Source organism: Monomorium pharaonis, chromosome 4 (assembly GCF_013373865.1).
Source record: "Monomorium pharaonis isolate MP-MQ-018 chromosome 4, ASM1337386v2, whole genome shotgun sequence".
Lineage (NCBI taxonomy): Eukaryota > Metazoa > Arthropoda > Insecta > Hymenoptera > Formicidae > Monomorium > Monomorium pharaonis.
The window spans coordinates 7,138,833-7,353,975 of NC_050470.1; the positions used below are offsets into that span (position 1 = coordinate 7,138,833).

A 215,143-nucleotide genomic window follows, 5' to 3' on the forward strand; every position below is an offset into this window, starting at 1 on the left:
ATTTCTATACCAAGGAGAGAGAGAGCGTTAGAAGTAAAGAGTCACAAAATTTTTGTATCTCGAGGAATTTGTTTTCGTCGACGCATATTTTAACGAATAGATTTCACGTGTGGATTTGTATGTACACAAGTCTCACTCGATTTAAATTCACTCGACCAACTTTCCTTGCCCGTGACACCCTTCGCTGCGATATCCGAGTTCTACATAGGTATTCCCCTTCACCCTTGTGATGCCCCACTATTGTAACTTTGGGCCCGTGCCGAAGCGTCTAATATCTCTCCACGTACGTACACGTGTGTGCGTGTGACTACCTGAGGATCCACAACAAGTAAATTCTTGGCCCGTGCCACGAAAAAACTTCTAGTCGGAAAATACCTAGCGAAATCGGTAACAGCTGCATTTGGGTTGCGAAACTTTGTGAAAAAAAATTAAAACCTCTTTTATTTAAGACAAATTATTATTGACAGCTCATATATATATTTTTTTAAGTAAGAAAAAGAAACCCAGAGACACTCGAAGTAAAAATATGAGGGTAGAAATATATTTCAAGCGATAAAATAATATTCTCTCGAAAAGGTACGCGAAGTATAAAATATATTACGCAAAATTATATTTAAAAGTTATATAAAACTAATTCTAGTATCGTTTAAAAAACGAGGCTTCTCATTTTAGTAGCTTACAATGTTCAGACGCGTGATACATTCGCTGGATCTTCCGCGCACAAGGTAAGATTAGGAAGGGAAGAGTTATAATCCACGTTATAATACGACTCCGTATATGCGCCTCTCTCCAGGTCGCTTGCCGAGGTCAAAGATTTTGCTTATGCGTATGCCATTGCGCTGCATATCTAATGCCGTATATCTGATATCTTATGTATTTATACTTGACGCGCACGCAGCGAAAACAGCTAATCGGAATGAACGTAAGAATTCGAGAACGAGAGCCCGGGAGGTGCAGCGTATACCGAATGGAAAAGCCCGCGTTCGCGTGTACAAGCTGCGACCGTGCGTCATTGGCGCGTGTCACCCGGAGGCAGCTGCCGGGTTCGTCCGCGTTCATTGTGTTCGTGGAAAAAAGGGGGAAGAGGGAAAACGGTCCCCGGGGGTGAGGGGAGGGTTACGGGAGGGCCCCGCTGGATATATATCTCGTATAAAGTCTCGAAATGGTCAAATTATAGAGCGAATTTCGAGTGTGTGTTGAAGCGCGAACACGATCGGCCTGCGCGGAATAAAATTAATGCGCTGGGGAATCACCGGTCTTTCAACCGTATACCAATTTCGAGTATTGCGCAAGGCGGAACCGTCTATTTCGCAGCTATGTTCGTATAGTAGACGAGCGACACGGGATTCAACGAAAGCGTAGCTAAATAAATATGCGAAATATTTTGCTAGGTGAAACGTTACCTATACGAAACAGAAAAGAAAAAGATAATTAATTCTTTTTACGACACAAAGCTACTTTAATTCTTGTTAAAGAGTTAGATGACAACCTTTCAATTGTATAGCAGGAAGCTTTTATCGCAAGATACAATTTCGCGAGTAATAATTGATGAGCGAATAACCCGTTTTCCAAGGCAATCAGGCGTAGCCGCGATGCGTCTCGGTAAATAAAAAAATAAAGGAGGAAGATAATATATGAGGAAGAAGAGTAGAAGTCGACTGTGTACTTGTGCCCAATAAAACGCGGTAATGGGATCGCGCGCGGGATCATAAAGCAAATTCTAAGGACGCGTCTCGCGCGCAGCATCTCCGATAGGCGGCGGCGGTATTTATCGGGCAAAAAAGTAGTGGGCAAACTCGCTCGTCGCTCGTCCGGCTCGAGACACAGTGGTTTCGTTAATAAGTGCGTGCACCGCCCGATGGAAATTAGAGGTTACGCTCCTCGTCCTCATACCCGTACCGCGTATACTATTTTCTTTGCTGCTGCTGCTGCTACCGCGCGAAAGAGTATATTTCAGTAGTGCCTTTTATTCGTCGGCCATATGTCCTGGTAATTTCGATAGTTTATTAGTCATACGGATGGCACATCGATTACGGATAGATGCGACAGGTGCGGAGTACTCAACGGACGGATTATTCGCCAAGGAAATCTTAATAGATGCGTTTAACGTTACGCACTCGATTTATCGGCTACTAATAATCAGGTGTGCGAACATCGGTCGCGTTAAATCGCATGTGTGTTTACGATCGCGGTATTTTATAATAGACAAATATATTGTTTGCTAACGTGAACTTACGAGCGTTAACGACAGGTGTTAAATATCTATCGGCGATCGTAATACAAGCTAAAATTTATCTCTGGCAAATAGATTGTTAGACTCAAAGGAAAAAAAATCCACCTTATCCTTCAACGAAAATCAAGTAAAACATATTTTCAGAATTACTAGTTTAAAAAATATATATATATATTATATATCGATGAATATATCGTATATATATCTCGACATGGAATGCAGAACATGGATTTCCGTGAGGAAAAAAGACCAAAGGGCCATTTGAAAATTAAATTGTCGCATCGCCGTACTCGGCCAACACATTCTCCCATCCATTCTCTTTTCAGTTACCGACTTACAAAAAAACTGACATAGGACATCGATCTTTTTAATCATTCTATGCTCGTTTTCAAAAGCTTTTATCAAAAAAAGCTTTTTCTTAAATTATGAAACAACAAAACGCGGACAATTATATAACTGAATGTTTGTGTTTTAAAACAAGCAAAACCTGTTACAATTTTTATGTCAAATCTTTTAAAAAGACGATTACCAAAAAAATAGAGAAAAGTTATAATTTATTAAATTATATCTTCTTTATAATTTGTTAACAAGAAATAACTTAAAGACGCTTGCATTAACAATCGCATTCGTAGACACGAGAGCAAAATTATTAATAATAATTACGGTAACAATAATATGCGAAAAGGCACGTGCCGACTATGTCGCGCTCTGTTTTCGTGCCGGTTTCTCAGTCCCTCTTGAATGTGAGTGTAATATACCCAAGCAAGGCCGCAGCGGCGTACCATGCCATAGATACGATCGATCGCCTCTGGAGCCACGAACGCAGCAATTTAGGCTACGGTACCCGGTTCTCTATCGTAATAGTTTCCTGGAAAGTTACGTCTACGTGGTTAATCCTGGCACACGGTCAGTCTGCAGTGGTCTTTCTGTTATCCGAGAAAGCGCATCCTTGTGAAGTACCAGAAATAATAGAAAAATTTAATTAAGATTTGCCAGATTTTATCAACTAACTCTTCGACAATAGAATAGGATTTTTTTTTATCAAAATGTAGCGACAAAAAAAAATAGAAAACGCTGTTAAGTGCTCAATTATTCGCACACTGCGGTGGCTTTTTATTGCAGTTATTTATTCATCAAAGTAGAAAAGAGGCACAAGCCGAGATTTTAAGGATAATAGTCTCTGTAAAAGATTTATTATTTTTATAAAGGAAGCATAAAAAAAGTTGTCCGCAACGCATTTCTAAAACAATTATAACCATCTTGTAAGACCACACTATAGAAAAGACTTAATCTCCTTTCATGCGTGACTTTTGCTTGATCGAGCAACAGGTGGCGGGTTTGACCTTCGCGGAAGGTTCCTTCTACGCAGATTGAAAAGTTCACTCAACGTTCCTTTAATTAGTGAGATAAAGGTATCTTTCACCCGTTGTCATTTCTGCATCGATGAATTTTTGCTGAGATTACAATTAATGAAAGTTAATTCGACGATATCCAAGGAGCGCAGAAATTCCTTTAACTAACATATAATAAGAGAAAAAAAGAAAGTAACAAGGTAAATTGAAAGAATTAGAGAAAACGATCAACTTTGCTTGTTTTCAATGACATTTGTAAACGCATTGCTTTCGTTTATCGCACGTTCACACACCCTTCCACGTGATGTAACACACATTGTACGGCACCATATAAAAGCTAACTTGATTTTTTTTTTTTTTCAACGACTTGCTGCACTCGATGTCCGCACGTATCGGACGCATTCTATACAAATTAAAAACTCAACAGTTGCCATTCGCACGAAAATTTCCCTGCATTTTACGTGACGGAAAAAACGCATGTTTGACGCGAAACGATATAAACATGGTATGAGATATCTCGTGAAAATTCATCGCGCGCACAAGTTTTGAATGAAACCAACTATCGGATCTGCAACAATAATAATCACTATATCGATAAATTTTTATACTTTAAAGCGCAACACGACGCGCAATCTTTTTCAATTTTTTTTTCTCCACGCTTCAATATTGTTTCACGTGACAAGCACATTGCTATAAGCCTCCGATTTGTCTTTAATAATATCTATTTGGTTAACAATTCGAAATACGTTTTTACGATAGTATCAATCTTTTAATTAAATTATAAATAAAATGAAATTTATATATCGATCCAATGTGATCTGTTATTTATTTCTGACGCGCATTTTCAACGTCTTCTCTAAGCCCTGGAATTTCGATCAAATAATCTAGACTCCACGCAGACATCGTGCTAGTTAAAATAGCAAATCGCCTTGAAGCACGAGTCTCCCCCCCCCCTCTCTTTCTCTTCTCTCTTTCTTTCTCTCGCTTCCTCTCACTTTTAGCTGTTTTTTTCGTTGCCGCCTCCTCATCGTCGGTTATCTCTCTCCCTCCCGTCAACAGTACAAACTCGCGATCATCGCATCCCGCTCTTCTCTCGGTCGGTTTTAGCTCGAGGTTGATTAATCCAGCGAACGGAGGCGTCGTGGCAGGCGAGACGACAGTGACACAAAAAAGGGGAAACGAGGGTCGTAGCTAGTGCGCGATAATCATTAGCAGGTCGCGGCTCTAAGACGCGCGATAGCGCATCCATCATACTAGCGCCTACGAGCGCCCCGAGACTAGAATAAAAGCAAGGGGACACGCGAAGCTGGGAAAACGCGTAGCTCACTCGGGGGGTTTTTTTTTTTGTTTGTTGCCTTGATCGTCGTCTACCAAGATCATCTGTAACGACTTAAAAACGAGAGGCCTCGGGACTCTCTCGCGGTGCAACTCGAAACGTGAAAGGACTGAAAGAATTGCAAATTCAATACCTAGAACAACAAAACTCGCCCGTAATAATAGCGTCAACTGGAAATCGCTAACGAGATATCGCAACTGGCGAACGAGAAATTTATATCTATAGCGACCGACCTTCGACAATCACAATAGCTATTATAATACCTGCCCGTGCAAACGATGATTAATAATAGACTACCCGGCATAAAATTTGTTTCATTACTCCGAGCGGAACGTATGTTAATGTGCGAATATATTGAGCAGCATCAGGAAAACGTAAAAAGAACGCTGGTCTGCAAATTATACTTTTAATCTTACAAAAAATTTTCATAACAGGCTTAAAAATATCTTCCCGCTTCACCTCTCAAACCAGAATCGCCAAAACGATCTCATCTATTTATGCAGCTCTTTCTTTAATTCAAAATCAAACTCTAAATACCGAAACTCCAACTCGCGTTCTACGTTTTCACATTTCACTCGTTGCCCCAGTTGTTTATTTGTTGGAACATAACTCTTAAAAATTGAAAACTTAAAATCGCTGTCGGTTTGCGCGCCAGTTATCTAATTGCACGACAGCGCAGCTCGATTTATTGTTAGGATTCGTGAAGGCACGATTGTAAAAGTGACGGAGAGGCTTATATCGCTAACGATAAGGGGGAGTCCAAAGGTAATCGGCATGCACCGCTAATGACTCTCTTATCGCCGAGAGGAACGTATTTGTCGATCGTCGGTAGCCGGCCGCGGCTTGCACGGCCCGCGTCCTTGATCACTGATAAGCCTTGCCGTGCGGGTTTTCTAGTGGGGGCCCCCAGAGCGTATTTCTGCAGCAGAGATCGAGCGCGAACACGCGCCGTTATCTACGATACAGCACGAGGCAATCGTGACACAAGTCGGCAGATAAGGTGCGTGCCTTTCAAAATGGATGCCGGGGTCGTGCCCCTCGCGAGTGAATCTCGACCTGTCCCGAACGGTTCGTATTTCGTCGATTAACGCCGGCACCTTGCAACGAACCAATATTTATTAATCCGATCATCCGTTTTTATACCCCTTGAACAGATTATTATAAACCACGCTGGAGGATAACGTGCGTATTAGAATACACGATAAGTATCACAACCTGGAATATGAATAATGGAAAATTAGGCATCTACTGAGAACGCGTTCGTTCACGCTGTGTTCATAACAGCGACGCTGAATTGCGTAAATAAATGCATGATATCTTTCATTGAGTAACTAACTCGCTTAGCTGACAATTATGACAATTTTAAAACAGCGAGATATCAACCTCTAACGATATCTTGCTATTACATATGAATGGTCGCATCATATAAATTTCAAATAGCTAAAATATACTTGGAAATGAATGTACCTACACGAAAAAAGAAGCATTTCGGTAGCGATACATGTTGGCGTTGCTTTTAATAATAATAAAAAAGAAAACGGTTCCGTAAAAGAGTTCAGTGAAAATGAAAAGACAGGCGATTATCGAGTCATGCTTTTCCACCGGCTAATTCAGCACGGCCTCCGTATATTTTTGAAAGCCGTCGACAGGATCATCGCAGCTGGCGCGAGGATATATAGGACCAGATGGTCCTTCCTCGTCGCCCGGTCCCGGCGTTGCCGAGCTTGCGGCACTACCGCGTACGAATGAATCGGCCGAGCGAAGGAGAACGTGCCGAACAGAGAGGGAACAGAGAGGCAGACAGGGACAGACGGTAAGAAAAGGAACAAGGGAAAAATAAAGCGGCGAGGGGGAGGATGGGGGAACGAACGCAAGAAAGGAAGAGAGAAAGAGAGACGGGAACGGAACGGTGGGCCTCGAGTGGGCTGTTCTCCAAATAGCTCCACCTGCCCTCGAGACGCCAGCAACATCGTATACTCATCTCGAGGCATCGGCGAGACTTAAGAGAGTCGAATTTTGTGACCCGTGCCAGGACGAGTAATGATCGCGACGTGAACGGCAGGAGTTGGACCCAGGAAGCCCCGTATATGAGCGGTTGCACCTGGCCCCGGAAGCGAGGCGGCGTGCCGCGAAGAAAATTTTTATCGCGCCGCTCGTATCGAGAGAAAAAGAAAGAGAGCAGCGATCTCTCTTTGCGCGCGCGCACGAAGATCCTACGTTGATAAGGCCGTTAGGAGATTTCGATGGTATCGCCGTTAACGCGCGAAATTACGGCCATGGTGAAGCGCGCGCGCGCGCGGTCCGTCATGTAAATCGAGCGTACTTGCGGCGGGCGCGTTACGGTAATTTAATAACTGGTGATCATGAGGCTTAAAATGTCGCTCGATGAAAAGGAAATTAATAGTGCGCGCCAAAAGATGCGCAAAAAGCGTATTTAGCTTGATTATTATCTTTAACAACGATTAACGTAATTTAATCGCTTCCGCTTAACTTACTTTTTTCTCCACGCTAACATTTTCTTTTATCTCTGATCGGTGAATTTGTAAGCATCAATTTTTAATCCGAAAGTAGAATACAATCTAGATCCACCGGGGAAAAAGTTGATAATTTGAAACCCGATCTTTTTACATAAAACGGTATTATTACATAATTTTGAGCGTATCTCAATTTATACTTTTATCTAGTGAAAAACAATAATTGCAGTAACGAAACGGTGCAGTTCGCATGAGAAACACGCACCGATCTTGTCTACGGGAAAAATGGAAACGTAATTTTCGCGCTTAATTTTACGGATTCACGAGATTAGCCGGAACAGATTACGCCCGGGGAAGCATTTGCGCGTCGCAAGAAAGCGACACACGTCACCTTTCCCAATTTCCCTAACACCCCTTCCTCCCCTCGGTGTATCTCCGCCTAGTTGTAGTCCGGTATCCAGCAGAGCGATGGAGGGTACACGTTCCGATGTATTGGCATGTTGGGGCACGGGGCGCGTTCGAAGCGCCGGCAGCCGTCAGGATATTGATTTACAATGCTTACTCCGCTCTATAGCGACTCCCATAACTACAGAACCCTCCGGGCGTCTCACCCTTCCACTCTTGCTTGCCCCTCTCGCTCCCTCTCTCTTTCTCTCCCACTCTGTGTCTCTCCCGCTCACATTCCGTTCTCTCGCTCGTTTCCTCGCTGTGCTCCGCATCTCTCTCGCTTAGGCGATTACCAATACCATCACCGATATACTATCTATTTTTCTGTATGCTCTTCTCTCTTTTTATCTTTTGGAGATTCATCAAGAATGACGAGAGCTGGTAAACGAGACGACGTGACAACGACGTTTAACCTTGACCATCCGTGACGCCCGAATTCCAAAACAAAGCTTCAAAGTTAATGGAGTTGCAAACTGCCAAACGGATTGTTGAAAATCCGCAAATGAGAAATTTTCTTACAGAACGCGACAATGGAATTGTACACAAATATGTTGCACAATATAAATTATAAAAATTCTGAAACTTAAATGATAATATTTTTTAACTTTAATATCGGTGCGTTAATGTTAACAATTATATTAATGTCTTAAATATTGTGTTATACTCCATGCTATTGTTAACATAATCAAATCGAATTATGTTAACTTAAATACTAAATATTTAAAAAAATCATTAAATTTGTCATAACACAATTGTATATTAATATGACGAATTAATTGTGCTAAATATAACCTTGTAAAAGCTATAATAATTTAAAAATACAATTTACCGTTTCTAAGATGCATCTTTCCTTTCGCTCTCCCAATGTAATCTTTCCAATTATCTGTTATTTCAGAACTTGATATATTTTTTATGGCTGTTAATAAAAATCTGTTTGTAAAGATATCTGTAATAACGTAAACGCAGAAAAATGTACAAAAAAAATTCATCGAAATCACAAGTACAAAGGAAATACAACATTGTTGCATATACGTATACGACATATGGAAAAACTAATTTCTTTTTTTTTTTTTAGAGTCAATTCATACAAATAAAAATCTAACTTTCAATCAAGTCTATCAAGACGCGCTATAAGAATGTAATAATTTCATTCTCATTTCTTTGCGCACAATTAAAAATAAAATTGCATGTCAAAAGTGATTTCTTTCTCTTCGTAAATTAGTTCGTCTGTGAGTTATGTTGGCCTCAGGTTGAAGTGTCAATAAGACGAGTAAACAGAAAGAATAAAAAGCATTTCCAACGAAAAGAATCCCCTACCATAATAATATACAGGCTTGACTAATAAAGACGAAGGATTCCGAAAACGGCGGCCATGATAAATATCTTTGCACCGACGTCGTCGCGGTAATATCTCTGACTCTCTCCTCTGAGCAACTCGCGCGATCGCCCACGTAGGGGGTCCGGCCGGAAGTTTATTGCTCGGTTATCCGGCCAGTAACTCATTTTACGCCTCGTCGTAAAACTTACGCTGCGATGAGAAATCGGACGAATCCCGGGCGAGCTCTAGTAAATCGAGTAAATTTCCGTGGACGATTTCTGTCTAATAAATATCGCGAGCTAGTTTTCGCAGACACGATGATTTTTAAGTGGTTTTTTAAATGATCAAAGCGTATCATCATCGTATACTAAGAACTAACTAAATCATTTTTAAATTGCAATATATTGTCTCAAAATGCAATTTAATTGTTATCTATATCTATATATAAAACAAAGAATGACGTAAAATGTTAAAAAGATGTATACTTTTTTCGTAAGCATTTAAAGTCTTTCGAAGATCTTCACGAAAATCTTTCATATAAATTAATTTAATAAATTGTATTACACATATATATTAATATAAGTTATTATATAACAATTCAAAATAATTAGAGATTTCAATTGTATATTCGAAATGACTAGATAAATATTTAAAATCCATTATTAGTTTTTCATTTTCTCATAAATATAATTGATTTGTAGAACGACTATTTAAATCATTTGAAATCAAATATATTTTATTTATTAATAGCAATGTAATAAATAATTCAAAGCAATTAATAAGTAATTACGTATAAAAGAAATAAAAGTATAAATACAGTTAAATAGAAATAAATAAAAAACCTGCATACTTTTTTGCAGCATTAACGCATAATTAATTAACGCAAATTCATTACATGTTACATTAATTATCTTTTATTTTCAACTTGTTCGTACGTATCATATCGTCAATGATTTGTTCTTGTTGTATTTTTGCTAATTACACCTTTCTTTCTCGTGGTATAATAAAAAATGTCGAGAAATATAGATACTTATTGTTAGATTCGCAAGACTTCAAGGAATCAAAGAGCATTAGCTACTTGAAGTAATCGAGATGCAACGATGCAGTGCAGCAAGGTGTCACCTGTTGAATCGTTCCGTTTAATGCACGTTTTCCTGGAAATTGCGCGTTCTACAGTGAGAAAACACGCCACAAAAGAGCACAACAGGAAACGGAATACGAAATGGAAAGTAGTGAGTAGTAAAAGCTAAGGAAGTATGGAAAGGCTGATTTTCTAAAAGAGTTTGCGTTTTTCAAGACAATTGTACACGATTTTACACGCACCTATCGCAGATATATTTGTTGTTAACTTTCGGGTAATATGACACAAATAAAATTGAGAAAAATATACGGAAAAAAAACAAGTTAACTCGATGCGTTTTCCTTCGCGTATTTTCATCTCATTTTTCTCAAAGTACCCAAGGCACGTATGGTTATAAACAACTATGGAAGAAAAGAAAATAAACGCTCTGGGGTTACAGCAATTAACAAATACCATGGTATGCACTGTCCTTAGTACCATATAAATATAGAACATGCAGGTAAACAATAAGCGAGATGATAGGAGAGGGAGAGAGAGGGAGTGAGTTAAAGGCGGAGATCGCTACGTGGCGCGTGCACGCATATGCATGCGTGCATGCACGCGCGTACGCACGGGCGCGCGTACCATCCACGCGCATCGCGTCGCTCTTTCTTCCACTTAGTCTATCCACCCCCATCGTCCTGAGATCCCGCCCTCTCCCCGTCTGGCTCGTTCCAAAGCCACCGCACAATTTATACCCAATTACGTCCTAATTACCGTAATGGCATCGACTCAGGCACAGATGGTGTCACGGGGTTAAGTAACCTCTCACGATCCGCGACTCCGATCGCTGATTGAATATAAGGGTATCAGATAATTTAACATTAATTATTTGAAAAATATTAAGAAAAAACTTTTGCTTTTCCTTTCTAAACAATAAATAAGTGAAATTGCACTGATATGTGAATAATGCAAATAAAGAAAACAGTGAGTCTTTTTTAAAGTAGATCTTAACGCCTAATAATATTGTTCGTATACATTTTTTTTTGTACATTTTCTAATTATTTAAACTGCACGCCAAATATTTTATTGGTCTTAAAATGCAATCTTAAAAAATATCACGAATTAAACTGGTAAACAATTTAATAATAATAGTGCTAAAATTAGGATCCTAAGACATCGCAAGGGACTCATTACATCTACTTTATTTAGGATTATTTTAGACCTTTTTATCTGATTCTCTTAAGTTATCTGAAACAGGCATTTCTATCAATTCGATCACTAAGGTATGCTATTCCAGGTAAACTAATGTTACCTGTTGTCGAAAATGTCATCAAAATGACGGTAAATCACGTCGACTTATTACCTGTAACAAGTTTTCTATAACGTCCTATCAATGATTATCGCTATCATTATTTATCAATATAATCTATATTCATTGATAATATATTCAATATCGATATTATATTTTATACACGGAGAGAATTTTCTCTGAAAATTTACCCTTAAAATCTGGTAATTGTAGAATAATGTATGATCTCGAGGAATTTTACTATACTGCTTACTAAAAATTACTAAAAATATAGTAAAATTTATTGTACTTTCAGTAAAATTTACTAAAAGTATAGTAAATTTTATTAAGAAGTATAGTAAAATTTCTTGAGGTCACACATTATCCCACAATTATCAGATTTTGAGGGTAAATTTTAAAAGAAAATTCTCTCCGTGTATTAATATGTTCAAGTCAAATCTTTCACTTGTTTGCTTTTCTTCTCACATTAATTTTTCTTCCAAATACACAAATGTTTAATTACAATTACATTTTTAAGTGATTATTTTCCCGCCGTACATTTTGTATGAACATCATACACGCGTTCAAATTTAAATTAGCAAGTCTAATTAAGCAGCGTTTGATGGAAACTTTTTGATGGTAACCTCAGCTATTGATAAATTTCACGAAAATAAATGCAGTAATAAATGTCACGAGGGGCCGCGAGACGGCAAGTGGCACCCCTAGCGTTCAGAACCTCTCCCTTCGGCACTCATCGATGTTTAATGAGACAATCGAGAAGGGAAGAATGACTACCCGGTTGCTAAAAAATTTAGCTAGCTTCGCAAAGAGGAAACTGATTTCGATTGTAGCATTACAAAGCAGAATAATATTAAAATATTTGTTATTAATTATAACTTTTTCTCTTAAAAAAGACTTGTTAAAACTATTATTTAAAAGTATAAAAATAAATTTATAAATATCTCGATATACCAATCAATTCTCAGAAATTTTATTTCAATGTGTACACTGAGAAAAAAAAAGTTAATTTGACTAAATTTTCCAACTGAATTAAATTTTATCTATTCAAATATTTACATATTTCAATTAACTATATAAATACTTTAATTGAAATTTATGCATTTAACTTAAATGCATAAATTCTTGAACTAATGAAATTTTAATTTAGTTGGAAAATTTTGTCAAATCAACAATATTTTTTCTCAGTGTAAGCATAGAATGTGAGATTGTCGTCAATTAGAAGTACCAGTACAAATACTGTACCATTTTGTAACAAAAACATTTGTTCAACAGCTAAAAGAGCGGCGCGAAAATCTCGAAAGGAAAAAGGAAACATTCGAATTTCGCGAAGGTTCGAACGTCGAAGTGACATGTTGTAACCGGTGACAGTTACATATTTCCCTCTCGTCGGCGTTTATTCGGAGTTATTGAATATTCATCGGCGTTATTGACGAAGCGGCCGCGCGCGAAGGTATACGCGTCCTATATGGCGTATCCCTACAGCACGTGCCGTGTATCCCGGTCCCGGAGGAAATGCCGCGCCGTGAAAACGGCCTTCCCCCCCGTGGGCTAGAAGTCCCGCGAGTCGTTATCGAGTCGCGTTATACGCCGAATTAAAGGGGTACGGTGAAACGCTATGGGGTCGTGTTCAAAGCCACGCCTCGCGCGCGCTAGCTCTCCAGCTGCATTACTTCTCTCCCTCTCCGGATGACACGGGCGAAAATGCCGAAGTCGAACTGATTTGTTGGGGGGGGGGGGGGGGGAAGGCGCCGAAATCGAGAAACGTTTAAATATTCGTCTCGTCGCGATTGCAAAAAGGAAAATCTAACGTCAGAGACTGAGTTGCGTTTTGCAAATGAAAATACGGAGATCTTCACATAGCATGTTGTATACCGCTTTCTCTCTATTTGACTAATTTGTTTCCGACAACTGTCGTATGCCGTATTTTTCATAGAGAATTTTCTCTTAAAAATTAACCTGAAAATTGTGGTAATTGTGAGACAACGTGAACCTTGAAGAACTTTACTTTTGACAAAATTTAATATTTTAATAAAATTTGGCAAAATTTTAGTAAATTTTACTATACTTCTAATAAAATTTACTAAAACTTTGTCAAGTTTTATTAAAATTTTAGTAAGTTTTGTTAAAAGTATAGTAAAATTCTTCGAGGTTCACATTATCTCACAATTACCACGATTTTCAGGGTAATTTTTAATAAGAGAAAATTCTCTCCGTGTTGTTTCCGCATACGCGTATTTTACGAGGATGCAATAAGTAACATTCTTTGCTTAATATTGATAATTTTACAAGTTCAATATGATTTTAATAAAGTATTTAGCAATATTATTCTCGAAGCTCTTTCTCTTGCTCATATATCTTTTATACACAATTTTATTCTTTACATAGTATATTTCATATTACGTACAGTGCACGACGTTCGCGCGTTGTTAATTAACTGAAACACATTTAATCATCGCAGGAATCGAAATGTAAAACGAGATATTCCGATATTTCGTGGTAGCTCTCGTGCATTTTCGGTCATTTGCTTAAACTCACGATTCCATTCTTTTAAGTGTTCTCGAGTGTCGCGATATATAAACGAGGCAATCAGTATCGCGATAAACAGGGTTTTCTTATTAATCATACTCCGTGCAGACCAGCTCCGTGATTACATAATTATGCACTCACGGTGCAAGTTAATAATATCTCGCCTAACGCGTTCTGCCCTCTCATTAGCCGTCTGTTATTCCGTAAATCTTCCAAAGTGCGAAAAGAGATATCGCGAGTACGATCTGCTCTCATCGACGAGATGTGATTATAAATGATCAACGCAACATTGACATACATATTAATTGTTAATTAAATTTTCACAAAGCTAATCTGACGCATTTAAGATCTCGAAGAATATTTTCAGAGAAATCTAATATCATTTTCGAAAGCGAAAAGATCACGGAGACGAAATCTTGTAAGCGTAAACCAAATCACATGTCAAATAAACAAATAAAACATTGCTGTTCGAAAAAAATTGCAAATTCATTTTATTTGCAATCAAATGTCTAGAATTTCAGAGACGGCGCTTTATAAAATTCAAATCATTAAATAAAAAGGCAAGAATATAAATTTTAAGTATAATTTTCAAGTGTTCTATTCGCAAGAAAGTAGAAACAACAAAATATAATTGCAATCTCATAATAATAATATTAAATCATCACAAAGAAAATTATAAACGTATTCACTCACCGATCGCTGTATCGCCGCTGTCCCAAAAATGACTCTGCCTCTGCAAAATCATTTTTCAAAATTAAAACTTGGCGAACTTTTCGAATTTTCGCGTGAAATCTACTAATATTTATTGCTACAAATATAGATTAATCTCTCGATTTGACTTATCATTTATCTTTTTCTAAATTCTAAGAATGAAGAGTAATTCCGAGTAAAATTAAAATTAAGTTTACATCGATAAAAATAAACATACGCACAGAAAAAAATAAAGATTTAGAATTGCTATAACTTGCTGCGCGAATTCAACGTTTATAACTAATGAGATTTGATAGTCAAGAGAAAAAATTGTGTCTAAAATCAATAAATAAACTATTAATTCGCTCATTTTTTTTTTGCTACAATGACAATTGCTAAACAAATTTCCTTCATTATAACAGCAAATATATGTGCTATCTCAGTTACTCGGTAAAAAAAGTATATAAAATTACATAAATAATATAAAAATGATAATTTATAGTAAAATATGTAACTTTTTAGTATTTTTATCTTTAACTTTGCAAATATATTTTTATATTAAATGAAAAATTATATTTGCAATTTCAAAAAATTTAGTTGTACTAAATTGTGTAATTTTACTAATTTTTTTACAGTGTAATACGTTTCGCGCGTTAAAAATTTTTAATTTAATTTAATTTAAACATATATTCGATTGATTTTTACAGAAAGTTGTTTTGCTGTAGTAACAAATTAGCTATCGTAACGCTGTGGTGCAACAAATATGATTTGCAATTAGTTATAATCACCAATTTCTTTTAGCTGTAAAAAACTTTGCTATTTTGACATAGAAAACTGCTTGTGCAGAGTCAGCCAAGTTTTTAGCTGTTTTAACCAATCTTCTTTTTTCACGCAAAATTCTTGTTTCTCAAACACGAGTGTAAAATCCTTTTATCACGTTAATATGTTTTACGTTTGCGTCGCGCGTGCTTATTGAAATGGACGTACCAGAACACAAAGTTCGAATTACAGCGTTGCTAACGTCGACCGCGACCGAGATGTCGAGTGATAACGTAAAAAAGTTAATCACGCAAACGTACAATTGGTACTCTGATATTCGATACTTACCGGCCATCGCGCCACCGCCGTTGCCATCCTGCAACCGCAGCTGCCACCATGCCAAAGCACCTCGTCGAAACATCGTAATCTCTCTTTCGGTAAGTATTGTTATTCACTCACGCTTCACTCACTACTCTGATCGCATTTCGCTACGCGCACGCACACGCGCGTGTGCGCACGCTCGCGCGATACAAGTCGACCGATAACGATCGCGAATTAATTAACGAGGTACAATCATCGCGCGATGTTTTAATCGGCACTCCCGGGGTGTTTACGAGCGTACGTTTCGCCTCTAACGAATGAGATATCATTAAACGGCACGTACGCGTGTGATTTTATACGCCAAACGTGGAAACAATGCGACGCGCTAGAAGAGTGTGAATCCGTGATACGACATGCGATACTTTTGGAAATTTCCCTTCCGCGTTCCTTTCGCATCGAGAGATCGAATTTAACGTAGAGGTACGGCAGTTTTGGACTTTAATAATCAAACCGTTATTAGAACAGATTATTAGAATGTAACGGACACCAAGAAAAAAATTGAAGAAATATCGAGAAATCAACTGGCAAAGAGTTCAATTGTAAATGGCAGCAGCTTTTTTTATCTGGCTTGGTTTGGTCGATGCTTCTTAATCGGCCTATCTAGAGGCATTCCCGATGCTTGAATTATTCTGCAACGTCTAATTATCTCGATTCGACTTGCGCTCACGCGAGAATAACGAAGCGGAAAACGAGTAAACAAGCGGATGCGCGTGCTTTGTTTACGCGATCGGGAAGAAAAGGAGATTTCCGTGCACCGCTCGACGCACGAAATTTAAAGCGTAGCTCGCAACCCAAAAACTCGCAACCCAAAAACTCGCGACACTTGTCCTACACTTGTCTTCGCATCGACGCGTCGTAATCGCACGATGCTCCTCTGTTCTCATTCCTCGCGACGCGATCGCTGTTCTTTGGGAGTAGAGACGAATGGGAAGTACAGGGGTAAACACCGTAACGCGCTATTGTCGATACGATCGAAACAACGGACGGACGCGCGGCGTCCATAACCTCCAGAACTCTGACGGACGCGATTAATCGTGACGACACCGATTCGCGCGACGTACGCCGAATACAAGTAGCACGTCTCGTGTTGATCTTTGACATTCTTCCGAAATTCCTTTAATTGCGAATTAACTTGCTTTTGACGAGACAAAAAGGGGGAGAGATCCGCGGACGCACCGAATGATATCTTACTTACGCCATAGCGGGACGACTACTGGTGCACGGGGTCCACACCACTTGACGCAGGAATTCGCAGTGTAGCTTGTAACCCAAAGGACGAGTAACCTCGCGACGCGGTCTGTCCTTCATAAAAGATGAACGCAGCAAGGATGCTGTTATCGAGACGATCGAAAAACGACTCGCGGCGCAAGATTTTCGTCGACCCGACTCGCGGCGTCCATAACCTCCAGAACTCAGGGGGGCGCGATTAATTCCGACGACGACGACGCACCGATTAGTCCGACATTTGTCGGAAATCTGGCTTTTTGTTAGTCTTTGACACTTCCGAAGCTCCTTCAATCGCGAATTAACTTTTAACGAGGAAGAAGAGAGATCCGCGGACGCGTCGTTGATGGAATCGCGACTACTGTGCACGGAGGTCCACACCACTTGACGCAGGAATTCGTAGTGTAGCTCGGAACCCAAAGGACGAGCGACGCGGTCCGTCCTTGATAAAAGATGAACGCGGCAAGGATGCTGTTATTGAGACGATCGAAAAATGGCTCGCGGCGCAAGATTTTCGTCGACCCGACTCGCGGCGTCCATAACCTCCAGAACTCAGGGGGGCGCGATTAATTCCGACGACGACGACGCACCGATTAGTCCGACATTTGTCGGAAATCTGGCTTTTTGTTAGTCTTTGACACTTCCGAAGCTCCTTCAATCGCGAATTAACTTACTTTTAACGAGGGAGAAAAGAGAGATCCGCGGACGCGCCGCTGATGAAATCGCAAATCGCGACTACTGGGCACGGGGCCCACACCACTTGACGCAGGAGTTCACAGCGTAGAGCTCGCGACAACTCGAAGGACGAGTCACCTCGCGACGCGATTCCGTACTCGACGGCGGATGAATGCAAAACCTGCGGGCGCTGAAATCGCGACGATCGACAATCGTACTTGTCATCCACGTACGGGACACTTCGTATACGAAGGCACCGCCATAACCTTCACAAGTCCGCGGGTCAAAACGCGACGACATCGATTCGCGCCGCTGGCTATTAAGTAAAGTTTGTTCCGCATCGACACTTCATTAAGCGATCAGTTTCTTGGCACTTCTGGCACGCCACTGTCGTGATTCGACTTGCTTATTCAACGCGACAAGTCGTCGATCCCGCGACGATTACGTCGGATTACGCGATGGGAAACGACCGATGCCGAGACGGGGTCCACATTACCGAACGCAGAAATTCACGGGCTAGCTTGTAACCCAGCGAGCTTCTTCCCCCCTCCCCTCCATCACCCCCGCAGTTAAAGCCTCGAGACTCGGGAGTGTCGAGGAAAATAAAACGCGCTAAATTGTCGGCATACGCGTCGTGCAGATCAATGCCGTCACGATTAATCGCGTCCGCTGGATTTCTGGAAGCTTATGAGCGCCGCGCGATAATCTTGGTGCGATCATCAATCGCTTCTCGAGCGTCCTTGGCCTCCACGTTCATTTCTCTATCAAGAACCTAACCTAACGCGAAGTGAACTCGTCCCTTGGATTGCAAGTCGCGTTGTGAGTTCGTGCGCCAACCGGTGCGGACCCCCCGTGCACAAGTAGTCGCCCCCGATATCGCGTAAGTAAACAATTATTTAGCATGTCCGCGGATTTCTCCCTTCTCCCTCCTTCAAATTAAGTCAACCAGCAATGACCAAAGGGGAAGTTTGTGGAAGTCTCGAGGACTAACACGGAGCACGTCAAATTTCCGGAATATACGCCGCGCGAATCGGTGTCGTCACGATTAGCCTCCTCCATTCGTCCCCCTCGTGCTCCCCAAGAGCGCCAAAGATCGCACACGCGAGTATGGAAGAACGGAGTATCTATATTCTATACCTACAAAGAATCCGTCCACCGGTTCCAGATACCTGTCGCAAATCGCGAAGGATAAATACGGCACGCGCGGAGCGCAACGTGACACGCGTCGCCCGCCCGTCGAGAGCTCCGCTCGAGGCTCGTCGCGCGAATGACACCGGCGACCTTGCGTACACACCACGGCGCACCGCGCACCGACTCTTGATTTGCCGTCGAGCGTACAACGTACTCCCGTGCATATACACGCGCACACGCAAAACAAGGTCGCCGCGACTGATGTTCGTCACTGCAGAGCGGACGGGGCAGCGATGCGTGCCCCGCGCGTATTATCCTTCTTCGCGTACTCCGGTACTATTGAGGGACGAGCGACTTTTTTTTTCCTTTTACGCGCGAACCATTAACGATTATCGATTCGCGCGGTTAATTATCCGCCGCGTTAATTAATGCCTAAACGCGGCGGCGAGAGATTTTCCCATCTGAACGTGTCTCGTGCGATTTATTCGTTTTTATTTTTTAAAGTAGAAAGGACGAATGAGAGTTCATTTTTGGATTATTGTTATATTGTTATTATTTTTAATAATTAAAATAACTCTCTCTCTCTCTCTCTCTCTCTCTCTCTCTCTCTCTCTCTCTCTCTCTCTCTCTCTCTCTCTCTCTCTCTCTCTCTCTCTCTCTCTCTCTCCTTTGTACAAGCTCTTTTATGATACTTTCAATTTTTTATCATTTAATTAAATTTCAATCTCATGTTTTCAGTTGCAAATGATTGAACAATGTTGAATAATACAAAATGAGAGCTAATAAATAAATGGAAAAGTTAATGAATATACAGAATATTGACTGTTTATTAGCAATGCGGTACATATTTCGGGACGAAATATCGCATCTCTTAATTAGACATTAACTCGACTATCCGTGATGTCAAAAGTATATCAAAATACCAACGTTACTTTCGAATCTTCTCGTTAAGAACAGAAAATCACAGATATGCAACATGCAGATCGATCCTAACTCGAGTGGTAGTTGCGATGCATTTAATTAATGAATACAATCGCAATTAAACACATATTTCAATCTGGCGGGTGTCTGGTATAAATTCAACATTTGGCAATTCGTCAAAATTCTTCGTCGACCTGCTCCTCGGCATTAATTTATGAAAAGCCACGGGATTTTCGTACGTTTCTCATACCACTTATCGCCGTTGCGATAATAAAATGCGCGTTTTCGTGCGACTAACATCGGGAGCATCGTATAAAATGCAATACCATCGGTCACATTCTATAATTGTTAATACGTAACCAACCGTAATTCCTGAATATCGTGTGGGTAAAGGAACACGAGGAGGATTAAAAAGGATTTCTGGAATAATTACGGAGTCAAATCATATATAAAGTAACTTTTATTATTTATTATTTGTTGCTTGATATGAATCACATGGCACGATTGTAAATTGCATGTTGTTTGATTGAGTTGTTCGAGATTTCAAGATGCAAAATCTTTCATTAGAATATTTCATTTGATACGTTTTCGAAACTGGATTCGAATAACGACCATAAATAAATACAGGCTTTACATATAGTAAGTTTACATTTAAGAAAAAAGCGTTTAAAGCTCCCGTTTTCTCTCTCCGATATAGCGCATTATAAAATCAAAAGTAAGAAATAATATATATTTTCTCTTGCGATATACGTCGAAGCGAAGTAGTTTTTTTTTCTCGTACCGCCTCAAAATTCTTAATACAAATATTCTATATGCGTGTCTGCGTCTTCATTTTATTCTCACATTTTATGCGTTCCGGCGAAAGTCGGCACTCGACCCGGGGACCATTCTTTATCCCTTTAGCCGTATTAATTGGACACCGCAGTTAAGCGCAGTAGCACGGTTATTTAGTCCCCGACTAATGGCTAATGGATAAAAGCGGACGAGTTATGCTAATAAGCATGTGCGGGCGCACCAGAGCGCATGCTCTCATGAATATTCAGGCTGCTATCTGATTACGTCACTGATTGCCGGCATTCGAAAGTGTTTGCACGCCAGAATCCACTGCGGTATCTCGCTGTTCGATGATCCTGCAGATATCTCTCTCTCTCTCTCTCTCGCGCGCGCGCGCAAAAACCGATTAAATCGACGCGATTTAACTTGCATGAAAAGTATCACAGGAATACGATCGAATTATCACTATTTTGCATTCCTATTGTCTTTATCCTTACGTCGTCTTATGTACTTATGTGTATTTACGAATAATCACTTATTTGCTTGATATTATTAACATTTAATATAAAATATTAATACTTAATAATTTAATGACACTTAATACATCAGAAAAAATAATAAATACAATTCGTAAAAACTAAAATACGACACAAAACTTAAGAAAATTTAAATTTGTATCTCCTAATCGACCAAAAGCAATTTTATTTTCTAAAATGGCGGTGGAAGTGATCGCGTCTCAGTGTCAATATCCATTTTTGGAAACAAGAAACACGAAAGTTTAATAGACACCGAACAAAATTTGTACAGTTGATAACCAGCATCCGCAGATGCGAATAGTGGTAGTGATATTTCACACGTTAATTAAGTGCAACGCAATAAAGATACGACCCGTCGTTATAAAAAGATCGCGATGCCAGGTGTACCTCGATTTCAGATTGAACGTGTGTAGACATGACTCATGTTTAACAAGCCATTAATGTTACGATGCTTAATAAACGCGGTTTACTTGCGATGACAATAAAAAGAAACGTTACCGCATGTACGATTTCCTTAACTGCTATATTTGCATCTGTCGCAGAAACGTCGTACCTGATAAGTATTATCTGTTTTATTTAATATAAATGGAAATTTCTATTAGTAGCGCAATTAACATCACATTTCTTCACATTTAGCTGACCAGCAAATAATTCATTCGTTAAGGCATTCTCCGATAGGCGCTCAGTGTTATTGCGCAAGATTTGAATATTGTGCAATACTATTGATCATCTGATGGCTGAGTTTGTTTTGCATTGTGCGGAGAAATGTGTACAATGGCGCGAGGCCTTAAAAAGATACAATGTATTAAAGCGTTTTGATGAATTTCACCTCACGCGAACAAAATGTTTGAATTATAATTTTATCGCACGTCTGATTATTACATGTACAGGTACATAATTGTATCGAATAAAAAGTAAACTGTGAGACGCTTATCCCTGGAAGTTGCCACTTTTTCTCTGAAGAGAAAAAGAGAGGAGCGTTGAGAGAAAGAGACGGGGAGAAAAAAATGTCTCTCATTAAAAAATCTGAAGTCTTATACGTTTTATCGTTTCCGTCGTTGCAGCACGCGCGTTTTGCCGGCCGACGTATCGTTAAAAAAAAAAAAAACGCCGTTTACAGCACGCGCCAAGAGCGTTACGCGCGCAATTAACTTTCGCATAGCCGTGATTAAACCGTCGTCGCGAGAGCGAGAAAGAGAGAAAGAGAGAGAGAGAGAGAGACGGAGGAGGTGGGGGAGAGCGATAGGTCGGGCAGGTTAGGATAAATAATTGTCTCCCCGGTAGCAGGGCGCGAAAATAGAAAATCCGATTGGCCGTGGCGAAAGAGAGCGGAACAAAAGCCTCATGCAGAATTCAGTGTCGGCCGCTCCTCTATAATCGGAGCGAGGTATCGACCGGTTAGCTGCCGGCCAGGCTAGGCCAGGCAGACAAGCGGACAGGCAGGCAGGCAGGCAAGCAGGCAGGTACACCTGCTTGCCGCGCGAGGCTTTCCCTCAGCGGTAACGTTATTGTGCCGGCACGGCCTCTCGCCTTCGGGTGTTTCACCCCAGGCCACCTCGTTAATCTCGCCCACCACGACGTCGCCATCTTTACGCCCGGCGGCTCGCCGGCCGAGAGAGATCGCGGTCGATACGAACGGCCGAACCTGCGAATAATACGCCATTAGGACGGCCACTTCGCGTATGATTGGAAGGCGGACCGCAGGGAAGTTTAATAGATCATGCACGCAGTGAATGATCCCCGTAATACGCGCGATTTGCGAGAGAGCGGCCAGCCCGAAAGCCGCGCGATGACGCGGCGGAATCGCCGATGCTCGATCCTTTCGAGTTAAAGGGCCGACGAGGCAAGGCGTTTGCAGAAAAGCTTACGATTTTAATAATCAAGGAATAGACCCGAATTTTATCGCTTTTAAAATTCTATTAAAAAAAAAAAAAAATACTAAAATGAGGCCGTTATCGATGATTACGTAAAATCATTCAGTCTTCTTAGGATTTAGAAAGTAGAAATTGAATGTTTAAAAAATGCGCGACATATTACTCTAAAGAATGTAAAATATTCATTAACATATGTTCTCTTCACATACCGAGTTTTTTCGAGAAATCTCATCGTCTCTTATCAAATAATGGAGATCCTAATGCTTTCTTAATTCAAACTGAAACGGAGGTTTTCGCGCGTTCACCGTCACGTTAACGAAATGCCCGCGTTCTCGCGTGACAAACAAAAGACAGGAGACAATATTACGCTAAACGCCGAAGACAGAGTCGACAGTATTATTTTCACGCGCGGGAAATACTTTATTGTTCCCGGCGGCGTTGCGCGCGCGAAACGTGGCGCGCGTTCCCAAATTAGAGAGCGTTTTTTGCGCCGCGTCGCCACGGCCGGCACCGAGCGGGCACGACCGCACCTGGAGACGTTCCAAAAGAGACACGCTCGCTTCTCGCGGGCGCATAACATTGTCGAGACGCAGATTTTCGAGCGGCACGAACGTGGGTGTCGCCGGCGCGCGTGGGCCGCCATTTTTTCGGGACTCGCTCGCCGCGGCCCCTCGTCGTACATACGCATCCGGTATTCTGTATTTCGCTTCTTTCTTCCCTATACACGATGTTCCAGACCGACCGAAAATTGTTTTCGCGTATTTGGTACTTGCTGCACTCCTTTTCTTAATCCGCCATATTTAAATTTATCGGGGAAATGGGGATCGTACGAGCGTTTTTGCGCGCCCAATCGAAGAGCGAAGCTCCGTTATTCGTTTACACTCGAAATTTAATCCGTAAAAAGCATTTGTCAAAATAAAATATTTAACAACATTATCTCTTGTGGGAAACTTTCCGTCTTAGAAGCGCTCGAAATTCCTCGAAGCGTCTGTTCCGAAAATACTTTGAAATATATCTGACACGTCGTACATATATAATAAAAAGAATGAGAAACGACGTTTCGTCAATTTTCCTTATTTTCCCAAATAAGATATTTCTTTCGGAATCTCATAAAATTGATAAGATATATAATTGAACACAAATTTCCATCAGCCGAGGGCCTTACGTAGCGCGGTTACGTAACTTCAGTAGAGCTAATGTTACTTAAGGGACAAAGGCGGTAAGGAGAGAGAGAAAGAGAACGTAAAAAGAAGTCTCGGGATTCGAGCGGGCAAGAGAGCGCGAGAGCGGAAGTCGAGAATGTGGGGCGGTGATGGGCCGCTTCCGGTGGTCCCCGGTGTATAGGCTCGTGAACCAAGTCAGTCGGACTGTGACTGCCTGTCGACGAAACCGCAGACAGCCCGTCTGTCTCATCATTCCATTAAGCGATACGATGCCCGGTTGTATGCCGGTGCCGGTGGATGGGAAGCCCGCGTCTTAACGGAAAGGCCTACGAAATAGCCTTGGAAAACCGCGCGCGCGGCCTCAACGATCGTATCGAAGACCGGGCGTCACTCACTCACGAGCGCGCGGTAATTAAAACAACGCGATTCGATACTCCGGCCGGATTACTCACCGGAACGCGTCTTCCGTGGTGGTTATATAACGGAGCGTTGCACATTAAAATTGAAAAAAGAAGAGAGAGAGAGAGAGAGAGAGAGAGAGAGAACGCCGAGTAAAATGACACGCACGCATTATATAATTCTGTTTTTCGCTTCGCGCTCGCGATTCGGACGTCGAAGCGAAACTCGCTTGAAAACGTACGATCGTACGTGACAAATTGAATTTTATACATTGACAAAAAAACCAATGCAGATCGTGGCGGGGAGCGGGGACGCGGGACGAAATCGCGGATGAAGAAGCGCGAGAAATGACAGAAATCGCGGAGTTACAGGGCTGGAAAGAGCGTGCGGCTCGTTGCATGAGGAGGTCACGTGAACGAGCCGGGTCACTTAACTCTCTCGTTCACTCGCGTGCACTTCGTTTCGGCTTTCCGGTATGCATGCGCGCGTGTCCGTCCGTCCGTCCGTCCGTCCGTCCGTCCGTCCCTACCGTGTTCGCGTTCGTCACGCGTTCAGCGCGCGCTCGTACGCGAACGCATCGCTGGCTCCAACCATGAGAAGAAGAGGGTTGAGCGCAAGAAAAAAACGAGGAAAGGAAAAGAAAAGAGGGAAACCGCGCGCGCGAGAGGCTGCGGGCGGAGTGGAAGAGAGTGAGGAGAGAGGAGAGGGAGGAAAAAGGAAGGAACGTCGAGAAGATAAGCGAGTGAACGCGGAAGCTGGAAAAAGAACGACGGGCTTGCGGGAATCTCCCTTGCTCGCGTACATAAAAGCTAAGGTAATTATAAGTATCCCTCTCTCCTCTTATCTTCCCTCTTTCCGTCTATCTTTTCCTTCGCCCGTTCTCTCCGTCTCGCTCGCTGCTTTGCGATGGGGGAGCCGTAGCCGAAAGAGAGAGAAAGAAGGAGTGAGAAAGAGAGAGAGGGAAAGAAGGAAAGACGACCGCCGGGTGCCACTCATAGGAGCGTAACAATGGCTTTCCATGCCGACTCAACCAACCAGACGACCGACAGACGATCATGACGAATCGTTCCCGTGGGATTAGTGGGATCGGCTTGGTGGGTTTTCTCTCTGATCGTCTGATCTTCTCCCGGACAACCATCGTTAGTCGAGTTCTCATTTTTCCGAGAATCCGCGAGTGATCTCGTCTCGCTCGCCGAACGTCTTCGCTGCATGATCAGTCTTTTTTGAAACATATATTTTCCAATTATAATTTTGCTAACTAAATATAGAATTTATATTATTATAATATTATATAATTTATAATATTATTCTAAACTAACTTATAGAATTTACAATATTGTTTTTATATTAAAATAGTAATGGAATTTCAATGCATTTTAATCTCCACAGGACGAAACATTACAATAGTGGCGCTAATTTATTTTTTATGTTGTATATAAGGTCGTAATTTTTATGCCTATTCTTAGCACTTGTTCTGCCAGATTTCCAGCAACTAAAAAACCTACAAAGCAAAAACAAAAACACTTTAGGACCTTTCTTTTATAACTCTTATATAATCACAGTGTCAGTATATCGTTCTACTGTCATTACACAAGTATTTTATATAATAAAAACTTTCACACAATATGTACGTGTGCGCGTGTTTTTAGTCTCGTAAAAATTTATTAATTGTTCTTTTATCAAGTCATATTGGATCTATTATTTAAAAACTTTGATATCAGCTTAAAATCAGAGAACTCAAAAATTTCTTATAAAATCTTGTATTATTTTTGAAAAATCGGTTGAATTTTGAACATCGGCATTATCATTGTAACAGAAAATCACTATAGTAACGCTGAAATATCATATTTTGAATTAAGGAATACAATTATAATAAAAATTTACTCAAGAAAAAATTGTAAGATTTTAAAAAATAGATTTTTCTCCCTATCCTTTGAAGATTAATGCATTGCGGTATTTCTATACATGACTGAAGCAAATCATGATAGCAGATATAAGAAATAAATGCGTGCGTTGTTGAAAGTATTTCGTATATTTCGGATTATGAAAAGATTATTAGACGTAATTCTTATTATGCTTATCTATCTCTTAAGTTATAACCTTTAGCATTATATGTTTGCACATAAATCTGTGTAATTTTCTCGAACATACAGTCATTGGATCCATCATGAGGACGTGTTAAGAAGCAGGCACCCCAAAAACAATTTTCTATCGCAATTTTAATTTTCCACGATAGGCGATTGTGTCTGAAACTCCCGCTCGAGATATTTCTTCTTGTCATCCTAATAGTTTCTTCATAAAGTCGATCGATTCTCTTCTTAATTTAAACATCTCTTGCCGTCCGACTCTTGTTATTCAGATAGCCTCGAGAATAATAAAACTCGTAGGAATTATCTAATGGAAAGGCGTTATGTGCTAAAAATACAGTAACTTAACGCAGTCACGCGACAGTCGTATGCAAGTCATCTCCGCATTTTCTTGAAGGCGGTGGCATTCGCGTACAGTTAAGGATACTTACTTAATTCATGCTATCTACAAATGAATGAGAATACGAATGCTAATTAATAAATAATAGAGTCCTCGCATTTATATGAAATTCCAATATAGTTATTATTGTACATATGTCGCAGTATCAAGGATCAATATCGTTGTCCAACAAATGAGATTAACAACTGTATATTAATCAATTGACTAGATACATATATAATTTATCGCGTATTTATAACCTCATTCAATGTATCTAGAAATAATTAGACACTATTTATTCAGCGTTAAAAAACTTTCGAAGCAGGATACAATCGTGAAGTATTTATAGGCATTCATATCTATTTTTAGAATTCATGATAAAATAATTCGGGATGTGTTGAGAATTCCTGCTGCTTGCCGAATTTTGCACGTATTCCTATTATGAAAAACGCTAAACTCGAAACGTTCGCGAAGTATATAAAAGTGCGAGATATTTCTGTATATGTGAGAAAAGATGCAATCATATTCGCAGATTATTTGTAGATTTCATCACACAAGATATCAGATTGTTATGGCCCTACACAAATATAATAATACCTTGTAAAAAAAGTCCATTGTAAAACGAGTGCAAATCTCATTCTAGACAAAATTCATTGAAATATTTTCTTGATTTTTCAAAATTAAAAAAAATCTGGAATTTTAAGTGAAGAAAGCCGCTTGAAAATGCTTCATAATAAAATCAGATAAAATTATTAATTAACAAAATTTATTTATTTCGAGATGTCTACACTGTTCAACTCGTAGTGTCAAATTTTATTTAATTTGAGTTATTTTTTACGATTTAATAGGTCGCCACTTAATAGGAAGGTTAAATGCTCTTACCCAATAGGAAGGTTAAATTTATTTAATAAATACACGAAAGTTAAATTTAATAAATCAACGATATATTGAGTAAGTACTTACTCAATATTAGTCAAATTAACCAAATACAGAATAGGAACAATGGTAACTTAATGGAAATAACAGTGTATCTCGTGAATCTTTCTTAATAAAAGAAACGTTTTACTCCAAATCAGAACAGCTTGAAAATATTTTGGAAAAAAATCCTTTATCCCTAAATAAAACATTACTTGATCTTACACAATTAAAAAAAATTATCCTAAGCCAGAAAAGTTGATTCAAAGCACTCTGCGTAATAAGGCCATACAGATCGATTTGAGAGAAAGAATATGAAGGTTCCCAGGTCCGGCTAATAGGACGTAAAAGATTTTAGAGTTCGTTATTGACAAGATCAGTGGGTCGATTAAAGTATTTCGCACGGAAATGCGACCCTTCGCTCTAAGAAGCGCTGCTAAAAATAAAAGTACAAAGTTCGGATCTCGGATCGCGTTTAGTGGCTCGGTTAAACTTTCTTCGCGCGGTTAGCCGCACACCTCGCATATCTAATGAGCAGCGGTTATTATACACACACGAATATTAGTCGCGAGTCCCCGCGAGTCTCTTCGCGTTTAGAGATATTCGTGCCAGAAGCCTCCGGCGCCCAGCTCCGTCGTCGCTCTCTGCACGCCAGCGCTCGGCCCGTGAATCCTGCAACAAACGGAGCTCATCGCATCGCGTCGTACGCGGTGAAAGCGAGGGAGACGGTCGGGCGGACAAGCGAGACGGAAACAAGAGTTTCTTTATCGTGGCTGATGAAGTGCCGGTCGGAGAAAAAGTACTGAAGAGAGAGAGAGAGAAAATGAAGAAAGTGTATGCATGTGTGCAAACGCGTTTGTTTACGAAAGAGTAATATATAAAAATAATAATAGCATATCAAAATATACGTACATTTTGAAGAATAAAAGAAAAGAGATATAAATATTTTACATTTCTGTTGAGTAACTTCGTTCAAGTAAAACCGGCAAAGTTAATCGCAACGGAGAATGCGAGAGAATGAGAGAAAGAGATAGATGCGGTTTATTAATAGACTGTGAGCAGTTTGATGACATAAATAGAGCTATGCTATATAATAAGAGTATACACAAATAGTTCGTGTGCCTCCTATAGAAGGAAATTAATCAAAGAATCCGTTACGCAATAAACTAATTGTCGCTCGTTACTACTATGTAAACAAAAGCAAATACGGATTTTCCCTGTCGACAATTCCTCCGGTGCATGTGAATAACGAAATCGAAACAAACAAAATTGATTATTCAAAACGTTTTCAGGAATATTTCCTGCAATTTTTCAGCGGAAACTACTTTGTATGATAGGCATATTACGAAGTTCATCTGCAAGATTATTCCAGAGCCTCCGCGCGTACATATACATATAAATGACGAAGAAAGAGAGAGAGAGAGAGAGAAAGAGAGAGACTTACGTACAGCGAAACGCAAGAACGAGAGGAAGCGAGACGAAGGGAAGGGGAAAGAGACGCGGACTAGAGAGAAGGAAACTGGCGAAGCGGCGAGGAAGAGAGAGAGAGAAAGGGAGACAGAGAGAGGGAAAGAGACGACCAATACGAGCAAAGTGAAACAGAGAAGCGAACGTAATACGAGAGAGAGCCGAGAGGGCTGGCAAAAGAGCCGAAGGTCTCGCGCTCTCTTGGCGTAGCAGCAGACAGATAATACACCGAGTTGCGCGCTCGCGCGCGCGCGCGCGCCCATCTCCGTGTGCGTGCCAGTGTATGAAAGCGCCAACGTTGCCCACTGACGCTGAGACTCGTGGAATATCGTAAAGCTGCCTGCCTGCCTGCCTGCCTGCTTGGCTGCCCTCTCCTCTCGCACCGTTCTTGCACGACGCGTCGCGCGTTGTTGCCTAAACTTTCCGCGCGCTGCACTTTCAACGTACGTGACACGGTATACTCACCCCTTTAGAATTCTTAGGACAGTATAGGACACTCTGCCAAAGTGTACACAGATAGAGTTGAAGTTTGCGAAATTTGTATGATCAGACTCGTTTCGCGGGGAATGATGTGAAATTCTCGAACAGAGTCTATGCAACTTCTGCGTTATCCAATGAAATTCGCCCTTTGAAATACATTCATATGTAACAGAGTAATCAAAATGTAAACGAGAATATTGGTACATATTATATCGCAAATGGTATTTGTAAAATTATTAGATGTTTGAATATATAATAAAGTATAGTTGTAGTTCAAGGTGTGCTTGTATATTCCACTATCAGCTCGTTGCGTTATCGCAAGACCGCGATGTAGCCCATCGCTCAACAAAGAGATTCTTTTATCATTATCCGCCAAATGTGCGAACGTCAGAGAACCGCTGATCTCTAATGAAACCAAAATCCTCTTCGCCGGTTTTCCCTTAAGAGTTACCTAAGGAATGCTATTCACCGGCATTTCGCAAACACGTCATTTTCGGCGAGCGAATTTTCGCGAGAGGCCTCGCGCGCGTGCGGCCGAGAAAGTCCTTGAATCTGCACCAAACGCAACAACGAGCGACGACCGCGGCCGCTCCGTTAGAATTCCGCTAGCCAGAGAGAGATGCGAGCGAGCGAGGAAAAGAGAGGAAAGTAGGAGGCACGGAGCGTTCGTGTGTATGTGCGAAATAGAACGAGAGCAACGAGCCGCCGCCGCCGCGCTGCGCGGCACCGACGAGAGGGATCCGACAAGATGAGGAGGAGGTGAGGGAGGAGGTGGGAAAAGCGGGAGGTAGGGGAGGTTAGACCTTATTACGCCGCGCACCTCGTGGCTTACGACGCAGCCGAGAGAGCCGGGACCGAAGTCACGACCGACGCGATGTCTGGAAAACACGATGGTATATCGACCGCGATCGCTGAATAGGGAATGAAAAGGACAGGTCGTGTTGAAACGAAATGACGCGCGGATTCGCCATATACCCACGCTAAACGGTCTCAATAATTCGATGCTTTTTGTTTGACATGTACTTCGATATAGCATCGAAAAGATCGCGCAGAAAATCCCCCCCCCCGTGTGGTGTCCGTTCGCGGTTTTGTCGTGACAATTGAGCGATAAAAATTATTTAGATGCCAGAGGAGACACATACGTTGTCGTTTCTCTTTAATATCTCGCTCCGACGAGACAAAATTCGCGACTTACCAAATACTAAATATGTTATTTCATGCTTGGCATTGCAAAAATAGAACGCGCGAGATATTTTGGGAAATAGGTATTTCGATGCGCATGATGGTCGCAGAAACGCGCACATTCGTTTTCTCTCTCACTCTCTCTCTCTCTCTCTCTCTCTCTCTCTCTCTCTCTCTCTCTCTCTCTCTCTCTGAATTACAATTGGTTAAAAGTTAAACTTTGATATCTATTGGTTGCAAAATTCGAGACTCAGACCTGTAGCGTGCGACTAAATAATTATTCGTAAACTTTTAGATTGATATTCAAAGTTTCGTGCTGCGTGCTGTAGAATTTTACATCCTCTATAACTCTTTTGACGTGATGGTAAATTAATTTCAGGGTGCACTTTTCATACACAACGGTACGACTGTGTATTTGTATACCAGCGGAAGGAACCAACCTTGCAGCGTGAGCTTTATACTCGGATCGTAGGAAGCTCTCCACATTAATGAGCAAGGTCGGCCAATGTAACCAAGTCTCGTGTAAACGGCGAATGATAGCGAGAACAGGCCGCGGTCCAATAAAGCGTGATTTTTAATAGCGAATAGGGAGACGTGGAGAAACTGACGGTGATGTGAGAGCCAGGGAAAGGGGAGTAACCGAGGAGAAACCGAGTGGAACGAGGCGCTGGGTTTCGAATGCGCGAGAAATGGAAAGAGAACGAGAAAGAGAAGGGCAGAAAAAGAGAGAGAGAGAGAGAGAAAGCGCGAGAGTGATAGCAGACGATCTCGTTGTCAGTAGCACTCCCCGTAGAATACGTAGAACCTCGAACTCGTCCGCGGATCGATACTGGGTTCCTGGTGGACTCGCGCGAAGGGGGGCTTCGGTAGGGGATTCGGGGTGGAAGAAGTAGCGAGGAGGGAGGAAGGCGAGGGGGCTAGAGGGCGGGGGTGAGTGCCGAGAAGACCGAGAGAGCGGCGGTGGTGTTTGTGCGGTGCGGGGGTGGCTTGGCACGCGGGGACGCCTCGGGGGTGTTTCTATGGTGACGGGAATTATCGGCAGGGGTGGTCTAGCACACGAGGGGAAATTCCTCGTCTCTCCTCTCCCCCCCCCTCTCTCTCTCTCTCTCTTTCTCTCTCTTTCTCTTTCTCCCTCTTGGTTTTGGTTTTCCTCTCTTTCTCGTGTCGTGGTGAACTTCTGATTTTGCAACGCTGATTCTGCCCTGGTCCTCGAAAGGGTTCCCTTTTTCTTCTTTTCATCCGCGGAAAAGAGTATCGCGAATGGTACAGCGCGTCGATCAACTGAGAATTCTTCTGCTGTCGAGGACGTTCGAATATTCCAGAAATTTCACTTGTAGGTGTGAATTAAGAACTGATGACTATATGACCAACTTCACAATCGCGATTGTTTATTATGTAAATATGTTGAAACATTCACAATTTGAAAACAATAATTCCTGATGACTCGTCTGTTTAATTCAAAGGAATCGAGCGTTTATCTTTCTTCTAACTTCCTATTGATATCATAAACAATTTTATCTTCTCGCTGTTATTACACTCATAAGATACTCATAAAACTGCTATCACTTTAACTCTTTAAATATGTTTAAGTATATAAAGGCGTTAAGTTGCTGCCCCAGTGAAATATTCGAATGCTTTTATGAAATTATTGGAGTTTCTACTATATCACTGATAATTCGGATAATTTTGCAAGAATAACGCAATTAACAATCAAGAGATCGTGTCAACAACACACTGAAACTATTAAACGGTTAACGAATGTAATAGATAACCCGTAGTTATCGTTGTTTCCAAAAAATCGTGAAAATATCAGCGGCAGATCGTAAACTTCGAGCATTAATTTCGCCGAAGTGCAGCACTCTCGTTAAAGTCAATTACTCGCAAACACTCCGTTCCTGCACGATCAGCGCGTATCTCTTTCGCATTATAAATGTTAATTTTGTCAAGTCAAAGTATGTATAAGATAGGATACAAAAATTTCGATGTAGAAGTTCATCCAACATGTGCGAATGTCTCAAAGAAAGATGATGAGAAACTATCAGAGAAGAACGTTTATGTGCAGTCAAGACCGTGCAATTATCGATCTATGAGAACGAATCATTCGATTTTCCTGTGTTTATTTTTAAACTACGGCCATATAAACACAAAAAAGTTGCACTTTGTTCAATTATACGCGTAATGACTTCGATGGGAAGGCGAACATACTTCATGGATGATTTGTTATTTACAGTACCGATTGTGTTGACGAGATCATCTGTCATCTCGGTTTCATATCATCAACTCCGTAACGCGCCATCGAAGTTGTGATGAAAATGATGATATCAGTTCTTGTGCACTTTTGTCTTTAAATGCACATGTTCTTCACGAGGATATCCAATGAATTTGTTATCCGCGATCTATAAAATCTCCGAAAATTTCGAATATTCTTTGTAGTACGCTTTGTATTTTCCATTAGATTATATTGCATTTTTTGCGCTTAATATAGTGCGTGGAAGGTAGGAAAGAAAAAAAGAAGAATGGAGAAAATTAGAAGAATAGACGTGTAATATCAGTAAAATTTATACTCCGGCGTATTTGGATATTTCCTCTATATTTTACGATGAATTCGTTGATATTTCGCAAAATCTCTATATTCAAATACTTCCCACTCTTTCTGTCTTTATTTAGAAAAATAATATATATATTAAGGAAAGGTGTTTCAAGAATAACAATTATAACGTTGCGAATAAAAGCACGCAGAAAAATGAATGAAGCAACGTTTTACCAGAGCGCGCGAATTCGTTGCATCAGCAGTCATATTTTCATATTCATGTGACACGAATATATGGAAAGATATGAATATATTTTTCTAGTCAATATTCCCGGGTTGTCTCATAACTCATTCGCTCTCGGCTCTCTTTTTCTCTTCTATTTATTAGATTTCGCAATTACTTCCTATAAAAGATTGTTACGACGATTACTGCAAACTCATTTATTCACATATTTTTATAAAAGATTCTGTTATTAACATTACTATTAACATATATTGTCAACGATGAGCCAAAAACAAAAAAGGCTATCGATGTAATAGACATCGTGCAATAATACACACAATCGTAAGAGTTAACGAGAAACGCTGCCTATCACGGAACGCGCTCTTAAATTCATACATTGTGCTTAAGAAGCGTACGTTTCAAAGTTATTTTAGTATCGAATACATAATATTTTATATTTAATTAAGCGCACGTCTCGTAGCGAGAAGTATTCCGTAGCAAATAGATTAACTCCCGCTCACAAAATTCTCGCAGAATAACGACACGGCGAAATGTTTGTCAAAATCGCTGCTTGTTTAGCGAAATCGTACTTTTACGCCGTCAATCGCTATTGATCTTCGGGCGAGGCCTGGCAATCGAGCGCCACCGCTAATCCTCGCGTTTTCGGAAACGCCATAACGATAATTGTCAAATTTTGATGCGTAACTCCGGGATGATGGTAGGCGGAGGGAGGAATCATCGGATCAATGATCTCACCTCAAGATATCGATACCGAGGCCGAGGTCGTCGGGTCTCGCGTCGTGGAAAGTTCCACTCGCTTGAGAGAGGCAGGCAGCATGCGCGGCGTGGTACGCGATTTCGACTCCTCGCGCGCAGACGAAAAACTGCCAATTTATATCTCGGGTTCTAGGCGTGATAGCGACTTCGCTCCTTTTGCATACCATTCTACACCATTTCGCAGCTCTACCATTAAAATTTCATCGCGATCGCACCGGCGGGAGTCGAGTTATAGCGAACGCGCGGAATCGGATTTTCGGCCTCGCCTACGCGACGAATTTCGATGTGTCTGTGTGTTTTTTGGAAAATGTCGAGTTTTTTTACTCGAATAGAGTTTAATGACGACTGAAGATACTATTAACAACTTGCTACTGTACAAATATTGTTGAAATATCGAATATTGTGTCACGCTTGAGTTCGGGCATATTATACATCGAAAAGAACGAGATATATGATTATACTTATTTTGTATACTATCACTAAATATTTGATAACTACGCAAACGTGTGTCAAATATCGTCATTATAATATGATTTCTCGAACAATTTCCGTTTCTCAAACTGAACCGTTAAACGAAACAAAGACGTCAAAATTGACGGAGAATTGTTGTCATAGGATATTTATTCATATAGTCGGTTCAAAAAGTCTAACAATGCAAGACTCGTCACGTTCTTAGATTTCTTAGATATCGAACAATTTCTGTTTCTCAATCTGAAGCGCGACAAGGACATCAAAATTGACAGAAAAGCAACATGATACTGTCAAAAGGTATCGTTCACTTAACAATCGGTAGAAAAAGGTTTACAATGCAGATCGCGTCACGTGTTCTTAGACTTCTTACAGCATGCCAACAGAATGCTAACGGAAGGATAAGGTGAAGAAGGTTAAAAAAGATTAGGAATCAGCCGGCAAAGAAAAGAAGCGTTACTTCACTCTAGGTCTATTGCGCGCAGATGAGTTCCGAGGGAAGAAACGTATCGATCTGCTAAGCTAACAAAATGGTAGGTCCCAGCCGGTTGGGCCCCCGATCCCAAACAAGCAGGTCGCTACCCGCGGGTGCAAAATGAAAATGAGAATAAACCGCATGATCCTTGTATATCCCAGGGTCTTCTAGGTTCTAGTTGTTAACAATATTTGGTGGTACATGGTTCGTTAATTGATACGATGCGAATGAGGGATACGTCGAGATTTCATTACTAGACTATTGCCCGGTGTGAGGCGTCATTATTGGTATACTTATATTAAATATTGACAGACGGAAAATTATTTTATTAATATTTTGTCATTGCTTTATATATATATACGTATTTATTTTTTCTAAGAAAATCTTTCAGGATTGAACATTCGAAATATATACTTTGTTGTACTTCATAACGCGCACGGTTTACAATAGGGCCATTTGCATTTTCTACCTTTTTCCGATTCTTATCTTTACTAGATGAACCACTGAATAGCAATGCTTAGTAAAGACTTCTATTCATATAGATACTTCTATTCATGTTATGATTTCTCATGTAATGTAAGCAACGGGAAAATACAAATTATAACAAGTTTCGATGAATTAACGTGCTGAAGAAAGAATGATTAAATCGAAGATAAACTTTCAATCCGAGTAACAAAAGTTTCGCTAAAATCTTCTGCTTCGAATAACATTTGTTAACTTTTTGAAGAGAACGTCGTCAATAGTCATCGCATATAACGCTTTCCGGAGAACAGCTCGCTAAAGCCCGTTGAATGCCTTCTTTTTTAGGATTCCGCGCGGACTGTACGGAGAATCGTCGCGTTCGTTGCAGCAAAACGTACTTAAACGCCGTGAGGCGAGTCCGCGCGATAAGACAGGCCCGATAACGCGACGACGCGGAGCCGCGGGCGGCCGCATTACAGACGTGCGCGCGCGCGCGCGCACATGTATACGTACACGTACACGTGGCGTACGTGCCGTATGTGAATCAACATTGTGCCCGAGGTACGTGTCAGACTTCGCCATTAAGCTCGAGCGTCGGCCGGAGCGGTAAAAGGACCATGCTGGTCGAATTCTAACAAGGAACATGCAGCAACGTAAAAATTCAAAAAATTTATAACTTTGCAGAATTATAAATTAGACAAATACCTAATAATAAACGATTTTGAACAGGCTCTTGAAAAAAAAAACGGTACATGTATTTATAAGCGAATATTATCTAAAGAATTAGAGATGCGAAAAAATATTTTGAATAAAAGTTTCATGGTGTCGATAGCACTTTCCTTATAAAAATGTAATACTGAGCATTATTAAATTGGCCAGTAATTAATACTGTCCAATATTACATTTTTATAAGTGTTTATGAAGATATTCTTACGTTAAAAAGTATATATTTTTAAAACCTTTACCACTCACATTTTTTGCAATATCTTTCTATCTTCATAATTTACTATCGAAACCGTGAAACTTTTGCTCGAAATGTTTTTTCAATATCTTTATACTGCAGTTTAGATAATATTCGTTTACAAATATCTGTACTGTTTTTTTTCTCAGGGGCTGTCTTTATCTCTATAATAAAATAATTTCAATTATCACAATAAAAAATTGTTTCGTTATTAAGTTTATCTAATCTATAATCTGCAGTTTTTTTTTTATTTTTGCAATGCCGAATATCCCTTCTTAATCCGAAGATGCTTGCGGTCTAAATTATACCTTCTAAAAATATTGTACAAAATGGTGAAATTTCGGCCGGTATTCTTATTTTAAGACCGTACCTAAGTAGAAATTTCGTTTGAATTTAGCTTGTCGAATCAAGTCCAAATACATTCTTAATAGAGGACGGAATGCTAATAGATGGTATTCGATACACCAAGTCTGGTAATTATTTAGTTTTGTCCGGTTTTTCAAAGAATAAAGAAATAAATTTTATAGAAAATATAAACCTAAAGATAAATATAAACATTTTTATATTTTGTATGAAATTTTATAACTTTTTTGTGTATGTTCGACACATGGAAAAACTCAAATTATTACTAGATTTATTAGCCTACTACTGAACCTGGTAAGCGTACACCATACTGCGCTTAAGACGATAAATATTACAAAAACGAAATATTGGACTTTCTGATTTAAAAAGCTCCAATTTGGGAGAACAAAAAATTTGCGAAAATTAGATCGAATCTGTCAATCGAAAAGCTCTAACTAACGCGATTAAAAAAAGTCTTTTTTTAAGGTTTAAAGTTTGAAACCCGCATTAGTAGTCGCACAGCGTGATTGCAATTTAGATCCACACATTGATTGAAATATTAATATTTTATCTTTGAAACATGAAAACTCGAAATTAAACCTTTTCTGCAAAAGAAAGTCGGAAGGGAATGTCTATAGGCTCTTAAGTCTAGACCCAATTATAACCAGCTTTCATAATTTCTTTAACTTATTTACAATGTATTATTTGTTGGAGATGTTTGTCCGCACTCTCAAATATAATATATACTAGTTCTTTGAACATCTCAGTTTCTCGGGAACATCCAAAGCTCCCTGGAATAACAAAACTTCGGGCATTTTTTAATGAATCACAACTCAGTTCAAATATACCGTTAACTAGTTTTACTGTTGACACAGGAAAAGTTCGCCATCACTATGAGATACGATCAGAATTTTACGCATTTTGCGAATAATACATTAACTTGAGTTTTGTATGTCTCTATAGAATGTTTTCCCGTGCAATGGAAAAGCGTAAAGCGGAAGAAAACGGAACCATTTACAGTTTTCCTTACACACAGATTCAAATTCCTAAAAAATTGAAGAACGCCTCTAATTAGTTCCACTTTTGTTCCACTTTTTCCACTGTATAGGAAGACATCTTTATCATATATTCCATAGTAGAATTGTAATTATATCAACACCCAATAACAAAATTATTTAATAAAATTAAATATTAACATTAGAAGATAATTATCTTCATGAATTGTGCGTCAAATTGCGCTTTTTTTACATCATTATATAACTATACTACACAATTTTATATCGAATTGTTTAGCAGCAAATTGGCATGTGTTTTTTTACAAAAGTTTTAAAACATATTTCGATACTGCTATTAGTCACTATCAACTACCAGGGCAATACCGAAAAAGGTGTCGATGACCGTAACCGAAAACACTAAACGTCTCGTCATCCCCCCGTGCGCTTTATTTATTCCCAATTCGTCTATACATCAGGACATCCTTGATTTCTCGCGCACAACTCTTCGCGAAAGGAACAGAGGAAACAGCTCGTCCAAAGGGCAATAAGGTATCCCGCTCGGAACGCTCGGAACAAAGAAGGGAAGAGCGGAGAGACGAAGCGAGAAGGAGCGAAAGAGAGCAGAGAAGCACGGAGTATACTCGTTCGGTGAATGTGGTCCCTCCTCGGAGTGCCGATACGGCCCGAGGGCAGGGACGATAACCGAGCCTACAAATGCCGGTGTATACGCCGGTCAGAGCCGCATGCTAATGCCCACGTTGCTGGACCGCATCGTGCCCAGCGAGATCCATGGATAGGGAAATATCTCGAATCTGCAGAGAAGTATCTCGAATATGTATGTATGTATATGTGACAGCGCGCATCGGTCGCTCTCGCCCCGTCTCATCTCTACGCGATCGTAATTGCATCATTGGTCCTCATAATTTATCGCGTGGAATCACTAAAGCTTTTGTATTTCCTCCCTCTTGCTTTTGCATTCCCTTTTGGCGTATTCGTGACATTATTTAACTTATTATAATAGTACAGTCACAGCTTCATGAATGTTATACCATTACAATATACAAAAGTGTACATGGACTGTATTTTTCAATAATTCATTGTACCCAAGATAATTTCCGATTCAGAAAACGTGGTTGAATCGGAAGAATTTCGTTCGTAGGATGGACGAACATACAGATTCATTTGACTATTAATCAAGTGAAAAGTATTTAATATATTTATCCGTCATTTCTAATATTATTAGTATTTTCTCTTAGTATTTTCTTCCATTAGTGATTTTCAAATATAAAGTTAGTCATTGATATTTATTTCTAATATCACGAATAATTCATATTTACGATAAGTATAAACGATTTGTCAGATATGTAATCAAATTTGAATTGTCACTTTAATCTTACTTATTAAACAATTAATAATTATTTCCAAATAACTCGAACTCTTTGATCGAATCTACAATTTGCATGGATTTTTTCAGGCTGTAAATTAGAGGATATATATTCCAAGGAACAAAGGATATTCTGATAACAGACGCACAACAAGAATGTGTATTAAATATATATCTATTTTAAATAACAGAACAAATAAAAGCTGGTTATTCCTATTTGTGATGAAATACATTCCATTTTCGATCAAATGTTTTCTTAATTGGCTATTGGTTTAGTTCGGGTTGTCTGAGCGGTCCTGAAACTTCGAACGTTTCTATTTTTCGAACTGTTTCAACAATTCGATCGTACAATTCGTTTAAATCTTTTGCTTAAATTGTTAGACAACAAGTGAAAAATGGATTTCAACTGTGAGGATATTATCTTCGAGAATTTCGTAAAATTCAAACTAACAATTTTATCATGTGTGAATTAACATATTTATATGAAAGATCGGGTTCGATTGAGAAAATATTAAAGCGCGCTTAGTAATTTGATGATTCACTGAAAATTATCAACGTATTTCTATAGTGAGTTTTCAAACAGGGCAACCGATAAAGATCACTACATTCTTCACGAAAGATTCTTTACAATCCGATGAATGTAGATATACACGGAGAAAATTTTATAGTAAAAATATACCATATTAAAAATACTATGCTAAATAGTAAGCGCGAATCAAGGAAGAAATTATGAAAATTTTTACTATGTTTTTCATCAAATTACACAACAAATTACATAGTATTATGGTATAATTTATGGTACAATTCTCTGAAATTTCTTCTTATAATCTATGGTTAGGTTAGGTTACTATCTTACATAGTAATTTTTATTATAAAATTTTCTCCGTGTATAAAACAAATCCAAATAACGTGATGTCGGGACAAAATCGAAACTTAAAAATACTATAAAAACATGTTTAAAAGACGTCTTAATGGCATCTTAAAGACAATGTTTTAGATTCCGATCGTAGACATATATATTGTCTGAAAAGTTTCTATGTAATATCACTTTATTGATTGTAACGGAGGTTGCTTTTAAGAACAATTGCGAGCGTTATGGTAAAATGACGGTCGACAGCGGATATCTAAAGAATGATAATTCTCGCCTTGGCTTTATCTTTCGCTTGGTCGCGCGGCGATCCATTTGCCCGATTATCTTTATCAGGGGTTACTTTTTACGTTTGTCGCGCGCGGCGAAGGCCGCGTAATTTCGCAATGCGCGCATCGATGAAAGTTTTGCGACTGCATAGAATCATCCGACACACATCTCCCGGCCGCGACGTGAAAGCACGGATTCGTGCAAGAGCGAGAAGGATCTGACGATAAATCGATAATTCGTTAGAAAAGCATAGGTTGAAGCGGTTGAAGCTGTCGGCGAGTTTCGTTTATTTCTCTTCGATCAGCTCGTGTAGCTGGTACTGGTACAGTCCGACGAGCAAATAATCATCCCGTGTGCCTCGTTATGCCAAGAATGGTGTCGTCCTGGTATATATGAGTAGATATTGCCTCCCCAACGGGGAAAGATCATTTGGAAAATCATTTGCTCGCCCGCAGAGCCCCGTCAAATATAAAAAGCACGCTCGAATCGACTCGCAACAGCTCCCAAATGCAACATTTCGATGCGTCTCGGACGCAGCGAAACTCGTTGGTCTCCCCCCTCCTCCCATCAGCTTTTGTTTTTCGCATAAGCGACTGTCAAAAAACGAATGTTCGAGGAACGAGAAACTAAATGAAAGCTTTCTGGAATATCGGAATATGTTTTTAATATAGTATATAAACTAAAATTCATAATTATTCTACAAAGGTTATTAATTTCATGTTAATTTCTAATCATGAAAAACTTCTGCGCGAATCGTTTGCGCGTGCACCCCTTGACTGTCATCGAAGACATTTTTCCGACGCCATATCATTCCGTCGTGCGCGAATAACGACGAACGCGCATACGTCGTTTAACACCTTAATACTCCGAATACACGCGTGTCGCAATTCCCGAAGCCTCTCTCGTCCGTCAGGACTTATTAGACGAAAAATCGAGAAAAAAGGCCAGTCGCAACTCGGTAAGGCGCATGCGTCCAGTTCGCCGGGACGCTAACCTCGTAACGCGTCTCACGCGGAAACTGTTGGCGCGATCGGGTCGGCGGTCAAATAAGTAAGCATGACAAACGGTAGAGAATCGTCCGGCGAAGGTTTCATCTCGATACCTCGCGTCGTTCCCGAGATATTAAATGGCCACTTTTGGTGAGAGCCGGCGCGCGAAGCAGGGCACGAGCCGCTGCTCCCAGCATGGCAACGCGCGCGCCATCGACATCGCTCGTAGAAGAAGCGTGTCAGGGCCTTCTCGCTCTCAGCCACGAATGCGTAGCCTTTGTGGCGTGTGTTTGCACCGCACATGGCTTTTAAACAATATCGATTCGCACGAGGATGATTATTTTGCCATTTTTTTTCCATTAACTTTTTAAAACGCGTCGCGCATCTTGGATCCGTTTCGTTTCAGCTGCATTCTCCCGCATTTTCTTCCGACAGACGAGCTCGGCTTACGAGAAGAGTAAGAGAAAAGCAACATGTAGGAAATCTAATGGGTACCGATAAATTTCTTTGAATAAACTTCGATTGGGTAATAAGTTATAACTGTAAGTGTATCACGCAAAAGACTCGCCACAAGCGAGATCGACAATAAAATTTCAGTGAAACTGAAGCGAAAAAAATTGCCGGCTTTCAGTATGTGTTCTTTCCAGCAAAAGAGAAGAATTTTAGTCATTTTTTTTCCTATAAACTTTATTTAATGCAAAAGTTTGATGGAGAAATAAAAAATCTTCAACCTAACAAATAGTTATATTTAATTAGCATTAATTATCACAGTGGTTTCTCCTGTACAAGACATAGTGACGTGTTTTTCATGATAAAAAGTGATGTGGTAGTTTCATTCACATTTTTTATTACATCTTTTATTTTTGGGAAAATAATTGCACGACACTTTTATTATCGTATACAAGCATTATCGGGCATATCGAGACGCGTATACGTTAGATTACGGAGCAAGTTTGAATTAATATTGTAATCAATTCCCGTATTATTATGAGACAGCTATTGAATTCCGAATTGTCTTTTTATTCCCGCGTAATCGCAGTGTAATTTTTCATCCTGTGCTTTTAATTATCGGAAAATTTTGTTCAATAATAAATTCACGTTTTGTTAGTTATACGAAATAACTTTAAGATCTAAACAACCATGAAACAAGCCTCTTTTTTTCGATAATCGAGATATCGACAAATTCATTACATTCCGTTTCCTTTTCTACGTCCATTTGTATGCTTATGTTAAAAAATTTTTTTAACATAGCTGCGTTTAATTGACTGTTCTGAACAAAGTAAATATTTGAGAAATATTCACTTAATGATATCATATTTTACGCATTTTTACGCTTGTCAGATTAATATAAATAACAATGCCCAGATTTAATTCCCTTTCCGTGACTTAAACAAGATAAACAAATCAGACAAATCACACTGCAAAAAATATGGCGATAATTAATAAATAGAATAACTAAATAAATTGGGAGTACGGCGTACATACAATATTTTAACATCGGTTACGTTGTTATTTTACGCCTTTTGCGAACTGAGGAGTATAGCCCATTAATAATTACTAATTGCAATCGCATTGCATTGCATATTTTCAATTTTTCGTAGAGAATGAGATATATTTTATAAGGTACTTGTGTATCTCCTACATTACTGGTTCCATGCATGAAAATCGTCTAATGATCTGATTATGATCTGATAGTTGATTAACCATTCAACCGATACTTCGTAGTAATTCGAGTTTAAACATGTAACTCTGAACATATCGGATTCGATTGAGAGTATCTATTTCTCACAATCTGTACGCTTATTGTAACATTTAGGATTACGTATTTGATTGTGACGCATCTATGTAAACCTATTATCTGTAATAGAATGGAACATCGTGATAGGCACGAGGTGAAGTAGGCGAGGCGTAGTAAAAAAGTCGCGATTAATGACGTGCGCGACGGCGGCGGCGGCGGCGACGACGACGGGCGTCGACGTCGTCGAGGAACAAAGGGGAACGCCGTCGACCGGCCCGGACGAAGGAGGGGCAAGGAGGGAAGGGGGACAATCGCGCGTACACTTGTGTACAAACGACACGCCATCTACGTGGATCTGACTCCGCGCGTAGATTCCGGGGTTGCGCAATTCGGTGCAGCGCGCGCGCGCGCGCGTGTTCGACACACAGCGGCCGAAAGTGCGAGAAACGCGTGTGTCGCTTTCCAATTTACGCATCGCTCGCGGGGTTGCGCAGCGTTTCGTGCACGGCGATTGATTGCGCTCCAAAGGGAGGCGAGTCTCGTGCCGGAGGGAGCGCCCGAGTAGGTGGAGCGGGCGGAGGGGCTGACATAGGGGGAAACGCACGAGGGAAGAGAAGCGGAATGGAACCCCGAAAGGGGGTACGCGGGCGAGCACGAACGAAAACGGGAGCGACGGAGAGATGACACGCGAGAGCGAATACGCGAAGGGCGAGAAAGGGCTGGGGGGAGAGAGAGAGAGAGGGCTGCGAGATCAGCGGCGCGGGAGTCGGAAAAGGTATCAATACAAAGAGAATGAGAAAAGGGAAGAGGCGCACGGACGATGGGAGAGAGGGAGGGAAAGAGGGAAAGAGAGAACGAAACAATGAATAGAGCGAGAGTAGTATTACGGGAGAGGAGAATCGCGCGCGCGATGTACTGGTCGTGGAAAGAAGCGCGGCATCGTCGCACGGCTACTTGGCTCTCCAGGGCCAGGATATTTCAATACCGACGGCGCGGTGGTCGGCCACCGACGTGGGACTGCGCACGGGGAGAGGACGTGCGGCGGCGGCAGTGGCGGCGGTGGCGGCAGCGGCGACGGCGACGACGACGACGACGACAACGACGACGACGACGACGACGACGACGGCGCGGCGCAACGCGATCCATGTGTACGCGTTCACATGTGTGCGTCTTGTACGCCTATATACACACGCGGCTATATACCGTCCCCCCCGTCGCCCGTGCGCGTCCCTCGTCTATGTGCCCGCCCTTCGCGGCCGGTAGACACGCTTCGCGTCTCGTACGGCTTTACACGGTCGTTCGGCGATGAAGAGAGAGAGAGAGAGAGGGAGAGAGAGAGAGAGAACCTCTCTCGGTAGCCGCGCTCTGCTATTCGGGTTTTCCTGCGTCAGGGGAAGTGCGAGAGGGGCGAGGAAGGGGGACGCGGGAGGAAGCTTCTCTCTACCGTCGTCTCTCTCTCCTCGGGCGCGTGGAGAGGGGGAGCGACTCTCTCGTCGAGAGAAACACCGGAGAGAGAGACTTTACACAACGCCAATGATCCGGGGGGGAGAATGGGGAGGGGAGAGGGAGAGCCCGAACGCGACCGATGGGTTCGTCGGTAATGCCCGCCTTCGCGACGCGTCGAGGGAAACCGGAGTAGGCCGTGCCAGGCGGCGATTGGCCGTTGGCAGGGAGTGGGGACCGGGACGTCGGTGGCGCCTCGCGGGCTCGGCCAATCGGACGCTCGCGCCGGGAGTTTTTTATCCCGCTATTTGCGCCGAGGACGGAGAAGACGGTTCCCCATATCCCCCCGCCCTACCCGCTTAGCGCGGCGTCTCGCTCGCACCCGGGCGGCGGGCGCTTTCCGTCCCGTTCGCGCGCGCTCTCTCTGTGCGCCCGTCGGCGCAGCGGAGGACACTCTCGTTTCGGGATCCGTTGAGGCAGCACGCGTTTCTCTCTCTCGGCACACGGGGACAGGATAGAAAAGTGGTCGGACCGGGAGTGTTCGGTGTGCGTTACGTTGCGTGTCGCTCTCGTGACCTGTGAAACGGCGCGCTCGCTTTCGCTCGTTTTTTTTTCGAACGTCGGAGTAGTTGGAGCTACCCGCGCGCGGGGGGGGAGTACACGGGGGCGCCTTACTACGAACCGCCGTGCGCGCTGGTGTGCGCGCGTCGAGTGCAACGAGTGTGTGTATACGTGTGCGTGACAGAACGTCGCAGGAGGATGCGGCGTTGTCGGATGTTGTAGGCGCGAGAATACGCGTATACGGTGTACTGTACCGACTGTACGGTGCGGCGCGAGGCCGCCAAAGAGTGGAACAGAGACGCGCGCGCGCGCGCACATCTGACGGAAAGGGAAAGAGAGCGAGCGAGCGTCGTTGTCGATCGATCGATTTCGATTCGTCGCCGAAGTTGGAAAATCGCAAACCGCCGCCGTCGGCGCTGACGCGTACGAATTCGCGAGCATCGTTGCGGCGGATAGGCCACAGTGACATTTGCGGTGCGGTGCTATCGATGCGACAGACTTGGCAACGTCGCACCGCCTGCCCTCGCACACAAACGCGCGCATACGTACACGTACCTAGAAGGGAACTTGGGGTGGCTGGCTGGTTGGCTGGCTCGCTGGCTGGCTGGCTGGCAGGCAGGCAGGCAGGCAGGCAGGCAGGCAGGCAGGCAGGCAGGCAGGCAGGCAGGCAGGCTAGCGGACAAGCAAACAGGGCAGGCAGGCAGGCAGACGGCTTTCTTGTTCCGAGGACGGTGCTCCTGGTCGCGCTGTCTCTCTTCCCTACCTCCACTTACGCTTACTCTTCCTCTCCCTCGGCTCCTCGCCGCCTCCTCTCCCTCGTCCTCGGTCAACTCAATCGCGCTCTCGTTCCGTCCCTTTCTCTCCCAACTCCCTCCCCTCTCCTCGGCCACCGTCCTCGTCGCGCTCACGCCGCACGTACCGTTGAGAGCTTCTCCCCTCCCCTGCCACCCGCTCTCTCTCTCTCTCTGCCTCTCTATCCCCCTCTCCTTGCCTCTCCTCGAACGGATCGGGCGAGTCCACTAGGCTTGCGAGGGGTGTTTGGCAGACCTCGTCTCTAGTCGGCCTCGATCCGCAGAGTGCGATAGACGCCACGAGTCGATCGCTCCGGTGCACGGACGTTCGCGAGCCGTAGCATACGCGAGTACGTCGCGGGGCCCGCGAGTGCCATTGCGCGTTACCTGCGCATAGCCGCGGCCCGCGGCAGCCCGTATTCCGGCCAGTTTACGCGCTCAGCTTGGGACGCACTCGACCAGCGTATATCCGTACGACGGCCATGTTTGGTGTTTACGACGTGAGGGGGAGTCGCTGACGTCACGGGACGAACGAGCGGCCCGATCTCGCCCGAACGGCACGGCGATTGCAAGCGACGGACGACGGGCGGCAGCAGCGACAAGCAAACGTACGACGACGACGACGACGACGACGACTACTACTACTACGACTACGACGACGACGAGGAGGAGGAAAAACGTGCGCCACGCCACGCTACACGCCGCCGGTAGCCCATCGCTGATGCTCGCGCGCCCGCGCACCACGGCCATCGTCATCATCGTTTTTGTCGTCGCCGCCATCAAATAAAAGAAAAGAAGGAAAGAGAAGAAGAAAAAAAGGAGGGCCGCACCACTGTGTATGCATCGCGTGCGAAACTGCAATCGCTCGCCGGCTGCCACTGTTCGGCCCCCGTTTTCCGATGGGACGCGGGAATCTCACGCCGATCTCGCCACCACTACCGTTAACTACTGGCTTTTCGAAAAACATTGCGCGCAACCGTCTCCCGCTCCGCTCCCTCTGTCACGCCGCTGAAATAGTACCCCGTTTGTAAAACGATTCGCCACCGCCTTCGCGGCGACGGAGGAAGAAAGGGGAGCAGCAGCGGTTGACGCGGGCGATGCCAAATATCGTTGTCGCCACCACCGCGACTGATACGACACGCGTGTTGTCATTGGCCGACGATGCGCGACGCGAGCCAACAGACGCGAATAAATTGATCGAATCGCCACGCGAGGCAAACAAATACGTTGTACACGATCGCGCCACGTGGTGATCGCGCACGTGTCTCGCACGTCGTCGTCCCGGGCGCACGCAGCGCATGTCGGTGTCCGCCGCCGGGATCGATCGGACCGGAGGACGATCGTCGTCGAGTCGTCGCGCGACGCAACTTGCGACGGCGGCGCACGTGCCTCCTCCTCGCGCAGCGTTCACCTTCGGCTTTTCGCACCACGCGCGCGCACCCGCGCGTTCGCCGCGCGTATACATGAGCGCGTGTCTGTGATCGATCCGCCTGCCGTCGTCGCTGTCGCCGTCGCCGCCGCCGTCGCCGCCGCCGGTTTGTCGCGCCGGTTTACATATGGTGTTACGCGGGCCACCGCGCGAGATACGCAGCCACAGGCCGAACGAGGACGGTCCAGGACGTCAGGTTTAAAGGACGCATCACCTCCCCGCCGCCGTCGCCGTCGCCGTCGAGCCATGGAGCTGGGTGACAGAGTCTACGCCGCGGAGCGGATCACCAAGAAGAGGGAAAAGCGGGTTAGTATCGCCCGCGGCCGCGTTCAGATGGCGCCACCAGGTGGAATCTGTCGGCGCGCTGTTACCGCCCCTCTATCTCTCCCTTCCCCTCCCTCTCCTCTTCCTCCTCCTACCGCGTACTTTTTCTTATCTCTTTTTTTTTTTTTACTTTTCTCTTCGTCTTTCTTTCGCACTGACGGCCGGCCTCGCGCGGCTGCCGCTTCTTCCACGACGCTTACTTACGGCTCCGCGATATCGGACATTATGCGCCGGCAGGTACGGCAGGCTCCTCTCTCTTTCTCTCCCCTCTCTCCCCACTACGTGGTACACACAATGCTGTTCGCGTTGTGTGCGAACTTGTCGAATCGCGCGAGGAACACGGGCGCATCGATCGTCGCCGCGATCCACCGGTGGTTTTGCCATCCATCGGTGAGATTATCGATTCGCTCTCGTTAACAAAACCGCGATTCCGCGTTCCCTCCCCTCCCCCCCCCCCTCTTCTCTCCGCATCCCCATTACGTTGCGACACGTTCCTGACGGGAAGAATAATAACGGCGTGTCTCTTTCGAAACATCCCGTCCGTTATTTCAAACGTGAAATGAAGCCTGCGAGAAAGGAGAAAGAGAGAGAGAGGGAGTAAAAAGCGAATAGAACTTTCCTCGAAAGGTGACTCGTTTCTGGCGCGCGAGACGGATCTCGGCGGCAACTACGATTATCATTACTTTTGTCGTTAATCATTTTTGCCACGTATCTCACGATTGAATACGCTACATATTAGGCACCGCCTAAGTGCCTCAAAGGCGATGCGAAGCGCTAACCAAGCGCGTAACGTAAGTATAATACGATGTGGGAAGATACTTCGTTCGTTCGTTGTCGTAGGCTTCGTTGATTTTTGAATGCATCGAATGCATGCGGTCGCGCTTCTATTATGGAGCCGTTGGGAAAAAGAAGGAAGGAGGTATCCTTCCCCCCCGACCACGCATTCTGATCGCACGATTTCTGGTTAACGGGAGTTCCCGGAGGCGGACAACGGTGGGCTCGTTGACGGATAGGAGAAAGGCTCCCCTCGCCGTGTGGCGTGGCTGGCTGGCGATCAGCTGGTAGCAACCGGTGGCGGCTCCTACGAGATGTACTCCGCGAACGCGGAGTAGTAAAACTCCTCGCGAAAAACACGTTGCGTAAATTGTCCCCGTTTTTCACGCCACCCGTAATAGATCGCGAGGAGGAGGACGACGACGGCGACAACGACGACGAGCACGTCGGGCGCAACGATGTCGTGAGGCAATGCGGAATAGTCTCCTAACCCTTTGCGGTTCTGTCGAACGTGACGACACGCTTGTCGTGCCGCGTGATTCCCCGAGCGCTCGAATCGTTGCAGTTACAGCTACAGTCGGCGGGGCCGATGTTCAGGGTATCCCCCGTGTCCTTCGAAAATAATTAAAAGGATAACATCGACTCTATTTTCGAAATGACGAGAAAAATGCGCAGGTCCGGTAACTCGAATTGTGGATTGGAGCTAAAACGGTCGTCGATTTCGCATCGAGACTTGGAAGAAAGATTCTAGAAAGAATTTTTCATTCGAGTCTCCATGAAGTCTTTCTTCGGTGCGGTTTAAATTATCCTGCTGGGCGATTTTTCGATTTTAAGCTCGCGAAAATGAAGCTCCCGAGGCGATTCGACGCGCATAGAATATCGTCATAAAGCGCATTTTCTACCCGTGAATCGATGACACGATTGTTACGCCTATCGACACGTAACGATATATCGGGTAACGGCGCGCCGTCCCCGCGCGAAGGGAACGACCTGTTCTCTCTCTTTCTCTCTCTCTCTCTCTCCGCGTTATCACGTCGATCACGTCGTCGTGGTCGTCCGCCAGTTTCATTCGTAGGGCTTCGTTCGCGCCGCGACGTATCGCGCGTGTCATTGTTTTCCAACTGTCACGCCTGTGCATCGCGATCGGGCAGCGGCGTGCCGTTTCTGTCATTGGCCCACCGCCAATGGGTGAGCTCTGCTGCCCACGGAACGCCGACGACATAGCCGGCCGGTCGTGCTATCGACCGTGCTTTGCGGCCACGAGACGCAATTCGAAAATTTCTCGTTTTCCAGCGCCCCAGAGCGAGGGGACTCCTGCTCCCGCCTTCTCTCTTTCTCTCGTATTTTCATCGGTTTTGGGAACGCGAGGACATCACAACTGACAGGATCATCTGTACTGGATCCGCTGAAAATTGAGAATTACGAATTGAAAATTAGAAATCGACCAGTCAAATAACTTGGTCGCGATTCGTCGGATTCCAATCAAAAACTCCACTGTAAAAGTTAAACAGAAATAAAACTCTTTTTTTGGGGGGGGGGGCAAAGTATTTTTTTATGTGGAAATTTATGAGCGGTAGAATTTATATTAAATATAGTAAACGATTGAAAATAAGGCTAATAAATGTTTTCCTTAAAACTGCGTTTTCTAAAGTGATGATTTAACACACGATTTTTGATCGATTATTTTAATTTGATTGATTTTAGATGTTTCTATCTAGTCGATTAATGGTTTTTTTTACTTTCTTGTATCAAGATAATGATTTTTTAACTTTACAAACTTGAAAGCGTGCCATATTGTTACGTCGAAAAATTTTAACATTTTTTGCATAGATAATGATTGTAAAAAAGAAGAAAAAATCAAACAGAAATAAAAGCCAATGCGTATATCAGTGCACGATATTTAGAATTTATAATATTTAAAGATAATGCAAAATCGTAAACATTTTTTTATTCTTCTCGGTACGAATAAATTCTGCTCGCAAATGCACTTCAGATGGTCTGAAACGGAATAAAAGAAAACAAATCATGGGTGAATTCCCACTTAAGTATCTTTTACGAACACAAAAAATCGTTGTACCTCTACACGAATTTGTAAATGCTATTTACAAAATATATATACGACCGAGTAAATTGCAATTATACAAGTGTTGATTATTTGCAGCGATAACATCCGCTGCGAATGTACATTGAAACGAATTTTACAAGAGTAATCTCTCTACTGAAAAATATCTACGTAAATGCTTACGCGAAACTAAGCAATCAAATAATCAAACATCGTTAATTTTATAAGCGAGATGTTTATAAACGCAATGCATTACTGAGCTTTTCAGAAAAAAAATCTTGGGATCATAGAAATAATAATGAATTTAATAATAATGAAGCTTGAACATCCAACATTTCAGATAAGCAGGTTAAACTACTTCTACCAATATGGATTAACTTTGTTCTCGGTTTAAGTTACAATTTATCTTTTTCTAATTTTAAGAAAATTAGAAAAAAATAAAGAGGGAATCAAACTGAGATTAAAGTTAATCTTTATTGAAAGTTAATCTTTCAATTAAAGTATCACAGAGATGAATATTATTGTAGCATTTAAAGCAAAAATCAGAAATTAGATTTTATCGAAAAACAAATAATAAATAATGCTAATTCTTTGTCATTTTTTTTCGAAAGGAATCTAAAATATTTTAAACTCTAAAGCGTTACATGAAATGTTTCGGACAATTAAAAAGTTCTGATTAAAAGCTACATTTAATTTGAGATTTCTTTTACTTTGAATAAATACAGAAAGTAAAAAGATTAGACAGAAAATGATTATAACAATTAATTAAAAATTTTTTATTTTACATTTAAAATTAAATTACGGTTTTAATCCTTTTTTTAATTATATGTTAAAACTTTGCGTTTTAACGTATGAATTTTTATACATATTATATTATATTCAAGGCGTGAGCGATTTCTAAGACTAAGATCCACTTGATGCTACAAAGGCTTCGAAGCATTTTTTGATTGATCAATTCATAAAATTCTTTGTTCCAATTGGTCAATAAAATGCTTCAAAGCGTTTATAGCGTCAGGTGGACCGCACCCCAAATGTTCACATATCATAATTGTTGGTTATTCGAGTAATTATTACTGTTGTATTATATTAATCATTGTTCCAATATTCATATACGAACTGTGAAATATCTCTCTAGCTGCTTTGAAATTGAAATTATTGTTTCTCAAACAATCACTGGTCAGTAATGTAACAATCAATAATACTATCTGTGGCTACATTACTTATTCTACACTAAATTACTAAACTTAATATTTGTTACTGGATTATACCTCAATTTTTTCATCATTTTTCTTAATGAATGATGATCAGCTGTCCTGTTCTTTTTTGTAGTTTTATCTCTCTTATATTGAAAAAAATTAAATTTATATGTACATATTTATACATAATACTTACTAAATATTTCGAAAAATATAAAAAGTATTTTTAATTATATTGACCAAATATTGACATTATTTCCCTCAACATTTGGCAACTATTACCAAAATTTTGTTGCAATGCATGTCGTTAAAAGAAAATTCATTAATCTTGGAATACATAATAAATATACAATAAATGAATGGAATCTACTTCTCTCGTTCATCTTGTGCATTTGTCTTAGTCTAGCTTAACTCTGATCGACGGCGAATCGAGCTTTCACCGATCCAGTCGTTTGATCTGTCCGTGTGACGATTGACAAAACATGTGAAAGATTGTATGAGACGCTCGACACGTTGTAACGGCGCGTCGAATTAATTATCGCGCCTACGATGGCCTGTAATTACGCGTACTGATAGGCGAGTCGGCTACTGATTGGCAGATTTTATTGATAGTGATCTGTCTGGTGTGCGCAACACGTGGACGCAACGGCGTGATTCCGTTGATGCGTAGCTGGTACGGGATAATGGTAGATCTCATTACGGGCAAATGTGAAAGTTATTAATGCGCGATTACGCGTCGCGTTGGTGGCGGATGCACGAAAAGAGCCATAGAGATCGACGTAAAACACGAGATGTTTGCGATGTTTGCAAAAACGTGCATTAGAAAAATGTTATTTTCCGCCGCTCGAAAGCTCTCACATTCCTGTGATTAAAGATGCATAATTTTTTTAAATTTTTCTCCACTATCGCTATTTTATATTTATTCATATTTTACACGAATACCACACGGAATATCCCACGTTTTACTCCGTGTTTTTAAAAATATAACAATTTGCAAATTCTCCTGGACACAATATCCACGCGTGGTGATGTCGCGATAATTGAGAATAATGAAACGACAACTCGTGCACGCTTCCTCTTGTGTCGTTCAACGCAGTGACGCTTATCATTTTTGTCGATGTAATTGTATTAAACAAAATTCAATAAATTCTCTTCATTCTCTTATATTTCGATCTATAACCGAATATCTGAATAATGAGTTTTTATCGAGGAGCGATCCAGTTTAATCTCTCAGTCATTTATTCAAAACATTGCAATTTTAAAATACATTTGCTTATGTTGTACATTGAAAACCACATTAAATTAATTGTCTTTTCTTCTTTTTAGGGCAAGGTCGAATACTTTGTCAAATGGAAAGGTTGGAGCAAAAAGTGAGTAAAAAATCGGAGATTTGTCAGTAGATTGAAATTTGTACAATTTCCGGTGATTGAGATTGTACATTTCTCTTGTCTTTCAGATATAACACATGGGAGCCGGAAGAAAATATCTTGGACATCAGATTAATCGAATTGTACGAGGAGAGCCAAAAAGGGTCAGAAGTAGTGTCCACCAGAAGACCGAGGCGAAGGGATACTCGATACAACGTAAGAACAAGCTATATGCTTTGTATAAATATTTATCTACTCTGAATAAATTGTTGGATATTGATTTTGATAAGTTACGCGAAAATTTATAATATTGATTAAATCAGTGTTGTAAATTTCCTATATTTTTTTATATTAGTTTGTAATGATGTTTTATGTAAATTTTATTCGTTACATTCGATTGAACATTAATTATTTGTAACAAATTTATTAGATACAAACTGCAAAAGAATCATCGTCAAATATGTAATTAAAAAAAAAGATTTGTTATATGTTTTTGAAATACAAAATATTCTATTTTTAGATATTTATTTTTTTGTTATAAATAATATGATCGTATATAGTATATAGTATATCTTGCTTTTGGGTTACGAAGATAACTCAAGAGACCATTTATCACTTCCGCATTACACTGAATCACTTTAATAGCTTAGTATCTCAGCGAACTTTATGTTCTTCGCTTGATATAGCTGTTCATAAAATCTTTCTTCATTTTGTAAAATAGTCGTAACTTAAAGAGTTAACAGGATCATAAAGTTGGAATGGAGATGCGTTTTTTTTTTGCACACAACTTAATCGAGAACCATCCTTATTTTTAGGAACAACTGTCTAATCTTGTTGTCGATGAGGAGCCTGGCGGGGACGAAAGGGTAGGCGAAGATAGTCAGGATGAATCGACGACGGGCAGTACTTCAGCGTCTCGTTTAAATCCAGTAGCCCCTGACGAGGACACACTCCCAAGTTCCTTGGACAGTCATGAGTCTCCAACCCCAGAATTGGCATCGACGTTCAGCGTTGTCGATTCTGATAGTTCAAACAGCAGTATGGACCTTCCCCTATTGCCTAGAAAAGAACGTATGAAAAGGAAAGCGGAAGTTCTTAGCCAATCTGGCAAGATTGGCGTGACAATTACGAGTAGTCCTAGTAGTGGCAGTGGTAGCCCACCTCCGAGCAAAGTTCCTCGGTTATTGCCTTTGAAAAACAACCCCGCAAATCCGTCTTATCACGTAAGTTCTATCATTGTACGATAAATCATTGTCATGTCGAACGCTACTAAAATTATGTAATGAAAAAAATTAATTTTTTGTACATATTTATGAACAATTAAAAATTTATAAGTATAATTTTTTTATGCTACTAATGTTGCATTAAATATTTAATTGCAGACTTTAAAATTTATGATGTAACTCACGAATTGCAATCTACTTTTAGAGATTACAGAAGAATGTGCGTGTCGCTGACGGACACATAGTATTCAAAAGAAAAATAGTTAAAAAATGAACCAGTAATAGCATTTTAGCGTTCGCGATACAAAAGCAAGATATTTTATACGTTACAGAGTCACAAAGCCAATGGTCAAAATCAAAGGAGGCCATCATCTTCCAGCGTGAAGTCGACACCGGAGGAACCTCTGCCGGCAGTACCGACAACGCCGGCGCCGGCAGTACAAGACAAAAAGCGTCCTGAAGCTGATGTACCTCACGGTCCGCCGCCTTCTCTTCCACGTGCACCGCCGGCACCGCTGTCTCCTCAAATAGATACACCTTTGGAGCAAGTCGCAACGAAGAAGAAACAGTTGACGGAGCAGAAACAGGACAAATCGAATGGCGCAGTCACTGCTGAGAAAGCGAATGGTCACAAATCACCCAGCCCCACAGACTCTTATACCAATAACAATAGGTTATCTACTGTCGTGAACGGACACCACAGCCCTAATCATAATAATAGTAATAATAACAATAATAACAATAATAGTAACATCAATAATAACAATAATTCGAATATCAAGCAGACTGAGATTTCGAAGTCAGAGATCTACGTTCCACTCATGAATCCCGGCACGGATTATTGGCATACGAGGAACCCCGTAGCGGATCAAGTGTTTATTACAGACGTTACTGTTAATTTGAAGACCGTTACCATCAGGGAATGCAAGACTGAAAAGGGTTTCTTTCGAGAAAGGGATCCTAAAGAAACTCTTTGAGCTTCAAGAACAATATTCATTGTTCTTGACGGTCCTGCATCTATGAGCTGTATTGAATCAATGTGTAAATATAAATTATTTTTACTCGTCACGAATATTAAGACGAGGGTGTAATCATGATACCAAGCAAGTTAGACTTTTCTAGTGATGGCTGAAGATATTACATAGTATCGTGATGAAAATCACGAAAGTAATTAGGGATCGCGCAAAGATCTGTACTATTTTGAATCACTATAGTCTCTAGAACATCGAATAGATATTGAAATCAAGATCAGAATTCACAATATGAGAATCCGCGAATTTTTTTTTCAAACTGAAAATTCATCAGTGTGTTAAGATGTGCGATTCTATGTAAATTGTAAAAACTAGACGATGTCGGTATGATAAGTTCATTATCGAATATACATCATACTTGCTATCACGGTATATTTTAAAAAGCTTGGTAGGTTTTAATCACGTGCTGAAGATCTGGAAAACATTGGAGGATACTGTATCTTCTAGTTGTTTTATTATTTGCTTGTCTTAGAACGCTAAGAGAATGCTATAAAGTAAAATTTTTTTAACTTTCATTTTTACACTACGGGATATATTAGATATACGAGATATATCTTAAAAAAAGTATTTTTCTAATTCTTTTTTAGAAGATTGAAACTGCTTCGCGGCAGCAATTGAGGGGGAGACGTTTCGAGTTATTTTGAAAAAAAAAAAGATAGTTTTCATCGTGTTTTCGACGATGTTGTATCCTATTCATCGATGAACTTTTGCTATGTGCTGTGGGAAATAGAGTATCGCGAAAAAATGTGTAAATTAGATTTCGAATGTATGTAAAAATTTTTATCGTTTATTTAAAATGGCAGAATATGTTTGATTTGGAGGAGGATACAATTACGCACAGTATTTCAATGGTGAGGCATTTTCTCGATTTCACTTTAATTAATTCGCGATACACATTTGATAACAAATGCATTTCCGTCGACTGCTTCATTCGATTTTGTGTTATTCTTACGTCGTATATAATTAAGTATTTTTATTTAGTGTAGAACGTCCCGCGTATATCGATTGTGAATCCCGCGAGATCATTGCATATCTCTTAGTGAATCTATTTTATTTGTAGATTTTTCATCATCAAGCACCAAACAGACGCCACCTTTGATGACAAAAACGCGTCTTGAATGTTTAACATTCGAAATCAGTACAACAATCCAAATCTGATCATATTCAAGCTTACTCGTTGCTCTGTATACTGTTACCTCGTTTTAGCGATGCTGTACAAATACATTTTGTGCGCACTTACAATCACGATATAAATTTTTCTTATTATTACAAAGTAGTTAAGAAGAAAATTTATTCTAACAAGCGTTTTTCTCACAGCAAATGCTCTTATTCTTTCTTCTTTCTCGTGTATTTAGCAACGGAAACTGCGAAATTACATTGATGTCTTTGCTTCCCTGTCGCATGTATTAAGCACGTACGGCATTGTTAAAACGCAGTGCGGTTGTTTGATGAAGCGGAAGATGACAGCGCACTTGAACGCCTGCTGTGAGCATGTTTATGTTAAAAAAAAAGGAACAAAGTTTCTTGAATTAAATATATATTAAATATGTAAGATTTAATATATATTTAATATGCATACATACATGTTAAATTTAAATATATACGTTGCTTATTTATTATAACTAATACGAAAATTTTTAGGTTTCTACATTTTTAGTGTAGTTTGTAATTAGATGTACATGTGAAATATGTATCTCATTTGAGAACGTGTTCGGTACCCGGTACGATTACTTCCTGCACGTAATTCTAACACGATGATCGCATCAGATAACTACATCCTAACGCGACCGTACATTGAAATTTGACAAAATTTTAATGAAATTTTACAAAAACAAGTTTTAACTTTTCTTGGAAGACAAATGATAAAAGAAAATAGATCTAAATATACGCATTTTTTTTCAACGATTAATTTGCGATTAGATTGACACATTCGTTGCGATTATCAATGCGGAAAAGATTGCGGTACACATTTCAATTGTTGTGTAATGTAAACCACTTGTATGTATATAGGTTTATATATACATACATATATATATATACATATACGAAATATATATATATACATATGGAAAGCATTTCCTGTAAAAAGAAAAATTGTACATAGCTGAACGAAACCTGTACGTTTCGCCATAGCGGGCGGAGCACGTGAGAAGGATGGCTTACATAAATCTTTGAATTATCAATTGTACATAGATAAAGAGAAACGGAAATTCCTCCTCCCTATTCCTTTAGTTATAAACGTAAAATTGCAAGTAATATAAGTATAGAGAAAGAGACAAAAGAATCCTTTTCTTAGCTTTAGAACTTCAAAATAGACTGTGCGCGTACCTTCGATATTGTTTCTGTACTTATATTCAAACTACTTATAAGATAAGAAAAGAGAAAAAGGGAGATTTAAAAAAAAAGACGAAACGATAACGCAGTGATTACGCAGGCATATACGATAACGTGAACCCCGGTAGTACCAAATTTAACGGTAATTTTAGTTCTGTCTGGTACAGATTCCTTATATATTTCAATAAAATCTACTTGAAGTCAGGCTGTTTCTAGATCCTAAATTATTTTTTCCTCGCGAATCTGTGGCACTCGCATGTCGCGGTGTTATATCAAAAGGGTTTTCGTATAATTATACACAACTTGTTTTTTTATTTCGTCAACTATGCGATTCTTAAATGAATGAAACTAAGCGCGGCGAAAGGTAAAATATTTTTCATTTCTTCTATACAGTTTTAATTTATTAATAGAAAAGACAAAAAATAATTTTTTTAAATTGTGTTATTTTAAATAGAAGAATATTTCATATAAACAAGTAAAAAAGATTTTATAATCTCTTTAAATATAAATTATAACTAGGAATTAAACAATCTGAGTAAATCCACAGACTAATAATCTATTAATCTGTGGTAAATCCATTTCGCGCGTGTTGCGATCGGATCGAATAAATTGGGGGTGAATCGAGTTTTACATATAACTTGTTCTTTTTCGCTGCACTGGTGCAACAGGTTAGAGTAAGAACAATATATTTTTTCTCATTTTAACTTATTGCACCAGTGCAGCGAAAAAGAACAGGCCTATACTTGCCATATGTATCCGATCGAGGGCGCTTTCTGCGGCATCATCACACATGCATTTGTCATCGTAAAATCGGAGCAGGTTATGGCAAGACTTGGAAGTTTTGGTTTGATAATGCGAAAGAAATATGAGTGAACATACCTGTGGTATCGTTACGAATGGTGATCATCACACTGATATCGTTTTAAAACCCTACAGGTACAATGATCTGTACACATTTTTTTTTGCTGACGCTTGTCAGATAATGAGATCAAAGAAATTTTCTCAGCCTGTTTTTCTAATTTCTATAGCATATCTGATCTCGTACTTTTGTGTAAATAATAACACTCAATAGCTTTTCATAATGTTCCTTATTGAATAATTTTTATTTATCCGCGTTTTCACGTTTCTGTTTTTACAGCAACCGAACTCTGTTGATCGTAACGCACTTTAAAAAGTTTGGAACATTGTTGACAATAAATCGTGAATCCGCTATTAATGGTTATAGTAACGATGTGTTTACAATAAAGTAAGTAGCATTGTAATCATATCAGTAACATTGTTACAATAATATAATAATTATCATGTACGTATAATGATTTGATTATTATATGTTATTTATTTAATTAAAATTGCCAGGACTATTTTTGGCAGCGACAACAATGATGTTCATGTAGCTGCCAGATACATAGCACAACAAATTAACATTGAGAAACCGTTATTGCTGTCAATAGCACTAAAAAATTATAACCTGGTGACTTTGAAATCCATTGTTGCTGCTATAAATCAAATAAAACCATGGTAATGTAATGTCAATTGGATCATCATGAGTTTAATTTTTGGTCAGCTTGTCATTGGCCCACCTGGTAGTGGAAAAACAACATATTGCAATGCAATGTCCAAATTTTTGGAGTCCATTGGAAGAAAAGTAGCTGTTATTAATATTGGTATATAAAAATGTTATTTCAATATTTCATTGTTTTTCTTTTCTAATTAAATATATGCAAACAATTGCTACATTTTAGATCCAGCAAATGAAAATATGGAGTACACTCCAGCAGCAGATATATCTGAATTGATTAAACATGAGGAAGTTATGACACATTTTGGACTTGGACCAAATGGAGCCTTAGTTTACTGTATGGAATTCTTAGAAACCAATGTCAAATGGCTTATTGCAAAAGTTTTAAATTTAAAGGATCACTATCTTATCTTTGACTGTCCCGGTCAAGTGAGTTGTTTTTCTTAAGAAAATTATTCTTTTCTATATATTTAATATCTGACAGTGTCATATAATATGTTGTTAATGTGATAGGTTGAATTATATACGCATCATAAGTCGATGAGTCAGATAGCGGAAAATTTAAACCAGAATTTAGTGAGATTATGCAGTGTACATCTTGTGGATTCGCATCACTGTAGTGATCCTGGTAGATATTAGTGCATTTGTTCAATTAAAAAAAAATCTATTATATATTTATATTACTACAGCTTATTTCTTAATGCAATTATAATTTGTAGGAAAATACCTGTCCTCTTTAATTCTCTGCACGACAGTAATGTTACAAATAGGTTTGCCTCATGTAAATATTATGACAAAGTTTGACGAGATGAAAAAGTTCAGTGATCGTCTAGCATTTAATGTAGATTTTTACACCGAAGTACTGGATTTAAAATATCTTTTAGAACAATTGGATGAAAATCCCTTTACTGCAAAGTAAGTTAAATAAAATTACACTTATTAAAAACTGAGAAAAAAATTTTCTAAATAGATGTAATATTTTATAGATACAAGAAACTCAATGCTGCGTTAGTATCAATAATCGAAGACTACAGTCTCGTTAGTTTCATACCATTGGACGTTACTAACAAGGCGTTATTGCTACAAGTGAAGAATGCAGTGGATAAGGCCAATGGGTATATTTTTGGTGGTAACGAACCGCGAGACGTTCAAACGTTACTCGCATGTGCAGTAGGAGCAGTCAGTGAAACTGAAAAAATATCATCGCTGGATGAATATTTATAAACATTGTCATTTTTTTAAGAGTAAACTGTAACATACATCCATTAACATTACATTCATTTTTACATAACAATATATCTTGCTGTAATTTTTATAAATAATAAATGTTGATAAAAGTGCTACATATACATATTTTTTAATCCAATTGATTAACAAAAATTTGTGCTAGATCGTCATAGTCATAGACTCTTTTCAGAAATGTGTCCGTAAGTTTTAAACCAGAAATGGTCTGTAAAAGAATGTTATTTAGTAAAGAATTTAATATTTTTCCTGTAATCTATAAATAAATCTTACTTACAATAATGCCTGTATCTAGTGTAATGAAACAAAGAGGTATATCCATGGAAGCTCCAGGTTTCAAAGTACCAATTGTTATGTCAGACATCCCGCACCAAGCTATGGAATTATTTGACTCTAAGCTTAATAATAATTCCATACTTCTTTCTCTATACAAAAAAAGCAAAAGAAAACATATTTTGTGTACATATAATTTGTTATATACTTTTGCATTTGTAATTGCACTTACGATGTATTTATTATATGGCATGTGCAATTAACTGGTTCTTCAAGATAAGCCTTCAAAGGAATATCCTTTACAATAACTCTCAGATCTTCATATTCAGGGGCCTGAAATAACATTAATACCTTTATACATATTCTTAATTGTTGAGGAACAATACAACATACCATTCTCTGCAGTTGACTCGTTTGCAATCTTCCTCTTTCTCCTAAATTGCTCCTCCACACAATATCCAATTTGCCAATATTTGTGGCATTTTGCATCATTTTTAGATCTTTTAACAAACTCGATTGTGGCTTTAAACAGTACAGATATTGTCTACTACAACCTGTATCTAATAGATTTACACTTCCATAAATAGAGTTTCCCTCGTCATTTGTATTTAATGTAGTTACTAAAATATAACATGTTTAAAATTAAAAATCCTTAGTCAACATTGTAATCAGTGAGAACTTACCACTAAATAAATGAGATGATTCAAGGGCAACCTTTTCTAAACAAATTGGCCCAGCTGTTAAATTTTGTATTTGTGCTTCTAGATAGATCTCATCTGACTTTAAGAAATATTATTATGAACATACAACAGAATAAATAGTAAGACTATATTTCTATATAATAAGATTAATATATATATTTAAATATTACCTCTGCATTATAAAATTTGGTCTTTACATCCAGTGGTTTAACTACTTGAAACTTGAAATATTTCCTGAATGATAGAGGAGGTCCAATTTGATTTGTATAAGACACTTCACAAACTAATCTAAAAATATAATAAAAGTATCCATTTTTTATTTAAAGATAAGAATAATTTTTTATATAGAAATTTATAAACATCCTTACATATGTGTACCTATTTCTTTAACCTCATGGTGAATAACTTCATCCACTGTACTATCAGGTGCTAATTCTTTTCCCTCTAGGTTATTGCTAGAGAGTGGAATTACTTGCGTACTTGTTTGTAAATCAGCCTATAAAATCCAAAAGCCAACAAGGTTAAAAATATAATAATGACAATTATAAAAATACATGACTTATTAAGATATTAGCATCTTTTAGGAAATAAACCTTAAATTATAATTTAAACTTACTTTCACAGTAACATTTTTTACCACTTGATTACTGCCATTATGAACACATAGATAACTGGAGAATATCTCTCCTAAATAGATATTTCTGAAATAATATAATTTCTAATACTGTCTTGTCACAAATATATGTAAATAAAAATTATTAGGGTCAATTGCTCCAACTCTGGATAAACTTACTTATACTTAAGTAAACATGTGTCTATCTTTATCTTTCTTTTTAAATAAATACAGACAAAAAATACCCAGTGGATAAAGCTTTCTGATAAATTGGAACAATTGACCCTTAGGCAAAAGACATACCCAAAGCTTTGAGGCAGTACCATAAATTGGCCTATAGCAAGTGCCTCCATGCCTTGCAATGTTGTGCAATCGTTTTTAAGTTCATTGTTTAATGTATTGCCTGGCAAATCTGTAGAATCACAAGTAACAACTGTAGGACTCGCTAGGGTAGGTCGTGTCAATCTCATTACTGTGGAAAACAATTTACAATTTTATTAGTAGATATAATGAATCCTCCAGGTAGCCATAATTAGTTGTACGTGCATTAAAATGATTATATAGTTAATATATAGTGTCTCTAGCCTAAAAGATTGCAAAGCAACATAATTCGCTTCGCGATAAATTACCTTTCAAAGCTAGCAAATGTTCACTCTTTGTTTTGACTTCCATTTTTTTCAAATAAATCACGAAAGAAGTATTAAACACATAAACACACCATTAAATTATTTATGTTGCACTGTCAAATCGACGTCACTTTACGTCACTGACTTCGAGAACCTAACCTTGTTATCTTATGTCAGATCTGTTTTTTTTTCCACATAAATTGCACTACACTGTACTTTCTTGGTCTGTTCTTTCTAGCTGCACTGTTGCACTGGTGCAATAAGTTAAAGTAAGACAAGTATATTTTTTCTTATTCTAACTTATTGCACCAGTGCAACAGTGCAGCTAGAAAGAACAGACCATCTGTACTTAAAATGAAATAAGTACAGTTTGAGAGAAAGAGATAAACGATACTTATCGATAAGTCGAAAAAATCGATTTAAATCGATCGATTAATTTAGATTTACTCGATTTGGATTTAAAATATTGTTTTAATTTTTTTATATTTTCTTGTATTAAATTTATTAATACTTAAAAAAATTTTAGAGAAAATAAAGTAAGAGTTCAAACATAGAAAAGCATTAAGTTTCGATTATGATTCTTTCTGTCACTTTCTCTTTACATTTGATTTATGCTCTGCTTTTTATTTTTCGAGTTATTTTTATAAGCATTAAGCTTCATTTTTATAAATGTTTTATAAACATATATAGATATTAAAACATATAAATAATATATATTCACTTTTATTTCATCACATCACTATGGGTCTTTCCATTTAGTAACACAAGTCGACACAAGCATCGTTCTATCTTTTTTTATGTTCAATGAGTAACAAAGATAGAACGACACACTTGTGTCGACTTGTGTCACTAAATGGAAAGTACCCTATATATGCAGCGACTCGGAATTACGTGTTGTCATTTTCTCTTTTATTTTCATTACATTGCTAGCGTACATACGTCTCATTGGAATCACGTGTTGTCTTGTTATTCGTCCACGTGTTCAGATGATGTATGTGTCTCATCTGAGCTCTTTATAAGAAATAGCTTTGAAATTGATAAATATTATATATCTTTTTTGTAAATTCTAAACTTTTATTTCGAAATCGAATCAATATTTTTTAATAAATATTGATTCGATTTCGTAAATATATATAACAAAACATGTCTAATTATTTAGTTATGGTTATTTTGATAACAAAATACCTCGGTTAAGCGATCGGTCGAATCTTGAGCTCAGACTCAGTTCTCGTCAGCCTGGTCGTAACGAACCAACATTTAATTAGCGTGTATTTATCTGAAATATTGTTAGTTATTGTATCGTCGTCAAATTAAACCTGCTCAAAAAGACAGTGCATTCCACCCTATATTTAAAAATCTTGTGGTAATTAAGTATATATGTCTAACTCGAATTCTCTCAACAATTATAATATTTAATTTATATTCTAACTTTTTATTTATTTTCATCGATAAATTAACATTGATCTTGGTTTAACTTAGTTTTTATCTTTTTTTTATTCTAAAAATTGAGATTAAAGTTAATTTACATTAGTGGAAATAATAATTTTAAAAAATTAAGCAAAAAAAGCAATTGTTGTTTTCGATATTACCTTAAGTCGATACCTTCATCGAAAAAGAAATCGGGAGAATTAATGTACTAATGGCTATCAGATGAAATAATAATGTCGAGGGATTTATTTCGCAAATATAAATTAACCATGCTGTGATCTGCAGTTCTAATCACATCTATTATCACTTTATAATAAACGGTCTTCGTCCTAGATTGAGGTATTTACACTTGCTCGATGCGATTACCGAAAAGATAACCTCTCTCGATGTTTTGAATTTTGGGGAATCGTGCCAGCGGTGGATTTGCTAATTGTATGCTATATAATTACCGTTTTATATTCGTATGTTACGTAATTACTAATTTTACGTGATACTGTTATTTTAAACCGCTCAAACTCGGGATTTATTTCATGTATTCGCCCTGTTTTATATTTATTATATATGATACTATATATGGTATTCAGTCTCATGTACGTACATTTTTTTTTCTGTATTTTTCAGCGTATTGTAAACGAGCGACTATGTTTGACCAAAAAATCATAGCAATCTGTTTTCTCGTGTGCTTTGCAATAGTATTTAACTTTTCCCTTCATCGTATTGAGGAGGGCCATGTAGGAGTATACTTTCGAGTGAGTTATTTTTAACAAAAAGTTCTCTTATTTTTCATAATTTCTGTTGATAATTATATAAATATTTGTCAGGGTGGCGCATTGTTGCCCCAAGTGAGCAATCCAGGATTTCACATGATGATACCATTTCTGACCACGTATCGTTCAGTTCAAGTAACACTACAGACTGATGAAGTGAAGAATGTGCCATGTGGAACCAGTGGTGGTGTTATCATCTATTTTGATCGTATAGAAGTTGTGAATATATTGGATGCAAATAGCGGTAAATTGTGGAACAAATTTTTTCTTAAAGAATATTAATATAATTGTTCATTTTGACAATTTATATTAACATATATATTTTTTCGTAGTCTACAACATGGTAAAAAACTTTACGGCAGATTACGATCGCACTTTAATTTTTAACAAGATACACCATGAGTTGAATCAATTTTGTTCTATACATACATTACATGAAGTATACATTGATTTGTTTGATCAAATCGATGAGAATCTAAAGACTGCACTTCAAAGAGATTTAAATGAATTAGCGCCTGGTCTTAATATACAGGCTGTAAGAGTAACAAAACCAAAAATTCCCGAAACAATAAGGAAAAACTATGAATTAATGTAAGTAAACATTTTATAATTAATTAATTTATTACATTTAATTTTTTAAATATATATTTCTATTTTAAATATTAATTCATTTTTACATACATAACATTTTAAATTATCTAGGGAAGCAGAAAAAACGAAACTGTTAATATCCACTCAACATCAAAAATTAGTAGAGAAAGATGCTGAGACCGATCGCAAAAAAGCTATCATTGAAGCTGAGAAAGAAGCACTAGTTGCAAAGATTCAGTATAATCAAAAGATCATGGAAAAAGAATCTCTGCAACAAATGGCTGCAATAGAGGACGAGATGCATTTAGCAAGACAAAAGAGCCGTTCAGATGCCGAATTTTACCAGATGAAAATGCAAGCTGAGGCAAATAAACTACTTTTGTCCAAGGAATTCTTAGAGCTCAAGAAGTATGAGGCATTGGCACACAATACCAAAATATATTATGGGCAAGACATTCCAAAAGTATTTGCATATGAAAGTTGCTTGAATAATGCCAAGTCTAATAGTGTTATTGAACAACAGAAGTGATAAACAAGTGAATAATGCTACAATTCGTACCTTATTTCTATAATTATTACGCAAGGTGAAACGTGAGTGATTTTATCTTTTTGGACATATATTTTTATGCAATAATAAAATTGAAAATTTTCGAAAATTTACAACTTCTAGTGTTGTGCGCAGGCACATTTTTTTCTATGTAAAACGTGTAAATTATATATCATTTTAGAATTCCGCGGAGTGTTACTTATGCTTCTAAATTAATGTGTGAAATTAAAATTTTGTATAAATATATTTATTAAATCCATATAGAAATAACATTACAATTACAAATACATGTTCTGTCGTTTTTATAATAATAATAATAATAATAATAAACTCTTTGTGCAATGTAAAGCAATATAATATTATGTGATATAATTATGAATTATTAGTAATAATTAATGACTGAAAAATATCTGAACTAGAGATTTGAATTAAAATTTTGCGATTTGATTATAATTAAATTTTAATAAATATTTTAATGTTAATTTTTTTAAAGAAAGTTGTTTTTTGAAATGACGAATAATTAAATTACATTACTTTTCGAAATTTTACACAATTATGATTTTTTTATGACTATATTGATTTTTTGTACACAAAAAATATATTTGAAAGATTAGTTCACTTATCTTTTATATATTATTAAGGAATAAAAAAGAAATTACCAAAGGGTGATGACATTTTTTTGTTTATTTAGTGTGTGTATATATGTGCGCGCGCGCGCGCGCGCGCGCGCGTGTGTGTGTGTGTGTGTGTGTGTGTGTGTGTGTGTGCAATATGTTGTTTTGATACTGTCTTTTTTACAAGAAAAATTATAAATTATCTTCAATATCAGTTTAAAAATATGTTGGGATGGAATAAGATGTGATTATTTGATTTTTTTACGATGTTTTCTCATTGTACGCACATGAGCTTTGGACTCTTCTGATGGTAGAGATTTAACGTCGCTTATATTCTGATTTAACGTTCGTAATTCTTCCAGCGCTCTCTTTACCAATTTTCCTTCTGGCGTAGTTGGCGGTTCCAAAAGAAGCATAGTTAGAGCTTTTTTTAGAAGATTCCTTGCCTCTTCCAGTTGACAGGCCAACTGCGTTGAAGAGATTTCACGCGCGGAATAAGATCGATTTGCCAATATTATTACAGGTAAATGCATCTCGTATAACATTATGCCTGAAATCAGTGTTTATAATATTGATAAATACTTTTCCTCATCATAAAAATATCTTTAAAATCTTAAAAATAAAATATTGTAAAGTATTGTCTTTTTTCAGAATATTTTAAATTTATGTTATTGAAATATTATGCAGTATATAGAATTAACCCTGCCGTTTCGTTCGAATTTACTTGACTCAAAATGTATTTTATTTCTTGATTATTTTATTTAGAAATTTTTCTTTAACACATTTGTCAAGGTAAAATCTTTTCTGTGAAATTTTTTTTACTTTTTATAGTTTTCTTATCATATTGATTCAAAATATGATACTAGGAAATTTGAACAGAAGGTTTAAGTAAACAATAATGCGTTTCGTACCTTTTAAACGTGATATGCCAGGTTCTACTATTTCTAAAACATTACAGACTTCCTTACACGTATCTAACATTTTTTGTATAATCTTTTTTTGAGGATTAGGAGATGTTATTTCTTTTCTGCAGGCTGTCAATAACTTCTGTTTTAAAGACAACATTAGGAAATGATTTGTATGCAGCGATCGGGATAATCTCTTAAGTAAGTTGTCTATTTTCTGAAAAATATCAAGTGCGAACATTGTGGGAAAAAAATGTAAAGCTTTAAATACGTTTAATTTTGATCTATATAATATTGATTTATATTTTGCGAACTTTTATATCAGTGTCCTCGCATTCGTCGATGAGCGTTCTGCATATGTTCAATGTAGCTCTAATAAGATGACCACCATAGGTCCTCTTGCACACCTGACACTGCCATCGACTTTGCTCATATGGATCGATGATAGAAGTATCTTGTATACCTACAAATCCTTTTTTACAGCGCGGGCATAGTACACTACTCATATGTGACTGCAATTCATACGGGTCTATACATAGAGAGCATTCGCATTCAAAATACTTTCCTTTTCGAAGATAATCTTTTCTATCAGCTGTACCCTAGTTAAACATATCAATAGTATATAAAATTAGAAAATATTTTGAAAGTTTATTTATTATATAACGAGAGTCTCTTTTAGAAGAAAAAAAAAGAGAAAAATGTTTTTAATGAAAAGATATAGCTTTTTAAGTAAATCGTTAAATAATTTTGAATTATGTCAGCACAGATAAAGAAAGCAAAATATTAATTTTGTTAGATTTTTTAAATATATCTATAATATATAATTATATATTTTATTATATGAATATTATAAATATATATTTTATGCATTTTTAACTAACTAGCAGCGATGAGGTATAATTGAAAAGAATAGCTTCGTCCTGTTTGATCGCTACGCTCGCATAAACGGTCAACAGAAAATTGTTATCCACAGTAATGTGAGTGTTGCCTCTGCAGTCATGAGCCATCAGGGTCGCTTCGATGTATAAACCTCGCAGAACAAGACCATCAAGAGAGTCAGGTGATCGCAATTCGAAGGCATTCACATCCAAAATTCCGCACAATTTCTGCATTAATTCCGTACTTGGCGGCTCAATCTCATTAGGCATGCGAATCTTTCGGATTACCTATATCACATACATGTACAGAATGGGATCTAAACATCTTGAATGATTTCGAATATATGAAGAAATCTCTTGGGTAAATATCTCAAAAATATTTATGTAGAATCACTATATCAGTCAATGAATATATAAACAAAAATAAGCTATTTTAATTACATTTTTTGGTAAAAAATGGTATTTTATGAAATCTGTATAAAATTAGTTTTTAAAAATATCAATTTGCATTTTTAAAAGCTTTATTATTTTTAATATTTTTTAAACAAATATTTACTGATGATTATTCAGTGACTGTTGTAGTTATCTAACATGTTCTTTAGGTAACTGGTAGTTTGAATATTTAATATCGCTCATTTACTGCAATTATATAAAGAAAAAAACAAATTTTCAGTTTGAATAATTTGAATTATTAACACTTTGTAATATTATTTTTAAATTTGGCAATTTTGGTGTAACTATTTGATCTATTAATTGTACAAAAATAAAAGTATTATTAACTTCTTGTGTATTAAATTCTTATTAGAATTATTTTTTTTCTTACAGATAACTAAAAAAAATCATGACTTTTTAGTTATGTCATTGTAGTCAATGAACGATGTAAAAATTTGATTTATACAAAACTCACATTTACAACATTGACTTCTCTGTCGTTCCAAATGGATGTACCAATCCTTTTATCCAAATGAGCTTCCATATGATCTATTTTCTCCCATACAGCTGGATTCTTGTGTTTTATTAGCCATAGCCGTAAGGCTAGTAAAATTCCTGCCGCATCAATTTTGCTTTCCGCCAATAGATCTTGATTATCCTTAAATATTTGGCATTCTTCATTTATGTGATGATTCGTTCGTATCTTCAAAGATAGGAAAAAAGAGATTAGAAGTGCTACTTCGAAAGTCACTATTTCGTGACGTTACGTAACGCAGCGATTCTCAAACTTTATTTTTGTTCTCTTTAATGTCTATTTTTATTAATACAGATTAGCTTTAATAATGATTTAATTTATTTTTTATTTTTTTTCTAGTTTTAAAAATTAGAAAAGGATAAAGTATAACTTAAACCAAGATTAAAATTAATCTACATTGATAAAAATAAACATAAATGATCACAATTTCGTGCATCCACTGATCACATATATTTTAAACGAGTAATTTTGCTTGCAGAAGTTTAAATTTTATTATTTTAACCAGCAGCGAAGTTACTATATCATTGGAGTTTATTTAGCACAGATTAGCGAAAAAATACTTCTTTCCTTCATAACAAATTCCTTGATAAATTCTTTTCCAGACATCTTTAAGAATTGCTGAATGTAACATATTATTCCGACTTGTTACCTCACATGCTACGCTGCACAACGGTGCAAAGTTACATCTGGAACAAATGTAGTGTTTTTCTTCGCCAATTTTTGGCAACATGCGCATACAGGCAAAGCAAAAACAATCCTTTTTGTATATCATCGGACCAACCGCGATCGGTTCCTCTCGAATAATAACTTCTCCTGGCGCTATGTTTTTAGTTGTCACGAGATACCTTATAAACGAAAGATATAATTTACAAAAATAATTGTAGATATGCAAAACTAGACACAATTATTTCAATAGACAAACATATTTATTTTGTAAGTGAAAAAAATTCTAAATTTACTTTAAGAATAAAATTATTAATATATAAAGAATTAATTATTTTTTTCTGTTATTTTTAGTTGTATTAAAATTGTTTAGTAAAAATTTTAACAAGAACTACTTTTAATTATAAGGAAAAACGTGTGTAAATAATAAGACAGTGTTTTCAAATAAACACTGTGTCTCGTGACTGCGTCACAATTTGATTATACAGCAATTAGTAAATTACGCAGAAGGACATATCAGTATTTGAGTTAAATTATAATTACCTTCCAAGCTTATTCGAATGCGCAACCTTATACTTCACAGTGGGCGTCATATTTCCAGATTACTTTCTTCAAGTTAGCGATTGTCGACCTGTAAAGTGGTATCAGCAAGCGGACATCAGTAATATGAACCGTCTTCCTCAGGCACTCACACGATGTGCTGTATTATTAGACACCGCGTGGCATTGCGTGCAATCTCTAATGTACAGAACATGGTATACGCGTTAGCAACGTTAGCGTTGCAAATGTCTTTATTTCTACCCAATAGCTCTACATTTAATTAATTGGTTTATTAAATTTGTTATATACACAATATATAAAAAATAAGACAGACGAAGGAAAAACTTACTAGATTTTTTCAAAATATCTTGTTAAAAATTAATGTCGCTGAATAATTTTATGTAATTTTATTACATACATGTTATACATATATTATAGAATCAGAAATATTCTTAAAATTGCATTTTTCTTTATTATTTGAATCGGTTGAGACATTTTTTATACGGAAATAATTCAATAATAATACATTAAAATTTATTGAAATATATAATATTTTCAAGAAATCAGAATAATTGTGTACATATTTGGAATATTTAGAATAATTTAAAAAAATCTTTTTTTATTCTTCTAATGTACATTTCTATGTTAGCAGTTACTATCATAGCTTCCTGCAAATAAAAAATGTACAAACATTTTTCATACAATTTTTTCTTCTAGCTGCTTCATAAAATTATTTTTCTTGATAAATAATCTTAACAAATAATTACAATATTATAATTATATGAAATTGGTAGCCAGTAATAAAAGATCTCGAGAAATACTGTATTTATTAATATAATATATAATATGTTTGTATAACGAGATTTTACAGATATTTATAAATCATTTATAGATTGTTCCAGTTGTACTAGAGAGTCTTTTGCAACAAGTCCTATTTGTCCTTCGGATGTTTCCGTTGACTCCAAGGTTAATATTGTAGCCGCCTCTTTTAGGATATTCGCAGCTTCTGTCATTTTAGATTTCAGTCCGGCCTCGTCAATGACACCGGCATTCCACTGACCTTTCGCCAAAAATAATAACGGTGCGTGTAACTCGTACAACGTCATGCCTACCAAATAGGTAAATAAAGTTATATCTCTTTCCTTTAATTAGTAATATATTTAAGAAGTACATACCTCTTACACGACTGTATCCAGGCTCCACAACGTCCAATACTTGAAGCAATAAACGACACATGTCGACTTTATGCTCCAATACAACATCCGGTAAATCGTCCAATAAGTACTCGTCGACCCGACCGTACATTTGAGTTAATGAGTGCCTAAGAAATATTATATCTTGCAGTTTAGAATTTTTTTATGTGAAAAATGTGCAAAAATGTAAATAATTAAAACTATTCGTTAATGTACTATCAGATTTCCAGTTATTTGCAGATTTGGAGAAACGATGTTAAATTAAATTCTAAAGATTGAAGTTAATTGAAATCAATTAAGCCAAAATTAATTATTTTTATATTAAAGTTATTTGTAAGTGCGGTTCGTACCTTAACATCGAAAGAAAGGCATGACGAGGATGTAAAACCGATCGATATTTTTTAATAACGATTTCCCTTTCGTGAATCGCATCGGCTCCGTCGGCTCCACTGATAGATTCAGCGGCGTCTACTTCCGCTTGAATAATCTGGAAAATTTTGCGCACTGCGCGACCGCTGGTGGAAAATTCACAGTGCGTACACTTCCATGTACTTTCTGAATCTAAAAAAAAATTGATCATTCAGATGTAAGATGATTCCAATATAAAATTATTTTCTGATCTATATATATTTAGCTAAATTTTTAGATACTCCAGTAGTTATTTTTTTCGTAAGCTTGAAATTTTTGTTAATGTCATATTATCGCCAAATATTGCGTGAAATCGATATAATTTCACTTTTTGACACTGTAAGTAAAGAATTTTGGTCAATTCTTGTATTTCATTTATTCGCGAATGAGCATAAGAATTATTATCGCACGATTGTAATAATTTGAATGAATGAAATTGTACCGATTTCAGTCCTAAAGAAAAATTATCGCGATACCTAATGAATCCAACGGTAAGACAATTCCATTATCGCATTTGTTACATTTCAGCGAGGACATATGGGTGCCCAGCTCCGTAGGATCCGAGCATCGCGGGCACGCGCACTCAAAGTGCTTGCCCTCGAGCAGATGCTCCCTTCGTAGCATCGTCGGAAGTAACGAGTGTGTGTAACTCGCATAAAGTTCACCGCCCGCGGGTATCTTAAGCGTGGTACGCAGCCGTATCCTGCAGACGCAAAGAAGAACCGCGTACATAATTGTTATTCTCATTTAATACAGGGCGTATCTTCATCAGCATAATAAACCGCGTGAGATTTCCTGGGGGATCGCGCGCAGCACGCGAATTAATTGCGGAAGGACTGTTCACGAGCGTGTAGCAAGTAAAGTAAGTAAATGAGAATCGTTGCTGCTTAAGATTGCCGCTTATACCTTTTTTTTACCGGTGGTAGCTGCAGTGTTGTGTATTGTTGTCAAGAATTACATTTTTACTTGATTATGTTCAAGTGGGCAAGTTTATGTACCTGTAATCAACTGGCGAGATGCTGTGAGACGTGTTCGAGACACACGAGTGATTCATCAGAGCGACTGTCGGATAGAGACCACGTGCGCTGAACCCTTTCGCTGTTCGTACTTCAAACGTATTAATTTCCAAGATACCGCATATTGTTTGTATATATTCCTCTGAAAATCTGCATCCGAAATGTGCATTTCGAAGAACGCAGTTTTACGTCACAGGGAATATGAGCAAAGAATAACAATATACCTGTCGAGTTTGAGCCGTTTTCTCAAATAATCCACGATATTGATGTGATCTGATTTCCATTGCACCTTTTGAGACCTTATCTTATTATGCGTCTCCATATCTTTCACCTCTTTGTTCCATCTCTCGACGTTTCTCTCCGACTCCAACAATAGTCTCAATGGTGTTATGCATTCTAATTGCGGAACGCCATTTTCGTTGTTTCCGTTCAACGCGGCGTCTACGTTAAATTTCTCGTTGGCTTGTGCAAACACCTGTCGAAGAAAATAGACCTTTAGATATGCCAAATACAATATCGAAAAAAAAAAAAAACGAACAGGCGCAAATTGAGCAAATGTATATTGCTATCTGCAACTTTATGGATTTAAAGAGATCATGTACTGCAAAGCAGTTTCCATAACTTAATCGTCACTTGTTAAAAGGTAAATTTACAGACTATTTCCTAGAATGCTACTGTGGGTAAATTTTTATCTAAATTTTTATCTAATTCAAGTTTAGTATAGTTCTGTTATAAAAATTTTGATAGTTTAAAATAATGTTTAATAAGATTTTTTACATTAAAACAATGTTAATTCACTTATTTTAAAATCTTGCGACCTGTAAAGTAGAAAAAAATGTAAAAAAATTTTTTAAGTGTAAAAACACTCTTAATTATGCGGGTGAATTATCATCAAAGTAAAGTATCAATGTGAGAAAAATGCGAAAATGGCATTCTAAGGTAGAAACTGTTTAGAACTTTTTTAATGGAGATGAGCCTCACTCACCTGACACTCGTAATCTTTATGTTGCGGAGCATTCTCACATTCTTGGCCGCAGACGGGCCATCCGCACTTGGAACATAGCGGTTTGTCATCCGGTTCAGGTGGCCAAGGTGTATAGCAGGAGAGGCACAAGGGATAAGTGCATGCTTTCGGCCCGATAACAAAAGGCATTTCTGTAACGATTTCTTCACCAGCCTGTAATTCTCTGCTCGTGACCATGTATCTGCAAGTATCGAATGCAATTTTCTTCTGTATAAACATCTGATTAGAATACGTGCGTTAAATTAATTGCACTCCAATCGCGCGAAAAAAAACCGATATGATCTTTTCCACGTCGCAGCACATTTATTTCTTTCGAAAATCCTTTTGTAAAATCTCTCTTTTCTTTATTCTATGTTTTAAAATTTTTCTATTTTTTATATCTTGTATTTGAGCGATTTAAATCATTATTTTATATTACTGTATGAATCATGTGTATTCGTTCATTCATCCGATTTCGATAATTCTGCTCTCTAAATTGTAATCAGTGTATTTTCACTAATTTGCAGTGGTATACTTATAACAACTGTGGTAATTTTAGTGAGCATCCACTGGCTTTTAGTAATTTTTACTTCAGAATTAATGTATAATCATTGAAAGATTAGTGTATTTAATTCACTAATTGACAAGTTTAAGTATACCATTGAAATCAAGGTATTTTCACTGATTTCAATGATTTTTCACTGATCGTAACTTAGAGAGTGTAGGTGTTTAATTTACCCCGAACGACTTAATGTACCGTCTCTCTCATTAAGAGAGTACTTCCTCTCTGTCTAAAGGTAGTAGACTTCCGATCTCATATTTTATTTCAGATTGAACTATTTATCAATTCTGCTTTTTTTTCTTCTTACCTGCCAACCTGATCATTCTGCAGCACTTTGTACGCTTGCGATGCGGATACATCACTTGTCTAAAACATGTAGAGAATATAATAAGATTAATCCCAACTAAGATTATCATGATAAGGTCAAGACGTCAACTTGATTAAAATTTGATATCAAGACTCAGGCAAATTTTGATATCATCTTGACTTTATCGTGATGTGTGTCAAATCATGTGTTGGGATTTGGGATATGTTCACTGGAACTGAAATAACATTGCACAAATTGCACACAGGCTAATATAATTTTTAAGTCGTAAAAACATTTGTGAATAGATAAAAATAGATTTATCCAAGGGACGATGTTGGTCAAATTCCAATTAATTCGACGATTGATTCATTGATAAAATTGCTTGCAGCAAAATGTATAACTATGATTCATCGTTCTTAATCTTTTTTCTGTATATATATCTCAATAAGAAAATATCAAAAGTTATCTTTAACAAGAAGTGTCACTGAACTCAACTCAATTAAGTTAATCAGAGATATTGATCCAAGTATTACTAAGAACATACCGCTTCTTGTGACATGTTTATATAATGAGACGCTGATGCCGCATCGATGGCCAGTACTTGAACTGAGTCGCAGACCGAGCTTGGCGCGCGCTTTATATTCTCGGCTTATTAAAAATATCGCGCGTAAGCTCTGGCAATGGTACAATCTAGTTCGTACTAGGCGACTAGCGAAATTTGCGCCGCTTTCAGACACGACGCATTACGATTGGAAACGTCGCGACTACGCGGCTGATATATTTTTGGTACTCTAAACGTACAAAAGGTCTAAAGGCTTCCGCCATTTTCCGCTGCACTATGAATACGATTTTCTCGTGCGTCATTTATCGTAATTTCTCGGTTATAAATTTTCAACAGCGTGTTGTCAATCTTCAAATTGCGATACTTATATCAGACTTTATAATTGTGAAATACAAAATTATATAAAAAATACTTGAAATTAAAAACTCGACATTTATAAATCAATCTTAAAAGTTTGAAAAATAGTTTCAACCAAATTCCGATTAACTTGTCAAAGAACAAAGTTCAATGAATGTTTCGTCATTCAACATGTATGCAAGAAGATTAGATTAAGAATGGTGAATTGTAATGATGCAATTTAGAATTATATTAATATTAATTATATATAATTAATTAAATTAAAATTTTTATTATAATCGTAGATTAAAATTTTATTATTGTAAAAATTTTATTGCAAACAACTTTGTCGGTCGAATTAATCCAAGTTTGTCATTTATCCGAATTGTTTGAACAGTTCGATCTATCAAATCTAAATAATTATCAATGGATAAAGTCATTAATTTTTTATTGTTTAACATGGGAAGGAAGATATTAGGTTAAAACGACTGTATAATTTATTTATAAAAAATTTGTAAAATTATAATCAATGAAATTTAGAATTATATTTACAATCATAGATTAGAATTATATAATGGTCCCAATTATGAATCCTAATTTGCAAAATTAAATATACAATATACGTATATGTAATAATAAAATAGTAGGGAAGTTTGATTTATATTCTTTAATTTTTTTCTTATTTTTAGTTATTATTTATTATAAAATCTTTCTTAGTTGTTGATAAGAAAAAAGTTATCCCATATAAGGCAGATTTGAATAGTTCAAATTGTTCGATCTATCGGAACTGACTTCAGGTCGAAGTCGAGCTCGCGTTTTTCGTTCACAATGAATACGAATTCTCGCTCGAGTTCGTTTGAAAATTCGAAGTTTGATTATGTCCTGATCGTGGAGTTCGCGGAGCTCGCGGTTTGGACGTTCCTAAATTTTGTCATTCGGACGTAAAAAATCGTCGAACAACGCGCGTTGCGAAGCGCCGTCGCCTCGATCGCATGGAAATAGGCCGGGCGCTTTTTCACGCGCAACGTCGTCGCGCATGCGCGGCCACTGTCCGTCCGTGGGTCGCGGACTCTCTCTCCCTGGCGGCTGGCCCCTGCTCCCTCTCTGTCTCGTCTCTCTCGTGTCGCGAAGTTGCGCGTGAAAGAGTTGCACATCTCACCGTCTTGTGCCCACCAGGAATTGTAAGTATATCCTCGCCACAGTATTTATTCCTCTCAACGGGTGATCCATCGCGTCGCGAGCTTGCAGGGATTCGATCCGAGGACGATCCGCGAAGGGTGTTGGACGCGAGAGAGAAAAGCTAGAGTCGGGGAGAGAAACGGGTCCTCTCTCGGTCCTCGTTGTGGGAAACCGGCATCACGATCGTGATGTCGTTTGCCGTGACTCGCGCGACGCATTTCCCGGCCGAACGTTCGAATTGGGGTTTCTCTAGGGGGACCGCGTTGCCGGACGATTAAAGGCTGTTCCTTCGATGTGCGGCGGCGTGCGAAGCGACTTCCAAGTTAGAATTCTGAACGATTGGAACGACGGTATCGGTTGGTTGGGCTTATGTAATACTTGCGAAAGACAGGTCAATACTATTCCGTTCCGTACGCGCGTTGCGAATTACATCTCGTGACGCCTGTTATCGTTGTCAATTATTTGCGTTAGGCTCTTGGTGACAGTGACTCAGTTTTTTTTTTACGATTCAAAAAGAACCTCCGTTTTACTCGTGAACTCTGACGTGGCACGGTCCAAGTCGCCTAGTGAACCTGCACGTCCGTATGTGTAAACGTTTTTTTTCTTTGTCCTTGAATGAATTAATGTACATGTATATGCGTTTACCATATAGAACAGAGTACATTATTGGCATATGTATCCGAGATTAAATTTAAACCACTATTTTGTTATGATTGTTGAGCCCTCTCTGTCTTTCTTTAATCAGTTCTAGGCCAGATATAATCGTCAATAGAGCAGACAATAGCATTAATAAGATATTTTTATGACATTGCAGAACATGTCTCCTCCAACGTACAACGACCTGGGAAAGAGCGCTCGCGATGTGTTCGGTCAAGGCTATCACTTTGGTCTGTTTAAACTGGATGTGAAGACCAAGACCAATTCAGACGTAGAGTTCTGCTGCGGTGGTGTATCCAATCAGGACACGGGAAAAGTGTTTGGTAACTTGGAAACCAAGTACAAGTTCAAGGAACATGGACTGACGTTTAGTGAGAAGTGGAATACTGACAATACCCTTGGGACTGAGGTCACTCTTGCCAATAAGTTGCTCAATGGTCTCACGGTTGGTTACAGCTGTACCTTTTCCCCACAAACTGGGTAAGATACCATGTAGTGTTGAAAATTTAAATAGTCTATGATTTATAATATTTGGATTTATTTGTACTTATTTTAATACTTACAGCTCAAAAACTGGAAAACTGAAGACAACTTATAAGCATGAAAGTGTATCTGCAAATGCTGATTTTGATCTTAGTTTGTCCGCTGGACCTTTAATTTATGCCTCGGCTGTCGTGGGTTATCAAGGTAAATTTATTACATTCAAATTACAGTATTTCTTATCGGCATTAAAATTTTATAATATTAATTAATCTCTTTGATAACTGGTGAAAAAAGTTTCAATTTAGATTTTTAATCTTCTATGTGCCCATCCTTTTGTTCCAAATATTTATTTTCTTGTTCTGAACAAGTGGAATGTTTTATGAATAAAAAAGTAAGCTTGTTATTTGACAAATGTTAATTGTATTACTTAAAAGTATTATGATTCAATATTTTCTGTATTTTGCAGGCTGGCTGGCTGGCTATCAAGCATCTTTTGATTCACAGAGGAACAAACTTACAAGGAACAACTTTGCTCTTGGCTTTACGGCTTCTGATTTTACTCTTCACAGCGCCGTGTAAGTATAATAACGAAAATATACTATTGTGAAATATTTTTTTATTCAAGTAACATTTAAATACAATATTTAAAAAATTTTTTCAGGGATAACGGCCGCGAATTTAATAGCTCCATTTACCATAAAATAAAACCGGAATTGGAGGGAGCAATTAATTTGGCGTATAATTCCAGTAATAACGTAACACAATTTGGTATTGGTGCAAAGTATAATCTTGACAATGATGCTAGCATTAGAGCCAAAGTGAATTCTAATCTTCAAATAGGTTTGGGATATCAACAGAAACTACGGGATGGTACGTAATAATTAAAAAAAATGTTTTCTTTTAAAAATTGGAACGTTAGAAAGATATCTTAAAATCTTTACTAGTGCAAAATGCACAACGTAAATCTTGTGTAAATAATTTTATTTATAAATTTGAAAATGCTTGACATAGTACATTTGGCAAGTTTAATGAGAAAAAGTACATGATGTTGTTTGCGGTAAAAACATTCTATAAATAACTTGTCATACTGAAGAGAATAAGTTTTTGGCAGAGTGACAACTTCACAATAGTCTATAATAGTTTATGCAATATATAGTTGTTAAGTTGATGAATCTTGTAGAGGTGTATACATATATTTAAAAAATAGCTTAATTACTAAATGTTTTTATTTACAGGTGTAACTTTGACTCTTTCTACCAATATTGACGGGAAGAACTTTGGTTCTGGTGGCCACAAGTATGGCGTTGCATTAGATCTTCAGGCTTAAATACGTATCATATAAAGAGTAATGCTATTACGAAAAAGCAAAATTTTATCCCATACGAATAAATATTTTGTGACCTTTGTGTCACAAGATCGGCGTGACAGTACATGCTTCAAATAAAGTATTATCTATATGTAGATAGTTTAATCCTTGACTAGATGCCACATCAAAATATCATTGGAAATTAGTTAACAAGCACATTAGTCTATATTATACACAATCATGACCATGAATCAACAATATTTCTTGTGAACAATATAAAATCGCAATTACGCGTATAAGTTTGTACTGTTAGTCGTATTAAAGTTCCATACGTAATTTTTTTGTCAGTTCCTGTCGACTGAAATTCTTTCCATAAAAATCGGAATAATATGCTGGAGTAAGATAAAATGGAGGGGCGGGAGGGAAGAAAAAGAGAAAAGGCAATAGCAAAATCAACATTAATAAAAACATAATAGATAAGATATTTACAACATGAAAAAATCTTGTCAGTTTATTTTACAGTATAAATATCCATATGAAGAATATTTTTGTATCGTGCTTCGTATTCGATTATTATTATATATTACTACATGTGTGAATATTATAATTTTCAAGTAATGCAAAATATTTTTATGGAACGTTAATCAATAATCAACATTGTTTCAATTAGGTATCGAACTTTGTAAATCACAAATTTTATCTCTTGCTGGATAGGACCAGATTAGGATGTATGATGCATATTTTTATGCAACCAAATAGTGTTAATAATATGATTGATTGATAGTAAATGTATTTTCATTATTTCTGTTTAACACACATCGTCATACATAATATAAAAAATAAATTATGATGCCTTCTCGAATATAAATAATGCAACTCTATGAACTTGTATAGATTACAATGTTAGAAACTACTATTCTCTTATTATAAAGAACAGGTGTTTTCGCATCTGTTTCTTGTTAAGAAATATACTGCCAGTTTGGCTAAATTTTGATGTTTGCCTCAGATATTAACCAAAGTATATTCCTTTACAGAATTTTCATGTATAGTTTTATATAGATATGTCAAATTTTTTTTCAAAAAAGAAGTACTGTGCATCTATGTACAATTCCATTGCTTTATTTTATATAGGAAATAATAATTGTTTGTCGGATAAAAGTGGGTTTTATTTCTCCTCGATAATTATTATCAATTATGTATGGGTTCAGTAAAGAAAATTATACGAAGTACGAATGTGATTTATTTACAAGAAGAACTTACATTGTTTTTCTCATCTACAATGATCTTATTTAAATCAACTGCAAATAAACAGTTAAACATTTTTTTTAGTAAATTTGAATTCATTTGTATGGTAAAATTATGATTAATTTTTTTGTTACATTTTTTAATGAGCATTGCGAAATGGTGAAATTGGTATTGCAAAACATTAAAAGGATGTAATGCCAATTTAACACAGTTTAGGTACGCAATATTACTGTAAATTCTAAAAACAATGCGTATATATTCCCGGAAAATTTTGTGGAAAAATAATCAAGTGAGCGTGCATGGAATTTGGATGATATTTGTGTCTCAACGATGAGCTATATAAATATTCACTATTTTGGCTGACTGTGTCGTGTACATATTGTAAATGATTCCCGTATTCCATATTTGACATTTCTCCATTAAACAAAATCTATATTAATGCACCATCTGATCATCCATTGCTTTTGCGATCCATTCTGGCTCCGTTTGAGCTATTTTTTCGATTATTTGATTCACTTGATAACATAGCGATTGTATCTGTTTGTCCCATGTAGGTAAAGTCTCACGTGCTGTAAGCAGGAAAAATAAGATACATTTATTAAAACTTCTAATTATGTGAAGAGCAACACGTAAAGCCTGTTTTTAGCTGAATTTTTGACATTTTTATTTTTTCTTTTCACATTGGAAGAAAAAAAAATAACGCGCTCGGCTAAAAAAACATCCATGTATTAAAGTTAATAACTCAAAGCAACTTACTTTCAAAATGTACTATGGAATCGATTTGATCTATATAGCCATTCATTCTGCTTTCGGTAATCATTTGGCTGGCAATTTTTTCCGCTTTAGTAGGAGGAATATCCAACAATGCGCCTAATTCTTCAAACGAGATATTGTTGTACAATTTACTAGCAGACAATAAATTATGCTCGATAACGGCACGATCTAGTATAGTAGAGCCTAATCCGTCGATGGTACATGCTTTCTGATGGGGTTGCAACAACGCTTCAAATTCTTGCAACTCAGAACGTCGAATAATACGATCCAAATACATTTTTTCGAGAATTGAATAAGCGGGAAGTTGTTGGCAGCGTTCGTCTTTGAACAATGTAGCCAACATCCGACTTCTCTGTTGTCCTGTAAGAAGAACAATGTGAACAACAGTTCAAGAAGTAGGGCGTGGTGCAATTGAACAATTGCTTGCCTGCAGAAGCCAATACTGTGCAAATCAATGCATTTCTAAGAGCAGTCATGCGTTCATCTTCATGAATGATGGACCTATATGATAATTCATTGTACCTCTGAGCTGCTTCTATAAACTTTCTTCTATAATCTAGTACTCTTGCATAGCACACTTTATAATAAATTTGTAACTGTTCATTTTTAGACTCAGCCTAAGGAATAATAAAGAAAGAATTAAATAAATAAAACAAGAAAATAAATTTATGGCAGAAGCAACAAAGAAATTACCTGTAAAAGTGACGCACGATTGATGAATGCTTCAGCTTGTACTGGATCATCGTCTTCCAAGTATAATCTAGCAATTTTGAGATAAGTCTCGAGTTTGTAATCAATTGTATACTGCCTAAAATGATTAATTTTGTTAATATCACATGTGTAAATTATAACAGGACTTGACATGTATATGTATATGTTACTTTTGTCCTGTTTCCAGTGGTATTCCAACTAAAACGTTTGCAGCTTCTCGCCAGTTCTGATTACGTTCATAAATATCAGCTAAATGTTGCCTTATGCTAGCTACTTGTTCTTCAAACGAGATTACACGTGGTTGAACCTGTATAAAACATCACATTAATTTTCAATCAAAATTTAATATTTAATTTAATATCTAAACTTTAATATTTCAATTATTATAGCTCATTTTTGCTTCACAATCAACCTAAAAATACTAATTTACCTTGTCCAGTGTATAATGTGAAACAGCCTTTGATATTTCATCAGGTAAAAACAATAAACGGCTGCTGACATCGGTCAATACTTGTCTTGAGATTACCAAGCTTACATTTTCGTTCACAACTAGAATAAAAATTTATCTAAAAGGATTGTTCCTCCAAACATGAAATACATTAACAAAATATAATGCATTAATTATCTGTGTTGTAGCATTAAATTATGATCGGTATTCTAATCTCATCTCACATACGTTAAGTATTACAAATATTGTATTATATCATCTTACGATGAAACAATGTATTGTTCAATTATAAATTTTGTAATTGGAGTAATCCATCTCTCACGCGCCCGCGTTTTAAAGAACTCCTCTTATAACCTGTCCGCGGTGTGTCAAGTCATGCAGGTCTCGTGTAAATTTTTCGAAGGACGTTTATAAATCCGACGCTTCTCCGTGCAAAATTCTAGCGGGATAAAAATAACGTACTTGCTTCGATAAACGTCTTCAGGGCATCGACTTGCTCCTCGCCGGAAGAACATAATATCGTATCTAGAGTAGAGCGGTATCTAAACAGAGAACAGTTCGCTCGTGAACATACAAACAATGGGATCGGGACTCGGTTTCGTTCGACGCACATACTTCTCGGCTTGATCTTTGTGGGAGCCGCCGGAATGCGCCAAATTACTGAGCTGTTGACGCACCGAAGCCACCGTCACTATCATCTTCTCTCGCGATAATTTTACTTGCCACTGCTGCTGCTGCTGCTGATGCTGCTGCTACCGACTTCTGTGCTAAAGAGAGGCCCGAGCTCGAGAGATGTTCGCGGACATGCTCGCATTGCTCGCGTTTCGGGAACTGCAGTTTATCAGCGCCTCAACGTATACGAAACTACGTAGCCACCAATATTTTCGACGGATAACGCGGCAGACGTTTTTGGTTCCGTTCTGTGCTACGTTGACAAAGTGCCGATAATACAAAGTTAATTATAATATGACAATTATTTTATGTATATTTTCGATAAAAAAATTATATATAATTATATATATTAAATATGCGAGTATATGTTATATATTCTCTGTTCGTATACAGGCAAAATGATATATAAATTAATAAGAATTGAAAAATAGATTTTATTTTCTGTAAAAAAAAAACAATGCAACATTATTTTTAAATTACTTTTTATTTTTTTTATTAGACAATGTCTTATGCTAAAATAATTATACACTTTAGAACAATTTAGAAGAAATTAACTTTAACTATACATATATATGTTTTAAAACTTTATATACCTTACACGCAATATTTTGTATTGCTTAAATCTGTTTTCCTATAAAAATATAAATAACATATATTAAAAAATTGTGTCAAGTGTGAATAAAAATTATACATATATGAAAACTTAATTTATATGAAATTTAATGTTTTTGTATCTCATTTCTTTTATTGTAGCAATCAAGATATTATCATTCATTGACATACGGAACGATCTGTACAATTTGCAACAGTTTTCACGTGTTATCATACCTTAAATTAACTAAAATTACTTGCCTATTAGTAACAACTATTTTTATCGATAAAATATTATAGGAACGTCTATTCCGCATCTTTGCACGTCTTGTGTTCCAGACACACATCGTAACAACACTTTTCCGATTGGTCGCATTCATGATCGTCGTCGCAGTGTTTAGGTGGCTTGTACCAGTCGTAACTTCTAGGACAGTGAGCCCTCAAGGGCGGGCAATGCTTTTTCGGTGTCCACTTCATCACGAACTCGTGCCAAGGGTGCTCGAAGTGCGGCTCGGCGGCGATACCAAGCCAAAGCCAGGGAAAAAGAAATGAATGCCAACTGTGCTCCGACGAGGAATCCGATGAGGAATCACCTTTTCCGTTTGGACAACAATAGTACCGATGATTATCCATTTTGCACCAGTATTTGCAGGACCTCATGTAGGTTTTCGTCGGAATGACGAACAATAATAGGAGGCACAATGAGTTTCCGCGCATTTCGAGTATATCCGCGCCTTTCCGAAAGCGATAAAAATACGTCGCTTGCAATTGTCAATTATTTCACTTGGCCTCGCTCTAAATAATAAAAATTTCGTCTTAAAAAAATTATATTGATTATTTAAAACATATATATATACTTTTCAGAAAATTTGTCGTTGCACGATAATTCTTCAATGATTAATTATACTCAAAACTCTTTTGTTCAAAAATATTATGCATAAAATTGGCTTTTTAAAAATTCCAGTAGTTACGACTTAAATTTTGTTACCGCGAGAATAACTGTAGAATTATTTTGAGATTTTTCTCAAGGTTTATACTTACTTGCAACACGACGGTTTATGATTCAACAGACGAGCAGCTTCTTGTTTAACGTGTCTTATACACAAGGAAGGAACACGCCCCTACCCGGCGAGGAGGGTTGTAAATCGTGCGACACCTTCAATATGTCAGTCATCGACACGAGCACGTTTGCTCGTACTCGATTTCACATGTCAGCTTTGTAAAATCTCGTCTCCGATGGCTATTCGGAAGAACATCGAGAAACATCAGAAACGAAGGACACGTCATATTTGCGTTAGAATGGGCAGGGCCGAATCTACGAAGCCAACAAAGCGATTTCAAGTTTTAACTCTAATGTTGCAAATAATAGTTACATAGCTTCTTAAAAATATTTATTTATCTCTTACATTCTTCGCATCTCTTCCTCTGGATTTTAGAATTATTTATGAAGGGACATTTTTTATGATTTCTATTTCAAATATATCCAAAGTCGAGATATCATGCACGCCGCGTTTAATGTGTCAGTTTCAAGTTTTAACTCTAATGTTGCAAATAATAGTTACATTGCTTCTTAACGATGTTTATTTATCTCTTACATTCTTTACATCTTTCCCTCCAGATTTTTGAACTATTCATGAAGGAATATTTTTTAGGATTTCTGTTTCAATTATATCCAAAGTCGAGATATTATGCACACCGCGTTTAATGTGTCAGTTTGCAATTAATAAACATATATATATATATATACATATATATATATTTAAAATTTTTACTAAAGATAGTTAATATATGTATAATAAACCTACAAAAGCTTATGAAAATCTGTCGTACAGATTTTAAAAAATTTCCAAAAATGGTTTTCTTCATTAAACTTCTAAAGGTAAAGGACCTCTCAAGTGTTTCGCACGTTTAACAATGGTTAAGAGTGGAGACACGAGACACGAGTCGTCCGTGTTGTAAATCATTGACACGTGTATGCGACCCTGAAAACAGTGAGGTTGTGCGAGCATGGAAATTTTTCTTCCGCGATATTTCCTGAAGAAGTCTCCTGTGAGACGCCGACATAATCGCCGGCCCCGTTCTACTTCGTCGCGTGCTAAAGAATCGCACCATTTCCCTGACATTCACTCATTTCGAAGTGGCGTGTGATAAAAAAAAAAAAAAGTTTGAAATGGGATAGTACGCTTTGCATTGAAATTGAGGATCGAAATCGGCGAAATTTTCAATTTTTGTAAAAAGATTCCGCTGAAGGATACTTTATAAATTTTGTCAAATTGTGTTATGATATACCTAATACGTTTAAATAACGATTGCTATAGTTTTGTGTCGCCTTGACTTCTTTGAATGGCCCAAGAATTATCGCTCTCAGAAATTAATGTAGCAATTGATTTTCTGAGCAAATGTGAACAGAAGACAAAAAATTCAATTTCGAGTTTAAAAGTAAATTTCAATGAAACACAGTCAAGTAAACATCAATAAAAAATAATTACTAAATTGCTAAATAATATATGCTAAATAATATAAAAAGAGATAACAAATCTTAAATTTATGAACCAAAAACAATTATGCAGTTTTTTCTCTTATTTAGTTCTATCTTTTTTTTTAACAGGTACAATTGACCGAAGTAAAGCAGTGGATCAAAGATGCAGCCGTGACAATTCGTGAATTGTTGGATAATCAGCTTAAACAATTAAACCGAAAACCGGCGCTGATCATCGGGTTCGCGCGTGAATAAGAAGTGGATCGAAAAATGTTTGTCTCGTGAGACGCGTGTTAGCGACATTTTGTGCATCGGTAACGGCGAAGAAACGGAGGGCGAAGACAATGGTGAGGTGAGATAAGAGCAACGAGGCGCCTGAAAAAGAGGATAGACAATCGTGAAATTACGGAGTTCCGGGGAACGGGGAGATGTACAAGTAAGTGATGTGACAGTAATGTTTTTCTCGAACATTATTGCATCATTCCTTTGAAAGTCGCCACAAACATACATACGCCAGTTTGGCACTGGAGTCTGGTCGGAGTTCCGATCGTGATCTAATCTAACAAATACAAACGTGTCCGAAGACTTTCGATACGTGAAATACTCGTTAACACACGTATAATGTTATAGGTAGAGCATCCGCAGCATATTACACGCAAAAGATTTTATCGGTAATTTCGCAATAATCCTATATCAATCTAATGAATTTAATAAATAAAAATATATTATAAAAAATATGTATTATATATAATTATTATACATATATTATATAGAGAGAATATTCCATCCAGTTGGATAAAAATTTCTGTGAGAGTATCTTGATTCTGTTACTAATGATCAATCAGTCATCAATTTGATTTTGTTTATCTATCAATTATTTGCATTTTTATATGTAGCACAATTTTAGTTTTTATATCAGATGTGCTAGTGCAAAAATTTTAATTGAATGTCTTGTTAATTCACCATAACAATGTTTATATTTCGTATATAAAGCTCATTGAGGTTTTGGGAATTCTCGATTCTTCAATAAATTAAAACGATTGCTATATTACAATATATTAAGAGAACATAATACTTTTACATTACGTAACAACGACAGTAACAAAATACTATAACATTACAATGCGTAATATACATGTAATCATTTATGGTATATACATACAGAATCTGGTATCTTGCAAAGATACCTTTATCTAGAGAGAAATTAATACTTTCAACATTCTAGAAACGTTTTTGTTCTTAGCATGCTTTTGACTTTATAGTATTTTATCCTATTTTCTAATACTTTTTAAAGATATACAACAACATTATCAAAGTTACGCAAAACATTCTCTAAAACATAACTATAATCACGATTAATGTGGAAAGACTTCCTCTATCCTTTTGTAGAATGTTTTGTTTTTCTTTTTTTAAGCGTTTGAAGGAGGTTTAAAGCTACCATATTTGCGCATCTGTCTCCTACTTTCAGTTATAAAAAACAAAAACTAGTTGCACGTCAAATTTCTATAAATTTATTACACGCGTGTAATAATTTCATAAAAACACTTCGCTATGCTATCAATTATGTTATTACAGTGCAACCGCGATGCCTCATGGAAATTTACATCACGCTTTCATTACGCCGTTAATTACATTAGTTATATTATACAAGCTACGTATATTTATACATAAATAATAGAGATAGGAAGATAGAATTGTGCTCTTGTTGAAATAGCAGGTTCAATTAATAAAAATCTCTTCAGATAGATTTGTGCAGCTCGTAATAACGCATATATCTTATCTAACATTTAAACGTTTCTATATAATACAAAAAAGAAGAAATGTCACTGCAAAAGAAAACATCTACTATACAAATATTAATATATTGTAGAACACGCGCCATTGAATGAGTTAGATCAATATGCCTTTTTTGGTTTATACCATTGTCGATTTGTTTATTATCATATCACAATATCATAGATAAAATATTAGGATTCTGTTTTATATCTTAAATTGGCCATCATTTGCGAATTAATTGTAAAACCCTGAGTAGTCATTAAATTAAACAAGAGTAATAATATAGCTTCGCTCGCTCTCGTTCTCTCTCTCTCTCTCTCTCTCTCTCTCTCTCTCTCTCTCTCTCTCTCTCTCTCTGTCTCTCTTATATACAATAAAAGTATTTATAAATCAATATAACCAAAAAATGTCAAAATATTTTCATGAAATATTAAAATAATAAGTATTTCTCTTTCTCTACTTTAAAAATAACAGTAACTTAAAAAAATAAATTTTGCAATAATTTAATAATGTTAAATATTAACACATAGTCTGGCAATACAACATACCATAACTACAACACACCATAAACTACAATATACTTTTATCTGTGGTCTTTTTCGCATTCTTAGCTAAATAACAAATTTTTAGCTAAGTTTGACTATTTACATCTGCTAATTAGTGTCTGTATAAATAATTAGGTTTAAATATAATAATCTGTTTGCATATAGAAATGGAATAACCAACACCATTTGCGATAATAATTTTCTATACGATATTCATAAAAAAATATGTCTTTGAATTGCGCTCATTATAATAGACTACAAATTACAATTAATTTATGTTCAGGTATATATATATATATATATATATATATATATATATATATATATCATACAAATTACATTAAAAATAAAACGGTGTGAATTGAAAGAAACTTGTATTTCTTTGTAACGGTGTTAATTGGCAAATTATTTCTTTCTATTCTGACCACTTTTATGACTCACTAATGTACTTTTTAGCTTGAGCTGATTTAATCTAGTTTATTATTTCAAGTACGCTAATTTTATAAGATAATAATTGTCGAGAAATATATTTTTAAAATGTTAATAATTAAATTAAAAGTAATTATTTACAAATGATTAATATGTATCTCACTAGTAAAATATTGAATATATAATTGATCTATAATTTATTCCCACAATTTGAGCTATAAATGTTTCATTATCCTCTATATTTTTTCTTCTTTCTTTTCTACTTGTTGCTTTATTTTATTTGGCTAATTGTGTTTTCAACATAATTTTAATAATTAATATTATAAATTTAATAAATTTTTCTGCAAACGTTCTAAAAGATATATATATAATATCTGTAACAAATTTTTCTATAATATTAAGTAATATTATTTGCAAAATTTTGTATTCATAACAGATGCGTTATAAATTATCTTTGAGTTGTTATGAATAACTGATGCGTACATGAATACAAACAGCTCCAATTAAAATTTTTTGGAGGATTAATTTTTTTTATAGAGCATTGAACTTTAGTGTGTAAAAATATTTCATCTCGTGGAAAAATAAATACACTGTGTCTCTAAATCTTTATCACTTTACCTTCCGATGCACTCGACTCCATAATTGTCATGTATGACCAAGACCTCGTATTCCAGATAGGGCATTTCTTGGCCGTTCAGCGGTATATAACACACTTGATGATTTGGTTGTATCTTGCCGATGTGATAGATACCTTCGTGCAATACTCTGCCAATGAATAAAGCGTAACCATCCTCAGTTTCGCCAGCGGGTAAGGCGTGCAAAGGCACACTACCTTCCCAAGATTTCACCCAGTTTATGTCCTTGCCGCACAGCACCTGGAACTCTCGTTTCTCATGAGCATTGCCGCCCCATGCGACCGTGCAGACGTTGTCGCGTATGCCGCCTGGTGTCACTGTACCCTGATGATGCGCCCGACCGATGTACAAACCGTCCTCGGAAGCCATTACCGCATTCCGAGGTAGTCCAAATGCTTCGTTGAAGTCCACCCAGAAGTGACATGTGTCCATTAGTTGCTGTCTAATAGCGGGTGACGTAAACTGGCACTCTGATACAAGTATCAAAACCATCGCGTTTTTTCTCACACACATTTTTAATTAATCCGTATAGGACGTTAATACACTTAAGTTTGATTACATTGCAGTTTAGAAATTTCCTTAAAAGAAAAACTAGAGCAATCAACAATGAGTTAATATACCTTCAATTATCCATTCTCCAGTTGCACCCCAAGCAGTACTAACTCCTATATAATTTATGACAAAGGGGCTTCTGTCTTTATAAGACATAAACGGCATGTCAAAATCATCTTCACGAATGACTCTTAATAATCCATCACAAGACCATCTGCAAAAGTCAATTAAAATAAGAACTGTACATAGTTTTGTGCACTAAAATTTATTTTAAAATAAAATATAATTATAAAACATCATATTATTAATAAAATGTGATTTTCTTACTGTATGAAAATATCACATATCTCATCAGGATTCAGTATGTCCCTAGTATCTGCTTCTGCTACATCTGGTTCTGTATTATTTCTTTTTATTGCCGACATAGTATTTCCCCATCCACCAATAATAATCTAGAACAATAAGAATTAATATTTATAAGAATAATAAGAAGTATTTCTATTCTTCAGAGTTACTTAAAAATATATGAGATTACTGCGTATCAGTCAATAAACAAATACAAACAATTTATTATATCTTAAAAAAAGATTTTAATCAAATCTGTATGAAAATTAAATGTAAAAAATATTTATTAATTTTCAATTTATTATTTTTAAGTCTTATTTTAATAAATTTTCTTAAACAGTTGTTTACTGGTGATTGTCCAATCTGGTGCAGTAACCTTATATAAATGTATAGACAATAAAAGTAATTATTATTCATATAAAGCAAGATAGCCTCACCTCATATACATTGGAGTCACCACCAAGATGTGTCCGTAAGGCAATCCTTGCATCGTGGCTAGCTTTAATGCCTAAACTAACGCTGTTTTTTGTAATGGGTATGTAACGATAGTCAAGACTGTCCGCAGTAGTAATTCTAACTGAAAGGAAAAAAAAAGATCGGTCAGTACGATTAGGAGGATAACTACTATTGAAAAGCATTTAGCTTTAAAAAATTACAAGATATAATTTTCAATGAGACTCACTCGGACTCATTTTTGAAAAAGCCTAGAATTCTTTGAACGTACAGGAGTCAACGTCGAAATGATTCATGCTAATCATACAGAGCTCGCATTTTCGTGGTGCCGTGCCGTCCTCATCTCTGACGAATCACTATCTCGATCGGTTTATCACTTAAAACAAATAAATAATCATTTTAAAATTCCAAGTGCAAACGTTATCATTCATCGTTGATGATTAATGTTACTGTGATGAATAGATGTAGTGTTTATAAATGTTTTTGATTGCTCCCACGTCTATCTACCTTTCCGCGAAAGACATCTAATTCCGTAAAAAGTAATAGTGTGTCGTCATATTCGTGCAAAGGGAAGGAGCGTAAATTGACGATACGATAAAGGACACGATATCGCCGCGATTGTTGGAAAGCCTCGAGCGATCAAGCCGGCGCGACACGCCGAGCAGCATTGCGTGCGAAATTATCCGAGTGACGCAACGTCGAGATTCTCGAGCACGTGCGCACGGCCGTCGAGATGTCAATTGGCCCAATCGTTCGCTCGCTCGCACGGCTACGTGGGCAAAAACCACACGCGTCCGTGAACTCCGTGACTCACCGATAGGCATGACAAGCTCTCCGGCTGTATCGTCGCCGCTTATCGAGAACACTTTAGCGACGCGATACGAGGAACGGACGAGAGAGTGATCGCCTCGTGAATCTCAAGTTTCGTGAGATCCTATAACTCACACTCACATCTCATACGCGGAACTGTCTTTACTTTACTAGCGATGTCGGCGGTTGTTAGGAATGTTAGGTCGGGATACCGACGACGCCGACGTCGCGATTCTGTCGACGTATCGATACTTTCATCTCGATGTTTCGCGATAAATTAGCATCGGTAGTTTTCGCGATAAGGTGACAATTTCCCGAAAGTTTTCGCCCTTGCTGCTGTTGCTGCTGCAAAAAAAAGAAAATACCAATTATTTTTGCCAACAATATCGCAAGTACACAGAAATACGATAATTTTTAACAGATTTGATATTAATTTATCGATGGTATCCAGTTTGGAATAAAGTGTCTTTGGATTTGCGATATATCGCGCGCCAAGTTAAATTCGGGATACTCCTCGAGAGATACAAGTTCCGCGGCTTTAGAAACACGTATATGTACGTTTGCCTCAAGATACGATCGCATCAGCTACTTTTTCCCGAAGGTCAAGATTTTACTTGCATTGACTTAAAGAGAGTTTTCATGCTCGGAATTAATCGCGTTCGACTTTCCATTCCGATTTTACTTTCTGTACACTATGACGTACACAGATACTCGCACGATGTTACTAAGAGGTCATAAATTATTCAATTCTTAATCGTCAAGAAACGCAACTTAAGTACATGTCTAATAACGATAATAATAATACGTAATGATAATTAAATCAATTAAAACAATTTATTAACTTGTAACAACGCAATTGAAACTTTTTAGATCTACATCTTTACGCACGTCAGATTTTAGATTTATGCAAATAAAATTTTATTTATAAATTTATATGCTACATATATTCTTATATATGTATAAATGTGCATCTCAATATGTTTACTTAACATAATATATATAATTTAATAATATATATGTATACTGCGCTTCAATGTTTCGTTCTATTTCCCTACCGAGTTTATGTAACATATCCTATATAAACTCGCTAGGGGAATGGAACGAATCATTGACGCGTAATGCACATAATTTTTTTCAATCATGTTTTTCTGTATTACACAATATATCACAAATAAATTTCTATTATATTCTATATATTCCAATTTAAATTATATTCATCTGACATAATTTTGTATTTTTATTGTATATATTTAAATAGTAAAATTTAAAAAAACCTAATTCTGTTCTATTAATATATTAATATCATGTGCATATTTTTTTAAATTTTATATACATATATTATAAATTATATAATTGTTAATAATATATTACATTCAAACATATATAGAATCATTTCAGCGATTCGAAATTATACATTTTTATGTTCAAATGTTTTCCATATGCTAACGCTGAATATAGCACGCATGCAAAACAATAGAAACATTGACATTTTACATTCAACTGCCAGGGTCATTGCCGTCCAAGTATCTATTGAAATACATCTGATTAACTTAGGATCAGTGCGCTTGAATGAATACATGCGAACGCACGTGCGTGCGCGGAAAGTAGAAAGCATTAAGAAGGACAACGAGCAAAACTATAAACGCCAGACGGTTGTACTTATAGACGCAAACGTACTATTCCGTACTTCCGTGAACAAGTTGCAAGGGATTGTAATTTTTTCTGCTTCGTTTATGAACTTTCGAGCTGGCTGCACGAACTTGAAATTCTGCATATACATCCGGCAATTGTACACATGCAAATTGTTCCAAACGAGATTTACTTCTAATGTATCTTTCGTGTGTGCTTCACTTAAGATATAATAAATAAAATAATTAATATTATTAAATTTATTTTACTTTACTTTATTTGTATGACTTCCTGGGAAAAATTTTTTATATAAAACATATATAAATATGTATAAAATATGTCTATATATGTTTATACTAATTTCTTTTCTTTGTAAAACTTCTATTTGATATAAAATAAATAATAGTTATACTGAAAAGACAAAAACTAATTGAAAAGATAATTTTTGCATTGTTTTTTTTACGAAAAATTAAGTTTGAAGAAATGAAAAAAAGTTGCTCATTTATAATCATATATATAATTTCTTTTATTTTTTATACCTAACTTTTTGTAAAAGAAGCAATGCAAAAATTATTTTAAAAAATCATTTTTGTTTTTTTAGTATAACTTATTTTTTTAAATTATAGCAAACAAAAATTTTACAAAAGAAAAAACTAGTGTAAATATATATGAACATATTATAAATATATATATGTATGTTTTTATATAATAATTTTTTCTCGAATTATAATAACCACGATAACATAAATATTAAATACAAAAGGTATGTATATAATTGATATGTTATTATCTGAATAATAAAAAGAAAATTAAACGTTTGTGAGTAGAAATGTAACGCTTTCTACAGTAAAAGTTTTAAATCATGAGAAATAAAGTTCTCACATTAGATTTGCTATATTTAAGGGAATGGTGAAAAACTTTCTTTTTTACATAGTAGCATTATTATTCAAGTAAGATAGTTGGTTTACGTACGTATGTAAAATACCTTTAAAATCGTTTAGAATTTCAATTAGTTCAACTCAAAATTTCCATAAATAATTCAATATTCGTGGACGATTAAATAAAATTGATAACATAAATAAGTTTACAATTAAATGTACAAGAGTATAATATATAATATATAAGATAAGTAATTTATAAATAGTAATTATATAAGTAGTATAATTTATAAATTTATAAAATTTTTATATTTATTAAAATTATAAGCATTTATAACTATGCATTGTTATATAATTGAAATTGTAATTATTTCTGATAATTAATAATAGTTTTTTATTATTTTTCATTAAGCATAATAAATTTTATAGATTTGTTTGGTATTAAAGAAAAAATATATTTGTATGATACAATTAAAAAATTAAAATTAAAATAATCAAAATGAAAAAAATGGAAATGATTTTGGTCCTAATGTTTAATTCTTTTTTTAGTTTGTGAGATTAATTACAGTCATATTTTCTATGTTATTGAGGAAACTTAAGTGCCTATTGAAAGTGAATTATTTTTTTAATTTACAAAAGACTATAGTTAATTAATAATATTATAAATCACGCGTAAATTATACGTGCATCTTACCGTTGTACTGTGAACTATTAACAGAGGAAAGATATCTGTTCTCGTAGGCCGTTGTGAGAACAGTTTATTCGTTACTATGTCGCACAATCATAGTGATGTAAAGAGTATTATAAGATGGTTGATTATTGTAATCGGGTAAAGAGGCGGGGAACAACAATCCTTCCTAGATTTACTTCTTTATGCGTTAGGCAGGTAGGTAGGTCACAATACTGCGTCTCGTAGTTCACTATGCAGTTGCACAGAGAGGTGACCCATTGCTTTCCCTGTAAAAGCGAAGAGCTAAATCAGGTTGACTCGTTTCTCTCCGCTCTGTATGGTCGGATCCCGACCAATGTCACATCAGTATGTGCACACCGAGATCGCTTTTACCTTTTCGTAAGGCGAGGGAGTGGGCTGCCGGGGGTATAAAACAGAAAACAGCGCTTTTGCTAGCCAATATGTGTGTAGTTCCGTTTTAGTAGACACCAGAAAGGTGTCTAGTTCTTCATTCATTCGTTTGACATTGAGTTATCGTTGAGAATCAGTATGCTTCTAGTAAGTAGATTCAATCTGCGAGTAGGGGATATTTAACTATTTCAGAAGGCAAAAAATAATTTAGCATATTTATTGTACATCGCGCGTAGTGTCGCGCATTGTTTGTTGGTATTTAAGAAATATACGAAATTGAAAAAATCAAAAACATTTTCTTCAATTATATTTAATCTCAAAGTGTGTCTATTAAACATATTATTAACTTATATTAGTGCAAGTGTCTTGTCTATAAAATTTTGTCCTATTAAATTAAATTTAAAAATTGTGCACATTACTTTTTATCTTCTGAAAGTTTTATATTGAAACAATTTGTGATTACGGACACAGTTTACATTCTCTTAATTAGGTGATATATCGAATAATTTCTTACAAAATAATTATCTTTTTAGAGCGCAGTGATAATTTGTTGTATGATAGTTGCGAATGCGGAGCCACCTTTAAACAGTACGTATATTGACACGAAGCTTTTTGCACTGTATTGCTTTTTACATATTTTCCTAAAGGACTTATACTGCATGACGAAGATTAATCACATCTTTGAGAATTCAGAACATTAGCATTAAATAGAAATCTGCAATTGGAAATAAATTATATCGCGCTTCAACCGAAACACCATTTCTTTGTAGGCTATTCTTTTACTGGCGATAGCAATGGGTACGATTACGGTAATACCGTTACTAGTAATGGATACTTGGGATCTAAGGATGGCTATCAAAACGGTGGAGGAAGCTTTTACGGTACTGGAGACATCAATCACAAGTTATCCAGCCATGTCGGCAGTCACTCGTTAATTAACATCGGCAATCAGGCTGGCATCGGAGGAAGTGACGTAGGAAACAGTTACAACGGATATTCCGCGAACGATCACGGGAATGAGTACGCGGGATATGCCAATATTTACGGGAATTCCGCTAGTGAATCTAACACTACGCCCAATCGTGCTACGTCTACACTCAGAGGATATATTGGCGCCAACAATAACGGGGAATCGACCTTTAACGCGTATTCGAGCGATTCAATTAATAAAGACTCCGATTTTGGCCAGTACGCGGCTGCTAGCAGCAGCAGCAGTAAAAAAATACCCGCTTATCTCGGATTCTCCAGGCCAACCCGGGTACCAGACAATTATCCCGAAGGCTCTGCTGATAATGGGTCACAAGGATATCGCGGATCCGAAAGTGATCACATCTACGCGCCTTATTCATCAGGCGGTCTGACTAGCGAATACTTGTTTGGAAAGCAGAAAAACGACCCGTTGAACTTGAAAGGAGGCAACAAGTACAGCGGCGTCTACTCGATTCCATCCGAGACGCGTTACACGCGGGGAAACACCGGACACGTGATCTATAATCGCGATGTACCATCGTTCGTGTTAGGAGGCTCCAGACTGAGCAGTCTCTTCTCCAAGGCACCTGGTATCTATTCTTCAACAAAGTCCAATAAATACGGTTCCAAATACTTGTCCCGCTACGCTCCGAATAGCGAGGTGACTTACGTATCGAGAGAACGCGATAACTATTACATGCCTTACGGCAAGGGTGGCAGAAAAGTCATTGTAATTAAAGACAATAACCCGAGTTACACCGGTCGTGTTTATTCCGACGAGCCGCTTTACGCTGGCAGCGACAGCAGCTACATTAGAAGTAAGAGCGGTTTTGCGAACGGTTACTCCGCTTCGCCGAATTTTGATGGATACACTGGCAGCAGCAGTTATGATGACAGTTCCACTATGATCAGAAGATATAGAACCAGTAGTGGTCCCATGTTTATAAAACCTATTTATGCTTAATTAACTTATCCTTTTGATTTAAGTATTTAAAGAATATAGCACATTAATGTGTATTTTTGATATTTGTATATATATTTATTTTATAACTATTTTAATAAGGCTTTCTTGAATGTGTTGTTACAAAATAAAAATGTTGTTCAATCTTTTATAAATGATCAAAGGAGATTATTTATATTATTTTCCTTTCAATTTCTCATACATGTTTTGAAAAGTTTATAAGTATTACGCTACTACGTATTACGTATTAAAAAGAAGATATTCTTAATATGCTTATTTGTTTACAAATATTTTTTTTGTCTTTAAAAACTTCTTTCAAAGAATCAAGAAATTGATTTGTATAAAAAATAAGTAATTTTCATAAAGTATGTCCTTAGTAGCAATAATATTTATTTAATATCGGTAAATTATCTAAAGGAGTATTTGTAATTATTTAAAAGTATTTATGTAATTATTTTTCAAATACTATGTTTTTGATTTATCTGTTTTTGACAAAAATTACATTTGTATGTTATTTATATTAGATACACTGCATCGTATAATGAAAATATTTTGATTATCGCACACATATATATCTAAATTTACAATTTTTATATATTAAAATTATATAATATAATTTTAATGTTCAAAAATTTTTTGACGCAATGTTCATGGAGGTGTCCTTGATAATTTAGGCTTAGCCAAAAATGCCTCTTCTTCTTTAGCAAGATCAGAATCATTTTTCCATGAAGTATCATTACCTATATTGCTGTTATGGTTATTACTATTCCTACAAACAATTTACTAAATAGATTTGTAATACCTAAGAAATAAATAGAAGCATTAAAATAATAAATATATAATTTATTCAATATCATTATTTATAGAAATACATAAATAATAACAAAAATGGCAAAGTTATATACAAATAATACAAAGCATGTGCTTCAAAAATAAATATTCGAAAGCTGTGATAAGTGCACTGCAACTGCAACGATTGCATAAAATATTACTCACAATGATGCTATACTACTGAACTTTTCCGCTTCTGTAAAAATTAGATTTATAAATTTTACTAAATTTATCGATACATAGTATAAAGTTAAATATTTTAAATATAAAGTTAGGATCGCCTATTTCGGTTTGCAGCGGATCTTAGTGCTGAATATAATTTTTCTATTAATTTATATTCTTATATTAATATCTTATGTAAACTGCGCGGCAACAATTTTGTCAGTATTGAAACACAGTTGCTAGCGAGATATTGACGCTTAGAAGCATCTTAAAAATTCCACATTTTCCGAAAATTAATTATTTTCCGATTTCTCTTTCCGATTATTTTCATCTTCTAATGCAACATAAATAGTGGAAAAATGTGGCTCAATTAATTTGTAATAAAAGACACGATTTATTTTTAACTATTGTATCAAGCAACACGAAAAAAACAAAAAAACAATATTTTTTAAATAGTTTCAACAAATTTAAAATGTGTCATCTAACTAGTTAATATTTATCTGGGTCTCTATCACTTTCGTTACGTGCTCCAATTTTCCCAAGGTTCTGCGTATGTAGGGAAAGTTGTAAAGCTTTCACTGAATGTAGAATTATTCTCTTAATGTGCCAAGCTCGTCATTTTTAAGTCAGTTCAAAACGATAGCAGTATACTGAATATGCTACTATTCAAATGATAGTTAGAAATGTCAAGTACGTACCTGCTTGACCATTCTCGTGACCGGACACAAGAATCGTAGACGATGTCTCTACAGTTTCATTGTTGTTCCTGAAAATCAATTAACATAATGAAATAACTACATTGAAAAAGTTTGTTTGTTTGTTACAAGCTTAATTACAAAGTAAATTAAATTAATGTTTGTATTATATAGTTTATATATTAAATCATTTTAATTAAAATTATTTTAATTAATTAATAACGCACTTCAAAGTCCGATTTTCGTATAAATAAATTGTATCTTTGGGAATTGTTTGTTCAGAAAAATTTCGCTTAATTGATTTCATCATTTCTGAGGACACTTTTTCTAATCCTGTTTTTCTGAATTTTCCGTCATTCAATTTTCCTGTATCAATCCTATTTTCCGATCTTCGTAATCTTAATTGATCGTGCATATTATTATTTATTCTAAACCTTGAATTTACTTCCACCCTAAATTGATTATCACAATCAAATTCATATTGATTATGATTGCTCTTTCTGCTCGCGTTTAATGGCCAAACTATATTTTTTAATACAGTTAAATTTTTCTCTTGCTTTCTGTATGGTTGCTTTTTGCATCTCATAATTAAAGAAGATTCTGAACCGACAAATTCTTTTGCAAAACTTTGAATTTTGTAAGAAAACGATTCTTTTAGGTTGTTTGTAACAATTTGCTGTTCCTTAAAATTGATATATCACATAAATAAAAAAAAAGAGAGTAATATCATGAATTTAATTTGAATATTTGGATACCTTCAAAGAGAAATCTGACAAATTTGATAGTTTAGCGAAGGTTTCTTGTTTAATATAAGTCTCTTTCGATATGTTATTTTTTATTTTGTTATTATATCTGTCATATAATATATCAATTTATTATTTTGTTATTATTATTGTTCAAATTAGTCAGCAATATGCATACGTAATTTTCATATAATGATGTACGTATCATTAAACATAAATCGAGGTCAATGTAAATTTTATGTATAAGAAAAGCGGAATATTTTAGACTTTTTAGAGCATATACATTATAGTCTGTATATAAATACCTTAGTGTAGGATACGATGGATGTTTATTACAAACATGATTATTATGTTGAATGTCGTAAAAGTCGATAGGATTCAACGTAGATATTTGTTGCAGAGTCGTATCTGTGTTTACAGTCTCTTGAGAAATTTTTGAAGAGATGCTGTAACACATTGCAAGCAATGTTTCTCCGTTTAATTCACCAACATAATTTTGCAGTGGATCGTTTTCGTCTAATTCACTTTCCAATACATCCAAGTCTTCCTACGAAAACGTTCAGTATCCAAATTCATTCAGTGTTCAGTAATATTGATATTCACAAGGTATTTCTGTACTCAAATCGTACTTACGTTATCATCATCTCCGGTCTCGTCATTCTGCGGTGTGTTAATATTTTCATATCTCTGTGTTCTCAATACAAGATCTAGATGCTTTCTATCGTATCGAAATTATCATTTAGAAAATAGAAAAAGTTCTATTATGTCTTAGTCATATTTACGAATATTCTAAATATTACGAATGTTTTAAATATCAAAACAGACATTTGCAATTTAATAAACAATAATTACAAATGTCTAAAAATATATTTTAATGTATATAGAAACTGCTGTCCTTGGTATCAGAACTTTTATATTTCGTGTGAGCATATACCTTATTTCCGCAGTTTTCTGATTATTAGATATTCCAAGATGTTCCGATATATTCGAACGCTTAATTTTTCTTGCCTCCTCATTGATTATAGGATTGCACAAAAAATTGTTTAATGCTCCATTGACATACGGTAATGACTAATAAATGTTACAAAAATTTTATACATAAAAATATCTCTTACATGAAATCTCTTATATATTAAATTTTCTAAATAAATACAAATATTTTTATTAAATGCGCGCGTGACTTTACTCACGGATGCGTGATCTATTGAGAGAAGGATGAGCAAGGTAGATACGAGTAACGAGGATATTTTAGATGCTCTGGCTTGTGCTAGCCGATGTAACGATAGATTCATTAAAAGTGCGGTAGCGTATTCGAGCCTATATAAACTTATGATGCGACATTTATGGTGTAAATGATCGATCAACCATTCGAGCAGTCCGCTTTCTATCATATATATCCGTTGTTGTCTACGTAAAGATAATTTCTGTAACATGGCCACCATCATGTCACAAGCGAAAGGATCCACTCCGTCGGCATAATTATTATCAAGACAAGCAAAGGTCTGGAATATCGAGAATCATTTTTATTAATCTTTATTAATGCTCCAGCTCTTTCTACATGCTTGCAAAAAACAATTAACAGTTACGTCGTTACATCGCCGATTCAAGTAAAAGCATACCACATTTACGATAGTAGATCCGACCGACAGATAATCTCTACCGCATCTGAAGGATGCTAAGGTGTTCAGCAATCGTGCAATAAATTGTTGCAAGAGATGCCTAGCGTAAGCTTCACCGGCGGTCAGCAGGCACGGTAAAATCGACTTGCCATCGTCGGTAGCAATTTGTCCATGAAGCCCCAACAAATCCCGATTTATATATTCGTGCAAAACTTCATCTTGTTCTGTCGGTTGCATGAGCGTTAGTTTCTAAAAAGATAAATAAGATGTTTGCAAGGCTCACTAATACCATTGCTTATAAAACTATCATCTTAGTTACCCAACGTAATGCTTGTAATAACAATAACTTTGTCTTCACGTCTCCATTAATTAAATGCAACTTGATCTTTTTATAATTTAATAATTTGGGAGATATCGGCACTGTTGCGACATTAAGTTTAGGCGGTGATTTTACATCAACACGATCAAGTTGTAACAAAGACGGCTATCGAAAAAAATAGCTTATTAAGAAAATAAGTTTATAGAAAATTACACTATTTCTCTTTTTTATGTCCTTTTTACTTACATACGTATTCTCTCTTATATTTTGATTAAACAAATCTGGAAATATTTTCATGCAGATCTCCAGTGTTCGTTGTACATCGATATTTTGCCCTTTCACCGAATTCTCCAATGCCGTTGTTAATTCCCCGGCAACGTCTATCAATTTATGATAGTCTGCATGCAATTTGTGAAATCTCATTTTTAGTTTTTCATAATTTGTACGAACACTGTATAAATGAGACTTGGTTAACGCTAAGTCATGATATTGAATCAGCATTTTATCTGACTTGTGCATTTTCGACAAACTGTTAACGCTCTCTCCCGGATTCAATATATATTCCCGTGAATTATTGACAATAATTTGACTTCCAGTAATAGGCGTTTGTGTACTCCTACAAATGGTAATGTACAAATCAAACGTTTTTAAACCTCTTTACTAAAATATCGAAGAAAAGATATATTTTACTTTGATTTTAAACTTATTTTATTAGAACAATTATACTGCTCCTCATGGTCTTCTAAAAATATAGGTATATCTCTATCGTTTGGCATAATTGGCAGATTATTCTTTATAGTCTTATTTTGTGTAACATCCGATTCCACAGCTAGTGTTTCTGTTGCTGGCATGATCGTATGAACTCGTTCTACATTTTGCGATTGCATTTTATTGGAGTTTATATTGTCTAAAATGTCTAAATTGATCAAATCCTACAATATTCATATCATTTATATATTTTATATTTAGTATTTTTTTTACAATTATATTTTTGTCGTATATAAATGTTCAACAAATGTTAAATTAAGTTTGCTTACTTGTCTATGACGTGTAATAAATGAATCTAAATTTTTTGACATTTCATCCGACCAATGTTGTTCTAACACTTTGGAGAAAAAAGTATCCGTGTAAAGATCTTCTATAAACGGTAATGTGTAAAACAGTTGTAATTCCGTATCATGTTCTAATTCCTTGCCATTTCCTCTCAAATAATCTTGAAATTGTTTCATACTGTCATTTATATTTTTTTCGATTTCAGTGGCATTGTTCTGTTTGTTATTAACAATCTTAGATATTAATTATTTTTAAATTATATAATTAATTTTAAATATATAATATAAATTATCACATCAAAAATTTTAAAATTTTATTAAATATAATAATATAAGAAAATATTTAAGAGCAAATATAAACCAAATATAACTTTTGTTGGATAATACACTTAAAAAAATTACCTGCTTGCATTTTTCTAAAGCAAAATTGTTTTCTGTTGTAGCACAATCTTCTATTGGAGACAATCTCAGTGTGCTTGTTTCTGATGTTAGATCTAATTTATGATGAAAATGGAAAATGTTACAAAAAAAATTATGTATAATACATATAATAATACTTTTATCATGTTTTACCATGTTCTTTATATCGATCGGTGTGTAATTTACGTTTAGGTAGCACAGCAAAATGTACGTGTAAATAAAATGTTAACTTTTTGTATTCTTCGCATTGTTTAACATTATCAGAAAACAAACCATTCCACAACTAAAAAAATATGGTTCAGTATAATTATAAATATTTATAAGTATTTAATACTGTTATATAAACTTTACTTGAAAAAATGTTGAATGATCTCCGGTATTGTAATATATCATTAATTGATTATACGGATCTGTTACATTTTCTAATTTACAATTTTCCAAATTTTGAAAACCCATTCTTGAAGCTTCTTGAATTAAGGCTTCGGCAGTATTTCCAAAATCATGATCCAGAAGAAACTGCGAATTATTTTCCCAATACAAATTTAAAAAATATATAAATCAGTCTAACTATAAGATTAAAATTGTTATTTTAAATATATATATTGAATATCATTGATTATACCTGATGAATCACTTTAATGTTTTTATCAGCCATTTTATTCTTCGGGGATATAAATCACGTATCTTCTACCTAGATCGTCATTAAAAAAAAAACACCACTACTTTACAGTTAAATTATAAATAATTTTTATTTTACAAATTAATGATTTTAAACTTAAATAGTCTATTCAATTAATATAAAACTACTAATACTAACCATTTAATCAATATCTGCTTATTTTATTTTACTTACTCCAGTGACATTTAGTTATTGTTGTTTGATTTATTCCGGCATACGTAACTCGGCAGGCATTTTTCCGACAAACTCATGCCGCGGGGAGGGAGAAGTTATGTCAGTTTGGTTATTAATCGATTTTATGCAAATACCCTATTGATCAGCGTACAGCACTTCAGCAACGTGTATTCCGCGGTTGTCGCAGCGAAAACTGCAATTTTTACGATTAAAATTTCGCGCTTCCCAAAATGTAGACGAAGACAGGTTGTCAGCGAGCGATTTCCGTATTGTATCGTTTCGCGACATCCGCGTAACGGAGTTAGTAATTTACCAACGCCATGTGATCCGCGGAAAAAAACACAAACGTTTCACGTTTACGGTGGCTACAACCAGAGAGCGGTCATCACGTTGTTTTAGGTGTTTTCATTTAGGTGTTTTCATCCATCAGCGCCTCTATGTGCACAAAATGTGGACATTGAACTATCTAGTCTAATATCTATGAATCCCGTAGGTAATGTGCATGACTTTTTGGGTCTCTTCTATGCTATGTCCACGTTTATTTGGTTCTGTTTCATCCTATACCCGTAAATTTTACAATTATATGCATTCATATTTTAAATCTGTTTTATGCAAATGTGCATAATCGTGTTCTATAAATGTGCAATACCACATATACATGATATAAAATCAAATAATTGATTGGATAAAAATTTACTCACCGATTGCTGTCGCTGCTCCTGATACTGATATTGCTGCTGCTACTGCTGCATCCCTTTTCCGGAATACCGAATCGCCCCATGGATGCCGCTTTCTGCTGACATCATCCTGCTGTTCTCGAACCACATTAATAATGATCGCACATTAATAACGATCGCCCGATACTTTATTCGGCACTCCCGATATTACAGATAATATATATCACACGAGTAAAACGTAAACCGCGCGCGAGAATTTCACTTGGCGCAACCGTTACATTTGAAAAAAATACGTGAATGCGTACTCTCCTCGAGCGAATACGCGTACACGAAAACTTTGCCCGAAACGAAAATCAACATGGCACGAAAGTGAACACGCGAGTCGACAGAACGTCTGACCGGCGCTGGAGTTGCGTACGTGACTGCTGGCAGGCAGACTCGGCGGTACTCGGCGGTACTCGGCGCTAGTCGGCGCCACTCGGCGTTGCTAGGCGGTTGACCGCCGCGCCTGCGCCGACTACCGCTGAGTCACGTACGCCGCTGCCGCCGCCATGTTGCTCCGCGCTCCAGCGCCGGTCGGACGCATCGGACGTTCTGTCGACTTCGTGCGTGTCTCGTGTATTCAGAATTCATTGTGCGCAGGTACGGTGTTGAGTCTGTTGAGAGTGTCGTCGCGAGCTATTTGAGATTGTAACAGAGGTCGGATTCATTTGTAAAGCGCGGCATCGTGCGTTTGCCTTCGGTTTCGTGTGAAGTGTTCGCGTACGTGTTCGAGCAAAGAGTTTGCTCGAAGTACGTTTGGTAGAATATCGCGAGTGCCAATTAAGTGAAGTGCTACTAATCGTCGTGCGAGCATACGAAATTTTCGAAACGAATTTATCTCCGTTTGTTGTGTCTCGGCGCGTAGTTTTCATTCGAACGATTTTCCTCGGCCTGCGTTTCCACGAAGTTACGTGCAGTTACGTGACGTCACGCCACTTTCGTGCCATGTTGATTTTCGCCAATCAGATGAGCCGTCCTTTTCACGTATTTTTTCAAATGTAACGGTCGCGTCAAGTGAAATTCTCGCGCGCGGTTTACTCGTGTGTGATATGTGTGCTACAATATCCGTAATATCGGGAATGCCGAATAAAGTATCGGGCGATCGTTATTAATGTGCGATTATTATTAATGTGGTTCGAGAACAGTAGGATGATGTCAGCAGAAAGCGGCATCCATGGAGCGACTCGGTATTCCGGAAAAGGAATGTAGCAGTAGCAGCAGCAGCATCAGCAGCAGGAGCAGCGACAGCAATCGGTGAGTGAATTTTTATCCAATCAATTATTTGATTTTATATCATGTATATGTGGTATTGCACATTTATAGAATACGATTATGCACATTAATTTGCATAAAACAAATTTAAAATATGAATGTACATAATTGTAAAATTTACGGGTATAGCATGAAATAGAACCAAATAAACGTAACCACAGCATAGAAGAGATCTAAAAAGTCATGTACATTACCTACGGGATTCATAGATATTTGACTACATAGTTCAATGTGCACATAGAGGCGCTGATGAATGAAAACACCTTAAAACGACGCGATGACCGCTCTCTAGGAAGCCCATAGCACGCACCGACGCACGTGCACGTGTGCACGCGGACCTCGACTGTCATAGTTGTTTACAATATCGTTCATCGACACTTATCGATTCGCGAAATTGTACTCGATTGTACTCTACATACGGCTCGTGTATTATTACAATTTAGGAAAACTATAAAAATGGCCGAGAAAAAGGAGTCCCTGTTGCACAACGCTGTCGTTTCAGAGGTTTTCTCTCGGTTTTTTTTACTCGCATATTTAACTCGGAGGTTATATCTTAAGAGTCCGCTTGTAAATCGTAGATACCTGACACCGCGTGTTACATACCGAATTTTATTACCGAGGAGGAAGAGAGACAGATTATAAAGTACGTGAATGGCGTACCTCAGCCTAAATGGACGCAATTAAGTCACCGTAGATTGCAAAATTGGGGTGGCATACCGCATCCCAAGGGAATGATAGCGGAACAGATTCCTGATGTAGGTAGCCAAAATGTAAAATATCGTAAAATTGATTAAGATAGAAGAACTGAAAGGTTTTCTTTTTATTTGCTGCAACAGCATTTATGACAATTATTCTGAAACAAATACATTAAGTATTAACACTGCTATTTTAGTGGCTTCAGAGATATATTGATAAAGTGGCTGCTTTAGATGCCTTTGAAAAAGGAGTGCTGCCTAATCATATTTTAATCAATGAATATTTATCTGGACAAGGCATAATGGTATGTCAAAAAAGAAAGAGAATGCCGGACTTGTTTTCTTTCTTTATTAGTATATTAGTAAAGTATAAATTACAATTAGTATAATATTTATCTACATTGGAATAGAGAAAATGCAGGAATATATATACATGTCGGTTTGTACTGAGTAGTAACATAGTGTCTTCACCAGGCACACTCGGATGGCCCACTTTTTTATCCTGTTGTAACCACCATTAGCTGTGGTTCCCATACCCTCCTTGACTTTTACAGACGGCTTGAAACATCAGAGGTAGCTGCAATATATAATAAAGACTATGCTATAGAATAATACATACATTAATGCAATTACTCCTGCAGCAACAGCAATCAAAATTGGAATTTAGTTTGCTGCTAGAACGTAGAAGTCTGTTGGTTCTACAAAAGGATTTGTACCATAATTATTTGCATTCCATAGCGGAAAGAAACTCTGATAGTATATCGGATTCTTCAATAAAAAATCTACACATGTGTGCAAAAAAGTTTACAGAAGATGAGATAATAAAACGTGGTACTAGATTGTCTTTAACTATTAGACATGTTCCAAAAACTAGCAAACTGAAATTAAAAATTTTTTGATACACATACATGTTATTGAAATTTGGAAAACTTGTAATTGCAATAAACAATGACATTGTTGTATGTTTCTTTCAATTGGTATATGAACTTACTTTATGAATTGTCATGTAACATCACATTTGTGTTCCCACTGCCATTCTCGAGGCTCACATCCATCACTTCTTGATCACCCTCATCCAACATTCCTTGCAGAGAATGTATGGAGGATATTAAAACATGGAATTGCTTACGGCGCATTTCTAACTTGTGCTCCAACTGTTCCGACTTTTCCTGTGTGTAAAAAATGATTTTAAAATATAACCAATTCTATTGTATACTGTAAATTTGTTTTTATAAACTGAACCTTCTGTATAATTCATTTTTTTTCTTTTTCTTCAATGTAAAAAGAAAGAACAAGGATGAATCATACAAGAAATTCAGCTAAAAGAAACAGATCTTATTAACAGAAAAGATCATCTCAAACCTTTAAAGCACCTAACTCTTGTTGCAATGTATCAAGCTTGATGTGTGTTTCCAATCGGTCTGGTTGTTCATTAATGACTTTGGCTAATACGTCGTACTCTATTCTATTTTTTCTCACACGCTTGGCATCCTGCAACTCCACCTTGGTTTTCTCTATATCTTCCTTGGCCTTTTCTATTTGTATTTCAATTTCCTTCGATAGCTGCTCATAGCTTTTTAATTCCTCTCGACTCATATTTGAAACCAGTCTAGACTTTTTCTGTGCAAACTCGCACTGTGCCAATTGCGAAAGCATTCTTTCGTGCAAAGTGTTATCCACGTCGGAACTATTAATCCATTTTATAAACGATTTCAATAGCACGTTGATCCTACGATCGTCCCCTGTCCCGTCACCGTCTATAAGTAGTCGCCGGCGTATTACTTCCTCTGAAAAAGAAAAATTTATACATAGTACATCCATTACGTCTGTATAATACATAATTTATTGAGAAAAATGTATGAAATCATTCTTTTTATCACTCATGTGTTATTCGTAATTTTTAATAGTAATAAATATTATGTATAATAATATTAATAAAAAAATATTACCTACCATCAGACATTGTCAAACGCGTATATTTATAATGATTTATAACCAGGAAAGTAATAATTGAATATAACGTGATATGTTTACAACTTTACATATCGCCGAAATACGCCATAATGGCGTATTGGCGTATCGTATGCGGCTAGAATGAGAACTTGCAAGTACTTCAAAATGCGAGTACGGATGATAACAAATTTAAAAAAATCAAGATCGATCGAGGGATTGAAAAAAATATAGTAGTTGAAAAATAAATTATACTAGCACAAAGAATTTATTTCTTAAATATTGAGAATATTATAAAATAGATAACGTACATTTATCAATAAAAATATTTTTGTTTTTATATTTTATAAAAAAGGTATTCGAAAAAAAATTGTTTATTTTAATAAAACTATACAATAATTCGATTTATAAGTAAAAAATTATAATAATCTTATGCAATCTGTAGACACACAATGTTTAAAAAATTATTTTTCTTATGTTTTTTCAAATAAATTTAGAAAATACGAATAAAAAGTACTCATTTATTTTCGTAAATAATTAATAAATTAATAGTTTATGTTAATGTGTTTTTTACTTGTTGCAAATAAATATAACTCAGGTTTTGTAAATAAATGCACAATTTCTTTTTTTTACAATATTATATTTCGATCTCTTTCTCCGTCTTTTTCTCTATAACTACATGATAGCGTAATACGCCTGCATAGTACACAATTTTTATATTGTATTAAATACACTTTACATTTCGTAACATCACCATTATCGTAAGAAATGGTGTAACGCTCGAGAATATATAATATTTCATCCTCATCAAAAAATATGTCTATCTCTGGTATTTAATACATTAAGATCATTGGTCCCACATGTGGGTTTTCAAATATATAATATTTGCAACATATATTATGACATATACAACTTAAATATTATACCCTTCTGGCATTTTAACGTCTCTCTGTTGATAATTTTTAACTTAAAAAGAAAAAGAAGAAAAAAGATAATCTTCGAAAACAGAAGTCATCATACACTTCGTTCATAAAGTCAGGTACATCTCAAATAAACCCGGTAGTGGTCATCTTTTTTTTCTTTTGTGAAATTATAATTTTTTTTTATATTACAAAACGTCATTGTATATTCGTTGCGATATTCTCATAGTCTTCGGCACGTCAAATTCAACATTCGACTATTGTTACAGTCATAACAAAGTTTATCGTTGTTAGAATAGAAACTAATGTTGAGTACAAAAGTCAATTCTATAAACTATGTGTATATATTTCTTTCTTTCAATATAACTGAAAATTTTTATAATCCATCATCAACTGTCATAGTCTTTTAAATGTTTATCACTTATTAATAAATATACAAAAATAAGTATATATTGTGTATATTTTTGTATATTTTCATAATAATTTTAATGTAAAAGGGGATTACTTTAAAACGTATTATCTATATTAACAATTATCAATAGTAATCTCTCAATAATGACTATCAAAGAACAATAAAGAATTAAATTCTTTAAATTATGGAATATGTGAGATTATGACAGTTGATAATCTAATTTTAATTTTTAGAGATACTCTTGCAAATGTTATTTATAAATATTTCCGAATAATTTACGAAGTTATTTAACTGCTCCATATTTTCAAAGAATATAAATTTTGATATTCATATTTATATTTTTTGACTCTTTGATATGACTTTTGATTTTCTATATAAGTAGGAATATTATTTTATTTATAAGTAGAAATACATTTTGATTATAATCAATGATCGATTTCGACCGTAAATATCCGAAAATTTACTGCATATTTATGTTTGCATTTGAAGTATTGAAGTACAATTAAAATCATTGCACAAATTGTAACAAAATTACTATATATTCTATTAAAAAAAAAAAATAATAAATTACTATGTACTGTATAGCAAAAGTGCCACGCTATTTAAATCTCCGGTGATGTAGTCAAGGAACTTTATCGTTCGCTTTACGAGTAAGATTATTTTTTGTTTAAATACAATTCGTGTAAGAAATTACTGTAAAGATGGTAATTATAAACACGCTTCGTAAAAGCTCCTAGAAGGCATTATGATTGAGAGGGTTTTTTGCGTCTTCCAAATAGATTACTCAAAACAGAACTTCGTTTGTAATCGCGATCTTTCCGATTGCCACCCGAGCTTTGCTCGCTTTCTGATCCACTCTCCGATGCTCTTCTATTATCTACCACTGCGATATTCGGAGGAGTTGTTTGCGGAGCTGCTGGCGGAGCGACATAAGGCGGCAATGATGTCGGTCTGCCAGTGAAAGTACTGTTTTGTTGTTGTACACCCTGTAAAAGAACATGAATCCATTGTTCGGTTTATACATGAAAGACAACGAGATTTATATTAAGAAATTTTTTATGATTGTCGCGCGGTTATTTTATATATATATATATATATATATATATATAGATTTTAAAATGTTAAAATTTGATATATCAAATTTTAATATTTTAAAATCTACATATATCTTGAAAAAATTGAAAATTTCTATAATTCTCAAAGAATTCATATAATTCAACTTAATATTTATTTAATATAATTAGAGAAATAGGAATTTACCTGTCTAACATTTGGAACATTCCCATACGCTGTAACAGACGAAAAATATAATTAAGAAATGTTTATATTCCGTTAAATTGATAATTTGTTGCACAAGACGCAACTTTAATTATAAAATTCATCTATAACTAAAATGGTTATCGTACAATAAACAGCTATTTACAATTGTTATTATATTATCGATCTTGTGATAAATTGTGGAGTTAGACAATCAAAGTGCAAACATATTGATCAAATGCAACATTAAGTTAAAATGTTTGAAGTGCTGATGAAACAAACAACAAAAATCTGTTAGTATTAATCTTTTAGAAGATATGTTTATGTGTTTCGGTTAAACGTTTATATACATATATATAAATGTATTATAATTGCTTTACATTGCTTTAACATTTTACATCCCTTGCCAAGCAATTTGTCAAATGCAAAAAATTTCAATAAGATGCGGAAGTAGATGAATGATAAAAACAAAAGTATAAATGCAGAATGACTGCATGCGATCTTCACATCGATTTTTTTATCGAATGTGATTTTTTTGTAATGACTGACCAGAATCACGAGGAATATTCCAATGAACCATTCTAGTCGGCGGAGGAGCACTCGATGGCAATGGAGGTGCTAATTCTATAAAATGACGATGAATGTTCACGTGTCGATGAATATCGAGTAGACTCTTTCTAAACCTTTTGAATCTTTTAACTTATATTACAATATATATAATAATGTACCTTGATGTTGCGGGGGAAGATCCACACTGCTTTGTCGATGCCATACTGGTTGCTCGTTTGACGGATATTGACCAGATCCATTATGATTTAATGTTGCGCTTCGTTGATAAACGTTGGGCCTTCCTTGTGGCAAATGATGATCTATATCTATATACATAATAACATTCAAATAATTCTTCATCAATAAACACAAAGACATAAAAATATAATATATAAATGCTTAGAAAAAGTATTATATTAAATTATTGGATATATGACACCAATGATGTAAATTTTATTTAAAAAGATATACCGTTGCGCCTGTACTGCATCATATTTTCTGAACTGGGTGTTCGCATAGGAACAGGTGGAGGAGCACCTCGTGGCGGTATGGGCGGTTTATCGGTTCCCAGCATCGCGGAATTCTGATATTGATCCCGCTGAGCTGCAAGTTGCTCTTGTTGTATTAGCTGATGTTGCTGCTGCTGTGCAAGTAGTTGCTGTTGCCTGTGCATTTGTAGAAATTCCGTCTGAGTCTGAGGTTCTGATCTCTGTGACGCCAGGAATGCTTCGGCGTTTTGTGCGTCGTTGCGCCGTTGCTGATTTTGCCGATGCATCTGCAGGAATTCTAATTGTACCGAATTCGGCGAGTGTTGATTTGCCGAGACGGGGTCGCGTCTGATCACAGAGTTCTTGCGCTCCATCTCCGGTGTGGAAGCACGGCTACTTCCGGTGGACGCGTTGTCGTCCGCGTGTTCAAGTCTCGAACTTTGCAACCTCTGCAAATTTTCCTGTTGCATCTGAATAAAAAAAAAACATTAATTTTATAATTCAAATTTCGTATAATTAAAATTAAAAGATTAAAGATTTGAAAAAATAAAGTAATATATCTGGAGATAGAGAGAGAGAGAGAGAGAGAGAGAGAGAGAGAGAGAGAGAGAGAGAGAAAGAAAGTTTAAAGAAAGTAAAAATATTTTTACTGCAAACCTTCTGAGAGTCATCGTAGCTTAAAAGCTGCAAACTTGGCGGCAATTTCGCATGAAATGAGATTTTATTAACCCAATCCTCCATTTCTTCGTGGCTTGGTGCTAAAAACAAGAATTCCGAACCGTCCGTGCATTTCAACCGAAATACATTTTTCTTCTTTGTGTAATCGTCTGCTTTCTCGCATGTAGCATTGAAAATGGTTATCGGGGCAGTTGCCGCTTTACTTAGATTAAAATCTTCTATATCCTTGAAGAAGCACAGCAGTTGTCCACACAATACTGAAACGGTCACGAAATAAAAATAAGTTTGTTAATGAGAAAATATTTTACGTCTATTTCATTTGGTGTATGATTGAATACCGGTGTAATATTGCTTCCATGACCGAACTGCTGCCTTTTTACCAGCACTTTGAAGCTCGTGCTTTCGCTCAAGAAGACCTTGAATCTCAACTGGTCGCAGAGAGTCCATATTCTCCATTCGTTGCAGTTTCCGGAAGCTTTGCGTTCTTCGTCTAGTCGTGAAGCTTGGTGTCCGTTTTGGTTTCTTTGTATCTACTTTCATACTTTCAGCCCTCTTGATATCCGAAGTTGCTAAAGAAATTCACATAAAATCACACAATCAATTTATAACATTTTCTTGACAAGAGCACAGAAACTTATTATTATCATAAATATTACATACCTCGTCTTAATTTTTCGCTGAACATGTGCGATAAACCATATGGCTTCTGAGGGGCCGCAGGTTCTACTGTTTCGGAAACGGTAGCACCTTTTAGCGGAGATAACCTAGCGATCAAGATATTTGTGAAAACATCAGATTACTATTTAGAATATCTTAGCTTCAAATTAAATCTTAATTTTTTACTTACATATTTGCAGACTCATGTTCGTCGACTGAGCCGTTAAGTTCATCATGTTGCATACGATGAGAATTGTCTAACAACCGTCTACGCTCTTCTTCGCGTTTCCGCTCCTCGGTTATCCTTTGTACCTCTTTACGTTTCCGTTCCTCGATTTTCGCGCGTTCCACCCTCTCTTTTTCTGCTTGACGTGCGGCCATTTCTGCCTCTTGCTGTTTTCGAAAGGCTTCTTCTAGCTGTGAATATTTATAATATTAAACATTAAATTGTATTATAGGTTCTCAACAATATTATATAGTAATAATTTTTATCTTTATTGTATTTAACGATAAACTCACCATCGTTATTCGTTTAAGAGCACTGAATCTTTCTTCTTGCGCTTGTATGGTCTTCTCAAAGTCCTCATGTTTCCTTATCAATTCTTCCACTTGCGAAATGCTGTCTCCTAATTTTTCGTCATGCAGCATCGGTTCCCTGTTAATTATCCAATTTTCCAAAGTTTCGGCATCCCTTTTGAATAACTGCGTGTCCAAGTTCTGTTCATAAATGTGTCTCCTCTGTTGCCACGTGTCCTTCAAAATTTGCTGACGTTGCTGCAATACTGATATTTTGTCCTCAATCTCCTTCGCCAAGAAATGTCCCTGCTCGATTAGCTCCTGTCCAGTTCGATAAAATTTCTCGAAGACTTCTTCACGCGTATCGATCTCCGATTTGTACTCGTTATGCCTGGAAAGCAATGCTTCGGCACCAGGAACGTCCTGCGCCAATTCAGGCGCTGTCACTTTAGCCACCATCTCGTTTATCCAAGATATCAATTCTCTGTACTCGCCTAAGTAGGCCTGCAGTTGTTCTGCCTGGGCTAGTTTGTTTCGTCTCTGCGCTGCTTGCTCTAGTAGCTCGGCCCAGGCTGCTTCCGCCTCTTGATGTTTCACGTTGATGTGTATACGTGCATCCGGGAAAAGCTCGATTAGTCTTGATGCTTCTTCCATCAGGCTCTCCACTTGTTCCTTCACAGCCGCTAAGTCAGTCTCGAATCCCTGATGTTTTCTCACCAGTGCTTGACTCTCCTCCAAATCTTGGCCATAATCGTCCGAGCTGACAGCCGCTTCTTTCTCTTGTATCCAAGCGATAGTCTCGTCGGCTGTCCTGTCAAACATATGAACCTGTTTGGCACCTGCCAACGCGTCTTGTCGAGCGTGAGCCAATTCTTTCAAGTCCTCCCATTGTTGCTTTGTTTCGTCAATTTTTTGAAGTATTTTGCTTTTTTCAGGATTATTCTGCTCTATCAATCTTTGTCCTTCATCAAGAACAGCCGATATACGTCCTTCGCTAGTCGTTAAACCAGCTAGGAAATTGTCGAATATCTGAATCAGCAGTTCTACATGTTCTACGTCACAACCGTAATCTTCTGATGCGGCGATCTTTAATCATAATATTTAATAATTATAGCTTTCTTTCAATGTCAATTTCATAAGGGGATCCTAAAGTCGTTTGTTTTAACAACATTTTTTATTTTAACTAATCTTTTAATTTAATTGGGTTTATAGAATTGTAAAACATGTTTACGGAATTAAAGTACGCATCAAAATCTAGGGAAATACGGTCGATTTAATATCAAAAACAAAAAAAAAATTCATTTTTGGTACGTAGAATTGTCACTTGATGACAATATTTGCTTAGTATACAAAATATATGATATATATGTACAAAATAAAACCATATTTCTCTAGAGATAAAAAAAAGATTAGTTTAATAACTTTTTATGACTGCAAATCCAGATATAGATTAGAAAAAGAGTAGTCTAAAAAACATTTTGTTTATTCTCGTTATAAAATCTAGTTCATATGATGATATACATGTACTTTAATTCTGGAAAGAATTTCCGAATCTATAAAAGAAATACATACGAAATCTTATTAATGATATGCACGAATGACTCTACATTATCGACCCCAATCAAGTCATTTGACGGGCACTTTAGCAATCCCAAAATTATATAAATATTAAATAATTATCTATATGCGCTTTACCGTTGTTTGATCCCCAATCCATTCGATTACTTCATCCGCCTGTCTGATAAATTTGTAAAACTTCTCGCTCTCCGATAATCTCTGCAGTCGATATTCCTTCAATCTTTGCAGTTCTTTAAATTTGAATTCAATATCCGCTTGTTTTTGCGCTATATTTTTACTATCAAAATGATGCCTCTCAACTAGGCCACGCGAAAGCTTCTTCAAGTTATCTATCGTGTTTTCGAAACCAGACAAGTCACGTTCGATGCCTTCAAGCTTCTTCAACAAACATTGCACAGAGTCTTCGTCCTTGCCATGATCAGATGACGTCAATTGTGGATGTTTCTCTCTAATCCATTGTTCAGCTTCCGCGGCTTCAGCATAAAACTATAAAGCGCACGTATTAAAAAATAATTTTTAAAAATGATAAAAAAGTTATTAAAACTATTTATATTATTAAAAATTACAATTAAAATTAATTATTAAATCATTAAAATTATTAACGTTATTTTTACATAACGTTTATAATAAATTATCAGGAAAATAATTAAAACAATTTTATATCAATAGAAATGCAATTTAATTTCTTACCATTTGTGATTCTACAGCATCGAGCAACCTCAGTTTCCTAACACTTGCTAGATCTCTAAGATGCGACAATTCTTCTTGCAACTTTTTAGTTAATTTTTCAATCTTATCCGCTGCAAAATGCCCACTTCTAATCATCACAGTCGCTCTGCTAACTAACGAAGCTACTACAGGTTCTCTGGATAATAATTCCGCTTCCAAAGCGTGATGTTTCTTTTGCAATCGTTGTACAGTGGTCAAGGAGCTACCAAGATCGTTGCTCGCGGCTAACGGTTCTTTTTCTGAAAGCCAGCGTAATTCGTCCTCGACATCTCTCGCGAACTGATGTAATAACTTCGCGTCTTCCAAATTATCCCTGCGTATCTGCATTGGCTCCTGAAGACCGTGATATCTGTTGATCGTAATCAACGCTCTCTTTTGAATCTCATCGCTCAAGAAATGATTCGATTTCTGAAAGCCGGCGGCAGTGTTTTTGATAGATTCGCATGCCTCGTTATGACCAAGTACGTCGTTTTCCAAATTGGTGTGTCTCTTCAGCAAATTCGTTACGCTTGAGAGATCCTTACCGTGATCCTCTGATTGCAACTGGGTTTCAATTTCGTCCATCCACGTCTCGAATTCATCCAAACTACGCCCGAATAGTAAAGCTTGATACGCGTCATTTAGCCGATTTTTCTTTAGCTCACTGGTCTCTTGCAAGTGTCTCCAGTCTGCCTCTAACTCGTCTAAACGTTCCTGTATATCTTTTGAAGCATAATGATTTTCCTCGATAAGCGCTTCACCTTCGTTGACTACTGCCGCAATTCTTCCTTTATTTGCCATCAACTCGCTCTCGAATGCAGCATGTTTCTGTATCTTACTTTGCAAATTCGAGGAATCTCTGTAATTCTCGTCGCTCGCCACCTGCTGCTTCTGACGCAGCCAGCCATCCACTTCATATATGTTCCTAAGAAACTGGTGCAAATGATGACTTTCCAAAAGTTTTTTTCTTCTAGCGGTTGAATTATTTTTTAGTTTGTCTCTTCTGGTACAAACCGAGGCGAGTCGCTGCTTTATTATACTCTCGTCCGCGTGTTCACGCGATAGAATTTCGTTTGCGAACTTCTCGAGCTCCTCGATACGTCCTAATTGAGATGCCAACATCTTCTCGAATTCCTCATGCTTACGCAACAACGTCTCGACGCCTGATAGCGATTCGCCGAGATCATCATTGTTGAGAAATGCTTCTTTCGTTGCTAGCCAGCTGTCAGCTTGATCAGCCTGTTCCTTAAACAATTGCAATTGATGTGCTTGCGTTAATTTCTGTCGACGATTGTCCCAAGCATTTCCCAAGGTTTGCCTAAGTTCTTCCAGATGTTCAAGATTATGTTTAACATCCTCATTAATAGATATGATTTTATGACCGTGATCCTTTAAACCTTTAAATGTATCTTGTCTACCATCGATTTCCGCCTTTCTTTCTTGATGCAGTTCTAATACAGCTTCAGCTTCGGATATAGTAGTCGGTGGTTCGGATTCATCCATGCGTTTAATAGTATCTGCCACCCAAATATCTAATTCATGCAAATCAGCTTGGAACTTATGCAATGTGTACGCTTGATTCAAAGCATCACGCCGATGTCGAGTCACTCGTTGTAGATCATCCCAGTTAGATTGAAGTTCGGACAGTATTCCGTTTATTTCGGACCCCTTGTCTGGATATTTGTGCGACAAATTTCGCGCTTCTGACTTATGCTCCTAAAATGAGATACAAAGCAAAAGATTCAAATATAAAATTTTCTTTATATTTGAAATCATATTTATGACATAAAATGTGAAGTGCAAGTGTTCGCAATTATTAAAATTCTATAATATGCGAAGTATATTCAAAACAATAATAAATAAAAATGATCATAAATATAGAAATAGAGATAGTAAAACATTTTATTACTATCATCCTAATTGTTGGGTAAATTTACAATTGTTAATTCTAAACAAAAGAAATTGATACAATATTCACCTTTAGTTTGCCTTCTATTGCTGTCATGTCTCGTTCTATAGCCTCTTGCTTTCTTTGTAATTGTTCGACAGCGGGTAAATCTTTTCCAGTGTCATTCGTGCTCATGGCGACTGATTTCTCAATAACTCTTTGGTTTGTATCGTCTACATCTCGGTTAAATAGATGGATTTCTAGTGCACCCGCTAATGTTTCGCGGTAAGTACTTAGTGCACCTTGCAAACCTTTCCATTTATTGTTAAAATTATCGCGTCGTTGTTGAATTGCTTTTGATTCATTATCACGACCCTGTTGTTCGTAATATAAGAAAATATTATAAATATTTTTTAATAAAAAAAATTAAGCATACGTTTATATTTCAGAGTAATATACTTCAGTATAATAGTTAATTTATTTTTTCTTGCTAATGATTTTACCTGCTTTATAAGCTTATCTGCCAAAGCATTGATCGACTTTATCCTAGAATCATCTACTCGCATATCGCTGTCTACATCATCGAGTTTTCTCTGGAGACTTAAGCAATGCTCATAATCCTTTCCAGTATCACCAGCCTGGACCATCATTTCCTTATCTCTGATCCACGCCTCGATTTTCTCTACTTGATTATTGAATTCCAAAATATCTTGAGCCTCTTCCAAACCTCTGCCCCGATTTCCAGACTCTAACAATAATATTCGCCAGGACGCATGTAAATGTTCTAATTGCTGACGAATTTCTGCACTCGCCGGATGTTTTCGCGCTAATAATGTTTCTCCTTTCGCTGTTTTGTAAATAAATTTATTATTAATCTTTACAGTACAAATTCTGCGGATTAAGTGATATTTGCAATTTAATCAATCAATTACCTTTAATTTCTTCGATTCTACTCTGATTCGCTGCCAACTCTGCTTGGAATGCTTGATGCTTTTGCAGCTTCTTGATTTTGTCCTCCAAGCTAGATACTTCGCCTTTCGACGCTTCTGCTTCTAACTTCTTTTGCTTTTCACCTATCCAAGATTCGGCTTCACCCACATCTCTGACAAACTGTGCATGCAACAAACTAGCCTCCAACCTTCTTCTTCGCGCATCGCACAGATGACGAATTCTTTCGCGTCTTTGAATGACTTCATTCAATCGTCGGGCGATTGTCGGTGAGTCAAAATGATTCTGAGTCAGAAGTTTGTTCCCGTGCTCTTGTAGCGCTGTTAGTTTCTCTTCGTGCGTGACCAATAGTTTTTCAAATTCGTTGTGTTTTTTCATTTGTGCATCTACCTCTTCGACCGAAACTCCGAAGTTGTCACCGCTTAGCGCGGCTTCTTGAGTACTAGACAAGGTATCGAGCTGTTTGGCGTCACGCAGGAAGAAATGCAAGTCGATCAGTTGATCTAAGTGCACTTTCTTTTGCTGCCAAGCAGCGTGCAGCCTCTGCCGCTCGTCCAGCAATTGATTACACTTTTCCTCAACCTCCTGAAAAGTACATCAATGTGAATAACAAATGCTCGTACGCAAAATGTTATCATCTGTAACAGATAAACTTACTGTAGCTGCATAGTGACCGGTTTGCACCATGGCCTCGCCTAGATCGAGCACCGAGCTGAAGCTATCCTCTCGTGCTTCGATTTCCCCTTTCAGAGCTTCGTGTTCCGTCTTCAAGATCTGCGCACTAGCCGCGTCTCGAACTTTTTCTTCCGTTGACATTGTAGCGCGGAGTCCAGCTGCCCAATTCATTAGGTCTCTTACCTAAATGTTTTTTGTATTAAAAATAATACAAATTGTTAAATATAAATGTTAAGAAGTATAATCTGATACCTGAGTAAGAAATCGTTGCAAGTCGCAGCTAGCTTGCAACTGATCCCTTCGATGAGCGGATTTGTCTTTCAAATCCTCCCAATGAGTAACAACGATTTCTTGCTGCTGATCGATGTGCACCGCATTGTTACCCGGATAATGAGCTTGTAATCTAGATGCATCCTCAACTAAAACCTGTAACTGAGCCTCCAAAGCAACTAGATCGTTCTCAAATCCTTCATGACGTCTGATTAAAGCCAAAACGGAATTTAAGTCGCGACCAAGATCCTCTGGTAAAGCAGCCTTTTTCTCTTGTATTCGCGACAATGCTTCCGCTACATCACGATGGAATCGATGAATTTCGCCTGCCGCTTGTAATCGTTGCTCACGATTTCGGATGAGACCTAACAAGTGTTGCCATGATTCTCTGTGAAAAAATGTATCATAAAGTAATTTTATTAATTGTAATACACAGTAAATAATTATAATATCAATAAGTATAAAAAATATACAAGTTTCCTACATTCAGTCAGTAATACTGTATACAGTTAGTAATAATTGTATTAATGTTAATACACAACTTCTATATTAAAAAAAATTAGTGTTGAAATTTTTAAGAGACAAAAAACAAAAGTCCAAGGAAGAATATAAAGATTCAAGGGTATCAAATTGTGAAAAGTTCTGGAAAGTTAGAAGAGTAGAAGATAGATAAGTTTTAAATCGTAGCATAAGACAACTTATCGCCATATATACACATGATTTAGTTCGAATAACCGTGTACTTACTTTGTTATCGCCTGTTTATCTTGTACTTGAAGCACCGGATCGTCTTCGTCGGATCTATGTTGAATGCGTGTACAGAAAAAAGTTAGTGACCCAACACCAAGAAAATAGACAATAGAGACAAATAGATTTGTAAATTGCAAGAAATATTATACTACATGATATTAATTTAACCAATGACACCACCTTGTTAATTTATTACATGCAAGTGATGAGATACTAAGTTTTCTACAAAACAATAAGAAATTAATAAAATAGCACAGAAATCAAAATAATGACAAGAAAATCTTTATTAAATAAGATGTGTTATAGATTTACCCTAATTGTTCTTGTCGTTTTTCGATGTCCTGGATATAAGGGCTCTCATTCGCAATTAGTTTTCTGGCTAATTCTTCGCATTGATTGAATCTTTCAGAGCCAGCCTCTATTCTATGCTTGAAATCATTGAATTTTGCTTGCAATAGCAACAGATGTTCGTAATCTTGACCATAGTCTTCTGATGCGGCTGCTTGTTCTTGCTCTTTGATCCACTGCTCTAATTCTCTGCTCTCCAGGAAATATTCATGGCGATACATACTCTCCATTAAACGTTGTTGTCTTACGGTAGCTAATCGCTGCAAAGCGCGCATTTGTTGAACAATTGCTTGCTGCTTGTTGTGTATTGCCTTACTGTCTGGATGCTTTGAGTTGATCATTGTGGAAGCGGTATGTCCCATTTCTGTCACAATGCCATTGTATGTATCTAATTCAAGCTCAACAGCCTGTAAATTATAAGTCAATTATAACCCAAATGTAGGTTATCACAGTAGCATAGTTAACAATAATAATTATAATTACATTGAATATTACAATAAATTATTTGAATATCTTTTTTATTTTGCTTTGCAAAATGCATACTTTGTGTTTTGTCAATAATTTGGTGGCGGCATCGCGATCTCTGCCATAATCGGTGGAGCTCAGTACATCGTTCTTCTCATTGAGCCAACTCTCGACTTCGCCAGCTTCGAAAAAGAATTCTTGTGCTTTTAAGGATAAGTCTAACGCTCTGCTGCGCTCTCCCGCTTTATCTTGCAAGTCTCTCCAAGCATCATCCAGAACATCGCACAATTCTTGGATCTAGTAAAATTAATAAAATCAATTATTTATTGCTGACAACTAAATTCATTACATTTTGAACATATTACTCGCGTAAAACAAATATAAATTAATAATTTATTAAATAAATAATCGCTGATTAATAATACTGATACATTGCTGCATAGAGTTCCATCACTGTGGCAAAAGTATCAGTTTGCGTCTGCATGCAATAATACATACGCCTTTTATCTCATAATTTCTGAAATTGTTTATTAAGCAACAGAATAAAATTAAAAAGCTTTGTTGTAATTAAAATTATGAAAATTAAATAAATCATATATTTTTAAATAAATAATAAACATTACGCCTCTCTTTTTAATTTAAAATAAGCTGTAAAATAAGTTAGATAATTATATGAATAAATATAACAGATTATATTTAAATACTTATTTAATTCATATTCCTAGATAAAAAGGAATAAATTTTCAGTTCTCAATACACAATATTAAACATATAATTAAAAATAAAAAATGTCTACTACGTAGTTTATATTTATATATATATATATATAGTGTGTCTATATATATATAATTTTACAATGCCGTATATTAGATATTATATTTTACAATAGAATTTTAAATTGCACATTAAAATCTCTAAAATTTTCATGTATAAAAAACCAATCGTAATATATAAAGATAATTCATGTAATTTTAGAAACTATGCTACGCAAACAGTGAGTGTTAATATCCTATAAAACCAAAAATTGTTAATTACGTGATGTTTAACAGGACTACTAACGATTATCATTGATACAGAAAAGCGATAAACATTTGTAACAATATTTTCCATGCGTTTGTGTGTCTACTTTACCTCTGTAGACGTAATACCCTTCGAAACGTTCCAGCTGTGCAAAAATTATAAGTTCTTACTCCAGTTTCGTATCAGTCGATCATCATGCGAATCCATGAGAAAAAAATCATTATTTGAAATTCAAAAAAATCTTTTACCTTTTTTTTCTCCGGATGAGCCTGATCGATGAGCGTTTGTCCAGAAGCCAGAGTCTTATCTATCATAGGCTGATGACCGACAATTTCCGCTTCCAGCTTTTTGTGTTTCTTATGCAAAGTTTGGGCCTGATGCAGATTCTGTCCGAGCGTCGTCGAGGATGCTTGAGGCAAGTGGTCTTTAATCCACTGTAATTCTGCATCTAACTCAAAGCCGAATTTGTGGAAACGTAGGCTCTCTTCCAATGCTTCTCGACGTCTCTTAGCTGGTTCTTTCAGGCTACGGAATCTATCAAATACAATAAACTTTGTGCATCATTTGTATATTCACGATCATTTTGAAATAAATTAATTTAGTCACTAAGCAATCAGTTAAAAAAAAGAAATAATATGATTTAAGTGAAGAAGAAATTATTATACGTACTTTCTCTGGGTGGCTTGACTAGCCCTCAGAATATTCGCCGCATCGAAGTGACCCTCATGTGCCATTTCTTGACCCATGACTACAAGATCGTCTACCTTTTGCTCCCACTGATACATATCGTTCTCAAGGATCTGATGTTTTTTTAGTAACTCTTTGCAGCTACGAAGATCCATGCCTACTTGTTTACTCTGTAAACAACTCTCTATCTCTTCTAATTTCAATCTGGCATCTTCCATAGTACGATTGTATCCATGTTGTAAAGCCGCTTGTCGTAATCTACGACCTTTTTCCAGCGACAATGCTATCAATCGGCCCCATTGATCATTTAAGTCTTTCAAAGTCTTTCCTACATCGTCTGATCGATAATTTTCTTCTGATATAAGTGCCTTGCCCGCCTTGTTGACTGCTCTTAACTGTCCTTCATTAGCTCGTAGTTCACGTTCAAACGCTTCATGTTTTTGCAGTTTACGTTCGAGATTGTTTAAATCGCGATAGCTTTCGTCGGCTGCAGTTTTCATCTTGTCGCTCAACCAATCGCGCAAGTCATCCACTTCTGCTGAGAATTGTTGATAGTGTTCGGATGCTTTTAAGGCTGCTCTTCGACGTTGAGCGGCATCCTTTACTGCCACGCGACGAGCTAATACTTGGTTCCGTCTTTCATTGATGCTAGATACAAAGCAGATTTATATAGAAATTTTCTAATATTTTAATTTAAATTTAAATTAAAAACAATGTAATTAAAACAGATTTTAATTATAATTTATGAATTTGATTTAATTTTGTAAGATTTGACATTATGTTTCTATTTGTAAGTGATCAATATTAAACAAATTGTTACTTTAATACTTACTAATCTTTATCATAGTGATTTTGGGCGATTAACTTGTCCGCGGTGTCACTAAATGCTTTTAATCTGTCATCTTGTGCGTGAAGGGTGTTCTCGAATTTTTCGTGTTGTTTCAACAGAGCTTCAACATCGTCCAATGATTCGCCTAAGTCGACGAATTCAAGGAAAGCTTCATGAGAACTGGTAGTAGCTTCAATTTGGTCAGCTTCTCGATTAAATTGTTGCAATTCAAGACATTGTCGGAGCCATTCTTCTTTTGCCATCCAATCGGCTGTTACCGTTGGATACAATCCATTTAACTTGTCCAGACGTTCGCGTACATCTGTCAACGTTGAATTACGACGTAATAATTCTCGACCGAGATCTTCAACCTCGCGAAATCTGTAAACATTCGAAAAAAATTTGATAAAACTTATTTTTTACTAACCATATTCCTTATTAATTTAATAATAAAGAAATTCCATAAATAATTATTTTAATAAACTCATTATTAAATTATTATATTAAATTTTTATAAATTTTTAATGTAATGATAGCTCCATGTGAAATAGTTAAAGGGTTCTTAATTCGATTCCGACCGTTATCTAACATATATTTTCGAGACTGTGTCAGAGCCTACGAACCTGGGACTATGTAAATATAAAAATCCAAAATAATTAAAAAAATTTAAGAGTTATTAATTTTAAAAAATTAAGAGTTGGATCTAAGATTTATATTGAGGCTCGGATTAAGCATAAAATAACTTAACGAGAATCAAAGAGGAAACTTTTTAGGTGACACCTTGGAATTGACATTTTATCCGCCTCCATTGCTATTACTAAAAAAATTTAAACAATAAAATTTTAAATATTACTAAAAAAATTAAATAATAAATTACTAAAAAAATTTAAAAAGTCTAAATATACAGTACTAGCAGGTACATACTCATCTTCTTTGGTTCGTATTTCTTCTCCAAGTTCCATGTGCTGTTTCTTTAGTATTTCGGCTGTGGCAACGTCTCTTACTGGTTCCTCAGCCTTCATTGTTTCTTGTACGTCTGTCGCCCAGTTGATCAAGTTCTTCGAACTATTCATGAATATTTGTTGGCCGACTGCGTCTTCTAAACGAGACCGTCGCTCCTTGGCCTTCGTCTGGACTTTGTTCCACAGATCCTTAATCTCATTTTGTCTCACATTGACGTTGTTACATTCGTGTGGATACGAATTCTTAACACTATTGCCTAATAAATTCACTTTTCGTACCTGTAAAAATAAAATAGTATGAGAAAATCAAGAGTTATTATTATATCCTCTTGTATTATTATCTGACACAAAATGCTGAAATTGTTTAACCTTTTCTTCAACTGGTGCCAATTCTCGTTCCAGATGTTGGTGTCTCCTTTGCAGAGCCTGCACAGTCTTCAAGTCAGGACCCAATTCGGCCGTATCTAATTGGGTGATCTTTTCTAGCATCCAATCGTGAGCTTCGTCACAGGTTCTGTTAAATAACTCAACGCTGGACGCACCCTCTAAGCTCTTTTCTTTTTGTGTTTTTAACCAATTCAAATGATCCCATAGCTGATGAATGTGCCTTTGTCTGGCTTTAACTTTGTCTAGCTGACTGTGACCTTGATGGATGAATTCGTCTACTGCTGCGTCTATTGCCTCCACCCGTTTTCCAGAAGCCGACAAATCTGTTAGGAACTTCTCATACTTTCTTCTCGCTGTTTCGACGTTATCACGAGGATCGTCGGCTCTCAACATCTTCTCTTTGTCTTTGATCCACTTTTCAAAGTCGTCGCACTCCCGGTAAAAACCGTAAAGCCTGATTGCATCTTCTAGTAACGCGTGGCGCTTCACAGCGAGTTCCTGTAACTCGCTGTAAGTGTCGTTGATTTTCTTTTGTCGCTTTTCCACGCTATCACCGTCGCTCACCGTCTTTCGCTTGATCGGCTTCACAGTAGACTTAATAGATTTTAATCGTCGGACCGGCACCACCTGTTTCACCATCTTTGTTTTCTTCACCCGTTGCGTCACTTTGACTTTTTCGGGCCTGCGTACTTGCACTTGCACGACCTTTGGCTCGATCTCGCGTACGTAATTAGCTGGCACGAATCCATCCGTACCATCAGCTTTCCTAACACTCCACCAGTCGGGATTCGTCTTGTTCAACAGAAACATAATTTCGTTTTTCGCCATATGCATGCCCTGACCATTAAATGGATATAGACTCTTCACTTGCGGTATTAATCTATCTTCATGAATAGTTTTCTGCTCGAGTCGCTCGACCACTTCGTCCACCCACTCGTCTTGCGGCACCAATCGGATCTCTTTGCTCCATTCTTCCTGTTCAAGTTCGGCGACCGGTTCTGGATCAGCGGACAATTCCAGAGTGGAGATGCCGGATTTGATTAGTTTCTCTGCCTGTGCATTTAAGGAGTGCACATCGCCTTTATAGGCGTTTAGTTCGCCTTCTAGATCTTTGTGCCTTTGCAACAAGGCCTGAGCGCTCGGTTCATCCACCCCGTAATCCTCCGAGGCTACTAGAGCCATTTTTTCATTCATCCACGAATCCGCTTCGTTCGCATCAGCGTAAAATTGGAACGTTTCAGCTGCGTCATCCAACTGCTTCTTTCGTAATCCTGCTAGTTCTTCCAAAACCCTCCAATGTTCTTGCAACGAGTCTATTCTATTTTGTATTTCCAATGCCGACGGATGATTATCAGCTATCAGCTTTCTGCCAGCATCACAAAGTTGTTCAGATTTCGGCCTGCGCACTTTCGTCTCATCTTGCAGAGCTTTATGTTTCTGTTGTAACGATATCACGGCCCGCAAATCTTTCGCAGAAATACCAGCCTTGCATATTCGTTGTTTCTCCACCAGCCATGACTCTTCATCCTCATGATCTTGAAGGAAGTGAAAGAAATTTCTGGCGTCCTCTAGCCGGGCCTTACGCTCTTTGCTGTTTTCCACGAGTTCATCGTAAGCGTGATTCAATAACTCCAACTTTTGCTGCAGTAATGGTACCTCCTTGTTTTGTGGTTGTGCCAAGTGTTGAGCGGCCTGTCGGCCGAGCCGTCTCTGACTTTCGCCTAGAGCCGTCACCTGCAGTTCCTGCAAGCTGTGTTTTTGCAGCAAATCTTCAACCCCGAGTAAATGCGGGCCTACATCAGTGCTTTGGAAGTTCAGTTGTAGCTCCTGAATGGAAGCCAGCGTTGTGTCAATTTCTCTCATCAAGGTCATTAGTGAACTAAGCGCGACCAGATTGGATTTATGATGGTCCAGCAGAGCCAACAATTCTTTCCATCTCTGCAACACTTCTTGTTCTCTACTGCGGACTCTCTCTAAACCATGATAATTTTCCCGCACTAATTCTTCGGACATGTTTGTCAGATCGTGGAAGCGCTCTTCGCGTGCCAAGATATCAGCACTGATGGCTTCGTGCTTCTTCACTGTAGCATCTACTTGCGCTAGGTTGCTGCCGTATCGAGGGTCCGTCAGAACCTGAATCATTTCTTTCAAGTAACCTTCCCTGAGCACGCTCTTCCTCTCAAACTTGTAATTTAGTTGCTCGAGTCTCTCTTGTCGCAGCAACTCGGTCCTCAAGGCGACCTCACGGCGATGCTCTGCTCTCTCCAACTCTACCCAATTTCTCTCGATATCGTGAATTAGCTGGCCTTCTTGCGGAGTAAATGCCGGCTGATTCAGAGATTTTAACCGAGTGTTTATGTGGAAGTATAACGCTTCTATCTCGGACCGTTCCTTATACTTCGGTGGTTTCTCCACTGTTCGGTATTGCTTGAAGGCTAAGAGTTCCCGTTGAATACCTTCGAGGGAGTTCGGGAAGCTGCGACTCTCCAAAAGTTCGGTTTTCATCTTGATCCATTCCAACAGGTCAGTTGTTAACTGTTCGTAATGGATTTTCATTTTATCGGCGTCCATCATCTGGCCAACAATCTATAAGTAGGAAAAAAGTTAAGATGTGTAGTTGGATATTTAATTTAATTCATATATTTTTAAATTTGTAACTTTTTAAGCCATAAAATATTTAAATTAAGAAATATAATATGTGGACTTTTACATTTTTAATTTAATTTTAAGATTAAAAAAAATTTTTTATATTAGAAAACTATATATTAAAATTTAAGATTCTTTAATTTTGATATAATTTTAATATTATCAAAGAGATATTTGGATTCTTATATCAATAGATTTTTAGATTTCCAAATTATGATTTCATTTTCAGTTTTATACATATTGTATAATTTTAAATAGTCATACATTCGCTATTCTTTTGCCGCTCTTTATTTCGTTCTTCATCCTGGCGAATGTGTGATAATAAGATGCAACATAAGTGATAATGGACTTCTCGTCTGGTCTGGCTGTGTCCACGTCTTCTGCATCCAACAGTCGCGGTATGCCGAGTTCGGTATTGGCAACGTCGAAGGCATAATTGAGATTATCGATGTTCTTATTTTGTTGTAATTCTGACCAATTGACCAAGTCTGGTCTGTGAGCATGTATGAGAGCATTGAAACCAAGTCCGTTTCGCCAGGAACCTATTTACATAATATTTAAAATATTTTAAATTTCTCTTACACATATTTTCATGTATTTAAGTTTCTATAAAAGAGATACTTGTATAAATGTAATGTATAAAATATATATAATAATTCTTATTTTACAATTATTCTCAATTTTCTTGTAATTTTTTTAAATTACAAGAAAATTACTTGAAAAGGTACAGGGAGAAGTTTATGGCTTAGAAGATTCGCAGGATTATACTAAATATATTCTATATTCATAAATATCACATGGTTTCTTTTAATTTCTCTTTACGACATTCGGATACTTTGAATATTCATGCCATGTTTAAATTGTATGTAAGACTGAGATTCCAACTCACCGGTAAAATCCTGGATATTAACGCCGGGATAGCCATTTGTCTTTCTCTGGCACCAGAGTAACAGAGCATCTTTGGCAGACTTCTTCTCGCTGCTGTCGTTTTCTTCGTCCACATCGATTTCGATCTCTTGAATTTGGAACCTCAGAATTATGGTCCATATGAGACCAAGGATTAATCTGGGATTACCATCCACTATGTCCTCTGCACCGATACTCTCGAGGCGGACCTGGAAGAAAGAATATAATCTTTGAGCTTGGGAGAGATATTGAAAGAAAGTATTAATCTTATGGCATAAAAAACTTTTTGTACAAAAATATTTTAACAATAGAAATTAAACATTGGCGATCGTGATAATTATTCGGTTCTATTAATACTGTACCTAATAAATAATATACTCATACTTTTTTTCCAAAAGTGAATGAAATTATGTTTTATATTTATGTCACATGTGAGAAATACCGGAATTTTTTTTAACTAAACTTTCTTTTTTTTCTCTCACGACGCCTTCTGCCAACATAGTAATTTTTCCAAGTTTCTCCACTTAAGATCTTGTTATTTCTATGATATGCTATGCAATGCGATTTCGCAATTTCTTTCGCGAAACTCATCGATCAGCGAGTGAATAATGCACCCGTATAATTATCCGACTTTTCCGTGCCGTTCGCACGATTATTCGCATTCCGATCTATTGCCCCATGGTCGCGGCGCACCATTACGCACATTGCGTAAATGACAGGTTTTAATAAACGGATGAGTAATTCATAAAAATATAAAATATGCGCGACGTAATCGTGGGTTTGAGTAATCTAGAATAACAAGGCGCTGCCTTGTAACGATCGTGTAAAGTGTCATCGAGAAAGCCGGCGTTTCATCGAGAGGAGAGAGAGAGAGAGAAAGAGAGAGAGAGAGAGAGAGAGAGAGAGAGAGAGAGAGAGAGAGAGAGAGAGAGAGAGAGATGCTTCTCGTCTTTCGTAGCACTAATTAAAGTGATTAAACGCGTGTAGCTTGCTGGTCTCTCTTCCTTGAACTTTCTTCAATGTAAAGATTTTGTACGCTACAGAATAAAATCCAATCCGTTTGTCAATTTTTCAATCGGCACAAATTAACCATTAAAGCAAAGAAAAATCCCAAAACGTTAAAATATATATAATTACGTCAGACGCGTAAATCTTCACGATGTGTTCGGTAATTGGTTGTCATTCTACGTGGCCCGAGAGAAACGAATACCAACATCATCGGTACTTAAATACTAGCCTCTCGCGAGATTCCTGTTAATTTTACTTAAGCCACGGACGCGCGGCGGTTATGAAATTTATTTCGGACCATTAATTTCGTGGCGCGTAAAATCCCGTTGAGAGCGTCGACTCGGCGGAAGTAATTATGCGACCGCGGCGCATAATGAATTACAACCGATGCGATTTAATAATTGCATTTTATTCCGCGTGATCGGGGAGCATGCGGAACGGGCGGAGAAATCTTTTTAGCCTCTTTTCTCCGCACGGCCTGCTTTCATGTTTCGCGACCTCGTGTCTCGTAATTACATACAAAAATCATAAAGCTGGCCGTTATATTAAGTCTCTAAAGCACACGAGTTAAACAGACCGATGTCTTCGGTTCTTCAACATGTAGCAATTGACGTTCTCAGATAAAATTCAACTCATCGGCATGCAAAGCAACTCGCAGTTTATCGATCGAATAGTAATATATCGAAATGAAAAGTAACTTGTAAATGTATTATACGAAGATATATATTTTAATTTAATCTTGACACTGGAAAGAGACTAAAGATGCTGGCGCCAAAGATCATAATTAATGGCCCGATTATTCCGCTCGTGAATCTCGTCGTGCCAGTGAAAATTATTTCTCGCGCTCACTGCAGCCGGTGGCGACCGATTGCTACGTGTCACTATATTACGGTTCACTCAGGCATAATAGGGCCTTATTGATAATGTAGCATTTGTTACTTCCAATCGACGTCGAGCAACAACCACAAGTGCCGGGCCGTTATTGATAATCCCTTGTCGATGGTGAAAGTAGAGCGTTAGATCATTGGACGTATGCGCCATTTATATGTTTGCCGATCGCTAATAATTCTGCGATGATAGTCAATGTGCTTTTAATGGTCGCTTTAACGCTCGCGGATGTAGACTCTGATGATATAATTGCAGGCTCGTACATGGGAAACATGTGTAAAGATCACTCTTGTAGATACTTCCTCCTCGAAGAGCAGTCTTTTTCATAGCACCTGGATATCGCGATGTTAGAAAAGTCATTAGAATACGCTCGAAGTAAGAAGCACAATATTTCTTTTAAGCGGTCTGCATTTTTCAGTTATATTGAAAATGTTACTTTGACTATATTTTTGAAATGAAGTTTAATTATGTACACATCTGAAATTGAAATTGGTGGAAACTTAAAAAAATAATAACGTTTAATGGATTTTTCATTATAATAAAAAAATTGGCTTTATATTAAATTTTGCATAATTTAATAATAACATTATCATAATTGACGTAATAATGATATACTATAAACACAAAAATAAAGCTTCAACAACACGTTATACAATACATTTGACGTTACAGTAATCTCTGGGACGAGTTCACGTTCGATCACTGAAAGGGACGAGTCGAATTATGTTTTAATACTCGGTGATTTCGTTCGGTTGTCGATGTCGGTCGCGCGTGGTATCCCGACGGGGATCGGGAGACAGTCTTGCTCGCGCTTCTCGCCACGCTATTATTGCTAATCGCGGCGCACGCCGCCGTCGACGGACGTTTCCCGCGCGCGCGCGGCGGCTGCTGTCGCTGCTGGAATGCAGTCCGATCGCTTGTGTGTGCCGGGGGTTCTATCAAGGCCGCTGGGAAATGAAAATTATGGCGTTTGTCAGCCGGGGCGGCTGACAGCTCGCGGAATCCAAAACAAAGAGGACGCGTAGCATCACCGTTACGCGGCCGTCTTTGCTCGGCGACGACGTCCTCGCGGACGTAGTTAACGAGCCGAGTCCGATCGAGACCGGCCGAGTGCTGCTGGATCTCAACGTCATCTCGGTCGACCAGACCGGACTTCCTCATCTCCCGCGGGCTTCTTCAGCCACGTGCTGATCTCGACTTATTCCGCGGCAACCGATTGCCAGATGTCCGAGCGGGGCGGCTACCACCGAGTCGGACTCGGTTATCGTTTTAGCTTGATTTTCTTTTGGTTCAAGCTGCAAAACGTGAAATGGACTTGAACCATATGTCGAGTTTTATATTACCAACGACCGTGTGCAGATAAGAAAATAATGCAAAAAGCTCGCTTAGAGCTCAATTAGTCTAATTAGATTATCGATAAAAATTCAGTCCCGTTTCTCATATGAGCAAGGCATTGAATATTTCTGCATAAGAGAAACTTGCATTTGCAATTCTTGCCACATTTGTCACGTGCAGCTTTCACAGAGATCGAGCCTTTCTAATATTTATATTTCATGTAATTAATTATCTATTCTCTTATTAATGATATAAAGATATCAATGAACTTATGTCCCAGTTAAATTTTAATAATTAGTAAGAATCACATGTTCAACTTTTATCCGTTTCTTGATTTTTCATCAGCCGCGGACTTTTCCATCATTCCGAAACATTGTCTCATTCTTGGCGATAACTGTTACTCATGATGAATATACCCTATGCCTTCGCAAAGAAGCATTTGTATGCGCTTCTTTCACGGTGGCAGGGGGAGGGGGGCAGTCCTGCCGGCGAGACAAATAGCGAACAAGGTACATTAGGCTGAGCGGGCGCGCGCGGAATGTCGTCTCCGATTTATCGTACCTAAAAAAGTTCATCCCTTCCGGCGTGATTCATCGCATGCGATAACGGGACAGGACGCCACGACTAATGATCTACTTAGGCTAAGCCGCGTGGCGAGAGAACGCGGGGGCAAGCGTATTCCCGTCGCTGTCACCGTGCAATTTGCTGCTACCGAGGGCATTATGCACCTCGTCCGTAATAACAGCGAGCGGATAATATATCTACGAGCGTTATCCACCCGATAATGCGACGACGTTCCGACGTAACGACGTGCGACATGTACGTGTACGCGCGCCCGCCGGTGCAACGGTCGTCAGCCCGATCAGCTGATCAGGCTGTGCGCCCCTACTTTCCCCCCCCCTTCCTTGTCATTAACTTTGGAATTCTAATGCGATGTCAACGATACGGCGGCGCGGCGCGAGCGATACCGCTGTTCAACGGTGCATCGCGAGCTGAAATACAACCCGGAGCGAAAACTGCAGAAGCTCGCGCAACCTGCGGTTGCAGAGTATAGCTCGAGAGGACGCGAACAAAATGCAGCAGAATGCAAATTAAATTCACGCGAGATTCTTACAAGATGCAATACTCCTAAAATGCCTCTGAAAACAAGATCGTATCCAAAATGTAGGATAAATTTCGAGATAAATTTCCTTTCTTTGCCAAATTGTTTTGAGAATTATTCCTCTTGAAACAGCTTTGTACAGTATATATGTATTATCGGGCGACTTTGTCCGAGACAAGTACAGCTATTTTTCCACACCGCGACGTAATCATGCGACGCAGCGAAGCGTGTTAATTACAGAATATTAATTTTGAAGCGCAATTGGATTCCTTCTGCGTAAAAAAAAAACTTGCTGCATTATTACAATATAAATTGCGTGAAATAAAATATAATACGCATTCAAGCGTCATTTGCAGAAATTTGAATATGTTTTATATCGTAATGTGCAAATGAAGTGCTTGTTGCATATATGAATATAAACGCATCGTAAATATATGAATATAAGATTTCTTTAGAAAATGTCACGATAAGAACGACGACATCGTAATACTGTGCACGTTCAATCTTAATACAATCTATATATATACCATACGGCACAGAGCATCTGGACGAGCGTCATGAAACGAATGATTAAATTAAATCTAGAACTCAGGGCGAAAACTGCCACGAGCGTTTAAACGTTCCATCACGTTCACCATACGCGACGGAGTCGTACTCCGGTGAATGGCGATTCGCGAAATTAACCACGAGGTATTTTTAAACGTCGCCAAGGGGTGACTGAGAAATCTAGCGAGAAACGGGCAGAATAAATATAGCACAGCCGTGACAAGTCACTGAGCGAGACGTTAAGAAAACTGCCTTTGATGAAATAATTGATTCCCCGTTTTACGACGTTGCAACATTCATCGTCCTTGTCTTATTGTCAGTTTATGCAACTGGAAGGTCAATAAAATTACGAACATATTCCGGAGATAAACATTTTGCAATATTTGCGATGGCAGAACTAATAATCTTATCAATTTCTAAACCAATCAAATGTGGATGGTGGGATCGATATTTTTCATTGAATCCCATTCGCCGCGTTTTTCATCGTTACAATGACGTAAACGCAATCCGTTAAGTCAAGAGAACGGGCGAATTAAAGGAGGGGGGAGGGGCACTAAGACGGGCGTGTATACACCTTCGAATTTTCGCTACGCCGAGGCGCGTGCACTCACGTTGCAAGTCGAGTTTCAGCGGTGCATGAATAATGAATGAGCGCCGTGGTCGCATAGCAAAATGCGCCGGAGAGCGCGATACTGTTATGCGTTGTCGGCTAAAATGCGGGGTACGGTTAAAACTCGTGCAGGGAGACACACGGCGTCGATAATGGGCACAACGGCGCTAAATAACTCGACCGGCCGATCGTAGGGTCGGGAAGGGGGGGGGGGAGGGGGTCCGTTCTCCGCGATCGCTTTTTGCGCGCGATTTTAAAGCGCCTAAAGCACCTCTCGCGCGGCTCCCCTAATTGAGGTATTGTGCCGAAGCGTGCCCGATCGAGTGGATTAAATTTTCGAGTCCCGACCCCGCCGCCGATGAAATACGATAATAGTCTCAATTGATAATTGCATAATGCGCGAGCTGGGCGTTTTGCACAAGCGGGCAGCGCTGGGTCGTTGCATGGGTCCAGCGCCGCCGAAGTGCCGGCGCACGGTGGTCCCAACCAAATCAAACCGCTTTAGATGTGAGAGAGCTTGGCAGAGAGAGAATTTCAACAAGATAATGAAAATCTTATGCTGCTTCAATAACAATATTCTTCAATGAAATTTCCACTGAATAAATTATAAGGGATTAATGACAACGATCACGAAGATTATAGTCTTCGTGGTCATCGCGTATGTGTCTTTAAGTCGAACGTGACTTTCTGCCCGTAGCGAAGCGGAACGGAAAAGCCTTTCCGCGCGTCTCTCGATTCACAGTTATTCGCGGAAGAAATATTCGCCGTGGATTCATCGGCGTCGTTCGAGGAACGCATCCGCGTGGCGCGCACTTCATATGAGTTAATAGAAACATTCGCGGGAATTAATTTCGCGAGGGGTTGCGGTAACGCGGTCAGTCCCGTGGCCCGCAAAACGTCGACGGAATGGGGATAGCAATTCTAAAATTGCATTCACCGTGGAATGCGACTCCTACGTATGGTACATTCACTGGTAATGCACCCGCCGCTCGACCGTGCCTGCTACCTCGAAGACAGAGTTAACTGCATCGTGAAAATGTGCAACGCGACGTGCGTTGCAAGACGACGTGGTTAACTTGACTCTACATTCGATACGGTAGCAAATTCGCCATCCTTCGTCAATAGATTCCCGTCTCGTTCCCCTTCCGTGTAATTTAAATTTTTCATTTTTCCGAACACGTCCCAATAAACTCTGTTCTCTTGAACGGGCTAAAAGTCATCTTTTATGTACCTCCTTTTACGACTAAAAGTGATTTTCCAGTCAATTTTCTAGACAGGTAAACGAATGCCAAGGAAAGGAAGGTCAACCTAATCTTCGTAGGCCTCGATTGCACGAAAAGTGAAAAAAAAAAAAAAATTGTCAAATATTTATGTATTTAACTTAAAACACCATTTAACATATAAAACATTTAATATATAAAATACTATTTAATTAAAATAATAATAAGGGCCGATTGGTCTAACTTCTTGGTAAACTTACCTATACAGGTAAGCATGTGTCTATGTTAATTTTTTCTGAAATAAATAAAGACAGACACATATTTACTTGACAATAAAATTTATCAATAAGTTGAACCAACAAATTGGGCCCTAAAACACACAAATTCTTAAACTGAACGTCAAGTTAAAAAATTAAGTCAAATAAGCGATTTTTTTCCTCAGTGCGACGCCTAACTAACTGCATCGTTTCGGGCCCCTATCTTTTAGGATAAGGTTAACGTGGAAGGAGATAATGAATTTGGGATTAGGAATTTAAACTGTTCGCAAGAATTCTGTCGGGAAAGTGCTGGGGTCGGGGCAGATTGGTGTTGGGCCTTGTAGCGGTTTTCCTACGGCAGCTGACCGTGCATTCTTGGCAGGGATGCGGAATGTCGATCGCAGGCACGCGGGAATGACAGCTGAAAAAGGAAACTCCCGCTCCTAACTTATAACCGGCGACATTCAGCCGCACGAGATTCTCGGTGTGTTTCGTCACCGTTTCGAGAAAACGCGCGGAATAAATCCCGCGGAACTCTCGGCCGCCTCCGTCTAAGTAGGTTAATGAAGCTCTCGGAACGAGGTTTCCGACGAGATCGCCGTGTGACTTCGATATATGTGCCGGGCGTTAGATTTATGCTATAATAAAGCGCGGGGTAATAAAAAAAGACGATTACGTCGCTATCCCGCGTTCTATCGGCCGGCGCATGAGTTGCCGAAGAAATCTCGTGATGGCTCTAAATCTAATAACGTTCGAATAATTAAGTTGTTCCTCTCGGAATTAAATCAGTCAAAGTACTCGTACCTATGTTAATTATAATTGTTATCTGTTATTCTTATTTCCTTCAAAATTGTGACGTACTTGTGACAGAATTACTCCAATTATAAAATCAAAATCAAAAGTGCAGCGAAAAAAGTCCAGGCGCGTAATTAAGAATATTCCCAAGCGGAAATAGAAATAGTCAAATATTTAATTGGGCTTCGTTTCCAGGATAAGATGTAGCGTGCGGTAAAAATACTCCCGCAACATATGCCCTGTCGAGGGTAGTCAGCTGCACGTTTCTTCTCTCAAATTGAATAACCGGGAGGGAACACCATCCGGCCGCTTCGAGATACATCCTTGACGACGGATGTGTCTCGCGTTAGCATACGCCGCCGGGGAGTTCGGATGTCATTCAAGTCTCGGAGCGCGCACGTGCACGCCGTCGGCTTTCGCGCTTTCCGTGAATGGTTATAGAGTACAAGGCTGAGCGACGTGTTCGCCGAAGGATAATGCGATGCAGCCGCGGGGATGCTGCGGGGGTGGAGGGGGTAGTCAAGGTGGGGCCCCGTTAGAAGAGACGATCCCGGCCTTTACGACCGTATCTTATGCTTGCGGGGTCCCATTGCTCCTCTCGTAAAGACTCACGAGAGCTCGACGGGGGCAGTTTCTAGCAGAGGGAGGGGAGGTAAGAGAGAAAGAGAGAGAGAAACAGTAATGGTGTTGGAATCATAAAATCGGGGAAACTCCGCGGGCGGGCGCAGTCGATGTTGATCGAACGAGGACGCGTAGAAAGTTTTCTCTGCGACGAGGCGCTTAAAAGAGAAACGTGAGAAGCCCCGCGTGCAGCGTATACGAGAAAAAGGAAGCGAAACATATGCAAATTTGCGATATCGATCGTCGAACATCTCTCAAAGAGATGGCCGCCGGCGGCTGAACGTCCTGGGATTCTAGAGGAGTTTCGATCGCACGTCACTCCATCTATCGATTCATCTATCTCCCTTTAGATCCGCAATGTCTTCAAGCTCTTCGTGATCTTCGCCGTCGTTTTGTTTCTCTCCCACATTTCTTTTACTTTATCGATAAGGGTATGCAGATAATAATTCCTGGAATATGCTAGAGCGAAATGTAAGATCAAACGGAGAGGCGACGTAATCGCAAAGACAAATTGTCCGTCTTATATTTCTTCCTCCGACAGTAGATTCAGCCAATTACTATCTACGTTGTCTCGAAAATAACAATGTAAATCGGTTTAATGGTTCCGAGGTCAGTTAACTCGGAATTATCGAGTGTGAAGCCAAGGGAAATAGCCATAAATACTTTTCTCTTAATAATTTAAAATTGATGACGTAAAATTGTTGATTGCAATCTAACATGCGCAAAATCTAAAAGAAGCATTATGTTAATTTACGTTTTCTTTTACCTTGTATGAAGCGCGACATTTGGCACTTCGTTATTTAAAGACAAAACACACTGCTCCGAAAACGAGATTTATTTGTCCTGAAGATGTACGATGCAAGGCGGGAGCGAATATTTATTATCACAATGTGGCGGCGTTGTACGAACGCGTTATTTCGGGGAATGGGATAGTCATGTGCTTCCGATTAATTCTGTTTCATTGGAATTTCATAAATAGCGGCAGAAAACGATTTTGCACGATTCATCGCGCTTCCGTGATGATGATTCTTGTGAATCATCGCTGTCGGAAGTCGATAATCGTACGTCGATTAAAGTATACTCGGAGAATATATAATAACTATATAATACCTAATTATATAGAAACGAGGAGTTCGATCCAGATCTGGGTTCTTTCAATCTTACTAGGTCCCTACGTTTTTTTTTTCTTTTTATTCGCAATTGTACGCGTACGGCCGCGTAACAACCGAAATCAAATCTGCCTGTGTCGTGCATACACTCCACGCGGATCATCACGCGGAATTAACGTAATCACGGGTTGCGGATGGTACTTCGGAACGGCGCTCTCTTAATTTGCGTGGATTGGATTCTGTGGGAACGACGCGCGCGCGCGCGCGTAGAGGATATACGTAAGGACAAGGCTGCAGGGTTCACGCTGGACGCGCAATTTGCCGGATAAAAGGGCAGGAGGCCAGCTATCGAAATCTTCTTCGGGCACATGACGCGCTGATCGGCGATAACACGTATTTGCGATAATTGACTGTCGATTACTCTCCTCGCTAGGCGATCGCCTCGCCGTAGTTTTAATTTGTTCTCCTACCCTGTCAGGCGGACTATTCCGAAAAAACTAAGGTATACTAGGTGATCTCGTTTTAGTAGTTTAAAAAAAAAAATTTTGTGATTTAATAAAAAAATTCTAGAAATACAGTCGTAAATTTGATATAATAATCTAATCCACTTTGTAAACCTCCAAAAAAATGAATACAATCTCTCTCTGCACATATTTAAGATAACTATATCTAAATTAACTTTTTCAGTTTAAAGTCATTAAAATTACTATCGCTTTAAATTATCGTCGCAGTGAACTTCTTAATTTGAATAATTTAAATTATTTAAAATTTCTAAAGTTTCATTTCATTCGTACTGGAAACTGAAATCATGTCGCAGCTTGCTCCATTTTAATGCGCTTCTCTGGTCGACAGTCACAGATAACGCTATCTACAGGTTATTAAATACGTGCACGCATATTATTCGATAAGGCGTTAAATCGGGCAAACAACAATCTCCTTTTATCGTCGCGATAGCAATATCCATTTTTTCATTGATATTTTTCAATACAACCATCTCGGTTGTGTCACGTCACTCTGATTACATATCAGAATAATTTTCTAATAGAACTCGTTTTACTTACACGCCGTACTTTCACCTGCGGTTTTTGTAATGCTCACTATCAGTGAGTTATTTCATCCAATTTTATCGAACTGATATAGTACTATGTCATGCTACGTTTCTCTCGTGATAGTAGATAAGAAATTTTTTAACAAAACAAAAAGAATTAAAGTTGTTATATTTGATAAAGGTATTCATATAGATCAAAAATTTCTGTAGCTATTCTCCAGATCACGATAAATAATCGTATTAGCATTAATAACAAATTACATCGGGTGCGCTTTACATTACGAGAATGACCGATTGACATTTGTAGTGATCAATCAAATTTTCTTCTTAGTAGGAATTATTACTTCTTACGTGATCGACTACGTGTCATTATTAATGTGTATGCTCTTCGTAATATCCATCACGATCAAGACTTTAGAGAGGATTCTTCAGAGGAGGTCGACCGGTTGTTTTTCAAGCGCCATTATCTAGCACGCAAGGATCGATCGACTGTCTCGTTTCTCGACTACTGAAAACACTTTGCGTTTAACAGTTTTCTTGGCGAATTTTTATGGGATGATGCCTCGGGTTACAACGGACATCCTATCAACGTGTCGGTCAATCGCATAATTGAGTATAATTTTCATGTTACGTATAATTTTTATCGTAATAAAAACGTGATATGGGTCGTGCAAAAAATACGCAAGAATTTAAAGTTCAATGAAATTTTCAGTGATTAATCTTGCTAACCGATTCTTAAAGATAATATAAAGCAAGAGATATTAATATTCCGAAAAAAAAATTTTAATCAAATTGATATAGTAGTACTAAACAACGAAATAGAAAATGAATTAAGAGTCGATTAAACGTTTTTTTAAACTCGTCAAGTACACCTCAATTCTGTATTTAAAAAATTTACGAAAAAATGTAATATATATATAATAACTGAATTAAATATTAGCTATAATTGCTATATCGATAATCAGATATGCCGCAATAAAATTATTTTTTCCTTCACGCCGGACGGTTTGTTGTATTTATCTTTTAAGTAACTATTGGCTTTCAACTGCGATGGAGACGTCTCGTCAAGGTGAAGACGCGGTTCAGACGAGGTCGGGACTCTAAACAGTTCTAAACGCTATTGTCTAACACGCGAAGATCAGCATAGGTCGACGTGTCTGCATGCATAAGAATACAACAGAATGAAGCCTGAGGGGTAGCAGGAAACTGCGGTTAATAGCAACGTGTTCGAAGTCTAAATCAGACAATAGAGTGTCACCGCAAATAAGATATCTCAGCTCGGGGACATAATTATAACGAGGATATTAATAGAAATATAGATGTTCACCAATCAGAATCAGTTCATACAATATGATCAATCATATTAACGTAACGATCCACGAAAGAAAACTGATAATCGAAATCACGATTCACTCTCAATATGGCCATCGTTTCGCTTCATCCTTTCTCTCAGACTTCGTACCCTTTAGCTAAATAGGTACCTTCGCGTGCTCCCTCTTGTTGTGTTCTTCTATGGCGGTGCCGTCTGGTTTCATTTCACATCTGCAAAGGCCTCGCGACGGTCTAGCAAGTTTTGCCTGCCGGTCGCTGACCTCCACCTCTCGTCCTTCTTCCTCCTCGCCCTCCATCGACTTACCCCGCGCTCTTGTCTTTCCCGTTCTTCTTCTTCCTCGTCTTCTTTTTCCTCGACTCTTATCGGGTTCATGTCTTCCTTGTCGCACTCACCTGCATTTTCTTGTTCTGCCTTTCGATTTATGGGTCGCCGAAAATTGCACCGAAAAGGAGCAGGGAAAATCAGAGAGTCTAGCTTATCTTCTTCTTTCTATTCTTCTTTAGCTTTTTTCTACTCTTCTTTAGCTTTTTCTCTTTCTTCCTTCTACTCGAACGGATTTAGGGTATATGCGTGCGCGCAACGCACGCCAATAACTTCGCACAAGAGAAAGAAAGAGAGAGAGATAGAGACAGATGGTCTCTTCTCGGAACGTCCAACGGATACCTCCCTAATTACTTCGGGGTTGGATTCCTGTGGGTGCCTGAAAAGAGCTCCGGGGCGAGACACGGGAACCGTGGCGCCGCGATCCTAGCAAGGCCTTTCGAGAATTTCAAATCCTCTGCGTTCTCTCCGTTCGTCTCCTCGATATTCGTTCTTTCTAGACAACTCTCTGTACTCTGCGACATGACAAGTGACGCTAAGTGCCATAAATGTCCAGACACTGATCGAGCATTCTCTCAATATTCTCTGCAGTCCTTGATGCGGTTCACGTTTTATGTTACAATAGTAATGTTAATGCATGTGTGTACACTGCCAATTTATTTGATATTCGCACGTTTTTTTTTAATTTTTATTTTTCTTACATCACCTTTGCATCTCGTTGAATCTCATTGATTTAAAGAACATTACCGATTTTATGCCGGTACATAATATGAATTCTCAAGTTCACTCGAAGGAAAACTTATGCAGGCATTACAGGCACGATGCGGCTAATTCTGCCATAACGAGACGTCATTATTTGAATCGTTATCTTATACGTTCGCCTACTACAGCATCGATATTACGACAATGTACGTGAGATAGGAAGAAATTCGCGCCAGATCGTGACCCTTCTTCGTGGATTACTTTTGATGCTCGAAAACACAGTGTTTCATCGAACTTACCGTGTCGCAAAAATCGATTTTGATTTTTCATGTAAACAGTGTCGTGAGAGAAAAGTGAAAGAGGAAAAGGAAGAGAGAGAGAGAGAGAGAGAGAGAGAGAGAGAGAGAAAGCGCTTAAATTTAAAAGATTATTGATACTTTTTCGATATGCTCCAAATGAATGATTTTTATTTAAAACAGAGTATTCGGCTCTCTTTTGGAATCGTTTTAATGTCGTTCATGAAGAATATGAGTTTTTCGTTTGATGTTGGTGTCGTTAGGTTTAACTCGATATCGGAAGCAAATCGTTGGTAGCGTCGAAGCATCCAGGATTCGCTGAAGTACGCACTCGCCCGCGGAATGTTTGCTCGTAACGGGCGGCGTCACCGTATCATCCGCCAGAAATAACTCGTGTCCTTTTTCGAGGTATCTCGAGGTGGGAGGTGACGATCGTCACCGGTAAAGACAGCCGCGCGATAAGACGCGCCGTGATCGATTCGTGCGGCGTACGAATGCGCCGAACCAAATTTGACATAAGCCCGGGCGTGGCAACCGGCGCGGCCTTTATTTAATCCTTTCGCATTTAATGGCTTTTGTAAACGTCTTTCCTTTCGCGAGGATATATATAAAGGCCGAACTAAGAGAGTAACGGTTGCCACCATCTGACGCCGAGCTTCTCGAGTTATTGCCGGCAATTAAAACGTTTCGGCGAATCGAGTCTTAGAGATACGAACGCGCAACAGAAGTCTTGTACTCCGATTAATTAATTAATTTAAAAATGGGTTTTAGTGTAATTAAAAAAATATTTCATTCGAAGTGTAACCATTATAACTTGGAATTTTTCTCGGAAGAACGTAGCATAATTTCAAAACCTAGATTATTATAATTAATCCGATATGGAGATCTATCGTGTATATTAATTTCATTGACGTATTTTGACGTATAAAGTCGTTTTTGTATCTCTCGAAGAAACTTATGTTATCGCTGCAATTGGACGGTTCAAAACTTATGATAGATTATAAAAATGTCAGGCTTCTGCCGGTTATACGAATAGAGAAGCGCTCGTCTCTGCTGCTGGGAGATTTACGCGCGTAAGACCGTTAAGGTAGAGGCAAGCGAATGCCCAAACGTGGCTTTTCCACCGTTCGCCAAATGGAGGAAACGAGAAACCCGGTGAAAATCGTCTTTTGCATCGCGCGCGCAACGCGCGATGTACCGTTCGGTTCGCCGATCGTAGTTGCAAAAAGTTGCACCGCGGAAACACGCACCGCTCATCCTACCACGACGGTCTTCGACGTCAAGACACGGCGGTAAACGGCGTCATGCATTATTTAGCAAACGCCATGGATCACTGCTCGCAAATGCAGTCGCATTCCGCCCACCGAAATTATGCGAACCAGCGCACACAAATAATCTGACAAAAAAGGGAGCCTTTTTTTCCAGCTCGTAACGTTAAGGTGGAGGGACTTTGGCGCGCCTAAATTAAGCCTTCATTACGTATCAGTGGCGTAACAGCTCTTTTTTTTTTTCGTTGAAAATCACAGTATCGTTCTTCGAGATATCAATTCACTGACAGTTTTATTTTGCACTGCGGCCACGCAGAACAATTCGAGCAACAGATTGCGCTCGAAAATGCGTGAATTATCTGAAAGTCTCTCTCTCTCTCTCCCTCTCGAAATGACGTTTTCTCTTCGAACGGAACAGATAACGATGTCGCATGTTCGATACCTTATATACGAAGGACAATGAGTTTTTCATCGGCACGCGATCGGCACGCGGCTGCTGTATTGGCATGACAATTTAACGCACGACTTCATAACGATGCCTAACGATCACCGTTCGTATTACCCGCGGTACCGATGAAACACGTACTCGCACAGTGAAAAAAAAAAAAAGATATACTGCCGAGTATTACGATCATTTCATCGCTGAAATATGGTTTCCGTGAACGGTAACAGCACGTAAAGTTTGCATCGCGCGCGTTGCAACGACCGGAATCTCGCGATCTGTATCTCCGGTGAGCATCTATTTCTTTATCTATCTAATTAGTTCCTTAATAGAATAATAATCGTTTTGCTGTTGTATAACACATCGAAAATTAATGCCGGGCAATCCGTGCCGTTTAACTTTACGCGCCGTCCGTAAACCTCACCCGCGAATCGCGCGAATAGCCGAAGTTCGCGGAAATGGTTACTTTGCCGAGGCTACCGTTATCGCGCGCTCGCGGTCTCGCCTTATCTCGCATAAAAATCTACGAATCGTCTGAAGTTAATGATGCCATTCTAAAACAAATACTCAAACACGCCGCGCGGCACATTCCGCGTGCTCCGCGATGTATATTCTCTCCCCCCCTTCCCCGAGCGAACTTCCGCGCTCCCAGTGGGCATCGGCGCGAAGCCCGGTAAGTGTAAACTCCCCGTGAATGGCCTCTTATACCTCGTGGCTTATGACATAATAGTTTCACTCCGGCGCGGCCGCGTATACTCCAGCCGAGCCGGAGCGGAACCGGAGAGCGAGCGACGTAAAACTCGAAGCCGGATAAGACGAGCGCGGGCGGAGAGGCATTGACCACCGCCGCCAGGCCAGGTGATGCGTCGGCGTTCGTATCGGGGCCCGTCGGTCGGTTTCTCCTCCAATGAGACCAGCACGGAATCACCGGCCCCGATCCTCTCTTACCGGAAGCGACGCGTCTCACGTCATATTTCTTCGACCGCCTCTTCGTCCGCGAACCCGCCCGCAACGCGATCCGCCCGCGGCTCTCTAATCTGTCAGATCTAGAAGTGTAGTAGAATTCCTATGGCTTCGTCGATAGACGACGGCGTATCTATTGACGTGTGTGGGCTACCAGGGAGACGGGAAATAACGGATGGAACGCTGTTAGATTAATCATCCGAGTGTGACCTTTTTTTCTCTCTCATCGCGTTAATACGATGATACTTGTGATCACTCGTGTGCAAGTCATCGACGAATCTATTTAGATCATCACGACGAGTTGAACATCAGTATTTAATATCGCAATACTGATAGCTTGTGTCCATTTTTTTTCATCGGCACTCTTTAAATTTAAACTGTATATAGGTCGTGCTGAGAGAAAAATTTAACGTCGTGCATTTATCTCTTCGGCGTATTTACGATCGAAATGTATAACGTTACGCGACGATCTATGACTCAACGGAGGAATTACGAGCGGGACCTAACGGGCCCGTTTGTTGCCCCGCTAATTTATCCGGCACTCGACTTCGCCTGGAAGCTCTTTCGGGGGACCTTAATATTTATTCCACGGCGAACAAAGTTGTTCGCACGCTGAACACGCGGAACCGCGCCGAACACCGCGCAGTTGGTCGTTCGTTCGTTCTCGAGAGGTTTTCGAGAGTGCGCAGCGTCCGAGAGAAACACACACTCGAAACCCCGAAAGAGCGGGAGAGAGAGAGAAAGAGAGAGAAAAGGCAAACCATGCTCTCGGGAATATGTATTACCTTGGTATGAAGGAACGCCAGGGACTTGTTCACGTTCTCGATTTTGTGAACTCGCATGCGTCCGTTGTTGGGCTTGGCCAATCGCTCGCCGGAGATGATCTCCAATAGTTTGAGCAGTTTCTTGCCATCCCCCAGATCGGTGAACAGGTCGTCCACCTCCATGCGCGCCTGAAAAGTCAATTAAATGCCGATATAATTCAATTCGAAAGGATGATTTGTAATTACAGAAGATTATTATCCATCGGAACCAATCATGCATCTAATTAACATAGAGAATACTAAAAATAAGCACTATTTACGAGGATTATTTTATGGGAAAGATATATGGATATTTCATATTTATAAACTTTTATATCTTGCAAAATATTTTTCCTTGCCAAATCTTTAATTATTTAATATCTAATTAAACGTATTATTACCTTCAGCAGAAACGAATTGATCCATTTTGTGAACGTCTTCTTCTGGATGTGAAGACGTTCTTCTTGCAGGGCCTTGATGCGGCCCTGCTCGAACTTGAGAACGTCTTCCCTCTGAGTCATTCTCTTCTGTATCTGCGCACCGCCCCTGTATCTGTCGACTCTCGGTGGCGGATAAGTAGGGGCGTGTTCGAGATTACGGATCCTTTCTTGGGGTGCGGCGCTAGGCCCAGCGCCGGGCACATACTGCGCCCCTGTAACAGAAAATCATCCGCTTTTGGAAACCAGTTCTATTAACGTAAACGTGCCGTAAACACAGAACATGTGAGGCGGAAACAGAGCCATAAATGTTCCCCAGATGAAACCTCGCGCGCGATTAGCATCTCCGACATTTCCTTTCTAGTAAACACGTGCTTGAAAATTTCTTTTACCTAAGTTTTTCAAGCTCAAATAAGGAATTAAACAACGATGAATAATGCAATCAAAATATAATCTTGATTGAAAGCTATTCTAAAACGAGTAGTTGAATTAGTTTTTTTAAATGTAAGACTGAGATTGAGATTTTTTCTCGGAATTTTTGTTATTATAAGCAGCAAAAATTAGTTATTAAGAGATAGTAAAAAAATATAAATTTTAGATAGAGCAATATTGTTTTCCTCAAAATTGAGAAGCTAATAATTTTAAAATCTTAATTTCAGCAATCTATAATGCAAATTTTTCATATTTTAAGAAAATTGCATCAATAGTTTTGCATTAATCGATTTCATGTTTCAATTCGAACGGATAGGAATCTATTATGATAGTTATTGAACGTTGATTCGCAAGGGGGAGGGGTAAATAGTTTAATTGAAATCAAGAAACAAAGATTCATATACACAAATAGCTTCTGTAACATATACACAAATAATCTGATCGTTCATTATTATGACATAGAACGTACTAACATTTGACCGCTGGAATATTGGATTGTCAGTTCATTATGATGTATTGAATAGCCACGTCGATAAGAAACTATCGACCTCTCGATGGAATTTGACCTCGTAAGATTCAAGCTGTTGTATGCCTTCTATTATTAACGGAAATACAATAAAACGTCTTAAAAGAATAAATATAACAAGATACACCACAGTGCCAACATCTTATTGGGTCTACAATCTTTCTTAAATCATTCAATACATTTTTTTTGAAAACTGTACTTATCCAGCGCTCTTGACAGGAGCAACTTATATTTCAAATCATTAAAGAGACAATAGTTAGAGGGGATCGTATTTCATCGTATCGTCTTTTTCAATATCTACACGAGAATGCGATAAGACGTGTATCGTAAAATAGGATGATAGGAAATACCATAAGCGTGGTGTATATTGCATTCGGATGAGAGCGCACCGTGACTTTTCGCGCGCGGGAGAAAGGAAACAACGGCGATCCTTCTCGGGAAGATTAACGAGACGTGATAACTTTTACGAGTGGCAGTATTTACGCAGCGAGCAGATAAACGGCGGATCGAAGCTCGTACGAAACTCAACATTCAGCACAAGCGGGCATGCAAAAATATTCGCGACAGCCTTAATCCGAATTTACGGGATTACGTGGATTAAATTAATCGAGAGTAGCGTACAACCGTAAATATTGAAAGTTATGATTTCTCGAAAAATAAGGTGATAAATTCGAGTGGGGACGGCCGCATGCCATGAATTAACTTCTTTATGATGATGAGCCTTATAAATATCGCGTTTCTGAACAAGGTAGCTGTTACGCGATATCTTGAGTGTTAATGAGAGTAAATTAATAAATTTATCATTTCGGTAGAATTAATGGCGATTTAATTCAGATTCGTAACAATTGAATAATTCTTGAAAACATTAGCGTTATACCGTTTTAGAAATCTGTAGATCACGTTACTTTGAAATAAAATTAATCTTAAATATTAGAAAATATGAAAAAGTGCCTTGCTACGTGTATGAAGCACATTTAATTAAAAGCTACGATTTCGTACAGGATAAGTCCAGGTTAGATGGACATAGTTTTTTTTTTTAATTGAAAGTAACTCATCTATATTATTGCAATGAACAATCAACAAAGTGTTAACATATTCAATAGAGTTTAATAAAAAATTGAAAAAATCAATTGATCATCTATCCTACAGTTAAATGATTATATGTCAAAGGTTAGTTGGGCATGCCTTATAATAATTCAAAAAGTCATTTATCTTTATGTATTTCCTTATCATTTTATATATTTTTGATTATTAATAAAAACAATTTATTTATATTTTTAAAGTGCCCTTCTTAAAGATCACTTTGCATTATGCACAAATAATCGTAAGAAATGAACAAATTATAGTCGACTATTCTTCGATCGTAAGAACAATATTTGTCTACGATTTGTTAATTTCTGACATTGCGTATAATGTAGAATAAATTTAATTCTTTTCACGGTTATCCGAGAATGCTGATGCGAAACAAACATTTCATACGCGACAATCTGATAAAATAAGAGCAAGTGCACAAACGAAGGCCGTGCAGCACTCGAGGCAGGAACGACTCGTTTCTTGCTGGACGTTCGTGACTCGGCGGGATTATTGTCCTCGCTTATTGTCACTTCGGCTAATGCTATGTAGACGCTGTCGTAAATTTTTTCGAACCTCTAAAAGGACGCGCGCCAGCACGACGCGTGAGCACGAGCGTAAATTGGCCCGGCGAGCGCGACAGAAAGGGGGCGTCCGTACGGCGAAAAAAAAAAGCACGCGCAACTTTGAAGTGTCAATTATGACGGCTGCGTGTATGCGACTGCACGTGCAGGACGATTGTTAATGTGTGCACGTGCGTGCGTGCATTTATAGCTCCATGCGATTTAACGCTAGGGTCGCCAAATGTTCTCTTGAAAAACCGTCAGTTTGTCAAATGAGTCGTTCTCATATATGTCTGCATATCTTCTACCTTTTTATGGACTACTTTTGATTAAGTCTGGGATACGCTAACAGAGATTATTCCAAAAGTTAAATTACAAAATTGAGAATTGAGGATTGGGGTTCAAAAATTTGCGTCCTGGCAAGCTTGTATTTTATTTTGTAATAACAATATGACTAGTTATACCATAATTATTTTTAATAAATAATTATGGTATAACTGACTTATTGTCTCTACATTTTTATTTTTTATTTGTAAATTTAATGATTGTGTTTCTTAGTAATTCGTGTTTAATCGATTCTTTTTTCGAAAATAAATTCTTCGTGTGCGAATGATGAGAGGGCTCTCTCGAATCAATAGATAATCCGCAATCGTGTCAATGTTAATCGACTTTCAAGTTGATATTAACGATTGCCAATTGCTAGAGAAAGGCATTAGAAAATTCGCTAATAGAAAATCGCGGACGTGTTGGTTGCTCTTTCCGCGAGGGAGAGGTGGGGGACGAAGAAACGTAATATAACTCGGAGGATCAAGGACGCGCCTTGGTGAATTGCAGATTAAAGGACACGCTTTCACGAGCCGGCGAAATTCGTTTACATGCGCGTGAGATTTTTAAATGTCACTTCGTCTAGCCGCGCGCGCGTTTACGAACGTGACGTCACGTCCAGAAGCGAGTTCCGCCTGTGAGACGAGTATTTCGAAAGTGGATTAAACGTGACATTTTCGCAACGAGTCGTGACGTGACGCGGTGACACTTTCACGTATCGATATGCTAACGCGGAAGGAGACGCGCGTACATGTTGATTGATAGAAACGGAAGCTGGAGAATCACAATCGCTTGGCGAGACACCTTGACAGGCAGTAAGCGTAGAGTAAGATACGAAATATTGAGATAGAGATACTGAAAATCTGCGGCATTAAAGATTTTTAAAGATACATTATCGTGGGTACAAGTAGTCAAGATCGAAGAGCTATGCTAAGTAGCGGTACCTCGATCTACCTGCGCTACCAAAGGATTATTTATAACACCAATGATTTATCGGTTCCACCTAACCGCGCGAGGATCTATGGCGTCGATAATTTATGATATCACGGGTCAATGACGCCAAAGATATACGATATCGAGTATCTATATTGATGATCATGAATAATACAATATCGAGAATCTGCCAAGAGTGTATAAAAAAAAAATTTAATAAACAGTATCCGATAGCGGCGGATACACGGTGGCATTAAAAACCCAAGTGCCTCTAATGGCACGGTGGAACAAGGAACTGCGTGTATAGGAATTTACGAAGAGTTGCGAAACATTTGCATTGTGAAAGATCCGAGCGAAGGAAACGCCTGGAAGGGCAATGGCAAGTAGCACCTCGGCGGATTTGATTAGAGCACTTAGACGTTCGGTGCCCGCGCACCGAGTGCTTCTAACGGCGGTCGGGCCATGTAACACACGTGTACTTAAGCGCGAATTCCTCGAGCGTGACGTGCGCGGCGATACACATGCTCTTACGTTGAGTACATTTCGCACGGGCCCGCGGCTCGAGCGATAGATACAACGTGTAAGTACATCGGCGGTGACGTCCCGAATGAAATGGCGAAACTGTTTAACCCCGTGGTAATTGGAGCCATGTGGGATTGGATGCCGGCCGCCTCGACGAATCACTTTGAAAAACATAATTTCCCGTTCCCGCCGCTGTTTTCAAATTAGTTTTCTCAACTCGGATATTCTTTACTCTTTCATATTATATATCTTGACATAATAGTTCGTGTTTAAATTATTTTCTGAGATTTATCGCTACATAATAATTACTGAACAATTATATTTAAGAATTTGAAAGTAATATTTTAATAAAAAAATAATTATATTAATAATGCATACGTGCATTCAGATAATTATAGCAATTATAGCAGCGATCTAGATTATCTGCTACAACTATTGCTACAACTATAAAAGAATAAAAATATGCATATTCAGACATTTTTAAATTTTATTTCAAGACATTTTAATACAGTTCACGTCGAGTTTCTCGAGATATCAGTTTGAATCGAAGTATTTATTTTAATGTAATTTATTTCTTGTGTAACTTATTATTTCGTTTCAACGGAAGACTTAACTGCCAGACAATCTGAATGTACATCTCTGACAGTAGATTATTAGTTCATCAAGGCGAATGGTAGATCAAAGTATCCGCCCGGTTTGTCTTATCTGTGAAGATAAGACGGTAGACAGGTGCGGTTATTATGAAATTATCCCTAACGTTGCGCACACATTAGATTACAATTAGACACTACACGAGGCTAATTGTATATAATGACTAGGAACGTTCCAATTTCCATTACGCAAGCTAATTATGTAACAAAAAAAAATATGTGTGTAGGACATACACAAGAGAGATGTTCGGAGAGACAACAACATTTTTCATCTTGTTATGTATTTACCAGGATAGTAATGATGATTGTGCTCCATGAGGTGCTTTCACACGCAAGATAATATCCTCTTATCGCGTCCTTCCGCTTGGCGGTATGATTCGCATCGTCGATTTTTCACGATAAATCGATGAAACACCGGCAAAATACGCGAGGTGAGGCGCAAACGAGCGGTGACACCCAACTGATTCAGTTACCAGTCGAAGACCACTGACAGGACTCTTATCACATATTGCATGTGTTATGTCGGCCGGCTTATTTATGTAGCAGAAGCTAAGTACACTTATACGTGTGCGGCAATACATAGGCGTAGGAGCATACCAGAGAAGAATTTCCAACGAGAGATAGGAAAAACAACTAATAGAAGAAGAATTGATCGTTAAACTTGAGACTGTGGAAAATTGTAACGGCAAAGTTTGATTTTTAATGCATTGCGAAGTGGCGAAGATATATGATAAAAAAATAAACTATTAAAATATATGATATTACAAAATACATTACGTTTCGTTTGAATTTTTTAACCAAATGTTATTTACATGTGATTTTATTTGGTCGTAATTTTGTAATAATATTACAATAAAAAGTATTATAGTATAGATACTATTAGATTATATAAAATATGTACGAAGATATAAAACGAACGAGGCGATGCGATCGCGCGTATAAAACCAACCAGGATATAGAATTTAATCTTTTTAAAGAGTACGTCGTTAAAGGAGATACCTCTTACGGAATGTTTTATAAGTGACACGTACGCGACGATAAGCGCAGCCTCAAATTTGATTCTAGCAGGAATTCGTGCGAAATAACGCGCGAGTTGAGATACCTGTGGATCATCAAGAACCTCATCTTACAATTTACCTCATCTTACTTTTTGGAATTTTCAGAAATATTTTTATTATCTTAGACTATCTTTTATTACGACGGGTCTCTTTCCTATTCTGGGGTTTTCAACAAATAATTTGAGTAATTTCCGTAAACTTTAATATTTTTTATAAATATAGTTGATATATCTCAATGGTTTTTCAATTATAATTCTTTTGGAAATTGACAGGTACAAATTTAATATTTTTAGGTAAACTTAAACCGAATGGATAAACTTCCCTGAATTTGCGTACATATCTAAGCTCAATAAATGTTATATTGCAAAAAGTTTCTCTCACAGCTGTGTAATACTTCGTACATACTGTAATATTGTCTTATTTTAAGAAGGAAAATTATGAGTCTTGAGAAAAAGTGTGAATCTCTCCAATTTCATGTTTCTCCCAATGCTTCTAAAAGTTGTCTCTCTACTACAACTTCGAATTTTTGCGGAAGGTGAATCTAAATTGTCGTGGACAACGACGTTAATTTATAAATAAATTATAATCCAACGGACAATCGACAACATCGATACTACCGACGAGATAATTAAATACCGACCCTTTAATCGTGGAGCCGTCAATGCGGCAGGAAGCGCGAAATCGCAGCGGAAATACGGCGATTGCGCTGAAGTGGGGTCGGGTTTTTGACCAGGAGGTATCTTCGCATAATGTGGGGCTCTGTTAACTCAAAGCTGCGCCAATGAAGCTGAGCAAATAAAACTGATATGTATTATCAGAAACGTGCCAAGATTTATTACTACAAAATTAAATTAAATTAAGGAAGCGATTAGAAAAGCTTTCAGAATAATGACGACAATGCAGAAACGGAGAAGTAATATTACACGTTATTAAAATTTACAAACTAAAATTATAAAAGATATTTTAATTCACATGCTTTATAATTAATAGAGTATATTTTCGTAGCTTTGAGAATAGACGATTTTCTGCAAAACAATACCGGTGTGCAAAAAATTTCAGCGGCATTTCTAAATTTAGCTTGAAATTACTTTTTTTTTCCGATCGGTTCGAAACGCTCTAGAAATCGAACGCGTGTGCGATGAGGAAGATACCGATGCTGTTCGAAAGGGCATTGTTGTTGCCGGCAGGAAGCGCAGAATTGCACCGGAAATACGGTGAACGCACCGAAAGAGCCGAGAGAGGAGCTGCAAGACTAGCGGACCAGGTGAAATCGGAGCCGTATTATTATCGGCACTCGTCCTGCCTGGAAAGTGCCAGCCCGTTCTGTTGACACTGATAGCCGAGGTAAACATTAATTCATTCCCGTATCGTCATACCGCGCGTATGTAACCGAGTATCCGAAGCAGAAGCGGGTTTCATGACAACTGTACCGTGTAGAATTTATAGCGACACTCAGTCGCCCTCTTCTTATTTCGAGAGAACGAAGAAATTTAATCGCTCGGAAACATGATTTAGTACGTCTATGTAATTAAGTGATTCCGATTTCCAGAAGTGCCTCGTTTTGTTTAAAGACCAGTTTTTAAGTGTGACGCCCGATAGAGAGTTATATTAAACACCTGATAATGAACATTCGAGATGTAATTAATTATTAACTCTGGAGGATAAATCATGTTAGGAGTAAGTTTAAGAGATTAAAATAATGGTAATTTGAGCAGTCTATTCATTTGAACGTAATCGTAAAAGGAATAACTGAGACAGATGCGTAATTTTAACAATCGTCGAGCAACTAAAATCACATGTTAACCTCATCGTCGAATTGTCAATGTAATAATACGTGACGTAGTAATCATTTACCGTTGTCCCGTGATGTTCCGCTCTATTGATAACCCATGCTATCTGATTCACATTCTCAAGTATCGAGTGTACATACAAGAAAATAAACGCAATAACAGCTTCGAAGTTCAAACGTAGTGACGACATGTCTATATTTGGTCTGTGACATTGTGAGAATGGACTGGGACCATTTTTTTCGACCATTTTTATTGCGACGTTAAAGCTATTCACATCAACGTCCCACGTGTGATTCAACTTTGCGAAAGACTGAAAACGACAATCTACAATTAACTATTGCGTTAAATCGCAATAATAAAGTTAGAATTAAATTTGTGTTGAGTTATTTAGTGCCCCGTTATGTGTAATAAAATAATAAATATTAATGTATAATAATAATAATAGCGCTTGTAAAATGATATACATTGATATGTAATAAAATATATATATATATTAAAACCTTAAATATTAAGATAACATATGTATAATTCCGTAATCCATTCTCCGTAATCCATAATCGTATCTGAAATAGAATGGATTGCGCCGCAGCGCAGAAAGTGCATATTTTTTCTATTACGCGTTGTTTCTCCTTTGCAAATGACGAGGCTTGTTGAATCATCTCCACTTCGCTTCGATTATGCATAACACCTTGGAAGCGAAATAGTGATGAACGAGAAACATTTTTCTACGCGTGCAGAAGGATCTTTTAATATACGATTACACACGCGTAATTATCCTGTGAAATGTATAATCTTTTGTTGAACATTCCACGATGGCTATACATATCTTTCTCATTATGAGCACGTGTGCTTCAATACATTTTATGAAATGTCAGCAACATATATGTGTACATACTTGCCTAAAAAATTCTGAAAAATTCTTACACGAATCGCAATTATATAATTATAATTAATATTCGTAAAAAAAAAAAACTAAAACACGACGTTTTATTTCATGCTCCGAAAGATCAATTTTACTTCGCAAAAGATTCTGATATCCAGATGAAAACAGTTTCGTTAAAAAAACAAAAGTAACATACATAAACGTATTTGCATAGTTTATCACAATACTGTCGGACACGTGACAATCACAGCTGATATTTCATGGTTGAATTAAAACAAAACTGTAAGTAATTGTGTCAATTATTCGCGAAATAATTAGGCGAAAACACATACGAAGGTTATTAGAAAAAATTGAAAAAGATTGCGCGATTGCAATACAAATATCTGTCTGTAGATTTGTATGAAGTTGATTTGCTGATGTATGAAGTTGATTTGCTGATGTTCGATATTCCTTTCAAACATTAACAAGTCGAAGCCCGCTGACGCTTCAGTGTCTTCGTCAAGGAAAACTTATCTCCGTGCAAACTATTCGCGTTCTTCGAAACGAATTCAATGTTTCACTTTATTGTTCTATATTATAGAATCTATAATATCTTACAAATTCTCGATGCAAAGCCATATGTGAGCTCGTGCCAGCGGCTTTTCTAAGAGTTCGAAAAAGCTTCAAATGACTCAGCCATTAGATCGCGGAACGCAGTGCGTTGTCGACTTGAGACTTGCATACTCATCCGAATCCAGATTTGCGCAACAGAATTGCTGAGCGTCAGCGGGATTCGTCGCTATTGAGTCGTCACCGCGACACACTCGAAATCTGTTTTTAATGGCGATTGTAATCTCCGTATAAATTTTCAGACGTCGCAAATAATTTACGAGAAGATTATTCCGTTTTGCGGGCGGAATGTACGCCTCACTTTTTTTTCTTTAATGGTTTCGGAAATTAATTTCGAGATTTTTATCTATGTCGGTCCATGGAATTGGAATGTGAAGTCGTTTCGGTAAGTCGTGATGACAAATTGTTAGAAAGCCGTCAATCACATTTAGATAAAATTGCCGAGATGAAACGTACATTTAAGAACGAATATTCAGTATATAAGCTGATCTTAAAAATTTCGTAAAGTAAACTGATCCATATTCAAACTAACACAAATTAAATATTATTCATTATTAATCTCAAATGTTTTTTTTTTCAGTAATATTAACATTTAATTGCAGGTTAATTTTTGCGTACCGCATTTATGAATTGTGTCGCTTACATAGACAAGTTGTAAAACTGTTTGATATAACGCGTTTTTCTTGTGTTTTGTTAGAATTTCCCAAAGTAATGATCTATCCCTCCGTTTTTACAAGCAGAAGTTTGATTTATATGTTCTATAATTACTTAAATGTCGATTAGACAGAAGATAAAGTTTGACTTTATCTCATAAAATAAATATTACGTAAGATTGTATAAATATCTTTACGATGACTTAACATTACCGATAATATTGTCGGTACACCGATCGGTTTCCGTTTGTCCCATGGCCAAATGTTTATGAGACGCAAGGATATGACGACTGTGTCGACACACACATCCTCCTGTCCCTAAATATTTATCTTGCGTGCTCCGGCAATGAACAGACGATTGGAACATTTTTTTAGTTGTCACGTTACTACGAAATTCTTAGCAAAAAGGATAATTGGTATAATGTACGAGAGAAAATATATAAATTTATGTTAAACAAATAATAATACAAAAACGCAGTTATATTTTTATATAAAAATAAAATAATATAAAATAAAAAGTTAAATTAAACGCAATTGTAGATAAAATTTTATTGAAATTTGTATATATAAGGTTCAAATCAGTATTTATAAGAATTTTTATAATAATTAAGCGCGTTATTACGATTTTGTACTCTTTATTATAACAGACTTCAATTAAATCTTTACATTGATATGACAGTGCTGACGGACGTATTCTCAGACCATGATAATGTCCTAATTAATTTCGAAAGGATTGCATCATCCGGGCTTTTATTAACGGTGGAATACTTCGTACATTAATTGCACATCGATACGATCGATCTCTTGAACGACGATTCTTGTTTATTCTCGCCAAAATCGTGTCTAATTGCTGTTCAACGTTCATTAAGGTGCGTGAGTAACGCCACCATGCAAGGTCGAAACGATCTTCCACTTATCAATTTGACTGCCGATGAAATTCACGGCTGGAATTGACCCCAATAAGTCTACTTTATTCCGCCTAATTAAGAGACGGTTTGAATATCCGGTAAACAAGCACGCGACGGCGTCCCATTCGCCATTACGAACGCGAACCTTTGCACGATTCTTTCTCTTTAAGTAGTAGTTGGTAAAACTAAAAGAATGCGCTTCACCTGTCTTACGACGAAGATTCGAACATGAAGAGATGACGAAATGCGCAAAGAATTCAAAATATTATTTTTTATATTATCTGTTTATTACATCTACGGTCTGATATCGATACATTATCTGATATACTCGTAATTTTATCACATCATATTGCGTGCAACTGAAGATTAATTTTTTATTTCTTAAGCTCTATCAGGATTATGAGATTACAACATACTGTAGGGTTTTAAAAAAGATAATGCTAAATTAAATAAAACAAACAAAAAAGTCACTATCTTTTAAGTACGTGTTGATAATTGAATTGACATTTAAAAAACATTTAAAAAGATATTTTGCTTGGAGTCCGTAGGAGATTTTAACTGCATAACTATAAAATATTTTTTACACTACGAAATAACATGATTCTTTAAAGGTGATCTAAGTGCTCTTTGGTTTTTTATTTCTTGCTTTTTTCCTATTAACTTTTTTGCGCACTATTTTACAACATTCGTGTTTCTTGTCTTTTTCGGAATTTGTTTTACTCTTATCTCGTCAATTTCGACAAAACAGTGCGCGAAGCGATAAAAAAACAGTAAGAAAAAGGCAAAAAAAGGAAGCAAAGAGCACATTGTAAATTAACTTTTATTCTTTTTCAAGAAGTTCTGTCCTACTTCGCCATATCTATTATCACGTATCACCTCAATAGAAAATCGCGGTAATCCCTGCGTAATTGCCGTAACATTTGCACAACGACTCGTTTATTGCTGACTCCGCAATCTCCACATTTTACGCGTATAGAGATGCGGCGGAGACAAAGCAGCCGCTGTTGGATGCAGGAAATACTTATTACGGTAATCAGTAAAAACAAGAAGAGAGATAATTGTTTCAAAGAGCCATAGCACGATGTTCATATTGATCTCATATTTCGTTTTTATTTTACGTAGTGCAACAGGCATAAATTAAATAGGCCACAAAGGAACTAAAGTTATTAATTTTTACATCGGCCGAGTGATGTCAGAAACGCATTAATAAATTCCAACATTAGTATTAGAAATTAGTATTGCGAAAATTTCATAAAAACAAACGCATATGCTATAAATATCGTTAAAAAATTGTTTATTATAGATTAAAAAATATCTATTAAATATCTCATATGATATTTCGTTTCTTATTATTTTACATATTATATAGAATGCATCACCTAAGATTAAAAGCCATGGGGTCGTTAGAGGTTTCAAGTTTGGTTCTGGTCATCGTTATTTCGGTGACGATGCAGCAGAATTTATGCATTAAACACGTACATAAATGCGGCAAACAGCGATTTTCTTTTTCGTGCAAACACCACCGGCCGACCGGCGACTGGTCGGCGTCGCGTTAATAACTTGTTAATTTCACGATGCGGTAACGTAATCGCTTAATACACACAAACCCAACACGCGGATTACACGCGGAACAAGTTCTTAACGGCACAGCACGAAACGTGCACTTTTGCGACGACGTTTCCTGCATGGAAACCGGCAAAAGTCGCCACGTTGACTAAGAAAAAGGGGGAGGGGGGGATGGCCGTATAAAAATGAAATGTGCAATCTTCCTTACGTTTTACGATTGCCGCGGCTTTGGATTGAACTGGATGGTCAGATAATGGGATCTAATACTGCGAATGGAATTTTTACTTACGGGATTAATCCGGCAAGCAATTTATTACCCAATTAATTCGAGATGTTGCGTAATGTGCAATTACATCTCTGAGAAATAAATAAAAATTCTCGAACGTGAGCCATAGCTCACGTACGAGAATAACAGCTGTTACGGAGTTGATTCCGTAAAAGTACCACGCGGTCCTTTCCGTTCTTGTTTAATTGCCGAGTGTGGTAATTTTGCTTGAAATAATGATCTATTAGAAATTCTAAAAGTAGCGATATTACGACAACTGCGGGAAAGGGGAGGGCAACTTTTTCTCCTTCGTTCTTCTTGTTTTTTCCCTTCTTTATAAAGAGATGTGCGACGCGTTTCGTAAGCACGCGAGATACAAAGTTAAGGGGACACAATGTTATTCGATTTAAATTTACGACGACGATTAACTGTAATTACTGCGGTGAATGACTTCTCCCTAGATGACCCATTGCGGCGTGTGAATGAATCATTGGTAACGTTTCCTGCAGGCGTTAAGAATCTTCGTAGCTTTCACGAAACGCATTGAGCAACGAAGTATTGCGGGATTTAAGGTTCCCGTCCGTTCTTCCATCAGAAGCTTCGAGTTTGAACCGGTCAATTACCTTTCCGATGCTTAACGAGCGGAATGAGCACAGAATTGATTAACATATTTCTTTTTTTTCTTTTTCTTAATAAGACGGATGGCATGCACCCGACGCAGCCTGTATCAATTACATGACTTATATACGCCACGTCCTTGATTTTATGTTTTCGTTAGAAACTTTATACCGCAAATTATACCGTAGATCGTTTCAGTTGGAGGAGCGAGAAAATGTTAACAATAATTTCTTTATTGCGAGGAAAGCCATTGCTAAGGACCACTTGAGTGCACGATGTATCTACTTTTTTTTTTTTCATTAATTAACAATTGAAGCCTTTTAATTCGCTGTAAATATGTTCAAGTAGCCGGGAAGAAGATAACGCGAAAGATGAGAGACGCCAGGGAGGACGCTAATACGCTGTTACGCGATATGTAGTACGGAAACAGGTTACTGACGGTGGGTCGGCGAGGCTAGCCGGTCGACATGAATGGAAGGTGTTATTTCACGAAAATGCCGTACAAGCACAATGCAACGCGGTATCTAGCCGCGGTATCTCAAGCGCTTTGTACATGAGACACACGAGAAACGCGCGCCGACACAGGGTGTCCTTTGTAAATTTAGACTTAATGGCCTTTATACTCCCACGTGTCACATTCGTCTTCCCTCATCCTCCGTTATGCGAGTCGCGCACCGTTCTAATACCTGTTCGACGAGGCTATATTTACCGCCCCATTGTCCCCCCTCCCTCCCCCAGGGCGGGGGTTTAATGTTTCATCGCATGAAATAAGTATGTCCACGAGCGATATTCGTAAAAGTTATGGGAAGTATAACCTTAGGGCATTTATGATATGAAATATGGAGAGGCTTGTCCGCATTCCTCGTGCGATAGTAGGCTGCAAGGTTCGGAGTAGATCTGTATCTAACTCTAATAGAATGATTTGGAGATATTTAATAAGGAAAACGCATAATGAATTTTAACGTATTATCTCAAGATAACGAACAGACACTCACTTTCTTAATTCTTTTCCTCAATATAGAAAGCTTCTTAATGACTAAAATTATTGGCTTCCCTTTTCTGCTACATTTTTTAATTGCAATTTTAAAGACTTGCAAAATAATATAAAGAATCTTATAATTGTTTAATACTACACTGTTAATTTCCATTGAGTCGCCATTGTTCCTACCCAATATTTGATCAATTTGACTAAATGAAGTAGTTAATTTGACTAATATTGAGTAAATACTTACTCAATATATCGTTGATTCTTTTAAATTTAACCTTCGTTGATTTGATAAATTTAATCTTATTGGGTAGAAGCGGTGGCAACCTATGAAATCATTAGAAATGACTCAATTGAGTAAAATTTGACACTACGAGTTTAACAGGGTATTAAATAAAAAATGGATCACTTTTATACTCGTAAATTTTATGTACTGAATAAACTTTGTACGATTTGTCGTCAATGTTCGATATTTCGCATCTTAGAGTCGTGTAAGGAACATCATCGGGGCAAAATCGCCGCTGCACGTCGGGCGTGAAATTAAGCGATATGAATAACTCGCGAACCGAATGTAAACAGATAACTTAAAGGATGATGAATAAAGAGTCACGCCACGAATACATGTCGCCGGCTGTATCGATAATTCGCAAAAAGATTGATGCGAGTTTGGCGCGACGCGACGTAGCGTTGTCGCGTTTCATTGAACTTTAATTGCATCTCCGTTCAAGGAAGCAAGTCAGCGGAGAACATGAAATTAACGGAACACACGCTCTCTTAATAGAAATCTGGACTAACGAAGAACGCATATATTTTCTCACACGCCTATCTATGAATAGCTTCTAATTTAAAAGCGTTCATTAGACTAATGATGCCGCGCCGTCTGTATCGAAAGCTCTAATTTCATTGACGATTAGATTACTCGGTAATCTTCTTTACTATCTGGTATGAAGTATAGTTTAATGTAAGATTTAAAATAAGATATTCTCTCTCTCTCTATCTCCCTCTCTCGAGCATTGGGAATATACAGATATGATGTACTATTTGCTAAAATGTAACATTTTATACAAGTTACATTTCCGAATTGTACGAAGTATATTATCTATCAGTGATAGATTGACGATCGACGAATTGGCGTGACGAAACTTTATTCCAGAATGTGCAAGGATACGAGTGTCAATAATTCACTTTAATTTATTTCCATTTGAAAGGCTGTTTGCCATACCGCATATGAGTACCGCAGACGCGATTTTTTTTCCCCCGGCAATTTCCGTCGTTAAAATACGCGCAGCTGCGGGTCATGGATGTCCGGACGGTCACCGCTCTCCCTTTCGCGGCGATTAATCTCCATGAGCAATATCGGCGTACGAAGGAAAACGCAGAAAAACAGTTAATAATCGTCGTTATTGCGAACGATGCGGTGTGGGTGCTTAGGCGCGCTGGAGGTGAAAGTGACGAGCGCACACTACGAAGATCGTATCGTCGTGTAAAAACGATTCTGCCGGATGGAGAAGCCGTGCACGTAACACGCGTGTAATCTACGTACGTACGTACGTATGTATGTACGTACGGGAGCAACGGGCGTAATAAACGTCTCTAAGCCCGGAGGTCGGCAACCCGCGGCTTTCTTAATTAATTAAGTAAGAAACACACAAACGCGCGCCCCGTCCCGGTAACGCATCCATCATAATTTCCTCAGCGTCGCTTTCAAAATGTACACGTACGTTGTTTTACCGTCGATTTCGATTTAGTCGCTTTCGCGATTGTCGAAATAATCGTCGACGGCTCGGCGGAGTCATCGACGCCGTGGTGTAACAACAATTCTCCACGCTTTCGTTATAAATTATAGATAATTGTATTAATAGAAATTACGGGGAATTACGTGTCGTCGTTGTGCAACACGTTGATCGAAACACCTTTGTAAGCGGGGCGCGATCTTCTGTGTTCATGGTTTATTTTTTTCGCTAAGAGATAAAACCGATTTCAGACTCATCAAGGAATCGTTAAAATGCCCGTCTAATGCCCGTCCGGTTCGTTCGGCTTGTGCGCTGTGCAGCGTGCGCTTCTCGCAATTGATGATTGCACGATTCACCGGTTCGCAGAAAAGCATTCTCGCGCGATCCCGGCGCGAGGAATCCGAGCGATTTACCGCAGGTGATCGACGCGGGCTTCGACGAGCCGATCGATTTAAGTTTCCGCTCCGTCGACTTAATTCCCTCGCAACACATCTTTCCTCTCCCCCCCCCCCTCTTCCCGGACGAAATGCAGAAGGCTGCACGCGCCAATGCGCATTCCGCGGCAGAAGAGAGAAAGGGAGAGAATGAGAGATGCATCCGGACGGGGGACCGTTAGCTTTACGTGCATGCGAACAATTCTATGGGATGATACAGTTACGTGTATGCGCTTCGTCACGCGTGTTTGGTAATGATTTCTGGTTTCAGAGATCAGCTTCAGTTTCGCATCACGATATCCTGGGATATCGTTTGGTTCCCCAGAGATGAATTATAATTAGCCGCGCAAATGCAAATTGCATTTTTCGTTGCATGTCGAGGAGAGGAGCTTCGACGATAAATCACGTTAGGATTGATTTATAAATAATTTTATGCGAGGTATATAAATACAAACCGCACAAGTCCATTTCGCTTCAACTGGCAGATTCTACGCGCGATTGACGCGCAGGCTCCTCTTCTCCCTCCATTTAGTTATTACGTGACGCAACACTGTCCAATTTTCGAAATTGTATGTATTCTCGTATAAGCCGCAGATTGAAACTCTATCAAGATGAAGTTCACTTTCTAAATTGACCAAGAAATACGACTTTGCAATTCGCTTCTCGAGAGGTCTCTCTCTCCGCCAGAGAACAAACTCTCGAACGTTAATTACTCGGGAACGACAAAAGCCTCGACACCTTTGTCGAGATAAAATCGAATAGGGAGAGATCACACAAAGCGACGGAAGCGAGACATTCCGCCACTTACGATGCTAAACACATTTTCATTGCGGAGCTTTTTTTTATTTAAGCGTCATTTTCCCGGCGTGTTGTTTTGCAGCACTCCCGGTTTATGCCTATCGACAGCAGCAGCCGTTACCGTTAAGTTACTGGCACAGCGATATAAATTGTCTGAATTATGCATTAGCGTCAACAGGCGCGATCCAGCCGCGGTCAGCCGTGTCGCCGCGTTTATAATTCGCTATTTTTATTGGTGGCACGCGAAACACGCGGGGGGGCGGGGAGTCGTTTGGTTTGTCGCCGTTCGTCAATTTGTCAACGACGACGACGACGCCGACGTGGCGTCGCTAATTATGCCTAGGTCGCCACGTATCAACCACCTGTTCCCCGCCTATTCTCATCGTCGTCGCTCCGCGCGGCGGCGGCCGGCCTCTGCGAGGCGTCGATTCCCATCCGCGCGCGTTTGCATTGAATGCGCTTTTCAGACGGCCCCATTTAGCGCTAAATAATGCGGCGGGAATGTGGGTTATTCCCTCCTTCCGCAGTCGCACCGTTTTCTCTCACGTTATTCATCGCCATAACTATGTCCCCTTGCCCCCTCCCCCCCCCCACTCATCCCCTCGCTGTACCTTTTAAGGTCATTTATCGCGCCGGTGGGCACGGTTCTTTTTCTGACGTGCACTTCGCGTAAATCAAACGCGGCTTTACAGAAACACGGCTCGGAACGTATTTCACTTTCAAACGCATTTCCACACGTGTCTGACAGAGACACTTCGTTTGAAGCTTTTAATTACCAAAAACGCAAAACAAAATTCGTTGAGGGATCCGATTAGTGGGCGTCTCGTTGTAATTATGAATGATTTCACATGATATTAATTATGATGGCGAGACGCGCCAGACGGGAGCCACATGCGGTTCCGTCGTTGCGAGTGGCAGGGTGTGCAAAAAATTGCCGATGGAGCCGCGAGTTTTTGCGATCAAATGTCAAAAGGAGCATAATATTCTGCCAATTCTGCTGTCCGCAACGTGTGGAGCTCCATTCGTCGGACGTCCATATTTCGATTGCGTAAAGAATGTGCCATTAAAAACAATACGACGGTCGCATTATTGTCAAGTGCATAATAAGCTTCTTACTTATCCTTCCGTCTCTTTCTTTATCTCTCTCTCTCTCTCTCTCTCTCTCTCTCTCTCTCTTTCATTGCGCTTCATACGTCCCCGACAGTTTACAATGCATCGAATAACGATCCCCGGCTTGACGTCACGAATGGCTAGAAAGCCGGCAAGAAAAATACATCCTACATTCCTGCATGTGTCTCTGACGGACTTTACATTCACCGCCGTGTTGGCGAATGGCTTCAACCTGCTCGTCGCGTGAGCCAAATAAAGCGTCGTCGTGTCCGCCACTTCATACCGTATTCCGTCGTCGTGCGCGAAGGGTCACGTCGAAGAAGGGTCTGTCGCTAATTAGCCTGATAGGGTCGCTATCGGGGACGATCTGGGGGATCTGTGCGACGCTATCCTTCCGGTTCCGATTTCGACCGGAAATTTATGCAGGCTCGTTAAGCAGCTCGACGACATTATTATGCCCATTTCGAATTCAATCCTTGCATCTTATCTCTTGAATTTTTTTATTTATTTATGGGAGACGTATTTCTCCTCGATGATGGATTATTCTCTCGCGGGTCACGAGGCAACAATAGCGTGCTCGGAGAACTTATCCTTGGAATTCTCATTTCGTAGAGTAAATTAAATCCAACGATCGTGTGTTGGGAGGAAATTCTACACGTCCATTCTGATGTTCATAACGTTATAACAAATGATCTGTCTTCGCGATAGAGTCTTTACTATCGCGGTGCATAAATGTAACTGTAATTTATCTTTTTTTTTTTTTCGTGATGCAAGCAGTTGATGCAAGCGCAGCCGTACCGATACAAAACGGCACCGACAACCCGGTGATAATTTGTCATAAATTCACTTAATCCGCAAATGCCACGATAACGTATCGGGAAGTAAACGTGTTACGTGAAACGAATTCTTTTCCTTTTCGACAACGCCCCGCAAATACGGCTTGCGGCTTGGCCTGCCAAAGAGGTGAAAGCATTCACGTGTATATAATTTATTATTAAATACCTGCCACACGTGTGTAAGCGTAAATTATACGCCAGTTTCTTGGTTCACGTGCTCTCGTTCGCGACGAGAAACTCGTATTAATTAACGTGCATGAGAAATTAATTGGAAAGTGATAATCGTTCCTAATTATGCGCCTAATTATGGCATACTTGAAACAATCGAAATCAATCGTCAGACGTCGTCATCATGGCGTTTCCACGCTTTGCGTAATTACCCTCCGATTAATTGCAGAGCCCGTCAAAAGTCCACCGTTGCATAAAATTGTCAATGTCAAAGATTTTTCTTCGGGGAAATAACAAAAAAAAAAAAAAAAACAAAAAAAATTAGAGGCCACGAAGGTGTGCAACCAGCACGCACCTGGGGTTGCCTAATCGCCCGAGTGATTGTGCAAAATCGACGAACCGCTTGAATTCCCTGGAAACCTCGCGCAGGTCTCGATGAGATCGATGGTCGTTTCGCGAGGTCGCGCGAGTTTATCGTGCCTCTTGGAATGTGCAGCACGTCTAATGGAACTACGGTCGCTTTCGAATCCTTCGGAATTCCGTGTCGTTGCCGCCGGGCTTATCCTTTCGACCACACAGCCACGATCGGGCTGTTGCGACTATTCGGAATTATTTCATTATGTAATCGCGTAGTTACATGAACTTGATCCGTTCCGTTGATTAATTAATCGGCGGTACCGCCGTATCGCTAATTGAGCCGTCGGCTTCCGCGTTTGTTATTAGCAAGGGATTTTTGTCGAATTACGAATAGCGACAGAGAAACCCCTTCTTCCCGCCCCCTCCCCGCGAGACGTAGGTGCAAGTGGCAGTTAGCGTATTTCTCGCGACGGTTTCGTAATAAAATAAAGACGATAAGATAGAGTGCGTGCTGCACGAATTAAAAATTCAAACGCGGAATTCTTGGTGACCGCGCGTTATATAATAGCGATTTCAACGCTGGATGGAAAGAGAGAGGAACGGTAGTGATAACTCGATAGCTTGCAGCGCGCGCGTTGAAAGTAGTCTCGATAGCTCGCTTGACCTTTCTGGCGTCTGGAATTCGACATAAGAAAATTAATACCGTTGATACCTGTCTCTCTCTCTCTCTCTCTCTCTCTCTCTCTCTCTCTCTCTCTCTTTCTCTACCCGATGTGTTTATCAACAATTTTACTTCTAGCGTGCAAACTTTGTAGGAACGGCACGGCCACACTATCCTCGATATGCGCGGAATGTGAAAGTGAGCACGAGAAGAGAATGATATTAGGTTTGAAAAAAAAAATCTAATTGTAGAGCGTGCCAGAAAATTGTAATTGCGGATATTGAAACTTGCGTTCATAAACGTATACACACGTGTATACGTGAGGCTCGAAACATAAGCGCGCGATGGCCGCGTTCAAGCCGTAAAACTAAACGTCTATAATTTTATGGGTCGGCGACGTAAAATTCAATGACCAAAGCAACATTGTGAGACGCGATTTGCAACTAGGACGCGCCCCGGCTGTGTGCAACGACCGGGGCGCGAAAGCGGCGTTTCATTAGTTTTACAGTAACTATTCGAAACGCGTCGCCGCAAAGTTTCTCCTCGGGAAACACTCGTGAGACGGTCGCGGCTAGCGGGAGAGGCTTTTTTTTCCCTTCCTTCCTCGGTGAATCGCGCCGATCGCGCCGGTTGACGGAAGGCGGTGGCTCGAGAGTCGATCGTGGGCCTTGAAGACCGCGTAACCCGAGTCGAGACCGCGCCGCCGGTCTCGGGGGTCCCCCCGTCGTATGGGTCCCTCGCCAAGGATCGCCCCTCCGGATCCGCGGCGGGAGGGGAGACGCGCGAGTACAGGCTCCTAGAGCGGTCCAGCAACTCCACGGAACACACAGGCATGCGGTTCACGCGCGCGCGCAACAACACGCACACGCGTACGCTGGGTTGCGTGTACTACACGCGCACGGTAGTGCGCGCGTATTATACGCTACCACACCGCGCACGCACACACAGCTTCCGCCTCACGGAGTTACAGCATCGGCGCGGCGCGGCGCGGAGATGCGCGTCGCTGGCGAAAAAAAAAGATCCATTCAGTGTTACGGTATTATACGCCGTATTTATTATAGGGCGCGGAGATGCACCCCGGAGGGATCTGTCTAGAACCGTCTGACGACGTTTAAATGCGATGCAACGTGTAAATCCCCGTCGCGAACACCCGCGATATTCTCTCGGCGTCCCTCGGACTTTCAATTCTCGTTTCTCGACCGTCGGATCTTGATGCATTGGCTGTCAGCTGTGGGATGGTTTTGGTCTTCAATTTTCAACCCCCGTGTCCTTAATTCTCTCACTCGAGTCTCGGCCCCTCGGAGTTTTTTTTTTTTTCTTAACATTCGGCCTGCAAGTTTTAAGTCTCGAATTTCAAGCCTCACGTTTCACAAGCACCCGAAGTCTGAGGCTAAGAGTCTCTTTCTCTCTCGCGTGTCTCAGATTTAAACTCTCAAATGTTTTTCAATACGTTCTCTGAATTTATTCTCGAGTCAGTCGTATACTTTATTACGTCGCGTGACAAATTTGGAAATTTTGCTAACTAATCACATCCCATCATGTACGAGGCAGCGAGACAAATCGTTTCTAACATTCCTCCGTAATCAGATTCATGTATTCAATTTTTTTTAGGGGAGGGGGAAGCAAAACATTCTCGCGAATGTACCACGAAATCTACACTCGGAAGAGTCGGGAGAACACAATGAGTTCGTTAACTGTCTTTCCCCTTCATTTCTCTCCTCTCTCTCTCTCTCTCTCTCTCTCTCTCTCTCTCTCTCTCTCTCTCTCTCTCTCTCTCTCTCTCTCTCTCTCTCTCTCTCTCTCTCTCTCTCTCTACAAACCCCTCTCTATGAATCAGTTGTAGTTACGCAGGTGCACGGTTTCGTTATATGACGACGTCCTCTCTTTTTCTCTCCTCTACGGAGTATCTGCAATTCGCAATTGCATCACTCATTGTTCCTTGCGTGGAACGCACACCGGAGGTTGATACCGACGCGAATACCGTTCGTGGAAGGATCGAAGTACCGCTCTAATTTCACGTACACCTAAGCCGAGATCCGCACCCGTTATAATCGCCGCCGAGAGAACTCGTTCGAGGTGAGGAAAAGGAAAACTCGCGGACCGGTATATTTTTTTTTCTAGATTCCACTACTCGTCGCGCCGGCCTGTAAGAGATATCGTCTGGCCGAGGAGACAAATATTCTTCCTTTTCCAGAAGTATGTTTACCGGATATTTTATACTTTATCTACTCAAGATTAAGTTCCTCGATAATTGACCGGGAAGATGGTATCAATATTAATGAGCGATTTAATGTCCGCACTGAGAGAAAAATGTCGAGAACCAAAAGATTTCTTGTGACGTTTTCTTCGATATTTACTGTTATAAAAATTGTTATTTGTGAAAATAAAATATACATTTTTATAAAATATTCCGTGAAATATACTTCTAAAATATATCACTGTAAAATATATCTTACTTAAAGAGATAACAGCGTGCGTAAAATAAATAATTTATTTGCTAGAAATAAAACTTGTATTCCGCCTTATTTAAATAAACTCTCCATTTTTCTCCAATAAAACATTTATTGGAGAAAAATACTTAAAACTTTTTTTATGGAAAATAACGTATATTTTACTCCAAAAATTTTATTCCTAAGAAATAAACCAATTAATAAGAAAAATGTATGTATTTCATAGAAACGTATATTTCGTTTTTCACAAATAAATTTGTTTATAACAAATAAATATTAAAGAAAATGTCACACAAAATATTTAGTTCTCAATACTTTGACATTTTTCTCTTTGTGTCTAATGTGATATATTCGAAAAATGTAGGTCAAAAAAAAATATTAAAATATATTTCATGTCACGACAAATAAGATTTTTATTTTTTATTTTTACTTTTGTCTTTAAGTCGGGATAGGATAATATTGTGTGCTCGCTGTTGTAGCTGCAATTCTACAACTAATTTTAATATGCATAAAAAGAAGCATTTGTATTATTATGAATAGTTATGAACTGAGTAATTCCAAACGGTAAATAACATTTTTTTAAAGCTAATACAAGGCAGAGCTTGTTAATATATTCTTACAACATCGCTATGATTTATATGCTCGCAGTTATCATATACATATACTAAGAAAAAAAGTCGAAATATTTAGAAGCAAATATTGACTCCTGTTTTTATATTAACTCCTGACATTTTTTTTCAATATTTACTGGTTATAAAAAAATTAATTAATCTTGATAAACTTACTGTCAGGTAAGAATATCCCTATATATCTAAAAAATGCCTTCATTTTTTTATTAAATAAATAAAGACAGATATGTATTTACCTAACCTAATAGGTTAATTTACCGAGTAGTTACAACAATCGATTTTTATAATTGATTCATTTATTATACTACGAATAAAATTTCATTTCACCACATTTAAATAAAAATTTATTTCAGTAAACTAAATTCATATCCTACAAATAAATTTGTAAGTATCTTTTCATCAGTGTAGCCATGACAGAAAGACATTGCGAGCAAAAAAAAATTAAGCGTGACTGGAAAAACGGAAGTCGTGTTCTTGCATACGCTCTTTAGAAATCGAACAAAACTGTGCAAGGTGCCGGTAGGTTATTATGTCAGAGATGATTTATATAAAACGCTTCAAGGAAACTCTATTATGCAGCTGTAGGAAAGAATGTTAGTTTCATTACTGCTAATTTTAGAAATTTACTCTGGAATTAAATTATAAAATATTTCGTGGAACATTGATATGTGTGTGTAATGTTGTACGTGACACGCTGATTCAAACGTGAAATAAGCGAAACTAAATCGATCAATTAGGCGCAGAAAATTGTTAAAATATTACGTTGCGTCGCTGTTCAAATTATCCCGATGATTATTCCGCGTTAAAATCATCGCAACATTTGTCACGGAAAAATCGTCATGGACAATCACTTCATGCCTCAGCCAATTATATCTGGAATCCGTTTATAAATGACGATTGATGCCTCAAGTAACGATTATATTTCCTATTACGCGTCATATTCATACTTACAGTGATTTAAACACAACGAACATATTAAAAATTGTATATTTTTGAAGATAGAAAAGCTCCTTTTTCTCTTTTCTAAAAGATAATGAAATAACATAAAACGCGCGAAATTAAATTATCAGATTTAGCTCATAAATCAATTTCTTCTTGAGTTTGTTTACATATGTATTAAGGTTAATCTGTAATGTGCTCTCTTTGCTCCTTTGCTTTTTGCCCCTCTACTTCTTCACTTATCGAAATTGGCGAGATAAAAGTTAACGGAAGGAGACAAGAACAGTGTTAATAAAGTCGCGCGAAGAGGTGAAAAAGGTAATAGGCAAGAAGGAAGAAACCAGAGGCAGCAGAGAGCACATTGCAGATTGGTCTTTGAGGTTTGTCGCAAGTGGGGGAGGGGGGGGATAATTGAAAAAGCTTCCGATCACTCGACTATTACATTATTCGGGACAGATGACTAACAAAGCTCCAAGCTCTCTATGCAACAAACAACATGCCGTAATCAATTAATGGCTAACCGGCGATAACCTGCCACCGCAGAGTATATCGCGCGACCTAAATACCCTCCTCAACAATTATCTTAGACATTTATTGTACACCAAGCAGCAATCCTTTACTGCCGGAGCCCGCAGTTGTATTCGCTTTGCCTACGAGTCGCATGTTTTGGAGCAATAAATAAAATCACGTGGCATTTCGGTCGAACCGGTTTCTAATTGGATGCCGATTACAGATACAATCGCGCGGATCCATCACGATTTTTCTCCCGGCGCGAGGTAGGAGTCAAAGCGGGCATCTCCGGCACGATGTATACCTATACGGCTACCGGCTCTCGCGGGGCGAAAACTCGTTCCGGTCGGCTCCGTTCGCCGATTTCGCAACTTTGGATTCCACGGACGCACGCACGTCCGTGCCCGAGTCATGCCTCGAGATACCTGAAGATCGATCAACGCGGGGGTACACGAGCCGATGACCGCTGCGCGATCGTCGGCGGTCACAGCCGTCGGTTTACATACGGTGGTAAATACACACCTTCCTTCCTTGTGTGGCGCGTATGCGAGTTATCCGAAAGCCGGAACGGCGATCTCTCTCCTCGATCGGTGAACCACCGTGGCAATCACCGTGTATGTGTGCTCGTGTGCGTGTGTGCGTGTGTGTATCACCAGAAAAAATCCACCAGAAAAAAATGCACTCCGAAATTTCTCTCTCTCGGTTGTCGTACACTCGCGCACAGTTCGCTCGCGAAAAGTTTTCCGCGTTCTTTTTCTCTCTCTCCTTCTCCCCCAATATTCGAACGTACTCTCTTCTTCGAAAGAGCAAACGCACGTCGGCGGGCGCGTGCGTGCACGCCTCGCTTCTGCGTCCGTTGGCGAGTTCACGTTTCTCTCTTTCGCCGCGCGTGAACCGGCGTAAACCAAGCCGAGATCTGCGCCAATGCCTCAGCGGTGGCCACGGACTTGCTCCTCGCTCGCTTCGGGCTTCGGGCCGCTTCACGCGCCAGCCCTTCTCCTCCACTCGCCCTCGACGTTCTTTCTCCCTCCCGTTCGCCAGACGCGCGTTCCCCACCCCATCAAAAGACGGGTTCCCCCACTCTGCCGCCTGACGAACGAGTTTCCTCTTCCCCCTCCTGCCCCTGGCGAACGAGTTTCCCCACTCCACGTGGCAAACACGTTTCATCGGATATGCTTGTGATATGCTGCAGGGTCCTTGGGCTTTTGTTTATCGCTCATTTTAGGCAGTTTTCTTTCATTTTTATCTTTTCTTGTATAACAGATTTTGAATTGGCAAGAGCGCAGCAAGGAATCGTAATTTAATGTTGAAACTGACTTCTGTTTTGGTTATATTTGCTTCAATATATCAAATACAATTTATGTCATGGAAATAAAATTTATAATTAAACAAATGCATTTAAACAAACAGTTTTATATCTTAATTATTTTGCTGCCAATGAGTGGTCCTTACTAAAATTTTTATAGATTTACATTTATGCAAAGGTTTACAATGTCAGCAGGAGTAATGGTATATCCACACAAACTTGCATAAGCGCATAAGCATATGCATAAGAAAATTGATTGGTCTACAGGCACTTACATAAGAAAATAAACCAATCGAATTCCTTATGCATATGCTTATGCGCTTATGCAAGTTGTGTGGATATACCATTACTCCTGCTGACATTGTAGGCCGTGTATTAAATTGCAATATTTAGCAAAATATTAATTTTAAAGTTTGAAAACAGTGGACATTATTATTAAAAATATGTAACATTTTTTTGCGTTAGTAGAAAAAATATCAAATATTTTTAATAAAAAATTAAGATATAAGTTAATAAAAACATCACTGGATCATAAAACATAAGACCGGATCTACAATAGGTGTAGTAAGCCTTATGCCACCAAGAAATTGACCAATTATAATCGAATATGAGAAGAATAATCGAAAATAATTGGTTAATTCCTTATGGCATAAGGCTTACTACACCTATTGTAGATATCCGGGTTAAAGGCACAAGAATGGACAAGAACTAAAATCACTGAGCGCTCCGTCTGCTTGAAGGCGCCCATTACTATATATGGTATACTCAATCTATCTATAACAACCATGTCTATGGTTGAGCCATTCATGCTACGAGCTTCACAGCCTTGACGGCTCGATACGTTGTAGTTTATGGACTTTATAATTGCTGTTTATGGTTATGTAGATATATCTATAATAAGTGCACGTGGATTTAATTTTTCAATGTTTATAAAATACTAATTTAACAAGATTATTGTTAATGTAATGGCTAACGTCAACGTTCTTAATAATATTATATCTACACTTGATAGTATTCGATCGTTGGAACGGTTGGAACAAATAAGAAAGTAAGTAAGATAGTACATTTCAGTATTTAACCTTTATAAATTTCATAACAAAAATTTATACATTAGGTACAAAAAAGTTTGAAACAAATTAAAACTATTTTTCTGGAAAGGATGAGAGAAATTTGTTTTGAATATAATTTTTTCAATTTTAGTGGGAAAAGTAAAGTTGACATAACAGCTCTTACCAAAAATGTTTATGATTTCACCAAGGAACAATCCTGTAAAGATGGGAATTTTTATAGAAATACAAATGCATTACCAGAATTAGTCACTGAAGGCTTTGATGAGGAGCAAATTTGGCAGCAGTTAGAACTGCAGAATGAAGGCGAGATAGCATACTTTTGTAAGATTTTAACAAGTTTATCTGGAAGTGAAAGGCTGATGGTCCCAATAAGCTCTAGGAAACCTGAACTTGTACAGATTGAAAATGATAATTTAGACAAAGAAGATGAAGGCATGTCTGATGAGAAAGACTCAGAAGAGGTTATAAGAACTAAAAGTAATTCAAAGAAGAAAAAACGTAATAAGTCCTCCATTGTAGATGACAAATTTTTCAAGTTGCAAGAATTGGACGAATATTTGACTAAGGAAGAAAGAAAAGAGAAGCAAGGAGAGGACAATACTGGATCTGATGATGACTCTCTAGATTTATTTAACGATATTTCTGAAGATGAAGATGGAGATAATGCTGAAAAGAAATACTTAAAGTACACAGATTTCTTTGATAGTCCTGAAAGTGAGAATGAACGAGTTGGCGAAAGCAAAAATTCAGATCATAGTGATAGTTTTATGGATTCTGAAGAAGAAGGATTAGAGAACGAAGAAACAGATCTCGATGAAGATAATGAAGATCAAATGGTAAACAAAAAAGTAAGGTTTAATCTTACCAATGACTCTGATGAGACAGATAGCTTAGAAAATAAAGCAGATCATAATAAAGATAAGGAAGAAAAGATCAAAGAAGATCTACAGCCAAAATCTACTTTGGAGGCTCGTCAAGAGAGACTGCAAATGAGAATTAATCAACTGGAGGAGGAAGCTATTAGTGAGAAGCCATGGCAATTGAAGGGCGAAGTGAGTGGTCCAAGTCGACCACAGAATTCTTTGCTGGAAGAATTTGTGGTTGTCGATATAAACACAAGGCCAGCTCCCGTAATCACCGATGAGACCACTATGAAGCTGGAAGATATAATTAAGCAGCGAATTAAGGATAAGGTTTGGGACGACGTCGAGAAGAAATTCAAACCAGTTGAAACACCATTGGAATATAAGAAAAAATTGATACTAGATCAAGAAAAGAGCAAGGAAAGTTTATCACAAATTTACGAAAAAGAATACCTAAGACAAAAGCAAGCATTAGATCCAGAGAATAATGAAGAAAAGGAAGTAATGCCACAGTTGCATAATGAAATTCGACAAATGATGCGTTCTCTGATGTCCAAATTGGATGCGTTAGCTAATTATCATTATACTCCCAAAATGGTAATGTTTTTCATAATTTATATTAAAAGTAAATGAAAACTTATATAAATATGATATTTAACCCTTTGTGATCATCTAGCATCCAATAGAATTTCTAAAAAGCTTTGTATCTAAGCTATTATTTGAAAATTAGATTTTTTTTCTCATATTAAAATCAAAATTACATCCACTACTAGATAGAACAATATTTCAAGTTTATTTCAATATTTTCTTTTAAAATAATGAAAACTTATTATGGCAAATAAGAATGTGGGCTGGGATCCATTATATCCCAGAGAGATTGGTACAGAACTTTTCAGAAGCGTGACCACGAAGGGTTAATGATGTTTGGAGTGGAATGACTATTAACAAGTGCATTATTTATTTTAAAAGAAGTTTTAAAGTAAAAGCTATCCTTGCAGTTTGTATAAATACTTTTCTACATTCGTTACAAAATGTTTATGTTTTGTGATACTCTTAATTGTTTTCAACATTTATAATATGATTTCTGTTTTAGGCTAAACCAGAGATTAAAATCATTAGCAATATGCCTGCAGTTAATATGGAAGAGGTGGCACCTGTCGCGACCACTGATGCTACTCTATTAGCACCTGAAGAAATTAAAAGTATTTATCATATTATATTTAATACGGCTATTGTTAATCTAATAATATACTATTTTTTAATTTTTCTTAAAATTCTTATTTCCAGCCAAACAACGCGGCGATCTTATTGGTAAATCAGAACGAACAAAAACTGACATGAAGCGCGAGAGAAGACGAAAGAAGTCAAGGCAGCGAGCCAAACAGCAGGCAATGGAAAAGAAAGACAAATTGCAATCAGGAATCGCTAAAAAGTACAAGGATAAGAAAGAAAAGGCTGCGTTGCTTAAGAAAGTAATTAAAGATAAAAACGTTACAAAATTAAATGAATCTACGCACAAAGTCGCGAAGTCCTCAACTGCATTTTTTACGCAGTTACAAGATCAAGTAAAAAATAAGATTAAAATTAAAAAAGATAATGTGTCCAAGAAAAAGGACGTTGTTTCAGCCGTAAAACTGAAATTATAATGTTATTTATTATTTTAAATTTATTTAAGAATAAAATGAAAATTTTTGTTATATTTTTCATTGTGCCCTATGAAGAATTCTATATATATTGTTTGCTTATTACCTTTTTTTCTATTATCATTAATTACAATCATAAAAAGAAACGCAACTAACGAAAATTATTAAAAACCTTACAGCAATGTAAGTTCTTTGCACTCTGCGTAATGTAAGATACATATGTACACTAAAAATATTTTTTATAGCTTTATTGCATGATATACGTATGCATTTCTAACATCCTTTGCTCTTTAAATCATATTAATCGCGTTTTTTTTCTTGCGGCGCTATAATACGTGGATATTGTGCAAAGGAATATGTAACAGTGGATAAGGGATTTGTGAAGTAATCTCTTTTTTTTTTTGATAGAGACAAAATTCATACTTAACATTCGCATATAAATATTGATGCCTGCATCAGGCCCAATATATTAGTTATTGTCAAAAATGGTGGTACTATTCTCGTCACGATGTAGGATGATTAAAAAAAATCATGCGTATATGTATAGTCCATATATTAGTGAAAAATGTTCCCAATTCATCATGATATGCTGCAATTTCGTTTCAATGTGCTCGTCAAAATTTGCTAAAACACGTACAAACGCGCTAAGTCACACGTGGTTACTTATAAATGCAATTATTCGTATGTGTAACATTATCTATATTTTTTTTCTTTAAGAATATCTAAAAACGGTGTCTTGCACAGAGAAGCAAAGGTGGATTACACAGTTTCTTTGTACATTGTCAATGTCTCGAACGATTTTTTGTCGCGTGTTGGTTTATGATTGCACTGTTTATAATTACAAAGATCTAAATTAAAATAATTAAGCTAACCTTACAAATCTAACGATAAGCTGGTATTAAAATTACCGTGATTTGTGTATAGATTTTTGATTGAGAAGTTTTTTAAAAATACTTTTTCTTATTGTTTAGAGTACACTTCTGTTATTTTCATTTTTCTTTTTCTTCGTTAAATATTTATCGAATCGCATGATACTTCAGATAAAATTGTCATGAAAATTAAAATTACGTCACTTTATTTATTTGTATAATAAGCACAGATGCTTACATATGTTTAGAATACATGTAATAAGGCCATGAATATTCATCTACAGGCCCTTCACTACTCAATCAACTTTATGAAGAACCGCCACCACGAGCAGATTTGATAAAATTGGAATTAATTTTTTAAATTTAATTCCAGATTCATTAAAGTGCAATCATTTAAATCATTATAAGCATTCGAAAGCATTCATCGGTTATTAGCATCTTCATCGGTTGCGCATTTAATTTTAAATGTAAAATTTATAAATGTAAAACTTTGTTTTATATTTAGTAGCTTATGCCAAATGTAAATATAGCCCATCTGTGCGTATTATTCATTTCGAGCACTAATCAATAATCGTCATAAAGGTACAGTCGCCCTTGATGTTTTAATGATATTTTCGCAGCGAAATCATGCTCATCTCTATTTGGATAATTACCTCAAACAAATGGAGCGCATGTCGCGACGATCGTAACTCCATAGCATCTGATACCCATGACAATGAATCAAAAATCTCGGTTATAATATACGTATGTATATGTAAATAATCCGGTAGACTAGGCTGTCCTAATCCCAGTGCGATCGTTTTTGCATAAAGTCTATATATGCGGTGCTAAATTGTTAAATCGCGCTTCTCCTTTCTTCGTGAACGATTCTCCGGATGTTGACGGTGAGGGTGCACATTGCGATGCCCAGATCCCCAAAGTGGTATCGAACAACCGGGGAAAGCCTCGAAGAGAGAGAATTCCTCTAAAGCAGAAGCTGCTTTTCAGAGGCGTGTCGCCTATCTCGTTGCTACTCGAAATTAGTGTTGAACATGTTCAGTTCCTCGAAACCGGACGAGCCGCCCTGATCTTGTAACATCTGCAGCATGTCGGACAACTCTTGCGGCTGTGTGCCGGGTCCGGCCTGTCCAGGATGTGGTGGTTGTGCTTGTGCGGACACCTGAGCGCCGGTCTGTCCGTCCGGTTGCTGCGTCTGATGCTGTTGACTCTGCCAACCCCACATACCTAATGACAAATTTGCACGTTTAATTATTTACATTTTCGTATAGCATCTAGAGAACATAATAAAACAAAGTACGTCGGAAGACTAACCAGGATTATTAGGCACTGTTGTGACTGCATGATATTGCTGGGTAGCCGGTGTTCTAGCGCCGCTACTGAGCTGAGTGTACGTCGGTCCGCTTGGTGATCTCGATGGACTTAATTGACTGTATTGGTAACCTTCTGTCACAGGTTGCTGTTAAAAAAACGTAATTGACGTTTTAACATTTATGACTTTTTAAATCTACTGAAAAATTGAAGAATTAAGCGAATTACCTGTCTTCCAATTGCCCATCCTTGTGGAGTTGGAGATGTATTTGCCGGCTTCTGAATCCTACTTAAAACCGACGAAGACGCGCTTTGCTGTCCAGGTGACCCATAAGCTATCGGTGATTGCGTCGTCTCATAGTTCTGATATACGTTTTGTGTGCTGGACGGCCTCGGTTGTTGCGGACCTGCAAATGACGTATATGCACTACTGGTCATATCGTCTTCGGAAACGGAGACGAGGCCATATAAATAGAGAAGAAGAAGCGGAAGATGTGTATTTAATATTTGATGTTTGATATGCAAGAAATAATAGAGGAAATATGTAGTAATTGTCTTACTGGCTGTAGCTACAGTGGCTGGATGTTGCATCATGTGATGCGCGGAATAGAGTGGATCCCTGGCAGGATGTCTTTGAAGGGAATAGTCTATACCAGGTTGTCCATACGCAGGTACAGCTTCGTTCTCCGTTTGACCGTCGCTACTAGGATGAAACGATCTGGAATAAACATGTGAATATTTTTTTCCATACGAAACAGAAGAACAAGATATAAAATTCTTACTTTGCATGTGTGTTTGTGAAGACGATGTATTCAACGTCCTCGTTGAACGGATTTAAGAATGCAAATGCTGACGTTCTCAACCACACCCAGTCGCGATTTTTAGCTCGAAATCTGTACATCACAGACACAACTTGTCCTTTCAGCTTCAATACTAAAAAGCGAGCCATAATTAATAACATGATTAATAACATTAACGAAACATTTAAAAATGTAAGACGTATGGAGCTTTACCTTGTTCAAAACTTTCCCGCATATGTGTCAGATCTTCCGGATGATAAAATTCGTAGCAAGGATGACCTAAGAGTTCCGATGGACTATACCCCAAAATTCCACCGACTCTTTGATCCACAAAGGTAAATTTACCTTCTGCAGAGTGACGTGATATAAATTCTATAACATCAGAAACATGATTTATGACAGAAACTAGTTTTTGTCTGTGCTGTTATATGAATAAAACGAATATCAATTTGAGGAATTTTTAAATTAAATCGTTAATAGGGCGATACTTACCGCTATTGCTATTGGAACCTGCTAAGTCGCTACTATTTGGTGTGCTAGTGACCTGCAATCGCCCAATGGCGACAAGGCAGCAATGCGTGGAAGCATTTTCATCCGTAACCACACCGTCTGGACCAGTTTGAACACCGCCTCTGTCACCTAGACCCACACCTGGTACACATGGGGGAACAAAATCACCTACAGCGTAAAATCATGAATCAGTCCATGATTTCCCGTTGATCGGCTTAAAAAAATCGTCTTATATACTAAAATTTACTGCTAAAAATCTAATACTGATTTCACACATCAAACACATAAGTTCGTGTTAAATTTGTGTTGCAATAAAATATTAAAATGTTAGAATACTATTTTTAAAAATCGATATTGCGCGTATAAGTCTTAAGGTTCGAAAGTTGCAAAGCGATTTATTACATCTCTATCGCATTTAATGTGTGCAAGAAGCTGTATCTTTTTTTTTTCAAAGTAACCGATAAGATTGAATTAATCAGCGGTTGTCACAAAGCTATCGATGGAACAAAGAGAGTTACGCACGTGATCATGAATATTAAACAAATATGTTAACAGCCGAGAACTACTCGCCACAATTCTTAATGGTGACGACTTTCCATTCAGCGGTTAAATGAGTACACCGAAGAGACCGGAAAACGTACAATAAGCAGTAAGGAAAGTTTCTGATAAGATTCTTTTTTTTCTTAAATTAATTAGATTTATCGTTTGAATGTGCAAATTCATCGTTTTTCTGCGCTTTAAAACGGATCGAAAGTAAATATAACACGTTCAATTATGAATACGAAATATTTAATGAAAGATGCAGAATCGAAAAATTCAGTCACGGCAACTCGAGGCGGTTCTTAATTTACAGTACACACGTGGCATACGCGTTGTTCCGTCGTGTTCCAGGAACGGTTCGTTCGTATTCCTCGGACGCGACGTCTCCCCCGCTTTAAAATAGAAAGCTGGGGCCCGCTGTATGTCGCGCTCACGGACATAGGAAATACTTGGACGGTTTGGGCCTAGCATATTATTGCCGCGAAGTTGAAGCTCAAGGGGTAGAATATAATTACGCCAAGTGATGGATAGAGATGTATGATTTTACGATTTATTATTAGTACTGTGACTTTTTTTTCTTGAATTGCAACACGATATGCAATTGGATTTGTAATCATAAAATCATATTTGCGAAAGAGATTTCCCAAGATTGAGCAAGATAGCAGCAAAAAATATTTCGGATAAATATTTTGATCAAATGAGACAAAGTCGATGTGTGTATTATAATAATTTAAAAACGGATGTATAGGAAATAAAAAAAACTGAGTATATATTATTAATATCAATAAATAAACGCATGGAAAAACGTCGATTGTATCAACTATTAAAAAAAAAATTTATACAAAAGACAGATCGCATAAAAAACAATGACTTTCTCTCATTCCTCAGAGTGCCTTCCAATGACAATTAGAATTTCGAAAAACAGAATTTCTGCAATGGATTTTAATTAGTTGAGTCTCGTTCCATTACTTTTCTGAGATTTCGTTCATGGAAGTTTCGACTGTCATAGACGGCACTCTCCGATGGCAGAAGGTTTCACTCTCCCGGTTTAAAATAATATTTTATGCTGAGTCCAAGTTTCCTACGTCTCTCCATGATCACGCCCGAGGGAAAAAAAAAGAAGTCATTAATCAGAGTGGTGGCACATCGTCAACAATCTTGCGTGCGGCAATCTTAACTCAGCATAGATGATGAAATCTATGTCAAACTCACCAGTGGGTGGCCAATTTTTGATGTATCCGGTGCAGTGTACCACCGCGTAATTCTGGCCGTCCCGTGCCGGCGGTCCCAGGGAATTCCTATGCTTCATACGATGCAGCCCGTGTGCCGCTGCCATGTCGCCCGTGGTCTGCAGATTCCCGACTTTCATGCGGCAGATGAAGCCTCTTCTTGAACCCATGCATAGTCTCATCGAGGCTGTAATCAGAAAGGCAATTGTTTTATCCCGTGAATATATTTTTCCCGAGAATGCAAATATCGGTTATCTTTAATAACGCATTCTAAGAAACGTGAATAACATGATTTAGTAATAAATAGTCTAATGTATATATAATAAGATAATTTAACAGTGGAATAATAATGTAATAAGATAGCTCGATGAGATAAAACTCTGAAGAATTATTGAACGATCGATCGATTCGTTTTTTTTTTCTTTACTTACATTTCTGTATATTTTTACATTTAATTTCCGAAGAGCCATTGCGGATCATTGTTACCGGCACGTATTTACATGGATCTTTTTTACATCGATCTTCCAACGGGCAGTTGTGACTTATTGTCAGCGGCACATACTTACATTGACCTTCCTTCTTGACCGTTCCGGTCTTGAGGTCCAATACTCGGCCACCGTGCTGCGGCTCCGCCGCGCTAAGCTGCTCCCGCACCTTCTCGGTATCGTCGGGATGAACTTGCGAGTAGAGACTGGTACCGTACCAGTCGTTCTGAGTGTAGTTCAACACCGGTGCGACCGAGTCGGACACGTAGATGATTCTGCCTGTGTCACAGCTAACGACAAACAGGAAGCCATCCGCCGCTTCGAGGATCAAGTGCTTTAATTCCTGATCCGTAAGGAAGGACGGCTTGTAGGCGTTGTCCGTGGCAGTATTCCCGGTACCTGCAACACATTCCATTTCGCTCTGACATTTCGAAGATAGGATGATAGAATTTACAGAGTATCCAAGTATATATAACGTACAAGCATTGTTTGCATCGAGATCTAATAAACTTCTTTGCAGAGTGCTGCATTTCGTCCAACAATTAACATAACGACGAAAACATAATGTCAATTAGTTGTTAGTAGGGCAAAATCGTCTAAATATTGTTCGCACCTCACACGCAACATGTTTAAACCAATAAAGCGACTACGTCTGTCTTATTCCTTTCATTGCATGCACCTTCAAATGCCTGTCAAATTTATCGATTTATTTCCAAACTTCTAACGTGTGAGATTCAGTTGTCTCGTATTAATAAAGCTAAACGCATTTATAATATTATTGATTTGAGTCTTCGAGGGGAAGAATTCGGCATTAAATTCGTTGATGAACAGGCGATAGCTTTTGAAGCGCGGATTCAAAACCTTGAAGAGCACTCCGCGAATTCCTAAGCAAGTCGTGTCCTATCGAATATTGAAATCGCCTCTCGATAGCTTTTTCCGAAGTTGACCTCCGGAGAGACGCGAAGATCGCGGCGCGCCATGGTGTGGTACCAAAAATGAGGACGGGGCACCTCGCCAGCGGAGGTAACTATCGAGGTGCAAGATCGGAATTGCAAAGCGGACGGCGGCGGATCCCGAGAGTGAAAGAGAGAGAGAGAAGTGCGAGACAGAAAGAGCGGCTCTCTCGCGCGGCGATGCGATCTTTACCCCGATATACGGAGAAATTCCGGGAAGAGGTACTTTAACGACTTCCAAACAAGATCTATGGAAGACCCCCGGGGTGACCTTCGTTACCATTACTTTCTTCCACATTGGTATATGTCTACCGGTCCAACGTTACTGTTGTTACTTCGACGTTTTCCGCATACAATTTCCGATCATTGGTTATCCATAATACTAAAAAATTTTTAGCTATCACATCACCTGTTCGCGCAAGAAATTCAAAAGACATAAACGCACGTACGCGCATCGCGAACCAAAAAGACTGCAATGTTTTGTTTTATAAGTCTCAACGTGTACAGAAAAATGATAATCGCACAATTATTGTGTTAAATTTAAAGAAAATTGTTGCAATTTGTCTGATAGTATACGAGATATTCCGAGAGTGTATAGATTTAAAACGTAAATAAATATTCACAAATGTATAACAATCTGACAAAATATTTAAAATGAAATTTTGCCGTTGAAATAAGAATATTTATGCAATTAAAAAGGATTGCACTGCAAAAAATGGATTGGGACAATAAAAAATTCGCTTGAGATCGATATATAAGCTACTCGTTCTATCCCATATTTTTAGTATGCAATGTCACGCTAGTAGCTGTTTGATTTCCATTTCTAGGCATTCTAACGCACCACTATATTTTAACGTTGAACAACAACTGTGATAGGTGGTATTGAATATTTCTGCCACGGATGCTTTTTCGTATTATCATTTATCTAACATTTAATAGTTCGTAACCGTCAAGTTTTTAACAATTAACGGCTAAAAATGTTTTCAATTAAATTTAAACATTTACGGGCGATACAGTATCCAAGTAAGAATTGAAGAATACAAAACGCGTATGTGACATTGATGATTATCCATTTTTAAGCAAATTCAAACATTTACGAAATTATACCGCGTCGAGTGCACCGTGAACGTAAAAAAAAAAAAGAAGAAAACCGACACGTTCTTGCGACAGAACGGCGTCCGCCTTTTCCTATCAACGCTCGTCGAACGGTTCTTCTCTTCTGGCAGTTTTTATCCCCGGCGTCTCGGGGTCGTAAAAAATCCGTTGGTGCCCGGCACTGACGTATGCCTCGTCGCGACCGCGTAATACTCTTCCACATAGCACACGCATGGGGCGTTCGCGCGCGTAAACGAGCGTCCTCCTTCACCTCCTCCGCCTCCTTCTCCATTATCCTCTCTGTCTCCTCACAGGTGAGAGAGAAGAGAGAGAGAGAGAAGAGAGAGAGAGAGAGAGAGACGGAGAGTTTCCTCCTCTCCCGTGCGAGAGAGCGATTTGTATGCAGCGGCCCTCGTCGTCGGGAAAGAGGAGAAGCGGCTATAAACAACGCGACGCACCACCAATACCTAGGTAGAATCACGGCGGAATCGCGCATACACGCGCGCGCGTTCACGCACAATACGCAGCACGCGTCCGTCCATCGGCCGCAGGCCTCCCTCGGGCTCAGGTAGATAGGTAGATACCCCGGCAGAGCCTACCAAAGGGACAGCCGCCCGAAGGGACGGGACGCACAACTCCGCCCAACGTGCCCACCGGAAGCATACATCGCGCCCGTTGCATTCGATATGACCGCCACCGAAACCCCGCCGCAACATTACGATCGTTCCGGCGCATCCCTATTCCCCCCTAGTCCCCCTCCACCTGCCCTTCCTCACGGAATTTCCTCGTTAATCAGTTATGCAGATAGCCCTAATATGCATTTCGTATTTATATCACGAAGTCTTGACCATCATCTCTCCCCTTTGGTAACGGGATTTAAATGAAATTCCGTAAACACGTTTGTTCCTCAGGTTTTCGGCAAAATTCAAGATCGATTTTCTTCCTTTTGACGCGAGAAATCATTTTGATATTTTTCAAACAAGAATTTTCGGTGCGAAATGATTTACTTCATCAATTCGTGGCTCTTTCCGCCGACTTCCAACTACACTTTTCTTTCCGCACGAACATCGATAAGAATTATATTATCTGTTAATCATATCTAATATCTATTTAATCATTTCAGTACTGACTCGAGTTTTTTGGGGGAAGATAATAGCAATTGTAATCTCTAACAAATAAAAATTCCCATATATTATAATGGTATCATAAATGTCGGTAAAGTGACTTGATACGTGCAGTCACCTGCAATCTCGGCGCGAACCTGGCGAAACACCTTCGGCCTTTTCGTTTCCAGCCTAACGAGGAGGTCGCGGATATTTACTGTCGGCAGTGGAAGTATCCTAAAAGCGCTCGTAAATTCTCGCCTCTGTCGAGACGGGAGATCCAGCCGCGTTCTCGCGCGTCGCTCGACCCGGGAGGGATTCGAGCGAGTGTTTCGCCGCGTAATCGATAGTCGTAGGTAAACGTAAAGCAACATACGGCGGGTCGACTACAGCCGTAATTTAATCGGCCTCACGTTAGGGCATCGAGATCTCGCGTTGCGTCCAAGTTATTGCGCCGCTCGTGCCGGATAACTTAAACATTGCTGCAACTTAATCGTCACGTCCCGCGTCGAAAACTGCACCGTTCCTTATCGATGACGGCCGGAGAAGACGGAGGAGAAAGAGAGCGAGAGCGAGAGAGCGAGAGAGAGAGAGAGAGAGAGATTTGTTCTCTCTCATTCATACATAAAATAGTTGAAATAAAATTATAGCAAATAAAACATGCAAAGAGAAAGGGAGCGGAATAAAAAAAAAAAGATTAAATAAAATATAAAACTGCGAATATAAAATTATACCCTCGTTATGTTCTTCGAAAGTAATTGCGGAAGTTTGATTTAAAAAATGAACGGCTTACTAAAAGAAAGAACAAGAGAATTATTTTTTGCCCATATCATATTTGCTAACTTTGCGGCGCGTGCGAGTTCCAGAGAAGAGACTTAAGTTAAATTCAAGTGGCTTATAACACTTACGAGTGGCTTGTAAGTTATCGACACTCGACATTTTTTCATCTCTCGACGAAAAATCTGCAAGAGAACTTCGAATAACGGGACGGCTCTTCAACATCTTGTTATTTGTATTTCTTAGTGATCTTTTGAAAGCAACAATTTTCTCCACTTTTTTCAATTTTCGACATTAAACCCGACTCAGGTAGCAACTCAGTTCATTCTCGAATAAATTCTACTTGTGTAAAAGGAAAATGCATTTAATATTATCCGAGGAGAAAATGTTCACAATTTTTTACGAGCGAGCACATCGAGTCGAAGAATTGATTATTAATTTAATTAACTCAAGATCTAATCTACTTAATTAATTAAAACATATTAGTCCTCGAAAAACTTAATTCGAGGTCCTTTTCAAATTCACCAGGAAGATAAATAAGATTCCGTCAAGATGTTGAAAGTTACTCACCTCTAAGAGCTTTCATGTGCGCCACCGCCATCCTCAGAATCGTGAGCTTGTCGGGCTTCCGGGCCAGGGCTGAACAGGTCGGCACCATGTCGGAGAGCTCGGTGATGTAGGCGGTCATCTTGTTCCGCCGCCGCCGCTCTATCTCGCAATGATTCTCCCTGCAGTAAGTCGCAAGACAAAACCGAGGTAATTGCATAGTTCAAGGAACCAGCATGCGGTTTCTCCTACTACGGCTAAAAACGGCGCGAACAACGAAGTTGAAACGCGGAACAGCCGGTAGAGACAAGGGGTTTTCTTGCGCGTCCCTCTACGCGAGGGATCGCGAGAGTCGCAGGAAATAGCGTGAAATAACGCTCGCGATACGGTATTCAATTTGCGTTGACTTCTTGCGCCTGTACACAATACGCGCGGGGCCTCGCTTCGCGTAACGTGCACCAGTTATGGATTTAACTCGCGGTTGTGAAACATATCGCCGAGTCACCGTGCCACGTCTCGGCTTAAATAATTATTCATGAATAGTAAAAGAATAATTATTAATAGCGTTTTCATCGTTCTATAATGTAATTAACGTTATTCATTAAATCTCACGTGAAGAAACGAATCCCCCGATCATATCTGCACTCATTAGAAAGCGCCTCAAGTTTTTGCATCAATTTACCATCGCGCTTCCAATTAAAACTTCACATAAGCTACCTAAAATTAACTCGGTCGTCGTTGGCGCCATGATCGATTCGTCCGATAAATTCTCGAGTAGTCCTCCACCTAGACGGGGGAGGATATCGGGGCGAGACCACAATTTGAGACCTCCCCTGTTATTACGCTACCAGAGGGTAACCGCCGCGGGTAACGGCAAGGCACGTCTCCCTTTACTTCGACGGCGAGCTGCGTAATCGCCGGCGCGCAAATCGTAAATTTAATGGCATTTAATTCGCGACAATTTTCCAAGAAACTTCGCGAGGGCAGAACCCCGTGTATACGCGCGGATCCGCACGCAACACGTAAGCCGGATTCCCGCTCGATTCCCCGATGCGCAAATCGAGCGGCGGTTAATTCGCTATCGGCGCTACGTCCCGTTCGCGAAACCAATCATTTCGCGAAGTCAACTTCGTGAACCGAACCTCCCGGTTTAGCGTTACGATCGATCAATTCTTGCCTGTTTCTACAACGCTCTGCAGCAACGTTAAGAGATGTAAATAACAATAATAAAAATAAATAATTTGCAATTAACCAGATCAGGCACAAATTTTCTTCTATTTTATTCATTATACTCGAAAAATAGACATATAATTATCTCCGCTTGTTATCCATCATCATATATATATCTGTATAAAATAATTGTAGAAAGTACTTCCTGGTAGGAATTATTGTGTTATCGACTGACAAGTTCTTTATTGAACGGGACAGTTTGATCGCTACCTATTCTCTATCCTGAAATGGATAAGGAAAGAGATCGGTTCACGGGATGATAAAAAAATTTGTTCAGTTCATGACATGGACAGATAGTTTCGCGATCAGACTATAACGTCGATATCCTACCCGAATACACAGGGTGCGAGATTAAAATTTGATATCGATATGCTGATTGGTTTGCACTAACTCTTTTTTTCGCGGCGTCTACTCCCCGCGACATGGATGGCCACGATATGAAATATTGAAAAATAAAATTGATCCGTTCAATGGGACTGCGTCGTGCGGACGTAGTCTGTGCGAAACGTGTTATTGTATTTCGCTGTATTTATATCTAAAAATTAATTTCTCGAATTTCTAATAAATATTAATTAAAACTCTTAATATATACTCGATTTGGATATCCAAATATATTATATATTTATTGAAATCCGAATGTATTCGAAATCGAATCAGAGTTTTTGAATAGCAAAAAACTTTATTTTATTACTTAGGCATGCAAGTTTCTGTACAAATTAACTGTTTAAATCCTAATCAAATGGTAAATAAATTCTCAGATATATTGATTAGCTTTATAAAGATGGACTTAAACATTTATAATATTTATAAGAAATAGTCAATAAGTATAAAATACTTGACCTTTTGATTGGTATGTTTGCTTGCAATAGCAAGAGAAATACATACTGTATATTTGTTTCTAATTATCTGGCTATCTATTGTTAATTTAAAACTTTCAAAAATATTCAAATATTTTAAATTTAAATTCGAACTACACTAAGAGCAGTAATTTTAATCATAAATATTTATAAAATTGCATAAACGTCCAGCAATATGTTTTCATATAACATGTAATGTAAAAAAAATCAATATTTATATATTTATATATTTATTTAAAATATTTACGAACGAGCGATTGTTCTTCAAACGATAATAACGTGCAAGGAAAATTAATCGAATCATGTAACAAAAAGTATGCGAAAAGCTTCGACATAATTTACGTCATGATTATTTCATAACTTTTTCTTTGATCTGTTATTCTATTTTATTTTGCAATTTTAATTTATCCAGCTTGGCCTTGAAAGTATCACAGATAGACTGCTAGATTCTGTTTTCCAAAATTTATATTCGTATACTTAATTTCCAAATAAAATTTTCTTATCATCAAATAATAGAGAGTCTGAATTGTTTATTTCTTAATAGTAAGTTTCGTAAAATAATTCATTATTAAAACCAATTCGAAACGTCGAAGGAAAGAAAAGCAAAATAACAAGTCAGTGAAAAAGCGAAACCGTCATGATTCAAGTCAATGCCAATCGCCTTTCACGTCTCTCATTATACGATTCGGTGCAATTTTTTTCGTCGAGCTGCGCGCACGGGCGATCGTTATCGTTATTATTGTCTCGTCTCGAGGACCAAGGGAATCCGTAACGCTCGACGACGTCGAGGATGGCCCGCTATTTAAAAGAGGCCACGGCGCTTAAAGCGCAAGTATAAAGCGGAGTATGCATCGCGCGGCATGGCAAGAGACGAGAGGGGATAGAGGGGGAGGAACGCGATCCGTGAAGAGGAGGACGGGGAAAGAACTCCTGGGTCAGAGGTCAGACGCTCCGAAGTTGCCCGCTCGCTCCGTGGGTCCAAGCTCCGTGTACCGGGGCATACCGGGTGTCCCGGTACTACCTCACACCACGGCCACTCTCTGCGATCTGATTCCTTGATCTCGAAGTCGCGATAGTTTGCAGTTCTACGATGTCTTATTTTACATTTTATTTTTATTGCTTGGATATAACCAGTACTTTCTTTCAACTGGGTTACATGGTAACTTCTTTCGATCAAGAGTCGCTATTACTTTTTTTTTAAAGCAAGACATCTCGAACATTAAAAATGTTACAAATACATTGTTCTGTTTCATGGCAAAAATTCAAATTTTACTGACTTATTTATGTTATGTAACTGCACAGCTACGTAATTGTATAACAGATGTAATTTTGTAATAACATTCACTCCGGCATAATTATAATTATAAAAGGAGTAATGCGTTACGTTGCTAGAATACAATGAATTGTTAATAATTTACTGAAATGTTTTTCGTCGACAGATAACGTTACAAATACTTTTTTTTAAGTATATAAGGAACGAAAATACAAAGAACTATTTTTAATCGACAAAAAAGATTGTATATACCGTCGACACAATTCACAATGAGCCGAGACACCGCATTTACCATGCTATTTGATACACAGGGGTCGTCGGATGCTACGGCGAGCGACACGGTAAAAGTTCCTGATCCCTAAGGCCGGGGGTCAACGCTGACCCCGTGACACCGGTCACGTTACTTGAAAAAGAGGATACTAGTTGAAGGTTGAAGTAATAGATCCCTTTATCCCGCCGTGACTCCATTTTAAGCTTAAAACGCGACGTGTGCACGTCTCGCGGAACTTAAAACTGCAAGATAAAACGGAATTTAATATCGCGGACACACGATTCGCGTTCGCCGTCCCCCGCCGTTAATCAGCCTCGTGAGAAACGAGATTAGGGGATATTTAGATTTCTTTTCCTCTCCCACGTTTTCCCTTCAAAATCTAGACTCTACCGTATTCTCGAGCGCGACGATCGATCGGACGTCGCCTCGATGGAATTACAGTACGCCGCTCCAGTTGTTAGAAAATCGGTCACGATCGTCGGAATAGCATCGGTACACCCTGTACACGGCTCTTTATACCGTGGTGATCTAATGTTGGCTCGGAAACACATACGTTGCACACATACAGCATACGGAGCGCCCCGCAAAGGGAAAAAATCGTCCCGATGTACAAGGGGAGGAGAGACGATCGCGAAGAAAGCGAGTTATCGTCGTATTGCCTCTCGCATTTAGGTTTGCTTTAGGCTCGCTCTAGGTCGATGCCACGATAGGTAGTTTGCTCTGGATGCCACTCTGACAACGTCGGTTTCCGGCATGCTTCGTCTTCGATATTAACTCAGATACCGGACGCGAACGTGTAACGCGATTGTGTAACGCTCTATAATGTGATTCATAATGCAATTTATTACGTTTGCTCGCAAGATCGTCCAATGACATTACCTTGCCGTACGTTCGACATTCCCGAACGCTCGTATGCATAAAATTTATGGACTTGCGAAACGGAGTTGTGCTCAATTATGTTACTCAATCGTATAGTTTATCGTTATGATTTGTGTTCCTTGCACAAGATTGCATCGATATGCAAAATAAAGATCGACGAAATAAACAACGCATTTGCTACGCCCTTGCGTTGATAGAGAAACGTTGGAATGGCAAACGGATATAAAGTTATATACTCTCATTGTCCTGTGGTTACCGAGACGGATAAAGAAGCGGACATTATACTACGCGTAATCTGACTGTAACCGTATTATTCATGATTGGGAATAAACTTTCGCGTAACTTCCTTATTTCGCGTTTGCATATCTCGTTTCTTTTCGATGTACAGTCGGAATTCTGATTCGATTATTTGATTGAATCCCGCGGAGTTTTCTTTTTGTGATTTTGAAACACACGTGCATCAATTCGTAGAAAAATGATGTTCGATAATACATTTCTTTCCGCTTGTGTCCAAATAAATATTAAGTAAATTTGAATCGCGATAGCTGTCTTCGTGAACCGATTGATCCAGTTCGACCCTCGTTAGCGTTCTAAGAGTAATTTTCCCGTACGTTCAATCGTTCCGCGGCTTATTACACCATAGAAGAAGACTTTTAATTAATTGGCCTATGAGAGCAATCTACGCTACGATCTGCATCATGCACTCTATAGTGAGGCACCGTTGGCTTCCTTATGCGGCGTTTAAGGCACGTGCTTTTCACTGTAATGTAAGATAATCTCTCCTCCATTTAGAGCCTCCTTACGGCGATTCTGATTTCTGTGAGATTCTAACATCTTCCTGTAAACTTTTGTAACTCGCTCGGCATTATGATCGTTCGCCACATGTGATTAGAATTTTAGAGAACACCTACCTCTCTCTTCCTTCTCTTTTTTCTCATATAACTTTTTTACTTTATAGCGATGACTTCTCTAGATAGAATAAATGGAACTAAAATAATATGTTAAAAATTAATTTACATTACGAAATTTGTGTACCGACACGTGTTGGTTAATCGTGATTTAAAAAAAAAACGTAAAATGATCTTTACTCCAATTTCATTTCAGGCACGAAACCGTTAACGTTAACGACGCACAACGTCCGTGTCCACATGGATATTGAATGTTGCTTAAATCATTCCCAAACTGGACGAAGATGTTATAATCACGCGCGTGAAACGGCAGCGTGTAGAGTCATAAATTTCCGCGCAACATATTTACTGCCGTGAACGAATAATCGCAAAAGAGCAATGTTCGTCGGACACACACGCGTTATAAATGATGACTGTGCCCGAATTTATTGCAAGCACCATGTTGTCACAACCTTTCTCCGATAGCTTTCTCATATTTCCTTTTTATTTCCTGTTCCTTATATTCCCAAATGACATACTGCATCGCTCGAAAATTTTACGAGTATTTAATGGCAATCTATTCTATGAAACTTTGTATTTCAGATTCACGTCCGATTTTTTCCCAGAAAAATGTTCGAAAAAACTGAAAAAGTTTTTCAAATTCCATTTAAATGGTTTCTCCCTTTTCTAGAAAAATAATACAGCACGGAAGAAATTTCGACAATAAGTTAATGCGTCGATCTGTATTAAAAATGAAGAATCACGTTTCCAAAATCCTTTAATAAGGAAATGCTAGGACGGGGAATAAAAAGGGGCAATAAAGCACAAGAGAAGGAGAGATTCCACTCTCCTCCGCAACCACCGGCATGCGACAAAATTATTTCGTGGTTATCACGGCACCAAAAGTGCCGGCAGCTGTATTAACGCCGAGAAAATGCGAGGATGGGGAAGCGCAAAAGATGGGAAAGAGAGGAAAACGAGAAGAGGTCTAAGAGAGAAAGAGAGAAAAGTTACGGACAGGCGGCAAGGAGAGACGCGCGCGTCTTGCGGCAGGAGGCAGTAATTGCGTTATTAACTTAAAAGTGAGGTTCTCCAGAGAGAGAGAGAGAGAGAGAGAGAGAGAGAGAGAGAGAGAGAGAGAGAGAACCAGGGGCGAGAAAGGGAGAGGAACGAAGGGGGATGATGAGGAGAGAGAAAGAGCGCGCGACATCAGAATGTTGCCGGTCGGTCTTTGCCGCGGCGGCGTCCGCCGCGTATTCTTTCGCGGCACCGTATATACCTGCGAAACGACAGCGCGGATACGGAATTGCAGGTGAACCGCCACGGACCCACCCGTAGCGGCACGCGATGAGAGACCATGGATAAGATATCGTTATTGCTATTATGGCGGATCGGCAGTCAGCCTTCAGATTGGCCGCGGCGTTAAAAAATAACAGAGCGCTTTTTCCCGACGAGCGCAATCGGCTGAAATAAAGTGAGACTTTCTAGATTCAAATTAAGCGGTCGCCGAAAATTAAACTGTTTCATTGATTGGTTTTGTTGTGATTTCGCAAGCCGGGGAACAAAAATGTAAAATTTTCTCCAAACTCTCAGTAAATTCAGTAACGACTTTTAAGAAATGTTTCGAACAATATGTGCATCTCCAATTGAACGATATCAGAGCTAGTGGATTGTTATAACAAACAACTAACGACGTAAGATAAACTTTAGTACGTACTTAGTACGGAGTAAATCAGATAAGTCATGCAATTTCTTCTCGCGTGCACGAAATTAACGAGATGTGAGAAATTCCTAGCTGACCCTCCGCTATGAACAAATAGTTAGATCGAGCAACGCGAGGATTGCTCGCGAGCAATTCCGTACTATCATTTTGCAGGTATGTACGGCGAGTAACGTGAGTAAAAATCGTAAAACGGGAAAGAGAGGGAAAGAGAGAAGGAGAGAGAAAAATAGGATATGGGTGGCAATTTAATCTCGTTCAGTGAAATGAAAGATGATTGTATCTCGGTTGCGGAGAGGAATGTAACTTTGTTACATTTTATGCCTAATTGGCCTTTCAGGTACACGATAATAATGCAGCATGGATTAAAAAATAAACACGAAACTTATACGAATGTAAGTGCGACCATACATATAATAGCGTGTATTAAAACTTGAATTTCCTGTATTTCTGGTTAATATGAGAAAAGTAAGGAACGACACGTGATAAATTCAATAGTTCTCGAATAATTTCGATACGCACAACTCAATATAATTTTATTTCTTTCGGTGGAAATTATGATTTCGTTATTTTATTTAATTTTAGACGTAAATAGGATGCAAATAATCAGACGGTACATATTCTAGTTGACACGGCTACATGTGTGCACAGAATGGCATTTATACGTGGTTTTTCGAAGGTACGTTACCTATGATCGGCTTTACATTACGATTATATCAGGTAGGGAAGCAACCGTGGGCCTGGTGCTTAATAGAGACGTAACGCCATACACAGTCACGTTACACAAAGCAGGGGGCTGAGTCACGACCGATCAATGTTACACGCGGTAGGCTCAACCTCCGATACCCCTTTTTTGCCTTTTGTCTATTGATAAGTCAATCAATCGAGATCGATCGTCTTGAGTCGATCGTGTCGGTGAAATTTCTAATTAATGAAGTGCAGCATGTAAAAAACGTGATATATTTCTGTTTACATCGGTAAGTAAAACTATATTTAGAAAATCAAGTATTTTTTATTAAATCTGTCATAAAATTTTAATTGAAGAAAAAAAAATGTATATATATATATCGAGGAATCTATAATTGAGCAGAGACACGCAACGTCTCTGACGACACGTCCCGCGTAATCGTATGTACTGGACGTGGAAGATTCCTCGACGATTTTGACGTAGATTTTTATTCACGGCGTCTGGGGAGCGGCCATATTTTACACGTAAGTTATGCGTCTCACGTTGTACATTATTTTCCGGCTTTTGTCCGGCGAATTTAATGCCCGTGCCAGCCGAAATATCTCGGAAGGGAATCAAAGTACCGTGTCTCTTTCGTTGTACACGGACTTGAAGGACGCGCACTCCGACGCGCGTATAAGTACCTTATGTTCCCACGCTGGAGCAGCCTCGAGGGCTTCCCATTCCGCTATCGGCTCCTCACATTGCCCGGTATCATGTAGGTATGTATGTACCTTCTCGTACTTGAAGAAGAAGAAGAAGGAGGAGGAGGCGTATGTACAGGGTGTACCGGTGAAACATATTGAGCCGCGGGTTTCGTGAGGCGAATTAACAAACGCCGAAGAGAGGTGGTCGAGAGAGAAGAGGGTTTCGCGCTTTCGAAGGTAACTTTCGTAAATTTCCGACTAACGTAGTTGGCTTGGAAATGGCACAGAGAATTTGTAAAATTGGATCGAAAATTGAATCGAAGATACATCGAACGGCGGAAACGCGCGGTTGAAATGTTAAATAGCTGCATCACTATGATATAATATCATCGCTCTATTATAATATTTGTTGCCGAATTAAGCCTAACACTCACCTGGCAAACCTCTCCTTGTCCTGGACATTGTCATCGTCCAGCCTCCTGTATTTACAGCCACTCGGATCATCTTCGTCAGATCTGCAAAATAATCGAAGGCAATTCGCATTATTATTAATAATCATTAAACCGCGCAGCGATGAGTCTTTGTTCTCCGAATAGCATTGACGATTCTAACGTTCGCTTGAAAAATTTAGATTCACTGTACTTCGGTTTTGTTATATCGTCATTTGAACGCTCCAGAGAACGCTGTCTTGTAACAATTACTGATACTTGAAAGCAAATTAAGTTAAATGAGCAGTAAAAGAATGTATTCTAGATACTGATCCTAGATACCAGCGTTAAGGACTGTGAAATGGCTGTGGATAGCCGAGTTCAGCACCCGAAAGGAACAAATAATAGAAATTCCGCGCGCGTCGCGTCACCGATACGTAAAGTGTAATCGCTTCCGGACTGCCAAACGTGACCGTACGTTCCAAAATTGGTCACCGGCAGGATCGTCGTCGGCCTTTCTCTCCCTCCCTCACCCCGCTTCTTTAATCTGGAGCGTCCGTAACAGTAAGTGACGATGAGAATCTCATACACGATATTCATTCATTCTTTCTCATTCAAGCTGTCGTTAAACTATAATTATCAACAAGATTTTTTGAGGGAGAAGAGCAACAATCGACTGTCACTCTGTTATATGACACATTACATTAAAAAATTCAGATATATGACGTAAAGAAGTTCCGGATATCTCTCCTAATTCGTAACCGTCAATTTTTATAATATGGAATTGACGGTTATGATACAAACGTATGATTATGCAGTATAAAAATATGATATTAAATAATTATTCATCGAATTCAATGTAAACGTTCGATCCTTAAAAAGATCTAAACCGAGGCGTGCGATTATCACGTGCGATATCGATCGATCGCGCTGAATTCGCCGAAGAAGCCCGGAAGCGAGAGCGTTTTATACGAGTCGCTTTCGGCGCATGGGAGAGAAGAGGAGCGAGCAAGGGATAGCATCGATAAATCCGTCAGCGATCGTCTCATTACCGGCGTAGGAGAGCGCGATGTATCGAACGCGCGATAGAAAATTATGCTCTCATTGCGAGAGCAGAACTCCGCGCAGAAATCCGGGCCGATCGTCAGTCCGTGTTGTGCACAGCGTCTTGCGCGGGTGATGTACGATTCTGACCCTGAGCGAAAAAGCGAGACCCCTTTACTTACCGGCACCCTTCCACCCGCTGTCCCACTGTCTCGCCCTATCCCTCGCTCGCCGGTGCACGGGTCGCATTGAAGAGAGACGGTATATGGCCTCTCTGCCTTCCCTCCTTCCCCGCCCCCTTTCGTTTCCCCGTCGCGAAGTCCATAGGACCCAACGGACCCGAGGTAGGGATGGTGTAGGGCCTGGCAACGAGTGTATCCGGGTATCGCGAGCGCGAGAGGGGATTGAGGGAAACCCCCCTTTTGCCTCTTCGTCTCCCTCTCCGTCATCTTCCTGCGCGGGAACCTTCTCGGTTCCCTTCGTCCCCACGTTCTCCGGGTTCCTTTTTTCCTGCTCCTCTTCCTCCTCGCGAGAGAGCGAGAGGAATGAGACAGAGAGAGAGAAAGAGAGAGAGAGAGGGAGAGAGGAGGGGGAAAGAGAGGAGGGGAGGCGAGTCGCGGAGAGACTTATGGAGTACATAATGATGCGCCCCGCGGTATTACGTCGACTTAACGGACGCGTATGCGTGCTTCGCAAGCGATGAAGTCGACGACGTCGAGAAGTATTCGCGGCGGGCGGGCAAAGCCTCAGGGATGAAGTTTTAGAAGAGGAAAAAAGAAATGGCCGCGAATGCAGATCGATCGTGAACGTTTGCTACGATTTCCGCATCTAAGATACTAACATCTCGTTCGTTTTTTTCTTTAAATTGCATTCAGATTTGTAATATTTCCTGCTAATATTTCCTATAAAATACTTTAATATTTCCTGTTAAATGGAGTACATGATAAGGTGTATCCAACGTGTTATTTTAATTCAATCTATATATGCTTTGTGTACAAAATCCTTGACTTACGTCATAAACGAACGAATGAGGAAAATGAAGCTATAAATTGCGATCCTCCCTCCGCCTCTCCATTCCTCTCCCCCGCTCTGGCCTTCTGGATCGCGGAAAGTACATGAGGTAGAGCAACGATAAAGTGAAAATTATGGGGAAAAAGGTAGCCGAAGGCGTGAGAGAGATAAATGTGTGACAGGGAGATGTATGAAGCGCATAATGATGCGCAGCGCAGTATTACGTCGACTTAATAGGTGTTTCGCAAATAGAAAATCTAGCGCAGTAGGCTTTAGCGACTCTATCCGCTATGGGATTTATTTATGAGAGGTTTTTCTGTACTCAATAACGCCTATGCACGCTATGATATTAAAATACATTATCTCGATAATTACAACTGAAAGAGTAGTGGAAAAAAAAAAGATCAATTGTATTTTATTGAAGCGGTTTACCTTAATCATGATTAAGATTGCGTTAACTCCTATTTAACCTTTACAAAAAGGTGTTAAGTCTCGATCATTATATCGTCAGACATTTATTAAATATGTAATATATGGATATTTAACATTCTCTTATATGAAGCGTAATGTAAGTATTAATTCATAATTAAATGTCATATTCAACGTTATTCTATGATTGTGTGTTACATCAAGAAACATATACAATATTAGTGATTGTTGGTCAGAAAATTATACTATAATTACTTTTATACAATTACGAAGACGATAACTCTCGGTTCTGAAAAACGTTCTCACTAATTTCAGCATTACACGCCTTTTTCTCTAATTGCACAAGAGTAAAAATACATAATTAATTATAGAATTATTTTAATATGTATGTACAATATAATTATAATGCTGCATGAAGTTCAACAGAATAAGTAATGCATTAAATTGCAATCTTTCGATTAATTTCCATTAAACTTTTCTTCCGGATTTGAGAGTTGTTAAACAAATAGAGTAGATCTGTACTCATTGGAAACTGCGTTCCTGAGACTGGACGCAAATCCAGGAGAGAAGATACGTGGCTTCGATACCGCTCTGCCATTACGGTAGTTTGACCCTTGACATGGAGGCGATTTGGGCAGCCCAGTTCGGAATTTCGGCGGCGCCGATTGAAGGACCGGACAGGCGCGATGCACAGTTACGGTGAAAGGATTTCTCTCTTCCTTTCTCTCTCGTTTTACTTGCTCTGCATGTGTATTATAAGTAGACCCCGTAAACGCGAATTGGAGAGGGACGGGGGGGGGGGAAGGGAGGGCAGCCCCCGCTCTATTTCCCTGTGTATACGCGCCCCGGAACGCCCGATAATTTGTATACGTCGCGAAAACCGTGGGAACAAAAGCGCCGATACTTAAGTCTACGCGGTGATCGTTATCTTCGCTATCGAGATACCGTCGTAAACTGTCGTGTCTTTTAACATAGTCATATTGCACGGGGGATAACGAACCGTCGCTCGAGAGAACGGACACATGTATATCTTAGTATTGTGATACGTGCACGTGGTTCACGATGCATTTCCGTTTAGGTATGTAATGGATTATAATAATTTAACGAGATGAGATAGTCCGCGAACGTTCGAGCTATTCGTCATAACGCTCAATGGCATTATTGCATAATTTTTTGAGCCCTAATTGATACTGGTATATTTAACACAATTTCGTACGTGAACATAATTATTGTAAACATAAATAATAATATTTAATACTTTAAAACAATGAGGTAATGTTATCTGAGCGTTTAAGATAATTTTATAATATTATAATAGTACATATATTTACAGAGTATTTAATAAATAAGATGAAATATTGAATCGTGAGTTATTTATTTAAAAATAAAAACTATTATATTAGAAAAATTATATTAATTAATATTATTGCAGTCGAATCGATATCTGTCGAATATAATGCTAAAGAAACTACTTTTGCTGCACTTTTTATAATAACAAAATTATTTATGTTAGTTATTTCAAACAAAATACAAGTTTTACTTAAATTATTATATTATCATTCGTGTTAAAGAAAGATGTGTTAATCCGTAAAAAATTTAAATTGTGCAAAAATTTACCGATACTTTAGTCATCATAAAGATGCACGTGTTTCTAAGCTCGTCAGCTTCGCACCCTTCTTCTGAGAGTTTAAAGAGCCAGCCAGAAGAAAAAGTAACATGATACTCTCGCGAAGAAGAAAAAGAAGAGGAATTTGTGTGACGTGTCCAGTTTACGGTGGCGCCTTTCTGCATTTTTCCGTATGGCGCCGAAGTCACGACTTGACCCTCTCGTCTTCCCCTATCCCACCCTCTTTCGTCCACGATCATACTCTTGCATTTACGTTCGTCGTTCCTTCAGGTCCACGTGTTACAACTACTTTTTTTACACGGCGCTAAGCGTATATTCAAATATCCCCCAAGGAAAAGTGTAATATAATCATTCGAGCCCAATCAGGACACGTAATAAGATGTCTCGTATGCGATCTAGCATGAAAAATCGCATCGTGTGCCGAAGACTTTAAATATATCTATTTTAATCGTAGTGTTAATTAAAGCGTTAAAATATAAATAATAATTTTTTTTTTCATTATATAAAACAAAAATTTTATAAGAAACAGATTTCCATGAAGTGCTTAATTAATCAATAAAATACTTAATCAATCGTGTCATTTTTCTCAATTTTGCACGAGCATAAACTCGAACGTCCATCAACAGAAACAGAAAACACGGAAGAATCTGTTAATTTTATTTTATAAACCAGTCTACTTTATATATATAACTGTTTATAAATCTGTTTTACGCGGCCAATTCGGAGAAGGATCGCCGAGTATTTTTAACGGGCAAAGAAAGCGGAAGGGAAAGATGTGGGAGAAAAAGAAAGAAAGTATATCACCGTATGGTGCAAGAGCACGATGCATCCGCGATCGATCGCGGGCCGTGGAAAATCGTCGCGGCGATCGGCGACGACGACGAGGGTCGGCAGGAGCGATCGAGGAGGTGGTGACCAATAAGGTCGCTGGAGAACGGATAAGAGTCGCGGAGTCGAAGAACGATGGACCGCCCCTCGTTGCGGCGGCAGTGCGCGAGGCCCACCAATGGCCACGCTGTTTTCCCCTTAATATGCGAGCCTGGCCGCCGGCATTACCGTTCTTGTAATGAAAAAATTACGTCACCTATCCGCTTAGGCGTTAGATAGTCGATCGATGCCTACGAGACACCATCGCTGGACGCTCGTTGACGCCGAGACGATCTGCATGCCCGAGGCATTACGCGGCCGTTTCAATCTTCGGAAATATATTGTTATAGATTATAGATCTACCGGGAATTCGAATATATGAATATATCGAAGAGGGATGTAATGAATCATTAACCCTTTGAGGCCTAATTTTTTTTCTAAAAGTCGTAGAATTTTTCTGACAGCTTAAATAATTTATATTTTGTACCTCTGATTAAAAGTTATATCGGTTATAATGCATAAACACAAGAAACTCTTTCTCTTGTATTATTATTTATTATTTTATTATTTATAGATATTAGTGTGATTATTACTAGAGAAATACGCTTTTACTAGTGTTTTCGAGTAATGAAATTTTAAAACAACAGCCCCTGCAGATTTGGGTCTCATCTTGAGCAATTTCTAATCTCCTTTGTGATACCTCTTGTTACGTATACGTTCATAGCATTCTGTCGACGTAGATTCTTGGTATCGGAGATTGCGATTGGTATCTGCAGCCTTGAATTCATTGTTACATCGAATCCTGAATATTATCATAGATCTTTGATACCATGTATATCCCTGACACGGTAAATCCATGGCGTTTCAGTGATCCTCGATTTTGATTATTTTGATATTACAGATTCGTGATATCTCAGACCCCGTGAAATTGGCGATCTCTATAGATCGTAGATTGTCGATACCTTACATTTTGAATCTTGCTGCTTTAGATCTCTAGATTCAAGGCAGTTGCCAAAGGCAAGAGATTCTTGATGCCATTAATTTTCGCGATTGATTCGTGATGGCACAAATGATTTTCCATATCACTAATATATAATACTAAAATTAAAATACTATAGATTCTTAATTCTAGTGTATAAACTGTTTATAAATTTTCATATTAAGTTTTCATTGCAATTTAAATTTCACTGGGCTATAGTACTATTTTTTGCATTAATTCGCTGAGATCCTAAGCTTTTATTTCATCGAGATATATAAAATAAAATGTTCATTTACTTCAGTTTTTCTGCCAGGAAGAGACATTGGACGATGTTATGGATATCGATAGAGATTCGCGCTCGATTTTGTCTCATCGTAACATTGAAACGGAACGGATCAGAAACTCGACCGTTTTCACGCCTGAGAAAATTCTTATTGTCTAAGGCGGGCTGGTTCGCTTAGAGCGGAAAGTCACGCGAATCGACGCATAAGGAAGAGGAAACGAGAAATCGACTTAATTGCGCACGTCGTTTAGTACTTTTGTGCGTACAACAAACAGCAGCGTACAACTGACTGTGCCTCCATTTGGCTTTCTTTCATTCTGGACATTTATCTTTAAATGCATTTTTTAAATCTGTATTTCTCTAGTAATAATCAAATTTACATAAATACTTATAAATATCAAAATAATAAATAATATAAGAGAAAAAAACAGTAGTAAAAGAGTTCCAGGTCTCATTTCACATAATTCTATCTTCTTATATTTTCTTTATTTATATATGTACTCTCTAAATTTCATAAAGTGAAAATACTGCCACTACAATTTTTCGAGTAATTTTCCACTTTAATAAGAGTTAAAGTTCATTTTATTAGAGTCAATTTCTTGATATTCATCCTCTAATAGAGTGAATTTTCACTCTTATTGGAAAATCCCTCGAAAAATTGTACAGTGGCAGTATTTTCACCTTATGAAATTTAGAGAGTAATAAGAAAATCGAGGAATTCTGCCAAATATTAAATGTCGCAATAAACATGAAAAATTTCAACTTGCTGTTGAGTTTGTTTTTCTTTCGGTTCACCATTCATCAGTTTCCCCGTACGCGCGTCCAAATGTGCGCATGTCGATCGTGTATGACATAAATATGCATCGCGGCCCGCGCGTACAGAGCGTTACTAACAGGGTCTTAATTATATGAATGAAAATAATACGCGCGCTTCAATCTCAAAACACACTTTCCTCGGCGTCAAGCCATCCGGTTCAACGACTCCTGCATGCAGCAGAAACGTGCGGAAAAATATCACGCCCGGCCAAGAACGAATAGAACGCCGCCGATAATCACTAGCGATTTATATGCTTGCCGATCTCTCTCTCTCTCTCTTTCTCTGTCACACGCTGATGTCGATAATCTTGGCCCGAATGTGACTCTAATTCCGATCAATTAGATTTTCGTTAACTTAAAAGTCGAACGGACGTCAGAATTCGTTTTACAACGCGATAATGTCGAAGTTCTAAAATTATAATAAGGCACGTATGAGATCACACGTTTCCCTTATACCAATAATATTTTACAAGTTTAAAAAAAATTTTTCTTAACACTTTTATTTCTTTTCGGATCAAGTTGCATCACGGATCACGTGCCCAGATAGCACCTCCTTTTCTTTTTGCACGACGGAGCTCGCCAACTCGCCCGAGTCTTCTGGGCGGCGGCGGCGGCATTCGGGAAACGATGTTATTGCGTAACGTAATGATCTGGTAATCGGTCACGTGGATTTGCGTTGGACCGGGCCGGCCGCAAATCTCCGCTACGTGACGAATTCCGCGACGAGCGGGTTTTGCCGCGTGCCTGCGCCCGCACGTGAGTGCACCATCCGCACGCGCGGCACTAAGCTCCTCGCATTAGTTCGCGCGCTTCTGCAATCGACAGCAGTTTGTTTGCTTCCGTGGCGAACGGCGATGTGCGTCGCGCCTCGCGCCTGCACGAGAGGACGAGCAAATCGAACGCACAGCAGCAACACCGCCGCCGTTGCTGCGTAACACCTCATTAGCGTTCGAGGAAGTAGTACGGCCATCGCGCGGGGGACTTCTCTCGCTTTTGTGAGCGAATCGATCGAGAAAAATCGCCGCGCCAACTTTTATTTACATATCCGTTAGAGATCTTTTATCCTCATTGACAATTACAGTTGTTTTCATTAGAGTTTCGTTCTCTTGAAAATGTGAGAGATAAAAACAATATTTAAAGAGCGATTAAACGTGAGGGGGGAAAAAATTTTCCATTGTCTCTCGAAGAGAGACGCATATATCGTTTTATTTATGCATTATTTTTAAATTGGCTTTCAATATGCAATTTAAATAACGTCTTTATAAAAAGCGCCGAGTTTGTCCTTCACGGTTTGAGATTCACCGAGCCGCCCGTGCGCCCGTTTGTTTTGCATGGCGTGTGCGTGCAAGGATGCACGTATCAAACGCCCCCCCCCCTCCGTTGCCCGCTCCCGACGTTAATTGCGCACGGTAATCATTTTAACATACGTTCCAATTATGCGAATGCTATTTGGATTACATTTGCATCGCAAAAACTCCCGATGTGCCATCGCATCTCTCGCAGGCGGCGCGTAGCGCCTACGTAGCGTTTAAATACACGCGGACGAAGGTTTTTTTTTTTTTTAAATCTCGCTAATTAATCCCCGTCTCTATCTGTCAATAAAATTTATCGGCCAACGGCGTAAAAATCCACCGTTGCAATTCGATAAAATTCGCACCTATCGCGCGACGCACGGCATTTTTGTCAATAATATATTTTTAGATATCTGGTCTTATCATGCCGCACGTGCCTAGGACTATAATTATGAGTATCCTTCTCGTAATATCGTCTCGCCACGAGTTTTGTTATGGTTCCGAGAGATTATCGTTATCGTTGTTTCGATGACTGTACCCGTGTATCGCTTCATTCAAGGCCGCGCGCCTAAAGTTTTTTTTTTTATACAAGATACACGTGTCAATCTTTTATGTGCGGACTACACGCACCGGCAGAAATGGTGTCCCGCGACGTTCAGCGCGCGGCGATCACCCACACACGCGAAGCGCCGTACGTGTTACTGGGCGCGCGGAGGAGCCGAGGAGATGGGAGAGGAGCGAAAAAAGTGGGGATCGCGCCGGTGTTGCATCCTTCACCAACGTCGCACGTTGAAGAAGGATAGAGCTAAGATGAGTGAGAAGACGTGATACCGACTCGATGGTGTCCCAATATCCGTTTCACTCGCACTCGATACTAATATCGTCTCTCGCTCGCCAATACCGATGCGTCGTGCTTTCCTTTTTCTTTGAGAGACGGCTATCCGAGTGCACGAAGCGTCGACATTTATTCTATTAGCATGTCATTCATTACTTTATATTATGTAAAGTGATAAAATTTAATTTAAAAAAACACAAATTTTTATTGAAATATTAATTATGTTATACATAGAAAGAAAAAAATTAACGTTTATCCCAATTAATTATTGATTCACTTATGATTGCGTAATAATGCTTCTTTTTCATCCCGTAACAAATTTTTGTGTGAAATTATAACCATCGTTACGGATAATTTTCAGACTCACTATAAGAGTTTCTTATCCATTTACAAATTTAGAGTATAAGATTAATTTCTTGTATTGTAAGTAAGTGTGTGCAAAATTGTGTAAATAATAATTTTAAAAGATAATAAAAATTTTATTTTAACATTTAGATTTATTTAATGTTGATAGTTTGTAAGTTAATTGTAGTTTGTAAGATAGATTGTAAGTTAATTTTTTGTTCATCTAACATTTAACATAATTAATATGGTATTGGCGAGCGAGAGACGATATTAGTATCGAGTGCGAGTGAAACGGATATTGGGACACCATCGAGTCGGTATCACGTCTTCTCACTCATCTTAGCTCTATCCTTCTTCAACGTGCGACGTTGGTGAAGGATGCAACACCGGCGCGATCCCCACTTTTTTCGCTCCTCTCCCATCTCCTCGGCTCCTCCGCGCGCCCAGTAACACGTACGGCGCTTCGCGTGTGTGGGTGATCGCCGCGCGCTGAACGTCGCGGGACACCATTTCTGCCGGTGCGTGTACACGGTGCAGGGAAGCGGCGCGATTAAAAATGCAGTTCAAGCCCGCGCCGAGAAGCGAGACTTGATCGTATCATATTACTTTATTATAGAACGCTTTCTCCGTCGGAGGGTAAATCAAGAATTAAAAAAAAAAAAAAATTCTCTCCCCGTTCAAATTAAGCAAAAAGCGTAATCGTATAAAAAAAAGTATGTTTTTCTGTGTTATCTCTTTAATTATAAATCATGTTATGAACGTACTTCTCAGAATGTCACGTTCGTTAATAGTTTAGTATACCAGTTGGTTTAATTTTAAAACGAAAACCGCATATAACAAGATCCGGCAAACCGTTTGCTTTCGCGTTTTCTCTCGGCGCTTCATGAATTCCTATTGCCACGCTCTCTAAGACAAAAAATTCAACGTCGGTTTGATATCTAATAAAATAATTCAGTTCGCGGGTCGCGCGTTCCAGGAGGACGGGGTGTGAATCTATTGAAAATTCTCACTTTGGCCGCACATCTCCCCGGAGGGAGAGAGCAACAAGTGAGTAAACATCCGTGCCACGGAATCCTCGAGTCCGCGCGAATCGTCGCCGTGCGCTCAAACTAATCGGACACGGCAATGCGCGGCCCAACTACCGGCAGAACGGCAGGAATGTCGTGACACGCGTACGTCCGACCCGCCAAGAGACGAAGCCCGGGATCAATGGTGCGTGACTGCATCGGGTTCGTCGAAAGTGAGGCGGAGATATAATGGCCGAACGCGGGAGAATAGGGAGAGACGCTCCCCTTCGCGCTCGCTCACCCCCCAAGCGGTGTCGGCTGCTATTTTCGATAGCTCGGTTCCCTCTCGCCCCCGTCGCAGAAATTACCGAGACGAAAGTGGAAAGTTACGGCTAGAGTTACGGAGGAAAATATAATTGGCTCGCGGAAACGTCATATCTCACGTGAAGTGAGCGAAGAAAAATATTTTGCACAATTAAATTCTTATCTAAAAACGATGAAGAGGAATAAAAGATAAAATTTAGAAAAAATGAAATAGATACCGTAATCTGTACGTGCGAGTCTGTGCATAGATATTATTATACGTCGAATCTGCCCCCCCCCCCCACTGGCGTCATATTCGATACGTGTATTGAAATATCAAGTCAGTTAGTTACAGAGAAAAACAAAATCGTTATGCGAACTGTCCGTCGACGTGCTGATGTGGATGAAAATATGCTGATTCTGCAATAACAATCGGTATAAAGACCAACAATCATAAGCGACAATGACGGACATGGAATAAAATTACGCGACATAAAGCTATACTTAGCATTTTTAACATTTCTGTTGTCAGCAAAGATATTTTTGACTTGTCTCTAACAGATCGTATTTTTTAATTTAATAAACAAGCGCTCTACAAACACAATATATTCATAATTAATACTATAAACAGAATCGAATTACGATGCTGATTTTAGCGAAGTTTTCATTCGAATTTAATTTATTTTTTCGGGACATCAATTTTATAATCTTAATTTTCTAGTCAATTTTTTAGATTTCTATATGTTAATCGATAGTGATATCATTAAAAATATGTTTCTCTTTCCAAAATTTTAAAATCACCCATTAAATATTTTTCCGCCTTTTATCAAAAATTTGTCGATAATCGAACTATCTATATATTTCAATACAAAAGGAGCTCCCTTTTCTTTTTTCCGCGCGATTGCGAAACAAGCGCATTCTGCGAATTGTTGGCACCACGTCAGAATGACTTTCCTGATGAATTGCAATGTGACGAGCGCTAATTGAAGATGTGTGATTAAAGACGGTAGAGAGTTTGTACGTCTTAAAATCTGTATTCGCGAAAGTCTCGCAGCAATCAAAACTCGCGTACAGTGCGAGAGAGATAAATGTCATAAAGACGTTATCAAGACAATAACTACATCATAAAAAAATTTATATATCGCATATTTATGTATGTGTCTAAACCGCGTTTGAAAAGTTAAAAAAAAAAAAAACAATGCAAATAACAATTCATCCGGTCCCAGTTGTACATTTTTTAGATATAAATATAGAAATATGTAGATTAAAGAATTTACCGTGCGAGCAGAAACGCACGTGTCCTAAAGAGAGGAAAGAGAAAAAAATATAACGACAAAGCAACGGTGAACATGGCCCTTTTACCTCCGTCTCTTCGACTGCGTCTCCGTGTGGCCCTGCTGGATGTGATGGGGCGATAAGTCGGGTCCGTAAGACAGAAGTTGACTTCCTGCGGTGACGGGACAGGCGGGCGGGGGTGGCGGTGGCGGCGGGCCCAACTGGTACCCCACCGTGGCGGAGGGGGGGGCGTAGTGCGAGGGGCCCGGTCCCAAACCGACCCCATAGCAGCCCGCGCTTCCCGCCGACCCGCCCCCGTACATGCCGCTGCTACCGGGATACTCTATTTTGACGGTGTTTCCGGGGCCGGTCGACTCGGTTAAACCGGGAATAAAGCGTGTATCACACTTGAGGAAGGGTCACCCGGCGAGTCGCTAACTTGCCATATCTCTGCCGCGAGTTTCTAGTCGTCGACGCACTATCGCAGTTTCCCGGAGATCGTCGTTGTACTTCGTCTCTTGTACTTCGTTATCGGTATTGCGCTTAAATTACCGATTTGAATCGTCGTCCCGTTACCACGAGATTATCCACTCTTTGACGCACTCTCTTGTCTCTCCTCACAGAAATGCTCGTACGCTTACGTTCACCATCGAATTAATCACACGTTATTTTTAAATTACCAACGACTTGTCTCGCCTTATCGCGCCGAGATTACTTGCCCCGGTGCACTCTTGTACATGTAACGATACTTTTATACTTCCATCTGAGATCTTTTCAAAAATTTATTGCACGATAAATTACGCTAAGATATCCACGCAAGTTGCTTTCATTCGCAGCTTCCGCACAGTATTTTTTTTAATTCGTACGTTGCCAGTATTTTATATATATGCAGTCTTCGAAACGACGAAATACGCGCTAAATTCGTCCCTTTTAGTTTTGATTGCACGGAAAAGATCGCCATAAAACGCGATTTTCGCCCTTGTTTCTCTATCGCGTCGTATTTTCGTCATTTTGTGCTTCAGTCTTCGTGAAATAAGGAAAAAAAAAATATCTTGACGGTTTAATAGCTTGAGTGCACGATTTCGAGGTTCCTGATACAGAAACTCGTTCGACTATGTTGCGCTCGCCTTCCACCGAATTATCTTGTCATCTCGTTACCTGGAGCAAGATGTAGATCTACCATCGGTCTACCAACGAGGCGGTTTTGTACTTCGCGTTTCCCTCTTCGGCGATAGTCAAGAATACTTTGGGGTTTCGAAAAGGCCTTTGTGTCTAAATTCCACTCACGTTCGCTCGTGTACTTCTTCACCGATCTTGAAAGAGCGCGTTGTGGTGTATTTTAATAATTTATCCCCTATAATCATTTTATATTCACTTATTTTACATGCGCGCCCTTCTTAAAAATTTCTAACGTAACGATCGATGAGAGAAATGTGTTTGTTTCCCCAACGATATCAAATCCTTGCCGGCGGAATGTTCTATTAATCATTCAAGACTGCGTCCTACTTGGTCCACGAATTGTACAATTTTTCGAAGAAGACACGGATGAGCGAAAACGAGCACTCCCCTATCTGGCATTGCTCCGTATTTCCTAGAATCGTCCTGTCGGCGATTAAAAAGTTCCAATGCTTTCCGATGTGTCTCCCTTCTCGGTATGCGCGCACACACAAATTCCAATTTCACTGTTTCTATCTACTCCATTTGTACCGTGGAGAGTCGGCGCACGAGGATGCGTTGCTGTTGCAAGCGAGTGACCTTCTTTCCCGCGCGCCGCGGATTTCGCAATTCGAATAAAAGCCGCTGCTCCGTAATGGTAGGGTTCCCTCGTGTTTCGCTAGTCAACGCGACGGCTCGATTAATCGACCAAGAAAGAAAGTACGGAGAAGTTAAAGAAGAGCTCGTTACGGAAGTGCGGTGGCGAGGTTTCGGTTTTGGAAAGCGTCAAATCTAGAGCCACTTTCACGTGGTGAACTCTATTCGCTTACCGGCCGCAAGTTCGCCCGGCCTACGCTCTATTAACTATTGTTTGTTTCTTTTTTTTTTCTCCTGCTCCTCCAGAATCGACCTGGTACCAGAGAAAGGTCTCCCAGTTTCCTTCCCTGGCTGAGGATAAGTCGCGAAGTCCGAGAACGTCACGAGATTCTCGACCTCGTCGGACCGTCGTCGTTGCACTCGCGCCGAATTTTGCACGCTCCTTTCGTCGCACCGTCGCGTACGATCCGCGGGACAATCGCGCTAATCTTTCCCTCTTCGCCTCCCGGGTACCACGGAGCGACGGCCATCGCTGAGGCGGTTCGTGTATTACGCGTCTCTCGCGATCACTTATCCCAAAGAACTCGGTTCAGAGCCATTCGATCGATCGCACGGCGAGTTAAGCGAGGCGAATTAGCTTATATTTTTCAAACTCAGATGACTGTAGAGTAATTTCCTACGTGATCAGATCCAGATCCAGTCCTGTTGCCCTTCTATCACGCGTCCATCGGCCTTTATTCCTTAGCGGCAGGGACCCCTCGATCTATTTTATTTTCTCTAAAATCGTTAAGTATTCAAGATGCGTTCTTGGCTCTAATGTGAAAAATATAATCGTGCACACTCAAATCCCCGTATTTCCTAGATCACATGACAAACGATGATTGGCCTCCAGAAAACGTTTATTTCTCGCGATTGACGTCAAAAGTTCAGATCCCGTGTTACATTTATTTCACCGTGACATCAACTCGACCGAGAGAGAAACGCAAGAAGACGCACGCAGATGCGTCAAATTCCTCGCGACACAAAATTCCTCGGCAACACCGTGGTTATTCGCCAAGTTTCTCTTAGTCGTTTTTCTTTCTCTCTTTAAAAATCCTTAGCGAGTTCAGTTGCAACAAAATCGTATCGTGACACGTACGTTTCCTCCGCTCGGAAGAATTCCTGACGCACAAAGTTCACGAAGGCTGATTTTTTTTATTCCCCTAGAAATTAACTGCCGGGATTCTCATCGCGGTGCGGCGGCGGTCGCGAATCGTTTCCCTTTCGGTCGGATAATTTGAAAATTTTTAGCACTTGTCGCGAGATAGAAAAACTCCGCGCGTTAAATTTTCAATATCGGAATAGCGTTGGCATAAATAGTTCCTTCCAAGTTTCTTCAGCTCGTTAAAATCCTAAATTGACCGAGACGATCGATTTCCTTTCCCTCAGAATTACAGCCTAACTCACTGAGAGCCAAACAATCGGACGTTTGACGACACACGCGCGATCAGAGGCGTCCAACTTTCGGCGCCAAAATCTCTCCTCGCGGCGGCGCACACTCCCGGAGTGACGGCAACGACGAATTGCGTCTCTCGGATCACGATCGATGAAGGATCGCGGGCAAAGCGACGCGGGAACACGTTTCACGGATACGTATGGACGTATGAACGGACGGACGGACGGACGTACGGACGGACGGACGGACGGATGGGTCGCCGACTAGCCACCACCCACAACTCGCCAGTGACTGATTCCACCATAGCCGCATAATGTGCTGCTGCGGTATACCCCGGTGAGGACTATCACTTCTCCCACCAGAGAGCCCCCGGGACAGCCACCGTTGCGAAGCCCACGACTTTTAACCGGGATGCATCGCCGCCGTTCGTTCGCTCGCTCGCTCGCGAGCTGGGATATTCGGCGGCGGATTTTTAGGGAGTTCCCCCCGGCTTTTTTTTTTCCTAGACTCGACTTTCTTTCGCTTCTCCCGATTTAATTTAATTCGACATATTAATCTGAAATTAGATTCCTCATTCGGAACTGCGCCGTTCCTTGTATTGGCTGCGTTCGGCAGAAGAAGTATAGGCCTTGTAAAATTCTTCGATACGATTGATTCGATTCTTACTCCTTAGTTTCGGATTCAGATGTATAAACCATCGTACGGGAGAATTTTACAAGGGGGGGGGGGGATTATATTTCAAGAGCAAAGAGCTGGAGAACCGGAACTTTTTAACATATCGAGAGATATTAGACGACGTTCTAGATTGGATGCAAGAGAGGATAAGCGTTCATCTTCGAAATTCTTCCGATTATTAATCCTAAAAGGCAAATGCGGGACGCTTTATCACCACCCCAAAAGAAATTCAAACTATGCTCATTCTCCCACAACTTTTCGTGTTTCTTTTGCTTTAAGTAAATTTTTCAATATTTCTCTGACAAAAAGTACCATGTTTATATACATCATCTTCATAAGAAAAAGACGAAGAAAATGCTTATTAATTTACTGCTGACAGAAAAAAATGAAACACACCCGAGAAGTTTGAGGTGAAATTTCATCCAGCTTTTGCCTTTGAAGGTGAAGGCATTCAGCTTTGTCTTCTAGGGTTAAAAACCTGTCGCAAACGATCTCTCAATTATCCCTAAATTCCTGAACAATGTAAAAATGTAAACGATTTTTTCGGAAAGATTTCCTTTGCTGGAAAGAAATAGATAAAAGCTAGAATACAATTGGAACGCGCGGGAATGGCAACGGAAAGCATATAAGCGGGGGCGTATTCGGTGTTATCGCGCGCGAAAGGATCGCGAGGGTCCGGAAATTCACGGCGAGAGGGGTCGGCGCCGGTACAACACACGGCCGGCGGTTGACATTTGCGCCCGCTTCGCGTGCCTGCCGCGCAGAAAAGTGTTTTCGAGAAAGAAAGAGACCTCGGCGCGCTCGTGGTAAAAGTAACGCGGCGACGGCGGCGGCGGGGGCGCCCACGATAACGAAGCGTTTTCTTGAGCGATGTCGCAACGCGGCGGCGCGCACATTGGCCGAGCAGCACACGTTACAGCATTGTATATTGTAAGCCGGGGTAGCGGTGAATTGCCTCTACCGTGTTATGCGTGGCGAACGTCGTAACTGATCCCGTCGGCGGCGGCCGCATCATTTCTCGGAACTGCGTCAATCAAGCGCGCGCGCGACACACCAAGTCCGCGCCGCGTGTAAACCGCACGACGGCGGCGAAATTTCACCGCGGATCGTTAACGCCGAAGCGGCTATTTTCGTTCGTCGTCAAAACGAAGCCTTTCCTTCGCGTCTTTTCTCCCGTCCCCTCCCCTCCTCCCTGTCCCCCTCCCCCTTCCGCCCCCGTTCGCGTGATTGTACCCGAAGGCTTTTCGATACGAAAAATGCAAACGCACGCGTTCGCGTAAAAATTGCTTCTACCTGTTTCAAGCGAACAACCGTCTCACACACGCTGAAGTGGAAATGCCTTTTCTTGTGAAACTTTTACTCTGACGCCATCGGGTCTCCATTCGCAAAAATATAACGGCATAAAGTTTCCACTTGCGTGTTTAGGACGCAGCGACAAGATTATATTCAAGATACGATACGATAGTAGAGTTTTTTTAATTCATCGTTTGATAGTATTATGCGTATAGATGCAGTTTTTGTTTTTTAACAGAATAACGTCGTATCTGCGCATAGTGCGATTAGTCAATTAATGAATTTAAAAAACTTGCCTATGCGTAAATGCATAAACTTAAGGATAAGTAGGTGGAAATTACCTCGTGCAAAATTTAAATATGCATTGTAACTCACCCTATGTGGACAGCACTGCGCTTCTGTGCCATTTTGCTTGGGTCACTCCCTGCGGGCAAAATAATATATATTAATATGATGATAAATAAATTCTTTTACGAGACTTAATTTAAAGAACTTGGACATAAAGCTCGACTAATTATTTGAATCCAAACATTCAAAAATCTTGTTGCTCTGTTTCGACTTCTGTCAAAATCTATATTCAACTATGCGGGACGTTTTTTCTTTTTTAATACAATTTACGTTAAAACTTAAAACTTTGTAGCTTGCAATTAAGTACAGCAGTGACAACAGTTTGGTAATCACTGATGTAACTGACCTCGAAAACTAACCACATCAATGCTGCTCAGTATGTCAGATTATAATGAATCAATTTTTCGTCTCCCATCTTTAGAATCAAGATCGAGTGCTAGAAAATGATTCTGTTTTCGCTCGCATAACAGCTTATCAACTCTCTCTACAACAAACTCTTACCGCTGGGTCTATGTCAGTCTATTGAACAATAGACTAACCAACAGCAGCTAGACTTTTATACCTTCTCCTACGACTAATATAAAAATTATCTCATCTATTTTGCTCTATTGAAGCGGAATTCGCTTTAGAGCTTGCCCTTGCACTCCGTACGACAAATTGGAGCAATTTACGTAGGCCACTCTGGCAGTCTCGCCTGAATTGCGCGTGCACGCGAGCGAGATCGCGCGGGGGAGGGGGAGGAGGAAAGTCCATGGGAGAGAGCGACCGTTCCTTTTCCGGAGAGATCCGTTGCGGGTTTTCCGCGCGGAGAGCACGCGGTTTGCGATCCCGCGGCTCGTCGCGGGTCCGGCCGCGTCGACCGGACAGGGAAACGCGAAACGGACGACGGGGAACGTATCGTCGGGGACGACGGTAACAAAACCCGCGGCTACTTTACCTGGAATAGAATGGGCGATCGAGGATACCGTGAACATTCAGCCGGGATTTCCTGTTGCCACGGTGCGACGGAAAAACGGGGCGCGCGGGGCGCGAGAGGATATCGACGCGGGCGTACGACGGCTTCCACACTACGCACCGACATCAAAACTGGGTGTTTACACTTGGCAGTCGCGCCATTTTGGAGTTTCCACTCGGCTCCGGGTTTTATTTTCACGCACGCACACACGGCGCGGCGGCGGCTCCAACGGGAGGAGGCGCCGCGAGTGTGAGAGAGAGAGAGAGAGACGGCGGAAACGCCGCGCGCCGCGCGATCTGCCGGCGACGCGCCGCAAATTCGATTCGTCCGCGACGCAGATTCCAAATGAGCCCCGTCGATACGGCAGAAAGCGCGACTGTCAGATTTTTGTATGAACGTCACGCAACGTTGCTGCGAGGGTTGTTGCTTCGTAAATTTCGAGATTGTGTCAACGTGAGTACACAATGTAAATGTATTATAAATTAAATAGTACAACACGGAGAAAAGCAATTAAATTATGAAGTTGTTAATGTATTAAACTTTTTAATGCTGACAAGATGGAAAGATAATATCAAAAGTGAAAGGATGCAATAGAAAGTTTCATTATTTCTTAGAAA

At 38.5% G+C, this 215,143-nt stretch overlaps 16 protein-coding genes across 40 annotated transcripts; 7 read left to right on the plus strand and 9 right to left on the minus strand.

Moving 5' to 3' along the window:
• The first annotated feature begins 44,358 nt into the window (after positions 1 to 44,358).
• LOC105837476 (polycomb group protein Pc) lies at positions 44,359 to 58,317 on the plus strand. The gene is made up of 5 exons (XM_012682289.3): positions 44,359 to 48,107; positions 53,484 to 53,527; positions 53,614 to 53,740; positions 54,340 to 54,747; positions 55,080 to 58,317. Exons 1-5 carry the CDS (start codon positions 48,048 to 48,050, stop codon positions 55,722 to 55,724), a joined length of 1,284 nt encoding a protein of 427 aa, XP_012537743.1. The 5' UTR covers positions 44,359 to 48,047; the 3' UTR covers positions 55,725 to 58,317.
• Positions 58,318 to 58,910: 593 nt separating this feature from the next.
• On the plus strand, positions 58,911 to 60,978 carry LOC105837481 (GPN-loop GTPase 2). Its single transcript, XM_012682299.3, has 7 exons — positions 58,911 to 59,048; positions 59,251 to 59,358; positions 59,469 to 59,776; positions 59,855 to 60,060; positions 60,145 to 60,259; positions 60,351 to 60,546; positions 60,618 to 60,978. Exons 3-7 carry the CDS (start codon positions 59,656 to 59,658, stop codon positions 60,853 to 60,855), a joined length of 876 nt encoding a protein of 291 aa, XP_012537753.2. The 5' UTR covers positions 58,911 to 59,048; positions 59,251 to 59,358; positions 59,469 to 59,655; the 3' UTR covers positions 60,856 to 60,978.
• On the minus strand, positions 60,847 to 63,341 carry LOC105837478 (trafficking protein particle complex subunit 13). Its single transcript, XM_012682291.3, has 10 exons — positions 63,090 to 63,341; positions 62,764 to 62,932; positions 62,464 to 62,548; positions 62,216 to 62,343; positions 62,018 to 62,135; positions 61,830 to 61,926; positions 61,540 to 61,766; positions 61,379 to 61,479; positions 61,151 to 61,298; positions 60,847 to 61,081 (listed from the first exon to the last, which is right to left on the minus strand). The coding sequence occupies exons 1-10, from the start codon at positions 63,130 to 63,132 to the stop codon at positions 60,989 to 60,991; spliced, it is 1,209 nt and encodes a 402-aa protein (XP_012537745.1). The 5' UTR covers positions 63,133 to 63,341; the 3' UTR covers positions 60,847 to 60,988.
• Positions 63,342 to 64,321: 980 nt separating this feature from the next.
• On the plus strand, positions 64,322 to 66,708 carry LOC105837480 (erlin-1). 4 transcript variants are annotated; one of them, XM_012682298.3, is made up of 5 exons: positions 64,322 to 64,449; positions 65,136 to 65,263; positions 65,336 to 65,525; positions 65,614 to 65,872; positions 65,984 to 66,706. In XM_012682298.3, exons 2-5 carry the CDS (start codon positions 65,156 to 65,158, stop codon positions 66,399 to 66,401), a joined length of 975 nt encoding a protein of 324 aa, XP_012537752.1. In that variant the 5' UTR covers positions 64,322 to 64,449; positions 65,136 to 65,155; the 3' UTR covers positions 66,402 to 66,706. The 4 variants fall into 4 exon arrangements, with proteins under 4 accessions (XP_012537752.1, XP_012537748.1, XP_012537747.1 ...); XM_012682294.3 differs by lacking the exon at positions 64,322 to 64,449 and adding an exon at positions 64,707 to 64,853; XM_012682293.3 differs by lacking the exon at positions 64,322 to 64,449 and adding an exon at positions 64,723 to 64,946.
• Positions 66,709 to 67,114: 406 nt separating this feature from the next.
• LOC105837474 (SET domain-containing protein SmydA-8) lies at positions 67,115 to 71,039 on the minus strand. The gene is made up of 7 exons (XM_012682286.3): positions 70,990 to 71,039; positions 70,433 to 70,628; positions 69,724 to 69,951; positions 68,820 to 69,104; positions 68,253 to 68,537; positions 67,945 to 68,155; positions 67,115 to 67,583 (listed from the first exon to the last, which is right to left on the minus strand). Exons 1-7 carry the CDS (start codon positions 71,037 to 71,039, stop codon positions 67,282 to 67,284), a joined length of 1,557 nt encoding a protein of 518 aa, XP_012537740.1. The 3' UTR covers positions 67,115 to 67,281.
• A 757-nt stretch (positions 71,040 to 71,796) lies between these two features.
• On the minus strand, positions 71,797 to 76,113 carry LOC105837475 (SET domain-containing protein SmydA-8). Its single transcript, XM_012682288.2, has 9 exons — positions 76,020 to 76,113; positions 75,476 to 75,534; positions 74,589 to 74,808; positions 73,828 to 74,078; positions 73,586 to 73,753; positions 73,064 to 73,290; positions 72,530 to 72,740; positions 72,162 to 72,307; positions 71,797 to 72,094 (listed from the first exon to the last, which is right to left on the minus strand). The coding sequence occupies exons 1-9, from the start codon at positions 76,032 to 76,034 to the stop codon at positions 71,862 to 71,864; spliced, it is 1,530 nt and encodes a 509-aa protein (XP_012537742.1). The 5' UTR covers positions 76,035 to 76,113; the 3' UTR covers positions 71,797 to 71,861.
• A 1,286-nt stretch (positions 76,114 to 77,399) lies between these two features.
• On the plus strand, positions 77,400 to 80,986 carry LOC105837482 (voltage-dependent anion-selective channel). 3 transcript variants are annotated; one of them, XM_012682300.2, is made up of 6 exons: positions 77,400 to 77,554; positions 78,367 to 78,689; positions 78,775 to 78,896; positions 79,159 to 79,267; positions 79,354 to 79,562; positions 79,928 to 80,986. In XM_012682300.2, the coding sequence occupies exons 2-6, from the start codon at positions 78,370 to 78,372 to the stop codon at positions 80,017 to 80,019; spliced, it is 852 nt and encodes a 283-aa protein (XP_012537754.1). In that variant the 5' UTR covers positions 77,400 to 77,554; positions 78,367 to 78,369; the 3' UTR covers positions 80,020 to 80,986. The 3 variants fall into 3 exon arrangements, with proteins under 3 accessions (XP_012537754.1, XP_012537755.1, XP_012537756.1); XM_012682301.3 differs by lacking the exon at positions 77,400 to 77,554 and adding an exon at positions 77,640 to 77,908; XM_012682302.3 differs by lacking the exon at positions 77,400 to 77,554 and adding an exon at positions 77,987 to 78,134.
• A 234-nt stretch (positions 80,987 to 81,220) lies between these two features.
• Positions 81,221 to 84,011, minus strand: LOC105837477 (COP9 signalosome complex subunit 4). Its single transcript, XM_012682290.3, has 8 exons — positions 83,792 to 84,011; positions 83,639 to 83,718; positions 83,159 to 83,277; positions 82,899 to 83,035; positions 82,711 to 82,825; positions 82,445 to 82,634; positions 82,000 to 82,377; positions 81,221 to 81,812 (listed from the first exon to the last, which is right to left on the minus strand). The coding sequence occupies exons 1-8, from the start codon at positions 83,872 to 83,874 to the stop codon at positions 81,679 to 81,681; spliced, it is 1,236 nt and encodes a 411-aa protein (XP_012537744.1). The 5' UTR covers positions 83,875 to 84,011; the 3' UTR covers positions 81,221 to 81,678.
• Positions 84,012 to 89,848: 5,837 nt separating this feature from the next.
• LOC105837486 (C3 and PZP-like alpha-2-macroglobulin domain-containing protein 8) lies at positions 89,849 to 92,712 on the minus strand. 3 transcript variants are annotated; one of them, XM_028189237.2, is made up of 6 exons: positions 92,605 to 92,712; positions 91,883 to 92,029; positions 91,638 to 91,777; positions 91,183 to 91,307; positions 90,924 to 91,069; positions 89,849 to 90,773 (listed from the first exon to the last, which is right to left on the minus strand). In XM_028189237.2, the coding sequence occupies exons 2-6, from the start codon at positions 91,890 to 91,892 to the stop codon at positions 90,283 to 90,285; spliced, it is 912 nt and encodes a 303-aa protein (XP_028045038.1). In that variant the 5' UTR covers positions 91,893 to 92,029; positions 92,605 to 92,712; the 3' UTR covers positions 89,849 to 90,282. The 3 variants fall into 3 exon arrangements, with proteins under 3 accessions (XP_028045038.1, XP_012537768.1, XP_028045037.1); XM_012682314.3 differs by having other exon boundaries at positions 92,468 to 92,682; XM_028189236.2 differs by having other exon boundaries at positions 92,161 to 92,682.
• Positions 92,713 to 96,113: 3,401 nt separating this feature from the next.
• On the plus strand, positions 96,114 to 98,060 carry LOC105837485 (probable ATP-dependent RNA helicase ddx17). Its single transcript, XM_012682310.3, has 3 exons — positions 96,114 to 96,198; positions 96,585 to 96,639; positions 96,822 to 98,060. The coding sequence occupies exons 1-3, from the start codon at positions 96,190 to 96,192 to the stop codon at positions 97,982 to 97,984; spliced, it is 1,227 nt and encodes a 408-aa protein (XP_012537764.1). The 5' UTR covers positions 96,114 to 96,189; the 3' UTR covers positions 97,985 to 98,060.
• A 375-nt stretch (positions 98,061 to 98,435) lies between these two features.
• On the minus strand, positions 98,436 to 105,592 carry LOC105837487 (lisH domain-containing protein ARMC9). 11 transcript variants are annotated; one of them, XM_036285645.1, is made up of 18 exons: positions 105,377 to 105,592; positions 104,640 to 105,233; positions 104,445 to 104,513; positions 104,174 to 104,338; positions 103,976 to 104,105; positions 103,805 to 103,896; positions 103,388 to 103,636; positions 103,041 to 103,282; positions 102,597 to 102,966; positions 102,351 to 102,515; positions 101,999 to 102,280; positions 101,603 to 101,914; positions 101,347 to 101,483; positions 101,046 to 101,130; positions 100,718 to 100,959; positions 99,673 to 99,740; positions 98,978 to 99,008; positions 98,436 to 98,750 (listed from the first exon to the last, which is right to left on the minus strand). In XM_036285645.1, exons 3-18 carry the CDS (start codon positions 104,475 to 104,477, stop codon positions 98,630 to 98,632), a joined length of 2,724 nt encoding a protein of 907 aa, XP_036141538.1. In that variant the 5' UTR covers positions 104,478 to 104,513; positions 104,640 to 105,233; positions 105,377 to 105,592; the 3' UTR covers positions 98,436 to 98,629. The 11 variants fall into 11 exon arrangements, with proteins under 11 accessions (XP_036141538.1, XP_036141539.1, XP_036141542.1 ...); XM_036285646.1 differs by lacking the exon at positions 105,377 to 105,592 and having other exon boundaries at positions 104,676 to 105,273; XM_036285649.1 differs by lacking the exon at positions 105,377 to 105,592 and having other exon boundaries at positions 104,445 to 104,519; positions 104,676 to 105,273.
• A 1,360-nt stretch (positions 105,593 to 106,952) lies between these two features.
• On the plus strand, positions 106,953 to 108,341 carry LOC105833455 (alpha-ketoglutarate-dependent dioxygenase alkB homolog 6). The gene is made up of 5 exons (XM_012675204.3): positions 106,953 to 107,170; positions 107,245 to 107,421; positions 107,559 to 107,666; positions 107,836 to 107,934; positions 108,003 to 108,341. The coding sequence occupies exons 1-5, from the start codon at positions 107,123 to 107,125 to the stop codon at positions 108,258 to 108,260; spliced, it is 690 nt and encodes a 229-aa protein (XP_012530658.1). The 5' UTR covers positions 106,953 to 107,122; the 3' UTR covers positions 108,261 to 108,341.
• Positions 107,696 to 109,453, minus strand: LOC105833456 (THO complex subunit 7 homolog). 2 transcript variants are annotated; one of them, XR_003625410.1, is made up of 5 exons: positions 109,315 to 109,453; positions 108,724 to 109,148; positions 108,353 to 108,530; positions 108,078 to 108,239; positions 107,696 to 107,938 (listed from the first exon to the last, which is right to left on the minus strand). XR_003625410.1 is itself a non-coding variant. In XM_012675205.2 (4 exons), the coding sequence occupies exons 1-3, from the start codon at positions 109,322 to 109,324 to the stop codon at positions 108,354 to 108,356; spliced, it is 612 nt and encodes a 203-aa protein (XP_012530659.1). In that variant the 5' UTR covers positions 109,325 to 109,453; the 3' UTR covers positions 107,696 to 107,938; position 108,353. The 2 variants fall into 2 exon arrangements, 1 of the variants encoding a protein (XP_012530659.1); XM_012675205.2 differs by lacking the exon at positions 108,078 to 108,239.
• A 477-nt stretch (positions 109,454 to 109,930) lies between these two features.
• LOC105833457 (spectrin alpha chain) lies at positions 109,931 to 172,966 on the minus strand. 4 transcript variants are annotated; one of them, XM_012675210.3, is made up of 30 exons: positions 172,462 to 172,966; positions 146,923 to 147,173; positions 146,504 to 146,671; positions 129,838 to 130,063; positions 129,213 to 129,490; positions 126,285 to 128,888; positions 125,878 to 126,194; positions 124,957 to 125,334; positions 124,107 to 124,772; positions 123,686 to 123,971; positions 122,496 to 122,714; positions 121,917 to 122,359; positions 121,602 to 121,655; positions 120,838 to 121,243; positions 120,568 to 120,768; positions 119,895 to 120,495; positions 119,466 to 119,809; positions 119,053 to 119,337; positions 117,057 to 118,790; positions 116,484 to 116,852; positions 114,792 to 115,874; positions 114,463 to 114,689; positions 114,276 to 114,379; positions 113,954 to 114,184; positions 113,595 to 113,872; positions 112,921 to 113,407; positions 112,629 to 112,775; positions 112,450 to 112,524; positions 111,904 to 111,932; positions 109,931 to 111,629 (listed from the first exon to the last, which is right to left on the minus strand). In XM_012675210.3, the coding sequence occupies exons 2-30, from the start codon at positions 147,040 to 147,042 to the stop codon at positions 111,387 to 111,389; spliced, it is 12,603 nt and encodes a 4,200-aa protein (XP_012530664.2). In that variant the 5' UTR covers positions 147,043 to 147,173; positions 172,462 to 172,966; the 3' UTR covers positions 109,931 to 111,386. The 4 variants fall into 4 exon arrangements, with proteins under 4 accessions (XP_012530664.2, XP_012530660.2, XP_012530662.2 ...); XM_012675206.3 differs by lacking the exon at positions 172,462 to 172,966 and adding an exon at positions 152,268 to 152,652; XM_012675208.3 differs by lacking the exons at positions 121,602 to 121,655; positions 172,462 to 172,966 and adding an exon at positions 152,268 to 152,652.
• A 1,069-nt stretch (positions 172,967 to 174,035) lies between these two features.
• LOC105833458 (U3 small nucleolar ribonucleoprotein protein MPP10) lies at positions 174,036 to 177,048 on the plus strand. Its single transcript, XM_012675211.3, has 4 exons — positions 174,036 to 174,293; positions 174,446 to 175,775; positions 176,272 to 176,380; positions 176,466 to 177,048. Exons 1-4 carry the CDS (start codon positions 174,211 to 174,213, stop codon positions 176,822 to 176,824), a joined length of 1,881 nt encoding a protein of 626 aa, XP_012530665.1. The 5' UTR covers positions 174,036 to 174,210; the 3' UTR covers positions 176,825 to 177,048.
• A 311-nt stretch (positions 177,049 to 177,359) lies between these two features.
• LOC105833459 (aryl hydrocarbon receptor nuclear translocator homolog) lies at positions 177,360 to 214,766 on the minus strand. Of its 4 annotated transcripts, XM_012675215.3 has the most exons (13): positions 214,509 to 214,766; positions 213,599 to 213,647; positions 195,962 to 196,042; positions 187,061 to 187,221; positions 182,644 to 182,961; positions 182,061 to 182,264; positions 180,291 to 180,476; positions 180,012 to 180,170; positions 179,781 to 179,931; positions 179,559 to 179,716; positions 179,227 to 179,405; positions 179,002 to 179,146; positions 177,360 to 178,914 (listed from the first exon to the last, which is right to left on the minus strand). In XM_012675215.3, the coding sequence occupies exons 1-13, from the start codon at positions 214,543 to 214,545 to the stop codon at positions 178,700 to 178,702; spliced, it is 2,043 nt and encodes a 680-aa protein (XP_012530669.1). In that variant the 5' UTR covers positions 214,546 to 214,766; the 3' UTR covers positions 177,360 to 178,699. The 4 variants fall into 4 exon arrangements, with proteins under 4 accessions (XP_012530669.1, XP_012530667.1, XP_012530666.1 ...); XM_012675213.3 differs by lacking the exons at positions 213,599 to 213,647; positions 214,509 to 214,766 and adding an exon at positions 208,156 to 211,544 and having other exon boundaries at positions 180,291 to 180,449; XM_012675212.3 differs by lacking the exons at positions 213,599 to 213,647; positions 214,509 to 214,766 and adding an exon at positions 208,156 to 211,544.
• Positions 214,767 to 215,143: the final 377 nt, after the last annotated feature.

Coding starts and splice junctions, on each gene's coding strand:
- LOC105837486 (XM_028189237.2), bottom strand. Junction 91,070..91,182: donor ATATGTGATATTTTCATACA/GTAAGAAAATCA, acceptor TGACTTTTGCAG/ATGGTCTTGTGATGGATTAT. Junction 90,774..90,923: donor TGGAGAATGGATAATTGAAG/GTATATTAACTC, acceptor TACTTGTATCAG/AGTGCCAGTTTACGTCACCC.
- LOC105833456 (XM_012675205.2), bottom strand. Junction 108,531..108,723: donor AAGAGTTAGGTGCTTTAAAG/GTTTGAGATGAT, acceptor TTTTACACACAG/GAAAAGTCGGAACAGTTGGA.
- LOC105837477 (XM_012682290.3), bottom strand. CDS start 83,874: ATGATAGTGACGGTGGCTTCGGTGCGTCAACAGCTCAGTAATTTGGCG. Junction 83,278..83,638: donor GAAGACGTTTATCGAAGCAA/GTACGTTATTTT, acceptor TTTTTATTCTAG/TTGTGAACGAAAATGTAAGC. Junction 82,826..82,898: donor CCACTGGAAACAGGACAAAA/GTAACATATACA, acceptor TAATCATTTTAG/GCAGTATACAATTGATTACA.
- LOC105833458 (XM_012675211.3), top strand. CDS start 174,211: ATGGCTAACGTCAACGTTCTTAATAATATTATATCTACACTTGATAGT. Junction 175,776..176,271: donor ATCATTATACTCCCAAAATG/GTAATGTTTTTC, acceptor TTTCTGTTTTAG/GCTAAACCAGAGATTAAAAT. Junction 176,381..176,465: donor AGCACCTGAAGAAATTAAAA/GTATTTATCATA, acceptor TCTTATTTCCAG/CCAAACAACGCGGCGATCTT.
- LOC105837480 (XM_012682298.3), top strand. CDS start 65,156: ATGTTTGACCAAAAAATCATAGCAATCTGTTTTCTCGTGTGCTTTGCA. Junction 65,264..65,335: donor ATGTAGGAGTATACTTTCGA/GTGAGTTATTTT, acceptor AATATTTGTCAG/GGTGGCGCATTGTTGCCCCA. Junction 65,526..65,613: donor TATATTGGATGCAAATAGCG/GTAAATTGTGGA, acceptor ATTTTTTCGTAG/TCTACAACATGGTAAAAAAC.
- LOC105837474 (XM_012682286.3), bottom strand. CDS start 71,039: ATGACGCCCACTGTGAAGTATAAGGTTGCGCATTCGAATAAGCTTGGA. Junction 70,629..70,989: donor CATTCGAATAAGCTTGGAAG/GTAATTATAATT, acceptor TTCGTTTATAAG/GTATCTCGTGACAACTAAAA. Junction 68,156..68,252: donor GCGAGGACACTGATATAAAA/GTTCGCAAAATA, acceptor GATATTTTTCAG/AAAATAGACAACTTACTTAA.
- LOC105837481 (XM_012682299.3), top strand. CDS start 59,656: ATGAGTTTAATTTTTGGTCAGCTTGTCATTGGCCCACCTGGTAGTGGA. Junction 60,061..60,144: donor TCTTTGACTGTCCCGGTCAA/GTGAGTTGTTTT, acceptor TTAATGTGATAG/GTTGAATTATATACGCATCA. Junction 60,547..60,617: donor GAAAATCCCTTTACTGCAAA/GTAAGTTAAATA, acceptor AATATTTTATAG/ATACAAGAAACTCAATGCTG.
- LOC105837485 (XM_012682310.3), top strand. Junction 96,640..96,821: donor TGCGGAGCCACCTTTAAACA/GTACGTATATTG, acceptor ATTTCTTTGTAG/GCTATTCTTTTACTGGCGAT.
- LOC105837478 (XM_012682291.3), bottom strand. CDS start 63,132: ATGGAAGTCAAAACAAAGAGTGAACATTTGCTAGCTTTGAAAG. Junction 61,927..62,017: donor CCAAATTTTATAATGCAGAG/GTAATATTTAAA, acceptor TATTTCTTAAAG/TCAGATGAGATCTATCTAGA. Junction 61,082..61,150: donor CACTAGATACAGGCATTATT/GTAAGTAAGATT, acceptor ATTCTTTTACAG/ACCATTTCTGGTTTAAAACT.
- LOC105837482 (XM_012682300.2), top strand. CDS start 78,370: ATGTCTCCTCCAACGTACAACGACCTGGGAAAGAGCGCTCGCGATGTG. Junction 78,897..79,158: donor GGCTGTCGTGGGTTATCAAG/GTAAATTTATTA, acceptor TGTATTTTGCAG/GCTGGCTGGCTGGCTATCAA. Junction 79,563..79,927: donor TCAACAGAAACTACGGGATG/GTACGTAATAAT, acceptor TTTTATTTACAG/GTGTAACTTTGACTCTTTCT.
- LOC105833459 (XM_012675212.3), bottom strand. CDS start 208,391: ATGTACGGGGGCGGGTCGGCGGGAAGCGCGGGCTGCTATGGGGTCGGT. Junction 179,932..180,011: donor GCGGGAAAGTTTTGAACAAG/GTAAAGCTCCAT, acceptor CTCGCTTTTTAG/TATTGAAGCTGAAAGGACAA. Junction 179,717..179,780: donor TTCACAAACACACATGCAAA/GTAAGAATTTTA, acceptor TGTTTATTCCAG/ATCGTTTCATCCTAGTAGCG.
- LOC105837487 (XM_036285645.1), bottom strand. CDS start 104,477: ATGGCTGATAAAAACATTAAAGTGATTCATCAG. Junction 103,897..103,975: donor CGATCGATATAAAGAACATG/GTAAAACATGAT, acceptor ATCATAAATTAG/ATCTAACATCAGAAACAAGC. Junction 101,915..101,998: donor TGAATCGGCGATGTAACGAC/GTAACTGTTAAT, acceptor TCGATATTCCAG/ACCTTTGCTTGTCTTGATAA.
- LOC105833457 (XM_012675206.3), bottom strand. CDS start 152,295: ATGGAGCACAATCATCATTACTATCCTG. Junction 122,360..122,495: donor AATTATTGACAAAACACAAA/GTATGCATTTTG, acceptor TATAATTTACAG/GCTGTTGAGCTTGAATTAGA. Junction 114,690..114,791: donor CTCTTAAACGAATAACGATG/GTGAGTTTATCG, acceptor AAATATTCACAG/CTAGAAGAAGCCTTTCGAAA.
- LOC105837476 (XM_012682289.3), top strand. CDS start 48,048: ATGGAGCTGGGTGACAGAGTCTACGCCGCGGAGCGGATCACCAAGAAG. Junction 53,528..53,613: donor TGGAAAGGTTGGAGCAAAAA/GTGAGTAAAAAA, acceptor CTTGTCTTTCAG/ATATAACACATGGGAGCCGG. Junction 54,748..55,079: donor CCGCAAATCCGTCTTATCAC/GTAAGTTCTATC, acceptor TATACGTTACAG/AGTCACAAAGCCAATGGTCA.
- LOC105833455 (XM_012675204.3), top strand. CDS start 107,123: ATGGCCGAGAAAAAGGAGTCCCTGTTGCACAACGCTGTCGTTTCAGAG. Junction 107,667..107,835: donor TATCTGGACAAGGCATAATG/GTATGTCAAAAA, acceptor TGTCTTCACCAG/GCACACTCGGATGGCCCACT. Junction 107,935..108,002: donor GACGGCTTGAAACATCAGAG/GTAGCTGCAATA, acceptor TTACTCCTGCAG/CAACAGCAATCAAAATTGGA.
- LOC105837475 (XM_012682288.2), bottom strand. Junction 74,809..75,475: donor CAGAATGATCAGGTTGGCAG/GTAAGAAGAAAA, acceptor CGATACTTGCAG/ATACATGGTCACGAGCAGAG. Junction 72,741..73,063: donor CTTACCGTTGGATTCATTAG/GTATCGCGATAA, acceptor ATTTTTTTTTAG/ATTCAGAAAGTACATGGAAG.